A 288,358-nucleotide genomic window follows, 5' to 3' on the forward strand; every position below is an offset into this window, starting at 1 on the left:
CCAGCACTGCCGTGCGAACGTGATTTGGAGATAGATAATAAAATAAGGCTGATCACCCTTCAGCTTGCATCTAAGGCTGAATGCTGATTGGCCTGATTTTATTTTAGTTCTGCCACCCCTACGCTGTCATTCACAGCTTTTGTGTGCTGCGAGGGTACAAGGATGTTTCCTTATCCAGCAGGCAGTCCAAATGCCTTCAATTCTGAACTAAGCTCGCGACCTGCGGACCCCCTGGGAATGTTCACAGACCCCTGGGGTCCATGGACCACAGGTTGGGAACTGCTGCGTTACACCACTGGTGAACATTCCTTCCGAAGGCTGTGATCTGTGGAGTGCTGCCATCCATGTGGAGCTGTGGCACGTCAGTCTGCATCACAAAAATTCCAACCAGCTGGTCATGACTAATGCCAATGGCTGATCAGGGCAAGTTGCGCATTGGGGTTACCCAGTGGGAAGCATCCCTCTTCCGTCCTTCATGCCTCCTATCCAGACGCATCTAATTCAGAACAGGCATATCAGTACTTTCTTTAGGTTCTGTCCGGGATCAGAGCCGGCCTTTGCTAAGATAGCGCCCTGGGCGAAATCAAATTTGGTGCTCTCAATCGTCTTTATTTATTTGTGTTTTAAAAACTTTGTAGGGGTAACATGGAGTGAGGAATCTTAAGGGGCTCAATGCGAAGAAAACAAAAACAAATGACACCGGTCCCAGCAGCCTTCCTAAAAGTGTTTAAGCACACTTTTGTCTGGAGCTATGTATATGGGTGAATATGGCAGGCAGCATGTGCGCCCCTCTGAGGTGCAGCACCCCTGGGCACAGGCCCAGCTCGTCCATGCCAAAGGCCACCCTTCCCCAGGATATATCTCACACACTGCCCAAAATAGAGGCACCAGAAGATGATGGGGACTATTATGAATTTGAAGAGGGGACGATAAGACTAGAAACAAGGTTCAGGCCTATTTTTAGTATCACACTTGATTATCCTGTTTATATCAGAAAGCAAAAGGAATGTGAATCATTTCATGAACTTGTAACATTACGAGGAGTGTCCACTATGTGCAACTCTGAAACATACACTGATCAGAGGATTCCTGACCAGCTGATGTTAAAAAGCAAGTGCATGCAAGAAAAACTGTGGGTGACAGGTGATCCCACGCTTAAAGAGGTAGTTAAATCTGCCAAAGCTATTGAGCAATCTGTTCCAGGAGTGTGAGAAGTAAATGAAGAAAAACCTCAGTAAATGTGGAGATGCATGTAGTTTTACTAACAAGCCTGGATGGTTAGAAGTAAACAAAACCAAGAAAAGTGATGTTGAACTGACTTCTTTCTAGTGTGGTACCTTCACACATATCACTTCATCCAAGAATTGTCCCTCTTTAGATAAAAACTGCAACCCCCATGGCCACATGGGGGATTTTAGCAGCATGTGCAAGGAAGGCCGAAGGGGGCTGAGACCGCATGTGGCCCAGATATCGTCAAATGTAGTCACCTATAGTCAAGACTCAGAAATTTCAGAATTTATACTATTACAGGGGATGGTTTTAGTTGTGCAAAATGTAGACAATGGACATGGAAGTGTCATAAACAAGCCCCCAATATGCTTATGGTGGGTGCTTAACAGATAGCTTGCAGTAACGGTTGACTCTAGATTGCCAAATTTAATAATTACAAATTAGATTGTCAAGCTAAATTTTGAATCTACGGTTGACTACTTATTTCAACTTAAGGGCAGTGGCTTTCGATGGAAGGAGAATCAACTTTGTGGATATGTTTGTACTAATGTCCAACTTAAAGGCAGATGTGCCAGGATAATAAGCTACGTAACCCACAAAGGAGTATGTGTTCTAGGCTGGAAGAACCAAAGATTGTTGCAAATTATCTTAAATCACGATTCTCCTGATCCTATTCTGATCATTCAGGAGGACAAAATGCTTGCCATGCTCATCAGTGAGTTTCCTACAATATTCAGAGGTGAGCTATGTAAAGGGATTTATGCACTAAACTAAATTGAAGAATGGATATGTCCCTGTCAGGCAGCAATTGAGGAGTGCTTCTTTGTATTACAAAAAAAAAGAAAGAACTGCAGGATCTATTGAACGACCTTCATTCTCAAGGTATGGCCAAAGAAGCTGAGTCATCAAAGTGAGTATCACCTTGCCAGCACTGCCATTGACAGACACTCTCTACCCAAGGTGAAGGGACTGATTTCAATGCTCAACGGTGCAAGAGTTTTTTTTCACACTGGTCCTCAGCACATCAACTAATTGAATTGACACCAGAATCTAGGTTTCTAGCAGCGTTTATCACTCCTTTCGGCCTCTTCCAATACAAGTGGATGCCCTTTTCCCTGGCTCCAGCCTCAACTGTATTTCAACGAACAAGGTACCACACATTTAACGATACGGACGTGTGTGTCAACACATTCAGGATTCAGGATGATAGTTTGGTCTTTGACAAAGATTTTCAGCAGTATCTGCAAATGTTGCAGATGATATGCTCGTCATCGGAAGAGTTTTGCTTTCTCCTGCTAAGTACATCCTCTTTAAAGATCAAGTGGAGTACCTGGCCATAAACTGGCAGAAGAAGGAGTGGTACCCAAGGATTCCTTGGTAAAAGCCATCAAACAAGCACCACGACCAGCATCCAAATAACAATCAATATCATTTTGTGGCTTATGTGAATACTATTCATGTTTTATCAAAGTCATTGCCACGGTCATGGAACCTCTGAAACTCGTACTTCGTAAGGGTCAGAGGTACGAGTGGGTGAAAAACCCCAAAAGAGGCATTCAATTTAGGTAAACAAAACATAACCAATGTACCAACATCACTTTAGGGAAAAGGCAGTATTACTGTGGATGCCAGTGTTTTATTACAGCATCAAGATGGATGGGTGGTTGGTTACGCCTCAAGGACTCTTAAGTGATAGTTAGCCTGTGTTTGGGCCATGAACCATTTCAAACCATACGTTTGCGTGGCCAACTTCAATTTGCAACAGACCACAAACCTTTAATACACATTTTGTCTCTGGGGAACAGCTTAATTCCACAGCTCCAATTGCCAGGTTAAGCTCAAAACTACAAGGATATTATTTTACGGTTGCACAAGTGCCATGAAAAAAATCAAAAAAAGATTTATCTAGTTTACCATGTCCTCTTGAAAAGAGTTGAAAAGGGAAATGGATGGCCTGCATGTTGTTACGATTGTACAAGACGTTTGTGCCATACAGAATGTACCACTGACAGAGGAAGTTTGGTTTGTTGAGGTTGCAAAGACAAACTCCTAGCTATGGTAAAGATATATACTTGCTCAGGTTGGCAACCCATTAGGCAATTTCAATGAAAAGTTATACCCCTTAGTCCAGGTTGCCAATGTGTTACGTGTATCTAGCAACATTTTATTCGGAAAGGGCAAGTGTGTACCTGTGGAAGGTGTGTGTGTATGGGGAAGGGGGCAGAGAGGGGTCACAAAGGTCACTTGGGAATGTCAGCATTAAAGAACACGTTAAGAGATCAATTCTGGTGGGCTTGAATGGATTAGAAAGCTAATCATTATGTAAGAAATCTACTGAAGGTCAGAATTCTGATAAAAATTCAAAGTGCTTCACTTCCCCTATGCAGATTGTCCTCTGACCCCATTTACCACGGAGAAACTAGCCTTTGATACTGCAGGTCCGGTCAAAGAATGACCAGCCCCTATGCAGTAGGATATTGTCGTGGGAGACTATATTTCCAAATGGCCCAAAGTAACATTTGTAGAAAGAGAGTCGGCAGGTGTATTTATAAATTTCATGAAGGAATTACTCAGCAGGAAGGGATTCCCTGAAGCCACAGTCACAGATAATGGTGTACAATTTTCATCAAATGAAATAGTCAGTTTCCTCAACATGCATAACATAAGACATACTTTGCAGCGGTCTCTGACCCCCACTCCAACAGTCTGGTTGGGAGATTAAATTGGTATATAAGGGATAGTATTCGCATAGCATCACAAAACAGAATTTATTTTGATAGTCTTTTTAAGGAAAGGTTATAGGCATACTGTGTTGGTCCTCATTCTACAAGAATAAGTCCTTTCAAGGTATTGAAGGGAAGGACTACAACTTATGAAGTGTGCCCCTGGTGGTTGATCAAAGGTTGTTTCAAATAACAAAATATTGACCAAGATAGAGAATACAGTGCTGTGAGAAAGAAGCAACATTTGCCCAAAGATGATAGAGTACACAGGATTAGACATTATGACTTGGTGTTGAGAGATGTTTGAGTGAAATTACTCATGAGATTTGGAAAAAGCAAGTCCACAATTCTAAACCTGTGAAAGTGGTCAACGTGAACAAAGGAAGTGTTGTAACACAGGAAGGAAGGAGTTGAGTGTCAGAAGAGTGGGCAAGGGCAGGTCTCAGTGAGGGCTATCAGAGGAAGAGCAAAATCAGGACAATGTAGAAGCATTCTCCTGCACTGACCGTGAATTTGCACCATCCCAGATGTATTGTGATAGATCCAAAGATGAAGCAAACTTTGATGCTAGATCTTTGACTCTAGAAAGTAATGAGCACTTTTCAGTGTCCCCTCTTTGCAAGATCACCCTGAAGAAGGATCTGTGGCAAGTAGAGTTAAGATACCCACCCAATGGAGAACTCCTTCATGGAAAGTGAAGCAAGATTAACTCCATCGTTTTTGAAGGGTGGAAGGAAGTGTTATATTTAAGGTGCCCAGTTTTCCATTTTTACAAATAAATATAACGATGTGTTTCCTGTCTGTATTTTTTTTTTTTAATGGAAACATACGGAAAATGGTGCTTCTTGCAGGTGACTCTCAATGCTGTCTTTCTCGATGGGAAGTTAAAAAAACAGGTTGAGGTTTCCCTAAATACAGGCATATGTTAACATATATTTGTATTATAATGCTGCTATTTACCTGTGGGTGTAATGTTTCGCTATATTTGGCCGCTTAATTTGCTAAAATGGGACAGGCAGGAAGGTATGAGTGCGTGTTTATCAGTTAAATAAATGTGGATATATATACACACCATTTTGTGGCTATAGTTATTCTCAAAACATAAACTAAATTTAAATACCAGTATGGCCAAAAAATAAATATGGATACAGATTGAAATGTAAAAAAAAAAAAAAACGGAAGCCCTAGTTGTATTTCCTTCAATGGCTATAATTTATACTACATATGTTGTGTTACTTTTCCTTCCAGTCGGTCCCTCCCAGCACCCTCTACACAATGACAGGTCCTTTGGACTGTTGAGGGTATAGTGACTTTATGTACAGCCGGGGGCAGTTATTCCATGAGGTGCTCTCTTGTTAACCGAACGTTGAATAAAGACAGTCTTCCTCATGTTTCTGGTGTGTTTACAACATGGTTTTATTGACAAAGAAGTGGGATTGCATGCACCCGGGGCAAACGTTCCTTCCAATGGTTGGGATCTGTGCAGCGCTGCACTCAGTGTGGAGAGCTGTGGCACGCCAACGCGCAGCACAGAAACTCCTGTCAGCTAGTCACAAAGCAGACAACTAAACCCATAGAAGTTACCCAGGAAAGCTTCCCTTTTCCATCCTTCAAGACTCTGATCCGGATGTGATTCATGCTCATGGGCGGAGAACGGAAGTTGGCCAATTGGATGCTGGTTTTGTGGAGTCTTGGCTGGTTCTTGTCGGGCTAATCTCACCCCACGATGGAGTGCCCCACCTCACTGTAGCAAGATGCATTACGTGCCAACTTAGCTGCACTCAACCCCATTACATCCAACCTGACTCCACTCATCGACTGGGAGTTTGAGACATTCTTACGGGAATCCTTCTACAATATGTACTAATTGCCGAAAACTTGTTTACCTTAAATCAGAGTGAAGTGTGGAACATTATATATAATATTAAGTCTTGATGAGCGCGACTAGAGCTCCAGAATCTTAAAAAAATTTCCGAACAGGCACTTGCTGGTGTTGAGATCTTCAGTATACTTCCTGGATGTGTTGCTTTTTAAGACCCTCCAGGATTTCACGATTTGCAAAAAAAAATTGCAAACTCTGCAGGGCCCACTGTGTGCCCCGTCGGTGGCAGACCCTAAACATTTTAAAATATAATTGTACTGGGCCCACCACGTGCCTCTTGGGTGGCGGGCACTAATAGCTTACATTTCCCATGGACCTGCCACGTGGGTAGTATGCCCAAACTTGATAGAAATGAATGCTCCCCTGGACAGAGGGCATTACTTTTTATCAATTTTTGTGCCCGCCTTCCAGGGGACACACTGTGCGTCCAGAGTGCATGCATTTGGTAAAATGATTAAGGGTTGTCTTTAGTTTGACAACAGACCAAAGGAAGTATCTTTGTGTTCCACTGCAAGACATGAATGTGAGCCTAATCTAGGGTTCCACTGCGAACAGGTCTCCTGAGTAGAGTGCATTACATGGTACGCGCTTGTGGCGTTTTGTGCAGCAGAAAAAAGGCTTCTGGCTCTGGAACTTGTCAAAGTAATGACGAGGGCAGGAGGGAGTGGCCATAGTGACAGCATTCACCCTTGCTCTTGTGAAGGATATATATATATATATATATATAAAAAAGACGTAGGCAGTCAAGATAGCGGTTGTTACTTTAGCAGGAAAACCATCTATATGACAAACTCCAGCCTGCGAGGCACTCTAAAGGATGCTACCTGTAAATACGGTGAAAGGATGTTACGTGCAAATAAACAACACCCCATGAATGCCTCATTGGGTGGGAGGTATCTGCAGGATGTAGAGAAGATTAGCCTTTCTTAAAAGTTTATGCAAACTGAACCCTCTTTTAGAATAAGCGGCTTCACCTAGAGTATACTGTAAGGATCGTTTTGACTTTGGTGGGGCGGTGCATCAGCCAAAACAGACATCCCCGTTCTTCCCAGCTCGCCCTTGCAGCCGTTCCCAAGATCTGGAAAAGCACAGGAGGAGGAAAATCCTTCTCCTACCAAGCAGCCAGACATGGAACACGCTGCCTCTCAAGCTCAGGCATCAATGAAGCAGTTCAGGAAGGACCTCAAGACCGGCTCTTCGATTGGGCAGCATGTCCATAAACAGCGCCTTGAGACCCTATGGGTGATTAGCTGCGCTTTATAAATCACTGATTGATTGAGAAGGAAAGCTAAACTGTTCCCAGTCTCACTGCTGGGTGTCTGCCAGTAAACCCTCAGTTTGCTTCAGTGGCGGAAACCCTCGACTATATGGTCTGCCCACAAGGATCACGCTGGCTCAAAGTAGCAGTCGCCACACCCTAGTTAGGGCAGTGCCACTTTCCCTTCCTAGGTGAAACCTGGGTAAGGATTTAACACAACGGCCGCTACCAGGGGAGTAGCTTCAGAGGGGGGATGTTTGGGGAGTCACACCCCTTAAAAATGTATTTTGTAGTAAATAGTTGGGTAGAAGGGCTTTCAGTCTGGTATGATGAAGCGTCTCTCGAATTAAACCTGGATTTTTGTATGCAAACACTTACATTAACACACACAAAAAGACACTGACATCGGGCCATTGACATTTTGTTCTTTTTGGAACAAAATACTTTGCCGAGCGAGCTCATGTAACATGGTGTAGAGCTCAGTGGATATTCAGAGACCCGTCAGGGGATCAGGGGTCTTTAAAAGTGGTGGCAGTCCGCAGCCAGAGTCTCCACTGACGTGCCTGTAGCTAGTCCACTCATCAGACTCTACTGTCATGTAAAATACATTTTATGCAAGCATGTCCCTAATGAATTAATTGTTTGCGTAAGAATGAGGTTTCCTTGTTGGGAGCAGGCACTGGATTAGTTATTTGTATTGCCACACTCTTCTACCTACTTTACACTATAAACACACTTCCGGGTATTCTTAAACAGAACAAACATCTCTTAAATCTATGGTGGAGCAGGCTGTATAACCCCCCGCTAGGTGGCGCAGCACTACCATTTTAATCGTTGTACAGCTAGAATATTGCTACACACATGCCATTGAGCTGTGCGTGAAAATAGGCTTCCAGCTCGAAAGGTCCTCACTGCATATCACAAAACGAATACATTTTAGACTGTATGATTTTATTTCTTATAGCCTTCCAAACATCAGTGCTATATAGGGGGCATGGAAGAGGTATTTGTTTAAACAAAATAATTGGTAGTGGCTTTTTGAGATGCCTTCACTAAATACCACGTGTGACTTTAAAAACCCTAGACCGGAAGCGGATACTTACAATTCAATGGTTTCATACGTTCTAGCGCTACGAAGTTGTGAATAATAAGTAAATCCATGGCACCATTCCTACGAAAAATGGGGAGGGGGACACTTGATTAAACAGGTCACAATGACGGCACAAAAATAATTTTAATAATCACAGAAATGTGAAAATATTTTTTTTAGGTTTTACTTCAAATAGATCACACGCATTCTTGCCCATATCAAAGTGTAACTGAGTTCAGAAATGGTTGAAAAGGACAGTATTTTTATAAACACGAGGAACTTGACAATCATGTGCAAAATACCTTAGTGAATAAAATAAATATGCTGGGTGTGATTTTTTTGCCTTCTGGCTTGCAAGTCTCTTGCGTTCTGTAATGGTCTGGGAACCCCCCCCCCCCCCCCCCCCGATTGCTTACCATTAGTTTGTAGCGTTTTCACTCTTCTTTGCTGCTTTCTATATAGGCAGCGCTTGGCATTCGCCATTTCCTTTCCTTTCAGTGGTGCATGGACCAAGCACAGATTCATTTACATTTACTTAGTGTCCCTCCGCTGGCCATCTGATTCAGGTACTATTAAAAGATATGGTGCGCTTCTCGTAAACAGCAGTTACTTTACACAAGGTCATTTATTTTTCCTTAATTTTATTTTTACAGGCACGGGGAGATTAGGTGATTTGTCCAGAATCACAGGCTGTTGTGCTGATGCTGAGATTCAAATCTCTCCGGTTCCAAAACTAGCAGCTCTGGCCACACATAATGCCACAATCATCTTTCAAAACTTTCCATGTAATCCTTCTAAACTAAGTTGATTCTAAAAGCCAGATAACTACAGCATCTTTGTATTATATAAAGCTGCTTCCTCACGACTCCATGAGTTACGTAGTCTACTACACAAATCCAAAATAAGAGCATTTTCATTGCATCCAAAGTGACCCTCAAAGAGATATCAATTTTCTCTCGGCAGCACCACCTTGTGGCCATGGACACGAAGCAAGCACAGAGTAATTTAAATTTAATTAGTGCCCCATTGCTGATTCAGGTACTTTTTTTTTTTTTTTTTTTACTCTGTGGTGAGGTCAACGGTAGCTGCGTCCTAATTCTTTCTTAAACCTTCCCCCGCCCGATTTCTTCCCACTGTTTCTTCTATCACTCTGCAGTCTGCGTTTCTCCACCCCCTTCCACTGACAGAATTTAACAAACACACACAAAAATGCTTTGAAGGGGCCGGTGCTGGTTGCCCCTCATACCACGTTTATAACTGTTCCGTGACCCCCTACCTGGCCCCCATTTCCAACCCCATTGCCAAAGCCAGTAGCTTCCCCCGGGGCAAGACCAATTGCTAATGCTTTTAAATATGTTACATTTGTTGTTAATTACGTTTTTTTTCCTACAGGTGTTTTACCCAGGTTCAAAGCACAAAAGAGCTTCACATTTGTAGTTAGCAGAAGAAGAGTTCATGGTGTGAAGCTTCCTGTTCCTCAGATGGGTAATTAAAACATCACCCCGTCATGGGCCATTCTCACAAATAACAAGCATTGGCAAAGCCACAGTTCTTACCTGAGCGAGTTATTTGCTTTGCCAATGTCCTCTAGCCATGCTGTACAGCAGTGTGTCTGCTCTGCAGCATGGCTAAATGTTTAACAAATAAAGCGCTATGATTCTGCCAGGGCTGGACGTCATAGCACTTTTTTCTCCAAGGGGCGGGTGGGGGTGATAACAGACAACGGTAGGAAGTAACAGACAGACAACAATGGTAACAGGTAACAAGACAAGGGAAAGCGCTATGACGCAGCCAATTGTGGTCGCGTCACAACACTTTTTTCTCTTATGGGCAACAATACAGACAACGGTAGGGTGGAATTGGGAAAGAATTAGCACAGACAACCAGAGGGAGGAAGTTGTAGGAAATGATTAACACGGACAACGGGAGGGTGGGGGAGTAAGCAACACAGACAATGGGAAGGTGGGGTTGGGGGGGTAAGCAACACGGACAGCAGTAGGGTGCGGGGAGGAAAGAAGCAGAAGACACGAAACTGCAAAACAGTACCTGATTCGCAGCAGCGGAAGGACTCTAATCAAGATAAAAGAGCCCGTACACGCGAGTGCACATGTGCGGTCGCATGCGAGACCCACAAATGGGATGCTGGCAGTGGGGCTGAGGTTTACAAACACCCCGAGGTCCATTTAAACACATTCAGTATTTGCAAATGCAAGCAGCTTCCGTGCTGAGGCACAAGGTCACATCTCAGCCTGAGCTAAGAGGACCAGAGTCCCCTTTCTAAAAATAGAGTCGGGACCCCACTTGTGATATGTTTAAATCCCTGTGCACCACTTACACACACACTCCAAAAATACTTTTATTGAAACAGATTAAAGTTTTTTTCTGAATTTAATGATAAACCACCTTAGCGTCCTTATTTTTCATAAATCTGGCATTGATCTTTCTTTCTTTCTTGAGTCAACATACAAAGAGCCTTATACATAAGGAGAAACCCATACAGCATTCCATATAAATGTATATATTTTTACAGCGCGTCAAATCACACTTCTACGATTTTTAGGAGCTGCAGTTATAAGGCACTACTTTTCCTCTTCTTTACAATGGTGCTCAGGTCCCCGTCATAGGGAGGATGGAAAGCTGAGAAATTCGTGCTGGGATCCAAGTTTGTGATCAGCGGATCAGGGCAGGTGTCACCAGCAATCTTAACTCACTGAGCCATTGTGCGGCTTCCAAGGTCCACCTTTCTTGATCAGAGTGCAGCATCATCCGCTTGAGTCCCACTTCTGCCAGCACTCATTCCTCACTTTGTGCAATAAATAAATCAACAATGTTTAGTCACAATTGGTTATCTCAGGTCACAAGCACATGGAAGGAGATGTGCACCAACACCAGTGGCTGGAATCTCCTAGCGTCGCAGCACCGGCTGGCAGGAAATTCCGGATCAGTGTGGGGTTCTGGATCCTCTCAGACACTTCCCCTAAAATGTAAACAGACAACATTACTATCTGAAATCTCAGACACGTCTATTGCCAAACCATGCTTTGCTTTAAAGGAGAACGAATGTTTTTCTTTAAGGCCTGTGTTGAACCTAACGCCATGTAGGGTAAATTGGTTAGAGGCGGACTGTCTCTTTCACAGTAACAGGGTTGCCTGTAGTTGGTTGTTCTAGGGAACCTGTTTGGCCCTTACATTCTACATGATACACCTCAACTAATGGATGGAAATACTGGTTAGATTATATAATTCCCACCTCTGACCACACATGAGCAACTACCTATGCGAGCCAACGTCTTCAGGTACTGCTCCATTGTATACAAGACAGCAATGACAACAGCATCAGGCGGACTGTAATGATGCACAGGTTACAATACCCCACTGTGACAACACCATGAGAACTTGAGGTGCTTGAGAAAAGGGACCCTTCACCAGGAAAGAACAAAAGACGTCAGCGGAATGTTTTTCTTATGAAGTGAACATGAAAAACAAATCTTTAAGGATCTTAGAAAGTTTATGGTTCTTTCTTGCTCGCAAAGTATATATATGTGATGCTAGGAGAACCAACTGCAAAAAAAAAATCCAATCAGCCACTTCTAATACCTTGACACACAAATCATCATACGAAAACTTTTAAGAAATTCAGAAAAGTAGCTCCTCATTGTCTCCCCCATCCATTGCTTCCTCAGAGAAGAATTAGCATACGCTAACAAAAACGCATCAACCCGGTATGAATTTGATCCAATTAGTAGTGAACACATCATCAAAACGATTGCCTCTCCTCTCTCTGAAGCTACTCTTACGACCCTAAACCAGCTAGGTTACTTTGGAACAATGATCATTACCAAAGTCCAGGTTTATTTAAATCACAATAGCTCACTCCTTCAGCGTGGTGACTTTCCAGACAGACTTACACTAGGTCAAAGTAAAACTCTATTCAAGAAACGCCAAAGTTGGAGAGACATATAATGCAGCACCAGATTAGGAATTTTGTACTCTTGAAGGACGAAGGGGACTGCCCATTTTCAGGGCAGGAGACTAAGGGCCTGATTCTAACTTTGGAGGACGGTGTTAAACCGTCCCAAAAGTGGCGGATATACCACCTACCGTATTACGAGTTCCATAGGATATAATGGACTCGTAATACGGTAGGTGGTATATCCGCCACTTTTGGGACGGTTTAACACTGTCCTCCAAAGTTAGAATCAGGCCCCAAGTCTGTAGAGCTCTGTAATGGGCCCTGCAACATACTTTTTCTACATAGCAGCTCGACCTAAACACAGATTTGGAACATGTGTGCTTAACTCATCCACTTACATCACATTGCGATGGTAACAGGATGCTCTTGGGCCTCTCATCAGTGATAAAATGGGCGCAAAGATACAGAGCTGTACTAGACCGCTCTCAATTTGGTACCACCTCAATCAAAAACTCACTTTCTGATACTGATGCTAATCCTAATCTCAACATCTGCATTTGTCTTGAGAGATTTACCTGTAAATTACGAGTGTTCTGTGACACCAGGTAAAAGTAGTGCTTCTAATACACTCTTGCCTGATATTCCAGATCCTAAAATGTGATAATATTGCTTCCATAACACTGGATGGTACCCGCTTATAATTGACATATCATGGTATGGCCACAATGCTTTTGTGCTTGTTTTTAGTGTTGTCTCAAAAATACCTATCCTGAAATGGTCTCTCTCTGGTCTAGCTCTCTATACAGCGTTCTAAATGTAAACTATGCCTTATAAAACTGTATGTAAATAAATAACACCAGCAAAACTGGCTGAGAAATGCATCTCCAGCGGCAATCACAACACCAAGAACCAATTGTTTGCCAAGTTAGAACTATAAAACTGCAGGCGGAAAATAATTAAATAAATGACCAATGCAGTCAGAGATGGGCTTTGTCAGTACACAATAAGATTGTGGCAACACGATCCTCCGTAGCGGAATCACCCTCTCGTGAAATTAGGGAAAGATGTCAAAACTCACCTTTTCGGTGACATCTTATCCACTGCATCTCAGCACTTGGTGATGCAACAAGTGCTGAGAATCTACCACCACTCTAAGCCAATAGCACACTGCTCTCTTCTTCCACCTCCCTTCCACAATGCCACCTCATATTCATCATTTCCCTGCAACTCACCACGCCTACAGAATCTCTCATGGGCCGACACAAATATGTAAACTTTTACTCATCTATGTAAAAGATATGGTAACGACCTGACCACCCTGGGTTTGTTAATGAAACGGGACAACCCAAAATCATTAGACTTCATGTCAAGAGGTAGCAATACTTGCCCCATAGAAGCAAGCAATTTATATTCCAGGCGGGGACAGCTTCCTCTGTCTCCATAATCTGTGTTTTAGGAAAGAAGTTCTGCTAGCTCCACAATTCAGGACTTGGACCATTTGAACTCAAGCCCAAGCCAAAAGGTATCTTTCTCTTAGCCCCTGAAGCAGCTTTAAAGCTCAGTCAAATCTGAGCTGGTGACAATTCTCACCAGTCTTCTATCTGGGAGTTGGAAATACTTTTAGCAGCAAGTGTTGTACCTTCCTTTCACATGAAGATGTGACCTGGGTGGGGTAAAGCACGATTTCCTCACTATCTACAAGTAACCAGCTCGGCGAGCCCCTGCAAGCAGCTATTAGGATACTGCAGCTCAAAAGGAGATTAGGTATGAATTGGAAATAGGGGGTGGGATGTGCATGGGCTCGGCCAGCGCAAAGGAATCTGTGTTTGTAAACAATATCGTTAAACTCAATATAACAACGTATAAAATATGCACAATGGGTATAAATAGTTAAAAATATGATGACTCCACTTAACGTCATACTTATCTATGTGCTGTGAATTTGAGTGAGTAGTAGATTTTTAATCATACAAGGTAACCTTCTACTGCTACGACCGTCGCCATAAGTATATAAATAAAATGCCTACTGTGATAAGGAAAAATTAACAATTCCAGGGCTAGAAAGTACTATATTTGAGGGTGTGACTCATTATATATGCAATTTTCAATAACTTAACGTTGGATCAAGCACATTGCCGTAAACTACTAGTAAACAAAAACAGCCAGCAATTAATAATAAACTAAATAAGTAAGAAATACCAATAGAGTATAAATATCAAGGCAAGCGAATAAAGAGGCATAAAATATAAACAAGATAGAGGTGACAACAAGAAGAGAAGGATGGGCTGTGCTTCAAATTAAAACGTTCATTCATTGCAAAACGTCTGACTCACACCAAGAGAAGGTCCCTTGAGTTATACCTTTGGAGTGGCTCCTTTCAGACGGGCAGAGTCTTGCTGACCCCTTTCTTCAGCAGGGCCCCGCACAGGCCGCTCAGGTAGCGCAGCCCGGTAGCACCGCCTGGCACCAGCGCCAGGAGGAAGAGCAAGAGTCCAATGGCCTGGGCCGCTGCCCCCAGCACCGCCAGGGCCGTGCTCTGCAGTCCCATGGCCGCGTACAGCGTCCCCCCGAGCGCAGACAGGTAGAGCAGCGCCCCCGGCTCCCGGGCCAGGCGACCCGCCGCCCCGGCCCCGAGCAGCACGGCGGCCGACACCAGCGCCAGCACCGAGCCCATGGACCAGAGCAGGGCGAACTTGCGGGCGCGGAGCACCAGAAGCGGGACGTGCAGCAGGGCCAGCGTGAAGCACAGCGCCGCCAGGAGCGCGCACACGGCCGAGACCGCCAGGCGCTGCCCGCGGGACAGGGCCGGGAGGCAAGGCGGGCGGGTCTCTTCAGCAGGAGGGGAGCTGGGGGAGGAGGCCCCGGGCCAGACCCTGTTGACGGAGGAGGGCAGAAAACCGCCGATCCAGCCCCCGGCAGGTTGCTGGGAGGTGGGCAGGGTCACGGCCACCGGCGCGGGCGGCTTCTTGCCGCTGCCCCCGCTCTTGGATTCAGACAAATAGTCGTGCAGCTGGCGGTTCAGGTCTGCCATGTCCAGAGCCAAGCAGACGTGTCCTTGTTCTCTCAGCTAGTGACGCACGGGATTAAATAGGAGACCGCTGTCTGGCATTTGGAAGATGTGGGCTCTATTATGAGATCTGGAACTAGCACTTTAAGATTCACAACTGGAGTTCAAATGTTTAGAAGGCATGGTTCAGAAAATCAAAGTGCGACCTGGGTCAATGTGCAGCTGATGGGGTCGCTCTCCAAATTTCGGGGTTAGCTGGAGCCCTGAAGTTAGATCAAGGCAGCTGGAATAGACCAACGTATCTAGTTCAAGAGCTTTAGCTTTCTCTCGGGTGGTAGAGCTTACAAAGTGCCTATCCCGCAGTTTCAACTTCCGAGTGACACTTTTTTACTTCCGCGTGGCAGTTTTCACTTCCGCTTGGCACTATTCCTCTTGTGCGCAATCGCTGTGACTCTTCTTGACCCCTCTACGCGCAGTGCGTGCTCATTTACGGTTGCCGAGTGAACGTGACGTCAGCCGCTACGCGCTGCGGAAGCGAAGGCAGAGCTAGAGAGGGGACCGGGGAGGCTGGGAGAAAAGGGAAGAGAAAGGAACGTCGCGAGCTCGGGCGTTCTGTCCGTCGAACGCAGCGGAGCCCAAGCTTCTCTAGTGGGAATCTCTTCCGCGCGGAGGCCGGATGTATCCGCCCACCGGGTCTGGGAGCACGGAACGATCTGTCGGGGAACGCCGAGGGTCTGAGCGTTCCATTTGTTGAACGCCCGGAGCTGAGCGTTCCTTCGCCGGAAGACGGCGTGACGAGGGCGCCGCGGAGCTGGGCCCGGGACCGAGCGTGCCACCGGGGCCACCAAGGGCGGAGCAGAGGTAAGAGCCATTGACATAGGGTGACCAGGCGTCCCGGGTTTGTCGGGACAGTCCCGGTTTTCCACCAGCTGTTCCGGCAGTTTTCGGGAAATTTAGCTGATGTCCCGGTTTTTAAAGAGGGTCTCCTTATAACGCTACGAGGTGATTTTTTTTTTTTTTTTTTTGTGTGTGTTTTCCAGAGCAGAGATAATTAGCAGTTATCACAAAGCAATTTAACAGGCATTGCACTGGTTTAAAAAATGTCATTATTTATGTCCTTGGTGCCTCTTCTGTAATTCCACGCTAATGAGCATTGTCATTCTGTGCGCTCAGATTAAATTCAGTTGTAGCCCTTCTATTTTTGTGCAGTGTCACGGTTGGTTCTTCTATTTTTGTGCAGTGTCACGGTTGGTTCTTCTATTTTTGTGCAGTGTCACGGTTGGTTCTTCTATTTTTGTGCAGTGCCACGGTTGGTTCTTCTATTTTTGTGCAGTGCCACGGTTGGTTCTTCTATTTTTGTGCAGTGCCACGGTTGGTTCTTCTATTTTTGTGCAGTGTCCCGGTTTTTGCTTTGAAATGATGGTTACCCTACATTGAGACCTCAGCAGCCCCCTCTCCCCGGATGCTGTGACCCTCGCACAATATCAGCTCCCAGAAACAATGAACAAGTTGATTAAAAACCCTGACACCCCCCCCCCCCCCCCCCAGAGCCCGTGAGTATAGCGGACCCCCGGAGCAACATCCGAACCCTAGAACGAGCAGGCAGATTCAGAGCTCATTGACAGCCCCCGGTGACCCCCCGCGGGGTATCCGAACCCCGCGACCAGCGAGCAGCTTAAGAGGCCGGTGCAGCCGACCTCGCAGAGCCCTCTGATCCCCGAAAAATAAAAGCCCACCCTGCATGCTGAGCACCCCCCCCACACACCTTCCCTCCCCTGACTGTAGTGCCCCAACCCTTCCACAGCCAGCGGGCAGCACCTCTAACACCCCCGTGCCCCCATTCCTAGGGGCCTTAGATGGTGCACCTCTTTAGGTTTTAACCCCCCCCTATCGTATATGCCCTCTCTCTGAATGTGCATCTGTTCCCCCCCCTCCAGCAATGTCCAGTTCACAGACGTGTCCGGAGGTCATCGGATGCTCATCTGTTCGCCTCCCCAGAATAATGGCCTGAAAGCTCTGGCACTCTGTGCATTTGTTATTATGCTCTCTAACGAGCAGGCCCCTTTCGGGACTCTTTGCAGACGCGGCTATTTGTTTCTAGCAGTCAGTAGGATCTCAGTCAACCCTGCTCTGGGATGTTAGTGCCAAGACGCCTCAGCTTTTGCGCGCTCTGTAAAATGTCACTCGCTTCCATTCCCGGGTTTCGGTGTTGTGACACCGCGAGCTCCTTTCCTTAGGTTTGTGGGCACACTCGCCCTTCGTGGTTTCTGTACCTCCATCCCCCCATTTCTATAGCTCGATGCTCCCTTCTGTTCCACGCCCTCTCCCAGGTACTATTTATATGTACCCCTTCACACCCTGCTCTTTCTGTGCACCCACCTTGCATCCATCCGCCTTGTATACCACCCCCGTGCGCCTATTCAAATCAATGCGAGGTCTCTTCTAGCGCCTAGAGCCGGGGGTGCTCGTGCGCCCCCTGACGAGATCGCAGTGGGGTATCTTGTGTTAAAATGGCGGGCATTCAGCTCATTTCTTTCCCCAGCTTCAGATACCCACAAGTGAAATTTTAAAAATAAAACTACAGGTGCTTAGTGTAACACTTGCTTCCCTGAAGTACTGGTACTCTTCTCAAAATATAGAAGTGCAGGTACTGAGTACCTGACAGCACCTCACATTTAAAGCACCGAAGATTGCAACCTCGTGGTGCTTCCGATGAGACATATCGCTGTGCAGAAGTGAAACTAAGCACACACATGACTTACGGACTACAATGCAGAAGGAAATCCATATATAACACACAAAATGTGCGTCATTTGTGGTAGGTGTATAACAAGGGCGTAAATGTGGTATTTAGGGGTGCTTGGCTTTAATGGCCTGCAGCTCCCTACCTCTAAATAACTTGTCATGTGTGTACCAGGCTGGTGATATTGAATTTGCTAACCTCTTAGGGTTTATAGGCTGTTGCCCCACTGGGATTTGAACCTGTGGCCTGTAGGCTGTGCGTGGGTTTCTGCCAACGCCGCTTTTGCCCATGTTGCCCAATAGGGTGACTCTTGTATATGTTTTACTACCCTTGCAGCCTTTCTTATTTCTTTTCAGGTGGTTTAGAAAACTGGGTATTTTGGTTGGTTGCTTGCTTATGGCATCAGGTTTGAGGATTGCATGCCTTCTATCAATCCTTTGCAGTCAGAGAAAAATGGACTTGGTCACCTCAGTTGCAGGTTCAGACTAGTCTATATGGCGATCTGGTAGTGCCCGAGGGGCTGGTTTGACAGACCAGTGTATGGGCTTTTATCTTGGGCTGTTTGTGAGCCTATTTTATTGTCTGATGGGCTCGTTTTTACTGTGGATTTCACTGATATTACCACAAACATGAAGAAGAAATGCATACACACATACTGCTCGTTTTTGCAAGTTTAAAACTGTTATAATTTGGAAATGTGAGGCACTTTATTCTGGTGTATGTGTGCGAGAGAGAGTTGGGGTGACTTTTTTAATATTGTTCTGTACCAGGCCGCCCCTGCTCGTTTGCACTATATTGTGGTGCGTGGATCGAATGTGGAAGGTTGACATTCGATCTACGAGACGGGGGTTCGGGAGGTGGCGGTTAGAATGAAAGCAGTCAGGATGAACGGAGCGATTCCGATATTGCTCCTGTAATGTACCTGCATTATCTAGGAATAAAATGATTACCTGTTACTGCCGGTCTCCGTCTTTACATATAGTTCAAAGGTTGCAGCATTTGACAGAAGGAACAACCGGACTGGAGTTTGCTGTCCATGGTGGCTGGGAGCCACTGGGTAATCTTAATAAAATACCCTTTCGCCCATTATGTTTTCTTGGTGGGCTTGGATCTCCTAAACAAACTCGGGCTTCCCCATATTCAAAATATCAGTGGTTCCCTCAGAGGATAGTTCTTGGTTCCGCTCCAGAAGGAATGATTCAGTCCTGCTGTAGAGTCCTGGGTTAAAGTGGTGGCTGCTTCTAGTGGCAACAATGGAACTATTTCCCCAGTTTCTTGTTACTGTTTGCAGTGTTGAGTAATGAACTCTGGCGGTCTACGACTGTCCTTGGCATCGGTAGACGCTCTTCTCCTGGGGTTTCATTCCTCGCCCATCACTTCCTGCAAACGTCTACTAGTCTCTGAATGTTTGTGAATTCATTGGGTCGAGTCCGTCAGACAGCTTAAGCCAAAGACCTTCTATCAACTTATCAAGAGCTTAGTGTGGGCTGAAAGCCCGCCCATTGCTTACCATTGGTTGGCTTTATTGTCATTCTCATTTGCTTGCTTGCTTATTCAATGGCGTGCCTTTGCCCGTCTTTTGCTTTTCCCTTACTGGAGCACACCTCTTTTGTGTTCTTCTGCTGCTCACTTTTGAGGAACCATTTTTTTTTTTTTCCTTTTGCGTAAGCAGTCCATGAATGTATGTGTTTCCCAGCTGTCTCCCTCACATGCTTTTCTTCTACCTCCTGCCCCTGGTTGCCGTCTCTCTCGTCCGTCTGCTTTTACATCTCCTTAAACAGGTTCATCTGGCCAGATATCTGTACGTAGTATTGGCGGGCCCTAATAAAGGAGCCACCAGTGTGATGATTATGCATTTTCATTTAACATTTGCTGCCATAATAAAGGATTCGTACTGCTACAGGTTACTGCATGAACTGGCGAGAAACCTGTCAGACGCAGATTGCGGCAACATGTGCTGAACCTACTGAGCAGTAGCATCCACCAAGTTCAGCATCTTCTACTGGGATGAGTCATTCGTGTCAAAATGATTTTAGTAGAGTTGGCGGAGAGTCCAGTAGAATTTTTACCCCATTGTATCCCATTTGTCCCCCAAAGAATGGACTTCTTGTCGATTGCATAGCACCATTGACACTATCCGCCCCCCCCCTTTTTCAGCCTAGTGGTGCTCTAGCTCCTCGAGAGGATGGTGAGGACAGGGTTACAAGGCGCTTTAAGTCATGCACTTCTACCGTGTGCCAGTGCTGTGCACACAGGTGTGAGCTGGGTGCAGTGCTCCTGTTTTTAGCAGATCACTCGTGCACATGAGATGGAAGGCATAACCTGATGCTGCTACTTAATGACTAGATGTTAGGGCGACCGTGGTTCATTCCCACAACTTCACACACACACCGACACGACACAAGGGTGGTTGACTAACTCTGACCCACGGAGACATGTGCGGCCTAGTTTCAACAACTGTTGTTGTAAATGTTTTCTCTTTTCTTTTTTTGTGTGTTTATGTATCGGTGCATGTTGCCATCCCACGAGCAGCACTGGTCTTCGGTTGTACTAGTTTGCAGTCCGATTTGTAACCGAAAAATGTATAATAAAGAGTTTAAAAATAACATGGGAAGGAAGACTTCCAGGAGCAAGGCCAGGTGCTCTCGCTGTTGTCTCCCTCCGCACACAGGTGTCACTAGCTACTCGTGTGAATGTAAAGTTTGGGAACTGGCACAAGCGGTGTTCAAATATAGGCCGCATGGACCGAAGGAGGAAGTGAAAGCTGGGAGGGGGGGGCGATCAGTTCCTGGGTGAGTTTACAAAACATGAAACCAGGGCAGTGAGGGGAAGTGGGTCGTCTTCACCCCTCTGTGGTTAGTCTAACAAAGGGCTGCTGCAGCTGTCGCCCACAGCCACTCATGTTCTTCGTCATGGTCGCTCTTTTCATGTTGCATAACTCTGAGAGCCTTTCTAAAGAACACAATAACACGACACAGTAAAAGACTCTTTAAAGCTTTGCTCTGGGTGACCTCCACCTCTATCGTCCATCACCACTCGGACTCACCCCAAACCTCATTCTACTACTGTGATCTCCAAAATAAACCTTCCCAGACTCTTTCCCTCCTGGCTCACCCCAAACCTCATTCTACTACTGTGATCTCCAAAATAAACCTTCCCAGACTCTCTCCCTCCTGGCTCACCCCAAACCTCATTCTACTACTGTGATCTCCAAATAAACCTTCCCAGACTCTTTCCCTCCTGGCTCACCCCAAACCTCATTCTACTACTGTGATCTCCAAAATAAACCTTCCCAGACTCTTCCCTCCTGACTCACCCCAAACCTCATTCTACTACTGTGATCTCCAAATAAACCTTCCCAGACTCTTTCCCTCCTGGCTCACCCCAAACCTCAGTTTACGACTATGACCTCCCTAACAGCCCTACTATATTTTCTCTTAACTATTTCTCCTTTGACTCATCCCAAACCCTATTTAATTACCTAATCCCTTACTACAGACTCTTTCCTCCTCCATCTCTCCTTTACTCAACCCAAACTTCATTTTACTACTGTGATCTCTCAATTAACACTTCTGGATTCTTCTCTATCCTTCCATTACTCTGCTCGAATCAACTAAGAGACTTGCATGTCCCCTGCTCAAATTAACTCATACCTCCCTACACTAATACTGTACTCATACCTCCCTATATTAATCTACCACTAATCCATTTGGGTTCCAAATTAGCGTGCTACTTGCAGAAAAGCGCTTCAATGCCGTGTCAGGGGTAGTAAGCGCTTTATAAATACAATTACATTTACAATACTAGGAGGGCTGTCAGTGCCAAGACACCCTCGCTGGTGATCGTGCGCTTTACAAACACACATAACAGGGCTGTGTGCTGAAAGTTCAGGGGCCCCGGCCTGGTATTGCCACAGTGTGACTTCCTAGTTAATAATGAGGTGGGGCAGTTGTGACTCAGTTTTATCGATTATAACTTATCCCTGAGGCCCTAGGTGAGCGACTCTGGTTCCCAAAATCACTGCAAAGACTTCTTCCGACCGGTAAAATCTATGCTCGCTCTTTGTGCACTTCTGTTTATTTTTCTGTTCACAAGGAAAGTCCGCCAGTGCCTGGCGCTGCGTGCACACTATATTTGGTGATGCAATCGGGTTGTGTAGGGCGGCACATGGCACGTCTAGCGCCCAGCTAATGTGGCTAAAGGCGTGAATGCGCCTCGAGCCGTAAATGCACATTGCGACATGCCGTACATACATGTCCATTTATTGATGCACTACGTACATATCTAGCTGCCTACCTGCATGCACGGTGAAGCATGCATGATTTCATTACTCCGTACGTGTACATGTATGTGCGTTTCCACTCAGCGTTTAGAGGCCCCTCTGTTTTCAAAGGCACTGTGGTTTCAGTCTCTCGCCTGGTGATGCATGTTTGCTTGCTTCAGTGCATGTGTACCTTTGCTTGCCCTAGCTAGAATTAAATGTTTGTGTGTGTTTTTTTTTTTTTTTGTTGCACACGTGTAAAAGCAGCATTGCCCACTCATGCCTCGTTGCGAGGCTGTCGCTGCCGAGGGTCACGCTGCGCGTCTGCTGTGCTTCGCCGATCCCGGCCGCTCCGCACACGCACCTGTGAGCCTCGGCACATAGCTCTGTTGCCCGGACATGTTCCTGGGCAGGTGTTGGTCCGGGATTCCTCTTCCAGGAAGGCCCAGCTGTCACAATGTCGTGCTTGGAGGCCGGCCCACATTCCTGCATCTGGGAATGCCCCCGGGACCCTCGGCCTGTCTGGGCCTCTCCTTCTGTGCTTTAGTGTTCAGGGTCTGCCAGGGTCACTGGGAGGTCTGCTGCGGCGGGAGAGGCGCATATAACTTCAGATAGCGCTGTGACAGTTTCGTTGCTTTGTAGCGCTGCGAATATCGGTTCTCACTATCCGCTTTTCAGCCAGGCGTTAGGCGCACCTCTTGGAGTTTACTGAAATTATGTATGTAAGATACTTACATGTAGGGGCTTTCAGTCATCCTCTTCATCGATTGGCCTGTTGTCTCGTTCACATTGTGATTCCGCGCGCTGCAGCCATTGGCTATATATTTTTTATTGATGGTGGCGTGGCCGGATAGCTCCCATCAAGAATTACGGTTTGCAAAAAAACATGTCGAAAGAAAATGAGCAGGCCTTTCCCAGGGGCGTAGCACCCGAGGGGTGTTTTGGGGTGGGCTGTTTGGGATGTTACACACCACTAAAAGTGATTCTGTAGTAAATAGTTTGGTACAAGGGCTTTCGGTCGGGTAATGTTAAGTGTCTGTAGAATGTCACCTGGGATTTTTACATGGCCACACTGACAAAAAAAAAACAACCCTTTCATCTGTGTTTTTGAAGGCCTAAAAATGTTGATTAGTTTGAAAATTGCCGTTCAAGTACCCCCTAAATATCCACAATCCTCTCTTGCTATGTCCCTGTCATTGCCTGTGTTTCTTTTTATCTCCCAAAAATGGAAGCCCGGGTGGATTGTAGTTACTCAGTGAGTGAGTTCAGATTTGGGGATGGGGGGTGAACGGCATCCACATGAGTGTGAGGCTGGGATCATGTGCAATTTCAAGTGAGGGAGGCTGACAGGTGGGGGTATGTGTCAACTAGAGGTAGGGCGCTGAGGTCTCTCTAGGGGGGAACCCCAGGCGGGGGTACCAATGCAGACAGGAGAGTGAGGCTTGGTAAGTGATGGAGGCTAGAGGCCGAGGGCTCATAGATACCAAGAGATGGTGTGAGGCCCCGCAGGGATGTTATGTGAGATCCTCAGGTGTAGGACTTGGAGACCCTCAGTGAGTGTGTGGACAGGCGAGTGAGATCAGCTGAGAAGCCCTGCCAAGTTTCCCAGGTACATTCTCGATCTGCTGCTCCAGTCCAGGTATTTTAATTGAATTCTGGGAATTGTAGGCTTGTTTATTTCATTATAAAACAGGACTACAAATCCCAGGATTCAAAGGAAAACAACTGGACTGAAACAGCACATCACGCATGCACCTGGGAAACATGGCAGATATGGCTGAGAGGTGAGCAAGCCTCATATGTGGGGGCCACTTTTGCATAACAACGTGACGTGTCGATGCTTCTCTAAAAGTGCTTGGGTACCCAGTTGTGACTATCCGGCTCCTAGTTAATGAATCCTATAAAACATCTGGTGTAATAAACACCTGCATCAAGTGCCTTGATACCAACTCGGGGGACCAGCTGCGCTATACAAATAACACTTGATGTGAACAGTGGAATCTCATATTCTGGTTCAGGGCCGTGAATTCTGCTGCTTTAGGTATTTTTCACTGGTTTGGAGAATAACTTGTCTCAAACGCCGTAAGCAGCTTAAACATCTTCCTGGTTCCCCTGGTTGGATACGTTGTAAAAGGGTCGCAGGAGGCTCGTGGTAGCGTTGCCCGCACAGCATGGCAGTGCACGTGCCCAGGCGCACCTGCTGGGGCGTGGACCGGGCCACCCTGGGGGAGGCCCCGGTTGTCCAGCTCAGAGCACTCTACTGGGGCAGTCGTAGCCCCGGAAAGAACCACAGGACAGGAGCAGAGTCTGGTGCATTTGACTTCGCCTTTCAGCTCCCCTGAGTGGAGAGGCTATTGATGACATGCAGAGAGGACAGAAGTGCTGGGATAAAGTCACTGCCAGGCACGCCTTACTCTGCAGGTCGATAAAAAAGAACAGCACTGAGTTGGCAAAACAAGCATTGCAAAAGCTGAGCGTTCGGCATTTTGAGCCCTTGCCAAAACATTTAAAATAAAGACAGCTAGAGAGTTTGCTGTCTGTATACAACACATGTCTAAGATGAATACGTTTGTGTGTCACGGTTTAAAGTACTTTTGGGATGCAAAATAGTCCCTCTTGGACTTTAGTGCAGACGCTGGACAGAAGGCAGACGGTTACACATAACCGCGAATAGCACGAGGTGAGTGTGAAATACATCTCTTGGCTCAGCCAAAGCAAAGTATGTCAAGAATTGATAGCAATAGGTCTCGCTGACAGCTGTTCTCTTGCAGCAAACCCAATAAAAATGGGTGATTTATTTTCAGGATAGTGCCTTTGAAAAGATTCCAGAGGACGGCAGGTTTTAAAAGGCTGGTAGGGATAGGGAGTCGGCGCTTTCAGCGTTGCTGTGATATTGGAATATAATATGGTCCGCGTTTTTCGCTTTTCTTTCGAAGAGCACGCTGGAAGCAAAGGATGGATTAATGCTGCGCTAAGGTCAAGAGAGAACCTGTTTCGTAAACGCCACTGCCTCTTCGATAACGCCCATTTGTGTCACTTTTTCATTTAAATCCAATATTGACAGTCCTCCTAAATGTACTGTAGTGGGTGAAAAGTCAACTAGTGTCAGTAGAAGACAATCATGCCAGGGACCTCTCGGGTTGTGGATATAATATTCCCACGCCAGGGCTCCCTAGGGAGGGGATTAAAACATTCCCATACGAAGGCTCCCTTGTGATGCACTCATAATATTCCTTGGCCAGGGCTTTCTCGGGATGAGTTTACAATAGTCCCGTGCCAGATTTTTCTTAGGGTGAGTTTATAATATTGCAGTGCTAGGGCCATTTTAGGGTGAATTAAATATTCACACCCTAGGGCGCTCTCTCAATACATTTATAGTCCCCTGCCAGGGCTCTCTCAAAATGAGCTTATCATGCCGGGCACTCCATCCTAGGGGGTTTATAGCGTTCCTACACCAGGGCTTCATCAGGATGCATTTATAATATTTTTGTGCCAGGGCTTTCACTGGAAACATTCATAACATTTCCATGCCAGGGTCACTCCATCAGGATGAGTTTCTAAAATCACCATGCAGCAGCTTTCTTAAAATGGGTTTTTAATAATTCCATGCCATAGTTCCCTCAAAATGAGTTTGTAATAGTTCCACGCCATGGCTCTCAGAATGCTTTTATAATATTCCCAGACAAGGGCTTTATCAAGGTGAATTTATAATAAGCTCATGCAAAGTCTCTCTCAGAAGGGTGTATGTATGGCTTTCGTACAGAGCCTCTGATGTTTATTTCAGTTTTTGATGCTCATGGCTCCTTGCTATGACATCACAACAGTTGATGAAACTGGTTACCCACTGCTGCGATGTCATAAAGACCTGCCAGGCTGATAGGGTTCTGAGAACCTATCAGAGCCCTGTGCCTGTCTGCTCGACTGAAAGCAGAGCTGCAGGAAGGGGAAGAAAGGTAGTGGGTTCTGGTTAAGGATAGCAGGTAAGCTATTTATTGTTCACACTTGCATCAGGGCGGAGGGGGCATGTTATGTGCAGCTCCCCCATTATCCTCAGTAGTTGAAGACAGGGACAAATGATTTTGGGGCCATATAGAACATAAACATTATTGATGGGTGAAAAGTGAATTACAGATGTATTTTTCACCTCTGGGTTCTGAATGACATCATAGACAATGCAAGCTTTACTCCTGTTTATTTGATGTCACTCTGAACTCTTTGTGTCACTCTGAACTACAAGCGGCGGTAGATCATTCTCGCACCTCGCCGTCAAGACGTGGAACACTCTTCCCACCCACCTGCGTCAGGCCATAGACCTCCTTACCTTCAGGAGACTTCTCAAGACCTGGCTGTTTGAGCAGCAGCACTGATTCCCCCCCGCACCTCCCAGCTATAAGTGTATATGCAATATTCCCATGCCAGGACCCCCCCCCCCCCCTTAGGCCAGTTTCTAACAGCCCTAGGCCAGGACCCACTGAAGGTGAGTTTCTCATTCTCACACAGGAACTCACTCCAGTTCCAATCCTCTCCACCTAGCACCTTGTGTATATATTTTTTTTTTTTTTTTTTTTTAGGAGGGGGATGGGATATATGATACATGATTTGTATATTTGCTTGTTTCTTATAGGTTGAATTTACATTGGCCGGGTCTAATCCGGGGTGCCAAGGTGGACAAAAGAATGATGGAGAGAGTTGATATGGGTTCCCCTTTTCGGGCTGGGGTTTAGGCACCACATCTGTCACACATATCTGTTGCCAACAATATACTTGGAGTGGGCTCTTTGTCCGTGCCTTTCTATCAGTGACTTTCTTCGAGTCGCCTGTTTCGGCTGCTGCATCAAGACCATTGTCACTGGAGGTATGTGATGCTGTGGCGTTTTCTGCATTATACGGATTTGCTGAATTTGCCGCATAATCCTTCATCTGCTGCGTAATTCGCAGACTTTAGCAAAAAACAAAAAATTGTTTCTAGCTCAAACAGATCCAAAGTTACTAAAATGTGCAGCATGTGTTCCTGCGCAGTGGAAAGCCCTTTGCCGAAGTTTGACTGGTCGTCTTTCAGTTGCTTATTGCTGTTGTTCATATTAAACTGGTACTAATGTCTCTTAAAAAAAACAGATAAACGGAAAGGAAAGCATGCCAGCAAGACGGTGATGTGAGTTTAAACTTGGCCCCTTGATGCAAAGGCCTGGCATAATTGTGTACCTTTACACCCAGTGAAGCGGTTAATACCTGGTCCAGAGTTAACACAGGTGACATGAGCCATTGGACAGTGGACAGGCCACTTTAAGGCCAAGACTTCCCTTCCATACCAGCGAGACGTTGCTGTGTCGTGTGTAATGGAGTGGTCTTCCTCAGGAAACCACCTTCTCACACTGATGTCATAACTGTCCACTCTGTAGGAGTTGCATTTCATGTATTTTAAACGCAAGCACCCCCTGCTGTGTTGACTCCTCGGTTTTCTTAGCTTTGGCCCACGTACCTGCATGCCATTGACTCATCTGTTGCCACCAACTAGCGTCTTTGCAGTCTCCATGGCTGAGGATACATATGTGCACACTTGTAGGTTTGACTGTGCACATATGCATGTATGCCCCGTGTCTGCACGCACCCGCATTAAATCTGTCATTTGTAGGCCTTGTTTGCCTGCAGTCCACGTGTCTGTAAACAGCAGTACACAGGCCATCTGGCTGCACGTGGGTGCACATTCCAGCGGTCTGTACATTCCTCTGCACAGGCCCAGGGGCTGTAGACTTCTGTGTGTATGTGCTTGTTCTCAGGAACTGGTTCTGCATGCGAATCAGTTCCATACACCCGCATGAGGCCCAGTATGCATGTTTTCGTTTCTGCATCAGGGCACACTTGTTGGTCGGCCCTGTGTCTGTACTCACCTGTACGCATTTCCCTTGGGAAGAGTTATGCATCTGTATCCACCTATAGGCGGGCGCCCACTGGCTCTGGCGTTTGAGTCGGCCCCAGCGCCTGCACGTGCCTGCAGGCAGGCAATGTACACACATGCACATGCCCCAGCCCAGTTTCCACCAGTCTGCCTAAGAAAAAACAATGCATACAAGTGCGTGCTGGGCCTGCATCTGCATACACCTGTTCCCTGACCCTTTCTTTGGGCACCCCCGTGGCCTGGCCCTGGGACACACTGGCCCTGTTTGCACCATGATGCACCTTTAACAGGTGCGCCAGGCGCATACAGGGACATCGCTCCCTGGTACAGTTAATGGCTGCCGTTAGGGTACTCCCAAATCAGAACCTGCGATGGGGGCAGCACATTCCGTGAAACACGAAATGTCTGCTTACAATCTGATCCCTGTTTCACAGTGCCGGTGTCATGCTGCCTGCAAATTCAACAAGCATTTGCAATGTAGTGGGTATCACGTTTGCTTGAGTTACAGCTATTAACATTGTAAACTCCTAACCGGACTTTTCTTGCCACATAGATTGAAAATTTAAAGTAAGTTTCACATAACTAACCAGACTTTTATTGCCATATAAACTGAAAAGTAAAAGTTTCACATAAGCAAGCCAACGGCCGCCATCAGCGCAAAGCAGACACACCAAGGGAAATAAGTTAGCTCATAGTGAAACCCATTGGCAAAAGTGCAGTTATCTGTGTAACAGGGTCAATGTCGTGCAAAGCACTGGACTACTGCCCAGCGCGATTGCACTGCGAAAAAAAGAGAAAAAGTAGTTCAGAAACCAGACGGAAAACATCAAAACACCTATGTTTTCAGTAGTTGGTCGGAAAAAGCAGGACGTATGCACGCCTTTCACTAATGAAGCAAGCTGATTTTAAAAGACAAGCCAACGAACCAATGAAAGTGACTAAAGTGACATGGGCGTGGTTAGAAGCCCAAAGAGAGATTACAGCACGGGACAAGCGCTTTGCGCTCTCCCCTTAAAACAAGGTGAGAGATGTCCTTGCAAGTAGGTGCCATGAGGGGCTGCACGCGTCTGCAGGATGATGTGGGGGTAGAGGGGAGTTGCTTGGGAGTGCAAGTACTCTCACCTTGAAATTAAAGGAGTGCAGGTACTCGGTACCGGACAGTACCTGCCCATTTGAAGCACTGATCTTCGGCGACCTCTCCCCACCCTGGTAGGACAGTCCCACAAGGATGGACTCGACCTCTTGACGGACCCCGACAGGAGGGAGTTCTTAGACAAAGAAAAAACAAACTACTGGACAACCAAGGGATCCAGACAGATAGAGACTTGAGACTCCATTATTAAAGGTGACCTGCTGGGTCCCCTCAAGGTGTGTGTGTGTGTGTGTATATATATATATATATTATATATATATTTTTTTTTTTCTTTAATTCATCTGGATCCCACTGTTTCCCAGCGCAGACCTATTTTTCTGCGTCGGCTTCTGTACCTGTTGTGATTGGGTGTTTGTGAATTGGGGGTACTTGCGGTTGCTACAGTCCGTGCCCCCTCCCTTTTAGGTTATTAAAGGTAATGTCTTGTATGGAAGTATCCTCAAAAACCTGTTTCGCTTTGGGTTACTTTGGTCACCTGCGGTCTAAATGATCGTGGGAAACGGGGGTAAATGGGACGTTGGGGTACGACATTCCAACACCTTCCCAGTTCTCTGTAAACATTGGTTCAATGAGCCTTGCAGGGGGGCCTGGGAAGCTCTGCTGGGGGGCCAGCAAGCTTTCCAGGGCGCTATCTTTAGCGTGCAAGGCTCTGGTGAGCTTTCCAGGACGCCGGTAAGTTATCCAGGAACTGCCTTGAGCTTTGCGGGGGCCCGGTGGGTTATCCAGAAGCTGCCCTGAGCTTTGCGGGGGCCCGGTGGGTTATCCAGGAGCTGCCCTGAGCTCTGCGGGGGCCCGGTGGGTTATCCAGGAGCTGCCCTGAGCTCTGCGGGGGCCCGGTGGGTTATCCAGGAGCTGCCCTGAGCTCTGCGGGGGCCCGGTGGGTTATCCAGGAGCTGCCCTGAGCTCTGCGGGGTGGCGGTGGGTTATTCAGGAGCTGCCCGGTGGGTTATCCAGGAGCTGCCCTGAGCTCTGCGGGGGCCCGGTGGCTTATCCAGGAGCTGCCCTGAGCTCTGCGGGGGCCCGGTGGCTTATTCAGGAGCTGCCCTGAGCTCTGCGGGGGCCCGGTGGGTTATCCAGGAGCTGCCCTGAGCTCTGCGGGGGCCCGGTGGGTTATCCAGGAGCTGCCCTGAGCTCTGCGGGGGCCCGGTGGGTTATCCAGGAGCTGCCCTGAGCTCTGCGGGGGCCCGGTGGGTTATCCAGGAGCTGCCCTGAGCTCTGCGGGGGCCCGGTGGGTTATCCAGGAGCTGCCCTGAGCTCTGCGGGGGCCCGGTGGGTTATTCAGGAGCTGCCCTGAGCTCTGCGGGGGCCCGGTGGGTTATTCAGAAGCTGCCCTGAGCTCTGCGGGGGCCCGGTGGGTTATCCAGGAGCTGCCCTGAGCTCTGCGGGGGCCCGGTGGGTTATTCAGAAGCTGCCCTGAGCTCTGCGGGGCCCCGGTGGGTTATCCAGGAGCTGCCCTGAGCTCTGCGGGGGCCCGGTGGGTTATTCAGGAGCTGCCCTGAGCTCTGCGGGGGCCCGGTGGCTTATTCAGAAGCTGCCCTGAGCTCTGCGGGGGCCCGGTGCGTTATCCAGGAGCGGTGGCTTATTCAGGAGCTGCCCTGAGCTCTGCGGGGTGGCGGTGGGTTATTCAGGAGCTGCCCGGTGGGTTATTCAGGAGCTGCCCTGAGCTCTGCGGGGGCCCGGTGGGTTATCCAGGAGCTGCCCTGAGCTCTGCGGGGGCCCCTGTTAGCTTCCAGGACCCCGGTGAGCCCTCAGCTCTCCGGGATCTGTGTGTGCACTATAGAGATCCGCTCTCGGGGACCCCTGTGAGCTCCGCGGGGCCCCGGCGAGCTCTCTGGTGCTCAGCTGTACATTTTAACAAGTGATGCGGTCGCACCCGTAAACAGCTGGAGCCCCCTGCGGTGCACTTACATTCCAGTGAAATCCGTGCATGTTACTCCCCGAGGCGGTGGGAGGGTCAGAGCAGCTGCGGAGGGAGGTAAGACCCTTTATCACCCCTTACACCAAACCCCCCCCCCCCCGCCCCCCCCCGGGGGGGAGATCAGGAGCATCAACACAGAGAAGGAAGGCCATCGATCAGCCACCCACCCCCTTCACCCCCCCTCACCCTCACCCCTTGGAGTGAAGGGAGGGCCCAGGAGCAGTAGGGAGAGAGATAAGACCCACTCACCCCCTTCACCCCTAGTGGAGGGGAGGGAGGGCTCAGAGCAGCAGTGAGGGAAGCCCCTCGGCTGCCCCCACCCCTGGCAGCTGAGGCCTCTGGCTCCGGGTTCACAACAGGCCTCTGTCATGAGTCAAACTTTGTGCCCTGGGAGGGTGAAGGCGGCGGGGCCTCTGGCCATCTGTCTCGCTTCTCTGCAGTATGGGCGTCTCTGAGCCACAGCCCCGAGGTGCAGAAGTCTATTTTCACTGATGGAGAAAAGAGAAACACCAGAATGCCCCACTTCTTGCTCTAAAAATCTTGAGCAGAAGGCAGGTGATCTCTAGCTTCTGTAAAGAAACCTTTAGTAAGTGGGCCCTTCCATCTGGTATCAAGCATTGGCTGTCAAAACCACCTCTGCTTTTTGTCACCTCCGGGCCCGCTGGAGCACATGTGTGTATGTATGTAAATGTATGTGTGTATGTATGTGTGTATATATATGTGTGTGTATATGTATGTATGTGTATATATATATATATATATATATATATATATATATATATATATATCTCTCCATCCCCAACTTGACCCGAAGGTATTGGACAGCTTTACAATGAGCACCGGTTACATTACAAAAGGAGACGATCATATTTGACAAGGAGGAGATTGGGTGATTTGCGCCCAAAAGCCGACGCCCAGCCTCGAACCTGGTTGTCCAGCTCTGACCGTGAGAGCACATCCTCTCCCTTTAGTCTGATATAAGAGCACCGTTTGAGGCTCCTAAAACAGGGAGTCCCTCCCCAACCCCCCCCCCCCCCCCCCCCCCCCCGGCTAGGCAGGTAATGTGTAACCGTGGAAGTTTGCTTAATACTGGGCACAGTGCTCCATCCCTGGCCTCCTGGGCACAGTACCCCCCGGATGCGGCCTGTAGCGGCCTTGCACCTTGATCTGGGGTGTAGTGAGAACGGTAGACAGCGGTCCACGGGGTCTGCGAGGCTCGCAAGAGCCCTGACAGCCGTGGTGGCCTCTTTGCTGCAACGAATGGGGAAGCTGGACCGAATGTGGCCATCAGCAAAGCCAGGAAGTGATGGGGGTGGGTGAGGGGTTGAACAAGCGGGCAGTGACTATAAAAGGGGAGGCCAGAGGGGAGAAGGCATATGGTGTAGAGGGAAGAGGGGGTGCAAGGGGCGAGGCCAAGGCAGCTGGAGAACGGGCAGAGGCAGGAAGTGCTGAGATCAGGGGGTGGGGAGGAGGGGAGAAGGAACTGACTGGAGAAGGGTGAGTATGGGGGGAGAGGATGTGGCATAACGGCCTGGGTTGCCGATTTTGGAGCTGGAGGACTACGTTCGAATCTCGGCGTGGGCTCAGCATCCTGTGATCCTGGGCAAACCACTAGTCCCCCCCCCCCCCCCTCCTCCCCTCCAAACGAAATCTGCCCTTGTGTAATATAACTGGTGCTAATGTAAAGCGGTCCATTACCTTCGGGTGGAGTTTGTGCTATGTAGAACTGCAAAACAAAACTCCTGGGTGACAACTAGATGAGGGAGCAGCGCGCGCAGAGAAGCCGCGAGGTGGGGTCTGTTTCCTAGCTTATGCCATTTACATTGGGGTTCCAGAACATGCATTTTTTTTTTTTTTGTAGAGTTTCACCTTAAACTCCATTCGCAGCGCTAGGACACCAGGCCGACGCTGAGTAAGCCGGAAGTTGCGTGGAGCTGCAGTGTGTGCTGTTGGTGGGAGTCAGTCCCTTGCACAGGGGGTGAGTGTTGTTGATTGTCAGGTCATGGAAGGTGATGGAGGACGTCAACAAAAAAAAAAAGTCGTAGCAGTCGACACGGCCGGCACGAGGCGCTACAAGGAACGAGTTCATTGCTTATCTTTTTCCATTGTGTGACAGTTTATCCTAAGGCGACCTCTGCAGTGAAGTGAGACTCCGCAATCTGGGTTTGCAGACTTCCAGGGGTGCACTAATGAGCCGAGAACACCTTAATGACAGCATCCTTCGAGGCAGTGACGTGGGGCATTTATTGCTAAGCCCCGCAAACCGACAGCTTTGCTGCACTGTAGATGTTTGCTCAGTTACTACACTTAAGGCATCCATTTTAATCCCGGAATAAACTGCAATAAAAGGATTATATCCTTAGAGCGTACACCACAGACTGGGTTGGGTTTTAGGGGAATGTATGACGGTACCACGCATACCTTTACAACGAAAATGTAAGTATATGTCGGGTAAATAAACTATTTATACAAATGTAAGTATGTGTGTGTATGTATGTGTGCACATATATTTTATTAGTATATCCCTAAACGCAACCACTCCTAAACCCTAAAAATACCCTTACCACCCAAATACTCCTCTCCACCCTAAAATCACCTATACCATCCTTTACACACCTCTAAATCCTAAAAATACTCTTGCCACCCTTTACCCACCCCTCAAGCCTAAAAATCACCCTTACCAGCCTATACCTTCACTGACACCTAAACCTTTAAAACGTCTTTACACTAATTCATAAAAAGTGTGTACATGTAAAAATGTGTTTTTCACTTACCTGATATACTTGCATTTTCTTTGTGATGGCACGCATGGTACTGCATAGTAATGGCATGCGTGGTAAACGTTGTTTCCCGTTTTAGGGTGTTTGTATAGTTCATTCACGTTGGAAGGATGAAAGGCTGAGCCTTCCCTGCATAGATTCGAACCTTAGATGTACTGAATAACCCCAGATGCATCTTGTGCTCACCCAGCTGAGTTATTTTCAGCGTGTAATAGATTATTTGAAGTAAGTTCCAGCTGCAGTTTATTGCAGTAAAAATCCCCTGTTGCCAGTCCCCGCTCCACACAGTGACTCCTTTGTTTTCAGACCTAATGAGCTCAGTTTTGGTCTGTGGTTCTTCCAGAGTTCTTGCTGACTTGTTCACCGAGTCCAGAATATGCCCTGCTCGCAGATGGGCAGCAGACGACGGTTTATGCCAAAACACACCACACAAGGGCCTGCTTGAAGGGACAGAAAACACAAGAGAGCACGTTTCAGACTCTCAAAAAGAACATTCATCAAGGAAAGCCTTTGTGTGTCTGTTTCTGTAACATCTTGTGCACTGGCTGGAAAATGCTGTTGTGTGGGCCTCCTTGTTGCGACAATGATAAAGGACAGCCCGCACGAAAGGTGACTCTGCCCCAATACCACCTGCCCCATAATTCTTTTTCTCTTCCTTTTCTGGTCTGCATCAGAGGTGTCCCCACAGTTCGCACCGTGAGAACACCCCGTGCAAGGACCCCTGCTCGCTACTGTGCACGATGTGTGTATTTGTGCGCGCACTTGTGCAACACAGAGGAATCCCCCGGCCTATTAAACTCTGAAACCTGTCCAAGGGTCTTCGTGGGAGGGGGCAAATAGTGGGTCAGGCTGCCAACACGGGCTGAAGCAGTTGCCCCCTATATTCACTGAAGGAATGATTGTCAATTTCTATAGCTCACGCTGAGACTGTAGGTGGCTTGTGGGCTGGGAGAGGAGTCTGTCGCAGCTAGTGCCTGGAAGCCTCGGAGACGCTACTTGTGCACGTGTCAGAGACCCAAGTCAGTGCATTGCGTCCTGTGAAGGCCTCATCCGGGAATATTGTGCACAGTTCTGGAGCTCACGTCTCGAGTTGTGTCCAGTTTTGAAGGCATTATTCTGAATGTGCTCTGATTAGGAGGCTACATCTGAAGGGTTGTAGCCTGTCTAGGAGGCCACTTCTGAAGCATTGTAGCCTGTCCAGGAGGCCACGTCTTGAGTATTATCTGAAGCATTGTAGCCTGTCCAGGAGACCACGTCTAAAGTATCGTAGCGTGTCCAGGAGGCTATGTTTGAATTACTGTAGCCTGTTCAGGAGGCCACGTCTGACGTATTGGGACCTGTCCAGTATGTAGCGCCTGGAGGTGTATATCCTGTCCCCTGAGAGCGCTTCTGGTGTAGCTTTGCCGGGTTGCCATGCCAGGGTTTTAGTGTCCTGTCCTAGGAGTCCTCAACTGGAGCACCGTGTCCTGTCCCAGGGCACCACATGGGCAGGATTGTGTCCGCTCCAGGCTGCCTCCTCACATGAAAGGGGAATACTGACCAAAGCCAGTGCAAATAATTATGAAGAAATGATCAGTGCGACCTTGGAGATGTAGGCGAGAGATGGCTCGGTGGGTTAATGCTCATGGTGGGGTGTGCCTTCAGATCACAGGTTTGAAACTTGGCATGGCAAGACGAAATCCCTCACTTTCTAATGTTTTCATTGCTGTTTTACAGTCATTTGAAATTCTGCAGCCCTGGGCCCTTTGTTAAAACGAATGCGGGTTATCCAGGTGTGCAGGAGGGGGCGAGAGGATGCGTTTTGGTGGCAAGTCCCGCACCGGTTTTTGTAAGTAACTCCAGGATTTAACTTTCCGATCATAATAGATCGCATCATAAAATCTGGATAAATATTGTTTTGGAAGACTCCAAGGATTCATTTCGAGGCGCTACATCTTCACAGGAAATCAGTACTTTAAAACTGATAGTCATAAACTGAGGACCAGGCTCGAGTTTTGGCACCTTTTTTCTGGTTCGTACGTGTTCTGTCGCCTGGTCCACGGAGTAAAGCCGGCAGGTTACCAGCTTTCTTATTCGTAAATATCTTGGCCTTATCTGCCCAGACTGCAAGCCTAAGAGATAGGAGGGTAGGTCTAGACCTCCCAAAAGGACAAAAATGTGATGATCAGGCCTGCTATTCCGGGGGAAAAAAAATATTTCGCTTTTTTTGCCAAATGCATCAATTGTATTTGCAGGAGCGCTGCATTCCTGGCACGTTCCCCTCTAACTCGGACGGCTCGCTGTTTCAAATACATTATTTACTGCCCGTCACTTCTTCCCACCTAGATTTCTCCGCTTGACATTTAAGAATTTCTCTTTGCTCCAGCAAGGTGAAACGTGTTTCTAGTTACGCTTCAGTTCCTCGGCTGCTGAAGTGATACCCGGTCTATCTTTCAGAAATCTACACCTTGTTATTACATAGCGCTTCGTGCCTCTGTTTCGCCACTTCTGAACGTTGTAAATAAATAACAGGTGGTATCACTGTCCTGAGCGTCCAAAGGGTGGAAGGCTGATTTGCTCTCTCTGGGTTCGAATTTGCAGCCTACTCATCGCCGCGTGGGTCAGCGGCGGGCGTTTAACTCGCCGAGCTATCCAGCCTCCTTAATTATGGACAAGAGTGCACGTAATATTCGCTGAAGTTCATTACATATCCATCCGCCTCATCCATGTTAAATGCGGAAACCCTGAAAGTTTGTTTGGATTTTTTTAGCATTTGGTTTTTCGGTAAACCTAGTGTCTTCACATCACTGCTCCACAGACCTCTTGAGTGAAAACTCGACTTGTGGCGATTTCACGGAGCAGATAACACGGTGCACAAAGTTAACGGGAACGAACGTTGTTACAAAATATCTTTGTCCTGGTGTACTACTGGACGGTGATTTACAGTGCTTGGACGCTGCCAGGCAGTGCCTATAAGCACTATGTGAATGCTGTATTATTGCTGCTTTTTTTAAAAGTTAACCTATCGCAAACAGAAGACTGTCCAAAGCGCTTAGAAATGAGACTACAGAATTCTACAGCTTACTTCTTTCGTACTGAATTAGACTCGCATTTTAACTTGTCTATGTACAGCGTTGTAAACGACCAGCTTAGCTTCAATTCACTACACAACGTTCTAGGTCATAGTAGGAAAATTCGGTAAATATCCAGACCAAGGTTAGACTATCGGTCCTTAAGACACTCTTAGGAAAAGACGCTTGAATACTTCCGAGTCTAGGCGCTATTAAAAAAAAAAAAACACAAGCATTTGCAATGAAAGGGTCTCGCGTTTGCTCGAGTTACAGCTATTAGTGTTGTAAATTCCTCCCTGGACTTTTCTTGCCACATAAATTGAAAATTAAAAGTAAAACAGTTGACATAAGCAAGTCAATTCAAAGTGCCAGTTATTGGGCCCCCTGTGTCAATGTCTAGAAAGGATCACAACCGGTATGAAAGGCAAACCGAAACTGGAGGAGGGGCCATCACGCGCTCTAACAGTAGGAAGCGTGACATAGTGTGATGGCCAACAAAAATGTTCACTTAGTGAAATCGCCTGGGAGGAAACTCGGCACACAAAGGAGGGCCATTTCACAAAATGCACCAATAAACATGAAGCATTTAAGACGAGCACCTCAAAGAATGAATAGCAGTGGGTGTGGTGAAGAGCCCAAATAGAGATTACAACAGGCAAGAGTTCTTGCGCTCTTGACCCTAAAAAGTGGGGCTTGCATTGTGTTGGGAGACTGTCAATGGTGGTGTGAGGTAGCCGCAAGCCATAGCCATTGAATAACTTGTATCCTTCCACTGACTTTCTGGGAACTACTTTTTTCTTTTTCATTCAGCACTGTATCAGAGTGCATGTGTCTTCTTGCTCTTCCTTGTATACTTCCCCCTCACCCCAAAGAAATAACCACCATGCATTCTATGTTCCTCCCACCCCTCCCAGATTATCTGTAAAAGCACAGCAACAAGTATGTTTTTGCTTGCTCATGATTAAAGAGCAGACTTGAGGTTTGTATTTGTTTAATCTCTTGTATTCCATTTATTGCCTGAATGCTCTTGCCTTTGCATTTAAAGGCTTTTATGGTGCTGGCATTTGAAGCAGAAGGTGTACTTATGCGGCTGAAAAGGACGTGCATCTTATCCTGGAGTCCATAAATCTCCTCTCTGGTCCTTGTCCCCATCTGGTTCCCACAGGCTCCATTGGCTCTTGAGGTGGCTTTCATTCTGAGACTGCTGCACCCCTTTTTTTGCCAACAAGTTACACTACAACTTACCTCTTGGGCAGAGAGTTCACCCTGCTCATAGCACCCCAGATGAACCCTAGGACAGCACCCCACCATTTGAGATTACCCCTGAGCTGCTCATTCATTTCACCATCCATCTAATCTCAAGCTCCTTCTTGGGCTCCCAATATTTAGTCCTGATGAAGATCCATGATGGTGTAATGGGATCGAAACGTTGACCGAAAACACGGACCCCATTTGTACAGTTTTTATTCTAACCAAACGGGCCGTGTTTCTTTTTTCCCTTGATACACAAACTGATCACTTTATGCACACTTGTATATTACACTTATAAGGGCAACACACTCCTTTTTCTCACTGGCATCTGCTTATTATTTTTGTTTCTTCATTTAATGTAACATTGAGTATCACTAATATTGACCTCACATTTTAGGTACCATGGTTCTTTGATAATTACCCCAGGGCCCTAGTGAGCCTTGGGTTCCCATTGTTCTTACATTTCGCGCAAGCAAGTCACTGGATGGTGAGTGAGGGCCCTTGTTCCTAGTACATAGTGCTGACAGAGACCTAACGACGCCTGACCAAGTGGGTAGTATGGAGCCCCTTTGCTTGGAACTGTGCATCCCTTTGGTCCTTTTGTGATAAGGGAGGCTGATGCATAAGACCATATAAATCTTCCTCCCACACCCCCTTATTTTCTTTGTCATATATCTCTCTTTGCCACCAGTGTGCCCAGCCCCGCCAGTGTCCTTTCTCCCCTGAGACATCCTCACCCTCTATCATCCAAGATGGCCAGTGGAGCAATCCTAGGTGTGACTCGGTTTGTATTCCCACTACATGGGCCAAGATGGACAGACCAGTACCCCAACACCCTTGGCTAATGGGACTTGGCCGCACCACCCTATTGTACAATATTAGTACTTGCTAAAAGCTTTGGTCATCATTGGTTGGCTTTCTTGTCAGTCTCATTTGCTTGTTCAGTGATTACCACCTTCTGTTTTTTACCCCCCTTGAGTCCAGCTTCTTTACAGTACTTTTGACTGGCTAACTTTAATGTTCTCACTAGTTGCATGCAGGAAGCTATTTTAAGTTACTTCCTTTTCTTTCGGCTGGAGCTTGGACCAAGTACCAATTGCTGCCCTTCTGCTGATCACACTTTGGTTAAGATACTAGTTTTATTTTTTCATCTTCCCTATTGAACCTCTTGCCATTTGTGGATTTGTTTTTACCAGGCCACACCTCCTTAAGTGAAGCCTTTTTTCCCTCTGAAATAGAAGTTTATTGTGACAATAGGTGTTAACTCATCTGTTGTCACAATGGAAGCAGATATCTGCTTCCAAATGTATTTTCACCAGGACTTGGGTGCTGTGGCTTTCTTTATGAAATAGGGTTTTTGATTGGATCTGGCTTAGCCCTTTGTTCATGCTGTACAGCATGATTTGTAGGCATGTTGGGTTGCAGCGTGAATACTGCGCATCATGCTATAATTAACTATAATAAAAAAAGAACTACGATGCATCCAGAACTAATGCACTTAACAAAAAAAAAACATTAACCCTGGCTGCGTCATAGCACTGTTTTAAATTCGTTTTAGACACATTGCAAAGCATTCACGTTCCTGTACAGCATGGTTGCAAAACACTGCCAAAAGCCAATAGCTCTCAAACGGGTGGGGTGGGTGTTTGTGTGTGTGTGTAAAATATATATATATTATTACTATTATTCTCATGCCCCTCACTTTCCAGGTTGCTCCCCCAGCTGGTCCATTGTTTACTTCATCTATCCTTTTGTTTTATTACACGTTTGCCAGTCGGTCATGTGGGAGCTGTGTGTTTAAAAAAAAAAAAAAAAAAAAAAAAAACTAAATGGCAATTACCTCATGATGGCTTGGTGGGGTTGGAAAAAAACAAAAAAAAAACTGGCCACTGAGTCATGACCCGGGCATAAGATGAGGTTATACGTGGGTACACATCGTCTACACACTCTTTTCCCAGGATGGATGCAGTCTTACCTGCCAGGAGGCTAGGCTGGTTGTATTATGCCGCTCCCAGTATACCCAATTGCAGCACATGTACTCAGTCTGTGCACACTGTTCAGTACTGCAGTCTCTCTGTACTGTACCAGTGTTATTTTAAAAACACATACACTGCATATGTACGAGTGTGCTGCCAGTATTTCTAGCGAGCCCACATGCGTTCGGCACGTTTCCTCCACACACGCTCTTCCACATCAGCCTGATGTAGGCCAGGGTTGCGTTAAGCCTGTAGACCTCACTTCATTGGCACTGGGTGAAAAGGAGCAGTTCACGTCCGCTGATGAATAAACGGTATGCTGCCACCACTGCACTTGTGCTGCGTACCTCCTAGGGCAGGTAGTAGCCTTCTGCCACTGTGAGGATGCCCCTCCCGGTCCAACAAGACTGCAGTCCATGAGCCAGGCTTGTGTCAGGTGCATACACATGACCCTTGTTCGCTTATGACAAAAAAATCATCATGAGGGATCCGGACAACACACACAGTAGGACACTCACGGCAGGCGTGCGTACACGTCTGACCATTCAGGAGTTTTCCATCCCGACACCAGCCTTAGAGTAATTGCCTTGGAGGCTTTTCAACGGCAGTCACTAGTCTGATCAGAATCCATCCATATTTTATTCAGTCCGCAGTAAGAGAGTAGCTGTCATCCCGATCTATTGCCAGGGCACAAGAGGGGACAAAGCGGGTAGACTGCGTCCACCCACTCTTTTCACAGGGTGGACCCCATCTACCCTGCCAAGAGGTTGGGACCCACAGAAATATGCTAAGCTTGTCCTGGTGTAATCTTCCAACACTTGGACATATTCAGCAGCTGCACATTGTCGGATTTATTCCGGGCAGTGTGCAGGTGGGGAGGGGTTTATCAAATTCCATCTGGGTCCATAACAAAGGCCAAGTTGAGGGGCATTCGGTCCTCTCTTTGTTGGGAGTATCCTGGCTGGGAACTATTGGGAGCCTCACATCTAGATGCACCTGGAGGGGAAACTAAGGCGCAGAGCTTATCTTTTCACCCAAGAGGCATGCTTTTGACTTTGTTCAGTCCCTGTGTACAAATTATATTCTTATAGCGCTGCTCATCCCAAAACAGGGTGTCTGAGTGCTTTATATCACACATAAACATTATTCATTGACCATACATCACGTGTAACTCAATGTACAGGATGTGTTACATAAAACAGTGGGGGTTACAAGGTGTAAGAGCCACGTCATTCATACCTCAGTGTGCTATGTTAGAAGGATTACAATTTTGAACTCCAAATAACAGAGATGTCTGTGTTCAAGGCAGTAACCCATTTGCATAAAATAAAAATCTTGTCATCTGTGTGTTACATAATGTGCTTTGCAGGAGACATATTAACCCTCTGTGCTACTTAGATTCAAAACTGGGACTAGACGAAACATAGATCTCTCTAGAAAACATTTTAACCTTCGGAGTTCTCTTACCATTGTTATAATTCCATCAGATTTGGTTGGCACACAAAGATCTATCGAGGTGCCTTAACCCCTTAAGACATTTTAAAATGCAGACCCGACTTACTGACACCTTTTGTGTTTGATAGCAATTGCTTTATGGCAGAGTTTTTTTTAAAACATAAATGTACAAGCGGAGGCCCAGATTTTGCTTTGGGGGTTGTTGCTTTTTTGGCACAATCAGACGCAAAATTTCATTTGTGAAATATTGTAATGCGCTCAAGTGTACTCATGATACACCCCCTAAACTTATATGAGGTCTTAAGATCTGATGTCACGTCTAGTGATGTCACCTCCTGTGAGGTCATGGGTTGTGAGGCCACTTCCTGTGATGTCACACGCCATGGTGTCCCACGCCGTGACGCCGCACACTATGAAGTCACTTGCATACTGTCTCACTTGGCCAGTCCCCCCCCCCCCCCACTTCCTGTTTTTAGGGCTTGTGCTCTGGTCATGACGTATGCATTTCATATCTCATCGCTCTAGGTCTGCCATAGTGTTGTGACACTTGCCCATGCAAGGTGGAGCATACTCTCCTACACACCATCTTACATTTATTTTGCCAGTGCTGAGCAAGGCCAAAAGGTGAGACCTATTGGCCCTGCCACTTCTTGCTATAAAAGCTTTCCAGCCTAGGTAGAGTATCAGGATGTGAGGGTTTGTTAAGTGTATGTTCATTTAATTTGTGTGTTTCTAGTGTGTTGTTGATTTGGCAGCGCTGTGACAGCTGTGTGGCTTTGGTCCCGTGCTGGGTGTGTAATGTTGAATGGGCTAGTGTGTGCCATACCTGTAGGTGAGAGAGGGTGTTGTGTAGCATCGTTGTCTAGAGAGCGCTCGGGGCTGTGAGTGTGCTCCGAAAAGAAGTAACCCATTCTGTAACAGCTGAGCCTCTTGTGTACATCCGTGTGATGCTGGGCGGTGTCTTCAGTGGACAGCCCTGGTCATCCTGTGGGAGGAAGGGACACGTGGAGGCAACAGTCTTCAGTCACGGACCGACTCACTGCGCTGATAAATAGCGAAGGACTGAATACTAAGGCGTTGCTTAAAGCCTGGCATCTCTGCTGGACCACGAGAGCCAGCTGCCTCGCACTAGTGGCATGTGATGGCACAGGGTAATGTTGGCTGGTACCTCTTTCTCGGACAGATGTGTTCTATGTATGAGGTGAAAAGCCCTTAGTTGTGTGTGACCTACGGTGAAATGTAGGCAATCCTGTAGGGAAATCCGAGCTGAACAACGGGCCGATGCCGGAGTAAACCTGATGGGGCCGTGGCGCCTGTGAAACCCTGGCAAGGTGTTGGGGGTTCTCGAGAAAGCCAGATAAGACCTTCGCTCCTGTGGGCGCCCTGGAAGGATGGGGGCTCCTGTGAACGCCCTGCTAGGCTGGGGTGCCTTTGAACGTCCCGGAAGGCTGGGGTGCCTGTGAGCGTTCTGTAGGGCTGGGGGGCACCTGTCAATGTCCTGTGAAGCTGAGGGCGGCAGTGGGGCTGGTGCGCCTGTGAGCGTCCTGTATGGCAGTGCTTAATTTGTGCTTGTTGTTTCCGGTGCTGAGCACAGGCACTTATTTTTGAGGGCCGGGGCTTACTCCTGTGCCTCAAGCATTTGCTGCGAACAAAAGACACAATTGGGAAAGACGGTGGAAGAGAAAAACGAAAAAGCGTCACAATAGGAGAAAGCAGAAAGCTGCAGGAGTGAGCTGAAGGGGCAGGGAGTGGCTTTAAATGTATTGAAGAGGCCAGAGGTGGCTTCAGGATTACGCCGCCTCAGTATTCCGTGTTTCCACATTTATTTGCAGCAGCCACGTGTCTAAGAGGAGGGTTTTGGGCACCGGCACGTTTGTATTTACAATTAAGCACTGCTGTACGGCTGGGGGCTCCTGCGAGCGTCCTGGAAGGCTGGGGACGCCTCCGAATATTTTTTTTCGGGTCCTGATGGGGTCAATATTTTGGGAGCAGCAGGTTTTGATTAGGGTTCCAGGGATGAGAATGGCTGTTACAGAAGCCGTGCATTAAATGCATTCTTTCGTCCAGGTTTCGGGCTGCATTTGGTCTACTCATCCAGTTCGGAGGAGTTTGTCCTAGAGTAATCTGTAATCACGAGGTGGTAACTGTTCACCTTACTAGTGTTAATTAGCCGGACGAAGTGTCGCGCATGTGTGAAATTCCTCATAAATGGGGTCACCTCGTTTGGAGGAGCTCCTTGCCTGGAGCCTCCAGAAATATGAAATGATTACCAATAGAAAGGGTCGGTCCCTCTCTTGCAGTGAGCTCCATCAGCGCTCCTCTGTCGGCGGATGCTGGGAGTGGTGAGGTTGGTAGATGAATCGGAGTGTCCTGGTGCCAGGGACTGAGCCCACATACAGAGCTCCTGCTGAAATTAAACACGGGAGCGCTCCCGAATGTAAGAAAAACAGCTCCCTCGGGAGAACTCGTAGCCCGGGAAAGTCCCTTCCAGCTGAAAGTGGAGCCGTCTGTGGAAATAGTTTCCTGGCTAACAAAGATGGAACAAAGTTTTCTTTTCCCGGACTATTGAGTCGATTTTCTACAAAGACGTGATTTCGAATTCTATAACACCTGGCAGCTTAAAGTTCTCCTATTTCTTCGGTTCATTTTTCACCAGATCGGCGTTCATTGCTGCAGGGGTTGTTTTTATGAAACTTTAAGATTCAAGGTCTGATTACAGAAGTAAACCTCCGTGCACCGCAGACGTGCACCCCAGACGTGCCAGCCGCGCCTGTCCTGGAGGCCTCTTGGGGAGACCCCCGCCCTCGGCTTGAGTTTCAGGGGTCACTGAGGGCCCAGCTGCCTCCTTTGCGAATATTCGTCACCTCGTGTCCAGTGCGGGGAGAGGACTTGGCTTCTCCAGTCTGTGTAATGCAGACCTGCCGAGGATCACGGCGGCGTCTGCGGCACATGCAGTTCAGTGTCCGATACTCTGGTCCGAACGAGGGTCGCTTAAGACTCTGACTCAAGCGAAGAGCGCGATTAAAACATCTTGAACTCCGCCCCTGCTGAACGCAAGCATTCCTCGACAAGAATCTTGGTCGGTGAAAAGGGGGTGAAAAGGGGTGTCGGTGCTTACGAGACCTTGGCCCATCCCTTGTGTCGAGAGCCAGGCAGGTGGTTGGGTGAGAGCTGGAATTCGGCTAACCGCTCATCTCTAAAAGCCGGCAGGTGGTTGTGTATATCAGCTGGTGTTGGGTCTGCCCCTTCTCTCTAGACCCAGGCAGGTGGTTGGCGTGTGGAGCTGGTGTTGGGTCTCTCTAGACCCAGGCAGGTGGTTGGGTGTGGAGCTGGTGCTGGGTCTCTCTAGAGCCAGGCAGGTGGTTGGGTGTGGAGCTGGTGTTGGGTCTCTCTAGACCCAGGCAGGTGGTTGGGTGTGGGAGCTTGTGTTGGGTCTCTCTAGACCCAGGCAGGTGGTTGGGTGTGGGAGCTTCTGTTTGGCTCAGTCCTTCTCTCTAGAGCCAGGCAGGTGGTTGGGTGTGGAGCTGGTGTTTGGCTCAGCCCTTCTCTGTAGACCCAGGCAGGTAGTTGGGAGATTGTGTTTGGCTCAGTCCTTCTCTGTAGACCCAGGCAGGTAGTTGGGAGATTGTGTTTGGCTCAGTCCTTCTCTCTAGACCCAGGCAGGTGGTTGGGTGTGGAGCTGGTGTTGGGTCTCTCTAGACCCAGGCAGGTGGTTGGGTGTGGGAGCTGGTGTTGGGTCTCTCTAGAGCCAGGCAGGTGGTTGGTTGTGGAGCTGGTGTTGGGTCTGCCCCTTCTCTCTAGACCCAGGCAGGTGGTTGGGTGTGGAGCTGGTGTTGGGTCTCTCTAGAGCCAGCCAGGCAGGTGGTTGGGTGTGGAGCTGGTGTTGGATCTCTCTAGACCCAGGCAGGTGGTTGGGTGTGGAGCTGGTGTTGGGTCTGCCCCTTCTCTCTAGAGCCAGGCAGGTGGTTGGGTGTGGAGCTGGTGTTGGGTCTCTCTAGAGCCAGGCAGGTGGTTGGGTGTGGGAGCTGGTGTTTAGCTCAGTCCTTCTCTAGACCCAGGCAGGTGGTTGGGTGTGGAGCTGGTGTTGGGTCTCTCTAGACCCAGGCAGGTGGTTGGGTGTGGGAGCTGGTGTTGGGTCTCTCTAGAGCCAGGCAGGTGGTTGGGTGTGGAGCTGGTGCTGGGTCTCTCTAGAGCCAGGCAGGTGGTTGGGTGTGGAGCTGGTGTTGGGTCTCTCTAGCCCCAGGCAGGTGGTAGGGTGTGGGAGCTGGTGTTGGGTCTCTCTAGAGCCAGGCAGGTGGTTGGGTGTGGAGCTGGTGCTGGGTCTCTCTAGAGCCAGGCAGGTGGTTGGGTGTGGAGCTGGTGTTGGGTCTCTCTAGAGCCAGGCAGGTGGTTGGGTGTGGAGCTGGTGTTGGGTCTGCCCCTTCTCTCTAGAGCCAGGCAGGTGGTTGGGTGTGGAGCTGGTGTTGGGTCTGCCCCTTCTCTCTAGACCCAGGCAGGTGGTTGGGTGTGGGAGCTGGTGTTTGGCTCAGTCCTTCTCTCTAGAGCCAGGCAGGTGGTTGGGTGTGGAGCTGGTGTTGGGTCTCTCTAGACCCAGGCAGGTGGTTGGGTGTGGAGCTGGTGTTGGGTCTCTCTAGAGCCAGGCAGGTGGTTGGGTGTGGAGCTGGTGTTGGTTCTGCCCCTTCTCTCTAGACCCAGGCAGGTGGTTGGGTGTGGAGCTGGTGTTGGGTCTCTCTAGACCCAGGCAGGTGGTTGGGTGTGGCGCTGGTGTTGGGTCTGCCCCTTCTCTCTAGACCCAGGCAGGTGGTTGGGTGTGGGAGCTGGTGTTGGGTCTGCCCCTTCTCTCTAGACCCAGGCAGGTGGTTGGGTGTGGGAGCTGGTGTTTGGCTCAGTCCTTCTCTCCAGACCCAGGCAGGTGGTTGGGTGTGGAGCTGGTGTTGGGTCTCTCTAGAGCCAGGCAGGTGGTTGGGTGTGGAGCTGGTGTTGGGTCTGCACCCTTCTCTCTAGACCCAGGCAGGTGGTTGGGTGTGGAGCTGGTGTTGGGTCTCTCTAGAGCTAGGCAGGTGGTTGGGTGTGGAGCTGGTGTTGGGTCTCTCTAGAGCCAGGCAGGTGGTTGGGTGTGGAGCTGGTGTTGGGTCTGCCCCTTCTCTCTAGACCCAGGCAGGTGGTTGGGTGTGGAGCTGGTGTTGGGTCTCTCTAGAGCCAGGCAGGTGGTTGGGTGTGGAGCTGGTGTTGGGTCTGCCCCTTCTCTCTAGACCCAGGCAGGTGGTTGGGTGTGGGAGCTGGTGTTTGGCTCAGTCCTTCTCTAGACCCAGGCAGGTGGTTGGGTGTGGAGCTGGTGTTGGGTCTCTCTAGACCCAGGCAGGTGGTGGGGTGTGGGAGCTGGTGTTGGGTTTCTCTAGAGCCAGGCAGGTGGAGGGGTGTGGAGCTGGTGTTGGGTCTCTCTAGAGCCAGGCAGGTGGTTGGGTGTGGAGCTGGTGTTGGGTCTCTCTAGAGCCAGGCAGGTGGTTGGGTGTGGAGCTGGTGTTGGGTCTCTCTAGAGCCAGGCAGGTGGTTGGGTGTGGAGCTGGTGTTGGGTCTCTCTAGAGCCAGGCAGGTGGTTGGGTGTGGGAGCTGGTGTTTGGTCTTCAAACGTTTTAATGCCCCCCCCCCCCCCCAGTTGGAAAATAAAAATAATTGGGGGGCCCCCTTCGAATTTTTTACAGTCATTTTAGAAAGATGGTTATGTTTAAATAGGTCTATACCTATTTAAACATTGCAGTTAAGTACCGTTACCGTTTTAAAACTGCAATAACATGTTTCTGCTTAAAACAAAGGCATGTTACCTGTATAATATCTCTTTTGGCCAGACTTTGGCGCCCCCCCTCGGATCTCTTGAGGCGCCCCAGTTTGAAGACCTCTGCTCTAGACCCAGGCAGGTGGTTGGGTGTGGGAGCGTCTGACCCTTCTCTCTAGAGCCAGGCAAGTGGTTCGGGTGGCAGATCTGTTTCTTTATTTTTTTGGGGGGGGGCAGCAGCTCCCCTGCGTTTGCATTGAGAGATGTTGTCACCTTGGCTTCCAGTCACCTGCGGTGTTCCTGGGTTTTCCTCGCCCGTTGTGCAATATCTGGTTCCATCCCTGCTGTCCCGGCATCAGCTGCCTGTATCCATGGCAATCCGACTACAAAACTATAGATAACGCTCCGGTGATGTGCCAGCTTACAGGGCACCCTGGGCACATTTACGCTGCATTAGCCAGGTCTTTAGTACCACCCTAGTATGAATGAGAGCATACCAGCCGAGCCTGAAGACACAACCGGGTCCCTTCTTGGGCATTAGAAGCCAAACCTTCAGTATTGAGGATATTATCAGAATGTAATGTGTTTTTAAAGCGCTTACTGCTGTTGACGAGAATATGAGTGGGCAGCACAGTTAGTGAACCAGCAGAAAAGGCGCTTAGGGCTGCAGAGACTGGAAGACCAGAACCCCCCTAATGTTACTGCTGGGCTCCCCAAACACCAAGCCAGAACCCAGCTAATATTAGTTCTGAGAGCTGCAGACACCTGCACCCGTCCAGAACCCCGCTTATCACTGCCAAAGGCCACATACTTAGACAGCAGGTGTGAACCCTACTAATGTTACCGCCGAGGGCCCTAGGCACTGGCACCAGGTCACTGCCCTCATACTCCTCAGGAAGTGGTACGCTGTCAGTGTCAAGAGCTCCGCTGACATCACCGCTGAGGGTTCTCGACACTAGTGTCAGGCTAGAACCACAGTCCTATTAATCCTAGAGGTTCCGGACACTCGGCGGGCCACAGCTTTCACTACTGTGGGTTCTAGGCACTGGTATCAGACTACAACCACAGTAACATCAATCTTGAAGGCATCAGGCTCGAGCCACAATTACATCACCACTGAGGGTTCTAGGCACTAGTGTGAGGCTAGAGACACACCGACATGAATCCTAAAGGCTTCGGACACTGGAAGCAGGCCACAGCTCCAGTGATATCACTACTGAGGGTTCTAGACACTGGGGTCAGACTAGAACCACATTACCCTGAGGGCTCCAGGCACCAGGCCAGAGTCACAGTGACATCGCTACTGAGGGTTCTAGATACTAGTGTGAGACTAGAACCACCCTAACATTAATCCCAAAGGCGTCAGGCACTGGTGGCAGGCCATAGCCCAGTTGACATCACTATGGGTGGGTTCTAGACACTAATGTGAGGCTAGAACGACATTAACATTCTCACAGCACCAGGGAAGGGTCAGTGACATCACTGCTGAGGGTTCTAGACACTAGTGAGTCTAGAACCACACTAACATTAAACCTGAAGGCTCCAGACAGGCACCAGGCCAGAACCCTAGTGTTTTTAATACTGAGGGGTGACACTTCTGGTCAAGCCGTTGTGAAAGGGTGTCAGGTAACGCTCACTGCACTAAACTTGAGGCCTCTTGTGTGACTTTATTGAATCTCTAGTGTATGATCGTGTATATGTTCTTGTTAATCGGTTTGCGTTTAGAAGCCAGTTGGGTTGGGGGGAGTGACACTAGTGCATTGCTGCATCACAGCTGAAAGTCTGAGTGAGGGCTTTTGGTGGTGACCACAAGTACAAAGGTGCCTTTGTTTATCTTCTCTGGGGGGCACCAGGGTGCTTGGAGCAACTCTCCTTAAACACGTGTCTTGTGCTGAGTTTTCAAGCCCCTCTTTCTACACAGCTGTCCAGTTTGACTTACATACCCGTCCGTGGGGGGGTCACTAGCAGTCTGTCGTTTGGGGGTCTCTCCGGTGCCTGTTGGGGGCAGCTTGGGGTGCCCTTACTAATATCCATATGCGGGTATTGGAATTCTTGGGGTGCAGTGCTTGGCTTCATGGAGGATGTTTGGAGGCTTTGTGCAGTTGTAATTGTGGGGGCAAGGTGTTACAAGACCCCCTACATACATTTTAGTCACTTGAATTATCGTTAAGGTGTGGTTGGAGCAAGGGTTTTTGATCTGCATTCATGGGGAGTTGTAGTTCAGAAGTTGATTCGTGATTGGCTGCTCAACGTCCGTTCACCATCCTTTATCCAGTACCAAGGCATTAGCCATCCATCTTGCATCCAATCACCATTCAGGCGCTTGACACGGGGCTCAAGGTTGCCCCTCCAATGACCTGCTCAGACCTACACAGATTTCCAGATGTGTCCTCCACGGAGGGCCTCAATTCCCTAGTTGGAGCCTCGAGCACTGGGCACTCGAAATAAGGCCTGGTACAAGACCCAGTGCACCGGAAGTGACCTTCGTGATGTGCCACATGTGGCCTGGAATAGCAGGACCAATCCTCCAGCTCGCCCTTCAGAACTGCACATAATATGCCACATTTGGCCTCTAAATATTCTGTGGTAGCCTTTGATAAGCAGCAGTACTCAAGGTGACAGCTCTTGTGATCTAAGCACACTATTGTACATTGGCTCATCAGAACTTGACACAGTGGCCATCGGCCTTCCTGCGTTGACCTCAGATTAGTGTCCGCTACTGCAGTGATGTGCAAGAAGTAACATGCAACATGTTGGCAAGCCCAAATTCAACCCCGAGTATAATGCAATGTAGCAGTCCGCATTGCAGATACCATAAGACAAATGTCATTTCAGCTGATAGAGCTCTCACTAGAAACGAGTCATTCGGAGCATAATGCTAAAATGCATTAAAAATGAGGGTAGTTTGTATATGTGTTCTCTCGGTACAAGTCCGTGGAACATAATCATGCAACAAACGTATCCAATCAGCAGGTGGCCGAATCTGCTCTCAGAGGGAGAGGGAGGTGGCCTCGAAGTGTAGATATCCTTCATGAACACAATGCTGAGTTCTTTATTCTCCCGATTCCGGCTTCCAGTTGCAGGTCTTGCAGGAATGTGCAAATGTACTACACTGAATAAAATGCCTTTTGGGCCTACCAGAACCATGACCCTTAGCAAGCACGTGGAGGCTAAAGGATACTTAAAATAAATTAAAATCGGCATCTATGTTTGATAATAAATTATATCCCTACACATACGGATACAAATGAAACTGTAGTACTTGGGAGTATATCATTGAGTTTTCACAGATAGCAGCCCAGGAGCTACCATTACTACTGCAGGATCACAATAGAGTTGCTTTTACTGCAGTGATGACACAGTGGGAGCAGCCCTTGCTGCAGTAACACTGGACCCTGCCAGCACAGCTCTGGGAACTTCCCAGACTGAAGTGCCAGCACGCTGCACGTGGACTCTGTCAAGACTGCTGTGGAGCACACGTGGAGCTGCCATTACTGAAGAAACATTAGACACTGACAGCACACTGCACCGAGAGCTGCCATTACTGCAATAACATCAGACACTGACAGCTTCCATTACTGCAGTAGTACTGGACACTGACAGCACACTGTGAACTGCCATTACTGCAGTAACATCTGACACCGACAGTACCTTGAGAGTTTCTGTTACTGCGGTAACCTGGGGCCCTGAGAACTGCCATTACTGAAGTAACAGACAATGACAGCACACTGAGAGCTGTCATTACTGCTGTAACATTGGACCCTGAGAACTGCCATCGCTGAAGTAACATTAGACACTGACAGCACACCCGAGCTTTTATTACTGCAGTAACATCGGGAACTGACAACACACTGAGATCTGCCATTACTGAAGTAGCATGGGACACTGAGAGCTGCCATTACTGCAGTAACATCTGACACTGACAGCACACCGAGAGCTGGACTTCGTACAGTGACCATGCATTTGAATTCTGCCGCGCTGCTATGAATTCACCCTCGGGGCTGCTGCTACTGCAGTGACACAGCACTGGGCGCTGCTTTTACTGCAGTGATGTTGCACTGGTAGGTGACCTGGTGTCAGTGACATCCAAATGAGAGCTGCCCTCGCTGCAGGGTCCTAGCACCGACCTTGTACTGAACTACCTCGCAGTGGGAGACATCCTGTTCTCCACAGTCGCATGCTTTCTCTATTTTTGCGCTTTCTTGAATGCTCCCACCCCCCCTTCCTGTTCTATTTCTCTTTCCTTCTCTCTCTCGCCTCCTCTCTCCTGTTACACATCTGTGCCCCAGAGCACAGCCCTCACTGGAATGTTTCTCTTCTTTCCAGGGCCACCTCTCTCTTCACTGCCCCGGTCTCTGACGAAGACTGCGGTGCACATGCTCTGCCCCACCTGCTCTCCACGTCTGTACTGCCCTGCTCCCCCCCCCCACCCCCACCACCCTCCATCTCACGTTGTTCCTTTACCCAGGATTCCCTCTGCACATCTACAATGCTTCCCTTAATCCCACAACCACATCTCCTTGCCAGGGCTGTGCTGGCCCCTTTCCTCGTGTGTTCAACTCTCTCCCCTCTTGTGCCCTGCCTTCATATGGGGTACTTTACATTACAGTACCTTAATCTCTCTCCCTCACTTTACACCCCCAGAGCTCAATCGCTTGCTTCCTTGTTCTTCTTTGTCATAAGTATCTGCACAAAATGTCTTTCACTAAACAAAACCCACAACTATTGGCTTTGGCCTTGCTCGGTAAACTTTGAATTTCTTTCCCTTTCTTAGGCAAGTGTTAGCTCTTTGATACGTGGCAGAAGTAAAGTTGCCTTTTCTATTCATGTTCTTGCCTATCCTTTCTGGGATGTTTACACAGGTCTCTGCTGCTTCTGTAATCTGCAGGCCCTGCAGTGCCTCAGGCTATTGTGGGATTAACCATCACTTTTTCCAGTCCTGCACAAAGATTCAGGGTGGCGGTAATTCCGCCCCCTCCTAGTTAATTATCGTTCAAAGATGATAGCACCGCTTGTGCGCACTGCCTGTCTGCCTGTTCATCTGTCCAGGCTCGAGCGATGTGCACAAGTCTGAGCCTTGGCTGTAGATGGCCCCTGGTATCCCCTCCAGGTGGGCGGCACTTTATAGTTGTATGAAGTTTGAGTTCTCCAGTTACAGTCTGTGTGGAGTATGGCTGACACCTCTGCAGGTGTTTGATCTAATGAAGTTTGATGGAACAGCCTAAACAGTGCTTAATGTGTGAAACAAGAAGTGCCAGGGCCCTCGTCAGGAGGCCACTCCAGCTTGCAACACCCATTGCCGTGTTCCAACACAACCACTAACCCCCGCGCCCCTTCAGGTGAGACATCTTATACTGTTCCAGACACCTAAAGTTATAACAATAGCTTGGATGACGGGTGTTAGCAATTACTAATGTATAGTGAGTTAATAAACAACTGTTTTTGTGCTGATCTCTTAATTAAATGAACAGCGCCACCAGGTGACACTGTCAAAAAAAGCTGGGGTTGACAATAAAGTACTGGTGCTGAGTACAGAAACCACCGGATCAAATTAAGCAGTGGCCGAGGTCCTCCTATCCAGATGAATGAGGGGAATGTAACAATTCCACCTAAGTGGTATTACTCCCTCATACTAAGTGCAATGCTGGGCCCCTACATAATCCCTAAGCCAGGATTCTAGTAAAAATGCAGAGACTGGGCTGTGTGGGTATCCGGGCCCCATTGGAGTCCAGAGTGGGTTTCCGGCACCTACGAGACTCCAGAATGTGGTTTCCGTGCTGTAGGGAGCTTAGAGTGGGGGTCCAGGCCCCCTGGACTCCAGAGTGTATCAGGGAAAGGTTGACTGGCTTATAAATCAACAGGTCCACTTTTCACTTGCAGGGGCAACCAGGCTTGCATTTTAGAGGGGGGGAGGCCGAGTCCGCCTCCAGGCTCTTGCAAAGAGTGACTGTGTCTTCCTGCAGCAAAATATCTGAGCTGTTCCTGGGACTCCTTTTCCCTCCCTCGAAGGGGCATACTGGGCAGAGGGGACACCGACTGACAGCTATTTTGTCTGCATCCATAATATGTTGTGGGCACAGAGTATTTCCTCACCGCCTGTTGTGATAGGACTGGCGCTATATGTGCAACAGCATGATCTGTACTACAGAAGGGACTGCACAAGCACCTGCAGTCCCCTCGCTTAATAGCAAAAGGGTGCAGAAAGCAGGCACATGCATCATTCATCCTTCAAGCCACTTTTAACAACACTCCTTGAGGCAGAGATGCTGTGGTGCCCCTTGTTTGTGTCCCGTGAAAATGTGAGAGTGTTAGAAATGGCCCTTAACACTCAAGACAGCTACATTTATTTAAAAGTGAACAACTCAAAACCTGGGTATTTGACACTTCTTAGCTTTTACGTTATCTCGGCTAGCCCTACATTGTCTGCTTGACCGCAAAGATGCTTTAGTTTGAAGCAGCTGTGCACTTCATCCAATGATTGATTGATTGAAATACTACAGCACCTCAAAGGCTTGTAAACCACCTCCTTTGAAGCACGTCTAACCGTTATACTTATCAAAAGGCCAGGCCTTCATGGAGAAGCTGTCACTCCCCCTTCCCATCATCAACCTATTCCTCACTCAAGGCATCTTCCCACAGGCTCTCAAGACAGACCAACACTAGGCCCTAATGAATGCGCCAAATACTGGCCCATTCCTCAAAAAACATTCTAAGACAGTGGTTCCCAACCTGTGGTCCTGGGACCAGTGGGGGTCCCCCAAAGCCTTCTCAGGGGGTCTGTGACTGCTTAGAAAATTAAAATTATTAACAGATTAGGCCCCCAGCTGTCAGTAATGAGTTAGTAGGGGGTCCCCAGATTCCAATAAAGATTCAGTGGGGTTCCGGGTTCCAGTAATGATAAAGTGGAGATCCACAGAAGTCAAAAGGTTGGGAACTACTCACTGGTCCAAGATATCCGCACCAACCATTTACAGCACAAACACCAGTATGGCTTCAGGTCATGCTGCAACCCAGAGACGGCTATCTCGTACACCCCAGACAAGTCTCTTCTAACTACAAACCCTTACGTCTCTGGACAGCTACACCTTGTAAACCAGTGGTTCCCAACCTGTGGTCCGGGGACCCCTGGGGGTCCGCGAAGCCTTCTCAGGGGGTCCGCGAGAGCCTAGAAAATTAACAAATATGAACAAATATTGATAAATTAGATCCCCAGCTTCCAGTAATGAGACAGACGGGGGTCCCTGGATGCCGATGATGATTCAACTGGGGGGTCCCTGGGTTCCATCAATGTTAAAGTGGGGGTCCACAGAAGTCAAAAGGTTGGGAACCACTGCTGTAAACAGTTGTATCATTTTTTCTCTTAGCCTTGTCCATCGATCCATTGCCCTGGTTTGGTTCCTCCAATGCAAATACCCACTCCCATATACATTCATGTGAAAAATGCAGGTACAAAAGGCCAGAGTGGGAAGGAGCCGATATTTAAAAAGTAAGGATTGATTTTATTCATTTATTTATTTTTGAGGAAATGTAGAATTTGGGCTATTCCGAGGATCCTTCCGTCTTGTTCAGTTATAGGACGTTTGTATTCTTTAAGTCTTTCTTGACGCTACCTTTGTCTGAATGACCTATTGTCACCAAGTGCTTGAAATACACACGGTGTGCAGTGGGCTTTGCATGTGCCTAGAGGCGTAATTCTCTCTCCTCTCATGCTATTGGATGTATCATTCAGCTTTGGAGTGTTTGCATTTCAACACGAGGGACTATTTTACTATCTCGAATGTATTACAGATTATCACGCTTGAAATTCTTATGTTATAGATCCACGTAGAAAGGGATAGTTTGGTTTTATGGGCGCAGCAGGCTTTTTAAATGTTTCATTCAGGACTCAAGATGCGAACGGGCCCCTACTGGCTGTGTCAATGTTAGTTTTATGTTTCTGAACGTTTAGTCCACCAGAGAACCATGGCGTGCCTATGTTGCACTAAGGGAAGACGGTGTGGTTTCGGGGTTTCCTGCCCTCTGAGGCCTACAGTCTGCAGGAAGCTGCTGCCGGGGGCAGAGTGCGGTGCCCAGGTGGCGCCCAGCGGGCCTCCGGGGGCTGTGTTTGCATCCAGAGTCAGCAGAAGCCGGGTCTCATCTGCCGGGTAATTCGGAACAGGCCAACATCTGGTTTCCTCACGAGCCTCTTGTTTGGATTCCCAGGGCTGGTTTGTGTCCATATATGTATCGCTCATCCATCCAGTGCGGGTGGGACTGGGGGGGGGGCCTGCTCGCAGCAGCTGGAAACCCGGCTGGTTCATGCCCTGGGTCACGTGATGGGCCCTGAAAATCCCAGATCTCCCCTGACACGTCCTGTGAGCTTGAGCACACTTTCTGCCCTTTGAATTCTGTGTCCTCCTTGGGATATGGAGAACACCCCCATACGCAACCTCCTCATTCTCCAACCTCCTCATGGACATTCATTCAAGTCCACCGTCTGGTGCCTCCACCAAGGACTTTCCACATCATGAAGGCCGGATAGGTTCTTGCCATTCAGGGAAGCCCGACTCGCGACTGCTTGCCCCAGCCCTGCCGGCTCTCCAGAGGTGCCAGGCTGGCAAGACAACTCTCCGGGGCGCCACATGCCTGCCGCCCTCAGTGGGTTCAAAGGCGCATGGGGAAGAGCGCCTACTCCCCACTCCTACATTACACATCCGTAACCAGCAGGGATGGCTCGGACTCTCATCCTTCTGAGGCCGAGCTGCGGAAACCATTGAACAATAAGTCACTTCGCTGGTTCAAGCCTCGGGAGTTTGATCCTGGGCAGCGCTCTCTCCCTGTGGCTTGCAGAGGTTAGGTCTGCAGGCCGGGGGTTGGTTTCCTCTCGGCATGCCCTCCTCTCTCCTTGAAATGTTCCTGGCCTGCTGTGGCAGGCTGCCAGAGATGTGACTTGCATTTTCCGCTCTGCATTTCCTTACTGCCAGCACAAGATAGATCGAATTGAGGCTTGGCCCAGTTACAGCTGTATTGTTCGTCTGCGCTTCTGCCAGCTCTGACACAACACATTGTGGGTGTTCAGGAATCATAATTCTGTCAATATGAAGCGTCTTTCAGAGCTGCTAAAGCGCTTAGAGCCCACCTCGTTATGCATTCCTTCGTCGATCTCTGCGGGATGATAGTCCGGTTTTAGAAGTGAAAACATAATTTGTGCAATACCGTAACGTCCTATAGAACGGTGCATAAATGTCATCATTCAATAACTATATTCAAGTTATCGACCTCGGGAGGTTGAAAGGCTGTGTGCGCGGCCGTTACTCAAGCATGGGGTTCACTGGTTGCTTCCAGGTCCGTGTAACTCACTGAGCCATCTTACTGCCCTCGGGCTGCTATGTGCACGAAGAGGACGGCTGCAGAGGGCCAGGTACCTCCCGTGCAGATCAGAGCCACAGTAAAAGTGTGAGGCCTCCAGGAAACCGAGCCATACCGATTGCTCACCCTGTGCGAGCTCGGGTATGTCCATGGTGTAAAGGGTAAGGAGTACTGCATCGGTGAGAGGGCCCGGAGCGCGCGCCGCATGGTGCTTCGCAGGTTTACACATGTCCTCTCAGCGCACTGGTGGTCTCTCGTGCGCGTCACTGATACCTCCCTCTGATCTGACTTGAGTTGGTCACTTTTCATAGCGCCCAGAAGCCGCTGCTGACGAAACGCGACGTTCTTGCCAAGTGTCTGAAGCGGTTCTAGGTTTTAATTCTTTTTGATAACCATAGTTTAGACCACGAATACAACATTAAAAGTGTGAAGCACATCCATATTGGTAATCTGGGCGCTATACAGCTCCCAGTGCAGAGCGTTTTTTCTCACTCCCTCGCCCTGTGTCTTACTGTCTCTGTACTGTATCTCTGGACCCACAATATGAAGGCAGCCCTGCTCTGTATACCTCCTAACCCCATGCGTTTTGAAGTAAATCCTTTGCCGTTCAGACCGCGTGGGGGTGAAATGAGGCCTGGGAACAAACGCATACAGTGCCTCGAAGTCAAAAGCGGTGAGGTAAGCCCTTGGAAACTCACCACCCAGACGAGACAACATTTTGATTGGCTTGTTCACAGAGCAGCCCTCCAGTTATAGTGCACAGATCTGTTGCCAACGAGGCTTCAGTGAGCATACATCATATTTTGTGAGGAGCAGAGGTGGACATTTCATTATCACATCTCTCCTATGGCTTTGTTCTCCTTGCAAGGGCTTTTATTCACCCTGATGGTTCGAGGTCCCTAGAAGCAAGCTTCATGGGAAACCTCTTTCCCACTCTCCTGGTAATGCACGATTCTGTCTTTATGTACGAGCCAGTCACGCTAGCCTCTCTACTCTCCGGGGAGGCCACGCAGCCCTTACTCTCCCGGGAGGCATGCTGGTACCTTTGTTCCCCGGGTAAGGCACGTTGATGCTGGCCTCTTGGTGAAACGTGTTTCCTTTATTTTCCTAGAAGTCCTGCTGACAAACCTTGTTCTCCTAAGAAGTGGACCCCTTCGTGCCACACTGGTCACACCTGTAACTGCCTCAATTCAAGCGAGGTAATTTTGTTTTAAAGACATGAACAAAAACTGGCAGGAAAACCGGCATGTTTTCCAGCCAAGGAATAAAATGCAGTATCGCGGGTCTTCAGGGGTCTGTCGGACTAGGTTTCTGACATCTATTTTTTTTTTTTTTTTTTTTTTTACAAAAGTCTTTACGTGAAAGTGCTTTCAAATTGCGCCGTTCTGCGGAAGGAGCTTTAGAAACCTCTCCGTGGTTTCCTAACGGCGATCTTGCCGCACTGGTAAACAAGCGGGTATTGATGCTACACACGAGTAATTTGAGGTACGAATCCTCGTTTGCATCACAGCGACCTGCAGGAAACTCTATTGAGCCATTTTACCGAACAACTTTACGAAATCTGTAACAAGAATACAGTAAATTCTCAAACAGAGAAATCTCAAAGAACACTACCAGGAGAAAACAAGAAGCACTGCAAAATCTGGAACAAAACTAAATTTGTTATCAAGGGTGGTAACTTAGTATTCCTAAATACTGATGACCACCTCACGGACCCTCAGAAAGAGCTTGACATCTTTCTACCAGATCCTCCCCAAAAATTCCACCTAAGAAATAAACTTGGAAATAAGGAAAAACCTAGAGGAAAGGTACAACTAAGGCCTTCTGATGTTTGCGGAAAATATCTATTTATTCATCGAACACCCCACAGCGGCTCCCTTCTTTCTGTTGCTGAAAATTCGCAAAAAGGTTTTCTGCCACCAAGACTACCCATCGTTGCAGGAATAGACTGCATCTGCTCAGGGCTGGGTGAGTTTGTTGACGAACTACATCCCCACTTGGAAATCCTGTCCTTGTATGCGAAGGACAGTAGGAACATTCTCAACAAACTTGAAAACCTAGACTGACATCCTAGTTACTCTAAGCCTATACACCCCCGTACAGCATGAGAACGGCATAGAAGCGCTCAAGGCTCTGTCCAGCCAATCAGTGCACTGTCTGGACTCCCGCAGTAGGATATTGGACATGCTTGACCTCTGTCTCACTCAGTGTCTTATTCTAACAAGGAAGACCATCTGTAAACACAAGCGACAATAATGGGGGCACAATTTGCTCCCCAGTTCACCTGCATTTTTGTACTAAGGTCGAGAAATTCTGTTTATTCCACAACAAATTACAAGAATTCACACTGTTTTTTTTCTTCTTTTGGTGTAGATACATTGAGAGCATCTTATGTAGGTGGTAGGAACAGCAAAGCATTAAAACATACCGTAGACTATTGAATGTAAAAACCACCTCAGCATTTTCAAATGAAGAAATAAACTTCCTGGATCCCACCATCTACATCCCAAAAACCAAATCCAAACTCCACTCTATAGAAAAACTACTGCCGCGAACTTCATATTACAGGCCAGCAGCTGCCACTCACCATTAATGGGGCATCTGTAATAGTACTGTTGTGTTATGTGATGCTGTGCCCCTGCTCTGAGATCTAGGTAGGTAGTACCACCAGACCATTGGAAACAAGAATTCAAGAACACTCTCGTAATATACACAAGGCCGAGCCAGCACTACCATTGACAGATTTCTTGAACACAAGCGGCATTTCCCATTTCTTGGTTTGGAACATGTTAGACAACAAACTATAGGTGGCGATGGAGAATTGAGCCTGCAACAACAAGAATGCAAATATATACTACTACTGGACACAGTCTATAGTGTACTCAGCAAGGATGCAGAAATGCACTACCGGCTGAAATAAGGCCACTTAGAAAGCCTTCTGCTTTTGTCATCACCCAAGGACAAGTTCTTAACCCACCCTTACACCCCAACATAGTAACCTAACAACCTGCACCAACATGGGATCCTCAGACCCAGAGTTCCAAACCAACAACCTAGGACCATGAATTATATCTACCGACTCATGGACCAATCTATGTAATTTGCATCAATAGTCAACTTTAATTCCTGTCTATTTTTCAACTTTTGACAGGTCTGCGACCAGCGAACACATGAATACCACCATATGTTCAGCATTTAACAATACTGTGGCATTTGTTTGCAACATTGTATATGTATACAAACGCATACCTTATGCATACAACATGTGCAAATGGTATGGGACTAAAATATGACATAGCTAGATATACATCAACTATAGAATGATGCCAACAAAATATTTTCATTCTTTTTCGCGATTAACTTGATGTCTGCTGTCCAAGTTGAATTAATTATAGTCCATGTCAAACCTATATCCTTTAACACAGCTAATATTTTTTATGAACATTGTAAGAATGTATAAACAATCTATTTAATATATTGAATATGATATGGCTGGATTGACAGTGCAAACAGGAGTTAATTTTTAGCTTTTGTAAAATACTTTGTTACATAAGACATTGTCTGATGACACAACGGTGGTTACTATCTAAAAGTTAGAAGCAGTATATAGCTAGCTTGCCCCAACATGCAGAACAAATACCCGCTAACCAGCAATACTATGCACCTTTTCACCAGCCCCCTTTAAACATGGTTGCTGTACAGTTTTTTTTTTTTTTAATTTTATTTTTTTATCACACTAATTAGTATCGCTTTTATTCAGGAGCTAACTTTGGCCACCCACTCTTACTCATCTCCATAAGACACAATTTCGTAAGAATAAAAAAAAAAAAAAAATGGAATGCTTTTCTCACTCGTTCTTGAGGTCCCTTATATTTTAAACACCCAACGCTACTTCAGCATGGCCCCGCGCATTCTTGACCCTGGCTGATTTTACTTCTGTGGTTACATTGCCGCTCGGCTTTGAAATATTCGGCTGATCTACTCCTTGTAGACTGCACAAGACTTGTTTGCATTCTTTGTTACGAATGTGGACTACTACATTCTGATACCACTTGACTATTAATGTCGCTTTTACTGCTCCAGGTCTCCAGTACCTGCCTAGTGGTAGTACTCCATGGGCCTCATTACGAGACTGACGGTCTAAGGAACGCTAGCCCCACGGCTGTGGAGGATCGACTGCCACATTACAAGTTTGGCAGGCAGACCTTCGTAAAGACCGCCATCCCCGCCATGATCGACGACGGCAGCAGTCAGAGTTGTAACCAGCCTCTGCAGCACTGAACCTGGCGCCGCCTGGCTGATTACAACCCGCTTTCAACCATCCTTTTCATGGCGGGGAGCCTGCCATAAAACGTCTGACAGAAAGCAAGTGCTGGGGGCCACAAGTGGGGCCCCTGCACTGACCATGGCACGGGCAGTGCCCCTGAACAGTACTATTGGCTTTGCAGACAGTGCGCATTCTGAGGGTGCTGGTCGGCCGCCCTCTGTACTGCGAGACACCTCTCCGCTCCTTCAAGGGAGCGGAGTGCCATTTTGTAGCACAGTTCCTGCCGGTCCGACTGGTGTGAACGCTCTATTCCAAGGGTGCGGGCCAGGGGGAAGAGTGTAGACCCACTGCCATGGCAGTGGTATCCTCCCTGCTGCTTCAGCGGTCCAGTGGTAGGACCGCCAAAGTCGAAATTAGGCCCTATGCCACTAATTACAATCCCAAATTTAACAGTTCGACATTTCTCTCTATAGCCTCAACTCCGCATTATCTCTGCACCAGGCAAATTTGGTGAACTCTATCCTGACCCCACCCCTTCCACTCCTTTAACTCTAGCGCATATGTTCAATAAAGATACTATATCGTCATGTCCTTTTGACCACTTCATATGTGGCCCCCCACTTTCTCCTAACTTTCGCATAGCAAATTTGTTTTAATCCAACCGAACCCACCACGGTCCCCTTGCTCCTTTGTCTAATGCATAAAATCAATAAAGTGAACCCCACACCAATTGTTTTTGACCCTGATGTTGGATATGACGTGTTGCTCAAACATAGACCACTCACTTTCTGTGATTGGACCAACATAGTCCCCGAATAAAGACGCTTTCTCTCCAGCCCGTGGTGTCTCTTCCATACTGATGCTTATGGACCAGCCCTCATTATGGTCCTGTCATCCTTTCCCAATTGTTGGGTACATTGACACTTCTTAGTATGTTAGTTAAACCTACTGCCTTTAACTCACTACAGGGGCTCAGCACCCCGGGGACAGTTGTTTAGTGTGTGCTCATGTGTGCTATCTTCCAGTACTTCTTCACAAAACAATGTTCTCATTTTATACATTTCACCTTTCTTCAGCGCTAGTTTACTTCAGTGTGCCTGTTCTTTCTGAAAGAGACCAATATTTCACGATCGCAGGGTCTCGCTTCTTTGCTGTGATTTGACCGTCCCAATCAGTACGAATGGGACCCAGTGCTTAATTTGTGCTTATTTTTGAGGGCTGGCACTTATTCTTCTGCCTCAAGCATTTACCGCGAGCAAAAGACAAATGGGAAAGACGAGGAAGAGAAAAACAAAAAAGCGTAATACAGGGAGAAAGCAGCAAGAGTGACCTGAAGGGGTTGGGAGCGGCTGTAAATGGATTGAAGAGACCGAGATGGCTTTAAGATTATGCTGCCTCAGTATTCCGTGTTTGCACATTTAATTGCAGCAGCCGCGTGTTTGAGGAGGTCTCTGGGCACCGGCACCTTTTTATTCACAAATTAAGCACTGCTGTGACCACACTAGTGCATTTTACCCACGCGCAGCCACGATGTACAGCTTCTGTGGAAAACATTATATGGAAGGCTTTCTGCCCCACCTTTCTTTGTTTTCCTACATTTAAAGCTTTTATAATAATTTGAAGCCTTGGGAAAGCCACAGGCCTGCGCACCACAAGGGTGTGAAACCTGTTGGGTCTGATCCTCTTGTACAGAAAAAGGCGGGGGGGGGGAATAAAAACAAGAAATAAAAGCAAGAATAAAGCAACCCCAACCACCAAATCTTTAGTCTAAACCTCGCCTCTTTCCATTGCAGATTAATTTGTGATATTACATCAGTTGGGCGTTTCAGAGAAATAAAAAAAACCTGTTCCACTTGCAGTCATTCCTTTCCTTACTATCCTCTTTTAACACAATAATGCGCCCTGGGTAAAAGTTCACCTCTGTAGCTCTCGTTTGACACAGTGCTACATCAATCAGTAACCCACAGGATGACAAGTTGACCTTTGTACAGCGTCGCCAACTGTAGTACCGCCTGAGATGAAATGTTTCTGTAACATACGATCCATTTAAGCTAGAAATAGATTTTGTATTGACAACTGCGAATTCTGCAGCATATTTTTATGTGGCATGCCCATCGAATCCATGATTATGTGGAAAACGTTGCAGCCACAGAATATTCTAACGCCAGTGACGCTGCTAGATGGTGAATGTGTCCACATTCTGCCCCGAGCGAGATAACCAGTGTCAGCATGGGGCCCCCTAGTAGTGTAGAGGACTCTCCGCTCGGCACCTAAAGTGATATTTAAAATATTGTGACTGTAGTATGCCCACCGCAGACCACACCAGGCCTGCTCAACAAAATGCCCAGCTTCTAAAGTGCCTCCCTGGCCGACCATCAAACTCCATCATATGTGCTCCTGCTCTCGAGTCCAGGTGAAGAGTGGGTGTTTGGTGATTTCTATTTATGCATTTATTTTTCTTATTTTTTGTTTGCCCTGACTAATTCTTTTTTTTTTTTTGGTCCGACTTTTGGCATAGCGCCTTTTCTTCCAGGCACGTATTTCGGTCTTCCCATTTCCCCCAGTTTAGACCCCGATGGATACACTGGTGATTGAATGTTTCGTGCTTCTTTTTTGTCCCTGGCACAGAAGGCCTCGATGGTCCTTGCAAGGATTGAGGTTTAGTAAAGAGCCCCATATATAATCAAATAGATGTAGATTATCGTTTAAATTTGTAAACTTTTTTTTTTTCTCTTTTTCAAAATTTGTTACATCAAACCCATCTTTCAGCCCTGAGTTAAGTCTCGGAACAGAGTCTGATTTCCAGAAAAGTAATATATTCTTTTTGGCTAAACTAAGAGGTGTAGACAACCATTTCAGTGGGATTCACAAGGAGAGCACATCCATTTCAAAATCATAACATTTTGATAGACGGCTGATATTTTTTTTTTATCTTCAATTCAAATGTACTGGTGTAGATTTCTTTTAGAGGTGCATATATATGTGCAACCATAGCTCAAATTAAAAAGAAATAAATCTGTGCTCCAATGAGTAATGACACCCTCCGAATGAGTTGCTGTATGGGAATTAACTTTAAAAAAAAAAAAATACTTTCCCACTTGTTAGTAGTTGCTTCTTCCTACATTGTATGTGTACTACTAAAAATGTATTGTTTTTTTTGTTTTTTGTTTTTTTACTAAAATATGAAGGAAGGGTAAACTATATTCAAAATGGATATTTTTTAATAAAAAAAATATTGCTTTGTATACCTTAAGTTCGACTGTACTCATGGTTAATAAAAAGAAAACACATTTTGAAATACTTTGCTTTGTAATTGAGTCAGAACAATGGGCTCCCGTTTTAAAACAGAGACCTCTGTTATAGAGTTTTAAAATGTAATATAAAGGAAACCTTTCAGGGACTCATTTATTCCAGGAACTTGTAGCTGCAAAGGTCACAAACATGTTCATGAACATATTCTGCCTTCTGCACAAGGAGTTAATGGTTCTAAAGCTGTCTTCCCCAGCAGTATGTCTCCAGGGCAGGTACATTCTGTGGACGAGGTGCAAATTCCAGCACTTTATTAGAATGCTGTGATCTTCACAGGCAGGTGGTACAGGACTTTTTTCACTGGGATCCTGCTAACCAGGACCAATGTGATTGTGCTTTCTCTCCAAATGTGGTTAACTTTGACCTTTGTGCACTCCATAATTGGCACACTGGTGTCCTCCTACAAGTTCCCTAGTATATGGTACTTAGATACCCAGGGCATTGGGACAGCAGGGGTCCCCCACTGGCTGCAGCATGTATTATGCCACCGATGGGAGCCCATGCAAAATGTGTCTGCAGGCCTGCCATTGCAGCCTGCGTGAAAAGGTGCATGCACCCTTCACCACAGGCCACTACAATAGGTCACTGTAAGTCACCCCATGGTAGGCCCTTCTAGCCCACAGGGCGGGGTGCAGGTCCATGTGTGTAAGGGCACCCCTTCCATTAGCAGAGGTGCCCCTACAAACTCTAGTTCCAATGCACTGGAGTTAGTAAGTGCAGAGAAGCCATTTTACCTGTGTACTGGCCACAGTGGAAACTCCGAACCGGAAGCATACCCGAGTACTGTTGCCAGTATTGGTTGCATGATTCCATGCACTCTGTGGGCTCCTTAGAGGACCCCCCAGTATTACTCCTACCGGACTTCCAGGGAGCCCGCACTGCTGTTGCCCCTCAGGTTTCTGCCCTCCTGCTGCTCGGCCAGATCAGGCAGGGAAAGGCAGAACAGAGGATTTCCTGTGGGAGAGGGAGGCAACACTCTCTCTTGGAAATAGATGTTACAAGGCTGGGGAGAGGTCGTCTCCCCTTGGCACATTTGGTGCGCTCTTTGAACAAACCGGTTTGCACCAGTCCAGGGACCGCCGGTCCTTGCTCTGGTGCGAAACTGGACAAAGGAAAGGGCAGTAACCCCTCCCCTGTCTATCACCACCACAGGGGTGGGGCCCAGAGCTCCTTCAGGTGGCAACTTGATTCTGCCATCTTGAAATCAAGATGTGCAGAGGCCCCTGTGAGCATCTGATTGGCCAGATCAGGCAGGTGACATCAGTGACCTTCTCTGATAGGTGGTCACCATGCAAAGTGACCAAAACCCCCTTTTTGGGCTTTTTAGGGACTCCCTTGCGGGTGGGTCCCCAGATTTGGCATGCAAGACTCCAGGACTTCTCTGCATTGTCTGCTTCTGCTACTGGCCACCGGAACTACAACTGGACACTTCAGGAACCGACAAGACTGCAACTCCCGAGACGTCCTTGCTTTGTAACATTGTTTCCCAGGCCACTTCCAGCAACTGCAACATTTTCACGGCTGTGCATCCTCTGGGGTTGGCAAGACTTCAGCTGCAGCAAGAAGGAATCTTCCTTGGAGTGAAGGAGTCACTCCTCTGGAGTCACTCCCCAGCACCAGCAGGCACCTACAGCAACAGCGTCCGGCTGCCTGGATCTTCCCTCCTGGAACTGTGTGCATTCTGCAACAAAGGTGGTAGTCTTGAGTGGTCCTCTCTTCCCTCTATCTGTTTTGGGAGACGTGACCCTGTGCACCACGACTCTTGCAGCAGCCAAGGCTTGTTGTCTCCTGCTCCAAAGGATCTTCAGCCTCTGAGTAGCCCCTGCACTTCATCCGTGCAAGGACAGTTTCCCTTCTGCTGCTCCAGCGACGTGGGACTCCTCTCCAGGTGTGCTGATTGGGCCTCGCTGCAACTAACTGTGCCCTGCTGCCAGTGGGTTGCCCGTGGGGGCTGCACCTGCTGACTCACCTGACTGCTGAGGGTCAGCACTGACTCCCCTCCAAGGGTCGAGTCCCCTGGACCTTGCTGGTCCTCTTCTGCCTTGCAACTCTCATTTTGCTTCCTCTTGCATTTGCCAAGGCTTGTTGGTGGTTCTCCTATTCACTGACCACATGGGACCCCATCTGCACAGCATCAAGGACTTCTCTGCAGGTCCAGTGCTCCACAAATAATCCCCCCCCCCCCCCCCCCCCCCCCCCCCCCCCCAATCATCGACCTGGATATTGATCTACAGAAGGGTGGGTGTTGACTCCTGCCCGGCTTGACACTCCATTGTGAACTGGACTATGTCCCCCTTCTTTTGCAGGTCCTCTCCTCCCAGAATCCACCTTTGGGTTCCTCCAGTCTGGTCCAGTTCTTGCACAATCCATTTTCTAAATCCTCCTGTTCATCCTTGGGATGACCAGGTACTTATCTCTGCTCTCCTGGTCGCTGGGGGTCACTAAGGTGCTCACCTCTTGGGGTCCTGCGTTCTCCAAGCTCCCCTCTAACTACTCCATATCCTTGGGTGGGGGACTTCACTTCACATTCCACTATTTTAGTATATGGCTTGGCCCTCTCCTATGGCCCTAGCTATTTTCCACACTCGTTGCCAATGCTTGTTGTTTCCTATGCTAATTCCTAATTATTATTGTGCATAAATATAGTATGTACTTGCCGCTGGTTGGGGGACTGCCTTTGAGTAATCTAGTTCAGGGTTACTATAATAAAGTACCTTTATTTTTTTTAACACTCTGTGGTTCCTTTCAGATGTGATAAGCTGCTGTGGTTTTGGAAGTGCTTTGCACTCCTCCTCGCTACGTCTTGGCTGCTCACCCACATCAACCTCTAGAGAGCTCTGGCTTCCTGGGCACTGTCTCCATTCACTAATAGGGGTTGCCTGGACCTGATATAAGGTGCCAACACCATGGGTGCCCACCAAGCACCAGGCCAGGCGATATGTAGGGTGATACTATAATAAAGCTAGTGTGGGGTACCAGCTATGAATCTCCTGAGTAGAGATCAACTGGGTAGGAGCCAATCAAAATGCAGCATGTTTAGTTGTGTGTAGCTGTCTGATTTACAGTATTCATTGCCGCATAAGTGCTTCGCTGTTTTTTTACATTCTGCAAATGTTACCCTTTAAGTACATGCAGACAGCTAATATTTTTCAGGAAAAAATTAGGGAAAAGACTGAACAAAGAAGGCAGTATTCAGTTTTTTTTCTTTAAATGTCCTTTACTCCTGACTGAGGCGTGATTTACTCCTGAATTTCCGTGAGCATGTCAGACTTGTGAAGAAAAGCTTTGTGATTTAAGCCTAGAGTGCTCCTGGTGCCTTTTCAGATCCTGACCCATAGTAGTGATACTCTCTTGTTTCCGCAGGTGGTCTGCTCGCTCGTGCACCCGGCCTTGGATTTCAGGTCTTTGAGCTGGGAGCTGGAGGAAGGGCACCCGAAAGATGTACCATGGTACGGTGATGGCAGACAACAGCAGCCTTTTGTCCCTGACAGCGCCCAGCAGCTATGGCAAGCTGCTTCACCTCTTTCTCCTCCTCGTCACTCTCCTGACTGAGGGGCTGGCTTTAGGTGAGTGCTGGTGTTGCATGTGCCTAAGAGCAAACAGCAAAGGCTAGTTTACAGGTCGTTTGTCATAAAGGTAATGTCCTGATTGCATCCTGTGTAGAAAGTAGGGGTGTATCTTCAAGGGGTTGCCTGGGGAGATGGGTGGGATGACGCCCCACCCCCTCCCCCCCCTAAAAAAAAAAGTTAATGCATTCTTCTCCTGGTAGTTTGGTCTTGTGGTCTTGGGTCTGTTATGTTAATGTCACTGTGACCTTTGATGTATAACAGGGTGAGTGAGACGGAGATATACATCTGGTGGCTGAATTTCAAAATGTGAAGTGTAATCCATGCTGGATTCTCTGCTTGTCAAATTGTGTGATTGAAGTCAAACATTTTTATTTCACGGCCTCCTTTTTTTTTTTTTTGTTTTTTTTTTTTAAGGTCGAGTGTAAATGTTCGACCTCTTGTATACTTCTTATGGCTTAAAACAATTTCATTTGTTGGTTGCAGTGTCCTTTAACAATTCTTGCTCGCTAGTGGTCAGTTCTGCCTTTTTCTATTTCAGAGCAGTGACCAACTACTGAATTATTCCAAATTGGTTTCTTTGTGTTGCTGTGACGGACTATTTTTATTATTTCTTTGGTGCTCCCTTTTTACTGTGGGTGTTTTATGCTGGTAGATGCCTGCGTTTTTATTGCAGTAATTCCGTTCCTCCCACATCCTCATGTCGCTGACATTTGTTTCGACCTTATTCCAGTGCTGTCCGCGTTTACCTTTGGCTCCTAAAATGAGCTTATTTTACAAAAGAAATACCAAGTCATTTAGCTCACGGAAGCCAAAATATGCCCTTTCTGGTAGAATGTAGCTAAACCCAGAAGTAATGATGTGAAACTTGCCTAGCCTCGCATCTTGAGTCTCTCTCTCCAGGGCCTCTCCCTGCCAGCACTCATGACATCACACATATGGGGTATTGCTTATCTCCTTTATTGAGGCCATAAATCTCCTCAGGCTGCTCTGCTATTAACTTCATTAGAGCTTTGTTTAAATGTGAGGCAAGAACGCTTGGAAGACCTTTCATTCTGCTAAAATAAAATAATTTTCCAATTGCACTGCAAATGCTTGTTTAGGTTGAAACCAGCAATACAGCCCAGCTAAATGGTTGCAAACGGTGAATTGGAAACATGTTACTAGCTGATCTAGAAAGCTCTGCCGATTGCTTTCCATTCGCTTTTTTTGTTTTGTCACTTCTTGCTTTCTATTTGCTGGTTTTATTTGTTTTAGCCCGTCCATCTCCTGTTTGTCCCTCCTTTGGAGCATACTGTTTAAGGTGTCCTGATGGGCTACTTTTATCCTTGCATAAGTGTTTGGTTTTTGGGGTACTTTTTGTAAAAGCCTACATGAGATTGTATGTGTTTCCCCAATCTTTGTTTTCACCCTTCTCCCAGCACATACTTTAATGTTAAAGAAAAAAAAAATTAACCTTGCTTTTCCTATTTCTGTCATTATACACCATTTAGCACTTCTGCTCTCTTCCCCCAGCTGCTTTTGCTTTGAATCAGTGCATGTTTGTCTTTTGGTCACTCGTTTTATTTTTAATTTACCATAAACCCAACTCTCCATCATCCTTTTCCACTTCTAAGCTTCACAATATCCCTTCATGTTATTTTAACCCTTTAGCATCCACCGTGTCTAGTTACATGTTATCTGCATTCATATGCTTCTTGTGCTGACTTTTCTTTCCCCTTTTATTAAATTATGTAAAACGCCAATTACGCTCCCTCCTTCCAACCCATTCTAAAATACGAAGTATGCTCGTTCACGGCCCTGTCCTTTTCTTTCAAGCCCGCCCAGCACTGTTGTTTTTAGCCAACCCGCCCTCCAGCGGTCATACCCCTTTGTCTTCCTCGCCCATCCCTAAAGTACGCAACTGCATTTTTTGGCAGATAACTTCCTTATGTTCAGCAGAAGGTGCAGTAGGCCCCCGTACCTCAAAAATCCATTGTACCTAGAATGCTGATATATTTCACAGTTCAAGCAGGAACCTAGGAGCCCGTTTAATTCCTTGCTGCACTGAGGGTCCATCACGCAAAGGCCACTGCACTGCGCACTTGCATTTTTTGTTGTTGTTTTTTTTTTGTTTTTCTAGTTGTCTCTGTGGCCAACAACAAACTGTTATTTCGAGACTGTGGCCTTTACAAACATCACCACTACCTATCACACTTTTTTTGTGCAGCCCTACAACCCCCAAATACGCCTCTAAGTATTTCTTGATTTACATTTTCCCGCATAAACCATATTTCCAAATTAAACCATACATAACTATTTTTAGGTTTTGCATGCTCAGCACTTGCACTTTGCTTGCGAAGTCTTATTTTAATTAAAAAAAAAAAAATGTAATGGGCCATAGAACCTGCCCCAACTTCTCCCCTTACTTATCTGAACTTTGTTTGTTCATTCAAACGTTGCTCCAGTGTTTTTAATGTACTTGCTTTTTATTGGCTAGCAGGTCACTTCCTGCTCTTTTGTTCTGCTTTTGCTGTCGCTGGAGCATAGCAGAAGTACACCTTCCGGTTTTTAGTGATTGGTTACTTGTTAGTGTCTGCACGTGAAAAGATGAACTGAACACAAGTCAATTTGCGTTGAAATATGTGTAAACATGTCGGCCGTCTTGCAATGGAGTATCAAGTGCAGATGTAAAGCAGGCAGCGAGTGGGCTCATTATGCAGTGTTTTTCATTATTAAGAATTACGTTTCTGATAAATAACAGTTGTAAATATTTTCTTAAATTGCCACTCACTCAATTTTAAAGAAAAGTCATTTCTATAATTGGGTGACGTTTTATTTCATGATTGCCTGTTAATAGGTCATTGATAGAATAACATTCACAAGCGAAGTTATCTTGCAGGCACCAGGGTCATGATTTGAATGGTGCAGCAGGTGTAGTGCTACCCTGCCAAACGCCTCTAGGAACCCCTCTAAACAAAGTATTACTAAGTTTTACTTCTGAGCAGAAAGTCACAAGTGCAGTTACCTTGCAGGCATTAAGGTCATGATTTGAATGGTGCTTTGCCTCGTCACTATCTACTCATTACTATACTCGAATACAATGCCATATTAAATAAGGTACAAATTACAAGTAAGGAACCCTGGAATATTAATTCCACATACATAACAACATAAACAACTGTTAGCGGTTTATCAAAATTAAAACAAACATTATTTTTTCAATATTTATAATCCAGTTAGTAAGATAAAATGCAAAAGAAAAAAACAAAGGTGAAAACTATTGGCTTTGCCAATGCTTGTTCAACCGTAGAATCAGAGTTCAGCTTTTAGATATACCATAAATGACGTTTCTGCTCTTTACATGTTTTTGGGTTACTTTACTTCTTCAACAATACTGTACAAACAAACATTTCCAAAGCCAACAGCTCGGCACTCGCATCATAAAGGCGCAAGACCTATAGGGTTTGCCATTTATTGTCATTCTTATCACCAGAGCTCTTTCAAATTCTTGAGGTCAGGTTGTGCGCTGTACAGGCACCTTTTATGTTTGATTTAATAGTAATATTGCTTCTTCTATAAGAAGAATCTAGGGCACGTTTAAAGTTTACATGATTATTGACTTGCCTCTTAGTTCATTAGTGGCAGGCATGGTCTTTGATGGGGGGCCATTAATGTGTCTAAGGTCATGTTTGAAAACTATAAGTTTCAATAGATGTTTGTCTGTGCAGCGATATACGCCCGATGTACTAAGGTGAAATTCTTCCGCATGTTAAATACAGTTTTTTTTTTTTTTTTTTTTAAGTTTGAAGAGACTCATGTTTTTTTATGTTGTTTGTTGTGCAGGGGTGTCCTCCCTCTCCACTGATACTTGCACTCATTATAGAACCACTGGCACAAATTATGTGTATCTGGCACGCAAATAATGGTATAATGGCTGGCAGTAAGCGGGAAATCATCTCATTCTATGCTGATGTACTGTCAACACTGAGAAATCCAATGACCACATGGCTGGATGTACACAGTACATTAGGGAGGTTGGGGGCACACTCAGGGTTCCGACTACATGCCGACAAATCAGTATTATATCCTATACAGTCATCTGTAGCAGGGGAGGTATGTCTACAAATTAAGATCCAGACGGCCCCAGTAAGGTACCTAGGAGTGTAAGCATATGATTCTAATGTGAGCAATTTACTGACATCCCTTAAGCGGCGCATACACAAGTAGCTGAAGTTCCCGATGTCCTTGATGGGGCGTATCCCAATGAGAAAAATGATCTTACTACTTCGAGTACTATATGTATTGCAACACATGCCGATGCGCATGCTGAAACTTTGCTTTCATTTCTCGAAGGGGGACAGGAAGGCCACGGATGGGTTTGGAGGTACTGAAACTACCATGGGACAGTGGAGAGTTACAGGCACCGACTTTCAAGGCCCATTATTGGGCAGCTCGTATGCACCATACAGTGCTGTGGTTTCAGGAGGGGGCACTCATCCATTGGCAAGGATGTTGACACATTTGGCACGACTACGGAAGCTACTGGCATTGGCCTTAGTCCCTTACAGGAAACTGGCAGCTATACTGTTACAGGTTAAGACCCTACTAGATATAAGGGCAAGCAACTAAGAGAAGGGAGCGAGTACATTTATATGCAGCAGTTGATTCCCTGGTGCTCTGAATTACCCCAATGATGCCATCTTTCCTGAGCCTTAGAGGTGACAGTGATACCCACCTGACATGGGAGACCTGTTTGAGGATGGCTGAATGGTAGGTAATGCAGATTTTTGTGATGCATCAGGATAGCTGGTGGATGCGTACTGATATATACTGGTTTGGCAGCGGCTGTTCGCAGGGCCTGTGCAGGGTTTCGACGAGAACCGGAAACGTGTTAAACCAGACCCTCCCAGAGGTGGGAGTGAGGGCAAACTCCTCGCTTGAATTTACTCATTGTTGATACCACACACAACTACCTGTATAACTACACTGAAGGCACACTGGGAAGGTGATATGGAGTTCAGAGAAAGGGACTGGGCAGCTATACTTGGTAACTGCTGGAGAGTAGCATGTAATGCAAGATTTAAACTTGTAAATTATAATTGCGTACATAGGGATTAGATCATGTCACAGTGGCTACAAAGACTACATTCCTCCAGATCAGTGACCCAATGCAGAAGAACTGAGGGAACCTATATTCACATGTGGTGGGCATGCCTGGGTGTAAGTGTTTTTGGATTACTTCACCCCAAAACTTTATAAGGAATAATAACTGAATTGCAAATTGAGCCAATGTTACAGATGTGCTTACTGGGGCTAATCACCCGTTATAAATATACTAAACATGTGGAGAAGATACTGGAACTAGGCCTCACTGGCAAATAAGTGTATAGCAATGAGAATGATGTCCAAACGACTGCCCACACCAAAGCAATGGATATGAAAATTTGCAAAGTGGGCACGAGCTGAATGTGGGTTACGCCACAGGTTGGTTTACAATGGAATGGAACGGGAGGAAAGATGGAATGGGACTTGGTATAAGTCTGGATAGGACAGGAAATGGGAGATGCTGGACCGGGGCAAGATATGGAGGGGACAATTGATGAATACTCTTTTGATAGATCTGTGCTGCTGATCTGCTGTAATTTGATGCAGTGGTACCAATTATGTTCAAGTGATCCGATGTTATATATGGTTTTATATTTATTTGCACATGGTGTGACTCGCATCTCTCCTTGTTTAGGGGTTGTGGATGGTGTATGGGACAGGTTAGTGAATTGTAGTGTTTGTTTTTAAAATTAATATATTTAAAAAAAAAGTTGGGCGATATACGTGACAAATATTGTCATGGCTCGGCTCCTGCATAGACTTTTAGAGACAATCCAGATCCTTGGCTTTGCTCAGCTCAGACTTGCCTTATTAGTTTGCTGGAGCACCCACGTCTCTGACTCGGGCTTAGTACATGTGGCAGTCAGTCACTTGATGAAATGATTAATAAAAGGCAAGGACTGGAAACCAGGTACTCTGGCTACATGCACCCATGTGACAACTCTACCATCGAGGCTCCTCCTAGCAGAGATTAAGAAGAAAGCAGGCAGTGAAAATACATTTAAGATAAGTGATCCCAGTGCAGGAATTTCAGGCTGTTTGTGTGTGCACAACACTAATTTGCACATTCAGTATTTTGATCGCGGTTACAATAATTTGAGGTCCTTAATGCTAGTTACAGCAGCCATGAACCCTGCTGCACCATGTATGTCGAAGAATTGCTGCTTGTTTCAGCTTGGATTTCATTTATTAACCAAAGTCTTCCATAATTGGTTCTGGTTGCCTTCAAGTGACGCAGCATCTGCAGCAGGTAGAATGTTGTCCACCTGTAGCCCCGTTGTTTGTGGCTTTTATCGGCTGAGTTCCACGCAGGAGAACCGGTGGGAAGCAAATGTTTCCGTCCGGAATCAGGGCCATGTGAGCAATAATCAAAAGAAAATAAGTGCGAAGATACAGAGGCCGAATAAGTCAGCAGGTGGAGCGATGATGCTCATGGGGGTCATGACATCCATTTCAGGAAGTGTGGATACAGCAAGGGGGGAAATTGGGGTCACGGAATCTGCTAAGATCTGTGGATGAGTTAAGAGTACACTTTAGAAGTTGACAGGAAGGCGGCAGGGGCTCCGTAGCTATTGCACCATGGTTTGAAAAATGCTGCAGGGCGTTGTTTAATTTGTGCCGGCGCTTGTTCATTTGCGACTGTGAATTATTATTTTTTCATTATTTTTGAGACAATGACTTGAAGCAGGAGACAAAAGCAGGAATTTGAGAACGGAGGAGGTAGGAAAAAGCATAACAAAGGCAGGGGTTGAAAAGGGCCCTCCGGTGTGAGATGGAGTCCAGAAGTGTAGGCCGGTGAAAGATAGAGCCTGAGGTGGAATCAAGACGAGGCAGCCTCGTGCTCAGCAGGACCGGAAGTATTTTCTGTACAATCATGACCGAGCATCCAACAGTGGGTGGGAAAGAGGTGCTAAGGTGGGAGCGAGTATAAATGTTTACAGTAAGGTTAAGAATTAACTTCCAAAGAAGCGTTGTAATGAGAGTAATGTTACGCTAGTGGGAGGAGGTGAGCTGTTTTTGGTCATTAAAGGGTTGCTGTTACTTAGGGCCATATGTACAAACACATTTTCCTATTGACACGGAATGGAAAAAACCCTTTGATACATCTGGCCCTTAATTTCTCTTGGGATCCGAAGTAGCGCGCTACGCGCCGAAAAGCGCTTCAACGCATCGTCACGGGTAGTAAGCGCTATATAAACATAATTCCAATATAGATTACATTTCGGAGATACTGTATGGGGGCTGCAAGTGAGGCCTCTGGGATGAAGCGCTTTGAAGGTCTGAAGGCGCTGGAAATATTAGAAGAGGTAACTGAAGCATCATGTGAGCCAAGGCCAAGCACCGCATGGGTCCTGGTGTGATTTCTGTTTACATAAATTGGTAATATCCGAACAGGGCAGGTGTTTGTTGCTTCTGCTTCTTGGGCGTTGTCAATATTGGAAATGGCATTGATCCATGAAAGGGGCTCAGTAACTTGATGCACTCTCAGAAGAGGCGATAAGGTTGGTCTGGTTTCATATAGTCGTCTGTCCTTGTTAAATGGCAGCGGAACGAGCTTTACAAAGGCGAATATGCAGGCAGTCGGTGTGGTGGATGGACCAGTCACATATTCCTGTCCCACGTCAAGCAGATTTTCTTCTTAGTGGGGGACCCCTGTGTCAGTGGTTGGAATTGGGCCTCGTGTCCCAGAAGTCTGCATGGACTGCACAAGAACAGCCATTTTGAAACTTTTGTCAGACTTTCGGGCAGTATTTGAGTGACTGGCCCTGCTGCTGTTTAACTTGTATTTGGAGACCCTGCCTTGACAGCTGTCTAGATCCGGATTCCAAACCAGGAGTCTTTCACTAATTCTAATGGATATTCCACACGTGAGGTGTACCCCCGAGATGCATTTTATATATACCTATAACCCGGTTCCTGACAGGGTCTGCTGTACATACAGGGCACGGGGCTGAAATAATGGGGTTCAGAGGTAGAAAGCCGAGGAGCGGCTGGTACCTTAGCTCCGAAACTAGAGGGAGTTTAGTGTTGCACATTTTCACGGTTATTATCACTGGTACTGAAGCCCGGCTGCCTGGACGAGATTAAAATAAACTGAGCAACCACGGACAGCTCGGATCAGGGCCTTATGTATCTGTCTGCTTTCATCTCGCGTAATCCATTGCTCTTTCCACCTCTGTGTCCACCTGTACAACCTTCTATCACCCTTTGCAGCCACCTGTCCACCCTTCTATCACCCTTTACGCGGCCACCTCTGTCCACCTTTACGCGGCCACCTCTGTCCACCTTTACGCGGCCACCTCTGTCCACCTTTACGCGGCCACCTCTGTCCACCTTTACGCGGCCACCTCTGTCCACCTTTACGCGGCCACCTCTGTCCACCTTTACCACCTTCTATCACCCTTTACGGCCACCTGTCCACCTTCTATCACCCTTTACGGCCACCTGTCCACCTTCTATCACCCTTTACGGCCACCTGTCCACCACCCTTTACGCGGCCACCTGTCCTCCACCCTTTACGCGGCCACCTGTCCTCCACCCTTTACGCGGCCACCTGTCCTCCACCCTTTACGCGGCCACCTGTCCTCCACCCTTTACGCGGCCACCTGTCCTCCACCCTTTACGCGGCCACCTGTCCTCCACCCTTTACGCGGCCACCTGTCCTCCACCCTTTGCCACCTGTCCTCCACCCTTTGCCACCTGTCCTCCACCCTTTGCCACCTGTCCTCCACCCTTTGCCACCTGTCCTCCACCCTTCTATCACCCTTTACACAGCCACCTCTGTCCACCTTTACAACCTTCTTTCACCCTTTACGCAGCCACCTCTGTCCACCTTTACACAGCTACCGTTGTATCTACCTCCTTTTTTTTTTCCTTTCTTTTTTTTTTTCGTTACAGCTTATTTTTGCAGAGCCTGCTGTGTAGCCTGCTGTGTTGAATGAACCAGTTACATTTTGTAAGCAGCCACCTGGTGGTCCTCGTGTGGCGGGAACACTGCATCCTCCCGCTGCAGGTCATGGAGGGACAGCTTCCTGCCTGCTCGGTTGCCCTGCTAAGGCCTGCGGTTTCGGTCTTGCTTTGACTTTTGTGGGCGATGCAAGGGTGTGAGCCGCGGTCGATACTTGGAACCGAAGCCTTTAAAGGATGCTCTGACTCACTGGCGTTGTTCAGGCCGAGATTTACCAATATGGTGTTCGCTTTTCCCCTGTTCACTTCCTCTGTCCGCGGTGCTCGTGTGCAGAAGTGGCAAGAGGACCCAGGTGCGTCCGCGCGTCAGCAGGCTTCCAGGCGCTAAGAACACGCGCCGGGGCGGTGCTTCTAGGCGCTTCAACATTACCCGGTAAAAAAAAATAGTTGAACATACAGTAAAGTTATCGTGTAAATCTGAGCAGAACTGGGTGTGGGGGGGGGGGGGGGGTCTGCCCCCTCGCATGTTTTTCTTGCGTTACATTACCTTTCATCCGGGCAGGTGCTGTGTTTTTGGGAGGTGGGGATCTGCTCGCAGTTACCTGAGGCCTGTTTTAGAGTTTTGCTTGTATAGTTGCTGGATGTTTTTGGAGATGTGATGGGAGACTTGTTTGTGCACTGTCTGTGTGAGGAGAGACCGAGAGAGGCACTAGAGTCCGAGTTCCCCCCCACCCACCATCGTCTGGTGCCCCTGCTCACCCCACTCATGGCCGCCCCCCTGCGCCTGCTTGCTGCATCACTAGTGGATGCAGGTGCGACCACACCCCCTCTGTCGAGCATCATCTGTACCTCCCCCCTACGTTTGCATCCTACACAGACCACCAAACAACCCTCCTGCCTGAAAATCCACTCTCTGGCCGGACTCATCACACACCCCGCCTGATGCAACTTCCGGCCCCCGGTGCAGAGAAAGGAAGCCGCCTGGTGCACACACTGTGCATACATCCGGGGCTGGGCACTAGGTTCGTGCTATGTAACTCGTAAGTGCCCCCCAATAAAAGTAAACTACGGCCCCGTCGCCCCACCCTCCCAAGAGGGCCGAGGTGTATTTTGAGATTTTACAAGACAGCTGTGTGTGGTACGTGAGGCTGGCGCCCCTGTGCTCCCCTTAATCTGGGAACCTGTTGGCATTGGTCACAGTTTAATACACCAAGGCACTTCCGGCAGTTGACCGCGGTCTCGAGTGCCTTCTGGTGGTGTTGGCGCTAGATGGTGTTGTGAAGCGGTATTGCCGGTTTTGTGCCACTTGAGAAAGTTGTATTTGCTCTGTTCACATTGTTACACCCACTGCACCGGGGCTTGGCTTCCTTTAGCAATCTAAGTCCACAGCTGCATGGACCTGCTCTCCTATCTTGTTGTGGCTTTGATTCCCCTCTTAATTTTGGGGTGTCCTAGGGACCCCTAATGTTGGCGGACATATCCGAAGCTGCCAAGGCCCCTGAGCACTACGTTCACAACTCACCACTTTTGCTACTGCCCCGTGCCACCGGTTAATTCTTGCTGTAGGTAGTGTGGCTGCACCCCCAAAATGTCTGGCTCGGAACCCCCTTGTCAAGCAGATCCCCTTTGTCCCCTTACCTAAGTGTCTGAGAACCATTTAGATGGTCTCTGGGCACTTGCTGATGCACAGTGTGATCCGAGAGAGGAGTCCAGGCCAGCCCAAAGAGTGGAACTCATTCAGGACCTCTCAGGCCATGGTACTGTGCCCCTGGAGCGCCCCCACCCTCGTGCACCGCTGAGGCTGCGGGGGGCCTATGTTAGGCCACTGCCTTCAAGTGACCTTTCACTTAATTGCTTCACCATACTCTGTACCGTTAGGCTCGCTCCACTGCGCCCCTACCACCCTTTTAGCCTGCCCCCCCTCTCCCCGGGCATGTGTAATCTTTGTACCCTGAGCTTCTATCATAAAAGTGCTTTTTGTTAGCGGGTGGGTGCTGCTTGTCCAGACCCCCGTCATTGTCCAGGACTCATCTGCACCTGGAGCTACTAACCAGCAGGACCAGAAATTGTCTTCACTTACCATTGACCGTCCCAGAAGGGGCCACCTGCAAGCTCTCCTTTGATACCTTGAGACAGTGCCTTCAGCCTCAGGATGGGGCAAAGGGCAGACTCGTCTCGTAGGGGTTTAGGGCAAAGCCTTCCCTTTCTGGCCCAGAGTAAGGGATGAAAAAAGACCATGCCTGGTCTCTGATAGGCGCACTTTGAGGTGTCCCTGGAAGTCCTGCCCGGCGAGCGGCCACAGAGCTCTGCTTGAGTTGGGTCACCAGTGTCCCCCTGGAGACAGAAGTGCTTAGAAGATGTTCTGAGCTGCATTTCCAGTGATGGACACCCATAGCGTGCTTCTGCTCCATCGGCAGACTTAGAGCTGGAGTCCCTTGCCAGATGCCGGAGGCCGTGCACTGGCCATGGTGGCAGCCGCTGGGAAGGGGCGGGAGGGGGTCAGACCTCTGCCTCCATGTGGAAGAGGCCGCCCGGTACCTCAGCCTGCATCCGCTGGCAGCGGAAAAGTGATGCTGATGGGTTAGTGGTTTACACCTGCTACAGGACTGCGGGCAACACAGGCAGCTGGGTGACGTGGGACACGGCTGACGACACTTTTCAACTTGTAATGTATGCACACATGCCTATCTTCTGTTTGTACGGGCAGTTAGTCAAAGCAGCCCAAACAAGCACGTCTTCCAGCAGTTGCTGTACCCGGCAATACTCTTACTTAAATATTGACCCCTTACATAATGCAAACCTCAGATTTTGCGCAGCTTGCTACATCTACCCTCCTATTGGCTTCAGGGCATGTAATGGGGTTTAAAAAGGTGAGACCCAGCCATATGCAAATCAGCCTCGGCCCTGCTCTAATAGGAACAGTCCAGGTCCTCCGAGAACCAGAACACCAGCAACTCCAGACCAGTTGTCCTGACTGGGGCTCTTCAGTCTGATGTAGCTTGGTTCTAGTGGCACAGTGAGCAAGGGAACCAAGCCTTGGCATACCCATGGCCACTTGGGGCAGTACATCAAACACAGTGATGGGAGGAATGCTGGACTGTTCCAAATGGAGCATGGTCAAGACTGATTTGCATATGGCTGGGTCTACGCTGAGGTGGCCTGGCGGGCAGAAGAAAGATGGTTTGGGATGCTACCCGAGTGATTGCCGCTAGTTAGATTTATCGCAAGTATCCTCCCATCAACTTTTGTGTGTTTGTAATCTCAATCTTTGCCAGTCTTTGTGCCCCAAAGGCTTGAGCCTGTCTTAAAACCCACCCTGGAGGCTGTCAGCAAAAAGGGGCGATGGAAAAAGCTGGTTGATCTTCTGTAGCGCCTTGAGAGAGCAATGATCGCTTGTGGTCCAGAGGCACTTTGGGGATGAGCCGAAGATCTCCTCTTTCCATGAGGGCAAATTTTAGTCAACGCCTGAAGCATAAAATAGGTGCAGTACCAAGAACAACGAGGGTCACAGGTAAACCTGTACCATCTACAGCTTTCCAGCACGCTGCAGCCTGAGGGGGCAGGTGGTCCTTGCGCAGTCAGGTATGTCTACTTTCGTATATGGTAAGGTGTTTTCCAGCCTACCAAAGACCAACTGTTAATTAAACCAACAGCAGGTCCTGGTTTGACGGTTCGCGCCCTCCATGAAGACCTCGAAGGCATTGGGTAACTTTCTTCATGCATGGCTTCAGTGCTTCATTTGTGCTTGTTGTTTCCGGTGCTGAGCACTAGCACTTATTTGTCAGGGCCGGGGATTATTCTTCTGCCTCAAGCGTTTGCTGCGAGCAAAAGACACGTGAAAGAAGGAAAAACTAAAAAGCGTCATAAAGGGAGAAAGTAGAAAGTTGCAGGATGAGCTGAAGGGGCAGGGGTGGCTGTAAATGGATTGAAGAGGCCCGAGACGGCTTCAGGATTACGCTGCCTCAGTATTCACTGCTGGCAGATTTAATTAAAGCAGTCTCGTGTTTAAGGGAAGGGCTTTGAGCACCGGCACCTCTTTATTTACAAATTAAGCACTGCATGGCTTGCACCCCAGGGTCTGCTTAAGTCCACGTGGCTTCTGTTCCAATGAACCCTCTTCAGCTACTAAGTCAAATGACTTTAAACAAATCTGACCGAGGGCACCCTTAGTTGTGAGCTTTTTTTTTTTCTTGTTTGAGATTTCCTGCAAAACAAAAAAAACAAAGTATTGTCCCGTAATGACTAACTTTTTTGTTTTGTTCTGTTTATTTAAGCTCCCAGATTTAGACGAAATCTACAAAGGTGGGTCGCTTTCTTGGATGCCTGGTGTGTTTTTGGTCTGAATTTGACCCTGACCTTGGCGGCCTGCAGGGTGGGGTCACCTTGGCCTCACATCAATCACCTGGCCTGTTTAAAGTACAGTAAATGTGGTTTCTGCAGCACAGGCCCGGCCGGCAGAGACGGAAGTGGTTATTTTTCGTCCCCACCCCTTTGTAAGGCGAGGCTGTCTGGAAAATCCCGTTTCGTAAAAACTAAAAAAAACGCTTTGCGTCTTTCTTATACAATCGTCGGTAGCCGCACACCTCTGCCCGGTGCATGAAAAAGCCGGTTAAGCTGGTCTGTGGGCCCCGCCCACAGTGTGTGCAGGGTTCATGTGCATCATAAATGCCTGCAGTGTGTACATTGTGTGGAGTGTAAGAGCCTGTTTACCTCAATGCTCAGACTCAGCCAAACTGCTCAGGTTTTACTTATTAACATGCAAATGCACCGTGTGCAGTGAAAACCAGTTCTAGGCGCTGGCCCTGGTGTGGCGAGCATGTGTAACTTGCACAGGGTGGTGTGTAGTGAGACGTGGGCCGGGCGGTGTGCACACCTTGCAGGGTATGCACACTGCACTGTGCAGTCGGTCCCAGTTACAGGTTGTAGTTTGGCTTTGATGCATGTTTTCAGGTTGCGGTTTGTACAGTTTGTTACCTGCAGGCTTCGTGTCTCTGAAACTGAGAGCATTGCCCACGTACTTGGCAAAAGTGCTTTTAACAAGGAACATCGAACGTCATTGCGATGTCTGAAACATTCATTAGGTTAATGTAAAAACAGTATATGGGAGAACATGTTTTTGCTAATTACTTCTTGAACAAACTATTCCCACTGCCCAACAAAGTGCCTTAATACATTTTGCCTCTCTCACTTACAACAGACTTAATTTAATTTGACTGGTTTTGTTGTAAGAAAAGACACGGAGAACAAAGAGCAATGTTCACTTTTTTTTTTTATTGTGGTCAGTTGAAAGGCTCGACTGATGAGGCTGCAATGTCTGCATTTCTCAGGAGATCTGCTATGGAGCCAAGCCACAATGGTTTTGCATCCTTTACGGTATTTTACATTTTATGTAATAATTGGGAAATATATTGTCCTTATTTTGAGGGGTCAAACTAAAATATTTTACGAAGGAGGGCACGCTGCATGAGCATTAGGATATGCAAGGTGTGGGCTCTGTAGTGTGTACGTGTAGGGTACAGTCTGATATGTGCCCGTCTGTGTCTGCCTTGTTGATAAGGTGTGCTCACAGCACTCCAAGGAAACGGTCTTTGCTCCCTCTAGTAAAGATTAATTTGTAACAGTGTTCTCGAAGTGTGCAAAGTGCTTCGCGTCAACAGATCACAATTACAAGGTCGTTCTGTTTCGGTCCAAGCCACCAGACTTTGAGACTTCTGCAGGACGCCGTATAAACATGGCTTCTCAAGCTGCGGACCCCTTCATGATCCTGTGGTCTCCATAATCCAGCACCAAACCCACCACTAAAAACTTCATCTTTTCTGTGCTACATAGTTACCAGCACCGTGTTCTCAAGAGTGTGGTTAATGCACCGTATTTCATCATTCTAAGCAATCATAACCTTTACAAGCAAGCATTGGCAATGCCAGTAGGTCTGGTTTAATGTGCCTGTTGTAAAGACAGACATTCACGGGTGCTGTTTGCATGTGTTGCGTGTACAAATGCTGTTTGTCTCAATTTAAAACCCGCCTATTGGCTCCATCAGACAGGGGCGTAGCTTGGCCAGTAACACTTGGGGGTGTGAGCTTTAGGTTTTCAAACAATCACGGTGGCATACAATGTTAAAATACATTATGAAAACAGCAGGGTACAAGCCCCGGGCTAAAGGGCCAGTGGAAACGGAGGCTAACGCGTATTCGTCGGAGTACTAAGTGATAGAAAAGACACGTTTGTGTCAAGATTCCTGGTGAAATCTGACCAGCACCTCACCACACCCACCCGAAAGCACCTGTACCTAACTATTTACCAGAAAATACATTTATTGCGGGTCAGGGGGGTGTAACATCCAAAATAACCCCTCGAATCTACGCCCATGGCACCAGATCTATTAAAAAGAAGCAGACAGTAATTATTTCTGCAAGGAATGTGCAGGGGAGACAGAGAAAGTGACCTTGTGATGATCGAGTGTACTTTTGAGAGAGTTCCTCGCATACAGGGCAGCTGGAATTATTCTGCAGGGTGGCACCGTGTTATGCAGGAGGGTAGGACCAAATTATGCCATAAGAAAAGGCAAATTATGCGGTGTGATACAGCAAATTTTGTGATGGTATTAGTGCATTATTTTGCAATTTGTACGCTAAAACGATTACCTTAATGGTACCAGTATGGTACCAAATAGAGCAGTAAGCATTGCCAAGGGAATCCACTTCCGGGCAGCATGCGTTGCCATGTTTTTACTAACTTTTGATTAGTTTGAGCTAGAAACAAATAATTTTTTGTTAAAACCTGCAAATTATGCAGCAGATGATAGTTTGTGTTAAATGAAGCAAATACATATAGAGACGGAAAACACTGCAAGCGCAAAAGCGCACAATTCCAGTGGCCCTGCTCATAAATTCCAATAGAAGCACTTCCTGGGAGGCAGAACTATAGACCAAACAGCCTTTAGCATGAGGTGAGATGGTGGTACTCGTCTGGGTGATGACCAAGCCTGTTCTGTGTATATATTACTTGATAACAGTAAGTGTTGCAGACAACTGAGGTGTCAAGCCAGACCTAAAGAGTTCGGCTTATTTTTTCCCAGATAACCAACCTATTTCAATGCTCCTTGGGCAATGATTCATTCAGCAGATGCTGGAGGAAATGCTGTAGCCCAACACAAGTACCACCTTAACGTTGGCTCACATGGCAACAACAACAAGTTCACAGTGACCTGACTGAGCCACATAGAAGGTGCTACAACCGCCCCAGCATACTGGTCTGCCTGTAACTCGGCTCAGTGGCGGGAGTACCACAGAACATCAGCTCAGGTGCCCCCGAACTCCCCCACCGCCTGATTGGATGCTGCCTTATCCCTGCATCACTTTCTATTATCCTATACGCTGCTCCTGTACCCTCTGAGCTCAGAAGTAGTATTCATAGAGGACATTGCAAAAACTGCATGTGAAGAGAACGAAACTGGAACCCCAAACGAGCCCTGGTGGAAAATCCACCAGTCTGCATCGTCGTCATCTTCAGAAATGACGGAAACTGATGCGGCACTGGTGGCCATTTTGAATGTGAGAATGCAGTTCTCCAGCATTGGATCTTTCATAGATTCACATGCTTGAATCATCCCCGTCGTCGAGGTGGGAGCCTCACGGTAAATTTAAATATATAAAAAGCAGTAAGTCAGTAAAATTAAAACCAGTAGGCCCAAGTAGGCCTCATAAGGTATTTTACAGTCTATCCACTTTGTTTTGTGAAAAGACCCAAACTTGAGTATCAACCAATCAGGATTCAGCCCCTCCCAAACACTCCCAACAGAGGCTGAATTCCCTCAGATTTTCTACCGCACGTCGTGTGAAGGGAGTCTCCCTGAGCTCTGCTCAGTTTTTTTTTTTTTTTCCTATTTTCTGACTGAAGATTGTTTTTTCTCTCAGGAAACTAGTTACAACTTTACTATGTCTGAAAAGGCAAAGAAGGGTCTGTTCAGAGACTGTGACAACTGTGGGAAGAAGAGACTACATATTGATGACCCCCACAAGAAGTGTATTTACTGCCTTCATCCAGACCATAAGGTGAGAGACTGCAAAATCTGTCGCACCTTTAGTCAAAAAACCCTCAAAGACCGAGAGGGTAGGCTTCTCTTATGGCTGCAAAAACAGAAAGCCTTAGAGCATCCTTCATCAGACAGCGAAGAGTCACCACAAACTTCTCGCCCTCAGAAAAGAACAGGTGAGAGAGATAGAGGTGCGGATGAACCACCAAGAAAAATGCACAAAAAGACTAAACAAGTCTTAACTGAAGAGGCAGTTAAACATGGACCAAAAAAGGTTCATTCAGAACCTACTACGCCGTTACACCGGAAAAGCACCTCAAAGAAACCATCCCTGTCTCTGTCACCACAAAAAGAGTCAGAAAAACTCTTTTTGGTGAAAAAACAACCGTCGACGACCGCCCCGTCGACGACAGTGTCGACGGTAACAGCGTCGACGGTAACAGCGACCACGGTATCGTCGACGTTCACAACACCATCCTCACCGATGATTATGACGTCGTCGCCTTTGTCATCGACGACGATTATTACTGCAAAAATCTTCAAAAGAGCTTCGTCGGCAACCACATCGTCGACAGCGGAGGCCTCCTGGGTTCACAAATCATCCAGGGCACTCCCATCTACGCAAACTACGTCGGCGAAGCGACCGTCGTCGCTAAAATACCCGTCGACTAAGGAAAAGACGCAGTCATGGACGGAAGCGTCGACGAGAGACCCGTCGACGACAGTACCGTCGACGAGGGAGCCGTCGACGAGGGAACCGTCGACGAGGGAACCGTCGACGATGGATCCTACGATCACCACAGCATTAACAGTTTACAAACCTTTGGACATTTCACCAGCTCATTCCTCATACCATCATGAGGACTCCACCAGATTTTTACCCCTTTCCCTTATTAATATAGGGGACAAGCCATCTGACATTTTGCCGATGCATACATCACCAAGTAAGGTGCTGCCATACCCACCGCAACATCTTTTAGACGATGAGGATGATGACGTTCAAGGCATGTTTGGGGCAGCTAGTAGCCCGTCCCAACTAAATGTCAAGAGTTTGATGAAGAAGAGGATCAACATTACCAGCATAGTTATGCTTCAACATCTTATCCACAGGCAAACCAACCATCGCCTCTAGCTATGCCTAGCACATTAGTGACAGATTTACAACATATGTTGAAGGACTACTATAAAAGGTTCCCACCGTCAACTCAGTCCACGCCACCTAGACCTCAGAGTTACCAGCAAGCTCAAACTACTAATGTTTCCGAAACGCCACAGGCTAGTAGACCTGTAACTAGCCAAGCTCCGGAAGCTTACCTCTCGTCGGACGACGAAAGGGAAGAGGGCGAGCTAGCAGATTCAGCGGCTAGTGAATGGGACGACTATCTCGTTCCCACACCATCTCCACCTCCAGCAGCTCCAGTGGATTCTCCTCCAGAAGACATAGGAGGTTTCCATAATATCATAGAGAGAGCGGCGAAACGTTTTGGTCTGGAAATTGTTTCCCATGAAACTGAGTGTTTTTTGTATGACTTTAAAGAGCCATCAAAGAGATCTGTAAGAGCCATACCTATTGTGGATTTTTTGTGGCAGGAGGGTTTGAAGGCAATGAAAAACCCGGCAACAGTGCCTTCACAAATGCCAAGGCTAGAGAAAAAATACAAGGCCCCAGATGATTCTCCGGCCTGTTTAGTCTCACAACCGAAACCTGACTCGGTTATATCACAGGCGGCTCAACGACGATCCAAAAACCCCTCTACACCTATTGCGTCTCCCCCAGACAAAGAGGGAAGGAGACTAGACAATATCGGTAAGAAATTCTCCTCGGTTGCTGCAGTAACGGTCAAGGCGGCAAATTCCCTCGCCATCCTGGGAAGGTACGATCGGCAGATGTGGGCAGACATGTCCGTTTTTGTAGATTCACTGCCAGAAGATATCAAGGTGGAAGCTAAAAAGGTCTTGCAGGAGGGAGAAAGGGTTTCCGCAGAGATAATAGACAGTGCAATAGATATTTCCCTCACTGGCTTTCGACAATTAGCTGGAGCAGCAGTCCTGCGCAGACAAGGGTGGCTTAAAGCTACTTCATTCAGACCAGAAGTCCAGACTCGTGTTCTCGACATGCCCTTCGATGGAGAGAGTTTGTTTGGCAAACATGTAGATGATATGCTGCAGGCTATCAAGACGGATACCGATACGGCAAAATCCCTAGGTACCCTGCAATATAAAAAACTACCTTTTCGTGGAGCAAGGGGTAGAGGTAATTACTCCTTTCGAGGTGGATACCAACAATACAGGTCACAATATACATCTTCCTCCACAGGACCAGGACATCAGCACCATCAACAACAGCAGCATTATCGATTACCACCAGCCGCAGCTTACAAACATCCGGCTAGAGGAAGAGGAGCTGCCCGAGCAAGAGATACAGGCAGAAAGCAATGACCAGCGGATAATCTCAACACCTCCCCAATCAATATTGAAGGTCGGAGGTCGCATCAATTCTTATTTCCCCAAGTGGAAGGCTATAACATCGGACAGATGGGTACTAGATGTGGTGACCAGAGGTCATACTCTGGAATTCATCCAAACACCACCGAGTGTCCCTCCATCGGGTACACCGCCTCTGAGGTTGAGCCAACTTCTCAGGGAAGTAAGGATAATGCTAACAAAAGGAGCAATAGAACCAGTTCCTTTATCTCAAAGGAACAAGGGATTCTATTCCCGGTTTTTCCTTCTCAAGAAACCCTCAGGAGACTGGCGCCCCATCCTGGACTTGAGAGCACTAAACAAGTTTCTAAAGAAACAATCGTTCAGGATGGTAACGTTGCAGGATGTCCTGCGTCTCTTAAACACGGGCGATTGGATGGCATCCCTAGACCTCCAGGATGCTTATTTTCATATCCCCATATATCGCAACCATCGCAAATTTTTAAGGTTCAGGGTAGGAAGTATGCACCTCCAATTCCGGGTTCTACCATTCGGTCTCAAATCAGCCCCCAGAATCTTCACAAAAATGCTAGCTCCAGTAGCAGCACATCTTCGCCAGGCAGGTATCCAGGTCTTCCCTTACCTGGACGACTGGCTTATAAAGGCACCCTCAAAATTCCAAGTAACAAATCATATTTCCTATTGCCTTCATTTGTTACACAGCCTGGGGTTTGTAGTCAACTACCAGAAATCTCAGATATACCCCAAACAAGAATTGAGTTTCTTGGGAGCAATTTTGGACACAGTACGCAGCAAAGCGTACCCATCACACGAGAGGAAACAAAAGTTAACCTCGTTGGCAAACAACCTATCCAGAAAAAAGTTCGTTTCAGTCCGCATCTACAAATCATTGCTCGGAATGATATCATCGTGCATTCCGCTAGTCCCAGATTGCAGGCTCCATATGCGACCCCTGCAAGAGCAATTGGACATACAATGGACACAGGTCCTCGGCTCCTTCGAAGACAAGATTCGCATAACGCCTCTAATGAAGAACACTATGAGGTGGTGGGCGACTCTAACCAATTTCTCAAAAGGGCTGTCTTTTCTTCTTCAAACACCAAGTTACATAGTAACAACGGATGCCTCTCTCGAAGGATGGGGTGCACATTGCCAGGACCTGCAAATCAGCGGAATCTGGAATCAGCAAGAGAGCCAGCTCCACATCAATTATCTAGAACTCAAAGCAATACACCTAGCTCTAAAAGCTTTCTTGCCAAAGATACAATGTTCAAGCGTCTTAATCCGGACGGACAACATGACCAGCATGTTTTATCTAAACAAGCAAGGAGGCACAAGGTCCCTACAACTCTCGCAGCTAGCCCAACAAATTTGGACATGGGCCATCAAACACAATATTTCACTAAAAGCGGAGCATGTGCCAGGACAGATCAATGTTCTAGCAGACACCTTGAGCAGGACAGTAATTCCTTATCACGAGTGGGAGCTAGACCAGAAAACTCTCAATGGCCTGTTTCTATTATGGGGCAAACCAAACTTAGACCTATTTGCCACTCTCGAGAACAAGAAATGCCAGTTCTACGCAAGTTGGCTTCCCCAAAAAGATTCGTGGGGGAATGCGTTTTCGATGAGATGGTCAGGAGTTTATGCCTACGCTTTTCCTCCGATCCCACTCATTCCGAGAGTCATCAGAAAAATGAAGACGGAGGGGTGTCGACTTCTACTCATAGCTCCCAGATGGCCCAGGCAAATATGGTATACGGAGCTCCTCATGCTCTCCGAACGACCACATCTACCACTCAGACAGAGTCCGACTCTTTTAACGATGCACCAGGGACAAGTCACACACCCACATCCGTCGTCTCTTCATTTGTCGGCTTGGCTCCTGAACACAATGAATACTTAAATTTCAAAATCTCCCCAGAGTGTAGAGACATCTTAGCAAAAGCTAGAGCTGACACTACCAACAAAACCTATAGACTTAAATGGAAACGGTTTTGTGTTTGGTGTGCAGCGGAAAATATACATCCTATATCTTCTACTCCGGAACAGATACTTCCATATCTCCTGCTCCTGGCAAAATCAGGACTTGCATATTCTTCCATACGGGTACATCTGGCAGCAATCTCCAGATACCGCAGATCACCAGATAGACTCTCTTTGTGTTCCACAAGAATTGTCAAACAATTTATGAAGGGCCTTTTTCGGGTCTTCCCGCCAATTAGGAAACCCCCGCCTCTATGGTCATTAAATGTTGTGTTGATGCAACTCATGAAAGCTCCTTTTGAGCCGATCCACAAGGCTGACCTAAAATTCCTGGCATGGAAAACAGCGTTACTGTTAGCTCTTACTTCGGCAAAGAGAGTCAGTGACATTCAGGCTTTCACCATCAAACAGCCGTTCCTCCAGTTTACAAACTCAGGTGTCATCCTGCGGACAAATCCTAAATTCATTCCGAAAGTTCCCTCAACATTTCATTTAAATGAACCAGTCATCTTAAAAACCTTTTTTCCAAATCCGCAAACAGTGGCGGAAAGAACATTACATTCTCTCGATATTAAAAGATGTTTAAAGTTTTATCTACAGAAAACTCAGGCCATCCGCCAGTCGGATCAATTATTTGTAGCGTTCGGCGGAACAAAGAAGGGACACGCGGTGTCCAAACAAACTTTAGCAAGATGGATTGGCCTGGCGATTCAATTCTGCCATTCAAAAGCAGGAAAGCCGCTCCACACCAAGGTGAGAGCCCACTCTACAAGATCGGTAGCCACTTCAGCGGCACTCTTTGCAGGTGTACCACTACATAGCATCTGTAGAGCAGCAACATGGTCCAGCCAACACACATTTACAAGACATTACTGTCTAGAGGAGACAAACCAGGTCGATATAGCAGTGGGACAAGCAGTGCTGAGGCATCTATTTCGTTAAGGTGAGCCTCTTACACATCCCACCACCACACTCGATGTATGGTCATTAATGGTTCATTTTCTTCTACTGTTTAACGTGTCGTATTCTCCATAATAATAGCATAAACTGTGTCAGGATTTCTTGCCACACACATTTTATTGCTTTATATTCGTATGTTTGTGAATATAAATATAATTATATGTAAGTGCATATTTAAAACTGAACTAATGTGAATCACATCACGTATAGAATTACGATGGAATTACAGTCAATGTAATTCAGTAAGTAAGAAAACATTACTGCTCGTTACTCGGATTCAAGCATGTGAATCTATGAAAGATCCAATGCTGGAGAAGAAAATTAGTTACTTACCTGTAACTGCAGTTCTCCAGTATTGGTATCTTTCATAGATTCACATGCGACCCACCCTCCTCCCCTCAGAGGCTCCCCTATTATACAGATATTAAACTTCACACTCCTAATAGAAAATCTGAGGGAATTCAGCCTCTGTTGGGAGTGTTTGGGAGGGGCTGAATCCTGATTGGTTGATACTCAAGTTTGGGTCTTTTCACAAAACAAAGTGGATAGACTGTAAAATACCTTATGAGGCCTACTTGGGCCTACTGGTTTTAATTTTACTGACTTACTGCTTTTTATATATTTAAATTTACCGTGAGGCTCCCACCTCGACGACGGGATGATTCAAGCATGTGAATCTATGAAAGATACCAATACTGGAGAACTGCAGTTACAGGTAAGTAACTAATTTTCTTTCTGCTAAAAAGAGAGCTAAAAAAGGTAGTCGCTTTTTGCACTGTTCCTATGCTCATGTGCTAAAGTTTTGCCCCCAAACATGGCACAACAGCATATTTTTGCATAAGAAGCATAACATGAATTTTGCAATATTCCAGAAATTTCATGTGGGCCTAATTCTAATGCATGTTGTGAGTGAGCCTGACCTTTGCTATAAGGTTTGGGGTGGAAGCAGGCAGTTTGCTGTACCCCCAAATTGCAATTCAGCCAGCAAATGTTAAGTGTTACGTTTTGGACCCATTTTTGCTAATTGTGCCTACGGATGTATTTTGACACCCATCCTTAAAAGCAGTGACCCAGCTTGCAGCCCACCGGGAAATGCTACAGTGCCTGAACGGCAAGTCTCACCATGCATGAACAAAGATTGAATTGCGGGGTTTTGCTTCGAGGCACGGTGGTTGCCTGCACACATTTACCTTTGTGCCTGGACCGGTTCTGTGTTGCTTTCCCAAACCTCCTGTGGTCCTCTCAGGCTGTGGCTTGTAGTGGTCACTGTCTGGTGAAGGGTTTGGAATGACCAGCCTGTTTCGTTGAAAAGATACCTCGCTCTCCTCAGGTTTTCCACCCCTTAGTGATTATCTGTTTTATTCCTCCTGGGTCTTTGTTCCAAGCGGAGATATTGCAATGTTAGTTTTTGCGTTTTAAAAATGGCTCTAACGAAAGCAATGCACTTTCATCATAGTCATGAGAACTTCTAACAGGTTTTTCATCTACTAAAACTCACTTTTTTGAACAGATAGAAGTGTCCCTGTTATGTTGTGAATTGTAAGTTCCACATAGAAGGTGACATGACCGCGGCGCTCCGAGGGTGCGTTCGGTAACCAGCAGTTGTTGGTTGAGGAGGCCATTGAGAAGGTCGTGTTGTATGACGTTTTGACACACATTTTGTGGTAAATAAACGTAAACATTAAATTTACAAACTGCGTAAGGCATTCGATGTTACAGGAATTACTGGCGAGGAGGGGCACGTTACCTGCGTGACACGTGGATATGCCTATCCTACTGTTTTTACGCTTCACTCTTCGGCGACTCCTTTACTCCGGTGAGTGCGTGGTGCTGCTATTTTTTTTCAAATAAAGTCTTCCAGATACTTTTTAACACTGAAGTATGTCTGGTATCGAGACGTTTCCTTGAGACGTCCTTGCATCATCAGTGTGACCAACTAAGCTTAAAAAGAGATCTGGATGACTTTGGCAGCTATATTTTTGGAGCCTGGCTTTTCACACGATTTCCCTCACAGTAGTACACGTTTTTTGTGGTCAGAATTAGGATTTTTGCAAAGCCATCTTCGAATATCGCTGGCAGGAAATCTGAGAACAAATTCCAAGCGTCTGTGATGTCATAGGTGGACAAATTTGATCATCAATTTGAACAAAGTACGACCAACCAACTATAGAAATAAAGCTGTATATGACTTTGGCAACCATGTTTTAGGATTCTATCCGTGTACTACACAGTGTTACCAGCTATCATAAAGCACATTCTTGGAAGTGACGTTTAGAATTAAATGTGGATTCCATAACTTTATACTATCACTGCATTGATATCCATGCTTTATTTTGCTTATTTTTATTTTCTTATACTGTGCAGAGTGCCAATATTCTTCCACCATTTTTACCTGATCCAGGTGTTAGGAAACACAAACTGATACATTGGTTCAAGAATTTTGATAGTTATTTGATAGCTATTGACAGTGATACATTTTCAGCCAAATGAAAATTTGCGATTCTTTATAATTGTTTGGGTGCTTAAGGTCAACTTATTTTTGATCACCTATCTACTGTTGTGCAGTCTCAAAGTTCAGATTGAGATATATATTCAGAAGCCGTTAACAAACTTGAAATTCATTTTAAGGATAAAACGACCGTCATTGTGGCGAGACGCAGATTTTTCACCAGGAAACAGTTGCAATTTGACTCTATAGATGCATATTTGGCCAAATTGATGGAATTAGCGGCTACCTGCAGGGCTGATGGTGATTTGAAAAATTACTTCAGAGATGAAATTGTGGTCCATTGTTTTGACAAACGCATTCAAGAGAAATTATGTTGCCATGATCCAGATCTGCAAGAAACATTAGAACTAGCAAGAGCAATCGAAAGTTCAATTCAAGCATCAAAAGAACTTAATGCAGGAAAGGAACACTTAGGAAAGGAACACTTAAACACCGAACATGTCAATGCTATACATACCAGATTTAATCTGCCTGATTTGATTGGAAGAAATCAAAAGAAAAGTGGATCCAATAATTGGTGCCAATGCAAAAATCTGTCCGGCTATAAATAAATTGTGCCTTAAATGCAGGAAAATAGATCACTTTGCAAAAGTTTGTAGAAACCCTCAAAGGCCGGGATTGATAAAAGAAGAAAGTGCGGTTAATGTGCATGATTTAGTTAATGATTTTGATAACCAGGTTGTTTTATCAGTTGACTTGTTGGAAACAAATGAAGATCATATTAGTGCCCCTGTTAGTGATGTATTTGTTGACCATTTCAAATTGAAAGTTAAAGTTGATTCGGGCTCAGACGTTTCCATGTCACTGAAACATTATACAAGTCAAATTGGGATTCTGTTTGTTACCTCCAGATAGTTGCAGTGTTGCTTTTGGAGGACACAACATTGATTTGTTGGATTTCTTGAAGGCCACGCACTGTTCAATTCCAAGATAGGTCCAGAACATCAAAAATGTATGTGGCAAAGAAAGGTTATAATATTTTAGGGTGGAACGATCAAAGCTCATTAGGAATTGAGACCGGGTACCGCTCATCCTATATCCATGATTGAGACAACCATTTGGCCTAGTTGTATGAGTAAAATTATTGAAAAGCGTAAAAGTTTATTTATAGATCACCTTTGCCTAGTGAAGGGATTTATACATGAGATTATCCTAAAGAAAGACTCCATTCCTGTAGTACATAAAGTGAGAAATATTCCATTGAGTGTCAGGGATCAGTTGAAAGGACATTTGGATAAATTGTGTTCAGACAGGGTCATTGAACCCGCCAATGTATTTGAATGTGTCTCACCAATTGTCCTGGCCAAAATGAATTGAGACTTTGTGTGAACTTAAGTTCCCTCAATAAAAATATATTGGTTGCTTTCCACTTCCTAAGATACAGGAATTGCTAGTACAGTTGGGGAATGCAAAGTTATTCTCTACCGTAGACTTGCACGCAGCATATCCCCAAATTGAGTTGTGTAGCAAGTCCAGAGATTTGACCACATTTAATACACAGTTTGGCGCATACAGGTTCTTACACAGCCACATCAGTGTTTCAAAAACGTATATTTGAGCTGGTTGCTGGAAATAAACATGTCTTAGCTTATCAAGACGATATACTCATTTTCACCAAAAATGAGCAAGAACACTTGGTAGTTGTGGGTGACGCTTTGGGTACCCTTGAAAGCAATGGGTTGACGGTTAAAAAAGAAAAATGTAGATTTATGACTTCTTAGGTGGAATGTTTGGGTCATATGTTATCCAAAGATGGCATCAGGCCCAAGTCACAATTGGTTGATGCAAGATAAGTCCTGAACCCAAAGATCAGGAACAATTATCATTTTTGGGATTGTGCGAATATTATTCTAGGTTAATGGAAAACTTTGCGTTACAAACTGAACCTCTCAGGAAATTTTTAAGGAAGGAAGCTGAATTTGTGTTTGGGTGGGGGAGGGGGGGGGGGTCTGAGGTGAATTACGTTTTCGCTAACCTTAAGAGACTCATTATTGAAACACCAGGGTTACACCCTTTTGTGGACGGGGAAAAAACGATTTTCAGTCGATGCTAGTGGGGATGGTTTAGGAGCAGTCTTGTCTAAACAATTGATGGTAAGGAAAGTACAATAGCGTTTGCTTCAAGATGCCTGTCCGCTGTGGAGCGGAACTACAGCACAATTGAACGAGAAGCACTGGCGTGTGTGGGCAACAAAGCATTTTGCAAAGTACTTGTGGGGACAAACATTTATCTTAGTTATTGATCACAAACCATTACTTACTGATAAGGATTCAGGGAAGACTAGTCCCAGATTAGTCAGATTATTCGCTAGAATGTGTGAATATAATTTTGAAGTAAACATATACCAGGGAATAAGAATACTAGAGCTGACTTTTTGTCTAGATGTCCTACTAAACATCAGGGGGTGCGTATGTTGATGAGGAAGTTGTGTGTAGTAGGAGTAGTGGATGGTATCACAGAACTGGATAAAACTATTTCCCTGCAGAAATGGCTGGATTACGTGAGAAGAGATAATGTGTTGAACAAGTTGAACATTTCTATTGTCAAGGGTTGGCCACATGAAAGGAATGTTGAGTGATATGAAACCTTTATATAAAGTCAAGGATAAATTGTCTGTGGAGGGTGATTTTGTGTTACGTGGTAATATGCTTATTCCACCAAACAGTCTCAGGAACCAGTTGGTGAATCTGGCTTATCGTGGTCATTCTGGAATGATGAGCACAAGAAAGAGGATTTGTGTATTTTATTGGTGGCCAGGAATGGATGATGAGATTAATCTGTGGGTTGGTGGATGTCCTGACTTTAGTCATGCTGATGAATCTCTAAGAATTAATAACACTCCTTTATGTCCTCTTACATTCCCTAAGGGGCCGTGGGAGAAATTAGTTATGGATTTTGTGGGGTCCATATTGGATTTACCGGTCACCATGAGATATGCACTTGTAGTGGATTACTATTGCAAATGAGTGGAGTGTAAAGTCTTGAGGGAACCTAATACAAAAACTGTCATCGATTTTCTTACTTCTTTGTTTAATAGAGAAGGGTATCCTCATACAATTGTTACAGATAATGGGGTGCAATTTAAATCTGGAGCCATACATACATTTTTAAACTTACATGGCATTAGGCACCTTATGGTTGCTTTATAAAGTCCACAGGGCAAGGGCATGGTCGAAAGGGTGAGCAGGATGATAATAGTACTCAAGTGGCTGTTGTGCCAAGGAAAGATATTTTCAGTACGGTGCGTGATAGATTATGGGGTTATCACAATACACCACACTTGGAACACAGGAGTTCCTCCTTTTATCTTGTTGAGGGGTAGACATTCTTGGTGTGACATTTCTCCCAAGTGGGTGTTAGCTAAAACGGAAGCAGCCTGAAGATTGCCATTTCAGAGCCCTTAAGAGATAAGGTATTAGAACAACAACTCAAAAGCAAATCTAATTTTGATGTTTTGCATAGGACTAGAGACATATCATTTGGTGTGGGGGGGATCTGGTAAAAATAAGGAGATCCCGAGGGAGAAAGAAAGGCACTTCTAATTTTTTTCCTGCCACTAGGGTGGTCTTGGTCTCCAACCATGCTTCCTGGTTGAGAAAGGTAAATGGTGGAGCAAAAGAAATGCAGCTATAGTTAAAAATACAGCTGTAGAGGGAGAAATGCATGGTCATTTACCCGTAGAAACTTGGCATGAGACTGCAAATTGGTGGTTGGGAAAGGAAGGAATGACAGCAGAAGGGAGCCTTGTCAGGAAGTTAGCTCGAGATGCGTTTCGGATGGGTTAAGTTTAACGGGGTGGTGAGCGCTTGTCTGGTGACCTCAGTGAGGTTGAATCACGCTTTGAGTTCCGTCAATCAAACTCCTGATGTTGAATCTTCCCTGTCTGATAACAAATTTGTAGGAGATGTACGATGTTGCCAAGACATTTGAAAGACTATGCTCTGAGCTAGTTGACAAACTAAATTGTTGCAGCAATTTAGAGTCATGACAAAGGGTGCTACATCCTTTCTAATTTTTGTTAGTTCATTCTAAACAAATGTATTTTTACAGTTTTAATTTTCTATGTTAAATGGTAGGTGAATGTCATGTTGCATTATATTTATTCTAGTTACTCAGTTTTCTTCATTTTAAGTTGCGAATTTCTTCTGCTGTTTTTTGTCATGGTGGGGAATGATGTTATGTTGGGAATTGTAAGTTCCAGTAGAATGTGACATGCACGCAGCTTTCCGAGGGTGCGTTCGGTAACCAGCGGTTGTTGGTTGACGAGCGGGCCGCTGAGAAGGTCGTGTGATGTCTTTGCTATTTTGACACATTTTGTGGCAAACAAACTTAAACCTCAAATCTACGAACAGCGTGAGGCGGGCGATGTTAGTCACCTCTGACACCCATACCAGCCATTACACTGCCGATAATAATGTCCCATCACACATTTATTGTGCCAGTATTTGTGTCCCATTACATATTTGCCACGGTGCCCATCACATATTTATTGTGAATGAAATCTTTTCCTCATCACATATTTATTGTGCTAGTAATTGTGCCCCAGCACACACTAATTCTGCCAGTACTTGTGTCCCATTACACATTTATTATGCCAGTACTCGTCCCAGTACACATTTGTGAATGTAATCCTCTCTCATCACACAATTAATGTGCTAGTACTCCTGTCCTAGTACACATTGATTGTTCTAGTGTTTGTGTTCCATCACACGTTTATTCTGCCAGAATTCGTGTCTCATCACATAATTCTGCCTGTAATCCTGTCCCATCACGCATTAATTCTTCCAGTACTCGTCTCATCGTACTTTTTTTGGTCTATAATCCTCTCCCATCACATTTTCATTCTGCCAGTATTTATGGACCTTTACACATCGGAGTATTTAATCCTGCTCATCACACATTGTGCTAGTAATCGTCTGATCACACGTTTATTCAGCCACCAATTCTCCCATCACACATTTGTTTTGCAAATAATCGTGTCCTATTTCACGTCTATTTTGCTAGTAACCCTGTCCCATCGTATATTTATTGCTGTAGTAATCGTGTTCTATCTCACACTTATTGTGCTAATAATTCCCATCACACATTAATTCTGTCAGTACTTATGGCCCTTTACACATTTATTGTGAATGTAATCCTGTCCATCACACATTTATTGTGCTAGTAATTGTGCACCATCCTATTTATCCCAGCAGTTGTCTCATCCAGACAGTTAAAGTTGAGTAAATGTTTGAAGAATGTAAGTGCTGTTTGCAGGTCATCATTAATTGCCATGTAATCTCAACCAGTTATTTAAGCATGTAAAATAAAAATAAAAAACAGAGGGACTGTCCCTTTCTCATATCATTCCTGTGTCCTACCACTAGGTGCCTGTTCTCGTACCCCTGCTTCTAAGCACCTTCACTCTCAGTTCTTTCCTAGAAGCCTACAGCCTGCTTCCCATAATGGAAACCTGTGCCCAAATCTGCCCTTTATCCAAGGCGGTTCGGGTCATTGGCATCCATCCGTGGCTACCTCTAGACAGGCCAAAAGTTATGGACTGGGTTTGTCTTATCACGGGCACTCCCAGCCGTTGTGGTGTCCAAAATATTTACAGGTGACAGACCACGTCGGTAGAGGTCTAAACTTTAAGGAGGGAGGAAGTGAAGAAAGCGGAGGACTTAATGCACCCAAGATGAAGAACCAAGAAGCCAGGACGGAGCAGGTACTGTAGGCAGCCATCTTGAAGAGGTAAAACTTGAATTCATAGACTCCGCCTCCAGATTTACTGCTGAGCGAGTACTCTTCCAGCAAAGTTTCACGAGACTCGAGTAGAGTGGCCCAAGAGTACCTGGAGAAAAGCGTATAGAAAAGGCAACTTCATGACAACATAAGGCTGAACATCTGTGGTGGCAAAACATTTCTACGACAAAGAATCCCATGCTGGAATTATCCTAAATTGCAATAAATTCTATTGCGGTCTCTAGCTACCTCCAGCGCCCACATCGCCCAAGTTCTGTTATATAAGACCACATTTTTCCCTTGTAATTTTGTACCTGCAATAGATGACCCTTCAGCAGCTCCAAAACATCATAGTATCTTGTAAGTTTGGTCTGTCATCAGTAGATCCCCTGACCCATCCCAGAATGTCTGTGAGCAACCCTTGCGGTAAAGGTACCGGTTTATCTTCTCACCAATCCTGACTGATGAAGTCAAAACAGTGCCTGCAGAATCTACACCAGGCCGTGCTCTAGACCGCAGGCTCACCCTGTTCTGACTTACAACCCCTTTCACCTGTTTGGTGAATCCATTGTTGTTGGCGGGATTAGCTCCTTGAGCACTTAAGACAGCCATGGACGCACACGATCAAAATCTAGTGCTGCGCAGGATCACATCAGCAGGTAGAAGCCACACACTAGGCGCTGCTCCAGGAGACGGCCCTTGGATGTTCTGGAGTGTCTTCATCCTGGAGTCCGATATCATGTTCATCCTGTTGGACATGTTCACAGCGTTTGTCCTGGACCACACCACCCTGTCTCATCGACAGGCGTGCACCACGGGTGCTTTAAAGTCCGCTGTGAGGAAGTGTGGTCTAGTTTTGTCAGAAGGTATAGGTGGTTAGATTGGTATCTTTTGCTAACTCCGACTCTTTCAGCTTTGACCCATGGAGTTGTCCAGGGGTCACCGTTGGCCATGCGACCACTACTTAATAATCTCTGGCACCATGGGCTGGATTTTCAGTGTTGCGCACAAGAGATCACAGCTTTTTGTGAAATCCATCAGAGAGCTGGTCAATCTACCAACCTCATCAGCTGCTTCTTGACGAAAAAAGAACTTTGGTTTAGTTAAACCCTCCCAAAATTAAGGTCGTTTTTAGGGTTGAGCTCGCTCTAGCATGCGAGACACTGTAGTAGTTAGAAAAGGGCTCGGCGCCCCATCCATGTCATGTCCGCATCTTTCATTGGTTCGTGGGCTTGCCTTTTTAAAATCTGCTTGCTTTCATTAGTGGAAGGCCCGCATACGTCATGCCTTTTCCGGTGGTTAGCCCTCCTCGAGCGCAGCAACCAAATACTGAAAACATACGAGGCTTGCTGTTTTCCGTCCAGTTTTTGGACTACTTTTTCTCTTTTTTCGCAGCGCGATCTCGCTTGGCAGAAGTCTAGCACTTTGCATGACATCGACCCTGTTACATAGATAATTGCACTTTTGCCGATAGGTTTCACTACGAGTGAACTGTAGCAGCGCCATAGCACTTTTTTTTTTTTTTTTCCATTTAATGAGGCAAGAAAGGTCCGGTTGGGAGTTTACAACTGCTAATAGCTCTAACTCCGAGAAATTCGAGACCCGTTGCATTGCAAATGCCATTTTAATTGGTACCATTCACTGACCGGGCAAGTAGTAACCCCTTTCTGCTACATCCAGAAAGTGACCTGGCATACAAAGGAGCCTTGTAGTTTTGGATTAACAAAATTTGTATGACATAAAGCACTTCGGAGGAGAGTAATACTGGTGCAAAGCTACATTTGTTTGCAGTGTGCTGTTTGTACACGTAGTTGAATCTATAACCACGTGTTAGCGTAAATGACAGTGCTCAATCTGAAGCAAGAACTGAGTAAAAAGCATTTCAGCCCAGAGGCTGGTCATGGAGTTGAGCTGAAAGGATGGTTCCTGAGTGGCTCTAGTTGGGCTCAGTCTGCTGCCACAACCAACCAGAGACGCCTTTACCTGCCCCACCCCTACCAGACTTTACACACATAACCCACTGTCATTTCAATGAGTTGTTCCCCGATCCATTACATAGTTCCATGTGTAGTGCTGTTTGTTGTACAAATACAGCTAAGGAGGGTTTTGTCACTCCCTGCTTTGGCATATTTGCATATTAATATATTTACCTAGCGAGGAGTTTGTATTATCCTTAGCTCAGCACTAATAAGTATTCGGTCGTCAGTTGTAATTTTTAACTAATCACTATTAAATTAAAAAAAAATATATAATAAAAAAAAAAACTTCTACATGCCGCAGTTCTAGGGGGCTGGAGTCTGGGCGCCCTGGGGTGAATTGTTAGCTCCACCACCTGCTACACAGTTGTTCGCATTTGAAGATTTGGCTCCTCTTTAGAAGTCCCAGAATGCCCCGGGCGCGTAGCAACAGGTCTCAGCCAGAAGGACCCCTTGTTCCAGGCTCACAGGAGCTCCACTGGCTTCCTGCCCCTTATCTTACACTGACAGGAAGCTCCCTAGTTTGAACTTCTGGGTCGGAGGCTTGACTCTTTCCTTATCGTAGGCCTAAGTTATCTAAGAGCTCCTCTGCCCTAAAGTTGTGATCCTGTCGGGTACCTAGCGCGCTTTATAAATTCTTGATTGATTGATTGATTGATTGATCCTAACTCAGTGATAAATCTGAACAGGCCCCGGATACATTTAGTGAGCTGCATATGCACGACGTTTCACCAAAAGGCCAGGGGTAGGATCTCTATGAGGACTTTGACCACGAAAAGGCCAGTTATGACCACTTGTCACCCCTCTTGGGACCTCACATCATGCAATTATAATCACTGTATCCAGGCCTTGTGCTTTTAACCCGCAGTCTCATCGGGCCTGTAAACCTGAGCCAAGACTACAACACCCAGAATGCAACAGCTTGTCATGAAATACTGCGACTGAAAATGGCGTCGGTGACGACTTGAGGTGAGATGAAGAACCTGATTGATATTTGCTGCGAACGGGCCTGGAAAGATGTAGAAATTACAGAAGGAAGACCGGACCTTATGAGCCCCTTTTGCTTTCTGATGTGGCTGTTTTATATGCCCTTGAAACCCGAAGTAGGAAAGGCGGTGCCAGGGACACCACCTGGTTCTCTGATTGACATTAGTCTCTCCCTCCCTCCCTCCATCCATCCAAGCATCCCTGCCTCCATCCATCTCTCCCTTCATCCATCCCTCCCTCCATCCATCCATGCTTCCCTGCCTTCATACATCCATTCATCCCTTCCTCCCTCGGAGGCCCCGTGGTGACCGTGATGCTGATTTCATTGGTGGAACACGAGTGTGGACTTGGGGAACGCCCGGGTGTGCCCTGCTGTGCTCTGCCCCGCTCCGTGCGTCATTGTTAATCGTGTGATTCAGGATGTCCCGGGGACCCGGGTTGGGTTTCAGAAGCTCGGCCTGGTTTTAGGGAGATAGCTCAGAGGATTAAGGGCCTGCACCGGGCGTGTGTGAGAACTCAGACAGGGTCGACTTAGACTGTTATCCTTTCAACGCGGATGAAAACGAGTACCGCTCATGGTGGTAATGGTGCTAACGATTGAAGAAGAAATGGCCAGCAGGTAATTCTGCTGGGGTACACCGCTTCTGAAAGGCTTCTTTTTTAGTATAACACATGTACTACTTTGCAACACGTGCTCGTGCCACTGTGCATCACTGCTTTTTTTTTTTTTAACATGGCTGTAATTTTGCGTATAAAGAGTAACGCGTAATTACGCTATTTGCAGCGCCGTAAAGGCGAATTTCGACTTCGGCCGCTACTGTTTTTTTGTTGTTGTTTTTTGTCTTTTCTCCAAGATGTGTTAAGCCCTCATAAACAATTAAAAGCCCCGATGTCTGCCACATTATTAGACGTGCGCACATTCCTTATGGCACCAGTTATGTCATAAAATAACGATGCATGCACACGTGCTCATAATTATACTTTTTATTTTTTTAAATATATATATATATATATATATTTTTTTTTTTTTTTTTTTGCGAGTGCGGTTCAGTTTTGGCAAAGGCATTTTTTGCTGGTTTGTTTTGCTAGAGCTAGTGGGTCCACTGGCAAAAATAAACGATGAGACCTCTTGTCTTTGCCAGTGCTTGTTCTCTTGTGCTGCTATTCCTGTTTGGAGCTGGTTTGCAGGCATGGAGGGCACTGATGGTGTGCACGAGTGCATTACGGTTGGAGCAGAGAGCGCTTCCTTTGTTTCGGGGCGCTGCGGGGTGCACAAAAGGGCTGTGTCCAGGGGTGCAGGGCGAGGCTGGTTGGCTTAGGCTCAGGTGTCGCAGCAGAGTGGTGTCACTATTGAAGGATAGCACCCCAGGTTGCAGTTGTTGGTCTCACAGAGGGCACCTCAGTTTGCAATAGAGTATAGTGCGTTAAGGAGGGCGCTTCTGGGTCCCCTAGAAGTTACGGTGACCAGACTTTGATAACCAGAAATGGAAGTAGGACTAAAGCCTTCACGCTTATTTTATTCCTTCTATGTCCGGCCTGTCCCAGTTTTTGCATAACCTTTATTATACAAAATAATTAAAAACAATTGTTTGTGGATGTATGTATGAATGTGTGTATGTGTATATATGTATGTATAATCTTCTATTCTTTCACATTTAAAAGGCTACATTTACTTTAAATTATCTGCGGCGGGACCTCCAAAGTGAGCCCCATGCCTTCTCCCCACCCACCCCGTCTCCCTTCTACTGGGAGCGCCCACCAGCCCAACTCCTCCTGTGCTGTCTCACACAAGACTGAAAAAAAAGTAATTTATTTATTTCTGAGGTGCCTGTGAAAGGAGGGTATGCTTTTCAATTTTCCTTCCAATTAAAACTACTTAACCTTTGTCCCAAAAACCGGGACATGTAGTTAAAATGAAGAAATGTCGGGGCACCGTCGCAGTGCATCGAAATCCGGTACGTCTGGCACCCTCGCTAGAGTTCTGCATCCCAGGGGATGTTCACGTGGGCACGGTGGGGTAGCAAGAGAGCTGTGTGACGGAGGGCACCTCTGAGTGCAGGTGAGGGTGATTTGTGGGGGCACCTCAGGCTGCAGTAAGGGGTGGGGTGTCCAGGGAGCCCCTCAGGCTGCAGCTGGGGGTGATGTCAGGGATCCGCACCGCGGGTGTCATTAGGAGGCTGCATGACTGGTTTGCTTAAGCTCAGTGCAGCAGCGGCACATGGCACTGTGGTGTCAGAGGCATCTCAGGCTGCAGTAGGATGCGGTGTGCCGCAGAGGGCACACCCAATGGCGTAACAAAGGCCCCCGCAGCCTCTGCGGGGTGAGGCCGAGCTACAGGGGCTCCCCTCAGCATAGCACACTGTTCACGCAGAGGAAGCCCCTGACTTGGGTGGGGGGGGGGGACTCCAGTTACTTTGCAGCCCCCCCCCCCCCCCCTCAAGTTTCTTTACACCACTAGGCACCCCAGGGAGTGGAACGGGCTGCATGCCAGGCTCACATGGGCATGGAGCCGTGGGCGCCATGCCGGCTTACAAAGACGCCGCACCAGGCAGCATTGTGTGGCCTCTCTCAAGGGCGTCACTTACTGAAACTGGTCGAGATACAACCGGATGTCTCTGTGGGGCTGAGTGCAAGCTGTATTCTGTTCCCAGTGATTGGGGGTGAGGTCACCTAATGGGGTTTCTTACAGAGGTGTGCAGGGGACAGGTGCAGTCACACGCAGCTGGAACACCTGCATTTGCACCAAACCAGACTGAGTTACTGTGAAGTCCATCAGAGCTCGTGTATGCGAGAACTGTTCAATAACACCTACCGCGCGCTGTGTGTGTGTGTGTGTGTGTGTGTGTGTGTGTACACACACATAAACATACAAGCATTGGCAAAGCCAGTAGGGCTTGTGTTTGCTACCATCCTTTAATAGGCCCAAATCTGACTGGGGTGAATGTTTGGTTTGGTTTCAGCATTCTTTCCATCATCTGTTATTTTTGCATTCATTGCCTTAAGTGGGAAGGATATGCCCAGCTGTGGGTCCCGCGCTCCCTGTAACCACCAGATTAAAAGTAGCCTGATGATGAGGGGTGATAGCCCAAAACCGGTCCTTGGATGCTAGTTTACCAGTCCGGGGAGACCTGTCCTGGCAGTTCAGGCTGAACTGTTCCCATGTAGAGCAGGGTCAAGGCTGATTTCCACATGACAGAGTCCAAACTGGAATGGCGTGATGAGCACAAAAAAAAAGGATTTAGGCCCAGATCTGTGACGAGGGGGGTGGGCTGAATGTTTGACATTGTTCAGCATTCCGTCCATCATCTGTTCTTTTTGCATTTTAACTTTGACAGTGCTTGATTTGTCATTTCTTTGATAAACATTTTTGGTCTTAGGAGCTGCATGGCCTTCACCAGTGTATTAAAAATATTTTTTTTTCTTGTCATAGTATTTCCTGGAGTGCGGAGTGAGCTACTTTGTGTGCAGATTTGCTGTTGTTATTGAAGGGAATGCCATCACTTGTTGAAGGTAGAGAAGTGGGTTGACCCTTTGACCTATGCTGCATAAAATGTGAATGTCACAACAGCAGACCAGTGAATTGCAATTGTATGTATGTAGTACTTACTACCCCTGACGAGTGTTGAATCGCTTTTCAGGGAGTAGCACGCTACTCTGGAACCCAAAGATGAATTAAAAGGGCGAAAATATAAGAAAGGATTATCTGGGAGTTCATAGCAGTGAAGGAGCTTTAGGATGAATCAGAGTGGGTGTAGGGAATATTTTGGAAGCGTAATAGGATGCGTGGTAGAGTGGTGGTTTGCTGAGATTTGGGGAAATTAGCTAACTTTTTATTTGCTGTGGGAGGGAAATATATAAGTATCTAGATATGTAACCACTCATAAGAGGTATACATACATAGATATTTTCACAATACACATATGGAAAATAATCAGGCGGTGTAAAATTCTTATAAAGCCCTATATGTACATGAATGGATACATATTTCCAATTTTGCTGTAAATTAAGGTTTATTTTATCTATTGGGTTTAAGTCGAGGGCTCTGACATGTTGTAATCGATCTGTGGGCTTTTAACGACACCATCACTCATTCATGGGCTTGCCTTTAAAAAAAAAAAAAAACTTTTATCATTGGTAAATGCTTTACATTTGTCCTTCCTTGGGGCAGTTTTGTTACTGCCTTGGCCATCGACCCTTTTACATGGATAATGGACTGCAAGCAAACTTTTTTTGCTTTTTGTGTTTCTCCCTGCATTCTCAGGGCAGCCTGGCACTTGGAATTGGCTTGCTTATCTCAACTATTTTACTTTTCATTTTCAATTTATGTGGCAAGAAAAGTCCAGTTAGGAATTTACAGCACTAATAGCTCTAACTTGAGCAAATGTGAGACCAGTTGCATTGCAAATGCTTGTTATTTTTACAAGATGGCTGCAAGACTGTGATAGTCACTAAAGGCTCGTTTTTTATTTGTCCCCTAATATTTCAGTAGTGAATGACTAGGGCTAGCTGAAAGCATCTATAAGTATTGTATATCAATATTTTTAGTATAATTAAAAGGTCAAGCCTAAAAAAAGAGGCCTGGGGAGACGACATGGTTTCTCTAGGTGGTGCACTGATGGGCCACAAACTTAGGGGTCATTTTGAGTTTGGCTAATGAAGGCACCTCTGAAACTTAGAGGTTCAGAGTCACTTCAAAACTCCTGGTTCCTTGCACAGTGAAATGTTGTTGAGCTGTGAGTTGCTTGTTCACAGAGCCACCCACAGAATAGCTGCCAAGTTTCCCAGGTCCATTCATGTTGTGCTGCTCCAGTCCAGGTTTTTCCATATGAATAGAGAGACTAGTGCTTCTGTTTTATAATTAAATAAACAAGACTACAAGTATCAGAATTCAAAGAAAAATATGGCCTGCAGCTGCACATCACAGAAGGACCTGAGAAACTTGGCAGGGCTGCAGCTGTCAAACAAAGGTGGGTGGTGCCTGTCTGTCACAGCCAGTGGCTAGCTTGCATGCTGAGACCTGACTCATTTAGGTTAGTTCTCCTGATGCATAATATAGCTACCTGGGTTTGTGCTGCTGGGGAGAGGGGTCTCTAGCAGTAAAAACAGTAGCTCATCACACAGTGAGAACCCCCCAAACAGCCCCGCCTCCAACCCACGCCACTATCATTTTGCGTTTTTTTTTGTTTGGGGCTTTGTTTGTGGAAAATAACATTGAACACCGGTCATGCCGTTCCAGTATGCCACTTGTGTTTAGGTCTCATCATTGGATCATTGTTTGCGACATGCAGTCCGCGCAGGACACAGTCATATGCAGCAGTCAGCACTTCCTGTTTGTAAAGGAATTACCATATCTTGCTCCTAATTGTGGAAACCTCAACCACATCTGAGCAGCAGAGGCTAACAAATTCTAGGCTCGGCCAAGTTCTGCCTTCTTATTGGCTGGTGTGGTGACAATGAAAACTGTCAGAACTTCATCTTTACAAAGTCCCGACTTTTTAGCACTCAAGGTTTTGCATGTAGTGTCCTGTAAGCCCATATCTCTGGCTGATGAGAGGAACTACAACAACCGTACTTTGCATGCTGGGAGAATAGGCCTCTCTGTGTCACAACAGACATCGGGTCCAAGTGGTAACTCCGCTCTCACATACGTAGATTAATTCCAGGTGCTTAGAGTGAATGTGATGTCATCAAAAGTAGCAGGAAGCAAAGAAAGAATTTTAAAAAGCGTACTAAAAGTACTTCGAAACCTGAAGGACACGCTGCCCTTGGTAAAAGTGAAGACCACGTGGTGCCATCCGGTGTGTTGTGGAGGAAGTCCTCAGAGGGCAGTGACGGTGTCAACAGACATCTGGGCTGTGAGAAGGCCCAGCATTAGTGTCCATTTCACATATCGTGGCGGAGCTCTTGTCCCCTTTGTTCAGCTTTAAGTCCCTTCACCCCTTGAGGCCGGAAATCTCTGAGGGAGCCATGAGTCTCACAGCTTCACTAGTGTAAGAAAGGTTTGACCACAACTGGTCGCTCTCTGTATGAATTTCTTAATTGTGCAGCTGTTTACCTGTTTTTATTATTCATTAAAAATACACAGCATTAGAGGAGGTAACACATGCTATTGGCTGTTTGGTATAGCATTTCATACCCCCACCCCTCCCCAAGGAGTGCATGCATTGCAATGCATGGAGCACTGTTCTACATATCAAAGGTACATCAACTCTTCAGGCTTTATCTTCTTTTCACAGTAGATTTGTCAATTTGTTTAAAACAAAAAAACAATTGGTTTTGTTTCGTTTTTAGGTCAATCCTAGACAGTGCGCATGCTCTGTCTTTAAGACATACTGTGTTCACTGTAGGGGCTTTGAGCACACCCCTCGCTTTTAATTTGTTCCTTGTAGTGCCCCTCGTAAAATCTTTCTTTTCTATGTTCCCTTTGTTCTTTTTGTCCCACCTTTTGGTTCTTTGTTTCCACCCTGGAGACAGACCCCGTTACATGGATCAGTTCACTTTTGACAATTTTTAGGTTGGTTTGGTGCACTACTTTTTTTGTTTTGATTAAGCTTGCGGTACCTTCCCCCCTACCACCTCCGCCCATCGCTGCATTTCCTGCTCTTGTTGGCACCCGTTGCTGCTCATAGTTCATTTAATTTCTTAAAGAGCAGGCAGCGTGTGTGGCATGTTTGAATTGCACAAACTTTTGTTTATTTGCATGATTTGGGATGCCGTGCAGCTTTTATCAGCACAGCACCTGCTTCAGGAATGCTGCGGTTCAGGTCATGGTCTTCTTTCCTCACGGGCATGGTTATGTGCGTGCTGATATCTTGTATGGAATTCAGGGTTGTTTAGTACTCTGATAACTTTCAGCTGATATTAGGCATTTCTTGAAAGGGGTTAATATTTGTGGTATTCTTAGAATGCAAAACTTAGTACTTCTTGTCTTTCCAGCCCAGTAATCCAAATGACCAATTTCAGCATAGACTGCTGAAGGGTTAATGCTTTGCTTGTATCTTTATTTGTATACCCTACAGCGCTACTGAGCCGAGTTAGCTGTTCATCCCCTGGGGGGGCTTTGAAGAGAACATTTATGAAACCTGTCTGAACTCCTTCTTTAAAGGACGTGGTGTGCGTTCTGCTGAATTTGCAGCATTTTTATACACCTAGCATGGCCATCCATTGAAGTACGCAAATCGTCTTGGACGACTGCGTACACGCCCACTTTTACTGGTGACACCTTAGTGATGCCGGCAAACAAGGGCTCAGGGCAGAAGTGGACTATTGAAAGCAGTAGTTGCTGATGTTTTTTTTTTCCAATCTTCTTTATGATCACCATGAGGATGTCTCCTAATCTTATGCTCCTGTTCTCCTCATTGTTTTAAAAAAAAAAAAAAAAAATTATATTTGCCGTTTTTAGGGTTGAGTGTGGAAAGCGGTCTGTCACGGTTATCTGTCGACAGGCTTGTAACCACGCCCATCACTTTGGTTCGTGGGCTTGCTTTTTAAAATTTGCCTGATTTAGTGAAAGGCATGCATACGTCATGCCTTTTCCGGTGTTTAGCCCTCCTCGAGCGCACCGGCCAACTACTAAAAACATACGAGGCTCTTTGTTTTCCGTATGGTTCTGAACTACTTTTTCTCAGTTTCGTAGGTAACGCAATCTCGCTGGGCAGTAGGCATGTGCTTTGCATGACATCGATCCTGTTACATAGATAATTGCACTTTTGTTGATACGTTGCACTGCGAGTTAACTTCTATTTCCTTTTGTGTGTTCGCGGGCCATTAGCTCGCTTATGTGAAACTGTTTATCTTTTCAATTTGTTTGTGGCAAGAAAGGTCCGGTTAGGAGTTTACAATGCTAATAGCTCTAACTCTAGCAAATGTGAGGCCCATTGCATTGTAAATGCTTGTTATATAGTGCGAACTTGGCCCATGGGCACTAAGTCGCTTTAGAAGAGCACCACATCACAGTAATGCTCTTTTTGCAGAACGTAGGGGGGTTCAAGTGCCGGCACAGCCCGAGACATTCCGGGTGTTGCGCCCACTCCAAACGCACAAGAGTGTTTAGGCCTCTTGTCTGTCACAACCTTGCACAGCAGGCCGACGCAGTTCTTTCTCACAAAATGAGGAGGATATTTTTGAAGTGCAGAATGTGTCCTCATCTGCTTGCTACTCTTGTCGCCCCTTCCTGTTTCACTCAATTCTCACACCTCCTTAGTCTCCGCCCTCCTCCCATTCTCCACCATTCCATTTGTCTCCTTTTCACTCCCCTGTCTGACACACCCATTGTCGTGCCTTCCTTCACTTTCTCCCTCTCTTCCTCTCCCTACTTTAGTCTTCCCCCCCGTCCTTCACTCATTCATTCACAATCCGTCCCCGGTCCTTCCCCTCCTCCTTTCACTCATTCCATTCTTACCCCACCTTCATTCACAGTCCATTCCCTTTCTTCTTTCACTCTGTCCCTCAATACTTCACCCTCCTCCCCCACCCTTCCATCATCGATTTGTTCTTTCTTCCTCTCGCCTCCTTCTCTTTGTCTCCTTCTTTCCTCTCACATTGGCACCTTGTGATGCCCCCACTGCCTCTCACACCTGTTATTTTCTTTTCTACTCTTGCCTCTGTTCTCATCTCCTCCAGCCCTTTACCTTTTCGCTATCTCGCCCCTCACGATTCTCCTGCCCTCTCCTCTGTTCTCTTCATCTATTGTTCTTCCTCCGCTCTCCCTTCTCCGTGCCAGGGGGTGGTGTTCAGAGCTGTGTCGTCTTCGTTGCCGTACCTGGCCGCTCCTCTCACCTTCTCAGGTAATATAAGGATTTTTATTCTGTCTTTATTTCCAGAGCATCTTTTGCTGCGCGACTCCACGTCTGTGGCATGCACGCGGTCCTAGGTGCGGCCTGAGCAAGATGTGCACTGCACACCCTGTGCAAAATGAATGCAGTTACGGCAGGGGTCTTCAAACTGGGGGGGTGGGCCCCCCATGGGTCCCTCAAGTGATCCCGGGGGGGGGGGGAGGGGTGGCTCCAGGCTCTGGCCAAAAAGATTATGCAGATAATAGTGCTTTGTTTAAAACAGAAACATGTTTATTGCATTTGTAAAAAGGTAACAGAACTTAACTGCAATGTTTAAATAAGTCTAGACTTACTTAAACATTGTCCGCTTAATAGAATAGTTATGAAAAATTATGAGGGTGGCCCGATCTTTTTTTTTTTTCCCCCACTTGGGGGCGCGGCATTAGCAAGTTTGAAAACCACTGAGTTAGGGTTTCAGTACCATCCATCCCAAGGTGAAATGTGTTAAACAATTCACAAACATTAGATGTTGTAGCACCAGGATAATGTGCTGGTAAATATCTATAAGGTCCCAAAGGTGAGACCTATTGGCTATGCCAATGCTCGTTTTTCCTGCTGTATTCATTGCTGAAAACTAAATCCGGAACTATTGGTTTTGTCAGTGCTTGCTTTTTTCTGTGTATATTTCAAAGCCTGATGAAACAGCCAAGAGGCGCAACTCCGTGGCTTCATTGAAACACGGAAATAAATACATTACTGTGTAACCAGAATAGGTGTTTCTTTTCCAAGGTGAGTAATGTGGCCTTATTATGGCCAAACGTTTTCGACCAAAAAAATAATTTAAAAGACCGTCTTTAAATGGTGGGCAATCCTATTCAGCCAGTTTTTTTACTCTAAAACATCTAATAATTTGTCAGAACACATTAAGAGGGTCATTCACACCACTGATATCCTTCATTTATGAAAAGAGAAAAAAAAGAGAGAAAAACGTCTGTGATGTTAAATTTACTGACCTCTTGTGTAATGAAAACAGCAAAGTCGGTTCTCCCTGTTATTCAGAAAATATAGCTGCTGTTACCCAGCTTTGTGTTTATATTTTATTAGCCTGTAAAAGGTGAAAGACTGAGCCCCTACAGCAGGAGTTCAACCCGCTGAACTATGTTATGTTCTTCTGGAGGCAGGAGTGTGTGTTGTATTCCCTCTTTGTTTAACACCGCGGCCATCAGACCGTCCTGCTGCTTACCCTGTACACACTTGGCTTTCGCTCCTTTCCCTTTAAACCATTGGCTTTTTCCAGCCAGGCTCTTTCAGCCATTGGCTTGAGACTGTCAGTCATGTCTTGGCTCATCCCAACGAGGTATCCAACTGTCTGCTATTGGCTGTTTCAGAGTATCCTTCCACCACCACTTGGCGAACAGCACTAGGGACTACTTTACAACTAAAGCCCTCTATCTGCTCCTGCTGGCTCTCTCCTGTGTGTCTTGCTGTAATGTGCCAGCACTGCACGCGTTAGCAGATTACACCCGGTCTGTTGTGTGTCTTGCTGTAATGTGCCAGCACTGCACGCGTTAGCAGATTACACCCGGCCTGTTGTGTGTCTTGCTGTAATGTGCCAGCACTGCACGCGTTAGCAGATTACACCCGGCCTGTTGTGTGTCTTGCTGTAATGTGCCAGCACTGCACGCGTTAGCAGATTACACCCGGCCCATTGTGTGTTTTGCTGCATGCGATAGCAGATTATACCCGGCCCATCGTGTGTCTTGCTATAGTGTTAGCAGATTACAACCCGGCCTTTTGTGTGTCTTGTTGTAATGTGACAGCACTGCACGCGTTAGCAGATTATACCTGGCCTATTGTCTGTCTTGCTACATGTGTTAGCAGATTATATCTGGCTGTTGTGTGTTTTGTTGTAATGTGACAGCACTGCACGCGTTAGCAGATTATACCTGGCCTATTGTCTGTCTTGCTACATGTGTTAGCAGATTATATCTGGCTGTTGTGTGTCTTGCTGTAATGTGCCAGTACTGCATGTTAGCATATTACACCCGGCCTGTTGTGTCTTGCAGTAATGTGCCTGCACTGCATGTTAGCATATTACACCCGGCCTGTTGTGTGTCTTGCTGTAGTGTTAGCAGATTACACCTGGCCTGTTGTGTGTCTTGCTGTAATGTTAGCAAATTACACCCGGCCTGTTGTGTGTCTTGCTGCAGTTGACTTTGCCAGTGCTTGTCCTGTGTTTGGGTACCGCAGGAAGCACTGGGTATGCCCAGCACCCTCCTTCCCAGGCCGTGCTGACCTGCACGTGAACACCAGGCGCTTGAGCGGGTGCCATGGCCGCTTCATCCCCCTGGGTGCAGGCGGGCTGTCCCATTGTAGGCACTGGCCGGTGCAAGGTGCCCACTCTCCACTTCTGCTGCCCACAGCTGCCACCTGGCAGGGTGTCCACGAGCCGTGAGAGGTGCCCGTCGGTGGCTGGGAGCGAGGCGCTGCGGCCAGGAGGGCACCTGGAGATGCAGGGACGTGGCGGCCTTTGGAGATGCTAATGGGACATGCACAGCCGCTTCAGCCTGCCGACCCCGAGTGTGTGAATGAGAACCACAATGGGGGCTCATACTCTGAATATGCCCTTGGTATTTACTCCTTCCGTTAAGCCTCTTTAAATGTCCACTCGCGGTCTCAGATCAGGGAACTGTGGCACATTTGCCCAAGAGCCTGAAACTCAGGATCCGGCGGAGGGGCATCTTTTAAGCGGCCTGGTTTAGAGGAGAGGAATATGAAATTAAAAACTTGAATATGAACTCGCCTGCTCATCAGTGGTATTCTTATTATCGGCCTCGGAAAGATGAAAGTCAAAATCAGCCCTGGAGTGTTGACACGTGATCTGCATGTGCCGTCCCGCCTCTTGTGACTGGTGCTTTAGCCCGCTGCGCTATCTTACTGACCTACGAGAACTGCTACCTCAGACGTTCGGGGCCAGATGTACATTCCAGGGTCTCTGTTTTACAGCTCAATTATTTGGATTAAAAAAATACACCGTGGAACATTACAGGTTAGTCAGCTGTCCTTCTTAAAGATGAGACTTGTAGGGCTTTGGCTGAGATTACGGAAAGCCAGGGTTGAAAAGGGTGTTGGGAGCGGAATGGGTTGTGATTGGGAGGATGGGGGTGGGGGGTGGGGGGTCGGGAGAGGAGAGTTGAAACCAGTGGGAGGTTGGGCTGAGAATAAGTGCACGGTGAGTAATTTTCCGAGAAATGTGCGTGCTATATTCATAGCAGAGGGCAGGTCTTCCCATACGCTGAGAAACCTCTCCTCCCCCCAAACCCACTTCAAGGTGGGGGTGGGCGCACTACTGGTATTTTAAACATCTGTGTACCGGTGAATACTCTGCCCTTTTATGCACACTGTGTGTGTGTTTTTTTTTTTTTGCACCTTTCCCTAATGCAGCGTCAGAGTTTCAGTGAGCTACAATATCAGAGTTTTAAATGTTAAAAAAACATTCTGTCTCACTGCAGGCAGTGCAGTAGCACTGATGTCTGTATGGACGTGGGAGTTGGGGGCATATGTTCTAAACAGTGAAGGATCTTTTGGGGTGAGCAGATGGTCTTTCCAAGAAAAGGGCATCGATTTCATATCATCTCCCCTCACTCCCCGCACCTGCCATATTGCTGATGAAACAGCTGGTCTGGGGCATGTCGAGGCTGGGGGTTTGCGCTTCTCCTTTCCAGCCTGTGGCAATTCCCCGCGGAGGGCAGGCGGCGGCCGCAACATGTCGACAGCTTTTGCGCGTGCACTGGATTTTTTTTTTTTTTTTTTTTTTTTTTTTTGCTATTTCAAGTTTTCGGGCCCTGGACTGTTTTGCAGACTGCACCGCAGGAGACCAAAAATATCTCCCGCAGGAACATGTTTTCCCAGAACCACACGTTTTTTATTTTTTTTCATCAGTCCGTACTGGCGACAAACCTAACAGAGAAATGTTCGTCGAATGAAAACTAAAGCGTCCTAGGCATAGAAGAAAACACAATAGAGATACAAAAATAAACAGCAGAGAAACTTAAAGGATAATATAATCTTTGGTCTGTTGTGAAGTCTACAATACCCAGAGGGTGGTGTTAACTTCCCATTTGTTGGTCCAGGAGACAGAACTGAGTTTTCCCTAATTGTTCACATTGTGTGATCCTGGTCAAATCATTTTACCTCTCTAGACTGTTTCTTGTCGACAAAATGTTAATGTATTTCGAAGGCACCAAATGGTGTATCAAGAGTTGTGCAGATGACTTACGCTGCAGTTTGTATAGTGGTTTTTGCACTGTGTTGGGTCGGATATGGCCTCTCCATGATGTACAGTACTGTCCGCGGCTTTACCCAGACAGCATATGTATATTGTCCTCTCCTAAATGGAGAGGGGCATCTCCAGGCACAATATTTTATTAAAATAACTAAAAGAATTGGTTTCTTTGGAATTACCAGGGCCTTCCTGATACATTGGGACGTAAAGGACCCTGACTGCTGCTGCAGTAAGATAGATGGAAGGAGGCGCAGGGAGAGGCCTGCAGGAACTGTTAAAGAAAGGCGTCCTTTGAAGGGGAACACATTCTTGATTCTTCTTGCTTGCACACAAACGAGAGGCCATCTTTAAATGGTTTTTGTTATATTTAATTAAAAAAAATCAAGATGGCCACCTTTGTGTGAATGCTTGCACATTTGTGGCCATCTTTTTTGTCACTCTTTAACATTAATTTACATTTCAAGATGCACAACGTGTTTCCTTCCTGGTAAGGTATTGTAATAGTAAGGTGTACCGAGAGAAACAAGCATTGGCAAAAAACAGACCAGCAGCTCTGCAGCCAAATCCAAACCTATGTTAGCCAGTGTTTTTTGTATTCTTGCGTTTCCATAGATTCAATTTCCACTTGCAGTGGGCTAGAAAAGCAGACACTAATTCCACATCGGTTATTCCCATCCCTTGAGAAGGTCATAGGCCGTTTGCGAGGATTATGTAAGGGCTGTTCTCAATGGCTACCAGTAGTCAATGAGAATTGTTGTAGCACAGGTTTCAGTTGTGATTGGTGGAAAGTGTCTTGGCAGTGGTATTGGAGGAACAGTGGAAGGATTCTTAGTCTCATGGTGGTGTCGGAGCACACCGAGGGTGCTGTCTGTGTGAGAGCGAATAAATATCAGTGGGGAGCAAATATTGTGCGGAGAGAGCTTTTGAGCCATAAAAGATTTTAGTAGCTTATGAGGAATACATGATGCATGCTTGAAGGAATTCTGAATTTTAGTTGCTGTGATTGCTGACTGTTATAGTTAACAATTGTGGAAGCAGAAACCCATCTGGGTGTTGTATGGACAGTCGAGGATATTGCTGCCAGTGGGGCTGGTGAATAGAAGGGATCTGCGGACCACCAGATGTACTCAGGCCATTGACTACCGACTAGGGCAGGCACTGCTGCGCAAGAGATGGGCTGGGGTCTTGGTGAGCTCTAGGGTTTTGTTTATAGCTGGGTTTGACTAGCCTGGAATCGACTGAGAGGATCAGAATTGATCAAACAGTGGATTGCAGGCTTTGTTTAGGATCATGTTGAAATCGCTGGTGGTCGTGAGTGGGCCAGAAGGTCGAGGCCTTCACACAAGGTACAGTCAGGGCCACTGCCATTATTCTGCAGCTGCAGTTTTGCGCAGGCTCTAGTGTCACCCAGTGGTCAGTCACGGTATCGCTTTCAGAAACATTGCCCACTCTCTATGCCTGCCACTGCTAGTTCAGCAGCGTCGCCTAGTGGATGGTCAGTTTGGCTTTGGGTGACACTGTTTCTTTACTCCTTACATGGCCTGGTGGCGTATGTAGGTGTTTGTCTCAGATTGGAAGGCACCGTGCCACACTGTGGTGGTATGACACGTGCAAGCCCTTGTGTGCATGCACAGCAGCGCCTAAGGGATGCAGCCTCGGGGTTCATCCGGGAAGGAAGCCTAGAGGTCTTTAGTCCAGAGGATGCCCGGCGCCTGCAGCCTGGTCTCTATGAATCCACAGCCCTGCGAGCGGGTGGGCCGTCGGTGGACTGTGAAATGGAAGATGGAGAAAATTGTATATAATTAGGGAGTTCTGTGAAAATCCAGTCTTCCCATGGAGCAGGTTGCTGAAGTCCTAATGCAGCCTCGTGAGCGCCCCTGGAGGCAGTACGGTTGGGGGTAGAGTCGGCCACACGGAGCCTTCTAAATGCCGACTAGCCTGGGGCAGAATGTTACAAAGCAGACTGACGCTCCCCAGCCCTGTCACACTCGGAGGGGCACCTTCTTGTTGGGTGATATTTCCTTGTTTCCCCAAAGGATGAGAACTGCCCTAAGTGCAGCCCCCCTCAATGGTGAGCGCTTGACCCCGCCCGTCCAAGGGTGGGCGCGGACGGTGCATCAATACACACCCCCGGGGGGCGCCTAGAGGAGGGAGCGCATTGACTCCGCGACCCATGAGCTCATTGCCCACCCCCATTCCCTCCTACATTTACCATTTCATAAATCAGAGCACTGGATTATTCACCCCTAGCTGCTTGGGTTGGGGGGGGGGGGGGGGGGTGAGGGAGAGAGTCTGCTCTCAGACATCAGCCCCAGGGCCATCTGCTCTCTTACTGACTAACACAAGATGGAGCAATCTCCGGAGTTCAGTCTGCCCCCTCCCCTTGTCAGTATCATCGGACCCGATGGAGCGCACCCTCCCCTCGGACATCCGGCCTCTAGCTGCTAACGTAGCTCAGCGGGTTCACTGTCGCCTGTTTGTAATCTGCGGGCCATAGGCCCGACCACTGCCTCAACATCTACCTTTTTTTCAAGTTTCAGGATCCAGGTGATGCGGCGTCGGTGGTACCTCGCATTACTCAAACCTCAAGCGAACATTTAGCTCGCATCGCTCACAGTCGTGACATCTCCCGCCAGACGCCTGGCGTGACATCCGGGGCACCCACCCATGCCATCTCTGGGCAAGTCGCCCACGAATGCATTTATGCATTTGGTCTCCTGTGGCTTCAGTTTAAAGATGAGAAACACCACGGTTGTGGGGAAAGTGATAACGGAGTTGTAATGAACATCTTTTACCACTGCATGCTCCAGTGGGGGTCTTCTGGGGTCTGCATTGGGAGTTTTTGCGCCTAGTTCTGTCGCTGCAACAAGCTCTTAAACCGGCTTCACTCGACTTCCCTGGAGCAAGTGCACGTGACATCCTGCTCCAGATGTTCTCATTGTGGTCCACCCTGATGTCCGTTGCAGGAGATCTTCACAAACCCCCTGACGGGTGGTACTGCACGATGTTGTCTCTTGCTCACAGAGCGCTAGAATGTTTGGGGGTAGGAGTACAGGCGCTACTCCTTTAATCATGGCTGACAACTGTCGCCAGGCCGTGACACCAGTGATGGTTGGTGACAGAAATGAGTCTTGCTCACGCCTCTTCACAATCACTCAAGTGGAGGGACTGTCCATTTGTTGCTCACTCTGGACATCTGTGATGTCATGCCTGGCCCCTTGTTCTGCTTCTGATTGGCCAGTGATTGTCTAGTTTCCAGTTCACAAAATATAATATTTCTGTTGTTCCCCTGAGTAGCTAGTTGACACAGATGAAAGACATTATATTTTAACCTCCTTTTGTTCCCTTCAAAAGTTTGGGGCCAAATTTCAAGTTTGAGCGCCCAGCTGCTGCTGTACTGGATGTAAACTCGCCCCCATTGACTCATCCTGTGTTCACCTTTGGCTTGGAAAAGCTCTGCACACCTGTGTAGAGAAAAGGCTGCCACAGAAGAGGAAACCTCATCTGTCTGTCCTGAAGGGGCGGAGAATATGCCCCAGACTGAGGAAGTCCGTGCTATCGCAGCCTGAAGGAGTAAGGATACACACTGCCTGGCGTGCAGCAGATCTCCCAGGCTTCAGACCACAGTCGCGGTGAGAGCTGCAGGGCGTTGCTGTGAGGAACCGGAGACTGCTGAAGCCAGAACCCTGAGACTCCTGCCTAGTATGACATGCAGTGCTTAATTTGTGCCGGTGTTTGCCATTGGTCGGCATCAACACTTATTATTTATGAGTATCCACCGCATGGTTTTGCTGTGTATTTTTAAGCAAAATTAATTAGTTGGGTATTTCTTTAATATAAAACTTGGACTAAAACCTGTAGTTTAAAGTGACGTGGGTGGTGCCAGCCACATTGGACCCGCGTGAAATACCTTGTTCCCTGGCACTTAATTTTATTACAGATTAATCACTGTTGACCTGCGATTTCCCTCTGTTCTATGCTGGTGCCAGTAAATGGACCAGCGTGCCTTCTCACCGGTCACAAAAAGAACAGATGATGGATGGAATGCTGAACAATTAAAACATTCACCCCCAGTCACAAGATCTGGATTTAATCCATCGGCTTTTTGCCCAAAACTCCACCCTAGTTTGGACCCAGCCATATGCAAATCCGTCTTGACCCTGTTTCCCATGGTACAGTCCAGCCCGAACCACCAAGCCGGGTCCTCCCTGGACCGGAAACCATCTGCTGTTGCACCAATGATTTCCTCTACCCAGCTGCACCCATCGCAGCATAAGGGCCCTTGCACTTTTGCCTCTGTCCCTTCCATCGTGCGAATCATAGCCATGGGTCCCTTGTAGCCGGTGGCAAAGATGCAGAGAGCCTTGTGTCTGGGCTGAACGATGCCTTGCCACCTGCTTTTTCCCATTAGGAGAACTGAGTAAGGTATTACATTTAGTGACTGTAACCGACACTGTTGGACACCGTGCTTTGTATGTGTACTTGAAACTATGTCCTTGTCGTAAATGTGCACGGACATTAGTAGAACGTAGAACTAGATACAGCACTGGTTCCTAACCTGTGCTCCGGGAAGCCTCAGCGGGTCCACGTCTGCTTAATATTATTTAATATTCTAACAGATTAATAATGTGTATATAAATAAAGTGGCTAAATGTACAATTGAAAATCTTAAATGTCAAGGAAATTGAAATTAGATGCTAAAAATCAAATTAGTTTCCTCATCAATTTGTGGGAGCATTGCAGGTGCATCAAACAAAATATGGCATGGGTGACGTGTGGCTTCAGTTAAGTTTATAAAAGCTCCAACCTTCCTATTGAAATTTTTATTAACATTTGTTTTCAAATTAAATAAAACTTTATCATTTGTGTATGTGTTTGAGGAATGGTTGTTTCTGTATTTCATGTGTACTGTTTTGCGGTTCAAATCATGGAGAATGTTTAGGCCACGGTCCCTGGCTTCCAGTAACAAATCAGTGGTGGGGGGGGGGGGACCCCCCATTTCAATATGTATTCCGTGAGACCCCCAGGTTCCAGTAATGATAGTGTGTGTTTGGGGTGGCCCAGAAGTCAAATGTTGAGAACCGCTGAGTTGCAGAGTAACAGCAGTACATAAGAGGGTAGAGATGCTTGCCTTACGATGCCCAGGAGTTACTAAGCATAGTCCCATACGTAAAATCTTTCCTTTTCTCAATAGTACAGGGAGTGCAGAATTATTAGGCAAATGAGTATTTTGACCACATCATCCTCTTTATGCATGTTGTCTTACTCCAAGCTGTATAGGCTCGAAAGCCTACTACCAATTAAGCATATTAGGTGATGTGCATCTCTGTAATGAGAAGGGGTGTGGTCTAATGACATCAACACCCTATATCAGGTGTGCATAATTAGGCAACTTCCTTTCCTTTGGCAAAATGGGTCAAAAGAAGGACTTGACAGGCTCAGAAAAGTCAAAAATAGTGAGATATCTTGCAGAGGGATGCAGCACTCTTAAAATTGCAAAGCTTCTGAAGCGTGATCATCGAACAATCAAGCGTTTCATTCAAAATAGTCAACAGGGTCGCAAGAAGCGTGTGGAAAAACCAAGGCGCAAAGTAACTGCCCATGAACTGAGAAAAGTCAAGCGTGCAGATGCCACGATGCCACTTGCCACCAGTTTGGCCATATTTCAGAGCTGCAACATCACTGGAGTGCCCAAAAGCACAAGGTGTGCAATACTCAGAGACATGGCCAAGGTAAGAAAGGCTGAAAGACGACCACCACTGAACAAGACACACAAGCTGAAACCTCAAGACTGGGCCAAGAAATATCTCAAGACTGATTTTTCTAAGGTTTTATGGACTGATGAAATGAGAGTGAGTCTTGATGGGCCAGATGGATGGGCCCGTGGCTGGATTGGTAAAGGGCAGAGAGCTCCAGTCCGACTCAGACGCCAGCAAGGTGGAGGTGGAGTACTGGTTTGGGCTGGTATCATCAAAGATGAGCTTGTGGGGCCTTTTCGGGTTGAGGATGGAGTCAAGCTCAACTCCCAGTCCTACTGCCAGTTCCTGGAAGACACCTTCTTCAAGCAGTGGTACAGGAAGAAGTCTGCATCCTTCAAGAAAAACATGATTTTCATGCAGGACAATGCTCCATCACACGCGTCCAAGTACTCCACAGCGTGGCTGGCAAGAAAGGGTATAAAAGAAGGAAATCTAATGACATGGCCTTCTTGTTCACCTGATCTGAACCCCATTGAGAACCTGTGGTCCATCATCAAACGTGAGATTTACAAGGAGGGAAAACAGTACACCTCTCTGAACAGTGTCTGGGAGGCTGTGGTTGCTGCTGCTGCACGCAATGTTGATGGTGAACAGATCAAAACACTGACAGAATCCATGGATGGCAGGCTTTTGAGTGTCCTTGCAAAGAAAGGTGGCTATATTGGTCACTGATTTGTTTTTCTTTTGTTTTTGAATGTCAGAAATTTATATTTGTGAATGTTGAGATGTTATATTGGTTTCACTGGTAATAATAAATAATTGAAATGGGTATATATTTTTTTATGTTAAGTTGCCTAATAATTATGCACAGTAATAGTCACCTGCACACACAGATATCCCCCTAACATAGCTAAAACTAAAAACAAACTAAAAACTACTTCCAAAAATATTCAGCTTTGATATTAATGAGTTTTTTGGGTTCATTGAGACCATGGTTGTTGTTCAATAATAAAATTAATCCTCAAAAATACAACTTGCCTAATAATTCTGCACTCCCTGTATACCATTGCTTGACTAACACCTCTAGGACATTGTTTATTGGGTGTCATCGGGACGCTGTCACTGATTCCTGAAAGTCCAAGCCTAAGGAGAAGTACTCGAGATTGCCTGAGCTTAGAGCTGTAGATGGCCTCTGCCACAAGGTATGGTCTTCCAGTCCCAGGGTCCTTAAGAGATGGCCTGGAGCATTCTACCTATTTCTGGAGACCACATCAGGATTATTGTGCCCAGTTCTGGGGTCTACGAAGGAGTGTTGTGCTTAATTCAGAGGTCTCATCTGTCTCCAGTTAGGGAGACTGTGTCTAAACTATAGTGCTTAGATGTGAAGGCTACAACTAGAGTGTTGGGCCCAGCTCTGAAGATGGTGGTATTGTGCCCATTGCTGAAGGCATAAGCTTCATTTGGGGGTAGGGGAGGAGGTTGTGAGGAATGTAGTGCCCAGTTTTGGAATCTAAATCTGTAGTAATGTGTCCAGAGCCTAGAGGCGCAGTTAACAAGGGAACCCAAGTTTTGCTGGTGCCCATCCGTAAGTCCATGTACAAGTAACACTGCTCCCACAGTTGAATAAAATAAAGTTAACACAAATGGACCAAATGGTTATTTTAATCCTTAGGTATAATAAAACCCATATAAAGAACTTTTATTTAAAAAAAATAACTTTTACTTTGTGATGGTGCCGTCGTTGTGTAGTGAGAAATGGACTCGGTGCTCTCATCAAAGTGATGCACATGTGAACAAATTCAGTGATCAGAGTTATGTAAAGATCTTAGAGGCTATGCTTCAGGGAAGGAACAAACACAGAAGAGTAAGAGGAAGGCAAACCATTGACAAGAATGTGAGTGACCGGAAACCCAACCAGTGGTAAGCAGTGGGCGGGCTATAGGCCCACTAAGTTCACAGTAAGTCTTTGGCAGCCAGACATCCATCGCTGTCGCGTAGGAGGCCAGAGGCTACTTTGGGCGAACGGTCCCTGAAGGCGTTGGCCTCAAACCGCTGTACTGACAATCGGAGAACCAGAAGTGTAGCAGGACTGTGTGCAAACTGCAAAAGCGCCATCTTGTACTCCCTTTTGCTGTACCGAGTTTACGCCGATATTATCGGTTATCGATAGTCGCAGTGTCACCCTTGCCTTGGCATGGCTTGCTCTCTGTTTATCAACTCTAAAGCGCTACTGTGTGCCTTGACGCAATGTTTACAAACGAGGTGGTCTCCGGGTGGGGTACTGTGGGGTTCACCCAGTCACTCCATGTAATCTGGCTTTATTTTATTGTCTTTTGGTGTGGGAGGCTGCAGTTTGTGTTGGAGGTCGAAGGTCAGCCAGCCCTCTCACCCATTTGACCCCTGCCTCTCGGGGGTTGATGGATGGATGGATCTGGGGTAGAGCGGAGATGGAGTTTGTTGTGCATATTGAGGGAAATGACAGTGCCGGGGGTAAAGGTCACGCACTAAAGAAGAGGCAGCGCTGGGAGTGAAAAAACACACAGGGCAAGGATGGGCGCCATCTTTAAACCTCCAGTGCCCTTCAAAAGAAAGATTCTCCCCCCGCCCCCCCCCAACCCAACCCAACCCCAAAACCCCGATTTATCATGTCTTCAATAAATGAGTATCCTGGTAACTCACTCTGACACAGTTTAAGCATACAAAAGTCAAAATGTCATTCTTGAAGAAAAGCAAACAATAAACATAAGCACAGGGGAGGTAGAAAACTATTTGTAGGATAAGATCACTGTCTCCCATGATTTAATAAGTGGTAAGGAGGGGACCGGTCAGCACCTCAGTAACCCCACTGATATCACTTGGTAGAACAGAGAAGACGGACTCTGCAAAGAGGCTTCAGTGGGACTCGTGGGGATTACAGCAATGCTACAGACACAAAGTTCCTTTTTTATTTTTATTTAGAGCTTTCTTGTTTTAACTAGTGATTTATAAAACAAGCATTTGCAATGCAATACCTCTCGCATTTACTCGAGTTGGAGCAATTGGCATTGTAAATGCATAACTGGACTTTTTTGCCACATTAATTGGTCAACCATGCCAACTATTTTGGTCCTTTCTGCCACATAATTCCACTGGCCCTGCATACTAAAGCGCTAGTAGGCCTACTGGATTATTTTTTTAAACAAGGCCCTGAAAGAAAGCTGCTCCGAGGTGCAAAATATATTTACATGTCAGTTGGTGCATGTGACATTGCCTGAGGGGGCAATGAATAAATAGTTGTACTCCAAGAATGTGTGCTTACCACTGTCCCTTTACTGCAGTCTGGGGAGTCAGAAAAAAAAATGTCCATGATTTTTCACACGCTTGAGGAGAGCGATCTCAAATGTTATTAATTATCCTCAGTCAGTCTTGAACTGAAACATTAGTTATAAAATATTGACCATTGTACAGCATAATCAACTGGAAGCTCTCTTCTAGGTTTGTTTTATAAATACACGCACACACAGCTCAAGTTTCAGACTCAAATGTGTGTAGTTCATGTAGTCAGGTTTCTGCTAAGTATTCACAGCTTGTATCCCATTCTTAAAATAAAACTACAAGTCCCAGGATGCAAAGCAGAAACAAACTAAATGGGCGAATCACGTTTGAGCTAGGGAGCTGGACAACTCTACAAATACTACTCCAAAGGCTGGCTTACAACTTTACAGTACTACAGTTGGAATGCCTTCTCGAATAGTAGTGTATCACAGTAAAAACACGGCAAAGCCAAGATTTCAGCACCTTCCCTGACTGTTCTCATCATGTACTCCAGCTACAGCTCATGAGATGAGTTTGCTGCCTGCAATGGGTTAGGAAGGGGACGCACTGCACGCATTTCAAAGGTATTTATTAAGGAGTTCAGTAAAGTTGTAATATTGCACTCAAACAAATTAACTCAGTATTCCTGGAGGAATCTCAAACATCTTCAGAGCAGAACATAGCTTCAAAGTGCTATGCAGTAACACCGCTGCTGAGTATAAATGTTAAAGCACTAAATACTGAGGCAACGTAATTTTAAAACTGTATCAAGCCTATGTTTCATGTCCAGCCACTCCAGCTCACTGTTTCAGCTGTTTTTTTTTTTTTTTCCATTTGTGTTGTTTTTCTGTTTAGAGTGCATCCAATGTAAACATTTCGAAATAACTCTGGGAAGTAATGTTCTTTATGGAGAGAGAATGTAGTTTTGTCTAGTGGAAGCTTAGACTCACTATAGGGTAGAGCAGAGGGTTAATGTGCCTGCTGCAAAGAACGTGTGCTAGGCAAATCTCAAAGTGCATATAATGTAAAAATGTCAAAATAACTCTGGTGATTTATGTTCTTTCTGTAGAGTGAACATACTTTTGTCTAGTGGAAGCTTGGAGTCCTAAGAGCTCACAGGGTTAATATGCCTGCTGCAAAGAACATAACGTCAAAATAACTGTGGCGATTTATGTTTCTGTAGAGAGAACATTTGTCTAGTGGATGCTTGGAGTGATAAGGTAGCTCAGAGGGTTAATGTGCCTGCTGCAAAGAATGTGTACTAGTCGGATCAGAGTGGATATAATGTAAAAGTGTCAATTACTCTGGCGATCAATCTTTCTGGAGTGAGAAGGTACTTTTGCCTAGTGGAAGCTTTGACTCATTATAAGTTAGTTCAGAGAGTTAATGTTCTTTCTGGGGAATGAACGTACTTTTGTCTAGTGAAAGCATAGCATCATAAGGTAGCACACAGGGTTAATGTGCCTGCTGCAAAGAACGTAGGCTAATAAAGTGCATGTAATGTAAAAAATATCCAAATATCTCTGGCGATTAAAGTTTGTACTTAGGGAAGAGGCAAAAGAAATAACTCTAATTAGGTACCCGCGTGAACAATGTCGCAAGCGCGCTGTTCTGCGCTGTGAGCACCAAGACCGTCCTGATCGTGAAGGGGAGAGACAAAGGGAAAAAGTAGTTTGCCCATGTGTAATGTAACTGGCGCTCATGTAAAGCGCTCTAGTACCTTTTGTGTTGAGTTCGTGCTATAGAAAACTGCAAAAAGCCCAGGGCCTGGGCTGATGCCTCGGTCCCATGACCCAACCCCAACAGAGTTAATTGCATCAGGCACAGGGGTCTTGAAGAAAGGGAGCGAGTTTTCAGAGTTGGAGAAAAAGGCGAGAAAGAGGATGGATGGGGCAGAGAGGGTTCGAGCATTTTTACCGCGGCTGGTTTTAGTTCCCTAGTCTGGCCCGGAGTCCAGCAGATAGGGGGTAGGGTTATAGCTCTGTCCTTTCCCCCTGTGTGGTTTCGATGTTAGGCCTGTGAGGGAGGCTGCTGCGGTGGGAATGTGGTGCTGTGATGCAGTTTTGTAATTGTATTTATATAGCGCTTACTACCCCCGAGGAGCAGTCTGCCTATATATTTGGATTTGTTTTCTTTTTTTTTTTTTTTTTTGGATCAATTCTTGATTGCTGCTTTTTGTTGTTATATTTGAAAACTTAATGTACATTAATACAGTATATATGCATTAGAAAATCCAAAGTGTGCAGGTTATATATAGTAATAGTCACGAGTGTATATATAAAGAAGAAATAATCAGTGACAGAAGTAGGTTCTACAACCAATTATTGCTAATCCAATTCAAACGTGATAAATTATTATAATTTTCTATGTCAGTTCAAGTAAATATCTTTCAAGAAAGAACATTAAATTGACAGTATATCCCTTTGACAAATAAGTTTGCAGTTCTAGGAAAGAACCCCCAAATAGAATGAAAATTATGTAATTTAGCATTCAGCTTAAATATTATCTTCTCAATATGTGCTACTTCAAACGTGTTTTAACCATGAGTTAAATGTTGGACAGTCAGGGCTTTATTTGTAAATAAAAACGTGCTGGTGGTCAAAGCTCTCCTCTGACACGCGGCTTCTACAATTGAATGTGTGAACACTGGATACTGCAACAGCGTAATCCTGAAACCATATCGGGGCTCATTAATCGAATTACAGTCACTCCCTGCCCCTTAAGATCACTCTTGAAGGTTTCTGCTTTCTCCCATTGTGACGCTTTAAAAGTCTTTCTGTTCTTCTGTTCTTCCGTCTTTCCCATATGTGCCTCTTGATCGCAGTAAATTCCCGACCCAGACAAATAAGTACCGGCCTCCCCAAAAAACCTGCCGGTGCCCCCCCCCCCCCCCCCCCCCTCCCCCAACCAGCACTGGAGACAATATCTGATTTCCAAAAGCGTAGTGTATTATTTGTGTTTTGCCTGATCTAGAGCTGTAGAAAGCCATTTAAAGTTAAAGGTATGGGTGGAAATAGATGTCTGATGTGCCATATAATAATGATAAACTAGGAGTTAAAAATATGAACATTTTTTTTTATTTATTTTTTAGTAGCTCTGTTTGTGAGCCCTTCCCTGCCTTGGGTTGAAGTGATGCCTCCGGTACCCAGGGATGCCGGGACGCTTCTGTCTTTCATCAACCCGGGGACCTCGTAGGAGCAGGCGGCTGTCTTCGGCCTCGGAAGTCTTGGGTGGGAGGTGGGGGTCTTGGGGTGGGGGAGGGGAGAGCACAGTAGTTGTGGGAAAGGAGGCAGCCCGGTTCTGCGTTTCCTGTTGGCTGCTGGGAACTTGAATGCATCAGACATCTCATCTCTGCTTGCTTTCATGTCACTTCCTGCCTCTTTACCAGCCACCTTCACTCTCGGGGTTTCTTCTCTCACTATGACTTTTCTTTCTCACAAACTTTACTTGTTTCCTTGCTTGTCCTTTGCTCTTGTGTTTTGTTTTATTTCTTTCCTCCTATACTCGCCTCGCCCCATTCTCTTTCGTGATGTCTCGTCCCTTACTCCACCTCTAGTGTTCCCAGTGGCAAACTGTAGCGCAGCACCGCCACCTTGTGTTTAGTCGAGGTGTGGCAGGTACTCTTTCCTCTGCAGAGCTCTGTGCAGTGTCAGTATCAGACTGTCTAGGCCAGTGGTTCCCAACCTATGGTCCGGAGACCCCTGGGAGTCCACGAAGCCTTCTCGGGGGGGTCTGCAAGAGCCTAGAAAATTAAAAAAAAATACTAACCAATATTGACAAATTAGGTCCCCAACTTCCAGTAATGATTCAGGCGGGGGTCCCCGGATTCCCATGATGATTCAGTGGGGGGTCCCTGGGTTCCATTAATGTTAAAGTGGGGGTCCACAGATACCAAAAGGTTGGGAACCACTGGCCTAGACTACAGGGCTTTCAATAGACTACATATCCGTCCGCAGCCCTTTCCTTGATTCCGCATGTACAGATATATCTAGGGTGACCTGATTTTAAAAACCAAAAGCCGGGACATTCCCCAGAAATGGGAGGACTGCAGTCTTATATTGTCCAAGTGCCACAGAATGACAGCGCTCATCAACATATGTATGCAGAACATGTACTAAGAAAATACACAAAATGCATTTATAAACCCTTACAATTAACTCTGCTTTGGGACACACAAAAACATGCCTCACCGTATACAGTTGACCCTCTGTTAAAAAAAAAAAAAAAAAAAAAAAAAGGGAAACGAGCCAAATTTGTTGAAATCGGCTAGACAGCTGGTGAAAACCTGGGACTGACCTGGCAGATCCGGGACACACGGCCCCCCTAGCTACAGCTGTACAGATCATGAGGTGCAAAGGGCGTGTCGTGATGCAAGAGTCTCTGAAGGGACATAACACTTTCAACGTACCAGGACCCTGAACCAAAGCATGTTGCTGGTAACTTAATATACCACTGGAATGTTGATTGTTTCAAACAAGGATGTACTCGGGGCAGCCGCATCAGATAGTCATTCTGCTCCAACATTCCAATGTTTGTCTGTGTCTCCCATTTTAATTTAGAATGTTTATGTTCTAATATCCTTATGGCCATTTGCCTCAGGGTTTGTGTACTTGTTGTTAAAGGGCCCACCCCAGCAGCCTGCAACTACACTGCAGTTTCAGGACCTTTAATACCGGTATATCTCCCTATAGCAGCTATAATATTAGTAACTGCCAATCTCCTGGCAGCCCAGCCTCTGAGACCGGTGCTTACTGACAACTAAGGATGTCTGTAGCTAATCTTTAGACGCTGGACTGATAAAATGAGTTCAGGCAAAGAATCCCTGATACCACCCTCAAAATTGGAGAGCCTGTGTCTGCTATACCTGTCCTGGACTGATGAGCTCTTAATTACACACATCTCTGGAGATGCTCTAGAGTTCTACTGAACCACCTTACCCTGCGGGCAGGGGATGCCCAGAGGCGGTAGTGCGGAGTATCGAGGTGCATTTTCCTTTAAAATGATCTTCCAAGGGCAGGTTCTCTTGGGGGCCACAAAGACCTTTCCACAGTGGTGCAAAGTTGTGGTCAAGAGAGGCAGAAACTTTTTCAGCAAGGTCACAAAAACATTCTGCAAGCATAAAGTATTACAAAGACACTTGGAAAGTTCTGATTTCAAAAAAGTAAAACTGAACTTCTTGCAGTGGTTAAGACGGTAAGCAGGTCGCACGAGAAAATGAAGGGTGCAAGTGAAAACTGAATTAATGTACATTTTATTTATATATACAATGAGAACGCCTGCCCCCAAAAATACTGGAATCTTTTTTGCTACATCAGAATGTATTTTTAGTTTTATATAATAGATTTTCATGCGGGGGACGACATTTCAAGAGGCTTTGATTGTGGCCTTTCCTTTAAAATGCCCCACCTGATCTCACTTGAAATGTCTCACTTCCAATGCTTCTCATCTCATATGCTTAAGATAATTAGACAACAGACACTGAATATCCGCATTAGCCTACATTTTATGAAAAAACATTTTCATTCTTTTAGCTTGCATTTGGCATAATAATTAAAATATGGCATTTTTTTAGCATAGCAGATCATACTTTCCACAAACTGTGCTCAGCATCAAGGAGTCTGAGGACTATATATATATATATATATATATATATATATATATATATATATATATATATATATATATATATCCTAAAACACTCCTTCCAATATCAGGAGAACCAGGACACCTCCAATATGAAAATTCAGTTTATTTCAGCACAAAATCCAACGCGTTTCGGCAACAGCCTTACTCATGGTCCATGAGTAAGGCTGTTGCCGAAACGCGTTGGATTTTGTGCTGAAATAAACTGAATTTTCATATTGGAGGTGTCCTGGTTCTCCTGATATTGGAAGGAGTGTTTTAGGTTATATTAGGGTCTCTCGGAACCCATCCAGGACCGCTGTGTGGAGGACCTGCATTCCGGGACTTGGTTACGAATATATATATATATATATATATTATTTTTTATTTTAATGTATTATTAAGGATAGGTTTTGGGATGGAGAACAACCGGGAGGGAGATCTGTAATCTCAAAATACGATCTGATCACTCGGTGTTCTGTAAGCTCAAATACCAGTCTTGTGTTTATAATATATGCAGCAGGCAAGTACTTTCCTTTTATGTAGCTTTCCTGTGAAGCTGTTAGTCCAAGCCACTTCCTTCACTTTTTTCATTTTAATTGTCGAAAAAACAGTAACCTGTTAATTCTTTCACTGTCTCATTTTAATTGTCGAAACAGTAACCTGTTAATTCTTTCACGGTTTTCATTTACCAAAAAAACAATTTGAAGTCTCGGGTATGGTTGTGTTCATATGTTTAAGTGTACAAAATGTGATGGGTCGAGTGCTTGAATTAATCTCGGCCACTAATAATTATTCGGGGCCACATCCTAGTCCATCATTATTTTGCAGACTGCGCCACCTCAGTTTAGACCCAGCTGAATGCAAATCAGTTTTGACTTTGCTGCAGTGGGAACAGTCCAACCATACCTGCTACGCCCAGAACACAATCAACCCAGGACCGGTTTTGCCCCAGTTAGGGCTCATCAGCCAGGGATAGCTTGGTTTCAGTGACAGTGTGCACAGGACCACATCTAGGCATACCTGTCCCATTTAGGATGACGTCCAAAAGTATACTAGAAGTGATGGGTGTAATGCTTGTATTAATATCAGCCACTGGTAATTACTCGGGACTGCATCCCAGTCCCAGCTGCACTCGACGGAAGAGCCCCACCGGTCACAGTTTGCTTGTATTTCAGTTCAGGGAGGACCTGCCTTGGCAGTTCGGCTTGACTGTTTACACTGAGGCAGGGTGAAGATTGATTTGCACATAACTGTGTCTAATCTGACGTGGCGTGGAGACAAAAGACCGAAGGTTAGCAATGCTGCCCCGAGTGATTGTCAGTGGTTAGATTTATTTCAAGAATCCTCCCATCTCATTTTGTGTGTTTCATGTTGATCGGTTTCCCTGGAGACAAAGTCTTATCATCTGAAACTGCTCTCTGCAGAGATGTCTTCACAGAACTCTATCACCTTGTAATCTCTTTACAATCTTTTTCTTTTTGTATAGGTGGCAAGGTTTCCGCCGATTGGAGTTCACAGGGTAAGTTAGTTTTTATTTTATTCCTTTGTATTACTGTGTGCAGGTGCCTTTTATTTACACTGCATTTTCTCTGGAACATTCTGTTTGCTTATAACCTATTAGTTTACGAATTATGGTCTTTTGTTTTCAAGTGATAACTTTGAACTCTAACAGGTTTAGTTACTTTCGTTTGTCGTAGGATTAATAGCTTGCCTCGTGTTCAGACATCTGAAATAGTCAGTGGTGAGATGCACCCTCGTCCTTACTGGAATAAAGCTCCTTTTTTTTTTTAAGAGCCTTCGACTATGAACAGTCACCCCCTTGAATACGAGCAATGGGGTAAGACCCGGAGCGCGGTCCTTCAGCTCACAGCTGGGAGCGGTCTCTGCTGAAGGTCGGAGAACGCGAGTACCTTTCTCGCATTGGGAAAGATTCTGAGTAACAAGCGTATACGCCTTTTATAATGTGAGCCACCCAACGTTGTCGCCGCTAGGTTTTCTGGGATTTGGAGTCCCAAAGATGGGAGACAAATGGCCTTGTAAGAACGTTCTTAAACCATCCTGTTGCTTACACTATGGGTCATCCTGTCAACTAAGCACTAGTAAAATCAAGTAACTGCCCTAATATACAGTAAACAATTCCTTGCTGAATACTAGCAAGACTTCTAGGGTCACAGTGGGTGCTAATGACACGTGCATCTTCTGTTGCCGACCTATTGTTGCTTGCCAAGAACAGAGAGGCATAGAGCCCGCCCATTGCTTACCTTTAGTTGGCTTTCCTGTCACTCATTTGCCTGCTTCTTATTTCATTTCCCAGCCCATCAGTCTTGTGTTTATCCCGCCCATGGAGCATCGCCTCCTCACCATCTCTTTGGTTGGCTAGTATATCTGCTTCCACTGCTCACGTTTCAAGCACCACTTTTTTGTGTTAATCTCTCCATCAGAGTGTATGCGTTTTTGAACTCTCTCTCTACTGGCGCTCAAGTTGCTCTCTGTCCCCGGAGTGCTTCTCTCCATTGCCCTCCATCCCTTCTGTGTTGCTTCCACCACACGTGCCCTCCTTCTCTCGCCATTGTTCTTTGCCACAGCCTGTTTGCTGCTTCTGTCTCTCCCACCCTCCGCAGTTTTGCTCTTCCTCCCTCCCAGCCTGCTGCATGTTATGGTCTCTCCTCCATCCTACCCAGTACTACTGGAAGCCGAGGACCCCGACCTAAGCATTTTCATTGATTTGAAACACAGCAAACACAAACCTTTATCAAACAAATACATACATGATGAAATATTTTATTGAATTGACAAATGTAAAAAATTAAAATATTAATAGGAATGTTGGAGCTTTTCTAAGTTCAATTGAGGCCACTCATCTCCCACACTATGGTCCTCATTACAACTTTGCCGCCCGCCAAGTTGTAACCGCCCGTGGCCGCCAATGCGGCCGCATTTCCAACTTTGCCGCCCGCCAAGTTGTAACCGCCCGTGGCCGCCAATGCGGCTGCATTTCCGCGGTGGCCATCACAACATCCCCGCTGGGCCGCAACACGGGAGCCAGCTCCAAATGGAGCCGGCGGTGTTGCAGCGGTGCGCGGGTGCAGTTGCACCCGTCGCGCTTTTCAGTGTCTGCTATGCAGACCGTGAAAAGCTCCATGGGGCTGTGCCAGGGGGCCCCGTGACTCCCCTTTCCGCCAGCTTTTTCATCCTATTTCCTACCGCCATGAAAAGGCTGGCGGGAGGAGGACTCGTAATCCCCTGGGCAGCGCTGCCCTGGAGGATTAAATCCGCAGGGACCAATGTGGCGGTAAACCGCAGGTCCCGGCGGTGCGACCGCGGCGCTTCCACCGCGGTCGTAATACTCGAGTTTGCACCACCAAAACAGCCCTGGCGGTCTTTGACTGCCAGGGTTGTAATGAGGGCCTATATTCTGTCTGATGCAGTCCTACTGCTGCCACGAATCGGGATACTATCTGTATTTCTAGCCCCCAGTTTCACATTCCATCACATTCATAGAACATTTTAAACTTTTCAGTTGTTCATTAGCTTCTTTATTTATATACACTTTGTTGATGTGTTAGTTATTTAATTTTCTGTGCAGTGGCGGACCCCATGAGTAGGCCTGCGGACGCCCGGGGGTCTCCGAACCACAGGTTAAGAATCACTGGTGGTGTATGTAGCCGGGGATGCATTTTGGAGCACACAGTTGCAAGCATGTTTCGAAAGCATGGTGTGCTAGCGCACTGTCATTTAAAGGCAGCAAATTTATATTTGAAATGACGCCTAAATCAGCACAAATGTGCAGTTGTACTGATAAAACACAAACAAGAATGCGTTGAAATTGGTTTTCAGCAAAAATATCATTATCGCCTCACCATGTAAAATGTCTTAATTTGCTTTAATCCTGTTAAAATGATTTTTTTTTCATCACACTTCAGAATTACAAAAAAAAGTGCCTCATTCGTACTTGCCTAACTGCTGGCGTATTTGTAAAAATTTGTGCAGTTCATTTACATATCTAAATTTTGTTGTGTTTAAAAAAAAAAAAAAAAAATGACAACCTACAAGTCCATCTTTACACAATCCCGGTACCCCAGGATGACTGTCATATAGTTCAGTTTACAAACACTTCTCAATCTGCCGTCAAAGAAAGAACGTAAACACTAATTTCTATGTTAAAATGAGCAGCATTTTGTCAGAATACAAAGCCTGACATGTGACCTCTTTGAAGGCTAAAGCCCAGGAAGCGATACAAAACAAAAATGCATCCTTAGTGCTCATTCACCTTTTAAACCCCAGCGTGATTAATCGGGGGGGTGCTGCACTCCCAGGACCCCTACTTCCAGCACTTATGCTTTCAAACAAAGCGGATTTTCACTCCAAAGCACAGGGATACCTGGTGATACTTGCTGTGTGTCTCCAGAAGCAGGTGTAGTTTGCCCCTGACTGTTGGCATTCTGTCGTGCTGTTATGCTGCTGCATTGCCTTAGAACCCGTGACGGGGGGGTGAACCCCGATCACCTTAGATGATCAAGAAGTTTACATGAATATGGCTCTCTAGCGTATGCCGCGTCGCCAGCTCCCGGACCCTTGAGCCCGCCCTTGACAACATGGTGCTCTTGCTGTGAGCGGAGCTCTCTAGCCTGTCCTGCATTAGTGGTATTAGTGGTGGCCCAGTGGCCCAAGGCATCTCTTCTGGGCACCTTTTATTGACCCTTGGCAACGGGTTTGAATCTTGGCAGCTCCTCTTTCACAGGTTGATAAAACTACCATTAACTTGAGTGACAATAAATATCTATTACCTGTCGGTAGCGCCAAGAGACCACCTTCTGGGTGAACGCCACGTTTATCATATACACATTTTTAGTGTGATGTGATAGTATGGGCAGAGCCGCCTTTGCTGGTTGAGGTGTACACCTGTACGAGTGGAAACGCATCCGCGCACACACGTCTCCTCGCTCGCAACAGCGCAACCTTCTGTTAAATGAGAGTGGAAGAAACCAATATCCACCTGTTTTGTGGTGTTTCCTTCCTGTTGTTCAGGGCTAAAGTGGTTGTCTCCTCAGCAGGTTGCAGCTCTGCTTTGAGTCACACCTCCATTTGGAGGCTTCCTGCGCCTGAAGTGGGCCCACATGGCCCACCACGCATAACATCTGTCTGCGGTCCACATTTGACACCCCATCCCTGAAGCCACAAGTGTGAGGAGTTTGCAGTCAGGTTGTACAGGAAGCTGATGTGCTATTTTTGGGCCGACCTGAAGTCTGTTAGATATCAGTCGAGCACCTGCTGCACAATGTTGATGTTGAAATCACTACCAAGAAGACCATCCACTCGGCTGACCCGGCCCTCACCACGCCTTCCCTAAAGGACACCTAATGGTTAGGGAACCACTAATACCCATCCTCAGTGCCTTCATCGACTCAGCCATATTCACAGGAAAGGTGCCCCTGCCGTCTGCTGACCCAGCCACTCTTCAACTAAAGACCCATCTCCCTCCTACCATACCCGGTCAAGATCTTAGCGAAACTATTCAGCCATTGCCTCCCAGACCACCTCCGCAACACCAGCTCCTCAACTCCATACAACCTGGACTTAGTCCCAACCACCGTACACAAACGGCACTCCTTGCTGCCACAACCAACAGATGTATGATCCGTGACAGAGGAGACATGACAGCCGTCATTCTCAGCAAACTGGATTTGACCACACATGTCAACGCGGTCACTGCATCCTGCTTCCACACCGTGAAGATGTTGGAGATTTTAAAATGGCTACCAAGAAACACTAGAAACACTGTCACTTTTGCCCTGATCACCTGCAAGTTGGACTTTAGGAACACTCTCTGCTCCGGGTGCATCAAGCAATTCATTAGAAAACTACAAACAATCCTGAGCTCCGCAGCCAGACTCATCCTCAACCTCTCGCACAGAACTTACATTCCACCACACTTCAGGGAGCTCCACTCGCTCCTGATACACACACGCTCTTGTTTCAAACTCGTACACACATTCAAGGCACTACTCAACTCAGGCCTCACCTACCTGAATAGTCGCATCTCCTTCCACTTAACACCCCGACACCTCTGCTCCGCAGGACTCGTACTTGCACACATCACATGCATAAACATATCCAGGCCAGGAGGACGGGCATTCTCTCATATCACTCCTAGTGCTCCACATCGGAGCCTCCTGAATTCTGCAAGAAGCTGAAGACCTGGCTTTTCAATTAACCAACCTCCCCGGGCAGGACCGGGCACACGCACCTGCTCAATGCCATGATTCCCCTCGCAGATGATAGTGCGCTTTGCAAATACATTTAACATAACCATCTGTGTGTAACTCAAGGTTGCTGGTTCAAATCCACCTCTCGCATCCTTCCTGATTCACCTGGAACACTAGTTGATTTTCTCCTCTGTTGTGTGACTAGGGAATGTGTAAGTTCAGTGAGTAAAACATAAACTTAACACTGTAATATAATCCATAATTAGCTGAAGTATCATAGTCTTGTTGTTTGCACTTTGTGAAATTGCAGTGTATCATTGCAATCTTGTAAAACGCCCCATCGCCCATTTGGGGCTAAGCACCAGTGTATAATGAGTTAATAAATAACTACGTAAATATAATAAAATCCCAACATAACTGATTCTATTCCCATTAAAACTTATCAGCAGATCAGTGTTTTATTCGGCACAAAATATCAATCATTTATGAATGGGCAGTTTTCCTGTGCTTTTGATGTTGGTGGTTTGTGGGGTCGGCCATCTTTTCAGAACAATGGCAGAACTGTGCATTCCTCCATCCCATGTCGTCACGGGCCCATCAAGCATCACCAGACACATGACCCAACTAGGCCCTTCTCTCTGGTACAGTTCCAGTATTGTGTGATGCGCGGCGGTGGTGGGAGGGGCGCGTTTGGAATGTCCCGACCAACGTTCTCAGACAAAGGAGGCCATTTTAGTAGCTCTCTGGAACAAAGTCAAGTTCTGGGCATTAGAGGGTCTTGAATACTGGGCCACAAACCATGGACATGAATGAAAATGTCCTAGCGGTCGCAACCATAAATAAGTTTCAATTCTATTAAGGACACGGAGGTGAGGATTAGGCTAGTCTCTCTTCGCAGCTTTATTAACCAGCAGCCTTCAACATCGAGAAACCACCACAGTGGGCAAAATCTACAAATCCCATGAGTCGTTTGGAGACTATTCCCCCCCCCCTCCCCCCCCCCCCCCCCCCCCCCCCCCAATCCGCAAGCAGCATCGCCCTTTAAGATTCCTTCCGGACGCTCTTTCCTTTCTTCACTGCTCCAGCAGCCGCAAGCTAAATTCTCCTTTCCGTCATCAGTTGCCTTTTTAACATTGTTGCTAAAAAATATAAGCGCGCACTTTGTACACTATTGTAAGCGCGTGCTTTGTTGTGTCCACTACTGTCTAAACTTTGCTTTACGGCGTGACTGCTGGAACGTTCTGCGCTCCTTTGCGGCCGCTTCCCTTTGAGTTTCAGGGTTCATGGGTATGATGCGGTCAGCCAACCGCTAGAGAGCAGCACACCAGACATTCTTCATGCCCAATGCGCTCTACCCGCCAGCAGCCGGCGCTAGATTCCCTTAGTTTGTGTCAGTGAAATTCACTCAGCCACTTCCGCTCATTCAATTAGGGTTACTGGACTTGCGTTGATTGCTTTTACAGGATTCTGAGCCCCGTCTGGAGTCTGTACACCCTCATTGGGTAGGACTATCGTTTGTGTTTTTGGGACACGTCCCAGGCACTTATTTTCCCTATTGAAATTACGGGGGGGTTAGGGGTTGGGGGCGGGCTGTGTGCATGTCTGTCTGTCCCTGGGGGTCTCTGAATATCAGACTCAGTATCTTTGCCCCTTATGTCTGGTTACTCACCAGTCTCCTCTACTTCCCGTACCTGCAGGTGTCTCACACATGCTACTTTACAACATGCTGGACCCTGCTGAATACCTGGGGGAGGACTCCAATGATTATCTGGAGGAGGAAATAACCTTCCTGCGTATTGCTAATGAATTCTCCTACATATTGGACATGACTGTATTCACTACATTCCGGGCGGGTGCCTCGTACGTGAGGGAGGGCTCACAAAACATATGCAAAAGGAACAGCGAGCACTCGCAGGATTTGAACTTGTTTTTATTCAATAATTTCAAGCGGACATATTTCGGCTGCTGCCTTTTCTAATGCTTGACAACCACCCAGACATGATTAAACTGCTGCTTTAAAAATGTCCAGTTGCTTTCCCATTGGTGGGATAACATAGGACATCAAAGGAGGACTATGCCATCATAGTTTCAGATACCTTCATATTGTTCGGCCGCCATCTTGCATGCAAATAATCCTTATTATCCTAATTCTTAACACCGGCATATTTCAGACTGACAGATTTATTATCCAATAAAGCAGTCCCCCCTCAGTAGGCATACATATTCGGCTAGCCAGTACATGTATAATTCATGCACGTGCAAATGGCAATTCAGTCCTCGCAAACCGCTAGTATATATTTTTTGAAAATCTGTTCATACATTCATCTGTATCTTAAACTGCATTTTGGCACAGCTTTTAATATGTAGGCATCCGCAAGGAAGATATAGGTGATAATGCAAAAAAATCATTTCATTAGAACTTTTTCATTTAAAAAGTACTGGCCCCTTGACAAGGTGGCACCATTAATGCAAGGAACCTTAACAGGCTATTGGAGGTTCACCTATATGAACTATAGTATACAGGTGTCCAGAAAAATGTTTGCCTGTACTGCTCATGCAAGAATCGAGCATTGTACTTGCATATAAACAATACTCCTGTGCAAAAGGCAAGTGTTGCACTTGTATACATAGAGGTAAATTTAACAATACATGAGGCCAGCATGGCACTCGACTACATTAACTGTGCAAAATGCCAGCATTACACTCGTACACAAAGTAAATTAACTGTGGAAAAGGCCCGCATTATACTCGTATACATACACAAGGTCACAAAGTAAACAAACTGCAAGAGGCCAGCATTGCACTTGCGCACTTAAACTGTACTAACTGTGCAAGAGGCCAGCATTACACTGGTATGCAAAAAGTAAACTAACAGTGCAAGAGGCCAGTGTTACACTGGTATGCAAAAAGTAAACTAACAGTGCAAGAGGCCAGCCTTACACTGGTATACATAAAGTAAACTAACTGCTAGAGGCCAGCATTACACTGGAATACATAAAGTAAACTGTGCAAGAGGCCAGCATTACACTGGAATACATAAAGTAAACTAACTGTGTAAGAGGCCAGCATTACACTGGTGTACATAAAGTAAAGTAACTGTGTAAGAGGCCAGCATTACACTGGACTATATAAAGTAAACTAACTGTGCAAGAGGCCAGCATTACACTAGTATACATAAAGTAAACTAACTACTAGAGGCCAGCATTACACTGGAATACATAAATAAAGTAACTGTGTAAGAGGCCAGCATTACACTGGTATGCAAAAAGTAAACTAACAGTGCAAGAGGCCAGCGTTACACTGGTATGGATAAAGTAAACTAACTGTGCAAGAGGCCAGCAATACACTGGTGTACATAAAGTAAAGTAACTGTGTAAGAGGCCAGCATTACACTGGACTATATAAAGTAAACTAACTGTGCAAGAGGCCAGCATTACACTGGTATACATAAAGTAAACTAACTGCTAGAGGCCAGCATTACACTGGAATACATAAAGTAAACTAACTGCAAGAGGCCAGCTTTACACTAGAATACATAAAGTAAAGTAACCGTGTAAGAGGCCAGCATTACACTGGACTATATAAAGTAAACTAACTGTGCAAGAGGCCAGCATTACACTGGTGTACATAAAGTAAAGTAACTGTGTAAGAGGCCAGCATTACACTGGACTACATAAAGTAAACTAACTGTGCAAGAGGCCAGCTTTACACTAGAATACATAAAGTAAAGTAACCGTGTAAGAGGCCAGCATTATACTGGACTATATAAAGTAAACTAACTGTGCAAGAGGCCAGCATTACACTGGTGTACATAAAGTAAAGTATCTGTGTAAGAGGCCAGCATTACACTGGAATACATAAAGTAAACTAACTGTGCAAGAGGCCAGCTTTACAGTAGAATACATAAAGTAAAGTAACTGTGTAAGAGGCCAGCATTACACTGGACTATATAAAGTAAACTAACTGTGCAAGAGGCCAGCATGGACCTGGAATACATGAAGTAAACTAACTGCTAGAGGCTAGCATTACACTGGTATGCATAAAGTAAACTTACTGCAAGAGGCCAGCATTACACAGGTATGCATAAAGTAACTGCAAGAGCCCAGCATTACGCTGGTATACATAAAGTAAACTAACTGCAAGAGGCCGCATTGACCTGGATTACATAAACTAAACTAACCATGCAACCAGGATTACATAAAGTAAACTAACTGTGCAAGAGGCCAGCATTATACTAGTACACATAAAGTAAACTGTGCCAAGATGCCCGCATTACACTGGTATACATAGAGTAACCTAACTGTGAAAGAGGCCAGCATTACACTAGAATACAGCAAATAAACTAACTGCAAGAGGACCTGGACTACATAAAGTAAACTAACTGCAAGAGGTTAGCATTGCACTGGTATACATAAAGTAAACTAATTGTGCAGGAGTACAGCATTACACTGGTGTGCATAAAGTAAACTAGTTTTGCAAGAGGACATCATTACACTGGTATGCATAAAGTAAACTAACTGCAAGAGGCCAGCATTACACTGGACTACATAAAGTAAACTAACTGCAATAGGCCAGCATGGATCTGGAATACATAAAGTAAACTAACTGTAAGAGGCCAGCATTACACTGGACTACATAAAGTAAACTAACTGCAAGAGGCCAGCATTACACTGGACTACATAAAGTAAACTAACTGTGTAAGAGGCCAGCATTACACTGGTATGCATAAAGTACACTAACTATGCAAGAGGCCAGTATTACACTGGACTACATAAAGCAAACTAACTGCAAGAGGCCAGCATTACACTGGTATGTATAAAGTGAGCTAACTGTGGGGAAAAAAACAGCATTACACTTGTATACACACATTAACTGTGCAAGAGGGCAGCTTTGTACCCTCTTCAGTAAATTGTAATAACTGTGCTAGAGGCCAGCATTGTACTCACTTCAGTAAACTGTACTGACTGTGCAAGAGGCCAGCATTACACTGGTATACATAAAGTAAACCAGCTGTCCAAGAGGTCAGCTTTACAACTGTGTGTATATAGAAAGTTAAGTACCTATACTAACTGTGCAAGAGGTCAGCATCGCACTTGTGTATATAGAAAGTAAACTAACTGTGCTAGAAGCCAGCATTACACTCACTTTGTAAACTGTGCTAACTGTGCAAGAGGCCAGCATGACACTCACCTACATACGCTATACTAACTGTGCAGGAGGCCAGCATCACAAAGTTAGCCAACTGTGCATTATGCCAGAATTGTATCCGTATACATGAAGGATAGTAACACTACAAGAGGCCAGCATTATACTTGTGTATATAGAAAGTAAACTACTTGTACGAGAAGCCAGCATTGCACTCACTTACGTAAACTGTACTAACTGCAAGAGGCCAGCCTGCCACTCTCCTACATAAGCTACACTGTGCAGGAGGCCAGCCTGCCACTCTCCTACATAAGCTACGCTGTGCAAGAGGCCAGCCTGCCACTCTCCTACATAAGCTACACTGTGCAGGAGGCCAGCGTTGCACTCATAGGCTTAAAGTAAGCCAACTATTCGTTATGCCAACATTGTATCCATATACTTGAAGGACATTAACACTACAAGAGGCCAGCATTACACTTGTCTATATAGAAAGTAAACTGAGAGAAGCCAGCATCACACTCGCGTATGTAAACTGTAACTGTGCAAGAGGCCAGCATTATTCATTTATGTTAACTGTGCAAGAGGCCAGCCTGGCACTCACCTACGTGAGCTATGCTAAATATGCAAAGGCCATCATGGCACTCGTATACATAAAGGAAGCCAACTGCATTTTAGCGGCATTGTGTCCATATACATAAAGGAGATTAACACCACAAGAGGCCAGCATTACACTCACCTACTTAAACTAACTGTGCAACAGGCCAGCTTGGTACCAACTCATATAAACAGTGGTAACTGTGCAAGGAGCGAGCGTAGCTCATTCACACAAACTAAATAACTTTGCAAGATGGTACATTTGCACCCATTTACCTAAATAAAATTAGCAAAAGGCTATCATTGCACTCGCTCACACAAACTATACTAATTTTGCATGATGCTACAATGTCACTAATTTACATAAAGTAAACTGTACAAAAGGCCAACATTGCATTTACTTATGTAAGCTACCGGTGCAAGAGGACAGCATTATGCAAATAAAAACCACGAACTCTGTAAAAGGTTACCTTTGCACTCATTCACATGTTCTAAACTAACTGCAAGGAGTCAGCATTGCACTCATTAATGAAAACTAACAGGTTACCTTTGCACTCATTTGCATAAAGTAATGTTACTGTGCAAGGGGTCTCGTGTGCTCACTGTGTAACAGCAGTGTTTTCATGCCATGTGCTTTCTGCTTTCAGTGTGCCCACAGCCCTCGGAGCCCGAGAATGGGGGCTTCCTGTGCCATCCTTCCCCCTGCAAGGACAAACTGGTCACAGGCAGTGTCATCGAGTACATCTGCGACGAGGGCTACCTGTTGAAGGGCGACTACAAGTACCTCACCTGCAAGGAGGATGGCGAGTGGAGCCAGCCCATGCAGGTCAGCTGCCGGCTCAGCCCAGGTGAGTGTCCTGTGACGCGTATCACGGTTTACCTGGAGGTGGGACGTGTTGATGCAGAGCAGTGTCCCACCTTTTGATGTCCAGGTGGAAGGTATTGTAGAGAAGAGGGATTGAGTTAGTTCTGCATTAAGCAGTCTCTTTTCGAACAGATTGTATCCTTGACCCCTGACATACTCAGCCACTAGGGAAGTAGGAAGGTTTACAGACCGGTACCTCCCGAGTGGCCGAACATTCCCCGCTTATGATGTTGCAAAACATTGCAGAATAAGGATAAAAAAAAGTGCTGTCTGCACTGGAGGCCTGCTTAAGATGGGCGCGACCTATAGAAATAGAAGATATACTTCTGCACAGAAGATCACTCGGGTGACTGAGTCTGATAGTCAACCACAGAAGGCAGTGAACTCAGGTTTTATGCACATACCGTATGACATTGCTGCACATGGAGGCTCTTCATGCTTTCGTTGTGGCTGCCCAGCCTCTTTCGCTCCTCCATGCCTGTGCCGCAGTGTGCATGTTCCTGCATGTTTATTTGCAGGAGAGCCTGCTGTTGTTGATGTGAGAATTTACTCCACCTAACCATTGGCACAAGGTGGAGTGGAGTGTGTGTGTTGGTGGAGAGGTGATCATCAGCTGGATGTAAGTGTGAGATTTTGCTTACAGGAGTGGATGTTGTTGTGTTTGCTTACTTACCAGGCACATGTCTGTGTGAGAGATCAGTTGTTCTCAGAGTTGCTTCCTAAGGCTTGCCTCTTGTACTTTTCCCTGACAGATAAGGACAACCACTCGAGCATGGGTGTGCCCACACTGTCCATCGTGGCCTCCACCGCCAGCTCCGTGGCCCTGATCCTCCTCCTCGTCGTACTCTTTGTTCTTCTGCAGCCGAAGCTCAAGTCTTTCCACCACAGCAGGTGAGTTGCTAGTGTGTCATTAATCCTTGTCCACCTCCCTGGTCAGTACAGACTGAGGCCTCACCATTTTAGGTGCCCAGCCACACCTGGTAACTGAGATAGAAGTTAGTGATAAGTACACAGCAGTGGTCAGAGATTGGGCCAGTTCAGGAGAGGCTGGTCCTCCTGAGTGAAGCTCACCGGTGAGGGCAGAGGGTGTGGTATGGAGATGTTGGTCTTCGTGGGTGAACCACACCAGGTGAGTTTGGAGGGCATCCTTCTTCAGGTGTATGGGTACAGCTAGGGGGGAAACACAACAGTAGTTCGGAGGGTTCACTGGTGAATTGGCACAAGTTGAGACCGCATACTGTACTTTAGAGGATGTTGATCTCTACCTCTTGTTCCCCTTCAAAGTTAATCGACCGACTGAAACGACGACAGACCCCCCTCCCCCCCCCCCCCCCTCTCCTCCCACCTCCTCCACTAATGTGCTCAAACTAGGACCCGTCCCACTCTGGTCCCTTCTGCCCTCCTAGTATTTTTGGCCAGCTCATGCCACCTGTCCATCCTGTGCCGGTATTGGGGTAAACGCATTTACGCCAAGGTGAGAAGCACTAGTGTTGGACCAACCAGTAGTCCTGGCTACCAGATCCATCATGTGGAGCTGGACGGGTGCTCACAGATTTAGACCATACCTGGGTGGCATGATTGTGCTTTGCATGCAGACGCAAGTCTGGCTTACTTGGTACTCCCACTCTAAGAACATCGGAGGAAGCACATTGTGGAAAAGGCATCATCTCTGCTTTCGACTTGAGAAACCTCCTTCTCTTCATTTATATCCGACAAAAGAAGTTTGATGCATCTGCATGCGTCTCGCTTCCCCTCACTGCACATGCACCTACTTAATTCTCATTACTTTTCTCTTCCCACTATTTATTTGTCCCCATCCTCCTTAATTATTTATATCTTTGTTAATCTTTGTACTTGTTTCTCTTTGGAGCTTCCATATTTCTATTATAGCTGTGTCCCTTTAATGCGCGATTGCCACCCCGGCCTCAGCCCTACTATTGCAAGACTGAAGGCGCCCGCACAAATAAAAGATACTACGCCTCGCCTTCCAGGCAGGAGCTGCTTTTTTGCCAATCATCCTATTTGGGCCTTTCGAGCCCACCGCCTATCTTGTCGCACTCTCCCACCACACTTCAGACTTAATGACATGCTCACCACAATTGATTGCATAGTGGATCGTCCATACACTTGATCCGCACATAGGCGAGAAAAGTGTGCCCGCAAATGTATGGTTGTGGCACACACAGACTAATGGAGGGAACCTTGCTCGTAGGTGTCAATTTGAAATCATAAGCCAATATGTATCAGGTTAAATACACCCATTGACCTTTATATATGTTCCGGAGATATCCAGATGTTGCTGGATTCTTTAGCACACACCATACAGCCTACAATTTGAATCCAGTGAAAGAAACCAGTCTCGTTTTCACATGTAGGATATTCGTTAACTTAATTATTATGTTTGCCTGTAATATTCTTTTAATAAAAGTCAATAAGGAAATGGTGGCAAAAACTAAAGCAGTGTTCTTACTTAATATGTGTCATTTGCAGTGACTGTTTAATCCTTTTTAATTAATAGCAATGACAGCGAAGAAGAAAATCTGTATGCTGCTAAAGAAAATGCCATAGGCCTTTTATCGTGTGTATTTTGTGTGAACACATTATGCAGCATGATTTAATGGTTCGAAGGTTTTTGGGACAGAAAGGGTAGAATTATTTTGAAAGCGCTGCATGCGAGTTGCATATATCTCATAAAGTTCCATGTTTAGGTGACCTTGTGACTTTGAGCATACTGTCCAAGCTGAACAGGAAAGTGAGAATTAATTCCCAAAGTTATTGTAGAGTACCCCATTCGAATATCGCAGGCATCCAGTGTCGTATATCGCTGGTGAGCAGCAGAACAAGCTGTAGCTGGGCACTGTGGGTTTGTTGCTAGTCTTTCCCTGCAACTACATCTTACATTAGATCTAGAATGCCAGTCTTGTGAAGCCAGGTTCATCTTCAGGTGTCTGCTCTCCAACAGGCTTGTTTGACAACAGAACTTAAGGCTGAAGAGGACCTGGAAGATCTGAGCTAGTTGTCTGTATTGCGGTATATTGGGCTTCCCTTGAGAATTGGATGACCTCAATAAATAGGTGAATCAGACTTTGGTGTTTTCTGTCATTCTAAAAGTGTTCTCCGAAAGGTAAACCAAGAAGGATTGGTACCCAAAGTAGTTCAAAATTATTTAGAAATGTGGGATGTTGGCAAGCTGTTCTAATGTTAATTCATGATGTATTAATGCCAGCACAGTTTCTACCTTCTGTCCACACATTTAAACAGAGCAATAAAATACTCAATTTCTGATGCCTGCCACCCTTTTGCCGTTCTCCTATGACCTCCAAACAAGCAGTTTCTCTTGGTTGATCATACAGACTGTCCTTTAAAAAAAAAAAAAAAAAAATTACAAATTGAAAGAAATCCTCATTTGCATTGTTTATTGCATCATAGTGTGACATTGTGCTGCAGTTTCAGGGCAGGGGTAGTTGCAGAGTTGGTTTCTTGCATTTCGCAATATAAAGCAGTCCTTCCTTGTGGAGGCTGGTGGATCTCTGATACATGTTTGTTGCTAGTGCTGATAATCCATTAAGGCAAATCTTCCTTTTGTGCTACAATCTAATTGGGTTTCTACCATCCATATATTTCATATTGAAGCAGTCATCGGGGTGCACGACTTGTGGTGGTTAGCTGTGCTAAAAAAAGAAACATTTATGAATTGTCTTTTCTCTTTTACCAAAAATAGGCGTGACCAAGGTGTGCCAGGTGATCCAGTGTCCATCGTAGTGAATGGTGTTCAGGTGGCCCTCCCGTCCTACGAAGAAGCAGTCTACGGCAGTGCTGGTAACTGCATCCCGCCATCCGACTCCCGGGTGCAGATTGTTATGTCAGAAGGGCCTGGGCAGGCCAGTCCTCGAGAAGCTCTGCGGGAACCTGCTTCCTACAGCAGCGGGGAGGACGAGGTCCCTGGACACTCAGGACTGTGTGAAGCCAGCGGCTCCCGGCACTCAGAGACTGTTCTAGTGCACCAGGCCACCACCTCCTCGTGGGTCGCTGGCGTTGGCAGCCGGCCCATGCATGCGGATGCTGTGAACTCAGAAAATGCAGATTTACACAGTCTTTCATCTCTCACATCTTCTGAGGACTACACAGATGGTGAGTTCCTTCATCAGGTGCTTGCTGCTCTCAAGGTCTCAAACACTAGACTGTGCATGGTAGCTTCCTGTGTGAACACAACAGAATCCCATTAGGTGTCCATGTTTGGGTGTACATAAACCTCAATGTCACAAGTGCAGGTTATTGTAAGTGCTTGTGTCCCAGCCTGTCACTTTATGTGTGAGTGCTTGAGACCATGCTCTCACCCTGGTGTGCAACACTTTAAAAAAAAAAATAATGCTCGGAGCCATCTTAATGCTCATCATAATAAATAGTATCTGTAGCTTCTGCAGTCACCAGGTGTGCCTGCAGCACCCTGTGTTAGTGTCACATTCCTAGATTCTAGCCGACTGTGCCACTATAGATGGAGACACGAATATCCCCATGATGCGGTACAGTCCAGTTCACCTGCTGGTCCACATCGCCTCTCTGCAGAAATTCACAGTGAGCTACGGCAAGGCATAACCGTTTCACTTAGGACCAACCACTGGGGAATAACAGTAGTTGTTAGACTTTATTTATTTGGGCTGTGTCAATTTTAATTATTCTGAGCTACATTCAAAGCCTGCACTGTTTTTCTCACTGCGCCACCATAGACAGGGGCCAACATCTAGATGTTTTTCTACCTTCAGTGGGACAGCCCAGTATAAACTACTAGGTGATATGCCCTCTGCACAAGAACTCAAGCTGCCCCAAATATGCCCTGCCATACCGGGTTAAGACTGAGGCTGGTTTCCATATGGTTGGTCAGATTTGTAATGTGGAGGGTGGGAGTGGGAGTATTGTCACTGGTTCGGATTCATTTAAGCATTTCCACCCATCGCTTGTTTGGGGTCTACTTTATCTTTTTAGAAATGCAAGTATTCCAGATAAATGTGCCTCAGAATAGGTGCCTGGAATTCACTTGCAGGAAACTATTTTCAAGTAATTCAGACAGGTGGACTTTGACTGCATTACATAGAAAAATAAAAGTTCTTCAGAAATATCTTTGAGAGTCCACAGGTCAGCCAAGTGTGCTAGACCTTTGCATTACCAACCCCTGCCAACTTATGGAGACGTATTTAGAAGACCAGAGAAACCCTTACAGCATTGAGGACCTGAGTAAGTAGCAATTACTCATGAACAGTGGTTCTCAGTGGTATCATGCAAACACAATTTTCAATAATGCGCAAAATAACTATATGAAATTAAGGCCATTTAACTCACTGAAACGTATGACCACTTAGAAACCTAGAACACTCCAGGTTCCCCTTGCTGAACCTTCATCCTGTGGGCCCGACACCTTGTAGCTTCAGCGTGCGATCTGTTCATTATGATGTCTGCGAATGGAACGTGCGCCGCATTCCAAGCCTCGTTTTCAAGGTCCCAGTGACGTCATCTGTAACGACCTCTATACGCACCGCCAGAGCGGAACCTTCTGCTTTGGCAGTAATATTTTGTTCGATGGCATGTGTGGCTGTAGATACGCATGCTCTGCATAACTCCTGCCATCTAGTGTTTGGTCCGGAGTTCAGTAATGTTTGTTTCCTTTTCTGCTTCCTGCTATAGGTTTCAAAGTAGCAACCCAGAGTGTCAATAGTGAGCACCATCTTGTGTTTCGGCATCCATTAGGACCCGCCTAAATTACCGCATCGACTCTGTTATCCACTTGAGACCTATCCCTTATACAATATAATGGACCACATAACAGACATCCGAATCTATTGATTAATTATAACAGATGTGCCTGCACCAAATATGTCCTGATAAGTACCCTGTAACTCCAAGAGGGTCGAAACGCCATAGACACCATAGGAAAGCAAACTTCATCTTAACATCAGACTATTAATAATCAAGAATAGCTGTTTATGAACACGGAGATTCGCATTACAGTCACTTCTTATTTTTAGTACCTCTTGGTTGTGGTTTCTCTTTTCATTGGATACGCATTGCACACGGGTGCTTTTCAATGTTTTGGCAGTGATTATCGGACAATGATTTCGTATAAGGTTTATCCTTACAAAATAAGACGTGTTGGTCATGTTTCAGTGTTAAAAGGCATTTATTGCATAAAGTGATTTCACTGATTATTGAAAATTGTGTTTGAAGGGTACCAATGAGAACCGCTGTTGGTGAATAATTACCTTATGGAGAAGGGCAGTTGGCTACCTTTTGCCCTGTCCACACGATTTACATGCTCAGTTCCCGTAAGGCCCTTAGCGTGAGTCCCTGTGGAAGGGGAAAACCTTTTCGCACTCATTCACCGCTCTCATCAGCTAACCTGCCACTTGACTGAAGCCTTTAGCTAGGAACTGTGTGTGTACAGGGTACACTGAGCACCTGTCTGTCTTTTTGTGTGTGTGATCCAGGGATTATTTTTATAGATATAGATATCTATACATATCTATAGATATATATGAGAGAGATATAGATATTTATATACATATATGGAGAGATATAGATATTTATATACATAGATGGAGAGGGATAGAGATAGAGAGGGGGGTAGAGGGAGGGGGAGAGGGGGAGAGAGAGGTTTGGGTGTGTGTATATATATATATATATATATATATATATATATATATAATGGAGAGAGAGCTATATAGATATTTATTAAAAATTGTCGATACCTGATACCATTATTAGCGATCTTTTGTTACTGCAGTCTAGTGCAACATATGTATGAGTCCACATTACAATTATTCTGTTCAGGAGTCTGTGATATTGAGTTCTCATGTTTTCTTTTCTCCTTTTCAGATATCCCTTTGCTGAAGGAAGCATGAAATCAGTCGCAATAGCCTGGTCACCCGGGGTTTCTTTCGTTATCATTTCCCTTATTCGGTTTTCAACACTCGGTGGCCTTCCACCTCACCCTGCACTCCTCCCTCCCAGTGCACGTGGGCACCGGCCGCCTTCCCCACCAGTGACCCGGATAACAAACTTGAAGACATTGGCTGCCATCATCCTTCATCTGTTTCCATGCGCCAGGTGCTGGGCCGTGCCTGAGGTCCAGCCACTCCGTGTATGGGGAGGGGTTCCCAGCCAATTGTTCAGCAGCGGCCGCCCTGGCGGTTGAGTAGCCGCTGTATTAACTGTGCCTTCCCCCCACCCCTTCCATGCCACTCGGTACACTAGGCCCATCTTGTCAGCCTCTTAACAGTGGGAGTGATTCCAGTGGTTTACTTGTACTCGCGTGGCAAAGACAGAACAAGCTTGAATTGTCTTATTCATCATGCTTCCCTGGTGGTTGGAGTGTGAGTCTGTAGTGTAGGTAGACGAGCCTGCGCGCGGCTTGAGTAGACGAGCCTGCGCGCGGCTTGAGTAGATCAGCAGCTTCTGAATCATGGACGCGCCACAGCAGATTATCCGCCCACCTAGCAAGCCATCTCTCATGATTGTTACTGAATCAGTTTGGATATATGTATGTATGGCGTGTGATCATATTTCCCTAATTATTGGGTGAGTGAGATGTTTTTGGACTTAGTGATTGAGTCCTCTTAGTGTTGCGGGTGGACCACCTCTGAGGGGATCTTCTAATGGGACTTGGAATGGTGGGGAAGGGGAGAGCGTGTTTTTGGGAGAGCAGGGTGAACTGGATAAGAGGTAGGGTGTGGATGAACTTTGTTCAAAACTTGTGTACTTCTCTACCAAAAAGCAGTGCCTGTTTCTTGCCATCTGACCATTCGGTTTGAAGGCGAAGGTTCTTTAAAGAGGAACCATTTTCACTATTTTACCAGATTTTGCACACACAGGTCAGAAGAGGTGTCCCTCCCTAACTCCCTCCCATTTTTTTTTTTTTTTTTTTTTTTTTTTTTTTTTAAGGTGACCGTCACAATAGGACTTTGAAATACCTTGAAGGTTCCCTACTGGGTGTATTTTTTTTGTTTTTGTTTTAACACCAGATCTCTGGAGCCCTTCGCTTCGGACCGCTATACCGACCGCTAAGTACCGGCTGGAGCATACGTTTGTGTACGTGAGAACCACTCAAGGAACTTCCAAGGGATCTGTGCTAGCAACCCCCAGCACTGAGCATGGGACTCCAGGCTCTAGCAGTGAGGCTCAGATGCACAAACACATTCTGGTTCTAGGAACGTTACGGACAGTTTTATCATTTTTAAATGATTAATATAAAATCTGTTCAAATCCTGGTCGGAAGTGTACCTGTTATGAGTGCAGGGGAGGCTGGGACAAGTTTCTCCTCATTTACACTTGATTAACTGTTTATGATTCTAGTTGCTTGTAGTAATTGTGAAGAATTCAATGCAGGCACTTCTTAGTGACACCAGATATAAGTGTCATACACTTTTTTTTTTTTTTTTCCTCCCCCCCTGAAGTCTCTTGTTTAATAAAGTTTAGAAACCTCTCCCACTTGGGCCTCCTTCACTAGCAGGTGCCTGGATCTGTGGGATGGCTGTGGGTCTTTGTTCTGAGAACCAGAGCCTCAGAATGTTAAACCCCTTCCCCCACCCAAAACAAGTATTTGGTAGATACGGAATATTATGTTAGTCATGTGAACTTCATTGCTTTGTAAGTTTTCTGTTCCCTTCCAACTTGCCAAAAAGATGCGACTGCCATACCATTGTTACTAGTAAATGTAATGTTGTGGCTACAGATCTAGAATATTTAAGTCGAGGAAATGGGAGCGTGCCAGGCTTGATGCCTGGGAATTTTAGCATGCGTCAGCGAGGCACGTGGCAGGACGCAAGCAGCAGCCTTGTTCTTTGGATGCTCTAAGTCATAGGAAGTGGGATGGAGTAAGGCTTCCTGGACTCTGTATGCTGGGGCAGCACCACAGGTGCAGAGGCGGCTTATTTCAGTCCTCTGTAGAAACTGCATACTTTAAGGCGTTGACAAAACAGACTTGACTTTTTGCGCTTCCCAGAATCACAAACTGTCGACTGCTGCTATCTGATTGTGAAACTTTGCACTTGCATCACTGTGGTTAGATGCTTCTTAGGAATCTAGTAGGTTACCTGTGTCATTTAAAACACCACCTGTAGATCTCAGAATCTGTGACTGTTCTTTCAGACACTTGTTAAGTACCAACGATGAGCCGAGCACGGGTTGACGAGCGCAAGCCTTATGTGATGAGCCGGGCTTGTGCGGTCAGTGTACTAAAGGTGAGCCGAGCAAAGGGTGACGAGCGCGAGTCTTATGTGATGAGCTGGGCTTGTGCGGTCGGCATACCAACGATGAGCCGAGCAAAGGGTGAGGAGCGCAAGCCTTATGTGATGAGCCGGGCTTGTGCGGTCAGCGTACCAACGATGAGCCAAGCAAAAGGTGACGAGCGCAAGCCTTATGTGATGAGCCGGGCTTGTGCGGTCAGCGTACCAACGATGAGCCGAGCAAACGGTGACGAGCGCAAGCCTTATGTGATGAGCCGGGCTTGTGCGGTCAGCGTACCAATGATGAGCCGAGCAAAGGGTGACGAGTGCAAGCCTTATGTGATGAGCCGGGCTTGTGCGGTCAGTGGAATCCTGCCCACTCGGACAACTACAGCCTTCAGAAAAGGAACAGGGCTGTCTCAAACTTCAGTTATGGATATAGAGGAGACATGGGAATGTCAGACCAGAAAGCCTGCCAAAAAATTCCTTACTCACGCGGAGATAAATACATGGGCTACAGGTTTACATGTGCACAAGGTACAAAATTGGGAAATGTGAACAATATAGTAGTTTTCTCCTTGCAAAGGAGTTGGCAGTGTGAAGGCAGCGATGCAGCAGTTGAGGATTCAGTGAGACCTGCTTGACCCACTGCAAGAGCCCGAATGGGTGGGTTTGTATTCGGCGACGTGCCGGACACTAAGCACCTTGGCTACCATGGCCTTCCGCACAGTCATTCATTGACCCTAAAATGGCAAGACCTTATTTTCACGATCTACTGAAGTGGAAACCTGGTGATGTCACAGCGGAGTCTCCTTAATATCCACAGCACAGTGAATACTTTCACACCAGCTATTCCTAGCTGTTCTATACTTTTAAGGCTGTCAGTAATTGAAAGTACAAGAGCCTTTAAGCCACAAGTGTAGATTTTTTTCAGTAAAGCTATCGGACTAGTCAGCTGCCACAAGCCAGAAATTCTCTTATAAACTAATTCTGGTTTCTCATGGGGGTGGGGGGGACAAAGTAAGATTTTATAGTGCTCACCGAGCATGCACCCTTTTGGGAGGAGAAAGGGTAATGTCCTCTTTTTCGGTGGGCGTTTATCACTCTGGACCAGTGTAAGCCCTGCATCATCTAGAAACGATGTGCCTGAAACATTCTGCAGTTTTTACTTCATTTCCTCCACGATTACAGAGATCCTGGAAGGAATGCAACAATATTTCTAGTACTGAACAAGCTAGCTTTCAGAGGACTCAAAACGGCAGGAATTTTAATCAGTTTCCTTCTTTGTACCAAAAAAGCATGAGGAATTCAGGCAGTTATTAGACCTTTAGGGCTTGAATCAGTTTCTAGGTGGACAGTCTTTTCACATGGTCACTTTGACTGTGATCTTGGGGTGCCATGCAGATTTAGGGCTTGATGTCGACTGCACCTATCGAAGAAGTGTACCATTTAAGATCAGCATTATCGACACAGGATTGAAGTTTTCTCCCGGAGTGTACAAAGGTCTTTTGAGGTCTATCTGCCCATATTCACCTTCCGCTGATGCATTTGGTCACCTATTTTGACAAATGATTAATCAGAGCATCTCCACCCAGAGCTTGTCGAACACGATTGAGAGATGCTGGTAGAAACACATGCATTCATCTACACAAGATTACGCGTTGGACAATATACCCTCGCAAACAGAACCCGATTCACCTGGTTAGAAGCCCCTAACAACCAAATGTGCCCTAGTAACACAGCTGGGCAATATACAGTCATTCACCATCATATGCGAGGAGTGGCAAAGTCCTATCTTTCTGTCACTGGCCCAAGAAGCCCCACTCCATATACTCTGCAGATTCAGCATCTAAACAAGTGCACTGTTGAACCTGTAGTAAGTCATTAAACACTGCTTAGAACAGTCACACTTCTGCCCAGATGTGACAGAAGATGCCCAACTGCTGTGGGTTCACTAACTCAGAAATTCAAAACTGCAGATAGGCTCCACTGCACTGTCCACAAATAAAGGCCATAAACAACTTCAAAAGTGCACCATATGAATGCTAACCTATATGTGTGACCTCTCATGTCTGACCTGGCAGGAGAAGCATCAAAGAAACATTGGCAAAGCCAGTAGGCCTCACCTCTAGAATGCGAGTCCCTAGCTCTGCCAGTGGGATTTTGTTCTGTAGAATATAGTATATGAAAAAGTAAAAGAAAAACATTTCAAAATACTGGAGGAAAAGCAAACAAATATTCTAAGGTATCTCAAAACTTTGTTGAATTTAGTGTTTTCAGTCCTCATAAATGACATGCTTTAACTTTGAAATACTTTCCACTTTGCAAACTCTGAACAGAATTTAAAAAGAATTAGAGCACTTTCCAAAGGTAAAGGAGATGCATACCCAGGCCAAATTGAATTTCCGTGGTACTCAGCCATTTCATTATTTAAGTAGCACATGGAGTAGATTTATAGGACTCCAGGAGAAGTGTCATGCTTACTACAACTTCTACCTCAGACATCAGTTGAATGAGTGCAGTAGATTCATTCCACCGACACCCTAAATGCCTCTGTGCGTGCTACAGCAAGTGTTTTCATGCAATGTGTGGGATGCAGGAGAAAAAAGCAAAACCAAACCTTAATGTGTGCTCAGTGGCAGTCATAAGTGGTGGAGCAAACAAATCAGTAATTTTGACCCACTCGCAAGCACTGAGACATTGTAAATGCCTTTAGGGTCACCACCAAAGCTCTCAATCATGGCTTGTTGTTATAAACTGTGTTTCTAAAGGAGAGCTCTGATGTTGAGGCTGAAGGCAGTGCAAGTTTCTCACAGTGCCTGTCAGTAGGTCACAACATTAGAAATAAAATATATACTTGCTTACTGTTCGCCTTCTCCTGTCCTCTTCTCCTAGGTGTTCCTCAGTCCTACAGGCAGCACGTGGTTTCAGAGCCAACACCTTTAACCATTCCAGTTGCTGTTCTCATGCTGATTATAATGTTAAGCATCATGAGACAAGCACCAGGATTGGTTTGAGTGTGCCGGGTCTGTGCCTGCTCCACCCAGCTGTCTAAGACAGCTTGGGTTGGAGGAGTTTAAAGTGCGCATGTCTGGCTGGCTTTCTGAAGATAGCGTGCCAGGGTGACATGCGCACTTTCAACTTAAGTGCCCACCACTCCTTCCTGCTGCTGCCACTCAGCTGCAGTGGCCCCTCTCCATTCTGAAACTCTGCTTGGCGGTAGTGAAAAATAAAATGGGAATTACATTTATTGTCATTTTATTTTTCGACTGTGCAAAATTTTATTTAGTGGGATGAGCCTCTGCCCTAATAGAGGATCCGTTGCTGGTCTGCTCTTCAGCCATGCCACAGCAAAATTGTCCCTGTTGGGCTTTTACAGGCAGACTGGAAAAAGTGAGGAGCAACACAGCCGAGGAGGGAGTATTTGACAGGGAAAGAGCATGCAATGGAGAGAGTGGAAAACACATGCACTCCCATGGAGTGCTGACTGAAAGAAATAGTTCCCTAAATGTAAACAGTTGAAGGGATCCAAGTCAGCCAATCAAAACGGTTGTAAAGGGGCTAGGATATAGTGGAGGAACAAATGCAAGAAGGGAAAGGCAAGCCATCGAATAAGAAACAAGAAAATTAGAGTTGACAATAAAGCCAACCAATTATAAGCAATGGGCACCCACAGTAAGTTCGCAATAGGTCTTTCTCAACCAGACAGCTTGCTCTGTCTGGTAGGTGAGACCTAAAAACACACACGAACAGTTTGAACATTAGGTGATGACACATTCCAGCATAGGCTGTGCCCATCAGTGGTTCCTTCGCTGGCTCTGGTGGCCAGGCGGGTGAAATTTAGGATTCATCAGTTCAGATGTAAGACGGGCCTCTTCTTCTAGGCATCGACTTGCAGCAGTTCACTTCAGCACGTCTGTGGTCTGCTGATGTTAGCCCGCTTCAAGTCCCCTGTGCTTTAAACCCTGTAATTGTGGTGGGAAATTCTCTCTTCATGCAGAGGTTTGAAACTCGGATAAACTAGCCCGGGACTGGTGACTGTCTATTTTCACTTCCGGCGAAGAGTTGGGATCTTTCAGGTGAGGGAGCACCCGACCTTGCTGAGTATTCGGTCTTCTAGCACGGCCTTTAAAACCCTTTCAGGTGAGGTTAGTGGTGCTGAGTAGGACAGGCATAGACAAGACATAGAGACCAGATCTGGCCATTGATTAAAAGTGCAATGGTATTGTATCTGGTATAAGTGACTTTCAGAATCGGATTCATTTGCAATCTTTAGTAGAGCACCGAGAAGCCACCATTATGGAATAGTTGGGCGAAATAAATGATTAGTAATTCTCTTGGTTTTATTGAGAGATTTAAAACTGCAGCGGAGTATTCGGTGTAATCCCAGTTTGGATTGCTAGTGGTCACTCGCCCAAGTCTCCAGTCCCCACTAAAAACGAGAATCATTTTGTGTGTGTGTGTGTGTGTGTGTGTGTGTGTGTGTGTGTGTGTGTGTGTGTGTGTGTGTGTGTGTGTGTGTGTGTGTGTGTGTGTGTGTGTGTGTGTGTGTGTGTGTGTGTGTGTGTGTGTGTGTGTGTGTGTGTGTGTGTGTGTGTGTGTGTGTGTGTGTGTGTGTGTGTGTGTGTGTGTGTGTGTGGGATGCAGGAATTATTTTAAAAAATATCACAGATTTTGCGAAACAGGAAAGGATGCCCATTGAGCCATCGTTTGATAGTCAAAATGCACAGTTCTAATTGTGGAAAATAAATAGAATCTTGGGATTTGGGGGTGAACAGGACAGCCATGCACACTTTTGGGAGCATCTGTGCAGTCCATGCGCATGTTAAGCAGCCCTTACTCACATTCTTAACACTTTCCAGCACGCCAAATTGTTCTGCCCCTGGGGACTCTAAACGCTCTCTTTTGGGCCTGTGCAATCGTCCTGCACTTCTGTGACAACACAGAGTTTGAAATCAGATTGTAACTGTAAATTCAGTTGTTGGTTTTCCTACCAGGATGATGCTCAGCCTGACTCTGAGGTCTCCTGGTGGTGTGGTCGAAATGGGACCTGCGGAAGTAGGATGCGCCTAGGATCACACAGCCTGTGTGAGTAACAGCTCATTGGTTTTATTCTGTGGGTGACAACCAAGTCGTGTCCTCCACAGGCACCCCCGGGCTGAACGTGTCCATCTTTTAATGTGGAAGAAAGTGATGGGATTAGCTTGATCTTGTCACTAAGGATAGATTACGGTTAGACCACGAAGACCTAACACGTGTTGGAAACATTTTGCTAACTTTTTTTGTATTAGGAAACAAATGTGCAAAAGCAGGCTTCGCAGGTAAAAAACCGACGCAATTAATGTTTTTTGCCGAATTGCTTTTTCAGGCAAATGAGTGAAAACTTCTTGACATTTTTCTTTTCAATTTGCTGGAAATGCAACTGTTTTTTTTCTTTTTTTTTTTTTTTAACCTCCCAGAAAAAAGTTGCTGCTGTATATAAATCATGATCTTCACTTAATTAAATTAAACCTTTGTCCATCTAGTCCTAATATGAACTTTGGGTTCATTCCTGCAGGGACAGAAATATGAGTTTCCTTAATGTGCTTTGTAGTCTGTCTTCTAGGCTCTCTACAAGCTCTTCCACAGGCCAGGCTCTGGTACCCACATGCTCTTTTGTAAGACAACCATTGAAAACAACAAGTTTTATCCAGATTTGGCGATAGGCCCAGTTGATGCTGCTTCTTCTCCACCTCATTTGTGGACCTGCCTCATTGCTTTTTTGTGCTTAATGGAAGGGAGAGAGGGCCTATCGTTCCGGAAGCCTTGCTAAATTCTATACTTGCAATCTAATTTCTAAAATAAGCTTTAAGCATAGATAACTTGTTAGTAGCTAATTTTATACAGAAAAAAACTCAGCATTTTTGTCTATAGTCTTTTCAGTGGAAATTTGGCCTGTTTTTTTTTTTCTCTATCAGCCTCTGAAAAGAACCTTTTAACCTGCAGCTTGCGGAGTCATCTTCTACTCCCCCCCCCCCCCCCCCCCCCCCCCAACCACTACACAAAGGAAGTAACACTGCAGGTGAAGCCACCAGTGGATGCTGCTGGGATTGGTGGGGGGGGGGGGGAGGGGTCTCAGAAGGCACGCCCAGTCATGGGAAGAATTCAATTGCACCAAAAAATATTTTGAATAACTGTCAATAGTGCTAGAACGCTGGATGTGGGTAAACGTAAAGTTGGAATTTTTAAACATTTTAAAACTTTTTATTTAATTTGGGAGGGGTCTTACCAGTTCAGGTCTACAAACTCTTCCACCTGACATAGGTTCTGTTTTGAATGAGATGCACTGTTCTGGAGCGAATGCAGGGCAGTACCGGTGTGTATCTGCTGATGAGACGGTTATATAAGAGAACCAAACTCCTATAAAATGAGACTATAATGTTGCACACAGCTCCCACAGCATGTCACCTTATCCTTTCTTTCTCGCTTTCCTTTTTTGGGGGGGGTATGACGCTATCCTGTACATTGCAGTGGGTGTGAAGATAGTATTTTAATATTTGTATAAAGTTTAATTTAAATTTAATTGTTCTCTGTATATAACTGCATTTTATTAAAGAATAAAAGGAAGGTTCTTTTAAATTGAATTTCAGTCTTGTGTGTTATATTTGCATGTTTATAAAATTGTGTTTCTTTCCGTGGCAGGTAGCATGTGGAGGGGTAGGTGTAAGTGCACAAACCCTCTTGTTTGCACTGCCTCATTTTGACTGTAGTGCATATAAATAACCCGACTTTCCTTACGCCAGCCTTAGTTTGGGCCCCAGATTGTGCATAGACCACTGACCGTGATATCACTAGACAACACTCTTAATGTTTTCAAGCCAGTAAGAAGCTATACACACTGCTCCAACAAATTGTGTGAGAAAACCATGCTTGTTAGAATAGTTATTTTCAGGGGCCCCCGTTTATGTACCTTCAACCTTACTAGCACCAGCAACTCCTAAGGCTTTCACAGAAGCGTTCTCCAGAACTGTGCCCTCATTGCTATAGCTACACAATAAATCCCTGATCCCCTGGCCATTCCAAGACCGGTTAATGCTCACATTATCCATCTTTAGCATAATGTAGACAAGAGCATCACAAAAAAGTAGTGTTCTGACCCTTTAACAAACGGGGGGTGCAGAAGGGAGTGGTGGGTGTCTGGGAGGGTGGCGAGTGCCCAAATCCCCTTCCCACCTCCCCCTTCCACCTCCTCTTCTTGCCAGATTTCCCAACGTGGCCATAGAATGAAACAAGGTAGGGGTCATGGAGAACATCCCTTTTAAGTTTTGCCCGAACTGCCATCACAAATGTGCACTGCTTGACCTGCTTGAAGTCTGCAACCTCTGCCTGTGGCAGACCACAAAGTTTGCGAGGCCTGCGCCACGTTTGTGCCAAATAATCTGAAAGGTCATTGAAAACGAGAACACCTGTTAAAAATAGGGTTTTTGGTTGGCAGTCAAGTTACCCCCTGTCCAAGCAAGAACACTCACTCTAGCTAGGGCAAACGAGAAACACACCTGGTTAACCCCCTGTTGCCCCCTTGGTAGCTTGGCACGAGCAGGCAGGTTTAACTCAGAAGCAATGTGTAAAGTATTTGTACCAATACACAGAAATACAGTGAAAACACTGCAAAATGGACACCACATCAATTTTGAAAAATAGGCAATATTTATCAAAATCAAACAAGACCAAAGCAACAGAAATCCAACATACACAAGTTAAGTATGAATGTTCAAAAGATTGAGTCTTACTCCATTAACAATGGAAACGATGATTTTGCACAAAGTACCTGGTTAGCATAAAAAATAAAGCCACACAGTTTAACGTGCGCTGGAAAAGACAGCGATGTGTTGATTCTTTCCTTGAAAGAGAGGCTGTGCGTCGTTTCTTCTCCGGTCGGTGATGATATTTTTTCTCCCTCACAAGCTATGCATTGATTTCTGGATGGGGCACTTCTGATTGGGTTGACTTTGCCGCCCAGGGAAGATGGGTGGAAAATCCTTTTGCACACTGTTAGAAAACCGTGCTGCTTGGGGTTTGCGTCGTTATCAGCAGCTGCAAGAGGGTGTTATGCGTTGATTCTTCAGCTGCGATGTCGATCTCACACAATGCAGTCTCCAACCCCCTGGGGTGTCTGGGGACTGGCCTGGACAAGGAAGGATCTTGCAAACACTTGAGACTTCGCTTTGAAGTTTGCCAGCTTCAAGGCAGAATGGGGTATAAGAAGACCCCAAACCCTAGACTTTTAGAATCTTTCGGGAATCAAGAGGAACCTGTGCCCAGGAGAAGAGCTGACGGAGGAGTACTGTCCCTTTGCTGTGTAACTTTGCTGCACTGGCATGCATTGCTGCTTCTGCCTGAAAAGAGTGCAAAGGGTGAACGTTGCGGTGTGTCCTGCTTGAGAAAGTTCTCCAAGGGCTTGGAGTAGAGCTTGCCTCCTGTTGGAAGTCTCAGGGACACCAAAGACTTCAAGTTCCTCGACCTGCAGCACTGGGGACTGTGTTTTGTGCTGTTCAAGAGGAGAAACCACTGCAACCCCAACGACGACGCTGGCCTGCACCGTGACCTGCCGATGCTGTATGGAGCTGCACTGCCCCGCTTCACACCCCTGGTCTAACCGATTCGGTCATCGGATGACTTCACAGAGCCACTACTTGCACCACAACCTGTGGGCCCCGCACTCCGGCATCGCCTGCTCCCACTGCAGCCTGGGCATCCCCGACGACGCTGCTCCTGCTGACACTGGAGCCGCTGCCTGCACCGTGGCCTGTGGACACCACTCGTGAGGTACATGAAGCACTGTCTCATCCCGCACTGCAGCCCTGTCCACCGACCCCCAGCATAGACTCCAGTGTCTTCACCAGGCATCCTGCCCACACAGTGGTCTGTGGACACCGCTCGTGAGGGTCACGAAGCACCGTCCTTTCCTGCACCTCTGGCTTGAGCCTAACAGCACTTCAGCAACGATGACACCACTGCCTGCACCGTGACCTGGTGACGTCGCACCGCCCCAATTTCACACCGCAGCCCTGGTCTCACCGACGCCGCTGAACGCCATTACCTGTGGACACCGCACCTCACATAGTCCCTCTTCGCACCGCAGCCCCGATGCAATCCATGCCAGCGCTCCTGATTGCATCAGCCCAGAGTTCGATCTGTGTGACTTAAGGGCCCGACAACCCACACACCGACTCCGGAACCGACACCAGTGATGCTGCTCTCCGGAGCTCACTGCAAAGATCACGACGCCCTGCAAATCCAAGGTACTGTTTGCGGCTCTTCCCGACACCATAGCTTGCCCACGACACCGCTGCCGGCCGGAACTGTTGGTTTTGTTGATCACAGCACCGTGATAGCCCCAGGTGGAGCTATCAACTTCAAGGAACTGTATTTTTGAGTAAACCTTGCAGAATTCGTACATCCATTACTGTATGGTGGATTTGTATCGTATTTGGTCTTGTCTTATATAGATAAATATTGTCTATTTTTCGAGAACTGGTGTGGTGTCCTTTTGTAGTGTTTTCATTTATTACTGTGTGTTATGTGCAAATGCTTAGAAAATTGCTTCTGAAATAAGCCTGACTGCTCGTGCCAAGCTACCAAGGGGTGAGCAGGGGTTATCTGAGCAGGTATCTCCTTTCTTCTGACTAGAGTGAGGGTCTCTACTTGGACAAGGTTCAAACGACTGCCAACTAGAGACCCCATTTTTAACATTGGTTGTCAGCAGTAAGGATAGGACTTGTATTTCCACTTGACCTCCAGTGATTGGTGTACACTACTACCATATCGCAGACCACTACATGCCACATACAGATTTTTTTTTTTTTTTTTCCGATTTGACCTATTTTTGATCTTGAGTTCAAGTAAACTCCTACATGTCTGTCAGGAGCATCGTCAGTTGCATCCCAGGATTTGATTTTTGAGGAGAGATGCCAGGAGGCACCAGATTGAGTTGGAGGGATTGAAAATGTAGGAGAAGAAAATGCTCTTGGAGCATGAACTTAAAGGAGCTGGATGTGAGGAGCAGGTCCAGCCAGGATGGTGGCAGCAATTGCTCAGTGCAGTCAGACAGAATTGTGCACATTCCTAAGAATGTAGGACAAGAGTACAAGAAGGGAGACTACATACAGAGGTGTTTTCAGGGATATGAGGCATCCATCCACATGAAAGGGGTCTCTGAGAATAATTGGGGGGCAGGATTGTGGAACCTGTTCACAGGGGAAGGGAGGGACACTTTGCTAGCTTTGGGTAAAGGGTACAACCTCACCTACGCTGACATAAAGGAGACCCTTCTAACTCGGTATTGTTTCACTCCTGACAAGTACAGGGATCAGTTTAGGCAGAGTAAGAAAACTGAGTCCCAAACCTGGTTAGTGTGTAGATTCATTTTGCAGAGCACTGGATGGTTGGGTGAAGGGCAGTAATATGACAGAGTTTTTTAGGGGCTGTACAACTTAATTGCATGGGAGCACTTGTCTAGTCTGTGTTTTGCAGAGCTGTGCCAGCATTTAACTGTGATAGTAAGCTGCCTGACCCCAGGAAGCTTGCTATAGAGGTGGACTGCTGGGTGAGTACCTGGGTATACAAGAAGGTTTATGGGGTAGACTCTGCCAAAGGTGGGCAGGGTTCCCAGAAGGAGAGGGAGGTCAAGGGAGACACAGACAGGTCCCAGGATAAGGGGGGAGAAAAAGGGTCCCAGGTCCCCTCAGACAGGAAGAAGGGAGGTTCGGGAGGGCAGTGGCCCCGGGAACCCCATTTTCGACCTCGTCTTTGTTCCCAGTTAGGACACATGAAAGGGGACTTGTGGCCTTCGGGGCAGGTAGACTCCAGGGGCAGGTTATAGACCAATCCGTGATATCCCTTAGTTGGGAGGTAGACTCGCAGGGTGAGTTAGTGATCCCTGAGGGTGGGAGTCATCACTTTCACCAGGTGACAGCAAATGGGGTCCCAGTCACTGCTCTGAGGGACAGTGGGGCTAGCCATACCATGATGGCAGAAAGGCTGGTCTCCCCCAGAGCAGTACACCAGCCAGGTCACATCCTATGGCCGTGGTATCCCTAGTGTGGGATGGGGAGGTGGCCCAGAGGATGGTTATAGTCAGTCCCCAGATGCCCATAGACTGCCTTCTGGGGAATGAGTTGCCCCAGGTGTCAGGGAAACTGGGAGGAGTGGCCCCCAGAGGTGCCCTCACAGTTCAATTGCCTGGGGGTACCACTCCAAGGCGGAAAGTACCAAACCCCAGCAAGAGAGATTGGAGGAGAGAGATCCCACCCCTGCCCCCTGCTCAGCCAGAGGATACAGACCCAACGGTGAGTGGCCAATCGCGGGACACTACCCCTGAACTGGTAGGAGGTGAATTGGGAAAAGGGTGCAAGTCACCTGGGGTTACTGCCAACCACTTTTCAAAACCAGACTAGAGCGCTTAGGATAGCCTGGGGCCCGGCCCTTTACACTGACAGCTGTCAGTGACCTCTGTTGGTTGACCTTGTGGTCAGAGTTTTCCTTGGGAGGGGAACTGAAGTCAGACCCCAGGGGTGGAAGGGGCCACATCACACTGTTGGCCCTGGTGGTATTGTCCACCTACTGAGATAAATCTGTGAGCAAGGTAAGGTTAGATGCTACACAGATGAGGTCCACAGATTAGACGTGTTCTCCTGGCGTTAGTTCAGTGGGCCCTGAGTGTGTGGATTGAGGGATCCCCCTAACTTCAGAGGAGTATAGAACTGGCAAGAGCCCCTGCAGTAGTGGGCCATTGTCTGGGTTCTATCACCCTGAGCAGGGAAGTCCAGCAAGGTATTGATTGGCCTACCCTGGGTTTAGGCGGGGAGGGGGTTGTGTTGGAAATGGCCCTTTTTGCAGGGTTATCCCCAGATGTTTTGCCTTATTCCTATTTTTCAGGTCTCTTTTTGCTGTTTTATTGTCTTTGCGCACTTTGCCACTGCTAATCAGTGCTGACGTGCAAGTGCTCCCTAGGTAAATTGTACTGTTGATTGGTTTATTCATGATTGGCATATTTGATTTACTGGTAATTCCCTAGTAAAGTGCACCAGAGGTGTCCAGTGCCTGTAAATCAAATGCTACTAGTGGGCCTGTAGCACTGACTGTGCCACCCACATAAATAGCCTGCAAACATGGCTCAGACCTGCCACTGCAGTGTCTGTGTGTGCTGCTTTAAACTGTCAATTCAACCCGGAAAATGTACCCACTTGCCAGACCCAAACCCTCCCATTTGGTCCATGTAAGACACTCCTAAGGTAGGCCCTAGGTAGCCCCATGGGCAGGGTGCAGTGTATTTAAAAGGTAGGACATGTACTGGTGTGTTTTATCTTATCCTAACAGTGAAAGACAGTCAAATTTGGGTTTCACTGTTGCAAGGCCTATCTTCCTCATAGGTTACCATGGGGGCTGCATTTAAATCGCTTTAAAGCGCAAATTTCCTATGAGGGCAGATATAAATGTGGAGTTTGGGGTCTCTGGAATCTCAATTTAAAATACATTTTAGTGAAGTTGGTTTTTAGATTGAGAGTTTGAAAATGCCACTTTTAGAAAGTAGGCTTTTTTTTTTGCTTAAACCATTCTGTGACTGCCTGTTTGTGGATTCCCCGTCTGGGTCAGGTTGACAGTTGGGCTATTCACACCTCTCCTCTAGACAGTGACATTAAGGGGGCTGGGGGTGTAGCCTGCATATCTTGATGAGCTATCTGAGCTATAGTGGAGGGAGGAGTGGCCACTTAAACCTGAAAGGGCTGTGCCTGCCCTCACACAAGGAGAAGAGCTGAAGGAGGAGTACTGTCCCTTTGCTGTGTTACTTTGCTGGACTGGCCTGCAGTTGCTGCTTCTGCCTGAAAAGAGTGCAAAGGGTGAACTTTAATATGTGTCCTGCTTAAAGTTCCCCAAGGGCTTGGAGTGGCGCTTGCCTCCTGCTGGAAGTCTCAGGGACACCAAAGACTTCAGTTTCCTTGACCTGCAGCACTGGGAACTGTGTGTTTTGTGCTGTTCAAGAGGAGAAACCACTGTGAAGCCGCCATAGACGCCGCTGGCCTGAACGTGGCCTGCGGACGCCGCACTGCCCCTCTTTGTACCGCGACCCAGGTCTCACCGATGCTGTCATTGGACTACTTCACCGAGCCAACACTCGCACTGCTACCTGTGGACCCTGCACTCAGGCATTACCTGCTCACACTGCAGCCTGGGCATCCCTGACGAGATGCCCAGGCTCACTGCCTGCACTGTGGTCTGTGGACACCACTTGTGAGGTACGTGAAACACCATCCCATCCCGCGCTGCAGCCCCTGTCCACTGATGCCAGCATCATCGACTCCAGGGTCATCATCAGGCATCCTGCCTGCACCGCGGCCTGTGGACACCGCTTGTGAGGGTCACAAAGCACTGTCCCATCCCGCACCGCTGGCTTGGACCTACCAACGACAGTGCTTCAGCAACGACGACGACACTGCCTGCACTGCAACCTGGTGACACCGCACATCACACCGTCCTACTTCACAACGTAGCCCTGGTCTCACCAACGCTGCTGAACGCCGTAACCAAGCCGCTGCCTGCACCGTGATCTGTGGGCACCGCACGTCGCATCGTCCCGCTTTGCACCGCAGTCCCAATGCCATCCACGCCAGCGCTCCTGACTTCCTCAGCCTGGAGTTCGATCTGCGACGTGTATTACTTCAAGGTCCCGACGACCCATGCACCAACTCCAGAGCAGACATCGCAAAGCCAGCAACACCACTCTCTGGAGCTCAATGTGAGGATCATGATGCCCTGCAAATCCAAGGTACTGTTTGTGGGTCTTCAAGACACTGTAGCTTGCCCGCGACAACACAACCGGCATGAACTGTTGGTTTTGTTGATCACGACGCCGTGATAGCCCCAGGTGGAGCTATTGACTTCAAGGAACTGTATTGTTTAGTAAATCTTGCAGAATTCATATATCCATTACTTTATGGTGGATTTTTTATCATATTTGGTCTCGTCTTATATAGATAAATATTGGATATTTTTCTAAAACTGGTGTGGTGTCCTTTTGTAGTGTGTTCATTTATTACTGTGTATTATGGGCAAATGCTTTACACGTTGCTTCTGAGATAAGCCTGACTGCTTGTGCCAAGCTAAAAAGTGGGTGAGCAGGGGTTATCTGATCGGCTATCTCCCTTATCCTGACTAGAGTGAGGGTCCATACTTGGACAGGGTTCAGACTAGAAATCCATTTCTAACAGGATCCAACATAAAAATCCTTGAGGACGATGCCGAAAGGAATCACCAGCGAAAAAATCGGCGAAGGATGCCAAGAAAAAAAACGGGGAGACCAGGTTCCCCGAAAAGAAGCCACACAAGGCAACCCGGTTGCCCAAGAAAACGGTGATTGAGGGCCAGCTGGGAAACAGAGGCCCACGTATCCCAGTACAAGGAGACTGATAAAAGCAGAATGTCAAAACAGACAAAACCCACCATGGAGCGAGAACACTTGAAAGGGCCCCCAAAACCTTCAGAAGAGGGACAGACTGCTCTGAAAAACAAGAGCATCCGAGACGCCGACGTCAAAAAGACCTTGGAGAAGGAAATGTGAATCCTGGAAGCGGAAATGGGGAACCTTCTTCAGCACAAGGAGGAGTTTGAGGCAACCACAGACATCACTTTCTACAATGGTCTCATCAAACAAGCTGCCAAAACATATGGAGTACTATTGGAGGAGAAAGACTTTTGCTTTCTCCTAGAAACAGTTATGCCAACAAGTAGGGAAACCTGAATCTTCCTGTGCTACCTAGCATTCTGGACTAGGGCAAGGAAGCTTTCAGAGAACTAGCCTCCACTAAAGGCATAACACCAAGAATAGAGAAATACAAACCTTCAAAGGATCCCAAATACATACAAGGAAACACTATGGCACTCCATCATTGTCACTACAGCCAGAAGGAAGTATTGCCTACACCTCCACAGGACCTCCTCCAGAGAAGGAAAACAAAAGACTGAACATGGTAGGGAGGAAGGTGGAAAGAGAAGCGGCAGCTTAATGGCGTACAACCAATTCTAATGCCCTCCTCAATCGATATGGCCACCAAAAATGGGATGTGATAGAGGAGCTAATGAAAAAATACTCCCAGAAGAGGCTAAGAGAAGGGCCAAAGTGACTATTCAGGAAGAGATGAATATCGCCAACACTTGTTTAAAATCAGCATTAAACTCAGCGGATACTGTTAGCAGACAAATGTGTACAGGCACAACCCTCGTAAGTACATGCCTGCCTCAGGATCTCAGGCTTTAAACCCAAAGTCCAGGCCTCAGTAATTAATAAGCCCTCAACAGAAGAGGCCTTATTTTGACAGGAGGTAGATGAGTCTTGCAACAAATTGAAAAAGACAGCGAGAAAGATAAAGGAAATGGGTGCTCTACAATACAGGGGTACTTTCAGGAGAGGAAAAGCGCCCAGAAGACCCTTAGTAAGGGGACCTTTTCCAGCAGGACAACAGCAACAAGGCCAATGCACCACATCACTACCTGGTCAGCAGTCTGGATACCAGCAATGGCAACGCCCCGCAAGGCAACCTTTTCATAGTAGAGGGAGGGCCAGAGGCCAAACCCCCAGAGAAGAAGGAACCTGAAAGTGACTCGAATGCAGCCTCAGACCCACACCTAACACTGGTGGGAGCCAGAATAGCGTATTGCCTGCAAGAATGGCCAAAAACTGACAAGTGAGTTTTAAAGGTGGTACACCATGGTCACTGTATAGAACGAACAAGCCCTCCAATACCAAGACCACCAAAGAGAAGTAGTATCGGGGAAAAGCACTGGTACAATTAAGAAAGGAGGTAAAAACGCCTACACAAACATGCAATAGAGTACCAAAGAGGGACTTAATCAAGGGAAATACTCCCTCCTACTTTCTGGTGCTAAAACAGAACATCACACCAAGACCAAACTTGGATCTCAGATTCATTAACAAATTCATCCGCATGCACCATTTCAAAATGGCAATGGTACAAGAGGTCATCCCATTTCTACAAAAGGGGGACTACATGGCACCCACAGGCTTAAAGGATACCTTTCTGCACACATCCAAGAATCAAGCACACACAGTACCTCAGGTTCATTTTTTTTTTTTTTTTTTTTAGAAGGTTCACTATCAGTTCAAGGTCTTACTCTTTGGAATAAAATCTGCATCATGGTTTTTTATAGAATTCCTGGCAACATTTGCAGCATTCCTAAGAAGGAAGGGGATTCACGTATACCCCTACCTGGACCCCTGGCTGTTCAAAGCAAATGCAAAGAAGAAATGTTAAAGGTAAATTCAAACAGAGATCACAATCCTAGAGAAACTGGGGTTCTGCATAAACCACAAGAAATCTACCCTAGAACCAGAACTGGAGAAGATCTTTCTAAGAGTGAGACTAGATGCAACAAAAGCATATACATACCCTACTTTTAAGCGAGTACAGGCAATCACAGAACAAACTCACCTTTACCAGTGGAGGCTGTCTCTTGCAGTGAGGACAGTCGTGAAACTAATGGACATAACAGCCCATACAAGACTCCCCATGCACCCATTCATGGAATAGCTGAGCAACAGCTGGTCACAAGCCACTGGGAGTTGGGAGGATATAGTGGTTGTAACAGAGAATACAAAGGGAAATATAATGGTGGGCATCCAAAAACATAAATGGGGGAGACCTTTCAAGACAACAACTCCAATGGTGACCATTACAGCAGATGCGTCTCACAAGGGATAAGGAGCACACACAGGCATCTTGAGAATTCGGGGCCAATGGAGCAAGGTAGATGCGATAAAACACATCACCTTCCTAGCAAAGAAGACAGTGCTACTTGCCCTGAAAGCTTTTCAAACACCACTAGCAGGGAAACCTGTACTAATCCAAACAGACAATACAACAATAGTGTTCTACCTGAACAAACAAGGGGGTACAAAAACTTTTACCCTGAGCAAACTAGCCCAAGAGACATGGAAATGAGCGATACCACAAGGTGTCGCGTGGGCTCTTATTATTCTAAATGAGACTACTGGATTTCTAGGTAGCAGGATCTATAACGGTGTGGGGGACTGAGTCTGACCCACGTGTAAAGAACTCTGTCACCCTAAATCCGGTTTTTGCTCCGGCTAACTAGCAGTGCCTCATTTCTCCCATGTGGAAGGAATGATTTGGCAGCCGAGCGCATGACATCTTTGGAACTTCTCAGGGAAGTCGTGGTTACTCAGATCCAAACCAACTCTCTTATTTCCAATATGATCTCATATACAAATGACAAAGACAGTATAAGTTTTATATAATGTTTTAATAAAACGACTGTATTTTAGATATTAAGGCGTGAGCCGCAATAACCAGAACGATACAACACAGTAGGATTGTAATAGTTACCAGGAGAGTAAAACATAAAAACAAAGCTATCATATTGTCAAACAGTTTTTACTCTCCCTCTGCTTGTTTTATCTAGAGCACAGCATGTTAAGCTTCTAGCTTGCCTATTAGAATCACTGTGGAGACATCAGCCCTCATACCTGAGCAAAGACCTGTGATCTTGGTTCAGCATCTGCAACGAGGCAGTCAGCGTCAAGTTGTGGTTCCCTGGTCGGAATCTCCCTCTCGCGTGTATTGGGACAAGGAAGTGATTTTATAACTAACATGTCATCGTGATCACAAAATGTCCCTACGCAGGAATGCCAAGTCTAAACTCTTACCACGTCTATCGGCAATGTACCAGACTGTATCCTTGACTGAAGCACAGAGTAAATATGTTATGGAGAACTCCAGTGCTGAAGTAGGCAAAACAGTGTGATATGAATAAAAAACAACACCGTAGAACTGGCTATTTGAAAAATAACCGTACGAAGCCTAATAAAAAGCATGTAGAGCAAAGTGCACAGAGGCTCTAAGCTATCAGCAAATGAATAAAATATATTCAGGGCAAAATGCACAAAGGCCTAAAGCCTGAAGCTAAAGCGCAATGAATACGTAAAACTAACCTCACTACACCCTCCCCTTGTCGGTAGCAAGTGGTTCCAATAATATAAAAGGATGCCCTAAAGATAAACAATACCTAAAACAAGTATTTCGACAAGGTGAGAAGACAACAAAGTCATAAATTTAGGTAACATGTGGTCATAAAACCAAATTCAATATAGTGTCAATTTTGTAAAAATCCAATCGTCAGATAGAAGCAATAGAACGCAGGAGTTCCTCCACTTCGATATATGTCAATATCGGAAGATCCACGCCACAAAGTATCATGGAGCAGGTGTGATCCAAAGCCCCAAAACCAGTCAGGGCGGCACCCCGTGCAGGGCCTATGAAAGAGACCATACCATCTTCCTCCAGGAAGGGAATCTCATAAACTGCCTCACGAAGCAAGCGCATCCGTAGTGCACAATTCTGGGAATGAGCCCTAATCGGGAACATCAACAGATCAGTATCGACCATTGGAGGGCGCTGCAATGAGAGACAGAGAGCCAGTGCATGTTCAAACGAGCACCAAAGGCATCGAAACACGGGTTGCACACAATCCAAAACCGGTCTGAATGACAGAGACCAGTCGCACTCCAAATGTCCCAGGAGTGTCGCTCCAAAATGCTGCATCATGCGTTCACGACACAGCTGCGCTGATGGGAGCAGCAGTACAGGATCTCGTCGTGACGGGACAGCCATTGCGAAAAAATAGCAACAACAGCAAGACTCCAGCCAATAAAGCCAAAGTAATCGGGAAACCCCCAAAAATGCTTCCGTAATAGAATGTATAGCCGAAGGTATCAAACCGAATATGGAAGAGAAGGTATGAGCAAAACCAACACCAACGACTTTGAAAAAATGTGCAATACCAGCGGTGCTGGATGCATTAAATATACGTCCCACAAGTTCACCGAAGTGATTCGGAAAGTTAGTATTCAAAAGGGACTGTATCTCCGCCGATGACCTTGCCACCTGAAGTGCGTAGGTCTCACTAGCAGATGTAAGGGCCACATGCTTTTGAAACAATAAAGCTTTTAGCCGACTCAACTTGTCGAAATCAACCTTGGAAGTAGCAATATGAGGCCAGATGTCTGCTACCTCCCTAAATTGAGTGGGGGGGAAACAACACATTCCCGCAGCACGTAACGGCCTTGTTGACTACGACGATGTAAACTATTCCGGCACGCATGCCACAGCAGCGTTCGCTGTTAAGAACAATGTAACTGCCGTTAGAAAGCACCTGGAAAATGTTTTTAATAACCGGGACTGGAACTCCCTTCAGATAACAAGCTAAGTTAGCAATCGAAGCGTTACACGCCCTGTGCAAGGACAGCTGTTTACAAACCATTGAATGGCTGACAGAAGCTTCGCATTCGCTGCCGCTAAGAAAAACCTCCTTCAAACCATTAACACATCTGTACTGAAAGGGAAGGTCCCACACCTCGTGTATGTAACTGTCTCCCAATAGTTCATATCTACCCACCGGAATGTGCTTCAAACACAAAGTAAATTGCAAAGTAGAGATAGGCAAATTAATAACCCCATGGATCAACCATTCAGCTGACGGAATCTCAGCTACTGTGAAAGGCAGTTTCTCTAATTTTTCAATATTTAACATAACATATGTCGCTTCCTTTTTAGCCATCAGTTGTTGTTGACGAGTCAAATTAAAAGAGATAAAGATCTCCCTGGCACGAACGTGCTGCCATGGAACGCGACCCGCCTTCAAGGTCTGAAGAGTCCAACCCAGCTGCATGATGGACCGCGTCTGACTCTGCCCATGATATAAAGAAGACATGTCCGATTTAATAATGTCAATGGCAGAGGAAACAATGCTGTCAATCGTGTAAACATGTTCGGAAAGGGTATGCATGCCATTATCAACAACAGACAAAGTCTGCATCAGATTTTCTTGATCAATCTGCCTCAACCGGGCTGCAGCCTCTTGTTGTGAAAGCTTCCAAATCTCATTATAAACCTCGTACAAGAACCTTTTCTTCCGTGGTACTCTGGGACCTGACAAAAAATCTTGTAAATCAGTATTATTAGACAGTAACATGAGATGTGACTTAACTGCATCCAGCGTGGATGACTTCAACCATTGCTGACAAAGCTTCCCCACACTGTATGTAGTTATAATATCAGCATGTTCTGGTGAAACGTAACGAGGGTCTGCCCTACTAGTCCTGAACCCCCCTGAAGAGGTGACAAAACGTTGATGACACATATTAGTGTCTACAGGCCATAATAACCACCCGCCTGGATGTAACGATGAAGTGTTAAGTGTACCATTCTGGACCCAATGTGTAAAGTCACTGAAAGTAGCATTCACATAGTGCTGCCAATTTTTTAATTTAGAAGGGACAGGTATACTAGGCAAAGTTAACTCCTTAATCGTCGCTAAGCCCAAACAGCTAGTCTGTTGTACTGTGTCATTGAGGAAAATCATCTGCACAGGGATAATACATGCTCTAAATAACGTGTCCCTGCCTTGCATTTGCCAATTTTTCGTACCCCAAACACTTTTCAAGTCAACAGTTCTGAACCAGTATTCATATCCCTCGACCGACAGTTTAGATACAAACAAATTGGAATACAGTAATTTAGTATTGGTCAATAACATTTGCTTATTAGAATACGGTGTAACTTTAAAATAGTAGGACCTAGCATTACGTGGATCATGCCCAGTAAAATATGCAAATTTTTCATAATACGTTTTTGAACTCCCTTGTGGAGGAGTCGAGCAATGTTCCCATTGCACATAATTAAACATGGACTTAGGGCTACTAGCTTTATGAATAAAGTGGTGTCCATAATAGTTGTAACAAAACATGTCACCATGATTGTCTCTAAACTGGTAAGCATCTTCATCGTCATAGACAGTATAATATTGCAAATCCGTTAGCATAGAATCTACTGTCTTCACATCCCAATCATCAGAAACAATGCCAGGTATAACAATATCATTCATTGATAATTTGAGGACATACGGTATTTGAATCAATTCAGTGGGACCATATATATCAAACATTACTTTATCCCACACAATTCCATCCGGAACTGGTATAGCAGAAATGTTCACTGTGGACAAGTCTCTTCGAACCATATGAGACGAAAAATGTGGTTTTAACACAGTCTCCACGTGCTCAATGTCCGATCGATCAGGAAGAAAATGACCATGTATTATCAGAAAAAAAGTAACCACAAATCCCAACCATAATAAAATAGTCATCACGGCCAAAAATAGTTCCAAGGAAAAACAAAATATGTTCGTTTAAGCCATCCCAGCAGCCGTCGCGGACCGTGGACAGAAGACATTGAAGACGAGGAGCCGGACCCATCATTATCAGCGTCGTTGAAGCAGCCAGAAGCAGTTCTAGCAAAAGGTGCAACTGTGAACGAAGAAGCAGACGGAGGCTCTCGCCGTGGCACGCTATAAACCACATGTTCAGAAACGTCAGTAGAACGTACAGCAATTTGATCACAAGATTCCATATTAATCGCCGTCGGTGGAACAGTCGCAAGATCATTATCCACCCTCCCCAAGCTCGGAGAGGAAACAGTGTCGGTGAAAATCACCTGCAGCGGGACCTCGTCCCCAGTAGTGAGAGGGATTCCGGAACTACTGGGTGTCCCTCTTGGTCTGCTGTGCAGAATCGGCCACATGTTGTAACTTGACATTATCAATGGAAACAAAGCGATTTCCTTTGGCCCCTCGCAGCGGCGGTAAAATCACAGTTCTCATGCCGCTTACCCCCAACACAGGGACAGGTTCTCGATAAGAAGGACCAAATTCTTTTTTAACTGCGACCTTTTCACGCACCAGATCCCCAACCCTGGGTATCCAACCAGTAGATGTTACTGGCTCATCCTTAATTCCTGAGGAGGCAGCATTGGCAGAAGAGTTATCTTCACGGAATTGTTGTAAATCCTGCAAAACAGTGACACGATCATTTATGTCAAAGGGCGTGTCTGCCGCCTCCACACCAGGACCATCTAGATCAGGAACATACATTTGTGTTCCAAACAGGCACTCATATGAAGTACGACCCCCCAGTGACCTTCTAGGCAAGTTATTAAGTGCTCTCTGTACTCCATATAGGTGGGCTAGCCAACCACGACCCGTACCTATAACTCTGGCCGTTAAGGACTGCTTTAAATCACGATTTAAACGCTCCACAACAGAATTTTCCTCGGGATGAAATGGAGACGACAATTGGAGTTGGACCCCCAACGAAGCCATGGTGTCCCTGAATGCCTTAGAGGCAAAAGCAGGGCCCTGGTCCGAATGAAAAGCCGCAACTGCAAATATATCGACAAAGATGCGCAAATCTTTAATAACAGTGCGAGCGTCAGCCGAGCGTTGTGGCCATACCCATACAAATCTGGAGCACGAATCTACAGCAACCAATATATACTTGTATGCACTATCTGGTGTCAGCGGACCACAATGATCCAAGTACACACACTGTAATGGTTTGTTTGAAATCAGAAGGGGCGTCTGCTGCGGGCGTCTAGCCGACGATGCTTTAATTTGTTGACAAACGTCACAACAAAGGACATACTGCTTCGTCTCTTTATAGAGACCAGGCCACCAGTAACGAGCCTGTAAAAGTGAAATTGTGGCAGCCACCCCAGCATGTGCAGAAGCCACCCCTTCATGGGCTGCAGAAATCAATCGAGGTCTCTCTATTTTATTCGGAATTTCACGTACACCAATGCCTGGAATTGTAACAGTAGCATTTAGCGCACCATTCAAGCAGTAACTATATTTTGAAGGAAATCCTTTAGGAAAGGGCGTGCCAGCAGCCGTAGCTTTTATGGCAGCCGATATTTCTGTGTCTAGTTTGGAACTCGAACGAGTCACTGCGACCACAGTGGCGACAGCCACTGCCGATTTCGCGTCTTCATCAGCCAAAGTATTCCCAGCAACGTGTATTCCAACGCGCTGGTGTCCAAGTGTATGCACAACATGGACTTTAGGAAGCGTTTCCTTCAGATCCGCAACCTTACCCCACAACATTTTATGCTTAATGGTGTTGCCTTTACAATCTCTGAACCCATTCGTCTTCCAATAGTGTAAATATTCGTTGAAAGACTGCACACAGTAGTAGGAGTCACAGACCAGCAAGGTTAAAAGTGCCGGATCCGCATGCTCCAACGCTAACAATAGAGCTTTGAGCTCAACCAGCTGTGCCGTGCAATCTCCCAAGGTTTTAGTATAAGTATGTCGGGGGCAGAACACTTCCCCCTCCATAGTGCCGCTCACCACCGCACATGCAGCAGAATACTGTTGTTTAGTCCCAACCGCCGGTTGCGCAGAGCCATCTGTATACATGACCACTTCATATTGGTCAATAGGCAATGTACCAGCAGGAACAGGGTATTCTATTTCGTTTTGAAGAAATTCTTGAGTCTGCAGTTTAGGGTCAAATACATAATCTACATCAGTGGCTGTCAAAGACGTAGCCCATTGTATCCATCGCGGGTGTAGAGCCTTCGAATTAGGAACACTCGCCTTTGTAACAGCCTCTAAGGCCGGAACCGGGGAAACAACAACAATGCGTTGACCCTGGGCCAGCGGTCTTTCTTTAATAACAGCCATCTGTACTGCAGTGAGAATTTTCTCAGTTTGTGCAAAACGTTGCTCTGCAGCAGAATACAAGTGAGATTTGTATGCAATCGGGACAGTCTCCCCTTCATTAAAGGTGACATAAGTAAACCCAACAGCCCCAGGTATTACCCTGAGCACTAAATGTGTCTTATTGTCCCGAGTGTGTAAGTGTTTAACTGCTAAAAGATCACTCTGTAATTCTCGCAGTATGTGTGTATGTTCAATCGTCCAAAATGTACTCGAAAAATTCGGGCAAATCAACTCGTATAAGGGTTTTATACGCGTTGCATATTCAGGAATGTAAGTTCTGCCAAAATTCAGAAACCCCAACAATGACTGGAGCTTCCGAACCGTATTAGGAGGCTGCAATAAAGCACATTTCTCCAAAAAATGTGGCGCCAAGCTCTTGCCCTCACTCGACAACTCATATCCCAGGAAAATGACGCTGAGGAAGGCAATCTTTGATTTCTTAAAATTAAACTTATAGCCAATATCAGCAAACCCCAGAACAATGCGCGATACATGCCTTAGATGTTGCAGAATCTCATCATCTGTCAGATATATGTCATCGACATATGATAATGCTTCAGGGTCGAACTCATGCAGCACTTCAGTTACACGAGCCGAAAACAGTCCTGGGCTATTCTTATACCCCTGAGGCAAACGACAACATTTTTTCTGAGAGCCAAACGCACTGAAACAGGTATAGTCCCGACTCTCGGGCGCAATATTCTGGCAGAAAAATCCATTTGAGATATCTAATGTTGTCTTATATTTTTTACGCACTATATTATTCATAAGCGCTGCGCTGTGTGAATTCCGTATTGCATATGTGCGTGTATTACTATTTAAATGTCGGTAATCCACCACTATCCTATATGAATGGTCCGGTTTAGCAACCAGAAACAAGGGATTATTCATCGGCGAGACACAGGGCTCAATTACACCCTGATACTCCAATTCTTTAAGAATTTTTCTAACCGATGCCCTAGCTTCAAATTTGATAGGATATTGCGGTTGTGGCTGAGGTTCGCCCTTTATCGGAATTACATGATAAGGTGATTGTCTGTCCCACCCCACGTTATTTCTATACAAAGCGGGAGCCTGTGCTAGAGCCCATGATTTACTATAGGACTCCGCGAGTTCTCTCGGAACAAGTGGTGAGAAGGAAGGTGTAATAACCTCCTCCCCAACTGGACAGTCGCGAACAAAGTCAGGTGGCCAATCTTGTTCGGCCAACAGAACATCATATGATTTTACCACATGGTCCCAAAAAATGTCGTTTATAATACGGTCAATGTCCCCTTCCAATCGCAGAGTAACTTCATATACTCTATCAGGATCAGAGACTCGCATATCCGCTGTTTCGACTTGTATGAAGTCATCAGTTGCTTTCACCTCCAGATGCTCTAGAAGACTCCGGCGAACTATTGTGACCTCTGCCGCGCTGTCTAACAGTGCTAACGTCCATGTCTTGTTCGTCAAGAGAACTCTCTTCTTGAGCGGCATGTCTAAGTGTGACTGCTGCCACCTTCTTCTTTTTAAATTGCTGTTTCTGTTGCAGCGGTTTCTCTTCTTGTTTAATAGAAACCTCCGCTGAGCGTTGTGAATCCTGTCTCGGTTTCACGTACTCCGTCCCCCGCTCTGACCGCCCACCTCTCTCACTTCTCTTGTCCGAGGAGTCCTGAAAGGAACGAGATTGGCGTGTATCAGAATATTGATATATATCAGGCGTCTTCAAAGTATCCCTATTCCTGAGATTATACTTATTCTGTGGGGTCTCCGGTTGCGTAGATTGCCCATCATCCTTCTTAGGTGTTTGCTGTTTCTTTTCCCAGCGCTTTTTCGAACCCTCAGGTTGTTGCTGTTTAGCATTATCTTTATTATTTTTACCCTGTAACTGGGGTTTTTGTGGTCTAGCCCCTAGGCTATCACGACCAATACTAGAATATGTTTCCGCTATTATTCTCGGAAGCTCCCGCTCCTGTTGAAGCAGCGGAACATCCTGAAGACGCATACGCACTGCTAGTGCTACTGCCTCTCCTTTGAGATTACTCAAAATAATAGAAGAAACTGTGGCAAAATTGCCCAGCAACTGCATGCCCAAATCCAAGGCAGGGGCAGCCCCATATTCATCCTGAATCTGTTTAAGTACGTCCGGTAAATTAGCTAATGTTGGTGTACCGTGTGCCGTAGTGTAGAGCGCGGCAAACACCGTGCCCCAGGTATTACAAAGGTCCACCGGAGGAACCATCCCGTACGGCAAACACATCGTCAAAATTATATGTTTATCCTGAGGTCCCGTATGGGGAAATACTGCTTCCAGCGTATAAATATTTTGCGCCAGCCAAAACTGAGTCTCCTCTCGTTTAGCCGGTACTTTACCCATAACTGAGTGTACAGTGGCCGGATTAAGACCCGGAACCACCGCCTGTGGGTGCGCTGGAGAAGCACGCGCTGCATTCGTGTTTAATGTCTGCAGCACAAACTGAACTAATCGTCTATATGTAGCCGTTAATTCCGTATATAAACGACGAACTTCAACCACTGCCAATTGAGCAACCGCAGGATGTGGTGTATATGTAGCCAATAAAGGCCAGGTAGGACCATCATTACTCAGTGGACCTAACCTAACTTGTGCTACTGAGTGTGGGAGGGCGCCATCAAGCCAATTATGGTGTTCTTGATAAGATAGAGGTATTTCTAAATAAGCGTAAGCCCTGTATTGTCCAGGGACATTCGCAACTGTGTATTCGTGAAAAGTATTTGTTCCCCCATCCACTGCTGGAAATCCGACCCAAGAATAAAAAAGTTCTGTTCTATAGGCTGCATGGGCGTCCACCACAAAAGTGACTGGACCCCCCTGGACTGTCAGTCCATGTGTCAATAGATGTCCTGTGAGCGGATGTCGCATATTAATTGCTATGTTCACTACATTAGGATTCGCCATTTTATAAAAAACGGCTTCAGGTCAGAGAAGGCACACCAATATCGGGGTTTTTTCCTTTCAAAGTTCAAGCTTGAACAACCGACCACTAAGCAATAGGAAGCACCACGCCGTGGCGGCGGAAACCCTCAGCCCCACGGACGTCTCCGTATACGGAACCAAATAGTCAAAATATATATGAGACCAAGAGAGTCAGTCGGACCTAATCATTAGAGCCAGACCAAACGTTGGCGGCGCCATGTCGTGTGGGCTCTCATTATTCTAAATGAGACTACTGGATTTCTAGGTAGCAGGATCTATAACGGTGTGGGGGACTGAGTCTGACCCACGTGTAAAGAACTCTGTCACCCTAAATCCGGTTTTTGCTCCGGCTAACTAGCAGTGCCTCATTTCTCCAATGTGGAAGGAATGATTTGGCAGCCGAGCGCATGACATCTTTGGAACTTCTCAGGGAAGTCGTGGTTACTCAGATCCAAACCAACTCTCTTATTTCCAATATGATCTCATATACAATTGACAAAGACAGTAGAAGTTTTATATAATGTTTTAATAAAACAACTGTATTTTAGATATTAAGGCGTGAGCCGCAATAACCAGAACGATACAACACAGTAGGATTGTAATAGTTACCAGGAGAGTAAAACATAAAAACAAAGCTATCATATTGTCAAACAGTTTTTACTCTCCCTCTGCTTGTTTTATCTAGAGCACAGCATGTTAAGCTTCTAGCTTGCCTATTAGAATCGCTGTGGAGACATCAGCCCTCATACCTGAGCAAAGACCTGTGATCTTGGTTCAGCATCTGCAACGAGGCAGTCAGCGTCAAGTTGTGGTTCCCTGGTCGGAATCTCCCTCTCGCGTGTATTGGGACAAGGAAGTGATTTTATAACTAACATGTTATCGTGATCACAAAATGTCCCTACGCAGGAATGCCAAGTCTAAACTCTTACCACGTCTATCGGCAATGTACCAGACTGTATCCTTGACTGAAGCACAGAGTAAATATGTTATGGAGAACTCCAGTGCTGAAGTAGGCAAAACAGTGTGATATGAATAAAAAACAACACCGTAGAACTGGCTATTTGAAAAATAACAGTACGAAGCCTAATAAAAAGCATGTAGAGCAAAGTGCACAGAGGCTCTAAGCTATCAGCAAATGAATAAAATATATTCAGGGCAAAATGCACAAAGGCTTAAAGCCTGAAGCTAAAGCGCAATGAATACGTAAAACTAACCACACTACAAAGGGATCAACTTGCAAACAGTCCACCTACCGGGGAAGGACTACATAGAGGCAGAGAAACTAACCAGACAGGAAAGCAGCTCACGTGAATGGGAATTGAAGCAAGTAAGCCTAGAAAAAATCTTCAGGATTTGGGGCACACCAACAATCGACCTTTTCGCATCAACCGAGAACAGATAATACCAAATGTTTGCCTCCAGGTTTCAACACCACCAGTCAGAAGTGGAATGCCCTGTCCCTAAACCGGTCAGGGAGATTTGCCTTGGCCTTTCCGACGATTCCCCTAATAGCAAAGATACTGAAGAAGGCCAGGAAACCAGGGACAAACCTAATCCTCATAGCCTTCAGTGGGCCAGACTATGGTATTCAAACCTAGTCGAGCTGTCCAAGGTACAGATGTTAAAGATCAAAGCAGATCAGGACCTACTCACAATGCAAAAGGGGTGAGTGCTCCATCCAGAACCAGCAACACTTAAACCTTGCAGCATGGCCCCTGAATACATAGAATTTGTGCACTTAAATCTACCACCTAGAACCGTAGAGATACTAAAGGAAGCTAGGAAACCAACAACAAGAACACGCTACGCATCAAAATGGAATAGGTACGTCCTATGGTACACAAATAATAATACCTTGGACACAATATCTCCCCACACCCAGGAAAGCATCAGCCCCAATGTGGAGCTTGAACACGGTATTACCACAATTGATGATGAAACCAATTGAGCCTATGCACAAAGCAGAGCTCTGGTTTAACACATTAAATACGGCTTTCCTGATAGCAATCACATCACTGCGAAGAGTTAGCAAGCTTCAAGCGCTAACAATACAGATACCACACATACAAATTCACAAGGACAAGGTAGTCCTTAGGACAAGCCCTCAATTCCTACCTAAGGTGGTGAGCAAAGTCCACGTCAACCAAAGCATCCTGTTGCCAATATTCTTTAAAATTCCACAGACCCAATTGGAAAAGACATTACATACTCTTGATGTAAGAAGAGCACTGATTTGTTACCTAGAGGAAACCAGTTTTGCAATGGAAATCAACTGTTCGTTTCATGTGCCAAATCCAGCAAAGGGTCACCTGTCGCAAAGGGAACTATTGCATGAGGGATTGTGGAGACCATACAAACCTACTACACCACAGCTGGCAAATGTCTACTGCATCGCCCTAAAGCACACTCAGCAGGAAAGAAGAGTGCAAAACTAGCATTAGTAGCAAATGTATAACTATCTGCACAGCAGCAACATGGACATCCCCACACACATTCACAATGCATTACTGTGTGGACATACAAATGCATAAGGAAGCTCAAGTGGGGACAGAAGGTACTACAGCACCTGTTTGCGTGCTCTTCATTTCATCCCAACCAACCCAAGGAAGGGGAAGCTGCTACATAATCTGATTAACAGCATGTGAATCCAGAAAATGATTCATGCTGCAAAATGAAATGGTTACTGTTAGGAATGGGGTTTCTGGTTGGCTAGGGTAGGCACCTAAGCCAGGCAGAACCCACCACTCTAGTCATGGCGAATAAGTTACACACCAAAGATAACCTGTGCTCACCCCTGGAGCTTGGCCCAGAGCAGTCAGGCTTATCCTCAGAGGTCATGTGTAAAGCGTTTGCACAACACACACACACACGTGACACAATACACTACAAAAGAGCCTCTACAATAAGTTATATAAAAATACGCTGTATTGCATAAACATCGTAGACAAAAATGACATAAATCAGTAATACTGTACAAAAATCATAAATGTGAGCTAAGGAGAAACATTTCCATAATGCAAGTGTCCTAGACAAAACATACCCTCCAAATGCCTGCAATACCAATCCTGAAATATGTCACCCCACCAAGGCCAAGACAGCAAATAACATAATCAGGGCATAAACAGTGCAACATACAACATGAGTGCAGAAATATCTTGGTGAAATGCCACTATAACAGGAATCACCACATATATGGAGGTTCCTGCGCTTCCTCTATGCGAAGGGTGGTGATAGGTGACGCACCCAGTCCAAATCTGGAGCTTCCATGCTCCTAGTAGAGGTTATGGGGTGCAAACTCCACCCTGGTTAATGGAGGGGTTCCTACTACAATAATTGTGGTAACTAAGAGGGTTTGCAAGAACAGGACCTCAGGTTTTCATCCCTGGTCAGAAAGCCGTATTGCCAGTGCTCCCAAAGGTTTGCCATCCTGGGGTAGGACAAACCTGCACTGTCACAAATGCAAGGGGTGAGGTGGTGGTGATGGTGGAGGTGGAGGGGGGGAGGGGCCCTCCTTGGGCTCCCCTCCCCCGTAAGGAATTTTCCAAGGGCTGCTGCCTGTGCTGACTGGGAGACCTCGCCAGGTTCTCCCCGCAGGCAATAACCTCCGTAGTCACTCCAGTCGCCCTCATTTGGAGGCCATATGGCAACGGCGAGCCCCCTGGCTCGGGGACAGCTAAGCAGTCTTTCTGGTAGTGGAGTTCCCCGTCCTAGAGGATTGGCTGCTCTCCTTCGTCTGGCTGCCAGTCCTCTCTTAGTGTGAATATGGCCCTTCTCTTGCTCGGCAGACGGGGCCACCCACGAAGATAGCGATGCTGCTACCACATTGTCAAAACACAAGACCCAGCTCATGCTGCGGTGGTGAATCCAGGGGAGAGGAGTGCCCTGTCGATCCACGTCTCTGCTCCCCACTTACCCGTGAGGCCGCCTCCTGGGAGTGGTCTCCTCTTGGTGGGACAGCCGCTCTCCCTCAGTGTTGCAGGGAAATCTGGCCCGCTTTTCCATCCGGGCTGCGAGATTTCCCAACAGTGAGCTCCTGGGCCCTGCAGAGAACTTACTTACAAAAAGTGACCCACAGGCTGTGCTTTCCATGTGCAGGGGGCCAGCATATAAGAAAATGAAGCGCTCTCAATATGCAGCTTATAGGGGCCAGGGGCACACAGTGACCCAGGGAGTTACAAGGCAACTTTAACCCTGTGTCAGCCCCTCGGAGAGCACTGGTGGAGTTGAGGGGTTGGGGGAGACACACTGCAGGCCAGCACTCCAGGGCAAACGGTGGTGGTTCCTCTCACCCATCCCACAGAACCTTGACTGTCTAGAGTAGGAAGACGGCTGGCAGCAGTTCAACATACAAAAAGACAATCCAGAGTCCTTCGGGCCACCCAGTAGACACCAGGCAGAAAGGCAGCAAAAGAAGAGCAGTCCAGGTGAGTCCTTTGTGCAGTCCAGCAGTCCCACTGGCAGAGTTTCGGTCCCAGTTCCAAAAGTGCTTTTACATCAGGTGGCAAGACCCTTTCTACTTGTACTCAAAAATGCCTTTGTTCAGGGGATAACCTCAGAGGAGTTCTTTTGTGTCTAGCATAACACCCTTTCAACCCAGCCCTGTCTCCAGACATCAGTAGGGGCTAATCAGTCCATTGTCTGAGGGCAGGACACCACCTATTCACATTTAAGATGTGAATGACCCTCCCTCTCACCAGCCCAGGAAGACTATCAGTATGCAGATGCCTCTTCTGTCACACCCAGCCTCTCCTATGTGATTGCTGTCTCGAAAGTATGCACCAAGTGGAGCTGTCACTGCCCCAGACGTGGATTGGAGATTTTGTCCTGTTTCTAGGCCTAACTTTACAGATATACCTGTGGATTTGTTCAAATTTATATGTCGTCTCAAACTAAAAATAATACTTTATGGACAAACCTAGCCAAAGTAACAAGATTAATACTGTGACTCCAAATCGTAACAGAACCATTAGGGATATACAAGACATACAAATGTTATCTCTTGACAGCGCTATCTCATCGGTACCCAAAGTACAGGATATTCTAGAGCATCTTGACATCCAGCCTCATCTAGAGGTAGACAGTGGACTTTGACCCAAATCTGCCTTTATTCCATCTTTGGGAAATCACATTGATGTTCTCTGCAAAGCAGTTAGTACTGACCTATACCACTTGGTGGACAAACAGAGGTCATGTGAGAGTATTTACAAAAACAGTCTTAGACTCTCTGAACAACAAGCTTTAAAGAGATTAGCCATGAACAGTAATTTTGTGATCAGGGAAGCGGATAAAGCAGGCAATGTGGTGGTGATGAATAGATTGGATTATATGACAGAAATTGACAACTGGGGGACATCAAAGCATACGTATGTCTGACTGGTAACCCATTATTGGAGGTCACACCTTTGAAGGAAGGCAAACTCTCCTACTGGAATGAACTTTACCTCATCTCGGACTACAAATATAAATACATGTACATCCTGGCACTACGAGCCTCTTGTATCTATATGCTCCCCAAGGTCCACAAGCCAGGTACCTTTCCCCCTGGCAGACCCATCTTATCTGGAATTGGGTCACTCACAGAACACATTTCAGAATACATTGACTCTTACAACCTCTAGTACGTAACTTACCATCCTACATCCAAGACACTAGGAATCTATTATGTCAATTAGAAGATGTTGATTTGGACCAATGACTGTAAATTTGTTAGTCTGGATGTCAACTTGCTGTAGAAGTCCATTCCTCTGGAAAACGGTCTGGAGACTTTGACTCCCACACTTTCCTACAGAGATGCAGCTTTATTCAAACATACCAATATGCTTATAGATCTCGCGATTAGTTTTGGAGAACAATGTATTCTTACATGACGGTAAATGGTATAAACAAGCCCAAGGAGTGGCCATGGGGGCTAAATTTTCACCATCCTATGCAAACCTGTGTATGGGACATTTTGAAAATTAATATATTTGAACAGATTGTCCACTAAATATCTTGCAACAAATACTGTATTGGGGAAGATACATAGATGATATACTTATCATCTGGACAAGTGCTACCTCTGATTTGAACATCCTTATGTCATCTGAATGACAATAGATACAATGTGGTGTTTACACACCATGTGGGGTTAGATCGTATTGAGTTTTGGGATTTTATCCTATACATAGTGAATAATACGGTATTGTCCAGGATTTACAGAAAACCAACAGCATGTAATTCTGTCTTGCATGCACATCCAAGTGCTCAAATCAATGCAATCCCCTATGGGGAAATGACCAAAACTAGACCCAATTGCAGTGATGATGCAATATTCCTACAAGAATTAAATTTGAAACAACGTTCCCGGAACAGAGGATATTCGGCCAGGTTATCTCCCTAGCTAAAAAAAACGTATAATATCTAAAGAACGCAGGACTTTGTTAATTCGTAAAAAATAATTATAAGAGCAAAGAACAGCGATTCTCTTTGATTACCAAAGTTAGTCCTCTAACTTCGGCAGTGTATCGCATACTGAAACGTCACTGGCATTTGTTATTATTGGACACTTGTCTAGGCTGGACACTAGGTAAGAGACCATATATGTACATAGTAGGAGACTCACTGTGAAAAATATACTCTATCCCAGCTATGTCACCCTACTGACACAGGACAAACCAAAGACATGGTTGCCCAGCAAACCTACAGGTTCCTCCAAATGTAGTGGCTGCATCACCCGTCAGTTTGCTCTGAATAAGACCTTTACTTTTTCATACAATATACGTGAGATCTACCCCGGATTAAACAATTTATCAATTGTAGCACTAAGTATGCAGTGTACTGTATTGTGTGCATTTATGGACTTATATGTGGGCAGTACCATCCATCTATTTAAGGAATGGATCCAGGAACATATAAGAGCTATCGGGAATAACAATCCGAACTATCCGCTAGCAGCAAACTGCAACTCTTCACACAAGGAGTCGGAAATCCTAAAGATCAGATTCCATGGCATTGCCCAAATTAGCACTCACCCTAGGTGGGGTGATAGGAACAGGGAACAGCGGAAATGTGAAGCCAGGTGGATCATAAAAATACGAGCTGTCGAGTATGGTTTAAACATTGATAGGAAGCTACATGTGTTTCTAGAATTAGACTATACGTTCATAACAAGTGTTTTCTGATCTGACCTTTATGATTTGTGTTGCTATTCAAATTAGGTGTAATCTGAGGCTATAGTAACTGCAATATCTCTGCTATTCAACATGTCAAATACCTCTGGGCTGTTCAAAATACATTAATGTATTTTTTTATTGCTACTAATACGTGCGGTATGTGGCCGATGTCTTCTGTGACCAGTGTTTTCTGATATGATATTTACGACTTGTAAGCTACTAAATTGGGTATAATCTGATATGTAAATTACAATATCTCTACTATTCAACATGCCAAATACATATGGGCTTTTTTTTATAAGTAATGAACGTAACACCTGCATCGTTATTATCTGGTATATGTTCGAAAAGCTACATTTGTACCTCCGGTGTTTGGTGCCGTCTACCTCCATTTTCCCTGTCTTCTTTTACTTTTCAATAGTTCTAGTACGTGCGGTTTGTGTCTCTCTCTATTCTGCTTCTCTAGCAAATCTTGATATGTTTATTAATAATTTTGACTGTCTGAGTCTCAAAACTTACATGACTCTTCCTTTAGTCATCGACGTTACGTATGCATATTATTTACATACACACTGTATACCTGTATCCTTGACGACGACAGGAACTTTGAATAGATGTCTTCTATGGGGTGGTGGCCATATTCACATCACCTTGGATTGCATCGATCTATGCGGGCCACGATCCAACTTGGCCGCCGACAAATACTGTAACTTGAGTAGCGAATTTATACTTTTTTTGTTTACTCCTGGATTTCAATGTGCCTTTATTTTAGCGTTTGGAAATAATTTAATGACTCTTGAATATGTCACTACATACGCTTTCTACTGTGCCTATAATGTATAGTACTTGTCAGAGCAGTGGGAATATGCTTTTCTCCTGCATTCCAGTATGGCCGCCCCTATACACTGTTGATATAAGGACTCCTATTGGGACCAGTCCTCTCTGCTTCCAAACGGGCCACTTACGTTCACACCGTGCACATCTTGGGGTTCATTTCCTTCAAAGCAGAGAGCTGACGCCTCGCTCGTCATACAAAAGGTAATTGCCCTCTCTATATGTTTTATGTGTCTTCCCAGTTACACGGGTTACGATTGTACATTAATGTTGTACAATTTGGGGCCACTAGCTGATTAAGTTGTACCCTGATCCGGACTGAACATTACTGTTCTACACTTTTGGACCGCTAGCTTATTAGGTCGAACATCGGTGTTTTATAATCGATTCTTTGTGGTCGTTAAAACGCTGATACATTATCATTGGTATTAACCGCGAAGAAATAATAACATCCATGCCGCATTGGTGGTTAATTCCTTTTTTATACAAGGGGCACCATAGACCTGCACTACGAACTGTAAAACTTGTGCCCCGTTTCGTGTATTAGTTCTCTTTGTGGTGAAGAACCTCTTATACACTCTCTTTTCTAAATCAACACGTTCGTACATGGATTCCTTACTTCAAGCGCTATATTTTCTTTACTAAGTGGCCGTTTTGGCAGGACTGCTCCTATCCTTCAGTGGGTAATGTTTTATATTACGATACGGATCCGTTACTAAATGGATTATTTGTACATGTATGTGACCACCATTCTGTACCTAAACACATCCGGGCACCCCCCTGTCTCCTTTCTTTCACCCATATTTGGATTGGGGTTAATAAGTTATTTTCCCAGAGATCTATGTGATTCCTCTTTAAGACATTGGCGCACACCTGACTGAATTGTACCGTATTTGAATTTCAGTGGAATCGACATCTTTACATTAGCGCTGCACATTGCAGATCTTCGTTACATAGATATGTACTTTGACCAAAGTTCTAAATTTGTTCCCTTCTCACCACTTTTTTTTTTTTGATAGATATAGGACTTATCATGGTCCTATAAACAGCTATTAATGCTGTATACCTTTGGAAGTTTGAATCTCGCCCATATTGGGGACATTACGGAAGAGACGGTCTTTGGACCATGTAGAATGACTGATGTTTTAACATAGATCTGAAACAGAGGTACCTATGCAAGAACTTCATATTCAATTCTTGTTGTTAAATCTATATTCTTTTGGCTCACTATGGATTATATGATCCGTGAGCTTTATGTACTACATACCAGTTACTCTTTGTAAGCAGATTAACCTAATGATGCATCATTATATTTCAGCTTTTTACATACAACTGATTTACAGTCAAAAAGGACTCATCACTCTAACTTCTCTGGTAGTTTTACAGGATTCAAAATTGATTTTGACCATATTTTTTTTGTTGCTTCGCCTCAGGTATAGGGTCTTTGTCTACACTTTGGTTACAGTTTTCTATACTTATACTCACCTACTGCACGTTCTCCAAGGAGTATGTCTTATCACTTATGTTTGGAACTCACCCTGGTGGTATTTCTATCTTCTCTGTAACAACGAGAATGTGGCGCTTTCTGACCTATGCACGTTGTATGACATCCCTTTATTTTCGGTAACTGTTCTTTGTTAGGCTACGTCATGTCCCCACATTTCAGTTTCGTTCTTCTGTAAGCATATATATTCATCTTTTTGCAGCCCTGAAAAAGTCACTTCGTGATGAAGCACATATTGGCTGTTATTGTATGGATTGACTACGGGCTTGAAGGATGGGCGCCATTTTAAAATATCCAAAGAAAACATAGAATTTAGAGAGCAGGAAGATTAAAGCCACAACCCCCCCTCCCTAAATCAATCATCCAATGACAAAAAAAGAAACATTTCATCTCTAATGTGCACAATATAATCGCAGGTAAATGTGCAGTGCAAATTGATTGTTAAATATGTGCATATCACATACCTCTATAATGCTTGGAGAAGACATGTCCGGGGGTATCAAGATAGTTCATGGGCATCTGTGTATAGGCCAGACAAATCACAAGGCACTCTATCTTAAAACATCTGAATCACAAGTTAATGTAACAGTGGGGTTGTATAGGTACAGAGAATCTTGTGACAAATAACATTTGCAGCTAATAGATCCTGATGTTAAGTAGTTAATCACATATGCATGAATAAAGCCCATAGTGGCATACACCAGAAAAAGAGCCACTCCAACAAATAGAATACGGTATACAGTACATAATCAAAGTCTGCAACAAAAAAAATCTTAGATCCTCAGAACTCTCACATTGGTAAGAAACAGAATACATATAATCAAAATCCAGATGGTACAAGTCCAACAAGGAAGGGACCCACAAATAAAGCCCTAATGGTCATACACCCTGCACAAAGACAACCCAATTATCTTTGTAGCATGGTAGCTATGAAATGAAAAGTAAAAAGTTTTGCGGCATGAGTCCTTTTCTGGGTTCACGTGCTGTACATTATTCTGCCATCTAGTGGTTGGTGTCGGGTTATCTTTTCATTTCCTATCTTTTTTTTTCTCTGTGGGAGTCATTGACCACCATTTGGCAGTATGTCCATCCTCCTGTGTGATGTCAGACGGCACCCCAGATGTTCATGTGCGTTGTTGCCGTCTTTAGTTTCTTTTTTCTGCTGTTGAGTGTGGAAGCAACAGAGGAACGCTAAAAGTTTATTCGAAAAAACAGACTTTGAAGAAAATAAAACGATTTGTCGAAGACCGTGAGAGGGATGACCACGGGCATGGGGACCCTTCTCTTTTTCTCACGACAGAGAACACCCCAGGTACCAGCCATGGGGTTGGAGAATAAAGGCAGGTAGAGGCCATTGAAAACACCCCCTTTAACTTCTGCCTAAACTGCCAGCACAAATTTGCCCAGAGAGACCCCCACGAGGTCTGCAATCTCTGCCTCCCTGAAGACCACCAAGACACGGGCTGCGAGGCTTGTGCTGTGTTTGTACACAAGACACCAAACAAAAACCGGAGACAGAGGCTGGAACACTATACCACCATGGCCAGCACCCAGTGGACGCAGGTTTCCCTGAAGGATCTCGGTCTTTCAGGTGATGACGAGGAAAATGTCGGAAGCAGAGACACCTTGTGGCAAGGATCGGACGTCAAAAAATATGCAACTGGTGTTGAAAAGAAGCAGGCGGTGAACAAACTGTCAAAGGACACCAAGAAGACAAGGCATAAGATAATGAAACCACCAAAGGGCTTGAGTCTAAACACTCGGACAGTCAGTCCCACACGGCAGACTCAGCCCTGAAACAATCATCGACGGAAGGTCAGCCAAAAACAAAGGAGCCACACTGATCCCAACTGAGGGATACAGATGCAAGAAAGTCTCAGTCGAAGCTCAACGATCCCGTCCATTAGGGAGGGATTAAGAGAAAGGACCAAGGCTCTGGAGGTGGCTGAATCATCGATGACGAAGAAGAGACCCTGTCCAATGCTATAGGTTGGAAGAAAAAAAACTCACAAGGAAAAAAAAAAAAAAATTCAAGGGAGACATGGCAGCACTGTTGCAAAGGAAAAAGGAGTTTGAAGACTCTTTAAAGGTATTTTTGGATCCCACCAAAGCTGATGACATCCTTCCACACGGAAGATGACCAATCTGCCCTAGAGTCTCCAACAACACCAGAGTTCTATGAACTCAAGGACATAGAGGAAGATACTTTGTTCAATGAGTAATTCTGGTGTGATCTCAAAGCTGATTTCTTCCCAAGGAAGGAGTAGACAGCTACCCTTTGAGGCCATCACCCCCTTACAAACTCTCCATGTATAATAACCTTATTAAAAGGGCTGCTAAAACATATGGAGCCCAGCTGGAGGAAGAGAAGGGAGAATCTAGTTTTATCCTCGAGACACTAATTCAAGCCACCAAATGGAACCTATATCTGCCAAGACTTCCTAGCATGTTAGACCAAGGGAAGGAGGCTTTTTGGGAACCTGCTACTGCCAAAGCAGTGACCCCCAGGGTAGAAGAAAAGTACTGGTGATCTTCTCAAGACCCAAAATAAGGAATGCCCTGGCTGATTCCATCGTTTTTAGCAACTGCAAGAAAGTGGAGCCATGCAAAGACCTCCACAGGCCCACCACGTGAAAGAGGCTGGACATGGTGGGGAGGAAAATGGAGATGGAGGCTGCAACCCAGTAGCCAATTGCCAACTCAACACCCTCTTAAATACATATGGCCACCAACAATGGGACGAGATGGAGTCCCTCAGGCAGCATCGCCCAGAGGAGTACCAAAAGAGGGCCAAGGCAGTTATGCAAGAGGGCCAAATAATAGCCAACACATGCCTGAAATCAGCCAAGATGCAGCAGACACTGCCAGCAGGTTAATGTGCACGAGCACAACTTTGAGAAGAAGTGTGGCTCAGAATGTCTGGGCTTAGGTCGGAGGTACAATCCTCTTATCATCGACATGGCATTTACTGGGACACCCCGTTCGGTCAGGTGGTCGAGTCCTTACGACAACTAAAGAAGTTCAGTGAAACGGCCAAAGCAATAGTGGCTCTACAATAGAGGCTCATTCAGAAGAGGAGGAAACGCAGCCCAAAGACCTACGGGCAGAACACCTTTCACGAAGGAGCAGTATCCATAAGGCAGCTCACAGCAAAGCGCACAGCAGGCCATGTATCAGCAGTGGCAACACCCTGCGAGGCAGCCCCTTTGGTCACAAGAAAGGGGAAGAGGACAGATTCCTTGAGGGGGAGGAGCAACAGGCAAGTGGCTTGACCAACACCTGCCCCCACATAACACCAGTGGGAGGCTGAGTAAGAAACTACCCACAGGAGGGGAGGAGGGGGGGGGGGAAACACCTCAGACAAATGGATTTTGAACTTGATATGTCACAGATACTGTACAGAACTTATCAAGGAACCACCTCAAAACCACCACCCCACTAAAAAAAAAATACATTTCAAGGGGAAGAGATCATGCAACTAAGAAAAGAGGTAAACAAACTTACAAAACAAAGACATTGAAAGGGTAGGAAAAAGGGAAACTACTACTCCCCTTACTTCCCGGTTCCAAAACAGGATCTGACTAAGACCAATCCTTGACCTCAGATTTTTTAAACGCATTCATTTGTACCCAACACTTCAGGATGACAACACTCGAAGGAGGTGTCCCACTCCTAAAGAAAGGAAACTGTAAGGCAACCTGAAACCCAAAGGATCCCTATCTACACAACCTAATGATACAATGACACAAAGAAAACCTGATTAATTTTACACAAAGTGCTCTACCAGTTAACAGTGCTGCCTTTCAGCATCAAAACAGCACAACAGGTCTTCACTAAGTGCCTTGTGCCAAGAAGGAAGGGTATCCATGTATATACATACTTCTTAGACTGGCTAGTTGAGGCAGAAACAAAACAGAAATGCCAAAAGAACATTCAGACAGCAACCAGCATGGTAGAACATCTAGGTTTCTCAATAAACCACAAAAGGTTGTCTCCACAGCCGGAACAAGAAAAGGTATTTCTGGGAGCGACACTAAACTTGAGGATATCCTGAGCTTACCCTGTCCAGAAGCGATCACAGATCAAGCTCACCTATACTAGAAGGGGAAGTCTGACAGTGAGGACAGTCATGAAACTAATGGGCATGATGAGGCCTTTCCAAGAACGGAGCTGTAACCAATGGCCACATGCCACAGGGAGTTGGAAGGGTCTAGTGGTTGTCACAGCAAAAATATAAAAGGAACGCATTGTTTGAGAAAACCGGCGGGAGCCTGAAACTACTTTGCCTGCTGCTACCAGTGAGCAGTGTGGCAGGTGGTCCTCGCTGCCAATTTCCGCACCAGGAGGTGCATAAATTCAGTATTTTTTACCCACGGCATGGGACTTCATCTTTGACTGGCAGAGTTTGGGCTGGGCCCACTTTCTTTCCATCTTGCATCAGGTCCTGGCCGTTGAACTAATCAAGTGATCTACAAGTAAGTGAAACTTTAATAGCTGACAGATTACTAGGCTGCAGCCACAAAGGGGAGAAACTATGGGGAAGCGTAAAGCGGGAGACACTGCGATACCGACAAACAGTGCTAAGAAATCAAGAAAGCCATTGCGCAGCTAGCAATTGCTCTGTTATCAAGTGCTAATGCCCACACACTTTCTGACATTGACAATCTCATTGGGGAGGTAGAACTAATGCTAAATAGAAAGCTAACCAAAGAGAAAAAGAATGGGGTGCAAAGTTCCTGATATTTTTAAGAGACCCACGAAGGCACTGATGCCCGCTTGAGCGGATATTGAAGTTTTGCCACTGACTGTGCCCTACACTTTGGGGTTTCTGCTGAACCTATAGCCCCCCCCCCCAGTGATGATGATGTAGCTCCACCCTCTTTCACCAATAGTAACTATCAATAAAAATGTACCGGGCTCAAATAGGTTTACCCCCTTAGCTTCTAAGAAAGGTATTATTGCAAAAGACTTCGCTGAACCTCACAGTAGGACTAAAGATGGACTAATATCAGAGGAATACACAGTCGATCCTTAAGTATTACATCTTAAACTGGATAGACTCAAATATTAGTTGATGCTTTTGGTAGCAAGTTGGAAAATCTTACAGCAAAATTTGAAGAATGTAGATGTATGTGTAAGGGCAATTGTGAGGAGGATAATGGCAAAGTACTTTAACCGTAGAGAAGCTCAATTAACCATGAGAAATTAAAGATGGAGGACAAAGCCATCTGATGGTCATAAAACTAGAGCTCTTGATAAAGGTGCCGATAGCGCCCCCTGGTCGGGCCCTGCAGCAATTAACAATTTACTTGCATCTAAACAACTGCCCTGTTTTCATGGGATGGCCAGAATTGTAGCTAGATATATTGATAATATTAATCCACCGACTCCTAGGGGCATCAATAGTCACTTAGAGAATGTTAAGTCCAATTTTTGGAAATGGCGAAGGGTAAAATTGAATCACTCGTATTTGTCTCCTTACCAGAATGCGATGACGTGTGAAGTGCCACACCTCAAGAACTGATAATGTTCGGGTTGAAAAGTCTTACCCATTGCTTAAGAAAAACATTATAGGGGTCAAGGACTTGATCTACTTAACACAGGTTCCAAAGCTGAGAGAGGGTTCCTACGAAGATGGTGAAGCACTGATTAACAAAGTAATCTTCTGGTTCAGGATGCAACATAACTGTTTGTCTGTAGTTAGGTCTGACATTGTTTATGCTAGGAGGTTTATGTCTAGTCTATTAGTAAAAGATTGCATTTAAGTGCAGTTCAGATCTAGCAAAATTTCGAGATGCGCATCTACCAACACAGTGAGGGTCAATCAACAGCTATCAGACTGAAATTATTCCCTCCAGAAATACGCATAGGTGAGAGATGCGAGGGGGCGCTCTGGCGGGCATACACCGGAAGCCACTGAATCATGGATTAGTTGCATCTTCCCATGAGCCGTCTGACCTTGATAAGGTAGATTGACTGTCCTTAGGGAACAGTACTGACACAGACTTTTGTGTGCCTAGGTTGAATAATCCACATGGTATTATCAAGGATATGGTTGCGATGGTGGCCCGCCATACCACCCATGACTCAGCCATTACTGAAGGTCAAACAGATGTTGTACAAGGGGACTTACTACTCTTAGGGGATATTATTGGTAGGAGGTAGTGGCTCCCTTTAACCACTACCACACATAAAACCAGAGAGTTGGCAGAACCTCCACTTTGCGAAGATGTCCTACATTTTGGAAATAGTGGGGGTGGGAGTGCAACGGTGGTCCAAAATGGCCTTCTCTCGCGGTCCTCATGGAACCTGGCTGGAATCAAGAAAAAATTGATTAATGATGATTGGCTGTCTTACATAGTGGAGTGCGATATTTGCTTGTTTCAAGAAAAGTGGGCTGCAGGGAAAAAACAATTCTCAATGGTTATACCTCGTACAGTATGGAGGCTAAACCATCTGAGAAATTTGGAAGGGCCAGTGGGGGGCCTATTAATTTTATTGAAGAATGATTTACCTAGCCCCTGTAAGGTTATGCAGATAAATTCGTCTGATGTCATGGATATTATTATATCTTTTCCCTCCAGAATCCGCATTACTTTCATCAATGTTTATGTACGTCAAGTAGGGTCATGAAACCATTCCCCAACTCTGGTCTCTTTGGAAGAGGTACTTGAAACCATTCATCCTGATGTAAAGGTTATTGAAGCAGGTGAGTTTGACAGCTCATTTGAACCTTCCCCATTCTTAGTGAGGTTACTGACCTAGAGGACGAAATGTCGACTATTCCTTCAGGAGTGGGTAAACCACGGTGTAACTATTCAGCCACTGCTCATATGATCGTATCATCAATGGTTAGCAGGGGCTTAAGAATCAACCTTTAACGGCCGTACAGTATCTGACTCTGGGAGGGCCAGTACTTTTAAAATAGGTAGCCAGTCTAATGTTATTGATTATACTTTATTAAACGTGAGACTGTGGGCTCTCCTGGATGATATGAAGGTCGAGAATCGCACGTAGAGTGACCATAATCCTTTGAACTTGTTCTTACCTGGGGAAGCATTAAGGAAGGAAAGTAGCACCTGTAAGACTACGGTCCCCGAACCTATCGTGACCAGTAATGGTCGCTACCTCTCTTGGCCGGCCGTACTGTCTAACCAAGGCTTGCACTCTGGGATGTATGATCTTTTTGTATCTCATGCCTCAAATTATGTTGACTATCTGCATGCAGATATTCCTATCTTGGAGGTACATAATCAACTATTTATTGGACCGAGGGAACTGTTCCACAAGGTAAATCACGGAAAGGTAGGAAGGTGCAAATCAGGTAGGTGGTTCAGTGCGAACTGTAAAGCAAATGAAACTCATCTAAGGAAAGCTATTAAAGTGGGAAACAAAGAGGGAATAGTGGAAGCCAGGCATGATTATAGCAGAGCTCTTATCACAGAAAAAGTGTGGGAGGATTTGATCTGGAAGGATATGTTAAAGGCAGCTGATAGGAGAGATGCACGGCTATTCTGGAAGCTGGTGGCTATCGCTGGATCTGACGACAGGAGTTCCCAATATTACCACATTAATCCTAAGAACTGGATGCCTAATTTTTCCAACTTCTAGGCCCTTGAGGGCCCAGTTGGGCCTGAATCCAGCAAAGAGGAGGCATTCTATTAGGAACTGGAGCTTGTGTGTGCAGGAAGAGACACAAGGGGTTCAGTATCTTTTTAGCCTAAACAACACAGCCAAGGTAATTGCTGCCCTGAAAAGGGCTAAGGCTCCTGGACCAGATCAAATTCCTGGCGACCTTTATGAATCAGAGACACTGATCTGGAGTAGTTATATAAACCTGCTATCTAATGCCATTTCAAAGGGAGGGGACATACCTGAGACCTGGAGTGGGGCTGAAATCATACTGGTTTATAAAAAGGGTGATGGTTCCTGCCCTTCTAATTATAAACCCATAAGACTCATTGACAACCTTCAGAAACTTTTTGCTAGGCAAGTCTTGGATAAATTGCTAATGTGGGAGGAGAAAGAGCAAATTCTGTCCCCCTTACAGGTGGGTTTTCGACCAAAGGCCAGAACTACTGACCAGGTCTTTAGGTTAGTTGGATTCTTTTGAAAATATGTTTTATTAGCGAAGCAAAGGCTTTACGTATCCCTTGTAGATCTTAGGGCCGTATTTGACTCCATCCATCGAAATAGTTTTGTGGCAAGTGTTATCAAGCCTGGGAATTCCCTTAAGTTTGCTTTAATTGATCATTATTTACATTATATATGAATGATGTGGTATAGGAAGGCCTCGATTGTAACAACGATTCCCCTACTGTTAATAATGCAAAAATTCCTATTTTACTCTTTGCTGATGACTCCATACTTATATCCAAAACACCAATGGGGCTGCAAAGCGATCATTGATAAATTAATGAATTTTTGTTCATCCAGAGGATTGGAGCTGAATGCAGGGAAAACCAAATATATCATATTTGGTCAGAGGGGAGCTAGAAGCATGCCAATTTGAGTGGGTGGCAAATTGCTAAAAAAGGGTTAACTCTTGACTGTCAACCTTAAATGGCTGCCCCAGTTAATAAAGTCTTCGCTTACCATGGAACATAGATCTAATGCCATTATTAGGGTCTATGAGACTACTAATAGCCTGTTAGAATTGGGGTCTCTAGTTGGCAGTCGGTTTGCACCCTGTCGAAGTAGGGACCCTCACTCTAGTCAGGATAAGGGAGATACCCGCTCAGATTACCCCTGCTCACCCCCTTGGTAGCTTGGCATGAGCAGTCAGGCTTATCTCAGAAGCAATGTGTAAAGCATTTGCCCATAACACACAGTAATAATTGAAAACACTACAAAAGGACACCACATCAGTTTTAGAAACATAGCCAATATTTATCTATATAAAACAAGACCAAATATGATAAAATTCCAACATACAGTAAGAAAAATATGAATTCTGCAAGATTTACTCAAAACTAAATTTCCTTGAAGTCGATAGCTACACCTGGGGCTATCACGGCATTGTGATCAACAAAACCAACAGTTCAGGGTGGCCGCGGCGTCGCGGGCCAGCTACGGTGTCCGGAAGACCAGCAAACAGTACCTTGGATTTGCAGGGCGTCGTGATCCTCGCGGTGAGCTCCGGAGAGCGGCGTCGGTTGGGCCCTTGAGGTCACACGCATTGCAGATCGAATTCCAGGCTGATGAAGTCAGGTGCGCCGGCATAGATGGTGTCGGGGCTGCGGTGCAAAGCGGGACGATGCGACGTGCGGCGCGCACAGGTCACGGTGCAGGCAGCTGCTCGGTGACTGTGTCCAGCGGCGTCAGTGAGACCAGCGCTGCGGTGTCCACAGGTCACGGTGCAGGCGGCAGTAGGCTCAAGCCAGCGGGGCAGGATGGTGCTTCGTGACCCTCACGAGCGGTGTCCACAGGCCACGGTGCAGGCAGGATGCCTGGTGATGACACAGAGTCGATGGTGCTGGCGTCGGCGGACCGGGGCTGCAGTGCGGGATAGGACGATGCTTTGTGTAGCTCACGAGCGGTGTCCACAGGCCACGGTGCAGGCAGCGGCACCGGTGTCAGCAGGAGCGTCATCGAGGATGCCCAGGCTGCGGTGTGAGCAGGCGATGCCGGAGTGTGGGGCCCAAAGGTCGGGGTGCGAGCAGCGGCTCGTTGAAGTTGTCTGCTGATGGCATTGGTGAGACCAAGGTCGCAGTGCAAAACGGGGCAATGCGACTCTGTGTGGCGTCGGCAAGTCACAGTGCAGACCAGCGGCGCGTTGGCGGCGGCGCAGTGGTTTCTCCTCTTGAACAGCACCAAACACACAGTTCCCAGTGCTGCAGGTCGAGGAAACTGAAGTCTTTGATGACCCTGAGACTTCCAACAGGAGGCAAGCTGTACTCCAAGCCCCTGGAGAATTTTCTCAAGCAGGAGACACAGCAAAGTTCACCTTTGAACTCTTTTCAGGCAGAAGCAGAAACTGCAGGCCATTCCAGCAAAGCAACACAGCAAAGGGACAGTACTCCTCCGTCAGCTCTTCAGCTCTTCTCCTGGGCAGAGGTCCCTCTTGATTCCTGAAAGATTCTAAAAGTCTGGGGTTTTGGGTCTTCTTCTTATACCCAGTTCTGCCTTTGAAGTTGGCAAACTTCAAAGCGGAGTCTCAAGTGCTTGCAAGATCCTTCCTTGTCCAGGCCAGGCCCCAGACACTCACCAGGGGGTCGGAGACGGCATTGTGTGAGGGCAGGCACAGTCCTTTCAGGTGTGAGTGACCACTCCTCCCCTCCAGCACAGATGGCTAATCAAGATATGCAGGCTACACCTCAGCCCCCTTTGTGTCACTGTCTAGAGGAGAGGTGTGAACAGCCCAACTGTCAAACTGACCCAGACAGGGAATCCACAAACCGGCAGAGTCACAGAATGGATTAAGCAAGAAAATGCCTACTTTCTAAAAGTGGCATTTTCAAACTAACAATCTAAAAAAACAACTTCACTAAAAGATGTGTTTTTAAATTGTGAGCTCAGAGACCCTAAACTCCACATTTCTATCTGCTCTCAAAGAGAATCTTTGCTTTAAGGATATTTAAAGGCAGCCCCCATGTTAACCTATGAGAGAGATAGGCCTTGTGCAGTGAGAACCGAATTTGGCAGTATTTCACTGTTAGGACGTATAAAACACACTAGCATATGTCCTACCTTAAACATATACTGCACCCTCCCCCTGGGGCTACGTAGAGCCTAACTTGCGGGTGCCCGACATGTAGTAAAAGGGAAGGTTGAGGCCTGGCAAGTGGGTACACTTGCCAGGTCGAATTGGCAGTTTAAAACTGCACACACAGACACTGCAGTGGCAGGTCTGAGTCATGTTTACAGGGCTACTAATGTGGGAGGCACAACCAGTGCTGCAGGCCCACTAGTAGCATTTGATTTACAGGCCCTGGCACCTCTGGTGCACTTTACTAGTAAATCAGATATGCCAATCATGGATAAACCAATCAACAGTACAATTTCTATAGGGAGCACTTGCACTTTAGCACTGATTAGCGGTGGTAAAGTGCGCAGAAACCAGCAAAAACAGACCTCAACAAATAGGAGGAAGAAGGCAAAAAGTTTGGGGATAACCTGCAAAAAGGTCCGTTTCCAACACAGCCGATCTGTCTCTCCTGCTCTAGCAGTCTATCAAGGTAAGGCAAAAAATGCCACCTTGTTTGGCTCAGAGATCTGGGGTCATTGCAATACGAGCTGCTTAGCTGTGGCAGAAAACAAATTTGTAAGAAATCTGTTTTCACCTGCAAGCACCCCACTGATACCAGTCTACCTGCATCTTGAACTGCGGAGAATAGGTGATCTGGCTGCCATAAAGCCCTTGGTTTATTGGGTCTGTCGATGGTCTACTAATTAACTGAGTCATTGTAGAGACTACCTAAGAGATGTGATGTCTGCAGTTAACATCAAACGTATTCCCTGGGTGAAGTCAGTGCGTGATTGGTTCTGTAGATTGGGGCTAGGGATGCATGGGGACGAGCCAGAATTACTATGTAAAGCTGATCTCACAGTGCTTAAGAGCCGCTGTTTGGAACATAGCAACGAGCAGCGTGCTCTGGCTGACAACAATGGCCCCTTGACATGCAACTTCTTGGAAATTAAGCTTTTCCTAAGCTTTGAACCATTTTTTTGGTAAGATTACTCCTACTCTTATCAAAAGTTTGTACATTCGGTTCAGAGTTGGTACACTCCCTTTGAGAACCCTTACTAGAAAATAGCATAGGGAAATAAGCTTGAGTGAGTTTCCTGCATGTGACAAAACTTAAGTCCACGTTCTTTTTTTTTTTTTTTTTTTTTTTTGTCCTTACTACAGAGAACAAGGTAGAAAATGGATCTGCCCAATTTGCCTGAGCATAGGGATTTCTCAATATTTACAAGCCCTAAGGATTTTTAAGTGCGACACAATGGAATCAGTTGTTTTTGCAGAGAACAGTATTTTATTGGCTATATGGTACAAGCGCCTCAAGTTTTTATCAACAGCTGATACACATTAAATTGTATCTTTTTATGGTATCTAGTCATTTTATGATGTAGTTATATTTATTGGGTCAAAGTACAATACTCTTACGCTTGCAGATAAACAGAAGAAAGTAAACTTCTGGATCGTCAGAATCACCGGGGTATCCCACAATTATATAAATGTGCATGCGAAATGGCAGAATCTTCTTCTTTTATTGGTCAAAATTTCTTAGCAAATATTTTGTGCTGAAGAAAGATTTGTTTTTATGTTGATGGCACTAATTTTAGATAGTACTTGTATTTTTTTTGTACTGTGATTTATATATTGAAATGTGTTTTACTTTGATGGTTGCTGCTGACCGAATAGTAGAGAGACCATTCAAGACACCAACTCCAACAGTGACTGTTACAAAGGATGCAGCCCACAAGGGCTGGGGAATACACACACACACACACACACACACTCACACACACACTCACACACACTCACTCACACACTCACTCACTCACACTGACGCTCACTCTCTCTCACTCACTCTCTCTCACTCACACTCCCACTCTCACACACACACACACCCACTCTCTCACACTCACACTCTCACTCTTTCACACTCACTCTCACTCTTTCACACTCACTCTCTCAAACACTCTCACACACAATCTCTTTCTGTCACACACACTCACACACTCTCTCACACACACACTCTCACTCTCACACACACACACACACACTCTCACACACACACACACACACACACACTCACTCTCTCACACACACACTCTCACACACACACACACACTCTCTCTTTCTCACACACACTCTCACACGACAATGGAACAACATAGCTGTGCTGAAACACATCAACTACCTGGAAATGAAAACAGTTTTCCTAGCCCTGAAAGCATTCCAAACACACATCACAGGCCAAACTGTCCTAATACAAACAGACAACTTAACAACAATGTTATACCTCAACAAAAAGGGAGGGGCAAAATCATTCACCCTGAATAGGCTAGCCCAAGAGCTATGGCAGTGGGCAATACCAAGAAAGATCACCCGGCAAGCAATACAGTTCTCAAAGAAAGAAAACTGAGGCATACAGATTGAGCAGGCAAGAAAGCAGTTTCCACAAATGGGAACTAAAGCAACACCTACTGGAGAAGATCTTCAATGTCTGGGGAAGACCAGAAATAGACCTGTTTGGAACAGCAAAGAACACAAAATGCCAACACTTTGCTTCCAGGTTTCAAACATCACTAATCTTAGGGGAATCCCCATCAATAAACTGGTCAGGGAGATTTGCTTACGCCTTTCCTCCAATATCCTAATACCAAAGGTGCTGGAGAAAGCCAGACAACAAGGGACACATCATTCTTACAATACGCCAGACAAACTTGTTACTCTGACCTACTAGAAATGTCCGCGTGTCAAATGATGACTATCAAAGCAGAACAAGACCTGCTAACAATTCAGGAGGGGAGAGTACCACCCGTAACTAGCAACACTAAGCCTAGCGACCTGGCTACTGAAGACTTCAAATTGCTACCTCCTAGGACAATGGAAATCCTTAAAGAAGCTACATAGGCTACTAAATAGAAATGCTATGCAGAAAAATGGGGAAGATGCATTCACTGCTGCACAAATAAATATTTGGAAAGAAGGACTAGAGAGGAAACTCTGAACTTATCTCTGTCACCTACTAGATACAGGCCTAACCAATTCCTCCTTACAGGTACATCATGGCAGCTGTAGTAGCCTACGCCAGGGACACGTCATGCAACAGCTTCTTCAATCCCCAGTGGTGAAGAGATTCCTAGAAGGAGCTAAAAGGATCGCTCCACCAAGATCAATTCCAGCGCCATAATGGAACCTGAAGACAGTTCTAACGCAGTTTATGACAAAGCCCTTTGAACCTATGCACAAAACAGATCTAAAATCGTTAGCGTTCAAGACAGTGTTCTTAATAGCAATCACATAGCTGCGCAGAGTAAGCAGGAATGCAGGAACAAGCAATACAGAAAACATACTTGCAAATACACAGGGGCAAGGTGGTTCTCAGAACGAACCCAGAGTTCATGCCAAAGGTGGTGACCCAGTTTCAGGTTAATCAAAGTATTCAGTTGCACCCTGGCTCGGCGCTCCCAGCCAATCCTGACGCTGCTTTGAGTACGGATTCGCGCAGGGCAGGCTGGGAGCCTGTGTCTGCAGCATCCAACGACGGAGTGGGGCGGCGATGAAAGGTAAGTGGATTATTTTTTTATTACAATAATTAAATGTTTATCCCCCCACCCCGTGTGCCACCCCGCCCCTTAAGCACCCCGCAAGCCGCTACTGAATGAATCCCTAACCCACTCCATGAAGGTCACATGCAACAAAGGAAGATCCGCTACCCCCGAAATTAGACTGTGCCTGTTCAGGGGGGTTTTATTAGCTAGTACAAAGTGGTGATTGACATAGATTCGTTAATATAAGCCATGCTTTGCACACAAGGTCATTCTTTGTCTAATACAGGTGACGCCTGTTAGAGTGCATTACCTTTGATACAGCTTAATCTTGACATCATGGTTACTACCTTTAATGATGGCTACTTTTTTTGTGAATGAATGATCGACATTTATTAAAGTGCAAACGAATAGCTTATATGAGGTTTCCCGGTGCTAAAGGGTATGCCAGCTACCTAGATCTAACTAAGAAGACAAACTTTATGTTGCTTCTTAAAAAAAATCACTTGCATATAGTGGGCATCCTTGGCAATACATAGCACTGGTCGTGGCATAGTGTTAGACCATTGCAATGGTGCTTTTTCTTTGGTTGATGCCTCTCAACGCTACCATATGATGGTGGCCATCCTTAGCTTAATTTGGACATTTTCGAGCACATCAGTAGTTTAATGTTAGCCATGGCATAATGGTATCTGTCTTCGACCGGTTACGGGCTTTCGCCACATGATTTAGCATCTGGTAGGATTTCCTGGCATGTGAGTGACTTATGTACATAGAAGTCCAATTTCATCACAAGACCAGAGGCGACCAATATGCATCAACCTTTTAATTGCCACTCCTGCAGCACTTTTAAAGAACAATCATAACAAAACTTCCAGAGTTGAAATTCCAACAAAGCACCAGTCCCTCAGCATTAGAACACGCTTCCTTTTTTTAAATGCTTTTCCTGTTAAGATAAGTACCTTACTCTCTACCTTTATGTAAGAGATAACTGTTGAATGTCTACATTTTTTTTATTTGAAAGAGTTAAGCTTCTAATTTTCAGAAGTGGAGTGTGAGTATGTATGTTGTATATAAAATGAGTTAAATATAGTTTCAAAAGTAATCATATAAGGTTATGTATGAAGAATATTATAGATTGATGTATTAGGGACTAGATTGTAATAGTGATCATTTTTCTCTGTTTAGCAATATTTGATTTTGAAGTGCAGTATGATTGCAAGATTAAAGTAAACGTGGCAAACTGCGCTTAAGCTCAAATTAAGTAATGCGTATGAGCGCGAGGACAATAGTATGTTAACTCTAAAAGCAAGAGGTTGCCTATGCACATGCTTGTGCGTCTTGGTAAGGTCAGCGTGAGCAAAATAGTAAGTGCACGCTTGATGAGAGCTTAGGGAGCGAGAGGAATGTCTTGCGGATATGCACTATTTATAAAAGAGGCAGCTTATGAATTTAGAAACAAGGTTTCTGAAGCAAGTTAGGGAGCGAGAGGAATGTCTTGCGGATATGCACTATTTATAAAAGAGGCAGCTTATGAATTTAGAAACAAGGTTTCTGAAGCAAGTGAGTTTGACAGATTCACAAAGCATATGATGAGAAATTTGTAATTAAAAGAAGAACTTAGGGCCAGATGTAGGAAACTGTTTGCGACTCGCAAACGGCAAAAATTGCTGTTTGCGAGTCGCAAACCGGAGTTTCCTATGCAGAAATACATTTTGCGAGTCGGGACCGACTCGCAAAATGCATTTCCGAATCGCAAATAGGAAGGGGTGTTCCCTTCCTATTTGCGATTCGCAGTGGTATGCAATTCCATTTGCGGTCGCAAATGGAGTCGCAGTTACCATCCACTTGAAGTAGATGGTAACCCACTCGCAAATTGGAAGGGGTCCCCATGGGACCCCTTCCCCTTTGTGAATGGACCACAAAATATTTTTTCAGGGCAGGTAGTGGTACAAGGGACCACTACCTGCCCTGAAAAAATTCCGAAACTAAAGGTTTCGGATTTTTTTTTTAAGTGCAGCTCGTTTTCCTTTAAGGAAAACGGGCTACACTTAAAAAAAGAAAAAACTGCTTTATTGATAAGCAGTCACGAACATGGAGGTCTGCTGACTACAGCAGGCCTCCATGTCAGTGAGTGCCCATAGTCGCTATGGGGCCGCAATTTGCGACCCACCTCATTAACATTAATGAGGTGGGTCTTTACGACCCCATAGCGACTTGCAGACGGTGTCTGAGACACCGTTCTGCATACCAAATTGCGAGTTTCAATTTGCGAGTCGGAAGGACTCGCAAATTGCAACTCGCAACTTGTTTTTTTGCTACATCTGGCCCTTAGTGAAATATAATGTTGGAGAAAGCAGACCTGATAAAAGTTTACTTCAGATAATTATGCCGGTGTCTCTTGTGTTGAAAAGAGAGTTTAACGTTGAGAGATTTTGGGAAGATTAATAGGTTTATTTTCATCTTGGATCCAAGCTATTTTTCCTGGTCCTTTGCAATACTGGCTTTGCAGAGAGTGAAGGCAGAGGCTTTAAGGAAGGGATTACAGTACAGAGACAAGTTGACAATGGACCAGGAAGCAAGAGAAGAGTGACATTGGTGGAAACACAATCTAGAGGCATGGAATGGCAGAGCGACTTTAGGATGTCTACCGGATTATCTTCTAGAGACAGATGATGGCCTTTCAGGTTGGAGCTCGGATAGGAAAGCAGAAGACAGGAGGTGTTTGGTCTCTTCAAGAGAAAGGACAACACATAAATTGTTTAGAAATGATGACTAGCCTGCATGCTTTGAGGAGTGCCAGGAGTGTGGTATAGTGAAAGACAATTTTGATGAAAATGGACAATATATCTGCGGTGTCTTACATAAATCATTAAGGGGGAGCAGATCCCAGAGTCTATCAGAGATAGCAAAGGAAAAAAACAAAGTTTTTAGGGCAGAGTATCTGCCAGTGGAGAAGATTTCAGTGGCAGACTGGAATTCAAGGCATCTCAAGGATTTCAGCAATTAGAAACTAGGCCAGGCCTATTTCAAGAGGATAGGCCAGATTTGGGGTCTGTTGAGGGTAGATCTTTTTGCGAGCAGGCTATCGTTTCAGGTTCAGATATATTACAGATGGTTACCGGAACCAGGGGTGTCAGCGATGGACACTTTTTAGCAGAAGTGTCCAGAGAATTGGGGATGGGGGTATGCATACCTTCCCTTTTCAGTGATCCAGAGGGTGCTTCTGAAAGTGAGGAGAGAGAAATGTCAGTTGATTTTGATAACACCTTTTTGGGTATCTCTGGTGTGATTTCCAACATGAATGGAGCTGGCTTGCGAGATTCCATTTTTGATTTTGCCAGAGTGAGGTATGCTGACAAACGAAGAAGAACGTCCTTTAATCATTACCAAAGGATTGAACATTCTTGTTTGGAAAATATCAGAGGCTCTAGAGCATTCAGAGGTCTTTCGCAAGGGGCTTCAGAATTGCTGAAGGAGTCTGGGGCGCCAGAAACTGGAAGGAGGTACAAAGGAACATGGATTGTATGTGTATGTTGGTTTGCGGAAAGAAGTTTGGATCCCGTGGAGGCCTCTGCAGTAGAGGTGTTACATTTTTAAGTAGAACAATTTGAGAGGGGTCTAAGTTATAGGACATTTAATTGTTATAGATCAGCAATCTGTGCAGGGTATATTATGATTCGAGGAAAAACTGTAGGAAGCAATATTTTGGTTTGTAGAGTAATGAAAAGCATGCAACTTAGAATACCTCCGAGGGCTAGATATGACCTGTTATGGGATGTCAATATGGTTCTGAAATTATTTTTATGTTGGCCAATGAATAGATAGTTAACTCTAAAAAAATAATATATATATATATATCCATCAAAATGGTGACTCTTTTGTGTTTGATTTCCTGCAGAAGGGTGTCTGATGTCGAATGTTTGGAGGTAAGTAACAGGACATATTGCCCAGATGAAGTGTTCTTTGAGATATGGAAGAGGAGTAAAACTATGTCCAAGACCATATTTTATCCTAAGTATGAAAAATGCAAAAAAGTGTATTTGGTACAATGTTTGAAAGATTATGAGGGCACAGTTTTGGAGAACAGAGAGGATGGTAGGTATCAGTTGTTAATTTCGCACTTGAAGCCATTTGAAGAAGTAAGTATGTCTACAATTGCAAGATGGATTAAAGAGGTTATAATACAAGTGGGAGTGAATATAGAAAAATTCAAAGTACAATCTGTGTGGGGAGCAATGGTGAGCAAAGTGACTTGGGCTGGATGAAGATTAGAGGAAATCTTGAAAGCTGCTGGTTAAATGTGGGAACATTTGAGAAACATTATTTTAGGCCAATTGAACGTATGTCTGAAGTGGTGTTGAAGGGCTTTCAACAGAGATTATGGTATCCTTCGGTCTTGTAATGAAATAGCGATTCTCAAATTAACCTGAAGAAAGAATAAGGATTCCATTACAAACACAGAGGCTAACATGATCGCACCCGCGGCACCCAAGAATAGGGTTAAAAGAAAAAAGAGGGTAAAAAAAATAAAAAATATTAGACGATCAAGAGTAATTTAATTTTGAGTACAGAATTAAATATCAAAATGTTATTTGAATTTTACAGGAATTGTCAAGGAAACAGCATATTTTGTTGATAACATGTATATTTATTTGCAGACACACAATCTTAAGAAGAAAGAAGGTTGAAGGAAAGAGTTTATTTGCATTCTTGCATTTAAAAGAGGAAGTATGTTCTAATGCTGAGGGACTTATGCTCTGTTGGAATTCCGATTGTGGGAATTTTCTTTGTTATGAAGTTTCTTTAAAGGTGCTGCAGGAGCAGCAATTAAAAGGTTGATGTGTAATGTTAGCCTCCCTGTCTTTATTGAAATCCTGATTCTCTTTTCATGTTAATCTAAGAATCACTATGCTTCAACAGGTTGCTGTGCTCCGTGGGAGTACTTGCTAGAATTTCGGGACAAGGTGATATTTCATGAACGTGACAAGCTTGTACAGGACAGAACTGTATTTATGTATTCAATATGAAAAGGTTCTATTTAATAGTTCAATATGTGTATTTCAGAAATGGACAGGTCTGTTTTAACAGAATAAATTACTGCATTTCCAAATTATTTAAAGCTCATATGTAATAATTCATGCAAGACTCTGGTGTGGTACTGTTGTTTTTGAATCCTTGGTGCTTTGTTCTGTAGCTGCTGTTTCATGATTCATGTGAAGGCATTTTATTATTTATAAAGCCTTCAATTCCTTTCTAGTGGGGCACGTTAAATCAGCCTTGCACTGCTTCTCCTATTTCAGAAATGTATTTGCCTCCTGTATACCCAGTGTTTGGTATCAGCACACAGTTCTGTTAGCGCTATACTCAGGATATTCTGTTTTCAAGAACCAGTGCTCCTGCAAATAATGGGCCTCAGTGTTTAAGACTGGTGTTGCCACAGTGCTGTTTAGTTCTGTACTCTGACCTGCAGCATCACCGCATGAGCCAGTGTGATCGGTCTGGTTATGCTGCCTGTGGCCTGAGATTGGAATATCTGTTTTTAGCCTCAACCTCATTCATAACTTATGCCTGAGAATCTACTTCGAACTGATACTACGGAAAAATAAAACAAAGAGGGATGCCATGTTGCTTTCTGTCCTCAATGATACACAGTGGTAGTTGGATTTCCAACATCTGTCCATGCTACTTTCCCTAGAACTATCAGCCGCCTTCGATACTGTCGACCACGCGACTTTGCTGAATCGTGTGAAGGCTGGACCCATGTCATCTGTGGGGTCCACTAGGGATCAGCATTATGTCCTTTGCTATTTAATGTTTACGTTTGCCCACTGCTCTGGGCCTTGGCTAGTTGTGGTTGTAGATGCTACTACTACGCTGATAACTCTCAGCCCATCTTCTGGCATGAGGTCACTGCCCAATCCCATCCGGAATTTCACGCTACCCTCAAGTTCATTTGGAACTGGATGGGCACTCCCACCCTCCATCTAAATGCCAATAAGAGTTGGTTATTCTCAATCACGGACGGATCACTGGACCAGCAGCTCGTGGCCATCCGTGGTCAGTGCACTTCCTGTCCCCGCGGCCTGTGTCAGGAGCCTGGGTCTCGTCCTAGACAATCAGCTGTCCTTGATTCCCCCAGATTAAGGCAGTCACAGCAAAGTGCCTTGGCCTATTGAAATCCATTAGAAACGCCGCTCCTCTTCTGCCACCCAAGGCTTTGAAAGCAACTATTGCAGCAGAACTTGTGTCCTGCTGGGACTATTCAACCCCCTGTACTTGGCTCTACCTGCAACCAATTACAAACCATTCAAAATACAGCAGCGAGGATCATCTGTAAACTGCATAGATAGGCGCATATTCCTCCTGCCTCAATGAAGCTTCACCTGCTCCCTGTCAAACAGAGATCGTTGTAATCCTACTTGTATTATTTGCTCATCTGTTCACAGCCTTGGTAGCAAGCATGGACAGAGAGGTTCCTACTTGACCTCCCAGATCCGCTCTTGCCAACAGCTGGAGTGTAAGCGGCAGAGAGCAGGATCTCCTCTGTCCTGCCGCCTTCTTATAGACCTCGGTCAGGCTTCAACCTGACTTTCTGAGGTTCAGGAAGCTTTCGAAGGTCTCTGCTGGTAAAACCAGTTTTGGATTAGCCTCAGCCCTCTCTTTTCCAACCTGCTTGTCATAGCGCCAAGAAACCCTTGGCTATACGCGCGCTGTGCAAATTTTCCGAACCTAACAATAAGCAAGTGAACAAATAAGTGTGGTATACACTTAAAACACAATGTCATACTCCACTTTATATTGCATTAACATTTGCAATTTTGTTTCTGCATCTTCTTAAAGCACACTACATCTACAGCATCATTGCACATTGGCACATTTCAAACACGCTGCCATTGTGTTATTCTGTGTTGTGCATTGCACGTCAGCCTCACTGTTCTAACAGTCACCTTAGTTTTCATTTAACTAGTGAAATCAGCCATTTTACTTTAGCTTTCTGTAACCAGTATCCAAGGTCATCTTGCATTCTTCCCACCTGAAGAGCCAAATACCTGCTCATCAGCACCTGTCTGAAGTTTTGTTCTATCGCGTGTTCTTTTCCCCATTTGTTTGCATTGTGAAAAGTGTATACATGTAGCTCCGAAATGTATAGATTTTTAGCATTTCATCCTCCCTCTGACGAGGGATTGCAGCTCTGGTCCATCGATGTGGCATTTTGCCCTCCTCTTTATTTCAATTCTTGCCTGCTATTTTGCATTAAACGTGTCTTAGAGACTTCTATGAGCTATCCAGAGAGTCTCTTTTCTTTTACAATACATTTAGTAAAAAAATAGACAATATAATATTGCACATCCGTATATTTTTTCAATTACTCGTAAAACCCACTGCTTTTTAGTCAGTTTCTAAGAACGTTGTGCTGAAATGACAGCTATTCTCGCCTCTCCCTGGGCAGCACACAACAGCCAGTGTGGAAGACCTGACATCTCGGGCCTCTAGAGCTGCAAGCATCTGCGGTCTCCTGTGACAGCAGCTCTCTCGTCAGACACCCCATGCGGAGGAGCCATCCGACAGCTGTCCGTCTCTGTGAGGTGAATACAATCCCGGCTGACTAATTGCATGTTTGATATGTTGGAAGCGGAGGGCAGTAGCCGTCCGAGCACGGAGTCCTTCCATCCGCTGTCTTGATTTTCTCTTGAAGCTGGCACGAGCTCCAGACCTGCGGCGCATGTCCCACCTATGTGATGTGATGCGATGCGAGGCATGTTGTCTTTCGAGTGGAAAAGTGGATGTGCTCCGCACACAGCGTGTGTGCCCTACAGTGTGTGCTCTACGGAAACCGTGTGTACTGTGCACAAAGTGTGTGTGCTCTACGCAAACCGTGTGTGCTGTGCACAAAGTATGTGTACTCTGCACATAATGTGTACTGTGCACAAAGTGTGTGTGCTCTACGCAAACCGTGTGTGCTGTGCACAAAGTGTGTGTGCTCTACGCAAACCGTGTGTGCTGTGCAAAAGTGTGTGTGCTCTGCGCAAACCGTGTGTGCTGTGCACAAAGTATGCGTGCTCTGCACAAAGTGTCTGTACTCTGCAGTGTGTGTTAGTGCGCGCGTGCGTGTGCGCGCGCTCTGTACAATGCTCATGCTCTATGATGTTGGAGCTGGACATGGAAGGAATGGCTGCACAGCTTGTTGGGAGCTTTCCGTCACACGAGTCCATTGAACGGAGCTTGCTCAGTGGCTGTGACACAGGCGGTGACAAGATGTCTGTAACTTGTCCTGTGAGCATCTTATGGCCAGCTATAGCTGAGTATCCCAGGCCTCCTCCTGCTTCTCAGGGTGGAGCCCCGCGTGATCCTGCGTGCTGTGGCCCCTGAGGACGGGTAAGAGGGTGGCTCCGGTGTAGTGGCGCGTCGGGTAGCGAGAATGGATCCTCGAGGTGGACAAACAGTGACAGCACTTACTATGCACTCTTCTAAGGGAGCGGAGTGACTTCTCACCGCGGTAGAAGATGGATTGCTTATGGTAGGACATGCGTAGGTACCACTCAATCGGGCATTGCCAGGGGTAACAGCTGCTGGCTTGCCCTCTGATACCCTTGGCTTGCCCAGGTTCCAGGTGTCACGATGGCAGCTGCAGGGACAACCACTTGTGGAGTTTTAGCTCCTGCCTATTCCCCAGCACCGAACCAGCACAAAGGAGACCGTAGGGAGATAAGTCTGATATCACCAGGGTGAAAGTGCTTGTGATGTCACTTCCGTGAGCCCTTATATGTTGGTTACTGAACTTCCATGGAACATCTGCAGGACTGTCCTGTTGGTGGACAACCTCCTCAGACCGCATTGAAAGATTGTTGGATGTCACTGACCGCCCGCAGCCCTGGAGTTTGATCGACTTCAAATGTGCTTGGTCTGGCAACAAGCTGGCCCAGCAGCTCATGGTGGACGGTACCACGGTAAGGCACGGTACACTACAAGGGAAGACCTAAACCGCTTCCTCATGCACACTTGTTTTTTTTCTTCTTCCAATGGGTATGCGTATAGGATACCAATCATATGACCATGTAATTTGGTCCAATATTGCCATTGAGGGATTCTGGTGATGCAACATTAAGGACAAGGCTGAATAACGTGGGTTGTAAACCTCACCAGAACCATGATTTGACAAAAGAGGACCATATTGCACAATATCCATTAAGTATTTTAACTTTGCATTTTTCTTTTGCGGGTAGCTAGCTTGCAAAAGGTGTTTTGTTTCGAGAAGGATAATATTTAAGTAAATGAAAAACTGGACTATACTTGGACTCTAACAACTAGAGACAAGTTATGTAGTTACGTTTTGTGAATTTTAGAAAAAATACAATTTGCCTTCTTATAAACATTCAGTGTGAAGAATGCAGAGGATGTTGGAGCTGTGTTCAGCCAGCTAACAGGAATTGGAATTACAATTCTGGTCTCGTTTATGGTTCATGGATGTCATTTTGATTAAAACACATACAGTTGGGGATCTCTGCAGAATCGCGTGTAGCTGCCATCATGATCATGGAACTCATATGTCACGTGAACTCATGCCATACATTCTATATTCCCTTAGAAGTGCTGGTTTTATACCACTTCATATTGTGTGATCAAGGCAGACAAATATGTAACATAGAAGTGAACTGGAGTGGAGGCACTATTATGTATTTGCAGAAAAGAACCATCCATCATAAAGATGAGAGCCCTGTTGACTACTGCACTCAGGCTCAAACCTTTACAGGGGCTCTGAGGGTGCCACCTCCACCCCTGATGGTATCAGAGCTGCATTGGTATTCACAAATGGGTGGAAGGGCTTCATAGACATCAGGTGCAAAATGTCTGCCAGAGAGGTAGGCAAGAACAGATACTGTAAACTTATTACCAAGAGTCTACTCTGTCCAAGACACTTGTTTAAAAACATTTTATTAGTTGCTGTCAATTTCAGCAGAAACCATAAACAAACTTACAACAACTACCATCAAGTACAGCAGCACAGGGAGGTACAGTATAAAATCTGCCTGATCTTAATCCATGAGGGTACAATGCATATAGGGTAACACCTAGCGTCGGATAGTAACACATAAGCAGTACATGGTGTGAGGTATAGTGAATGCCTAACAGGTGGGAAAAAAATGTAGACATTGGTCGAACCAGAGGACTGATCACTCTCGGCCAGGAAGGCCTGATGGGAACTTGGGTGGTATAGAAAGTTCCAAAGATCTAGGTCGTCACTCAGTTTGTCATCACATCTGCACTTTTTCTGTCTCAGTTGATCAGTTGCAGCCCATTTGGCCACATCACCCTCCCAGCGCCCCAAATCCCGGCTAGTCGTACCCAACCAGGCCATTGCCACACTCCATTTGGAGAGTATGAGGAGTAAATGTAGGCATTTAAAAGCTATTTTCTGACCCTTTTTTTTTTTTTTTTTTTTTTACAACAAATGTCCCCCCAAAAAGCAGGTTTGTGGATCCACTGGACAAGGGATTGTCACGAGCATGGTCACTCTCTCAACCACCCCCAGTCAGAAGACGTGAACCGTCGGGCAGTACTAAGCAAGATGCAAGAAAAAGGCATTTGGCTGGCAACAACATGGCGGTGCTGGGATTTGGCAGGGTCTATTCTGTGGAGCATGAATGGATTTATGTAGGTAGAATGCAGACCCTGAAAGTGCATGAGCTTTAAATCTAGCTTTGCTGGAAATGGGCTGCACCATGCCACACATTCTCGCCCACTGTGTGTCCTCAATATATAGCCCTAGCTCTCCATTCAAAGTCTTTGGCAATGTCTGCTCAGCCAGTTCCACTGTACGCACAGAGCCAGCCCCCGGGGCAGGTGCTAAAAGCGTTCCAGTTTTGCCTCACCCCATCATAGCTTCCCACTCAGTCACGGGATGGCGGGTGGAGGTCCAGTTTATCTCGCAGTAATCTGAGAGTGTCTGCTATAATCTCCTGCCTCTCTGCATCTTGCAGGATCTCTGGTCTCTGGGGGCAAGTCTCCAGCCAGTGGGCATGTGATGCGCCACTCCCCAGCTCACCTCACAGAGCAACGGGGTGTGGTCTGAAAGGTAACGCTACAAGTGGGTTACCTAGAACACCCTCCTTCCCATAGTGCCGACACTAGTATGCGATCCAATCTACTGAATGTGTTTTGAGTAGGTGTGAATTGCTGGTGAACTCTGTCTTTGCAGGCTGAGTGGCCCATCCATATATCAGAGTCCCAGGTTAGTGGCTGCCTCCTGTAGGGTGGGTGTCATCTTAGGTTTAGTATTCTGGCAGGGAGGGTGTCAATCCAGCCCACCATCAAGGACGCACTTGAAGTTACCCGCCCAGACCACTGAATTTTCAAGGCCAGTGAAATAACGTTCTGGTCTCTGGGGAAGAATTGCCCATTAACTGTTGGGTGAGTAAATATTTACAAAGGTCATGTCTGCACCGTCAAGTTGCTCCTGTATCGATATGAACTGCCCCTCAACATCAGCTTCCATATATGTCATATATGTTAGATCAAATGGGACCTCAGATGCTATCCAAATAAGAACTCCCCTGGCATATGTTGAATAGTTAGCCGAAAAGTTGCTCTTGCTACCTTTTGCCCACCCTGCATCAGAGAGGTGTGACTCCTGCAGACATGCAATGTGAACACCGAAAAAACAGACGGCCTCATCTTTGGGAACAACAGCTCATCATGGACTGACATATGGTGGCCCGCAGAGCTTGGCACCGCCTTCCGCCCTCCCCAACAGACCACACCCGCAACCTTGGTATAATCCTGGATAGCAAACTATCCATGAAGAAACAGGTCAACTCAGTCTCACCCGCCTTCTTCCACACCGTTTGCATGCTCTGCAAGATCTTCAGGTGGCTCCCAGCAAACACCAGAAGGACAGTCATGCAGGCCCTCATAACTAGCAGACTGGACTACAGAAACCTGCTCTACATAGGAATCTTAAACAAACGCAAATGATGGACGGAATGTGGAACCAATCAAACATTCACCCCCAAGTCACACATCTGGGTTTAATCCATCAATTCCTTTGCTCACCATGCCACCCCAGTTTGGACCCAGCCATATACAAATCAGTCTTGGCCCTGTTCCCCATGGGAACAATCCAGCCCGAACTGCTGGGCCAGGTCCTCCCTGGACTGGAAACAAGCATCCTGGGACCGATTTCTGGGTATCACCCTTCATTAGCCAGGCTAGCTTGAATCTGGTGGCATAGTGAGCCCTGGACTCACGTCCGGGCATACCTTGCGCACTTAAGGCGACAAAAGCAAACAAACACAAATGATGGATGGAATGTGGAACCAATCAAACATTCACCCCAAGTCTCAGATCTGAGTTTAATCCACCAATTCTTTTGCTCACCATGCCACCCCAGTTTGGACCCAGCCATATACAAATTAGTCTTGGCCCTGTTCCCCATGGGAACAGTCCAGATCAAACTTCCAGGTCTGTGACTGTGGATAAATGTTTGATTTGTTCTGCATTCCGTCCATTAACTGTTTTTTCTACATAGAAATCACAGCACGCCTCCTGAATAGACTCCAGACAATTCAGAACTCCGTGGCAAGACTCATACTTGACCTCACCAGAAGGACCCACATCACATCCCATCTCAAAAAACTACACTGACTCCTGATTCAGAAGGGATGCCAGTTCAAGATGCTGACCTATGCCTACAAGGCCCTGCGCAATGAAGGACCAGCATACATCAACAAATGCCTGACCTTCCATCCTCCAATCAGCTTCCCTCTCCCTCGCAGACACCCCACACATCCGTCGAGCCAACAGTGGAGGATACGGCTTCCCGCACCTGGCAGCCAAGGCTTGGAACAACCTCCCCTCCACCTCAGGATTGCACCGTCACTCCAGCGATTCAGAAGAGAACTAACAACCTGAATGTTTGAATGATCATTCCTCCACGCAGCGCCATACAGCTCCAATGCCTCCAGACCCTCACAGGTGATTTGCCGTGCTCTGTAAATGTTTGTTTGATTGATTGACTAGCCTTATGCTTCAGGAACGACAATACCCTATACCTCTTTTTGTAGGTACCCAGACCCCAAATTCCAGGATAGGATCTTATAGTTGCCTGGACCAACCATCGTGATCATAGGTGTGTATGTGGATCAAGACGTCTCCCCCTGCAATATGAAGGCCTGGACCCAAAGGTCAACTCAGAAAAGCTAAAGTGAACTCCCCGCACCCATCCACTCCCCGGACAGGTATAGCATAACTGCATTCATAGATAAGACCAATTACTTTTAAGTGTCAGGACAAACACTAACACATCCGGTATCCCCAACAGACACTAACGTGTCAACTTAATGGGAGGCTCATCATATATCAATGGGTCAAAACCTCATCCCCAAGCGCACCCAAGGCATTCAGGGTGGTAAGACTCCATGTGCCCTCGTAAGAGGAAGCAAGTATACTGGACTGAACATTCCCAGGGAACAATCATCAGTGTCTGCACATCCAACAACTAGCCTGTTCTGATGAAAGACAGGGATATGTGGACCTCCTTCATGCATCCCAATGCAGTATATCTCAGTGCAGTTTTAATTCCCATCTACCTTAATATTTGTTAAAACCAATCTGGACCCAGGAGAACAATAATTCCTCTGTAAGGAGGATTAAGGTGAGCAGGCATGACATGACATTCAGTACTGATAAAGTTAACAAGAGGTGAATGGAGAGGACCCCAGGTCACGGCAGTATAGTTTCAGGGATAGCGTAATTGGACCGTGGACGGACACAGCATCATCACTTCCAGTGGGGATTGTAGCAGCCAGAGAGTGTCCAACACGAAGAGGTGTTCATCTGAGGCAGAGTCTATGGTCCTGTCTTCTCAGACCACAATACAGGTGGATCCCCTTTACTCGTGTTGCCTGGCCCCTGTTCCCACCGCTGAGGAAAACACTCTAACTCCTCTGTGTGCAGGCATGGAATGGGTCGGCATTGCTCAATGTATAGGATGGTATCCAGTCAGACATATCCAGCCAGGACCATATCTCCTCTGGTTGTTCAAAAAATGTGATTTTCCAGCTACTGACTTGAAGCTTCGCAAAGTATAGTACCATACATTTGAGGCTCATCTCTCAAAGCAGTTTTTTTACAGCAAAGAAAAGTTCTGGACCTTTTGAGTGTAGTCTGGGTATATGGCGATGTTTTGATTTTCAGTTTGGGGTACTGACTGTTCCCTGGGGGTCCTTAGGAGCGGGTCCCTGTCACAGTAGTTCATGATTCTGACATTGAGAGCCCCGGCTGCAGCAAGCTGATTAAGGCATGGTGAGCTTGCTCTACCACAAACAATTCCGAGGGGTCCCTGGGGCGCAGGGTCTGCTTCACGCAGGGTTCAAGGAAGGTTTCAATTGACTCATTCAGGAAATCCAAGGAGTCCCACATTGTTTCGGCGTGAACACCCTTCAGCATCCTCCACATGGTGTTCCAGGAAATTGGTAAAAATGGACATCTGGTACACCTGTTGCTTAAGCAGATGGATGTCTGTAGGTTATGTTATTTTGGTTTCAGCAGTGTCCACATTGTCTTCTTCTTTGCGTAAATCCACACATAAGAGTTTAACTTCAGTAGAGATGCCTGCTATCTGTCCTCCAGGGCCTGCATGGAGCCCTGTATAGCTGCCAATAGAGCGGCCCTAGAGGGCTCTGCCTTGCACTCTTAAGATTGCTCGAGCAATACTGCCTGTCCATGCTGAATGATCCTGTGCAGAGGTTGAAGCATAATGGTACATTACATGATGGTATCACCCTGGGTCTGACACTGTGACCTACCTTTCCCCGCGGCAGCAGTGTGGAAGCATGCTCAGGTACAAGGATTCCCAGTGACCCAACCGCCAGGACCCATGCAGCGGGCAGTGGAGGGGTACTCTGGACACAGTCCAGGAGGTCATCAGGCAGGGAGAGCCCAAGGCGGTCAGCGCCCAGGGGCCACCACCGGGGCAGAATGGCACGAATCAGAGCAGCACACCCCTGGTGCCCCAAACATCGCCGTCCCCATCCAGGAGCATGGCTGCCATTAATGGTTATTCACAGGTTTAGTTCTATGATGCTGACTGGAGAACAAGCCCCCATGGGTTGTCCCTCCATATATCACAGAGTCCCATATTAGTGACTGCATCCTCTAGAGTGAGTGTCCTCTTAGGTTTAGTATTCAGGCAGGGAAAGTGTCCAGCCCACCTTCAAGGACACAATCGAAGTTACCAGCCCAGACCACTGTGCTTAGTCTTTCCCACACACAGCCAGTCTAGGCACAGGGCCTCCAAATAACATGTGAGTCAGATGTCCCCCCTGTAGTTACAGTAGCTTCTCCAGTAAGAGGAGAATGATGTGCAGGAACCACCCACAAGGTAGAGTGCTGGTCACTCACTCTGAGGGCCCAATAGTAAGCGAAGTGTCCACAGCACGCAGCTCTCCCAGTCCCACGAAGCTCTAAAGCACCATGACCGTCATGGCTATGCACACAATCATGGGCCATCCGCTGGGGCACCCCTGCTCTTGTCACCCCAAGGGTCCAGTCATGTGAGCACAGTAGGTGTTCCTCCGGTGATCAAGGCTCACATCTGAAGCTTTTCACACCCTTTGGCCTGGCGGGATGTTGCGGGCATGTTCTGATGCCCGCAGTCAGTCCGAGAACCTGAAAACGGGAGTGGTCCCCCTGTGCCCCTCAGCCCTCTGCCACTTACAGGGTCCTAGCTGCTGCTAATCAGACCCCGAGGTCCTTGCTCCAATCAGTTTCCCCAGTGTGCCCCCAAAGGCCCAAGCATCTTCAGGGCACCCCAGTTCCAGTCACCTGAGAGGGGAGGACCTACCCAATCTGTTTGGCAGATCCATTGGTGCTCCTCGCTGGCTGGCAGTACTCCCAGGTGCAAGTACCCATCAACAGCTCCTCCTTCCTCTGTGCTGGGTCAGATCACCACTGTAGACAAGGGCAATGCGGAGGGAGAGTCCCCATCCACTGAGGCGGTGCCCCGCCAAGCAGGCAGGCAGGCAGACATGTAAGGTCCACATCGTGGGAGGGGGGGCGGCTGCTGCGCCCGGCCTCCAGTTACTGCTCAAGGGTCTATGCTCTGATTGAGCGGCCCCCCAATTGCTGCCTTCAGCAGCCATGTACCCTGGACCTGCTGGATAGAGGAAGGGGCCGGAGAGGCAAGGCCACACTGGCCCGCCCCGCCCAGCCCACACACAGGCCTCCGCAGAGGCAGGATCTGGCCGGCTAAGTCCCAGATGCTGAATACAAGGCCTGGCCACACGGGTAGGCCCAGCACACTGTGGGCTCTTACAAGGGTCGGTGGGCAGTCACGACTGCCAGACGTCTTCAGATAACCCCCACAAGCTACTCAGGCTTGATTCATCAGAGAAATGCAGGTGAAATAGGGCAGCTAAAGCACGATTGATGCATGATTAGTCTGTCGGGAGACGGAGCTCCCTGAGGTCAAGTTCTGTCAGCCATCTTGCTTGGCCACACCCCAAAACAAGCATTTGCAATGCAACGGGTCTCAAATTTGCTCGAGTTAGAACTATTAGCGGACTTTTCTTGTCACACACATTGAATGATAAAAAAAAAACGAGCGCGATTGCGCTAGGTAAAACGCAGCGTTATCACGCTGCATGGAAAATAAAACGATAAAGTAGTGCAGAAACCAGGCTGAAAACATCGAGCCTCATAAGTTTTCAGTAGTTGGCTGGTGCGCTCGAAGAGGTCTAAGTACCGGAAAAGGCATGACGTATGCATGCCTTTTACTAATGAAAGCAAGCAGATTTTTAAAGGCAAGCCCACGAAGAAATGAAAGTGACAGGCCTAACATGGGCGTGATTACAAGCCCAAAGAGAGATTACAACAGGGACGGAGCGCTTGTGCGCTCAACCCTAAAAAGGGTCCTAGGCACTTTTTAAATTAATTCATTGTTTTTTGTGCTCAACCCTACTTCATAGAAGTTGTTAACCCTGGAAACCCCACATGCTTCTGTCTCAGGTTGTGACTGCTAGTTCAAGCAGTAGTGTTCCTCTCAACTGTTTTTGAGCTGCGTCTATTACACTTAAGAAACTGAACTGGTCTCTCACACCCACCTAGTCCTTCCTATCTCCACCCCTGTTTTAGCCCGAGACTCTTCTAATAGTACTTTTGTATTTTACCAAAAAGCCTTGATCGTCCAGTTCAAAACAGTGCAACATCTGCCTCTATCAGAAAATGAGTTTTGCTCAACTGAACACAACACTGCAGGTGTGTCTACTCATCCAAACGCAATATTCCTATATTGGCTGCATAACTGGGCCCAACACTCAAGACGAGAACCTAGTAGCAATGATATTTTATGCTATTGGCTCTTGAACAATGCTCAGATTGCTGTTAATGTTGTCTTTTATTGATGTTGCTTGTCTGGGATGCTGATGCATCCTTTGCAACAAAAGGAAACAATGAGAGAGATAGCTCTCCGAAATTTCCCATTACTTTGCTTACTTTTTACAATATTTTGACAGCTGTGTATCCCCTTAACACAGGTTTACACACAATTTAAAGTGCAACTGGAATAAGTGAGTATTGGGGTGTGTGCTCTGCAGAGAGATCGACCCACTAACAGGCACAGAGAGAAACTGGCACTGCCATCAGCTTCAGCGCAAAAGCTCTTAATCAATGACGTCATAAATACCTGGTGCGACTCAGTTCACAGCATACATTAAACAAGAGTAAAGAGATCCACAAAAATACAGAGAATCACAGCATCATGGAAATAGCTAACACTCTTAGGGAATGCAGGATTCAGTAAAACAAGTGAAATGGAAACCGCAACTAAATCACTGACATGCGTTACCTTAATGTTTTTAACATTCATTGTTTGGAAATCAATCGGTGTTTTTGGCACTCATGGTAAAGGCATGAATATAGGGACTGGCAGGGATCCATTTGAAAGTCTATTTTCATGTAATGACAGAGCCAGATCCCCAGAATTACACTACCACAAACATCTAGCGTGCTACTGCATCTGTTTTGAAGATCAGAAGATGTCCAGAGTGGGGATAAAACACTCTAGGCCTAGGGCCATTGTGTTGATTAATCTAAATAAACAAGGCCTTAATAAGCATCAAGTATGCATGTCATACTCTGTGTCGGGTAGCGGCCCCTTGGGCAAGGGTTGCTCCCCTTTGGGGGGCATATGTGTTATGGCCATTTCTGCCCCCCCTTGGTGGCAGAGCGGCCTATTATTTTTAGGCTGATCTGCCCCCCAGGAACGCCAGGGATGTTTTTTGTTTATTTATGTGGGGGGAGCATAGAACTGTTGGCCATCAGCCTATATTTTTTAGGCCCATCTGCCTCCAAGGGGGGCAGAAGCCCCTTAGGCACCAGGGATAAAGTGTGTGTGTTTAGTGGATGAGGGGTGGTCCCTTGGGTAAGGGTCGCACCCCCAAGGGGGGGGGCATAGGACTGTTGGCCATTTCTGCCCCCCTGGGGGCAGATTGGACTATTTATTTTTGGGCCCATTGCCCCCAAGGGGGGCAGAAGCCACATAGGCACCAGGGATAGAGTGTGTGTGTGTGTGTGTGTGTTTTGTTTGGGGGGTGGGCAAGGGTCGCCCCCCCATGGGGACACACTTCTAAAGGTATTTTCTGCCCCCCCTTGGGGCAGATAGGCCTATTTTTTAGTAGGCTCATCTGCCCCTATGGGAGGCAGAATTCACTTAAGCACCATTTTCTAAATACTTGATGGTGGGGTGTTTGTCAACTGGCGAAGCAGTTGCATTTGTGATAAAAAAAAATCTCCTTTTTGTTCTAGTTCAAAGCTTTTGCTTTCTTTGCTGTGGCTCCTTGCGGTTTTGACGGTGGTTGACCTGCGGTTTGCATAGTTGCATGTTTTAGGTAAGTAAAAACAATTTACTCCAAAGGAGTATTGTTGCCATGCATGAATGACATGTTTGTAGGTGGGGTACTAAATGCAGGATTGTGTGTGAAATTGTCCTTAGATTTGTGCACAATGATATTTGTGTTGTCTTATTTCTAACTTGCTTTTCCTTCTTTCTTTTTAGTGGGATATCATTAGTGATCGCTGTGTCTGTGCAGAGTAGTTGCTGGTGAGTCAAGCTTTTTCAGGCAAGTGAGCGGTATAGTTTTTGAGTTTATAACTCTTAGTGATAAAGCTACACTTTCTTATCTTACACAGTGCTGGTTGTTGGTGGTGCATTTGTCCAGTTACTTTTCGTAGGAAAGATCATGGCTAGCCGCAGGATGACCGCTCAGCGGGTTGTTGGTATGCTTTTTGAGTCATTGTCTGATCATGATTATGAGACGGACTCTGCATCTGAGGCAGAGGAGGAAGTGAGAGATTCTGGCAGTGAAGTTTCTGTCGGAGAGGAATCTTCTGATGAGGGAGCCACTCTCAGTGCAGATGAAGGGCCTGTTTCAGAGGAGGACACTGATGTGCCATTAGTGCAGCAACCTAGGGCTGAAAGGTTTCCCGTTAGAAGACCTGAACTCTGGATTGCCCCAAACATGGTGCAGCCAGAGTTGCCTGCCTTTACTGGTCTCCCGGGGTGTAGAGTCAATACAGATAACTTTTTGCCTGTCAATTTCTGTGAGTTATTTATGGATGATGTGTTTTTGGAAAAGATGATTGAGCAGACTAATTTGTATGCAGAGCAGTATTTGAGGGACACCGCTGCTAGACTTAGGCCACACTCTAGAGCTGCCCAGTGGATTCCCACAAATTTGGAGGAGATGAAAAGGTTTTTGGGTTTGACTCTTTTGATGGGGTGGATAAGGAAGGCTTCTTATTGGTCTACTAGTCCCTTGATGGCAACAGCTATATTTCCTGCAACCATGAGTCGTAATCGGTATTTGCTTCTTCTTAGCATGCTGCATTTTGTCGACAATGTTTAGCCTTGCCACGAGATCTCCCTGATTCTGAACGTCTTTTTAAGATTAGGCCTATCCTTGATCATTTTGTAGATCGGTTTTCAGAGGTCTATGTTCCAGGCAAAGAAGTAGCAGTGGACGAGTCTTTGGTCCTCTTCAAGGGTCGTTTGGTTTTTAGTCAGTACATTCCTAGCAAGAGGGCATGATATGGAATTAAATTATATATGCTGTCTGAAAGTAGTACAGGATATGTGTATAGTTTCCATGTCTACACTGGTAGGGATTCCAGTATTGACCCCCCTGGTTGTCCTCCCACTTTTGGAGTTACTGAGAAAATTGTGTGGGAACTTGGTAGACAACTGTTCAACAAAGGTCACCATTCGTATGTAGATAACTTCTACACTGGAGTGCAGTTCAAGGAATTGTTTAGAGTGGACACTTTTGCTTGTGGCACAATTTGTTGTAACCGCAAATGCTATCTAAGGGAGCTTGTCTGTAAAAAAACTTGAGAGGGGACAGTGCAGTGCCTTGCGGAATGATGAGCTGCTAGCTTTGAAATTTTTAGACAGGAGGGATGTCTACATGCTAAGTACCATCCATGATGATGTCTTCCCCGTGACTGCTTGGGGCTAGGCTGCTGAAGTGCGCAAACCTGTGTGCATTTTAGATTATAATAAGCACATGGGAGGTGTAGATAGAGTTGACCAGAGGTTGGAACCTTATACTGCTATTCGTAAGAAGAAGTTAGTAATTCACCTCTTCCACTTGGCAACTTTTAATGCTTTTATTGTGTTTAAGGATAGGTCTTCAGAGTCAAAGATAACATTTGTGAAATTTCAGGAGTCCGTGATAGCGAGCCTTATTGTGGTGGAACAGGCCAGAGTTTCAAGAGAAGCAGTGGTGGAGGATGTGGCTAGATTGAAAGATTGCCACTTTGCTGAGCACATTCCACCCACGCCCAAAAAAGACTTTCCAGCTAACAAACTTAGAGTCTCGAAGAGGTATCCGGAGGGAGACTTGAAAGTAATGCCCAGATTGTCCTTCAAAGTCTGGGCTATGGGTGGGTGGTTGTTTTAGGAATTACCACACCCAGAAGAATTACTGGGAACAACCATGAGTGTAAACTGCCTGCTTTATATTTTCATGTGTTCGGTTTCATGGTAGGCATTTCTGTCATGTACGTAGTTAGAGCTTTTGTGTTTGTAGTTTTGTAATTATTTCTAATTAGTAAGTGGTTTCTTTGTTTTTAAAACAAAAAAAAAAAGTGATGCCATTGTGTGTGGAGTGGCGCTTGGCTGACGGTGTAAATATTGACTTGCTGTTGGCTACAGCAACACACTGCCAGCCAAACGCCAGTCCACCCACTCCCATCAGCTGGTGTAATTGCTGTATCAGGCATGTGGGCGCATAAAAGTGATGGCCCCTTAAGTGGCGCTGTCTGTCGATGCCAATGTTGTAATGTGCTGGGCCCGTGGCTGGCAGTGTGAATGGCCTTGTGTGTGTCATGTATGAAAGGTGTGTGAATGGACTGTAAAGCGGTTGGTGCCTTGTCGTGGCTTAACAGCTCACGAGCTGTGAGTCATTGGTTCAGTTTTTTGGCCTTTCAGTTATGAACAGTGCATTTCATTTTTGTGAAATCTCTTGTTAATACAATTTGATCTACTGAACCATCACTCACCCTCATGCCAAATCCAACCAGTATGTGTGGTAAAAATGACAAAACCTGCTCCGATGTAATCAGGCGTCGCAGCACACCTGTGACACGCTAGGTGTCTCGGGTGGGACCCCGATGATGAAGCATGCCACCAACTTGGTTGGTGGGTGAGGGGTCTTTTTAACATAACCTAAGTGTGTTTCTTTTCACAATTTTAGTGTTTGGAACATCACATAAGTATGGGGACACACCAAAATGATCTATTGCAAAACTACCTGCGTTTGGGGGGGGGGGTGGGCACCTATGTTATTGGTTCCGGGTGCGGCCTTCATCTAGGGAAACCTACCAAACCCAGACATGTTTTAAAAATAAACACCCCAAGGAGGTGTGGCTTGCCTGGATCCCCCAACATTTTCTTACCGAGACTCCTCTGCAAACCTCAAAATTTGCTTAAAAAAGCATATTTTCCTCACTTTTCTTTGTAGGATCACCGCTGCGGCACACATTTCCTACCACCCAGCCCCTCAGTCTCCCAAGTAAAATGATACCTCACTTGTGTCGGTCCCCAGAGCAGAGTCAGCCTAAAAGATGTATAAAAGAAAAATATGTGCTTATCAAGTCGCTGTGCTATCCCCTCAATCTTTACAGGTTTTGGGCATTTTCCTGTTGCAGGCACCTGCGCCACCCGCACAAGTGAGGTATCATTTTTATCGGGAGACTTGGGGGAACGCTAGGTGGAAGGAAATTTGTGGCTTTTCTAAGATTCCAGAACTTTCTGTCACCGAAATGAGAGGAAAACGTGTTTTTTGGCCACATTTTGAGGTTTGCAAAGGATTCTGGGTAACAGAACCTGGTCAGGTCCCCACAAGTCACCCCACCCCATCTTGGATTCCCCAAAGTGTCTAGTTTTAAAAAATGCGCAGGTTTGATAGGTTATCCCAAGTGTCGGCTGAGCTAGAGCCCAAAATCCACAGCTAGGCACTTTGTAAAAAACAGCTCTGTTTTCTTTGTGAAAATGTGATGTGTCCACGTTGTGCTTTCGGGCATTTCCTGTCGCGGGCGCTAGGCCTACCCACACAAGTGAGGTACCATTTTTATCAGGAGACTTGGGGGAACGCTGGGTGGAATGAAATTTGTGGCTCCTCTCAGATTCCAGAACGTTGTCACCGAAATGAGAGGAAAAAGTGTTTTTTTGGCCAAATTTTGAGCTTTGCAAAGGATTTTGGGTTACAGAACCTGGTCAGAGCCCCACAAGTCACCCCATCTAGGATTCCCCTAGGTGTCGGGAGACTTGGGGGAACACAGAATAGCAAAACAAGTGTTATTGCCCCTTATCTTTCTCTACTTTTTTCCTTCCAAATGTAAGGCAGTGTGGTAAAAAGACATCTATTTGAGAAATAGGCTGTAATTCACATGCTAGTATGGGCACCCCGGAATTCAGAGATGTGCAAATAACCACTGCTTCTCAACACCTTATCTTGTGCCCATTTTAGAAATACAAAGGTAATCTTGATACCTATTTTTCACTTTTTATATTTCAGCAAATTAATTGCTGTATACCCAGTACAGAATGAAAAACCATTGCAAGGTGCAGCTCATTTATTTGCTCTGGGTACCTAGGGTGCTTGATGAACCTACGAGCCCTATATATCCCCGGAACCAGAAGAGTCCAGCAGATGTAACGGTATTGCTTTAAAAAAATCTGACATTGCAGGAAAAAGTTACAGAGTAAAACGTGGAGAAAAATTGCTGGTTTTTTCACCTCAATTTCAATATTCTTTTATTTCAGCTGTTATTTTCTGTAGGAAACACTTGTAGGATCTACACAAATGACCCCTTGCTGAATTCAGAATTTTGTCTACTTTTCAGAAATGTTTAACTTTCTGGTATCCAGCATTGGGTTCTCACCCATTTCTGAAAAGGCTCAGCACAGGAGGGGAAAAGTCCTGGCAGCGAAGGGGTTAAAGTGAGCCTAACGGAGACTTCAGATTTGTACAGATACACCATATAAACTCTATCATACAGTACATCAGTTCACATGTTGATACACATGTGCAGGGCATTGGTATTAAGACCACATGATTACATAGTTATATTTCCTCATTTCATTTAAAGAAACATTTCTTAAAACACAACCATACGCAACAGAAAATAGAAGTTAAAAGATCACTTTTGCCAAACACTGCCAAATACCAGGCGCCCTTACATACTCCGAGTCAATAAGCCTTATATTCTCTGAGTAAGTAAGGGCTGCAAGGGAATGCACACAAGGTGCAGTCAGAAATGTTTAAACAGGGCTAGAAGAGGGAACTTTCCTATGTTTAAGAATCACTGCAAATGAAAGTTTATTCCGCAGTGTTTTCTAAACATGGAGGTCCAGCTCCCTCTTCCAGCCCTGATCAAAAACCAGTTACAGTGCTAATTAATTCCACCGGGGGAGCAGCAGAATTTATTAGTAATTCTGCGCAAAAATACTAGATTTCGCCGGCGTAATTTAAAATTCCACCCATCTGTAATCCTTAGCTTGATTCCTTGGAGCAGCACAAGTACAGCAAACAGTGTGGTGTGGACACTGGGTGGCCTCGGTTGAAGTGCAAATAAAATGAGTCTATACATTAAGAGCAAAAATGACAAAGTGACGGGCTGGAGTTCAGCATATCGCTTCGTCTTTTAGAATTTAAAAAAACGAATTTAGAAAAAATCCAATCTTGACATTAAAAATTAAAATGTCATTTTTTTCTATATTGGTTTGTGAATTAAGTAAAATTATTTTATCATTTGTGTATTTTCTTTGCTGTATACTGGTTTCTGTATTTTTGTGCAGCATCTTGAAGTTCAAATGGTAGAAACTGCTTAGGCTGTGATCCCCCGCTTCTAGTAATAATGCAGTGGAGAACCTCGGATTCCATTAATGATTCAGTGGAGGTCCCCAGAAGTCAAAAGGTTAAGAACTGCTGGCCGACACCTGTCACTTTCTGCCAGATAGGACTTCTAAGCACTAGGGTACAGACTTCGACAGTCTCATTCCACCAGGCCCCCCGTTACTAATATTCCCTACTGTCCAGTGCTTCAAATGGGCCGGTACTCACAGGTACTGAGTACGGCACTTCTTATTTTTTTCACTCTAAGTACCGGCACTTCTCTGCTGCCAAGGAGAGTACCGGTACTCATGAAAGGTAGGCTCATAAGCTGCTAGTGCTGGTGAGCACTAGGCTCTCAGAGTTGAACCCGCCTCTGACAGCGAAGGTGCTTCTGTCGCCCGAAACTGACCCGCGCTGAGCTATTCAGTGGGGTTTATGTGCCTAATGTCTGGGTATTCACGATCACGCTGCGTTTGACTGAACAGGGTCCATTCAGACCCTGTGCCGTCAATCACATTTACACACTCGTGTGCTTTTGTGTAAACACAGGAATTGAGGCAGCCCCGCTGACAGTGACAACTAAGAAAGCCATGGGAGGAAAGTTTAAAATGGGTTTGATCCCACCTGAGTCTCTCGAACGAGGGTCTGCTTATGTATGTGTGTTTGCCTGCTTGTATGTGTGTGTCTTTGTGTGAGAGAAAAGCGAATGAAAGAGGGAGAGAATCGGAACACTTTAAGGAGGACTGTGTGGAATGGTTTGGGTGTGCTGTCTGCTTGTTTATTTCTGTGTGTGCACGTTCAAGAATATATAGTATTGTACAAAACGACAGCAAGTACCAGTATGCCAGTAAGATAAATAGCATTGTGTTTCACTTACATTTCGTTGAACGAGTTAACTAGTTTTGTTTATTCAAACACATTTCTCATGAGCATGTGCTGCAACTGGTATATAAGTCAAAGTATCCTCATGTCTCGCTCTTAGCCCGCCCCTAGCCCCACCCACCACACTACTAGTATATGTTAATGAGTACCTGCACTTATTTTTTCCCATTTAAGGCCCTGCTACTGTCCAAGGACTAGCTGTCAGTAGAGCGGCCTTTGCAATGAGAATACTGGGTCAAATAGCCGCGCAATCCATCAGCTTCTTTTACGTGCAACGCATATTTAGCAGGATTTATGCCAAGAGATGCAGCTGAGAAGTAGACCAATTCAAAACATGCTGAATTGCTTCAGTGTTGAGAATTCATATGTGGGACAATACCGCCACCTAGTGTCCATTATGATAGCGCGTTTATGGAATTCGTTATTTTTTAATTGAAAGATTTACACATATGCCAAAGTTTTACACACATATTTCTTAACACACGGGCCTTTAAATGTCCGACGATGTCACTTGCTGATAAATCTTCTATTTTTTTCACCATCTCTGGCATTCCTCCGGTGTCTTTGATTTTGTTTCCACCTTGAGCTCTGTGAGTCTGTAGTTCTCCTGTTCTGCGACACCCCAATTTGTTCAATATTTTCATTCAGTGCGGCAGTTACTGATCACTGTACTCCTGATCTATGTCAATTATAACATAATTAAAATTTCGTATATTTAAGGAAATGTATTGATAGTATTCATTTGTGCTTCTTGGAGCTGTGGTGTAAAACAGACGATCAGAGCTGTCTCTTTGGGAGTGCCCATATATTTTTCAGACATTTCCAAATACCCGAATTAGCTGTCGTATTGCGAAGAGAATTCCACCGCTTGGAAGCGACTACCCTGTTTGCCCTGTACCAGATTATGATGTGTGTGAGCCTGGATGGCATGTGGCAAATTATAAAGTGTGAGCCTGGATGGCAGGTGTCAAATTATGATAAGGTGTGAGCCTGGATGGCCCCTGCCAGGAATTGTTTACTATTGTGTGTTTGCTTTGTTCTCTCTTTGTTACTAGTCCTCAGCTCCGTGAAGGCCTTTAGGTAGCCATGCACCTTATAAATAGAAGAAAAACATTTTACCACTATATGTGCATTGTAGCGCGTGTTCCATGATCTGTCGCTCATTTAAAAAGTAAACCCATGATTAGTGACCCCTTCATGGGTTTCGCTGCTTAATTTGAGCCGGTGGTTGCAGGTGCACGTATTTGTGAGGACCGGCTCTTAACTCTTCTTTATCAGACTTTGACCCAGAGCAAGAGAGAAAAACACAAACCACAGAAAGGAGGAGGAAGACAAAGATGGAAAAACTTTGAGAAAGGAGAAAGTAGGGTTAAAGATAGAACCTACAGGAGTGGGCTTGTGTTTTTCTCAGAAGCCAGGAGCCCCCGGCACTTGTTATTTTCCAATTTAGCACTGTTGGGCTTCGTAGCACAACATCCAAAGATCCGAATGACTATTTCTTTCTAGCCAATCACTTAGCCCAATATGCTTTTCTTGGAAAGCGAAGTAGGTAACAAGTTATACTGTGGAGCTGAGGCAGTAACTCTGCTTTACAAAGCAAAATGTGTGGTAAATACACAGTACAGGGAGGAACTATACGCTCACCTCTGTGGATGAGATGCCTGCTCCAGTGTCTGAGTTTAACCTGCATGCCACTGATGCATTACCTGTACAAAGTCTGTGAGCGGTGAAAGCTTGCGCTACTCTTGCCAGGCTGACTCTGCTCTGTAAGGAAGGGAAGCTTGCACTGTAGTTGTCTTCTGTGAGAGAAGGCTGCATTTGCTGCTGCAACCGTGCTGTATTTGTTCTGTGAGGAACCAAGGCTTGTGCTGCTGCTGTCTGATTTACACCCGTCCTGTCAAGGGGAAGCAAGCACAGCACCTGTGCAAGCTGCTCAATCCTCTGAGGAAGGGAGGCTTGTATTGCTGCTGTTGTTTGAAAGAGAGGTATTTCCACTGCTATTGCTCATCGGTACCTGTTCTGTGAGTGGAAGAAGCTTGCACTGCTGATGATCCAATTGTAATTCTTCCGTGAGGAAGAGACACATGCTCTGGTCCTACCTTTGTAGTACCTGTTTTGTGAGTGAAAGAAGCTTGCACTGCTGATGCACCAGTTGTAATTCTTCCATGAGGAAGAGAAGCGTGCACTGTTCCTACCTGCGCTGTACCTGTTCTGTGAGTAGAAGAGATTGCACTGTTGATGCTCCAGTTGTAATTCGTCTTGAAGGAAGAGACATATGCTCTGGTCCTACCTGTGCGGTACCTGCTCTGTGAGCGGAAGAAGCTTGCACTGATGATGCTCAAGTTGTAATTCTTCTGTGAGGAAGAGACACATGCTCTGGTCCTACCTGCACTGTGCCTGTTCTGTGAGTGGAAGAAACTTGCACTGTTGATGCTCCAGGTGTAATTCTTCTAGGAGGAAGATAAGCGTGCTTTGTTCCTACATGTGCTGTCCCTGTTCTGTGAGTAGAAGAAGCTTGCACGATTGATGCTCCAGGTGTAATTCGTCTGTGAGGGAGAGAAGCATGCACTGTTCCAACCTGTGCTTGTACCTATTCTGTGAGTGGAAGAAACTTGCACAGTTGATGCTCCAGTTGTAATTCTGTAAGGAAGAGAAGCCTGCACTTTTCTTACGTGTGCTGTTCCTGTTCTGTGAGTGGAAGAACCCTGCACTGTTGATGCTCTAGTTGTAATTCTTCCATGAGGAAGAAAAGCATGCTCTGTTCCTACCTGCACTGTATTTGCTCTGTGAGCGGAAGAAGCTTCTACTGCTAATGCTCTAGTTGTAATTCTTCTGTGAGGAAGAGAAGCATGCAATGTTCTTACCCCTGCTTTACCTGTTCCGTGAGCGGAAGAACCTTGCATTGTTGATGTTTCATCTGTAATTCTTCTGAGAGGAAGAGGAACATTCTCTGTCCCTGCCAGCGTTGTACCTGCTCTGTGAGTGGAAGAAGCTTGCACTGCTGATGCTCCAGTTGTAATTCTTCTGTGAGGAAGAGAAACATCTGTCCCTACCTGCATTGTACATGCTCTGTGAGTGGTAGAAGCTTGCACTGCTGATGATCCAGTTGTAATTCTTCCATGAGGAAGAGAAGCATTCTCTGTTCCTATCTGCATCGTACATGCTCTGTGAGTGGAAGAAGCTTGCACTGCAGATGCTCCAGTTGTAATTATTCCGTGAGGAAGGGATGCCTGCTGTGGTCCTATGTGTGCTACACCTGTTCTGTGTGTGAGACTACAATCAGCTGCCTCTCCTGCGGCTTCCATCTGTCCATCATCTCTTCTTTGTGCTGTCCAAGGTTGGGCTGCTGCTTCTCATATTGTCCCGGAGTTATGCATTAGCAAACATTTGTATAAAATGTTGCACTATCCAAAAGCAAAACGGTTTGCATTTTCAGTGCTTGTTTCAAGGTTTGAAAGAGTGAACCCTCACAAAATACATTTGGGTTTGCATGTGGCACAATCACACTTAGTCAAATGGACTAAATAGACCAGGTTTCTCCAACGAGTATCTTGTGAGCTACTGGTAGCTCTCCAGTGTGCTGTGCAGCCCCCTAAATTAGAAGCTTTTCTTTGGTTCAATTAATGTAGGTATCCCAAAATTGAAAAGGTGATATTTGATTGTTCAATCATGCATCATTGGGGAGGCTTATTACTAATATTATTACACTGGTGGCAGGGGCATTGCAGCTTTGGCTCTCATGTAGTAACCATAGATACGTATTCCGAGTTCATATAGCCTTTTTCACATTATTTCTTTCAACCCACCTTGATGCACTGAGGTGATCACTGCTGGTAATCCTGCTTGGGGTGGCCACTAATGTAATCTCTGACATGCCAACTGTTACCTCACTAATTATGTTAGTAGCTCAGTATTAGTTTCATCTACTATAAGTAGCTCTTATTAGGGAAAAGGTTGGAGACCCCCTGAAATAGACAATTGTGTAAATAAATAAAACATAACTGTCAAGTAGTTTCATGTCACGTGTGACACCTTCAACCAATTGTGGTCCCTCAGCCAAGAACACTATTCATACTGGGGATTTTGAGTCAATGATGACATTGTTTAAAGCAACTTGTGAAGCCACAGAATTCGGCAGGGTATTGGCTGAAAAAACAGGAATTACTGACCGTATGATAAATCGAGCCACTTGGCCAACTTTTGAAAGCATACTAAAACTGAGCTGCGAGTTTCAGACTTTTTTCTGGAAGGCAGTGAAGGATTAAGGAGCCAGTGGAGGGAAAGGTTGGAGACGGCCTTTCGAGTGCAGATGTGAGCATCCCACTCTTTCCAGGCTAACACTAACATTCCAATAAAAAGAAGAGAGCATGCAAAAAAGATCTTCTTGGCCTGAATATGGGGACTGGTACTGAGGCATTGCACCTCGCCACCTCTACCCTTAGGTGAGTAGTAACCACTTAACTGAAGGTGTTTGAAAACATATGTGAAAAGAAAAACAGCTCGATGGACACTTTTCTGGAGCCATTCTCATGATAGAGTTTTACATGCTTTAGGTGCTGTGCATGGAGGTAACAAGGACCTCTGCTGCTTCTGGGGTGAGGGGACTCCCACTCATTTAGGGGACCCACATTCAGCCCGTGGCCAATAATCAGGGCCACTGGAATTATGCAGCAGGGGAGGGCCAAATTATGTGACAGTGTCGAGTAAATTATGCAGCAAGAAAAGCTAAATTATGCGGCATAATGCACAACATTTTGTAATAGTATTACTTCATCATTTTTAACTTGGTAACACTGTCGGGTTACTGGCTGTATATTATTTGTACTTATTTAACACCCAAATATTGCAATAAGCACCAGAAATGTGACCAGTCTGGCTGTGCGCAGGGCCTTTCACTGTGCTGCAAGGGGTTTCGCAGCACTTTTAGTAACTTTCGATCCGTTAGAGCTAGAATTTTTTTTTGTTAAATTGTGCAAATTATGCAACAGATGACAGATTATGTGGCAAGTATGGCAAATCTATAATTATGCGAAAGTCATCATAGCCGCTCAATCGTGTAATTCCAGAGGCCCTGCCAATAATATCTGTGAGAAATGGGGGACCCGGGCCCTCACCATCACGTTTTGCACCGGGGGGCCGTCATTTTGCGTCACACCACTGGTGCCATACTTGCAACACTGCAGTGAAGCATCCTACCTTGAACACTTTTTAGCCTCCTCAAAATTTGCCTCCATCTTCGCGCTGACCGTGGAGTAATAATCGCAGCTTTCACACCAGTGCTCTCCTGGACCGACCCAGGTTGCAGGCCCGAAGGCGGACAGTCCTGCTAGAGTGGAGAGGATCTCACACAGAAATCTGGCACAGCTGTGGCATTTAAAAGGGGCTATTAATGAATCCGAGCCATTGCCAACTGTGGGATGAGCTCTTCATTGTAACCGAGAGCCAGATGGAAAGTAGTAGGGGGAATGGATTGGGAACCAGAAAATTGATTTAAAAAAGAGTTTAGGTACCCTGGCAATTGTTTACATTGAGAGTAAAGTTACAATGTAGGAATAGGTGAGGTTACAATGCTGTTTGCTCTCTCAATTTTCCAGTTATTGTAATTTTTACTGTGTTTACTACTAAGTAAGCCAGACATTTGGACAAGTGGGACCTTGGGTGGATCCTGAGTATTGCCCTACCTGTGGCTTGCAGAGTAGCCAACATTTCCTAGACTTATGACCTGGTATGGTTTTACATCCAACTAAGAAATAAAGTGCCATTTTCTCAATAGTTTACTTTAAAACCCTTTCCTTGAGACTTGGAAATATGGGTGAAGCTTGTTATCTTTTCCTGTCTCACAACAACCAGAGCTCTCAAGTTTCCCAGGTCCATGTAGGAGAAGTTCACCCAGTCCAGGTTTTTGCTTTGCATTCTGCAACTTGTAGTGTCCTTCATCTTATTACTGAATCAAGACTACTATTCCCAGAATGCAACGAGAACACATGAATGCGATAACCTACTCATGCGTGGTCTGGGGAACTTGTCAGCTCTGAACAAGTCATGGAGATGCAGAAGTTCAGATTTTCGAGTGAACATCCGCACGCAGAGAAGCTTGTAATGTTTGAGTAGTAAGCCTTGAAAGTGCCGGACTTCCAGGAAGTTTGCAAGAAAAAAACGTCAGAACTTTGCTCTCCGTGCTTACTACATGAACAACCCACAATCGGGGTATTTGTGGTAAATATGGTGTGTAGCTGGTGACAGCTCACAGGTGTTACTCTGCTTTGTTGTTGATGCAGCTTCTGGCTGTCGTTGTGTGACCCCACCTGGCCTTGTTTGACTCTAGAGCTTGTAATGCCAGCATGGGGATGGCCACAAGTGCTGGACAGACTGAATATTCTGTCCCACTCGCCTTACTTAAGAGCATCACACAACATGTGTTTTTTTCCAAGTGCTGCCATGCAGCCCTTCTTGAGTCTGACTCCAGGTCCTCCTTGCCTCTTCCCACACAATGAGCACACGGAGGTGCCACCCTCAAAGTTATGAGTTTTCGAGTTGTGTTGCTGCCATGTAGCCATAGTAACACATTCGAGCGTGTCCTTGCCATCGCTCTTCCTCTGCAGGACTCTGTGAGAAGACCTGGTCATCACACCAGGCACTGGATGTGTTGATGTGCACCACTGGTCATGCAGGTCATGGCGGTCAGACCACTGCTCTTGGAGTAGATTTGCTGCTGCTCGAGTAGATTTTGTGCACATGTTTTTCCCCATGCTGCCATGCAGACCTTCTTGAGTCTGACTCCAGGTCAGTCTTGCCTCTTCCCACACAATGATCATATGAAGTTGGCACATCCAAACCTATGAGTTTTCCAATTGCGTTGCCCCATGTGGTCATCGTAACACCATTGAGCATGTCTTTGCCATTTCTCCTCCTCTACAGGACTGTGTGCAGACCTGGACATCACACCAGGCTCTGGATGGGAGGATGTGCACCACATGTCACTCACAACCTTGAGCTTTTCATTTTCATGAAGCCCCGGTGTTTTTCCATCTGTGATATATTGTTCCCTATGACCATGAAAGTGGTGAGTGGAGTTTGGGGAAAAATGGCTGTGTGGAAGAGTTTTGTAGATGCAAATGCTCAGGCCTTGTGGGGCAAAGAGCTGAAACTATCATTTCATATTAAGTCTTTGCAGACTCTTGAAAGAACAACAAATGGCCGGTATTTTTCTCTTGGAAAAGGTGGCAACCCTACCTGTAATACATAGAACATCTATAAGGGGGAGAGGGTGCAGACCTCAGTTGTAACAACTGAGGCAATACACAGCCGGTTTCCTCATACTATTGTTACTCTGATTTAAAAACCCAGTCCACCCCTCCAGCATTTAACACTCAAGGTAGCACCGAGAGAGCAGCCAGAGCCTCTCCCCGAGAGGTAATCTGGGCTGCAGGGGCGGACTGGGAACCCAAAGCATCCCCGGCACATTTTGTAACACCAGCGCACATAGGGTGCAGAGCGAGCGAGCCTGAACACTACAATGGGGCTTGAAGGTCTCTGCCCACCCCCAAGACAATATGGGGAAAAATTGCAGAAACAACACGTTTTTCGAAATATATTCAATTGTATTTGTTTTTAAATCATAGTAAATGAGGACCTTACAGTGCACCTGGATACGACAGTCTTTATTGGGGTTTGTCAATTATCCCATCACCATCACTCTCTAAGAATGTCTCTCATCTCTCTATAGCCCCTTTCTCACATGAATTCCATTTGTTTATAGCGCCTCTCTTACCATTGTAGGGTGTTGGAGCACCTTACATCACATACAGAGAAAATTAATCATACATGTGTAAATCAGTGTTAGAAATGGGGTCTCTAGTTCGCAGTCAGTTTACACCCTGTCCAAGTAGGGACCCTCACCCTAGTTAGGGTAAAGGAGATACCCAGCTCAGATAACCCCTGCTTCACCCCCTTGGTAGCTTGGCTGAAGCAGTCAGGCTTATCTCAGAAGCAATGAATAAAGCATTTGCACATGACACACAGTAATACAGTGAAAACACTACAAAAGGACACCACACCAATTTTAGAAAAATAGTCAATATTGATCTGTGTAAAACAAGACCCAAATGAGAAAAATCCAACATACAGTAATAAAGATATTCATTTTGCAAGAATTACTTTAAAAAATACAGTTCCTTGAAGTCAATAGCTCCGTCAGGGGCTATCACAGCATTGTGAACAAATCCAACAGTTCAGGCCGACCACAGGGTCATGGGCCAGCTACGGTGTCGGGAAGACCAGAAAACAGTAGCTTGGAAATGCAGGTTGTTGTGATCCTCCTAATGAGATCCGGAGAGCGGCATCGCTGGTGGGTGCCTGTTCAGGTGTCGTCGGACCCTTGCAGTAGCACGCATTGCAGATCAAACTCTGGGCTGATGACGAAGTCAGGAGCGCTGGCATTGATGGCCCGGTGACGGCATCATGCGGTGTCGGTAAGACGAGGGCTGCGCTGTGAAGTGGGTCAGTGCAACATGCAGTGTCTCTAGGTTGCTGCGGTATCGTTGTTGAAATGCTGCCATCAGTAGGCCCAAAGCGGCGGTACAACGCGGGCCGGGGTTCATGCAGTGCCCACAGGTCGTGGTGCAGGTAGGGGCATCTGTTGACGAAGCTGAAGTCTATGGCGCTGGCATCAGTGGACCTGGGCTGCGGTGCCGGACGATGCTTTGTGTACTTCAAAAGCAGTGTCCTCAGGCGACAGTACAGGCAGCAACGTCGGTGTCAGCGTAAAGTGTTGTCATCCGGGATACCAAGGCTGCGGTGTGAGCAAGGCGATGCGTAGTGCGGTGCCCACAGGTCACAGTGCAAGCAGTGGCTCGGTGATGACATCAGGTTGTGGCATCAGTGAGACCAGGGTTGCCCAATGCACCTCAGTGGAATGCAAAGCAGGGCACAGCTCTGTGCGGTGGCTTCGGGTCACAGTGCAGGCAGTGGCGTCATTGACGGCGTCGTGGTGGTCTTCTGTTGCAGCACAAAACACACATTTCCTAGTGCTGAAGCCCTACTTCAAGCCCTTGGAGAAACTCCACAAGCAGGATATTCAGCAAAGTCCAGTCTTTGTCCCCTTTAAGGCAGAAACAGCAACTGCAGGCCAAGCCAGCAAAGCACACACAGCAAAGGGGCAGTACTCCTCCTCCTCCAGCTCTTCAGCTATTCTCTTTGGCAGAGGTTCCCCTTGGTCCAGAAGTGTTCTAAAAGTCTGGGGTTTGGGGTCCACTACTTATACCAATTTGTGCCTTTGAAGTAGGTAAACTTCAAAGGAAAGTCTCTGTTGGTGACACGATCCTGCCTTGCACCAGCCCTGGCCTCAGGCACACACTAGGAGGTCAGAGACTGCATTGTGTGAGGACAGGCACAGCTCTTTCAGATGCAGGTGTCAGCTCCTCCCTCCCTCCTCTAGCCCAGGAGACTCATCAGGATATGCAAGACACTCCCCAACTCCGTTTGTGTCAATGTCTAGAGGGAATTCACAAGCAGCCCAAATGTAAATCTGACCCAATCGTTGATTCCACAAGCAGGCAGAGGCACAGATTGATTAAGCAAAAAAATGCCCACTTTCTAAAAGTGGCATTTTCCAACAGACAGTCCAAGATACAACGTTACCAAAAGATGTATTTTTAGATTATGAGTTCAGAGACCCCGAACTTCCTATCTCTATCTGCTCCCAATGGGAGACAGCACTTAAAATATATTTAAAGTCAGTCCCATGTTAACCTATAAGAGAGATAGTCCTTGCAATAGTGAAATACGAAATTTGCTGTATTTTACTATCAGGACGTGTGAAACACTCAATTACATGTCCTACCTCTTAAATACACTGCACCCTGCCCATGGGGCTACCCAGGGCCTACCTTAGGGGTGACTTACATGTAGTAAAAGGGAAGGTTTGGACCTACCTGGCAAGTGCGCCAACTGCTCGTGTTTTGTTTTTCTCTTTCATTTGTGTTACGTTTTTAGAATATTTGTTTTTTTACACCGGATGCCATGTTATTACACAAGAGTCCCCGGTTTACCCAAACTATGCTGGTGTTGTTTAAATATCACCGGGCCTATAGTTTTCCCAAGCAAGTGATTGGAACTTTTAATAGGGTCTGACCTAACATACAGCTCAACGCTTGATCATGGCTTCAGGAACCCTACGGGGACATCCCTAGATCCTGAAGAACACATCGGGCCTAGCCAGAAGGACACGTAAGCTCTCAGGACTCTCAACTCCAGTGAGAACCACTTTAGTTCACTGACAGGTATATCCAATACACAACATGCCTCCATTACCTCGTAGATCTGTGGTCCTCCTTGCTTTCTGTTACACAACCCTGTTCACTGACTACTGCAAGTTGCGCGGACTAGATCTCAGCACAGATGCTGTCCAAACTGAGAAGTGTCACCCTTGTTAGACTGGGTTTTGCTTTTTGTCCCCTGGAGAATCTCCAAGGCAAGTTATCTTACTTGAGCCTAATTAATTGCTCAAGAAGAGCTACAGAGTAGCTATGGATAGAGATTCCCAGACTGGACAGAACATCTACATGCCTTATTCAGCATTGGCAGGATCCCTTTAACCAGTGTAGGTTTACTCATACGGAGGAATATACCCTGAGGCTATCAAAGCCCCCAGATGTGAAAAACAAGCTACTCTCCACCTTAGTCTCATCCCAGAGGCGCAGTTTAGGCATTATGTTGAACTTTCAACGCCAGCTCCCAGACTGCGTTCTCTTGCTTCCACCATCCTTTCAGAAAGCCCGATCTCTACCTAGGAGAACAGCCCGCTCACTCTCCTGGTGACCCACCCAACAGGGGACTGCTCCTGGACTACAGCCCCCTGAGGTGAGAAGGTTCAGAACTCCCCTTTCAGACATAAGGCCAAAGTCATCTGGCACACCAGCAGTGTTGGGAGAGTCCATTCTCCTGTGGTAAAATCAACCACCCCACTCATTTGGGTGCCTTCCTCAAGCAGGGGGGTGGATGTCAACCCTGGGCTATTGGCAAGTGTCTCCTCTGAGCGTCCGGTGTCCAGTACCCATACCCTAACCACCTTATTAAGGTTCCCCTCAGCAAAAAAGGCCTGAATTCACTAACCGGAAGAACAAGCAGCACACTCCTCTGCGTGCCCACTGCCAAGGAGCTACCTTCCGTTTCTTTTCAGATAGTCCAGTACCTTCCCCAAGCCACCAGATCTATGGCAACCACCACACTGGTAGTGCTGATATGGCTGATTCCACCTATCTAGCGGTGAGTCAACACATGTCCCTTTGTAGCCCATCACCAACGCCCCATAACCCCATCCCATCTGTATAGCCAAGATCAAACATGACACAGCTAGTGTCATGGGGGCTAATGTCTGCTGCCTGGAAACACTCCAGAACACCTCAGTAACCACCCCTGGTTTGTTGGGCTGCCTCACCTCTGAGACAACCGCATCCAGAATCCCTACCTTAGTGTCAGGTCAACCACCACACAGATAGTGTCAAGTAGGTCCATGGCTCTAATTTGGAGACATTTCAGCACACTCGCTTTGATATTCCTTCCTTCAGTAGCCACTTGGCCTCTTGTCCTATAAAAGGCCAGGTTTTAGGACTTGCAACCAAGAACTCTTTTGGGAACTGTGTAGGTCTTGCATGGGACATCCCATCCTCCACAGAGTGGCATACTGTCTCTTTCCATTGCATCAGCTCACAGGTTAAGCCCTGGAGTTGAGCAGATACCCGAAAAATCAGTACATCTGAGGAATCCTCAAGGTATGGTTCTCTTAGCTGGCACACTCACTTCACACCTAGCAGGAATCTGTTTGGGCAAAGTCTTCTGCAGACTGTCCCTCGGATAACTCAGTCAATCCCTGAGAGAAATGTCCACCACCATGTCGGGCAAGGGTTTTCTCCTAATGGATGAAACAACACGTGGCCCACTGGCTGTGTCAATGGAACTAAAGTTCTGGCCTCCTACACCTTTCTGAATCCATTGACCACTGAGAGTTCCTTGTATGTGCAACACTACATCCTCCAGCTGGGGGTTGGCAACTCTTTGCCAAGGATGACATCTTTCAGTCTCACTGGGCAGTCTCCCACCCTACTCAGCATCTTAGGGTTCATTATTAAGCCATAGCTAGAATCTGGGGAGACCACCACTCTCTCCCCGACCCCCTCAAGGTCAGTATCTGGCACACCCGGAGAAATTAGGGCACTTACTATCTGAACTCCTATCTGCCCTGGTCTACCACTACTCTCACCACTGCAGCAGGGACTATCACCTCCGTGGTCCTCCTACTACTGTAACATGTCACGAGACAGCTCCTAATATGAACTAGTAGTTGGGAGCCTAGGAATAAGTCAATTTTACTCATACTCATGGTCTGGTCAGAATTCTCAGGACCCATTTCTGTCTCCAGGTGAAAGGTTCTGGATAAACCAGCTCTTTTGGACATCACTGAGCCAATGTTGGGTTTCTGACCTTTCGAACCCCCCTCCCTGTTGTCCCTCAATCACTGGGCTAGAGATGAGAATGGAACAAGTCCCCAACCACAGAAATTGGAGGAGAAACAGGGAATGGGACTGAAAGCATAATCCCAGACTAGAGCCCACTCTCTTTTGTATTCACCCATTCCAAGAGACAGCACAACTCTGTTTTGAGGTTAATGGGATAGGAAGATCTCACCGGCTGGAAGATTGCAGAATATCAATAAATAACACCAGTCAAGTAACTAAGACCAAAAAACAAATTATACAAGGTTTACCTAGCAGATGTTGCAATAATAGTCTGGCGAAACCACCTGGATTTTGCTGAGCACTTGCTTGTAAAACTCTACAAACTGTACATTGTAGGCCTTAGTCAGAGACTCAGTTTATGCAACAAAGGAAACCCTTCTCAAGCAACAACTACTATCCTTGTCAGGATGAATCTCAAAAGTTACTAAATTAACCTGTGCTTAACCCTCTGGTAGTTTGGCGCAAAAGGAGTCAGGCTTAACTTAGAGGCACTGTGTTAAGTATTTATGCAGCAAACAAACACTAGTATTGTGAAAAACACAACACAAAAATATATCCCACACCTACTTAGAAAAATAGAGTAAAATGTAATACATAAAAATGAGACCAAAATGACAACAATCCAATCATTAGAGCTGGAGACATGCAGATTTACAGGTTTAGGTAAAAATAGTACCAAGAAGTAGAACATGCTAACTGTGGGTATCAAGTTGCGCTAGATCGGGACAAAGTCACATGTTCCAGCCAACCGCGATGGAGTGAAGGCTAAATACAGGGATCAGGTTAGTCCCACTGAAAACGTTACCTTCTCAAAGTCCGGCTTTCAAAATTCAACACTTCAGGATTTCACAGAAGGACCTCAACTGATGCCAGCCAAGGGTCCAGGCCCTGGGAAGGCATGTCTTTGGGATCAGGAACTCACTTCAACAGAGGTCAGCAGGGCTCAGACTGGTTCAATTGTAGCAGGTCAGCTGGGCGGTTGCAGGGAGCCCTCTGGAGCTTGTTCTGTCCCTGTAGTTTGGAACAGGAGGTCGGGCAACTGACCCTTGGAATCAACCTGGTAGTAAAGGTTTCAAGAAGATGGTACTCTCTCCTTCAAGCAGCAAGGCAGTCCTCAAGCAGCAGGGTGGTCCTCTGAGAAGCAAGGCAGGCCTCGAACAGCAAAACGGTCATCTGGGGTAGATGGCAATCCTACTATAGTCTGCCCTTGGTACAGGAGTGTGCTGAAGAATGGGTCTGATGGACTTATTTTTATACCTGGTACCAACTTTGAAGTGAAAGAAACTTCTAGAGTTGCCCCCTACTCCACAATTGGTTCTGGAACATCCTTCTTCCCTGCCCAAACTCCAATGGGCCTGGGTTTACAGTAGACTGATGTTAGGTTCTTTGTGAGCATGCTGGATGCAACCTTTGAAATGGAAATTGAGCAGGGAACAACTTTGCCCCTTCAATCCTGGCAGGAGGGCCCTCTCCCAGTTACACCCAGGTCCTATTGTTCACTGTCTGTGCCCAATTTGCATTCCTGATGGGGGAAAAATTAACAGGCCCAGACCAGAAGTGCTAGAAGGCTTCAGAAAGTTTAGGACAGGAAAATGGCAGCTTTCTAAAAGTGGCATTTTCAAAATTGTAATATAAAATCTGATTTGACTACTAAAGAGGATTTTAAATTACAATAATTTTAGTCCAAACAGGACATTTCTTCCTACTCCCAATCAAAAGTTAGCACTTAATAAATTTAATAAGGTAACCCAATGTTATTTCATTGGAGAGGTGGGCCTTAAAGTAGTAAAAAACATATGTAGGAGGTTTTCACTACTGGGACATGTAAAATGTAAACAACACATGTCCTGCTTTTCAAATACAATGATTCCTGCCTAAGGGGCTTCTTAGGGCCTACTTTAGGGGTAGTGCATATGTATTCAAAAGAAAAGGTCACCTATTACGCAACTCACAATATGTTAAGTTACATCATTGATGACATCTCAAATGACAATATTGTGTACATAACTAATGACACCTCAAATTACATTTATATCACAGATGACATCATTTAATTATTGTGACAGTGTGCTGTAGGTTTGTGAATACTTATGGCCAATTATTCTACAATCAATCACATGATAATGGACATAACCTTTAACCACATGCTGGGCACAGCATATATGTAAATTCTCTATATTTGGTGGATGTTACCCTCTTCCTATGCAATCTGACTCATGCATAACTACACAGTGGCGACTGTCACTGTAGTGTAATATATATAATTACCTAGTGGCAGTCGCAAATAGGTAGTTGAATTTTGAACCTAGTTTCTATACAAAACGTGTTCTTTGTTTTGCTAATAAAATTGGCGCTGTTGGATGAATCACAAAATTTCCCCAAAAAATACGACGCTCACTTCAGCTTCTGTTTGGAAAGTTTCAGGGTGATCCGTAAAGCAGAGGCCGAGGAAAAAGGCAGGGTCCTCATGCATTTTTCCATAGAGATTTTGAACAGGAATAGTGCCCGAAACAGTGGATGGAATTACACCAAATTTGGTAGAAAGGTAACTCTTGGTCCTGAAAGCGACCTTTTTGTTATTTTGTGTAAATCCGTTCTGTAGTTTTTGAGTCATTAAAGAAAAAACAAATTTGTATATAGCAAACCCTCCTGATCTCGTGGTGAGATCTAATTGGCTGCCAACACTTCAACAATGAAGTGTTTGCAGCCATGTTGGGTCTCGGCTTCAGACGAGTCTCAGAAAAAAAGATTAAAAAGAAAAAAGGGGGCCCGGGTAGGGACACCCTGACCCCTTAGCTCGGGACCCCCTCCCCTGGGAGGTCCAGGTCGTGGTGGCATTGAAATTTTGAAGGTGGGGTAGGGGGGCTGCCCTTCCTGTGACTAACCTTTTATTAAATGCGTAGTGAGGGGACGCCTGACCTCCCCTTAGCCACCACCACCTCCTCCCTAGGACTAACCTTGTATCAAATGTGGAGGTGCTGCCAAGCTCCTTTGCAGTCCTGGAGACCACCATCTCCCTGGGGCTAACTTTTATTAAATGTGGGTGGGCTGCCTGGACGACCTGCCGCCCTGGACCTGCCACCTCCCCGTAGCTAACCTTTCATCAAATGGGGGGGCTGCCCCCCCCTGCAGCCCCGGGGACCGCCACCTCCCCAGAGCTAATGTCTCATAAAAAGCGGGAGGGGCAGCCCAGCCCCCTCGCAACCTTTGGGGCTAACATCTGATTAAATGCGTGGGCGCCACCCAACCCCCGGAGTCTCGGGGGCAAATATAAATGAAGTGCGGGGCCGCCTTGGGACTGCACAGCTCCCTCACACCCCCCAGGGACTACCACCTCTCCGGGGTTGAATATAAATAAGATAAGGGGCCTGTTGCGGCCCCTCTCTTCCCCCCAAAAATAAACTGATTAAGCTGGGGCCCAAAGAGGGGGTCCGAGGCCCCCTTCCCCAGAAAAAATATATAATTATACTGGGCCCCGGGGATGGGGTCCCCGGGCCGAAATTGGCCAGGGGAGGGGAGTTTCCCAGTTTTGGTAGCAGTAACTATGTATTGCATCTCCTTAAGAGACCACTATGATGTCCCAGAGATAACAGTTATAATAGACCAGATCTTCGTAGAGGAAACAAAAGATTATGGGGGTTATTCTAACTTTGGAGGAGGTGTTAATCCGTCCCAAAAGTGACGGAAAAGTGACGGATTTACCACCAGCCGTATTACGAGTCCATTATATCCTATGGAACTCGTAATACGGCTGGTGGTATATCCGTCACTTTACCGTCACTTTTGGGACGGATTAACACTCCTCCAAAGTTAGAATAACCCCCTATGTCTTCCTAAAAACTCCCATGACTCTCCCAAAACCTTGGAGTTTGCCAATGGTTGTTTGAAAATGTTCTCAGCGTTTCTAGTGAGAGTGTGAATAAGTTTTGCGCTTACACGGCTTAAGTAAATTGCAGGTGAATTGTGATGTTTGTGAGGGAATAGGGAATCTGGGTACTCCGATGAAGTTTTATAGGGAGTTTGCGTACTCCAAAGAGTGAGTGTAGGGAAGTCCTTGGACATTGGAAGCTAGAGTATCCAATGCTAGGATAGGAAGGTGTTGTTCCACAGACAAATTTAATTAATTATTTTCCAAACATGAGAGGATCAAGAGTGAGAGGTCAGAATTTCGGTTTCCAAAACAATGTGAATTAAGTGCAAGGTCCTCAGCCCATGCACCAAATGCAAATGTCATGCTTGCAGATGCCTCAGTCACAGCAAATGCAACCCCAAGTTCAAATGGTACCTAGGCAACAAATTCAGATACCTCAAGCCCCAATGGAACAGCAGCATGTGATGGTTCCTCAGCAGGGAACAGGTCAAAGGTTTAACACAAGTAATAACACAATACACCAATAACAATTGCACAGTGAGGATTAAGCAAATGACGACTGGATGAGTGAGAGTTCTAACGAAGAAGAGTGTGTGTTAGCTGCTTCATTAGAAGTAGACCAGAAGGGTCCCTATGTGAAGGGAAGGGTGATGGGTCACAAAGTCTCATTTTTGGGCCACACAGGAACTACACGTTCTACAGTGAGAACTGCAGAAGTTCCCAACTTGCTCCCTTCCGGGAAGACAATACAGATTGCAGGAGTTACAAACCAGTATTTAATAAACCAGCTTACAAGAACCCGTTTCAGTTAAAATTGGAAACTTTAAGGAATTACACAAATTCGTAGTTTGTGACTCGAATCCTGTTTCCTTATTGGGAAGAGATTTGCTATGCAAACGAGATGTTCCATTACCTGTTCAAATGATGGGATTGCAATTCAGACAAATAGTGATGACAAAGATGAACAATGTGAGATAACCGATTGTGACTTAGGGAATGACGAGCACCCTTTGATCAGTTTCTATCCTGTTTTTACAGTACAAGATCTTCTTTGTGACTTACGGGGAACAGTCAAGGTGAAAGTATGGGATTTTTCCAGGAAAGACATTGGCCTAATAAGAGGAGTTGAGCCAGTTAAAGTCCCAGTCTAGCCAGATGCAATTTTGCCCAGATTCCTCAGTACCACATGACTCAGGATGCTGTTGAAGGGATTGCCCCTATAATTGCGGATTTTGTGAGACAAGATGTTCTAAAAGATGTATTGAGCAGTCCGTGTAATTCACCTATCATGGGCCTACGGAAACCCTGTGGGGAATTTCAAACTTTTCAGGATTTGAGGAAAATCAATGATATTGTGATTAAATGTTGTCCGTTACTGTCAAATTCAGCAATAATATTGTTTCGGGTCCCATGTGATGCTGAATAGTTCACCGTAGTGGACCTATCACAAGCATTCTTTTCTGTACCTCTTCATGAGGATAGCCAGTTTCTCTTCTGTTTTAAATTTCTGGATCAAATATATTGTTGGTGCAGAATTCTTCAAGGGTTTTCAGAGTCACCATCCATTTTCAATCAGATTCTAAAGAAGAATCTGGAGTCACTGGAAATGTATTTCTAATCGACATTGTATCAGTACATTGATGATCTGTTGATCGCAGCAAAAACAAAAGAAGCTTGCAGGCATGATCCGATTGCCTTGCCAAATCATCTGAGAAAGAACGGACATAAGGTGACCCCAGCGAAATTACAGTATTGTCAGAAAGAAGTGAAATATTTGGAATGGGAAGCTATTGTCGCCAGTGGATTCCCAACTTTTCAATCACATCAAAGCCATTGCAGAAGCTAACTCACAAAGAAGTCTCTGACCCCCTAGAGTTAGATCAAGCTTGCAAGAAAGCCTTTACTGTATTGAGAGAAAGCCTGTGCAAAGCTCCGGCTTTGGGAATGCCTGACTATACAAAGCCATTCGTGTTGTTTTGTCATAAGCGTGATGCATGTTCTTTGTCTGTCATGACACAGGTCCATGGTGGTGTAAGCCACCCAGTGGCATATTTTTCAGCTACTTTGGACCCAGTTGCAGCAGCGTTCCCTGGCTGCCTGCAAACTGTAGCAGCGGTTGGATTGAGCATCACTCAGAGTGAGAGCATTGCAATGGGACATCCTTTAACTGTTCTGGTCCCTCACTCCATTGAAGTTTTGCTTACCCAAACCAAGACCCAACATCTAACCAATGCAAGATTGACCTGCTATGAAACTATGATTTGGGGGTCACCAAATGTTACTCTGAAAAGGTGTACAGTGCTTAACCCGGCAACCTTGGTTCCAAAAGTAAATGTTGAAATTGATAAATGGAAAGAGGTTGAACATGACTGTCTAGAAGTTACTGATTTGTTCACAAAACCTAGACTTGATATTCAAGATACCTGATTGTAAGAAAATGACCAGATTATTTTTGTCGATGGTTCCTGTTTAAGAGATAGCAGGGGAACATTGAAAGTAGGATATGCAGTGTGAACAATTTCCGGTATATCGAGGCTTCCTGGCTTTGAGGAGTGTATTACGTACAAGTGGCTGAATTAGTGGCTCATACTAGAGCATGCCATGTCTCTGCACAGTTTAAAGTTACCATTTATACAGATAGTCAGTACGGATTTGGAATAGTCCATGACTTTGGTCAGCTGTGGTCACAGAGGGGTTTCCTGACCTCTTCTGGTTTACTAGTTACAAAAGGTGAGATAATCCATTATTTGTTATAAGCCTTACAAATGCCTGAAAAGATTGCTGTGGTGAAATGCAGTGAACACCAGAGATCGCAAGATTTTGTATCAATGGAAAATGGATATGAGGATCAAGTCACAAGGTTTTGCCCATTAAATTGTATATCTTTCAAGGACAAATGTGGAACTGTTATCTGAAGAAGAAATGTGTATGAATTGTGTTTTAAGTGTGGTTGACATTTGGGACGAGCTGAAAACTCTACAAGAAGATGTTGACAAAGATGAAAAGGAAATGTGGGTTAAAATGAAATGTGTGCAAAGGGATGGTGATGTGTTGGTGTAGCGGGAAGGTCAAATAGTCCTGCCGAGTAACTTGTTGACTCAAATAGCTAGATATTATCATGGTCAAGCACATGTGGGGAGGGATGCTACGATTCAAATTTTTTAAGCAGTTTTGATTCAATCCAAAATTTAGACAGGTTGCCAAAGCAGTCTGCCACTGTTGCATTATTTATCAGCAGATGGACGTGGGTAAAAGAACTGTGGATAATCTGAGCCACGTTGGAAGAGCTCTCCAACTCAGAAACAGGGGCGGTTTTGCAGGGACACCTGTTTGGTGACCCCTTTGTGAAAGAGTAGGGGAAGTTCGTGGCGACATTCTCAGAGCTTGCCAAGGCGCAGACCTCAATCAAAAAGACGTTCCTCGGAAAGGTTTTTGGCAAGGCCAAAAGAGGTAGGGGGTGGCTACTCAGGCCGCTCCAACTTTCAAGTCACCGGCAAAGGTCCAACCAAAAGAAATAACATTTGGCGTGGCGGCCGACAGGGAATGTTCTTCCCTAACTGGGGAAGAGGAAAGAACAGAACCAGTCGCAATGTCCGTGGTGGGGCAAACATCCCCAAAGGACCTAACAGTAATAGTAAGAATTACCCCTTCTTTCCTTTGAGCACTGGGGGCAGAGGGGAGGGCATTGAGAAGGTTTGCACACAGATGGGCGACGATCACCTCCGATGCTTGGGTTTACAGACAGTGGGAGGTTTCCACATATAGTTCATGGGAAGACCAGTGCAGGAGACACCGCCAAAACCAATTTTCTTCTCCCAAACAAACATGGCATTGATCAATGCAGCAGCTCCTAGCGAAGGGCCATTGGTAGGTCAGTACTACACCCGCGGTGTTCTTAAGCAATATTTTCCTGGTGGAATAGAAAGACAAAGGCTTTCACCAGGTCATACATTTATGTGAATTCAACAAATGGGTGGTGTACAGGCACTTCAAGATGCAGGGCATCCACCTGCTCAGGGATCTCCTCCTTCAGGGAGACTGGATGGTACACTTGGACCTCAAGAACACTTACCTCACGGTACCGATCTTCCATCCACACCACCAGTTTCTACAGTTCATCTGGAGACAGCAAGTGTTCGAATTCAAATCTCTCCCATCCTGACTTTCATCAGCACCGTGGTGCTTTACGAAACTCCTTGAAGCCAGTAGTGGAACACCTCAGGACACAGGGGGCCAGGCTAATAATGTACTTAAATGATATCCTCCTGATGGATCAGTCTCGATCCCAACTCTTATCTCACATGAACAAGAATAGTGTCTTGCTTCAGGATCTGGGGTTTGTAATAAACCAAGAGAAGTCAGAGTTAACACCCTCACAGACCTTCCTAGCCTTCCTTATAGACTCCAGTGCAGCCTCCCTCAGCCTCCCAAGCATGGAGGTGACCAAAATCAAGAAAGAACTGGGAATGGTTCTGGGTAGGGACATGATTTCCCTCCAACAACTGGTTGCACAGTGGGACTGCTATCATTCTCAATCCAAACCATATTTCTGGGCCCTCTACACTACAGGGCCCTGCAGCCGCTGAAGGCCTCGCACCTCAAGCAGGAAGTAACATACTCAGAAATTAAATTTCTCTCCCCAGAGGCACAGGCGGAACTACAGTGGTGGATAGACCATATGGAAGCATGGAACAGTAGAGCGATCTTTGGATCCTCCCTGCTCCTCATCATAGAATCGTATGCCAGCCGGCAGGGCTGGGGTGCCACGTGTGGGGAGATTTCTATGGGGGGGTGATGGGCTCAGCAGGAACTCAGTCTGCATATCAACTGCCTGCAACTCATGGTGGGATTTGTTGCAATCAAGTCCCTGACAAGGTCTCTTGCTGTATTCTTTTGAGAATGGACAATGTGTCCGCAGTTTAATACATAAACCACTTGGGGGGCACTCGCTCGAAAGGGCTAGCGGAACTGGCAAAGGACATGTGGCACTACTGCCTCCAACACCAAGTCTCAGTGACAGCGGAGTATCTTCCGGGGTCACAGAATATTTTAGCAGACTAGGACTCCAGGCACATAGAGGATACCAGCGACTGGAAACTGGACAGGAAGGTCTTCGGGGCCCTCATGGATCATTGGGTTTCATGTTCAGTGGATCTCTTTGCATCCAGACTGAATGCACAACTACCGAAGTACTTCAGTTGGCATCCAGATCCAGAGACGTCATTGGTGGATGCAGGACTGGGATCTGGAACAGACTTACTCTTTCCTTACTTTCCTGCTGATCCCGAGAATGGCAGCTCAAGTTCAGCGTCATGGGTCATCGGTGGTGCTGATAACTCCTCTGTGGAGATCTCACTTGTTATTCCCTGCAGTGCTCGAACTCTCCTGCGATACCCCGATCCTGAATCCAGATTTCCCTCGGTGCTCCTGGACCCACAGGGTCAACCTGACCCCCTGAATCTTCAGGGCCACTTGAAACTTATGCATGGAGAATTTGAGGTTCAGGTGAGAAGACATCAGACTTTTGGAAGGAGCTGAGGTATTCATCCGGCAGGCATGTGCCCCTGGGACAAGTAAGAGATATAGGTCCGCATGGACTTGATGAGTTTGTTGGTGTGTGGAGAAACACCTGGATCCCATGGGGCCCAGGTTACAGATTTCTTATATTTTTTGGCAGAATTGGCTGATTCTGGCTTATCCTATTGCACAGTAAATTTGTTCAGGTCAGCGATATCAGCGGTCAGACTTCCTTTTCAGAACACACTGGTGGGAGAGCATCCTTGGGTTTGCATGCTGCTTAAGGGCAACCGAAGTCCTGGACCTAGATACTCAGGTCTCTGGGACGTTAACATAGTTTTACATTTTTTGTCTTCATGGCAGGATAACCAGTGTCTTTCGATGAAGGAGATCTCAGCAAAACTGGCTATTCTGCTGTGCTCATATCCTGTAAAAGGGTATCTGATGTTAGGGCTCTAGACATTACAGCTAGAGTGTTCACACCGGAAGAAGTTACTTTTATAATATCTAGGAGAACCAAATGCAATACTAGGTCAGTAACGTACCCAGATTTTGAGGGTTCACCTAAGTTGTGTGTGGTCAGGTGCCATTATGAGGAAATGACAGCGGAATGCCGACCACCGGGGGAACGACAACTGCTAATTTCCATCAAAAAGCCATTTAGGGCAGTCTTCTCCCCTTCTATTGCAAGGTGGGTAAGGTGGATTATGGCAGAAGCAGGAATCAATGTACAGGTATTTGGGACACATTCCACAAGAGGAGTAATGGCTTCCAAGGCCATACAGGTGGGTGGTAGATTAGAAGACATTATGAATGCAGATGATTGGCCATCCACATCTACCATTAAACAGTTTTATTTTAAATCAGTTCAAGAAGCAGCTGCTTTTGGTGGTAAGTAAGCTTTGAATATGCATAAGCCTTGCATCTGGTCCTGACATAGCATGAGAAATTTCCTAGCTATCGAGAAGGAAAGTTTTAATTCCATTACGGACACGGAGGTGGGGATTATCCCACCCAACAAAGTGGAGATGTGTCCCCTCCCGGATGGAGAACATAAGGACAAGTTTTAAGAGGTGGTATTGTTTTTCAATATATTTGTATGATGTACTCATTTTTGTTATCACTGTTCCTGTTATTAGATGGACTGTTACGATGATTTGCATTAGTCATATCATGATTGTAAGCTGATCTTATGCTAAGAAGGATATTTCATAAAGGTATGAGTGACAAGTAGCTCTTAGGTATAATAAAAAAATAAGACCAGATTCAACAAACTACGTTCTTCTTCATAGGAACTGATACCACTACAAACTGATGGTGCTTGAATTTAACCAAACGCAGGGAAGTCAAGGAAGGACTCGGAGCGTGGTGGATACATATGGACTATCAGACTGAAATAGGATTGGACATTGGTTACCATGGATACTGTTATTATGAACCATGAAATCTGTAGTGTTGTGTTTTTTTCTTTATGTTGAACTTTGAACTTTCTGATTAACTAAAATAAAGAAATAAGTGCATAATCCTCGCCTCAGTGATATTAACAGATTTGAAACTTTCCTTCTCAACAGGTAGTAAATTTCTCATTTCATTCTCATATGGCTGAGAAAGATAGTGTGAATTTTCAGAAAATATGCTCTCATTTTAGCTTCTGGAGCACCTTCCATAACCTCTATCGGAAAATCATAAGAAAACAGTTTTCTCTCAAACATGAGTCATGAAATCCCAGCAGAAGGCTTTTTCAAAGTGTAAAATCACCTTAGAACGCACCACAATTCCTAAAATTGGTATGGTACCATCAACAAATGATTTATATTGTAACTAAAATGTTATATATATATATATATATGATGTATATATACATAATTAACTTTAAAAAACAAAGGTTACATGGATGTTATAGTTAGGTTCTGAATTTACTCGTCCAAAACCTTAGAAATTCACCAGATATAGTTGGTTATTTCAAGTAACTATAACTTGCGCCCCTGCCATGCAAAGCTTTTTCATGATTAGCTTTACAACAAAAGTTACAGTAATATTATCAATGATGTTATAAAAGATGTCATGAGTTCTGTAATATCTGGGGTAATTAGCAGTGTATGATGAGGGCACGAGTTATAGTTACCTTAGGGTTACCTTTTGTACAAGTAAATTCAGAATCTAACTATAACATCCCTTTGGTTTTTTAAGTGAATTTCTAGGTTTTTTAAAATTCTAGTTCCTAACTATAATGTCCCTGTAACCTTTGTTTTTTTTTTTTGTGAATGTTTAGAGGGTTTTTTAACATAAAGTAATTTTCATTACTGCACGTTAATCCAACGACTGGCGTGCACGGCGGCGGTTGGCGCCAGGCTATGAGGTCAAACCCCTATAACCACTCATCCTTGCATGGCGCACGGCGGTGGTGGTGTTGTCTACAGGGCCTGACCCGCAGCCAGACCCTGCAACCAACCCCACTAACCACCCAACCCAATGCTGCACATGGGCTATGACCATGCACAGTGGGAGTTGGCCACATGGGCCACCTACCCCAGCTTATTTTGGCCCTTCGGAACCCATGGAAAGATCACAGACATATACAGTTGAACCCTCAACCATCAGTGAATGGATTTGAGACCTTAACTACTAAGCCAAAAGTCACTCCTTAGCATGTGGTATCCAGACTTATCTATGACACTGATCCCAAAGATTTTGAGTGGTAGAAACCTTCAATGTTACATCACTAGGAACGTTTAATAGTCAAAACACTGGAAAATAAACAGGCACACTGCCATGAGATACGGGGCCATATGTACGAACACATTTTCCCATAGACACAGAATGGGTAAAACCCTTTGCTACATCTGGCCCACAATGTTTTGAACCTTCAGCCTACTGAGTGACAGTCCAAGAGCTATACCTTTAGGATAGAAGTGACCCCGTTCTGCTGTATCTCAAAACTTATGTCATTCAAGCAAAACATTTTGCTAAAGTGATGCTTTAAAGTCATTGCATGCAGTGTCCATTGCAATCACAATCTCTTTCTCTCTTCCATCCCATTATGGAATGGAATGGAAGAGAGAGGGAAAAGAGAGAGAGAAGAGAGAGAGAGAAAAGAAAGAGAGAGAGAAAAGAAAGGGATAGAGAGAAAAGAAAGAGAGAGAGAGAGAGAGAGAGAGAGAGAGAGAAGAGAGAGAAGAGAGAGAGAGAGAGAGAGAGAGAGAGAGAGAGAGAGAGAGAGAGAGAGAGAGAGAGAGAGAGAGAGAGAGAGAGAGAGAGAAAGAGAGAAAGAGAGAAAGAGAGAAAGAGAGAAAGAGAGAAAAGCCTCAAGGCCCACGCGATCCTAGCCGGCATCCTGCAGGAGCCGGCATTGCTCCCACAAGCAGGGAGCTACTTTAAATAGCAGCTCTCTGCTTGCGGGAGCAATGTTTTCATCTGTTTCCCTGCAGGCATATATGCATGCAGGGAAACAGATACAAACTTCACTTTCTGCAAGTGAGAGCTGTTTGACAGCTCTCAGTTGCAGAAAGTGAAGTGTTTGCACTGACTTGGTAGGAGCTTTCAAAGCTCCTACCAAGCGAGAGCACACAAGCTACGTCCCGGGGGTGGGCACCCAGGAACATAGGAGCCAGCCCTGACGCGTGGCCCCCTCCAACATAAATTAGCCCCAGGGAGGTGGTGGCCCCAGGATGGGGGTCCAAAACGGACCCGCCTTATTGTTTTCATTTTAGGGGGACAATGTGGATCTCCTGCATTTTATATTGTGATGGCCCGGGGAGGTGGCGGGTCCCTAGGGCTTATAGAAGTGCTGGGAGTGGGGGGGAGGGGCTGCGTGCCGCCCTCCTTTCTAAAGCCTCCAATGCCCCCCAGAACCTGGACCACGCAGGGGCTAAATAAAAGGAAAAAGTGGGAGACCGCCCGTTTGTTTTTTTAAATGTCAGGAAAATCCATGGATGCGTGGATTTTCCCCAACATTTTTGTAAAAAAAATTGCTTTTTACAATTGTCACTGAGGGTCCCTAGACCAAGGCATGAGGCTCAGGGTGTCCCTACGCTGGTCCCTTTTCTTTTTCTTTCACTTTTTTTGTGGGATTCAGCTGAAGCTGACTTCCTTGAAGTGCTGGCAGCCAATCCGATATCAGCATGGGGCCAGTTGGAGCCACAGAGTATCTGCATGCCCAGATATCTATATTTTTTGGCCTTTAATAACTCTAAAACCACTGAATGGATATACACCAGTACACAAAAAGCGTGCCTTCTTGTCCACGACCTAGCTTTCTGCCAAATTTGGTGTGATTCCATTCAGCGGTTCTGGCTGTAGTTGTGTTAAAAAATGTGAAAAATCCCTTTGATGTAGAATGGGGAAAAGTGTTTTGGGTCTGAAAATTGTGTGAAGATTCATCAAATGGCACCAAAGCTATTGGCAAAACAACGCTCCGTCTATGGAAAAAAGTGCCCTAACTAGAACGGTTGCCACTAGGTAATAAATATATAATACAATATAATATATATATGTATATATTATACACACAAGTATATATATATTACACATATCTATGTGTAGTCCCTACTTGCGGTCTCCAGTAGGTAATTATAGTTAGGACCATGTTTCCATAGAAAAAAACATTCTTTGACTTGCCTATATCTTTGGCACCGTTTGACGAATTTTCACGAAATTTTCCCAAAAAATGGTTGCAGTGATTTTTGATGTGCACAGAAAGTTTTGGGGTGATCTGTGAAAGCGGGCTGAGAAAAAGAGGGGTTCAAAAAAGTTGTGTTTCCCATGTTAATTCCCATAGGACCTTTAGACACATCTACAGCCCGAACTACTGGATGGAATTACACCAAATTTGGCAGAAAGCTGGCTTTTAGTAGGCAGAGTGATCTTTTGCTTATTTGGTGTAAACCCATTCAGTAGTTTAGGAGATATTTAAGGGCAAATAAATTTGTATATCTCTGGCCGCTAAAAATTCACAAATTTTCAGAAATACACGTGTGAAAAAGAAGCATTGCAATTGGCTGACCGCAACCTGACAAGAAAGTTGTGACTGGCATTTTATTTCACGGGACATGCTGGCCACAGTGACAATTCAAATTGAAAGTGGGATAAGAGAGCAAGGTGAAGGTACCCTGACCCCAGGGGTGTGATATCAGGGGTAGTAAGTGCTATATAAATACTATTACAATACAATACAATACAATATAGGTGTGTTTTAGGGGCAAATTATAGGTTTAATATAATTTTGCGTCACGATGCACGATATTCACAAATTTCCACAAATTATTCACAGAATATTCACAAGTATGGAAAAATTTGAAAGAAAAACCACAGACTCATTCGTACACTAATTCATTCATTCATACATTCACTCAGAGGCTCAGGCACCCACTCACACACCGATTCAGCCACTCAGGCACCCACTCAGACCCAATTATTTTACATTAAAAAAAACATCGAAATTCACTGAAAAAAACAAAGGTTACAGGGACGTTATAGTTAGATTCTAAATTTACTCGTACAAAACCACAGAAATTCAGCAGTTAGAGTTCTTTCAAGTAACTATAACTCATGCGCTAAGGTAACTATATCTTGCGTCTTCGAAATGCACAGTTAATTACTCCGCATATGTCATTGATGAGATCTTGTATGTCATTTTTGATATCACTGCAACGTTTGCAATAACATTATTGATTAGAAAACTGTGCATGGCAAGAGCGAGGGTTATAGTTACCTTAGAGCGCAAGTTATAGTTACTTGAAAGAACACTAACTATAACTGCTGAATTTCTATGGTTTTGTACAAGTAAGTTCAGAACCTAACTATAACATCCCTGTAACCTTTGTTTTTTTCAGTGATGTATATATATTTAAAGTTTCATGCTGATTCATCAAATGGCACCAAAGTTATTAGCAACAAAAAAAATGCATTTAGTATCGAAGCAAGATCCTAACTAGAACTACATATAACTATAACTATATATATATATATATATATATATATATATATATATATATATATATATATATATATATATATTTAAATGATTGCGGTATATTATATGGTGTTTTATGTGACCTCACATCCAATAAGGCTCAAATGCTTATCCTTATCTCATTTCTGGGTAATATGGCTTTGAGTGAGGCTTAAACAAGGTAACAAGTGTAAAGCATTTAGAAGTACAAAAACAACAGGATAAGAAAGTCAGACAACGCGAAAGGCACCGAACGTAACAAAATACATTAGTATAGTTTTAAGTAAAATATAAAGCTCAGCTTTTCATTCCAAAAACAAGAGCAAGGATTGATAACCACAAAGTTTGGAAATTTTTTGGAAAACTTTATAAGAGTAGTGTTGACTACTCTGGCATGCATTGCGCAACAACTCTAACAGGCTGAAGGTCAGGGGGCTATTGAAGAGTAGTAGGACACTTACTCTGATACGAAAACAGTCTCTAGTCCAGTTCCAGCCTCTATGGGGGAACCACCGTAGACTTGAATGGAATGGTCCTAATGTAAAGGATACAGAATGCTAAAGATGTTGTATTGTCGCGTAGGATCTCATTATTCTAATGAGACTACTGGATTTTGAGCGGCAGAACTGCCCACAGTGTGGGAGACTAAGTCTGACCCACTGCAGGTTTCGCCTGTCGCTCCAATCCGGGTTTTGCTTCGGCCAAATAGCAGTGCCTCATCTCTACCCGAGGGCAGGGATGACTGGGCAGCCGAGCGCATGACATGATTGGTTTCTCAGGGAAGCCGTGGTCACTGAGGTCTCATCCGTTTTTCTCAGTTACCTTAGTCTCATATATAAAATGACAACCAGAGGCAGTATATGTTTCAACAATGATTTTAATAAAACAACTGCATCTAAGATAGCAAAGCGTGAGCTGCAATAACCAGGATGACACAGCATGACAGTATTAAAATTGTGACAAGGAGAGTGAAGCATAAAAATAGCGCTATTATATTGTCACTATGGTCAATAGACTAACTCCTACCTGGGCTCTAATAGAGCACAGTGTGTTAAGCTCTAATTCTGCCCTTCAGGTTCCCCTGGGAAGACATCATCCCCCATACCTGAGCAAAGGGCTGTAGTCTGCGATAGCATCTGTAGCGAAGCATTCGGCAATCAGCATACAGTCGTGGTTCTCTGGCTGGGATCTCACTCTAACGTGTAAGGAACAGGGAAGTGTTTTTATAATAACACAGCTGATGTTCAGAGAAAATGTCCCTACGTAAGGAAGAGTGTTTTCTACAAATGTTGGAGACTAAACCTATACCACGTTCACCAGCAATGTACTGTGCTGTAGCCTTGGAAGAACCACAGAGTGAGCACGAATGTCTTGTTTGAGAACAGAGTGCTGGCCTAGGCAAAAACTGTTAGATAAACAGAAAATAAAACAAGACTGTAAAAGTGGCTATTGTAACAATAATAAAATAAAGCCGAATAAGATATATCTAGGTTAGAGTGGACAGTGGCTTGGACTTGTGTGTTAAAATAACGTGCATGGAGCTATAGCTAAAATGGCTTCACAACAGTGTGATGCTGAAGATGCTGTGCGGTTGATGATGGTCTTTCTGGGTCTACTCCTCAGTCCATGGTCCAGATGGGGTGAATTTGGCCACATGGATCAATGTTCTTTGAAGTCCTCTTTGGTCCAGCAAAGGTCCATTTGCCACTGGACTACTGGCCGGGGTCTCTGCAAAACCAGTGGTTTCCTTGGATGAGGTGAGTGTTTGTTTTGGGCAACTAAACTGCACTTCAGTGACTTTTCAGAGTTCAACTGGCTTGTATGCAACTTTGGAGCTTTGAGACTTGGTGGTCGGGCTGCATATCAGCAGCATTCAAGAGATTTTTGTTACTGACTGGCCAGAACGGGCTACTTTAGCTTTTGTGGTCCTGGTGCTGCAACAGAAAGTCAGCCAACTCCATCTTGGGGTTAAACTTCTCTGTCTGGGACTCTGGAACAACTTTACTACAAGCCAGGCACTACAGGCAAAGTCTTCTCCTTGCTATCCCAAGGATCATCCGGTGCAGTCCAGCAGTTGGTGTAGCCTCTCTCGACAGGTCCAGGGAACAGCAGTGCAGTCCTTCTTTAGTCCAGCAATTGGTGTAGCCTTTCTTCTCAGGGGCCAGGGAACAGCAGGGCTGTCTTTCTTTCTTTAAGCATCACTCCAGTTCAGATGTGATGAGAGGTCTGGATGCCAGGGCTGCCATATTTATGCCCAGAAAATGCTCTCAGGAATTGTAGCAGTCACTAGCTAATGGGCTAGTAAGAACTTCCTGGCAAGTGTGGTATGTAGCTCACCCACTATTCTGCCTACTTCCAAGATGTCAGAGTGTAGAGTTTGGGAGCCCACCCTAGAGGTGTGGTTAGCCGAGGGCTACATAACAACAGCAGCTGGTTTTCCCTCTGTTCCCGACTGCAACCCATCTAGCTCAACAAAAGAGCAGTCCCTCGTGGGTATGCCCACCATATGCCCTTCAAAGGTGGCTTCCCCTTTGAAGCTAGCCTTTTGGGCTCACACCCTGTGGCTTCCTGCCACGGAGCAGTGACGCCTCTTCCAGTGGCAGACAAATATTGCTTTTATTCCTGGAAGTTGTTCACACATCTCCCTCGGAGGGCAGAAGGCTATCTTGTGGTCAGTATGTGTGTGGCCCCGAAAAATCTGAGCAACAGAATAGCAACTTTCTAAAAGTTGTCCTTACTTAAACGTTACATAAAATCCGACTTGGGAACCAAGTGAGGTTTAATGTGACAATTAATTAGATACCTTCAGGCACCAACTTTAGTTGTCCCATTCAGGAGTTGGCACACCTGAGAAGTCAGCTTGTAATAACCCTGTACTCACCAGTGGGGCTAATAGTATTTCCATAGTAAAAAACAACCGTTTGGGGGTTTTACTGTTGTAACATATTACAATGCATGTCCTGCTTCTTAATATACAGCACCTTGCCTTAGGACTCGAGAGGCCTGCTGTAGGGGTGACTTGTATAAATTAAAAAGGGAGATTTGGACTTTCCAATTAGTTTACATGACAAAGTCAATTTGGCAGCATATCACTGCCCTCCCAGTCTGCAGTTGTAGTCTGGGACGCATGTTTTCAAATTGTCACAGCCAGAATGGCACACGTCCTCCTGCAGCCTTTGGGTGGGGGTCGCTTTAATTTAGGGCCCTTAGTACCTCTGCTATCATATACTAGGGACTTAGAAGTAGTAAGTAAAGTTATGCCAGTTTGGTATAGACCCTGAAGTCTAGTTAGAAGGCCTCAGTGCTCTCTCAGTCAAAAAAACAGCAGCATCAGTCCAAAAGGTTGGGGGTGATCATGCAATAAGAGATATTTCCTTAAAATATATATACATGTTTTGCGCACTGCTTTACAATGAAAGTCACTTGGACAGCTTGATGTGACAGGCAAGGTGCAGTTTTGTGTGTTTTTTTTAATCTGTGTCAAAACCTGGCACATTCAGCAGCTGTGGTGATGGGGCGGGGGTGCTGAGACAAACAGTGCTGGGGCACAGGCCCCTTCAGCCCATGCCCCTTCTAGAGACACCGGTGCGCTGGAGCGTATCCAGGGCATCCAAATAGATTGCATCACTCTAGTCCCAGTCAAGACTGGACAAAGGCATTGATGACCTATACTATAAAAACAATCTCAGGGTTTTCCATAACCAGAAGCAGGTTTTGGCTGTATTGGCAGCCTGTGTTTTTAAAGACTGACTGGAGTCCATGTGTGCACTAACATGTTAGACTGAAGTAGCGGGTGTTTGAGAAAGGCTCATAAGTGAAGACCAGTCAAGGAAATCTGTGCACACAATGTCTGTTGAAATCAGAAGACATTTGGTTTTAGATGGGTTTAGTTTTTTTTTTTTTTAAATGTTCTCCATCACCAAGGGTCGCGTGAAAAACATTCCACCATTGTAGATCGTTACTATTCTTGAACCTGGCCATCTGATGCCATGGGTGGGCATGGAAGGTGCTAGAAGTGTATATGAATTTGACATATGAGAATATGAGCTTGTTCCTGGCACATGATGGGTGGAAGAAACTCAGTGACAGCAGAAACTAGCTGACCTCTGGCTACATTTGTGGTTTACTAATACCATGTACATGCACACATAGATACATCCATGCATACATATATTTTGCATGAAGAGCAAGTACTAAAAACATGGCTGGGACAGGGGCCAGGGCAGGAACAGTGGACAGAGGCAACATTCCATCCCAGCTCATTCCTTTCAGCACCGTGTGGGAAGCAGATGGTACTCCCCACTGCAAGGCCACAGCCTCCCTAAGTGCCAGACGCATCCCTGCCACCAGTGGTATCCAGTAATTTTAGCAGGGAGGGGGGGGGCGTGCATGCCACATATATACACACACACATAGATACACTCAAACAGTACTTCCATGAAGGAACTGCCTGCAACCTGAGGAAAATGTTGTGGATGCCATTTTAAGACTAGGGGACTTGGTCCACATTTCCTATAATTAATTTTTTTTAAAACACACACATAGGGGGACAGAGTGGGTGTACCCTGCCATCCTATGCCATCTGGGATGGGGAAATATATTTTTATGGGAAGTGGACTCCAGTCCACATGTGGATAAAGAGAAGATCTGGGGATCCTGGGTACCATAAAAAAAATAAGAGAAAGGATATTTGTTGCCCACCCAGCTTAGGCAGCCAGGTTCTATGCCCAATCCCACACATAAACGCACACACACATCCATTCACGACACTCACAACAAATTCATAAATGCACACATGCAGGAAACATTCAAAAACATAAAACTTAACTTCACTGTAGCTCAGGAGGAAAGCCTCTGAGATCGCAGGAGGATTGGGACTGCTGCCTTCCCTCATTGGCTGACCCCAGGTCAGCCAATGAGGGAAGGCAGCAGTCCTTCACTCACCACAGAGTGGGATGGGGTCAGTGACACAGCTGACCCCCGACCCTACTCTGTGACTCTGTGATGAGGCTTCATCGATAGACACTCAACCCTGGGCTCTTCAGGGCTTAAAACTGAAGCACCCACGTCCAGTGGCGGCTGGTGTTCAAGGGCTAAGGGGCTGCGCCCCTAGCCTTTTCTGGCCTCTCTAGTGTAGCATAAATGTAATTACATGATGAAAGTAAAACATTTTCTGCACAACATTTTCGGAGTGAAAGTTGTGCACTTTGAAAAGCCCCACTGCGCCTGCGTCAGTATGTGGCTGAAAGCTGCACAGTAGGGTTGACAGGGCTTGCCCACGCAAAGCCCTTACGTTTCCTCAGAACGCAGTGGCGTCCCTGGTTATCTCCTCCTCCACCTGAAGCCCTGATTGTAAACAGCCTGGAGCGTTTTTTGTTCAGCCCGGTTTCTGAAAACTTCATATCACTGATATTATTATCCACCCTTTCCTATTTACTCAAATGGTGGGGTGTGATCAGAAGGGTCTACCTACCAGAGGTCACATTATATTAAAAGAATGTGGCATTGCGCAAAGAAAATCCCCTTTTCCTGCATTACAAGCAGTCTGTGGCAGAGAAATGGAATAAATACAATAGATAACTCCATCCAGGGCTCTCTTGGAGACAGGAGAGTGACCTGAAGACCTCAAGTCATAAATATGCCAAAGACAACCCTGCACACAAGTAAGTTGGAGCTCCATCTTTTTTTACAGACAATAAGAAAATAGTCTGTTCTCTCAGCTCAGCTCTCCTCTCCTTTCACTGCCTCTGTGGGTGATTTCATCTCTCAAAGGCAGTAATGGTTCCAGTAATTTATCATGGCTAGTTATCGTTTTATTTCTTCTGCAGACTGATGACGTGATATGTCATATTAAACATGTAATCTGCAGCTCAAATAAACGTGTACCTTTCATCACTGAAACTGCTGGATACTGGATGGGTGGGGCAATGTGTGTTGGTTTGAATAAGTGTTTGCAGGGCATGACTGAGTGGCTGAGAAAATGTGGGTGTCTGTGTATAAGAGTTGTGTGAATGGCAGTGGATGACAATGTAGATGAGTAAATGGGTAGGTGACCAAAGGCAGTGGGTGAGTGGGTGAATGGAAATACGTGGGTAGTGAGGCTCTCTCACAAGGTGCAATTCCGTCTTGTATTTGTGCCCCACCACTGCTTTCAGTCACCAGCCACCACTGCCCAGGTCCGAGGAGGCAATCGGTGACGCTCACTTGTCACAAGCGGGGAGGGCCTTTACATATCTACCATACTGCCCTTGGCAAGCCAAGGGAACCAGAAGGGCATCGTCACATGTTTCATATGTGCTGGGTGATGCCATCCTTTACGCCAAGAGAGTTTGGGCCAGTGCTAAATTGTACCTTATGTTAACAGTGCAAGGGTTCGTGCTGCTAGTGTCATTGGCATCACTGGGAGGCGCAGTGGGCGGGCAGCCTCTCCAGAAGGGCCTTACACATTTTCTTTTAACAAACTAAGCACTGGCTTGGACAGGGAGGCTTCTAGGCACTGGGAAGAAGACACGGCCGTGTTAGGGAGCCCTCCCCCCACTGTCGCGTTCTCTTCCCCTCATGTTTATCAGGGACGGCATTGTTTCCACGCCCCCGTTTCCACCCCTCCGCAATGGTTTTCGCCTCCTCCTACCCCCCTCTACCACACAATGTCTCCGCTAAATGTCAGAAGCGTCGTTTGACATTTCGGCTCCACTGACGGGTCTCGTCAGCGTCAGAAGCCTTCAGTCTCATGGATGCGTGAGCCAAGGAGGCCTCGATCCCCGCCCACGCGGCGTTTTATATCCCATCTCTCGGCCACCTGGCCTTTCTCCTCCATCCGCGTCACCCTCTCTGGATCTGGTCCAGGGGCCAGGATTCCCTGAGGCTTAAGGAGCGTCTGCTCGAGTGACTAAGCGCTCACGCTTCAAGGCGCTCTCTAGTGGGCGCCTCATGGATCAGGCTTCAAGTTGCTCGTGGGAGGCTGCGAGTGTGCTCCTGAGAGCTGTCCGGCTGCACCACAGCAACAGCTGATGGGGAAAGTCCAGTCCCCGCCAGCTCGCATGGTAAACGGGTGTGGTAGAGCCGCGTTGCATTGCTGCCATGGGTGGTGTTTGCAGAAAGCATGGCTACTTGGCTACAGTTAATTCTGCTTGATTTCCTGGACTAAAGATGGTGGTTCGACGTCATGATTTCTGTTTGTGATCCTCACTGGGTTTTCCACCGCAAAACTACTTTGCACTTCAGTCCTAAGATGTCTTCTCCCATCACCTGGCCAGTGGTACCTTGCGTCCCCTCTCAGGAAAGACGCGGCCATCTTGCATTCCTTCCAGGCAGTCAGATGGTCTCTGGCACTTGGTTGCCTGGTCTATCCTTTTCTTCGCCATTTATAGCGCAGTTAGGGTGACCAGGCTTCCCGAAGTTGCAGGGACAGTCCTGGTTTTTCAACAGCTGTCCCAGCAGATTTCAACAAATTTGGCTTATGTCCTGGTTTCTAGAGATAGTCAACTGAAAACGATGAGCGGCAGGGCTAGTTAGCAGCTGTTATAGCTAAGCAACTTAATTAACAAGTAAGATGCTGGTTTTAAAAATTACATTTTATTTACTTTCTTAGTGCCTTTTCTGTGTTGATGAGGGCTGTCATTCTTTGCTGCTTTGTTGATGTCAAATTGTAGTCTTTCCTCTATTTTAGCAAAATGTCCCGGTTTTTGGGTCGCAGGATCTGGTTTCCCTAAGCAGATTCGACGATTGTGGGATAACGTGTCCTAAGGTGGATCAGGTACTATCGCCACAATGGGTTCTTTAACCTACCATACTGATTTCACCCTCAGGCTGGTCCATGTGTAGGGTGACTGCCACCCTCCAGGACATTGCAGGAACTATTTCTAGTCTTGTACTTTTGTGTGATAACCTAATGCATTCTGGGTGTTGTAGTCTTGTTTGGGTCCCATTGCTCTAATTAGGCCTAAACATCTGCACCGATTTTTAGATGAAGCCGTCATGGCTGGAGACTGTGGGGGTTATTCTAACTTTGGAGGAGTGTTAATCCGTCCCAAAAGTGACGGTAAAGTGACGGATATACCACCAGCCGTATTACGAGTTCCATAGGATATAATGGACTCGTAATACGGCTGGTGGTAAATCCGTCACTTTTCCGTCACTTTTGGGACGGATTAACACCTCCTCCAAAGTTAGAATAACCCCCTGTGTCTGTAATGACCAGGAGATAGATGGTCGCTCTGCTCCTGAAGCTCAAGAAATTTGTGGAATTACTGTGTCCCCTACTTGTTACTGTACGGGGGAGGGCAGGTGTTGGACCTGCTGCCTTGAGGTGTTTTAACCCAGGGCCTCGCCTGTCAAGGGTGGATCTAGGGGCCATCTGAGAGTATTTGACCTCTTTTTGCCAACATATCAACTCATCCCACTAACCTAGCACAGTTTGATGCTTCTCATTTGTCCTACTAATCTGGTGTTTACAGGGTTACTCAGTTGATCGACTACAATGTAAAGCTATAACAGTGCTGTCTATTTCAAGGAGCACCCATAATGCTAGCATGTCAGAGGCCTTAAAGTCAGCACATATTATATTCACGGAGCACTATTCTAGATGTGTGTGACTCTTAAATAAAAATTCCTGCGATTTGACAAAAGAACATGGGGCCAGATGTAGCAAAGGGTTTTACCCATTCTGTGTCTATGGGAAAATGTGTTCGTACGTGTTAGAAATGGGGTCTTTGGTTGACAGTCAGGTTACCCCCTGTTCAAGCAAGGACCCTCACTCTAGTCAGGGTAAAAGAGAATCACCCTCAGCTAGCCCCTGCTTACCCCCTTGGTAGCTTGGCAGAGCAGTAGGCTTAACTTCAGAGGGCTAGGTGTAAAGTATTTGTACCAACACACACAGTAACTTAATGAAAACACTACAAAATGACACAACACAGGTTTAGAAAAATAGGAAATATTTATCTAAACAAAACAAGACCAAAACGACAAAAATCCACAATACACAAGTCAAGTTATCAATAAAAATGCAAAAAGAGTCTTTAAGTAGTTTTAAACACACACTAGCGCTGCTAGCGTGAAAAGGTACCTGGTACAGGAGTCAGAAATCCAGCCGTACGATGATCCAAAAACCCTGCAGCGCAGGTTGTGATCTCCCAGCCTCCGTCAGCGATGCTGCGCTTCGTTTCTCCTGCTCCGTGTGTCGATTCTTCGGTCGCGTTTCCTGCGAGCGTCGTTTCTCAGCTGCGGAGCCAGTGGTGCGTCGTTTTCTCAGCTGCAGATCGGATTCGCGTCAATCTTTTCCCCGCATGGCGCTCTGTGCGTGGATTTTCTTGTCTTGAGGCTGCCAGCTTCTCCATTCAGGGTCCCAGGAATTGGATGGGCACCACAGGGCAGAATAGGAGTCTCTCCAGAGACTCCAGGTGCTGGCAGAGAGAGGTCTTTGCTGTCCCTGAGACTTCAAACAACAGGAGGCAAGCTCTAGATAAAGCCCTTGGAGATTTCTTCTCAAGATGGAAGGCACACAAAGTCCAGTCTTTGCCCTCTTACTCTGGCAGAAGCAGCAACTGCAGGATAGCTCCACAAAGCACAGTCACAGACAGGGCAGCTCCTCTTCCTCAGCTATTCAGCTCTTCTCCAGGCAGAGGTTCCTCTTGGTTCCAGAAGTGCTCTAAAGTCTGTAATTTTGGGTGTCCTTCTTATACCCAATTTCTCCTTTGAAGTAGGCCTACTTCAAAGTAAAGTCTCCTTTGAATGTGAAATCCTGCCTTGCCCAGGCCAGGCCCCAGACACTCACCAGGGGGTTGGAGACTGCATTGTGTGAAGGCAGGCACAGCCCTTTCAAGTGTGAGTGACCACTCCACCCCTCCCTCCTAGCACAGAAGCTCATCAGGATATGCAGACTACACCCCGGCTCCCTTTGTGTCACTGTCTAGTGTGAGGTGCAACCAGCCCAACTGTCAAACTGACCCAGACAGGGAATCCACAAACAGGCAGAGACACAGAAATGGTATAAGCAAAAAATGCCCACTTTCTAAAAGTGGCATTTTCAAACGCACAATCTGAAAATCAACTTTACTAAAAGATGTATTTTTAAATTGTGAGCTCAGAGATCCCAAACTCCACATGTCCATCCGCTCCCAAAGGGAATCTGCACTTTAATCAGATTTAAAAGTAGCCCCCATGTTAACCTATGAGAGGGACAGGCCTTGCAACAGTGAAAAACGAATTTAGCAATATTTCACTGTCAGGACATATAAACCACATTACTATATGTCCTACCTTAACCATACACTGCACCCTGCCCTGGGGGCTACCTAGGGCCTACCTTAAGGGTGTCTTACGTGTAAGAAAAGGGAAGGTTTAGGCCTGGCAAGTGGGTACACTTGCCAAGTCGAATTTACAGTTAAAACTGCACACACAGACACTGCAGTGGCAGGTCTGAGATATGATTACAGAGCTACTTATGTGGGTGGCACAACCAGTGATGCAGGCCCACTAGTAGCATTTGATTTACAGGCCCTGGCACCTCTAGTGCACTTTACTAGGGACTTACTAGTAAACCAAATATGCCAATCATGAATAAACCAATTACATACAATTTTACACAGAGAGCATATGCACTTTAGCACTGGTTAGAGTTCAAAAGCCAACAGCAACAGGTCAGAAAAAATAGGAGGCAGGAGGCAAAAAGATTGGGGATGACCCTGCATAAGCAAAAAATGCAATTTGGTGAGTGGAGACGGTGGTGGATCTCTCACACTGTGGGATTGTGCTAGTGTGTGTGAGGGGCCTGGGGTCGCGCTGGATTCGGGCGACTCACGTACAGTGGCGAAGGAGTGTTGTTCCATTGGCTCCTAGCCAGCAGCAGAAAAGTAAAACGATATTTGATCGTCGTTTTATTTTTCAGCCACTGGCTCCGAGCCAGCATGTGCAGGGAGGGGTGGGGCAGGGCCATGGGAGAGGGCAAGAGGTGTGGAGTGAGTGAACCTAAGTATGCATGTCAATTTGTCTGTCTTAGGCCGGCCACACTGACATGCCCACTTAGGTTTCTCCAGCCGGATTGGAGAAATTTAATAGACTCCTATGCAGTGTCCTAGTGGCAGACCAATCCACTGAGACCAATTCTGGCGCTGCTCTCATGCTACATATACAGGATTGCATTGCATGGGAAGCCTTTTGCTGGTGTCCCAGAGACTGCTGGGACACGATCACCCTTGGGAGAGCAGCGAGGCGGCCGGTGGACAGGTACGTTTTGTTTTTATTGTCCCTGCTCCCCTGTGCTCTAACCCCCGTCCTCCTGCCCACACCCGCCCCTTGAGATTTGTGCAGCCGTCACTGGCTGGACGGGAGAGAGCTCTTTTCTTCCACTCTCCTCCAAACTACAAACTGGGCTGTGCTCAGGGGCTCCTGGGACAGTCCAATCCACTCCTTACCTAGCTAGGGCCATACTTGTGGGTCCCAAACAGCCGAAACAAATGCACATAGCAACACTGATGGCATCATAGGAAGGGATGTCACACCATCTCTGGCCACTGCAAAAAAGAAGGCATATCAGTTATCAATGATATGAATTACGGATACCCCAGAAGCACGTAACATTGATAAAATAACATCAAAATCTAATTAAATTCTATACATTGCCTTTATACTAAAGATTGTTCAGATTCTATTGAAAATGCATGCTTCCTGTGAGCTCTCAATGACACAATCAGTGCTAAAAACAAGTAGTTTTGTGAATACCGAAAAACAGTAAACTTACACAAATGTGAATGAGGCCCTGTGAGTTTCCCGGCTTGTGTATTATCCCAGAGAATATATTTCTAACAGCACAATTGTAAGTAATTTAGCAGAAAAATTAAAGACCTATGTGTTAAATATTAGGCATAGGAAATCTTTGTTTTGAATAATATTAATTAAAATAATATTTATTTTTCATAATTGGTGATAGTGCCGCGTTGGTGCTTTATACAGTTTCCCAGGGTATCACATTTGAACGCTTAACGAGTGTGATTATTTCAATCCTTGTTGCATCACTGTGATATATCTTGCCACAGATTTACGACATTTTGTACACATTGATCCTGACGCAGCCAATGCATGTTTCTCCCCTTTCTTTGCATTGCAAGCTCGGGGCTTTCTCAATGTTTAAATATTTTTTATTCTTTAGTTGGACTTTTTAATAGTCGTTATCAGGAGTTCTCTTGCTTCCTGTATTGTACGCACTCGTATTATGCGTCGGTCTTTATAATGCTCATTCTTCCATCTCTAGTTTTTCCTCAGCCATTTGTGTTCCCTGTACGAGTCTCAGTTCAACACTTGTCTGCTTCATATCCCCTCAGTCCTTCATCTGTCACCTCCCATACAGCTGTCATCTCTGCTTCAGATCCCCTCAGTCCTTCCTCTGTCTACCTGGGGCAGCTCCTCCTTAAGGGCGGAGGAGCGTTGCCCCCCTCCCCCCTACCCCACCAGCAGCGGCAGCTGCAAATCATTTAAAAGAAAAGGATAATAAACTTTGTTTATTATCCTTTTCTTTTAAAGGGGTGGGGCCACAGGCTGTGACATGCACTGAGGGGGAGTGTTCACTCCCTCTCGGAGCGCATGTATGTTCAGCCGGCTGTCTCGGGCCGGCCAAACACACATGCGCTGTGTGCTCTCTGCAGCCGAGCAACACAGTTGCCGGGCTGCAGAGAACCTGCACAGGCTCCCAGTCTATCTGCGAGCACCCTGGCTGGGCGCTCCCAGCCAATCCTGACGCTGCTCTGAGCAGCGTCAGGATTGGCCGCAGGGCAGGCTGGGAGCCTGTGCCTGCAGCCAGCAGGGAAGAGGAGTGCAACACAGGACAGCGTGGAAAAGGTAACTGGTGTTTTTTTAAATGAAATGTATTTAAAGTTTATGACACCCCCACCCCTCCCTGCGCGCACCCCGCCCCTTCCACTGCCCGCAAGCTGCTTCTGCTGTCTACACCCCTCAGCCCCCTTCTCAGCTTCACCTCCTCATCTGTGTACGGTGACCAAATAGCCCAGATTTGCCCAGACAGTCCTGGTTTTTCAAGAACTGTCTCGGTGTCCCAACACATTTTTCAAAAATAAATATGTGTCCTGGTCTTTAGAGAGGGTCGAGTGAGCACACACGTTTATTACCACTCTGCTGTGAATACTCACAAACACCGGCCCTCTCATCACACCTGGAGCAGAGCTCACTGGAAAGGAGTCTCGTGCCGTGCTCCTGGCTTTAGTCACGCAGCACAGCAGGATTTAATGAGGGGTGAATCAGTCCCTATAGCGCCCATCACGCAAGGCCCAGCCCTTCAGTGCCCACACCAGCCTGCAGCCCCAGATGCCACCACCAGAGAGTGCTCAGGCAAAAGGTTACAACATTTGGCCTGGCTTGGTGAATGCCTAGCACGAAAGCAGTCATTTTTATGAAGTACCAATGTGTGTGAAATCAGTGTGTAGCCTAAATGAAGACAGCGTGTTTGAAGGCCTGTCAAATGTTTTTGTTGGGCTTGCGTTGAAAAAAAAATCTGAATGCGCGGGCTCCACATGGTACTTCTTCAGTTTAATCCAGTTATCCTGAGCACTTGCTTTGAAGTCTAAAAAACATGAAACATCTATGCCCTTGAAATAAAGTTTGAATGTTCTTTGTGACCTTGTGTAATGTATCTAGTGCTCATGTAAAGCGCTCCAACTGCACAATATATATATATATATATATATATACATATACATGTATATGTATATATATATACATGTATATGTATGTATATATACATGTATATATATATACATGTATATGTATGTGTATATATATATATATATATATATATATGTATATATATATATATATATATATATATAGTTCTCTCCCAAGAAGCCTGCCCCAAACTGCACACTGTTCTTCGGGCAATTCTGAGAGATGGCACAAATCCTGCCCCAAACTGTACACTGTTCTTCGGGCAATTCTGAGAGATGGCAGAAATCCAGTCCGACTAGTTGCTTTTCAAAAGGGATTTATTGTTCCATTCAATAAAGTGCGAGGTGCCACAAAGAAAATCTGGCCTACGCGTTTCAGCAAAAAGCCTTCGACTGGGCCATATATATATATGTTGGTACTGGCCACAGCATTGCCAATGTTTAGTCCTATTTCTATGTCAATGGCTGTCCTGGTTTTTTAATACTGATAATCTGGTCACCCTATTCCTCTGTCTCCTCACTTCAGCTCTCGCCTCTGCTTCACGTCCCTCAGTCCTTCCTCTGTCCCCTCACCTCAGCTCTCGCCTCTGCTTCACATCCTCTCAGCCCTTCCTCTGTCTCCTCAGCTCTCGCCTCTGCTTCACATCCCTCAGTCCTTCCTCTGTCACCTCCCTTCAGCTCTCCTTTCTGCTTCACGTCCATCAGTCCTTCCACTGTCTCCTCAGCTCTCGCCTCTGCTTCACATCCCCTCAGTCCTTCCTCTGTCTCCTCCCCTCGGCGCTCGTCTCTGCTTCACATCCCTCAGTCCTTCCTCTGTCTCCTCCCTTCAGCTCTCCTCTCTGCTTCACGTCCCTCAGTCCTTCCTCTGTCTCCTCCCTTCAGCTCTCCTTTCTGCTTCACGTCCCTCATTCCTTCCTCTGTCTCCTCACCTCAGCTCTTGTCTCTGTTTCTCGCCCTCTCGGCCCTCAAACTAGCATGGCTGGCTCAGTCTCTCATCCTTCTGATCTTCGAGATGTAAGCACCATTAAGATGAGTAGCAACGCCTGTTACTGAAGTGCTCTGAAAGAGTAAAACTGTGGCAGCCAGTGATGGCTTAAAATCAAGTTACTACTACCAGCCTTCTGACTCCCCTCAGACATTCCTCCACCACCCTCCAAGCCCGTCCTCCTTTCCACAGTCTTTCTGCCGACTCTTTCCTCGGTGCTTCAAACTGCTTTACCTGCTCTCATACATTCCCCCCGCCATAAACCTCATCTTTGTCTGAATTCCTCTTCTGTGAAAGACGTGCCAGCTAATTAACCTAAAAGAGTGTTTTTTTGTGATTGTTTCAGCTGCACATGCTTTTTCATATTGTTCTATTCCTGCAAATAAGATAATGAAGCTTACATTAATCTATTTGTGGTAATTAATCATTACTTTTGAAGATATTCATATTTGCATCATTGTTTTCAAATGATAGATTTTTGAATCACAGTGCAGAGAATATTGCCCAGAGATCGTCTGTCCTTACACTGCAGTGCATGCCATGTGACGGTTACTTGTTCTTCACAGTGCAGCAAATGCCCCCCAGAGATCACCTAGTCTCATACTGCAGTGCATTTCCCTCAGAGGTTACCTGTCCTCTCAGTGATCACCTGTCCCCACAGTGTATGTTCTTCAGAGATCATCTGTCCTCACAGGGCATGTCCCTCAGAGATCATCTGTCCTCACAGGGCATGTCCCTCAGAGATCACCTGTTCTCTCGGTGCATGTCCCTCAGAGATCACCTGTCCTCTCGGTGCATATCCCTCAGAGATCACCTGTCCTTACAGTGCATGTCCTTCAGAGATCACCTGTCTTCACAGTGCATGACCCCAGAGATCACCTGTCCTCTCAGTGCATGTCCCTCAGAGATCACCTGTCCTTACAGTGCATGTCCTTCAGAGATCACCTGTCTTCACAGTGCATGACCCCAGAGATCACCTGTCCTCTCAGTGCGTGTCCCTCAGAGATCACCTGTCCTCTCAGGGCATGTCCCTCAGAGATCACCTGTCCTCTCGGTGCATGTCCCTCAGAGATCCCCAGTCCTCTGAGTGCATATCCTTCAGAGATCACCTGTCCTTACAGTGCATGTCCTTCAGAGATCACCTGTCTTCACAGTGCATGATCCCAGAGATCACCTGTCCTCTCAGTGCGTGTCCCTCAGAGATCACCTGTCCTCTCAGGACATGTCCCTCAGAGATCACCTGTCCTCTCGGTGCATGTCCCTCAGAGATCCCCAGTCCTCTGAGTGCATATCCTTCAGAGATCACCTGTCCTTACAGTGCATGTCCTTCAGAGATCACCTGTCTTCACAGTGCATGACCTCAGAGATCACCTGTCCTCTCAGTGCGTGTCCCTCAGAGATCACCTGTCCTCTCAGTGCGTGTCCCTCAGAGATCAACGGTCCTCTCAGTGCATGTCCCTTCAGAGATCACTTGTCATCTCAGTGCATGTCCCTTCAGAGATCACCTGTCCCCACAGTGTATGTCCCTCAGAGATCACCTGTCCTCTCAGTGCATGTCCCTCAGAGATCACCTGTCCTCTCTGTGCATGTCCCTCGGAGATCACCTGTCCTCACAGTGTATTTCCCTCAGAGATCACCTGTCCTCTCAGTGCATGTCCCTCAGAGATCACCTGTCCTCTCTGTGCATGTCCCTGCAGAGATCACCTGTACTCACAGTGCATGTCCATTCAGAGATCACATGTCTCACAGTGTATGTCCCTCAGAGATCACCTGTCCTCACAGGGCATGTTCCTCAGTGGCCACCTGTCCCCACAGTGTATGTTCTTCAGAGATCATCTGTCCTCCTTTGCATGTCCTTCAGAGATCACCTGTCTTCACAGTGCATATCCCTCAGAGATCACCTGTCCTCTCAGTGCATGTCCCTCAGAGATTACCTGTTCTCTCAGTGCATGTCCGTTCAGAGATCACCTGTCATCTCAGTGCATGTCCCTTCAGAGATCACCTGTCCTCACAGTCCGTGTCCCTCAGAGATCACCTGTCCTCACTGTGCATGTCCTTGAGAGATCACCTGTCCTCCCAGGGCATGTCCCTTCAGAGATCACCTGTCTTCACAGCCCGTGTCCCTCAGAGATCACCTGTCCTCACAGTGTATGTAACTCAGAGATCACCTGTACTCCCAGTGTATGTCATTCAGAGATCACCTGTACTCACAGTGTATGTCCTTCAAGAGATCACCTGTCCTTACAGTGCATGTCCCTTCAGAGATCACCTGTCCTCACAGGGCATGTCCCTTCAGAGATCACATGTCTCACAGTGCATGACCCCAGAGATTACCTGTCCTCACAGTGCATGTCCTTCAAAGATCATCTGTCCTCTCGGTGCATGTCCCTCAGAGATCACCAGTCCTCTGAGTGCATGTCCCTTCAGAGACCACCTGTCCCCACAGTGTATGTTCTTCAGAGATCATCTGTCCTCCTTTGCATGTCCTTCAGAGATCACCTGTCTTCAAAGGGCATGTCCCTCAGTGGCCACCTGTCCCCACAGTGTATGTTCTCCAGAGATCATCTGTCCTCCTTTGCATGTCCTTCAGAGATCACCTGTCTTCACAGTGCATGTCCCTCAGAGATCACCTGTCCTCTCAGTGCATGTCCCTCAGAGATCATCTGTCCTCCTTTGCATGTCCTTCAGAGATCACCTGTCCTCTCAGTGCATGTCCCTCAGAGACCATCTGTTCTTTCAGTGCATATCCTTGAGAGATCACCTGTCCTCACAGGGCATGTCCCTCAGAGATCACCTGTCCTCACAGTGTATGTAACTCAGAGATTACCTGTACTCACAGTGTATGTCATTCAGAGATCACCTGTCCTTACAGTGCATGTCCCTTCAGAGATCACCTGTCCTCACAGTGGATGTCCTTGAGAGATCACCTGTCCTCACAGGGCATGTCCCTCAGAGATCACCTGTCCTCTCAGTGCATGTCCCTCAGAGATTACCTGTCCTCTCAGTGCATGTCCCTCAGAGATTACCTGTTCTCTCAGTGCATGTCCGTTCAGAGATCACCTGTCATCTCAGTGCATGTCCCTTCAGAGATCACCTGTCTTCACAGCCCGTGTCCCTCAGAGATCACCTGTCCTCACAGTGTATGTAACTCAGAGATCACCTGTACTCCCAGTGTATGTCATTCAGAGATCACCTGTTCTTACAGTGCATGTCCCTTCAGAGATCACCTGTCCTTACAGTGCATGTCCCTTCAGAGATCACCTGTCCTCACAGTGCATGACCCCAGAGATCACCTGTCCTCACAGTGCATGTCCCTCAGAGATCACCTGTCCTCACAGGGCATGTCCCTTCAGAGATCACGTCTCACACTGCATGTCCCTTCAGAGATCACCTGTCCTCAAAGGGCATGTCCCTTCAGAGATCACATGTCTCGCAGTGCATGTCCCTCAGAAATAACCTGTCCCCACAGTGTATGTTCTTCAGAGATCATCTGTCCTCCTTTGCATGTCCCTCAGAGATCACCTGTCCTCTCAGTGCATGTCCCTCAGAGATCACCTGTCATCTCAGTGCATGTCCCTTCAGTGATCACCTGTCCCCACAGTAAATGTTCTTCAGAGATCATCTGTCCTCCTTTGCATGCCCTTCAGAGATCACCTGTCCTCTCAGTGCATGTCCCTCAGAGATCACCTGTCTTCACAGTGCATGTCCCTCAGAGATCACCTGTCCCCACAGTGTATGTTCTTCAGAGATCATATGTCCTCCTTCGCATGTCCTTCAGAGATCACCTGTTTTCACAGTGCATGTCCCTTCAGAGATCACCTGTCCTCACAGGGCATGTCCCTTCAGAGATCACATGTCTCACAGTGCATGACCCCAGAGATTTCCTGTCCTCACAGTGCATGTCCTTCAAAGATCATCTGTCCTCTCGGTGCATGTCCCTCAGAGATCACCAGTCCTCTGAGTGCATGTCCCTTCAGAGACCACCTGTCCCCACAGTGTATGTTCTTCAGAGATCATATGTCCTCCTTCGCATGTCCTTGAGAGATCACCTGTCCTCACAGCGCATGTCCCTGCAGAGATCACCTGTACTCACAGTGCATGTCCCTCAGAGATCACCTGTCCTCACAGTGCATGTCCATTCAGAGATCACGTCTCACAGTGTATGTCCCTCAGAGATCACCTGTCCTCACAGGGCATGTCCCTCAGTGGCCACCTGTCCCCACAGTGTATGTTCTTCAGAGATCATCTGTCCTCCTTTGCATGTCCTTCAGAGATCACCTGTCTTCACAGTGCATGTCCCTCAGAGATTACCTGTCCTCTCAGTGCATGTCCGTTCAGAGATCACCTGTCATCTCAGTGCATGTCCCTTCAGAGATCACCTGTCCTCACAGTCCGTGTCCCTCAGAGATCACCTGTCCTCACTGTGCATGTCCTTGAGAGATCACCTGTCCTCACAGGGCATGTCCCTTCAGAGATCACCTGTCTTCACAGCCCGTGTCCCTCAGAGATCACCTGTCCTCACAGGGCATGTCCCTTCAGAGATCACCTGTCCTTACAGTGCATGTCCCTTCAGAGATCACCTGTCCTCACAGGGCATGTCCCTTCAGAGATCACATGTCTCACAGTGCATGACCCCAGAGATCACCTGTCCTCACAGTGCATGTCCCTCAGAGATCACCTGTCCTCACAGTGCATGTCCCTCAGAGATCACCTGTCCTCAAAGGGCATGTCCCGTCAGAGATCACTTGTCCTCACAGGGCATGTCCCTTCAGAGATTACCTGTCCTCACAGGGCATGTCCCTTCAGAGATCACATGTCTCGCAGTGCATGTCCCTCAGAAATCACATGTCCTCACAGGGCATGTCCCTTCAGAGATCACCTGTCCTCACAGTGCAGTGCATGTCCCTCAGAGATCACCTGTCCTCACAGAGCATGTCCCTTCAGAGATCACATGTCTCACAGTGCATGTCCCTTCAGAGATCACCTGTACTCACAGTGCAGTGTATGTCCCTCAGAGATCACATGTTCCACAGTGCATGTCCCTTCAGAGATCACCTGTCCTCACAGTGCAGTGTATGTCCCTCAGAGATCACCTGTCCTCTCAATGCATTTCCCTCCGAGGTAACCTGTTCTTCACAGTGCTGTTCAGACTGCTCCGGGGTCGTTGTTCTTCACAGTGCCATGCATGTGCCTCATAGATTACCTGTCCTCACAGTGTATGTCCCTCCAGAGGTCACCTGTCCTCACAGTGCTGATCATACAACTCTGAGATCACCTGTCCTCAAAGCGCATGACCCTCAGAGATGATCTGTCCTCTCAGTGCGTGTCCCTCAGAGATCACCTGTCCTCACAGTGTATGTCCCTTCAGAGATCACCTGTTCTCTCAGTGCATGTCCCTCAGAGATGATCTGTCCTCTCAGTGCGTGTCCCTCAGAGATTGCCTGTCCTCACAGTGTATGTCCCTTCAGAGATCACCTGTTCTCTCAGTGCATGTCCCTCAGAGATGATCTGTCCTCTCAGTGCGTGTCCCTCAGAGATCACCTGTCCTCACAGTGTATGTCCCTTCAGAGATCACCTGTTCTCTCAGTGCATGTCCCTCAGAGATGATCTGTCCTCTCAGTGCGTCTCCCTCAGAGATCACCTGTCCTCACAGTCCATGTCCCTCAGAAATCACTTGTCCCCTCAGTGTATGTTCGTCAAATCATCTGTCCCCACATTGCATGTGCCTCAAATCACCTGTCCCCACACTGCATGTCCCTTGTAGATCACATGTCTCACGTGTTTCGTCACAAATTACTTTTTCAAAGCTCCAATGTTTTTGGTGCCTGCGACGCCGGTAGCAGCTCTTGGAGACTTCATCCAACTACCCCACAGACGTATCATGGTATATGGACGCTGCATACTCTGCTTTACCTGAATATATACAGTATCCTACGGAACTTCATGTTAGATATCAATACTTCCAAAAAGATTGGAGCCTTGAAAAAGTCATTTGTGATGAAACACGTGTCGGCTGTTGGTTTTTGCCCTGAATTTGAGAAGTATGTTGGCCTATTGACATCACACCCTTTTGTTTTACTGGGCTATGGAATGTCTTTTCTGCTCTTGCACAAAAGAATAAACGGACTTATCAACAAATCTACGATGTGCCGTGGTTCTTCCTTTTTCTGCATGTCCCTCTGAGACCACCTGTCCCTCACAGTCCAGTTACTGTCGCTCTGAGATCACCTGTGCAGTTGATGTCCCACATAGATCTGGGGCCAGATGTAGCAAAATGCAAAATTGCGACTTGCAATTTGCGAGTCCATCCGACTCGCAAATTGCAAGTCGCAATTTGCTATGCAGTACGGTGTCTCAGACACCGACTGCGACTCGCAATGGGGTCGCAATGACCCACCTCATCAATATTCATAAGGTGGGTCGCAATTTGCGGCCCCATTGCGAGTATAGGCACTCGCTAACATGGAGGCCTGCTGACGTCAGCAGACCTCCATGTTCGTGACCTGCTTTTAAATAAAGCAGTTTTTTTTTTTTTAAGTGTAGCCCGTTTTCCTTACTGGAAAACGAGCTGCACTTAAAAAAAATCCGAAACCTTTAGTTTCGGTATTTTTTCAGGGCAGGGAGTGGTCACTTGGACCACTCCCTGCCCTGAAAAAATATTTTTGGGTCCAGTCACAAACTGGAAGGGGTCCCAGGGGGACCCCTTCCAATTTGCGAGTGGGTTACCATCCACTTGAAGTGGATGGTAACTGCGAATGGTATTGCATCCCACAGCGACTCGCAAATAGGAAGGGAACACCCCTTCCTATTTGCGTGTCGGAAATGCATATTGCGAGTCGGTAACGACTCGCAATATGCATTTCTGCATGGCAAACCCACGTTTGTGACTCGCAAACGGCGATTTTCGCCGTTTGCGACTCGCAAACGGTTTGCTACATCTGGCCCCAGATGTTTCCCTTCTGGAGCAGTGCAGCCCCTCGAAATCACCTATCACCACAGTTCGGTGCACATCTCATGAAGATCACCTGTCCTTCATAGAGCAGTACATGTCGCTCGGAGGTCGTCTACACTTTCAGTGAAGTGCATGTATGTCTGAGATCCCTCACAGTGCAGTTCATGTCCCATAGAGATCACATGTTCCCCTTCTGGAGCACTGCAGCCCCTCGGGGATAGCCTATGATCACAGTGCGGTGCACATCTCATGAATATCACCTGTCCTTCATAATGCAGTACATGTCACTCGGAGGTCGTCCACCCTTTCAGTGCAGTGCATGCATCTATAAGAGCACTTGTCGCTCACAGTGCAGTGAAGCTGGAAGTTGATCTGGGTCAGGCCCACAGGGTCGCTTAATCTTTGCTCCGCGATACAGTAAAAAAATGGCTGAATGGAATTATACCAAATTTGGCAAAAAACTAGAACTTTTCTCACCATGCTTTTTGAGATTTGTTGTACATCCATTCAGTTGCTTTCAAGATTCACATTTAAATAGGTCATGAAGGGGTTAAAAAGGGATAGCTGGATGGTTGGTCATGAAAGTATAAAAGATGTTTAAAAAACAGAGCACTCTGATTGGCCAAGAAAGCTTTCACTCCTATCTGCCATTTTGTCCCCGTAGGATTGAAGCCGGTCCTGCAGTACCAAGTGATCTGATTGGATGGGCGCAACTTGGATGAAAACTTTCCATCAACCATTACAGGACTCGGGGACTCAATCATCAATGACGTAATTTGGGGTGTCATCAATGATGTCCTTTAACAAGTTATGAGTGATGTAATATGTGAAGTCATAAGCGGTGCATGAAGGGGGAACAAGTTATAGTTAGCTGAGTAAACTATCATAAAATATGTATTTTTGTTTTAGTTTTTTTAAGTATTAGTTTTTGTCTTATTTCAACTCTTAACTGTATATTCAGACAGCTGCGTGAGTGCCTCCAATGCAAAAGTAAAGAATCAGTGCAATGTTTTTTACTGACAATTTCTGCAGCTCTCACTGAACCCGAGGGGTGTGTGGCATCCTCAGCCATTCCCAAGTCCGGCCATCAGCACTTTACATGCTGGCACTTTAGATCAAATGTCACAGAGAGAAATGGAGAACTACGATACCCAGAATCCATAACGGGTCGTTGGCCACAAGGCCAGTATTGCCGTCACTGGACACGTTGCCACGTATGAGTGTCCAGGGCAAATTAAGCTGGGTCTTGCTTCCACTAACACACCAGGCACTGACGCAGGAGGTCAATCATTCTGTCAGAGGGAACTGAAAACTAAAGTGAGTCACCTGTTGAATGGTCATAAATTGACTTCATGAGCCTGGCGACCAGGGTCCTGGCTACGAATGAAGCAGCAGGTGCAGTGGCACCTGAGACCAGGGCCGTAAGGGACCTATGCTCCCCACTCATGGTTGTTTCCACTACCTACCCACAGGATAGTGGGCCCTTTTCCATGCCTGCCATGGGCCATGGCACCTTTGCTATGCCACTGCAGGCAACCCCTATGCTCTCATTATCTTAGCATCTGTGCACTTTCATGGTAGTGTTAGGGGCAAGACTGAGATCAAAGAGAGACTGTGGTGATAACTCCCTTTCTCAAAGAGCAGAGTTGAGAAGGTGTTGAAGGCTCCGGCCAGTAAGACATCCTAGCACTGCGAATACCACATGGTGGGTGCCACCTCCGTAGATGCCCAGAAGGCTCTCTGACATCAGGGACACCGTCGTCCAGTGTTGGGCTTTGCCACATAATTATTTTCAGGTGAGTAAGTCCAGTTGGTATAGTTGTTGCGAATCAACCATACGGTTTCCAAAAGGCTGCATGACTCTGGGACTGCAAGAGTGTGTCCCTCTTGTCCTGTAGCCATCTGGCATCCTTCTGCACCAGGCTCTGATGTCTGGTGGCACAGAAGTGTGCGCAAGGCCACCGATGGCTTTGGGAAGATTCAAAGCCTAGCCGTGGAAAGAGATAGGACAGTCTGGCGCTGTGGCATTTCCCCAGTGGGCTGGGACAAGGAGGCTGCTTTCAGGACACCAGTGGTTGACGTGACTCAGCCATGAAAGCCCCCAGGGTCCCGTCTGGCCCTTGCCTCCTGCGCGTGGGGCTGCTTTGAACATTTTGCCAGGGTTGATTTTGGTTTCCAGTCAGGTCTTGAAGATGGGTCACCCGCACATCTAGGAGGACCTTGGAGGGAAGGGAAGGGACCATGAAAGAAAGTGCAATGCACACTGAGCACCAGTCCTGGGCAATCCCTGCACTCGCACTAGGAGGCTTGAAAAGTGCAATGAGTTGGACACTTATGCAGTTATGTGTGTTAGGATTCCTTATCTGGGAAAATATATTTACAATTCTTTCCGATGCGGAAAGGCCTGTGGTTTATTTATTGAGCATATTCCAAAGGATGGCATTGCTAGCCTGACCACGTGCAGCGTGAAGGCAAAATGAAGAACATGCAGTGCATCCAGGTGACTGACTATAAGAACGTTTGGTAAAGCCAATAGGTCTTGGTTTGCCAATGCTTTCTGGTAGGTACGATTGGCTTTGCCAATGCCGGATGATTTTATAATGATCCTGCATTGGCAATGACAATTTGCCAGTGAGCCATGCTAAAAGTATCAAATCTAACTTGAAAATGTCATTGTGTTTTGTGATGTAATGTGGCAGCTTTCTTGAGAGCATCGAAAGTAGACATTGATTTATATACAAATGAGATGGGCGCCGCGCTGCGTCAGCACGTTGCTGCAACATGCCCCACCCATCTAGAATGTATAGAAAACATTGTTTTTTAAATTGTTTTCTATATTTTTTGTATGCCTGGCCATTACTGTTGGCTTTGCCAATGCCCAGGCATTACAAAAGCATGTGGCATTGGCAAAGCCAATTGTGTAGCAAGTATAGAGCAGCACAGATGGAGGGGGGAGGAAGTGAACACAATATAAACGGGGTTCATCGGAGGAGATTGTGGGGGATCAGTATTAAAAGTTGTGCATAACAGTGAGAAAGGGAGGAGAAGCGACGGGGTGGGGGTAGATCAGCTTAAATTGAGGTGTCAGTGAGCAAGGAGGGACTGAGAGAAGGGGAGGAGTCGGTGTGTGAAAACCCGAGCGGGGAGGTGTGGGGGAAGCAACAGTGGGAGAGGAAAACAGAGTGCAGGGTGGGTAGAAGTGTGAAGAGAGAAGCAGCTCACAGGGCAGAGAGCAAGAAAAGACATGCACTCCCAAGGAGCACTAATGGCAAATTAAAAAGGCAGTTCCCTAAAAGTAAGCAGTGGAAGGATACAAGTCATCCAATCAAAAGAATGGTAAAGAAGTTGTACTCCAGGGGGGGAACAAACACAAGAAGAGAATGGAAAGCCTTCAATAAGCAAGCAAATGGGGCTGACACAAAGCCCACTACTACTATGGTATTGTCCACAATAGGGCTTAAAACAACCCACAATTGAAAACAGGGTTCCAACTGGAGTCTACAGTGGCAGAAGGCCCAATTAGACATGGCACCCGGAGTGCAACCACTTCTGACACTGGTCTAGTTTCTGACCCTCTTTTACATGTATGCTTGTATCTCGTGTGGATAGGAGGAGTCTGGGGCAGTAACTGAAAATTAGACTTAAAAAGCAGGCTACCAAAATTACTCAAATTACGGATTGCTATAATATTAATCCTACAGAAACATCTCCCTACAAAAATGTCAATATGCATCTAAAACTCACTAACCAGCACTTGCCCCTAAAACGCGAGGACTGGAGTTCGTATATGAAATTAACTCAGTCTTGCAACAAAGAAAGTGAGTTTGTCTGGACCTTGGAAGAGGTGAACATTTCTGTAGGGAGAGGTTCGTGTAAGGCAGAGATGTTGACAGCGCGCAATGCCGAGTAGATGGTTTTAGTATCCTGTAAGTTTTTGACTATAGTTTCCTGTGGGACACCTACCTGTCTGTGGCCCACTGGCCTAAAAGAATGTTTGGGAAACAATTATAAGGTACCACAGCTGTAGCCCCAGGCACTGTGCCAGTGTGCCACCCTGCTCCTGATTTTACCACTTCCCAGGAGGATTTCTGTGCAGGAGGCTTGCCACGGTCTGGTGAAGTGTGTACTGTATGATTCGAAGTGTTACTCACTAGCAGAGGGATCCACTCTGATGAAACTATGTGGAACTGTCGTGAGCTCACACCCTCTGTCCACCTGCTATGTGCACAGAAGAATATGTGTAGCAGGTAGGCCAGGACTGGGGTGCTGCATGCACTGGTCCCCGACTCCTTTTCTAATTGGCTGAGTCTACATCAGGCTCATCCAATCAAATCAGGAGGAACATAGTGGGAGTGGTCAACCAGCCTGTAGCTGCCCCTTCTGGATGTTGTCTCCCTCACTTGAGACTCTTTGGCCTGTGACCCCTGCTAAGCCTGGCCCAGAGACCCCCGAACCCTTGTGTGAGCCCTGGCGGCAAGGGGCCTGCTGGACCAGTACCATGTACCCTTTCGCCCCACCCACACCAGTTATCACCCATCTCCATCGCCCCTCCCCCCACTAGTAAAGCAGTGGTGAGCAGGGGATACACAAAGAGCTCTGTGGCTGCCATCATGGTAAGTGGTAGTTTTGTGCACCTCAGTGAGTGCCTTTTATGTGTGCAGCTCTGCGTAAGTAGCTGCACGTGTGTGTGCTTGCGAGTAAGCACATGTATCTGGGAACATGCATGGGGGTTTCCTGGGACAGACCAGCATTGACCGGCAAAAGCAGCACTTTAAATGAATTGTGATATTGGGCACAAGGAGCATGTTGTGACACTGGTTGGCATATCTGGCATGTGGGGCACATCACTGCTATGGCTGGCACATGGGAAGGGAGACGTGGGTACCTCGTACCATGAGCTGGCATATGGGGTAAGATGTCAACTTAAACTGAGCTCCAAGTCTCGGTTGACCTCACTGGCAAAGGAAGAAACTTGTAATTGACTTATTAGCTGGTTTCATGTATTGTTATTTCGTTCTAAACGAAAGCTGCTACAAGAAAAAAATTTATCTTTTGTTCCCACTGGCCTGACCATCAACCGCTAGAACACATTAGACAGAACATCCCACATTCATCCAGAAGAAACAAGCCACACAGCCACGTGCATTCCAACGAGAGTAGCCTCCAGGAGTGGCACCAAAAACCGAGAGAACATCCCACTGCCCTCAACAGGGTGCAGACGGTCCTAACCACAGTGTCCACTGAAAGACAAACACAGCACATGAGACTATCTGACATCCACCCAACAAAGCCCCTACTGCTGGGTGCGTGGGTCTCAAGCTGCTCCGAGACGCTTTAAGCCATGGGCAAAGTGGACAATTGCCCAGGGCCCCCACCTTCTAAGGGGCCCCCTGGGAAAGAGACATTTCTCTCTGGCTCAATTCTGCTATTTCTGTATCTCAACCTTCAACATATCATTCAATGTTTTTAGGCAACATGGGGCTTGAATTATCAGAAAACTGCTGCTACCAACAGCGCTAGCCATCAAAACATGCGATGCCCAAATGCAACAGAACCCAACAGACAGAACACGACATTGGCATGCAGCAGTGTATAAATGTTGCATACAGTTGTTCCAACAGCAGTAGCCACAAAGATGTGACACACAGAAATGCAACAGAACATACTCAATCAATGATCACATCTGTAACCTACGCGCATTACAGTGCAGGAATGCCAACTAGCTGCCCGTTACTAACTCTGAAAACCACAAACCACACAGAACACAACCCCCTCTCAAACACAATGAGCACAGAAGACAGAACCTCGCAGACATGAGCAACACAGCTCAGAGTCAGACATGACACATAGTCAACCCGCAAAAGGCATCAAATGGTAAAGCACTCCAGATGCACCAACCCCACTCTAAAATCATCATACCCTCCAGGCTCCATGAGTAAGGTATTGGCACACATTCATCTACTATGGCCATTGTTGGTGTTCCTGCAGCTGAAGCCAGTGCTGAAACTTTACCTCCAACACTGGACACAACCCAGCCTTAGAGGTGGAAGGGAACACAACTCCTTGGTCAACAGAGTCGCTAACCATCTTCAAGATGGTCAAAGGCCCAGGATCATTGGGCCATCCTGGCTTAGAACTATACATTAATTTTTTATGTCATCAGTGTATAGTGGCTCCCTCGCAATTTCAGTCAATATGCTTTGATAACATTAAAAAATCCATGTCTGGGGCTAAGTCAGGCTCACCTAATGACCATTCTCCCGCAGCCATGTTCAGTATGGCCACCGAGTCCATCGCAGCTCAACTTGTGGCCTTGGGCTCTCTGGAATTAGCTATTGTTCCCAGCCATGGAACGAGGTTGATTGTCCCTCCACTCAAGAAACGACAGCTGATTCTCCTGAATTTAGTAATTGTCAAGCAATTTCACTCCTTTGCTTTCTGGCTTACATTTTAGAAAGAGTCGCCAACCAGCATTTTGCCTCATTTGTTGACATATAGAATCTTGGATGCCTTCAAATCTAGATTGCATCCTTCATGTGATGCTGAGGCTGCCTTGCTGGTGGCCAGAGGTGATATCCGCATGTTTCTTGATCACGGGAGTAGTGCTGACCTTATCCTCTTGGACCTGATTGTGGCCTTTGACACAGCCTCCCATGAAACCCTCTGTGATAGGCTCAATTCAGTAGAGGTCTTTGATCAGATGCTGAAGGGTCTTACTTCCTTCTAAACTAATCACTGTCATCTGTTCTTCTTAAACAATATTGGTCGGAAGGCAAACCCCTGCTATGGGGCTTCTGTAAGGTGTGTGTTTGCACCACACACTTTTGAATATTGATCCGGCAACACTTGCTGATATCATTTGAAGGTATGTGTGTTGTCTCATGTCCTATGCTGATGACACACAGACTGTCCCTTCATTTGCAGATGAATCCTTTGTTGAGAGGTTTTTAGGCCAGAGTGGTAACAGTAGTAGCTCAACGGAGACAAAACTTAACTTCTGTTTTTTAGAGATGCATCAAAGATATACCCCCACGCCCCCCAGTGCTCTTCAGAATGAGGAACCACCCCACTCCGAAGAAGTCGAGTTAAAATTCGGGAGTGATTATGAATGTTGCTCACTCATTTTCAAAGCAAATCAACATGCCCACATCCTTGTTTCTACTTTTTCCAAACTTTATGAAAATTACTTTCTCTTCTGCATGGAAACTCATGTCACACAATAGTCTGTGCAAATATTCTGTCCCCTATCGATAAGTATAACTCCTTTTATTTGATAATGCCCAAAAAAATCAATCCAACGCCTGAAACATTTTCAGATCCTTTCAGCTAGGTTACTGGTTGGCTCTCCTCCACCATCTCTTCTCCTCTTAAGAACTTACATAGGCTCCCTGTGCAGCCGCCCTGGAGGCTTTGCTTCTGTTATGGGGCATCTTATGAACCATGCCCTCTGTTCATTCAATCCATACTCCGAGAAGGTCTGTTCTGAAGCATTGGTACTCACGATTCCACACATATGTATTCCTGACTGTGAGGTACAGCTTTTTCCTTCCTTGTACCTAATGTGTTGAAATATTACTGTCTACTTATGTTCAGAGGAGAACTTCGTGTTCAGGAATATTCCTTCTCTGTTTTTCCCTTCTTTTGGATACAACATAAATTGGTGACAAGCTTCTATCAACACCATCCGGACCCACGTAACTGTTATGATATTTATTTCTTGTCCTCACACTCGTTTACTTCATGGTTATATTAAGCGGAAATCTTTCAGCTGACAGAGTATGCTGGTGTTTTTAAATCTATTTTAAAGCAGATTACAATCTCGTTCAGGTATTTTGTTAAGGGCCTTTGCCTGCTTGCCCGGCGAAGTCCTCTGGTTTCAGTTCCTGTTGCCTAGTTACGCCTGATCAACAAACATTTTACTCAGAGGAACCGGTTTAACTCTTCTTTGTTGCTGTAGTTAATGCGACATTGGGTTAAGACATCAAGAATATTTTCTTTACAGAGATTGAAATCTACATATTTTTAAACAACGTGGAGCAAATTCTGGTTACTGTAGTGTATGTTTTGGTTTACAAACAGTGATATATAAATCCGCAAATCGTCAGAGGAATTCTGTGTGCCTCTACTGTGTTTATTCACATAAACAAAGAAAACCTGTGCTGGACTTTCTGCACCAGAAAATAAGAATCCACTATCATGCGGACAGGTGCACAGTAATTCGCGCACTCTTCATTTTAAGTGCACCTTGTGGATTCGTACATATTCTGGTATTTATTTCACTGTTGCTATTGGATGGAGGATATTTCTACGCAATTGCGGATCTTTTCAGTGATTCGCACACTTCTATTCTGACTGCGAGAAAATAAGAATCCACTATCACGCGGACAGGTGCACAGTAATTTGCGCACTCTTCATTTTAAGTGCACCTTGCGGATTTGTACATATTCTGGTATTTATTTCACTGTTGCTATTGAATGGAAGATATTTCTACGCAATTGCGGATCTTTTCAGTGATTCGCACACTTCTATTCTGACTGTGAATTTACAGTGAAAGTACAAATTGTATGGACATGTGGACTTAAAATGTTATGCGCACAGTGATTCGCACATTCATCTGCTTTTCTGGATCTGCAGACCTGTGAATCTGTTTGCAATATTTCACGCACGTATCACGACTACTCTACATTGAAGGCGGTTGCAGATTTGTACATTGATTCGCACACTTATTCAATTTTTATCTTTAGTGGTGTCTTATAAGTCATATACACGTTCATACAGTGTCTATTCCTCGGTATGCAAACAGCAAATTTGCCACTGGCATTTTTGCCTGAACCCGGTATTCCCATGATAAAATGGCAACACTGGTTCAAGTCTTTTGAAAGTTACTTAGTGGCGATAGATGGGTACATTTTTCTGCGGTTCGAAAGAGGGCGATTTTGTATAATTGCCTTGGTACAGAAGGTCAGAGAATTTTTGATCATCAACCCCAAGTGCAACCTTCATCCAGTGATGGTTGGGATGTTTTTACTGAAGCTGTAAAGAGGTTCGAAAATCATTTTAAGGATGACCTTAGTATAATAGTTGAAAGACACAACATTTTTACTCGAAAAGAATTCCAACACGAATCGATTGATAATTTTGTAGCTGAGCTTAGGGTATTAGCAGCCACTTGTGAATTTTTAGGACCCCTCGATCAGTACCTAAGAGATCAGTTAGTGGTGAATTGTTATGATTCTAGAATCCAAGAAAAGATTTTATGTTGTAGAAATCCATCTTTGTGTGAAACACTAGAAATTGCTAGAGGCATCGAGCATTCAGTAACAGCTTCCAGAGAGTTAAGCAAAATGAAAGTAAGTCAGGCAGAAAATGTGAACATAGTTTTACAGAAGTCTAAGACAGTTATGTCGGGCACTCCAGATTTAAAAAAAAATAATGTTAAAAGTTCACTATGCTTCAGATGTGGTTCTAAGTCACATGTTGCCAATTCCTCAAATTGTCCTGCACTGGGGAAAGTGTGCATAAAATGCAGGAAGTCTGGTCATTTTGCTCGTGTATGCAAGCAATCGCAAAAAGTAATGTTAGTTGAGCATCAGCAAGCCATTGACAAGCTGACAGATGTAGGGGAGGCGGACTTTTCAAAAAGATGTGTTTTGATTGTCGATGATATTAATTCTGATTGCAAATTTTCTAAGGATCCAGTATGTGAGGTTAAAATTGGGGAAGTCAAGCTAAGAGTCACTGTGGATTTAGGCTCACCTATATCAATTGTATCTGATACAAATTATCATTCACATTGGAGTAACCTTCCCTTGTCAGCTCCTGACATAAAAATAGTAGCTTTTGATGGTCAAGAAATTGATATGATGGGGTATTTCTTAGAAAGAATTTGTTATCAGCAGAAGACTATTAGTACAAAAATATATGTAGCCAAGAGAGGGTACAATATTCTGGGGTGGAAAGATCAAGGACAATTTGGGATGGTTCTGAGACCGGGTACTGAACGACCTATCACCTTGATTGAGAAAGTGGACATAAAACTTGATACTCTTCAAGATGTCCTAGACAAGCATACTGTGATTTTCAGGGATAAGCTAGGCTCTGTAAAAGGTTATGAGCATAAAATAATTCTCAAACCTGATGCGATACCTGTGGTACACAAGGTGCGTAATGTGCCCTTGAGCATCAGAGGGAAGTTAAAGGAGCACCTATGTGAGCTATGTGCTGATGGAATCATTGAATCGACTAATTCGTCTCAATGGGTTTCTCCGATTGTGGTTGCAGTTAAGAAAACGGGGGATTTGCGATTATGTGTGGACTTGAGGTCTTTGAACAAAAATATTCTAGTTGATTGTTTCCCGCTGCCCAAAATACAGGAGTTATTGGCACGATTGGGGGGTATGAAAGTGTTCTCCACGATTGACCTCAAGTCCGCCTATCATCAAGTTGAGTTGAGTAGGGAGTCTCGTTCTCTTACAACATTTGTCACTCCATTTGGGGCTTACAGATTTTTGCGGATGCCTTTCGGTTTAGCTTCCGCAGCATCTGTGTTTCAGAAGCTAATGTATCAATTGTTTGGGGAAGTACACGGAGTGTTGGCATATCAGGACGATATTCTGATAGGCTCAGAGTCTATTCAGGAACACATACACAAACTTGATAAAGTCCTAGAAATTCTGGAAGAGCACGGGATTACGGTGAGAAAAGAGAAATGTAAATTCATGGTTGAGACGGTTGAATATTTAGGTCACACAATTTGTGCACAGGGAATCCTACCCAAGAAGGACTTATTAGGGGCTATTGGAAATGCTCCATCTCCTAATGATAAAGACCAGTTGAGATCCTTTTTGGGTCTTTGTGAGTACTACTCGCGATTTGTTCACAATTTTGCGTATCTGACAGAGCCATTAAGGAAGTTGTTGAGGAAGGGTGAGAAATTTCTGTGGCAGGATGAGCAGGCTCAAGCCTTCTTAACTCTTAAGACTCTCATAATTGAGGCTCCTGCTCTTCATCCTTTCAATGAAGACGTACCTTCTGTCATTACTGTGGATGCGAGTGGGATTGGCCTAGGAGCTGTTTTAAGTCAAATGATAGGAGGCAAGGAATTTACCATTGCTTTTGCGTCCAGACGACTTTCTGAGGCCGAAGTGAATTATAGCACAATCGAGAGGGAGGCACTAGCTTGTGTTTGGGGTGTCAAACATTTTTTAATGTATGTTTGGGGGAGAGAATTTACTTTGGTAACAGATCACAAGCCATTGGTTTATCTATGGAATGACAAAATTTTCAATAAGACTAGTCCTAGATTGGCCAGGTTGTTGGCTAAACTTTATGAGTTTAATATGAAAATGAAACATATTCCTGGGGAGAACAAAGGTAGAGCAGATTTTCTTTCCAGGTGTCCGTTTCACAATCCAATTGAGGGGAAGCAAATGGAGGATGAGGATGTCATGGTGGGAATGATAGACGGAGTGTTTGTTTCTGGGGAAGTCATTTCCAGGCAGGTTTGGGCGGAAGCTATGAACAAGGACAATTCTCTATTGCTTCTTAAAAAATATATTTGTGAGGGTTGGCCGGCAGGGAATGGTGTTTTAGAAGTAATAAAACCTTTTTGTAAGGTTAGAGAGGAATTGAACGTGGAGGACGACCTTGTCATGAGGGGAGAACGTTTGGTACCTCCTAATGAATTAAGGCACAAGTTGATACAGCTGGCTCATGATGGGCATGTTGGAATCACTGGCACAAGGAAGAAGTTGCATTTATATTATTGGTGGCCGGGTATGGACACAGAGGTGGAATTTGCAGTTAAGAATTGTAGCATTTGCAAGGGGGCGGATAAAGGTTTGCATACTAGAGAAGTGCCTTTGTGTCCTGTACCGTTTCCTGATAAACCTTGGCAGAAATTGGGATTGGATTTCATTGGTCCAGTTGGGGGTTATAATGACGGGAAGAAATATGTGTTGGTTGCAGTAGATTATCATTCCAAATGGGTTTCGTACAAGTTTTTAAGAGAACCTAATGTGATTGGATTTTTAAAAGAGATCTTTCATTGGGAAGGTATTCCCAGGTTTTTGGTCACAGATAACGGGGTGCAATTTGTATCGCACCAGATGGTTGAATTTCTGAGAAGACTTAATATTAAGCATCTTACAACTGCATTGTATAGTCCGCAGGGTAATGGGCTT

General features: G+C 45.9%; 2 protein-coding genes across 3 annotated transcripts; one reads left to right on the forward strand and one right to left on the reverse strand.

Annotated features, from left to right (window-relative positions):
• Positions 1-10,552: 10,552 nt before the first annotated feature.
• Positions 10,553-15,555, reverse strand: SFT2D3 (SFT2 domain containing 3). 2 transcript variants are annotated; one of them, XM_069208981.1, is made up of 2 exons: positions 14,430-15,555; positions 10,553-11,160 (listed from the first exon to the last, which is right to left on the reverse strand). In XM_069208981.1, the coding sequence occupies exon 1, from the start codon at positions 15,125-15,127 to the stop codon at positions 14,474-14,476; it is 654 nt and encodes a 217-aa protein (XP_069065082.1). In that variant the 5' UTR covers positions 15,128-15,555; the 3' UTR covers positions 10,553-11,160; positions 14,430-14,473. The 2 variants fall into 2 exon arrangements, with proteins under 2 accessions (XP_069065082.1, XP_069065081.1); XM_069208980.1 differs by having other exon boundaries at positions 14,457-15,552.
• A 4-nt stretch (positions 15,556-15,559) lies between these two features.
• Positions 15,560-150,423, forward strand: SUSD6 (sushi domain containing 6). The gene is made up of 7 exons (XM_069208979.1): positions 15,560-15,964; positions 67,647-67,849; positions 130,626-130,658; positions 141,732-141,932; positions 142,702-142,840; positions 145,671-146,080; positions 148,817-150,423. The coding sequence occupies exons 2-7, from the start codon at positions 67,723-67,725 to the stop codon at positions 148,840-148,842; spliced, it is 936 nt and encodes a 311-aa protein (XP_069065080.1). The 5' UTR covers positions 15,560-15,964; positions 67,647-67,722; the 3' UTR covers positions 148,843-150,423.
• The last annotated feature ends 137,935 nt before the right edge of the window (positions 150,424-288,358 follow it).

This window comes from Pleurodeles waltl, chromosome 9, assembly GCF_031143425.1.
Source record: "Pleurodeles waltl isolate 20211129_DDA chromosome 9, aPleWal1.hap1.20221129, whole genome shotgun sequence".
Lineage (NCBI taxonomy): Eukaryota > Metazoa > Chordata > Amphibia > Caudata > Salamandridae > Pleurodeles > Pleurodeles waltl.

Coding starts and splice junctions, on each gene's coding strand:
- SFT2D3 (XM_069208981.1), bottom strand. CDS start 15,127: ATGGCAGACCTGAACCGCCAGCTGCACGACTATTTGTCTGAATCCAAG.
- SUSD6 (XM_069208979.1), top strand. CDS start 67,723: ATGTACCATGGTACGGTGATGGCAGACAACAGCAGCCTTTTGTCCCTG. Junction 142,841..145,670: donor AAGTCTTTCCACCACAGCAG/GTGAGTTGCTAG, acceptor TACCAAAAATAG/GCGTGACCAAGGTGTGCCAG. Junction 146,081..148,816: donor TTCTGAGGACTACACAGATG/GTGAGTTCCTTC, acceptor TCTCCTTTTCAG/ATATCCCTTTGCTGAAGGAA.